The 284,553-nt window shown below is 43.8% G+C and overlaps 4 protein-coding genes, 2 long non-coding RNA genes and 1 other non-coding gene across 17 annotated transcripts; 4 read left to right on the forward strand and 3 right to left on the reverse strand.

The window, feature by feature from the left end:
- Nucleotides 1-5,401: 5,401 nt before the first annotated feature.
- On the reverse strand, nucleotides 5,402-22,649 carry Fem1b (fem-1 homolog B). 2 transcript variants are annotated; one of them, XM_087562075.1, is made up of 2 exons: nucleotides 14,830-14,878; nucleotides 5,402-11,186 (listed from the first exon to the last, which is right to left on the reverse strand). In XM_087562075.1, exon 2 carries the CDS (start codon nucleotides 10,958-10,960, stop codon nucleotides 9,551-9,553), a length of 1,410 nt encoding a protein of 469 aa, XP_087418201.1. In that variant the 5' UTR covers nucleotides 10,961-11,186; nucleotides 14,830-14,878; the 3' UTR covers nucleotides 5,402-9,550.
- Nucleotides 22,650-47,316: 24,667 nt separating this feature from the next.
- Cln6 (CLN6, transmembrane ER protein) lies at nucleotides 47,317-62,427 on the forward strand. 3 transcript variants are annotated; one of them, XM_087562076.1, is made up of 8 exons: nucleotides 47,317-47,460; nucleotides 48,975-49,076; nucleotides 54,225-54,420; nucleotides 55,767-55,865; nucleotides 56,731-56,919; nucleotides 57,427-57,482; nucleotides 58,984-59,106; nucleotides 61,142-62,427. In XM_087562076.1, exons 3-8 carry the CDS (start codon nucleotides 54,253-54,255, stop codon nucleotides 61,410-61,412), a joined length of 906 nt encoding a protein of 301 aa, XP_087418202.1. In that variant the 5' UTR covers nucleotides 47,317-47,460; nucleotides 48,975-49,076; nucleotides 54,225-54,252; the 3' UTR covers nucleotides 61,413-62,427.
- A 1,634-nt stretch (nucleotides 62,428-64,061) lies between these two features.
- Nucleotides 64,062-66,957, reverse strand: LOC148004196 (uncharacterized). 2 transcript variants are annotated; one of them, XR_015627772.1, is made up of 3 exons: nucleotides 66,767-66,905; nucleotides 65,798-66,048; nucleotides 64,062-64,150 (listed from the first exon to the last, which is right to left on the reverse strand). It is a non-coding gene; the product is annotated as an uncharacterized LOC148004196 (long non-coding RNA). The 2 variants fall into 2 exon arrangements; XR_015627771.1 differs by lacking the exon at nucleotides 64,062-64,150 and having other exon boundaries at nucleotides 64,859-66,048; nucleotides 66,767-66,957.
- A 580-nt stretch (nucleotides 66,958-67,537) lies between these two features.
- Nucleotides 67,538-79,181, forward strand: Calml4 (calmodulin-like 4). 2 transcript variants are annotated; one of them, NM_001127575.1, is given in 5 exon segments: nucleotides 67,538-67,637; nucleotides 67,718-67,748; nucleotides 71,752-71,892; nucleotides 74,492-74,680; nucleotides 78,747-79,181. In NM_001127575.1, coding segments are annotated over 5 exon segments (462 nt in total). In that variant the 5' UTR covers nucleotides 67,538-67,634; the 3' UTR covers nucleotides 78,845-79,181.
- Nucleotides 79,182-82,100: 2,919 nt separating this feature from the next.
- Nucleotides 82,101-182,898, reverse strand: Pias1 (protein inhibitor of activated STAT, 1). Of its 6 annotated transcripts, none has more exons than XM_087561121.1 (14): nucleotides 182,863-182,898; nucleotides 155,074-155,518; nucleotides 125,682-125,766; nucleotides 125,424-125,471; nucleotides 123,396-123,486; nucleotides 122,477-122,611; nucleotides 115,672-115,777; nucleotides 105,027-105,100; nucleotides 98,976-99,136; nucleotides 96,665-96,795; nucleotides 95,238-95,418; nucleotides 90,844-90,986; nucleotides 88,721-88,758; nucleotides 82,101-85,010 (listed from the first exon to the last, which is right to left on the reverse strand). In XM_087561121.1, the coding sequence occupies exons 1-14, from the start codon at nucleotides 182,884-182,886 to the stop codon at nucleotides 84,873-84,875; spliced, it is 1,800 nt and encodes a 599-aa protein (XP_087417247.1). In that variant the 5' UTR covers nucleotides 182,887-182,898; the 3' UTR covers nucleotides 82,101-84,872.
- Nucleotides 157,171-165,973, forward strand: LOC148004197 (uncharacterized). Its single transcript, XR_015627773.1, has 2 exons — nucleotides 157,171-157,260; nucleotides 165,697-165,973. It is a non-coding gene; the product is annotated as an uncharacterized LOC148004197 (long non-coding RNA).
- A 36,277-nt stretch (nucleotides 182,899-219,175) lies between the features above and the next one.
- LOC120094554 (U6 spliceosomal RNA) lies at nucleotides 219,176-219,282 on the forward strand. Its single transcript, XR_015628276.1, has one exon. It is a non-coding gene; the product is annotated as a U6 spliceosomal RNA (small nuclear RNA).
- The last annotated feature ends 65,271 nt before the right edge of the window (nucleotides 219,283-284,553 follow it).

Here is a 284,553-nt window from a genome sequence, read left to right on the forward strand (position 1 = left end):
TTCCTAGTAGAGTGGCAATGGCAGCAAACACCTAGAACCCTAGCACTGTGAGGTGAAGGCGGGAGATTGAGCTCACCCTCATTTATATAGCAACTCAAGGAAGGCCTGAGATTGAAGGAAGGTGAGCTTAAAACAAGCCTGGGCTACAGAAAACCCTGTCTCAAAAATATAACACTGAAGCCAGGCACAGTGCCCACACCTTTGATTCCAGCACACTAGAGGCAGGGGCAGGTGGATCTCTGAGCTCAAGGCCAGGGTGGCCTACATAGTGAGTTCCCAGACAGCCAGAGCTTTGTACTGAGACCCAGTCTCAAAAGAAAAACAAATAAAAACAAAAGACCAAAACATTGAAAAAGGAAACACTGTAGCTCATAGGTGGGAGATAATAACGGTGTTCTAGCTGCTAATTCCTTGTAATTATTTGCAGTCAGGGGTGGTATACACCTGTACTCCCAGCACTTAGGAGGCTAAGGCCTCAAGTTCAAGGTCAGCCTAAGTAACACACTGAGACTATATATATATATATATATATATATATATATATATATATATATATATATATGTACACACACACACACACACACACACATACAAACAAAAAAAATTTTTTTAAATACTGGCCATATAGCCCAGAGGTACTTAGCAAGGGCATGCAAGGCCCTGAATTCAATTCTTTAATCCCCAGTACTGTGTGTGTGTGTGTGTGTAGATTGTTTCATAGCTGTCAGGATTCCTGAGGTCTCAGCTTGCTACCTAGTAAACAGCTACAGGTAGCTGAGAAGCTAAGGCTTGTAGAAAGCCTCTGAGAAGATTCAGAAGTAGAAGGTCAGCCCGGGGTAGACTTGGGAGTAGCTTTTGTTATGTGCTGGGGGGTGGGTATCATATAGCATTCCTCAGTTGCAGTGTGCTGTGAGCTAAAAGGAGGAAGCCAGTCAGGAAGGCTTCTTCCTGGCACTGGACAATGAGGCCTGTTGGCTCAGAGGGCAAAGTACGCCTCATGCCTCATAGTATGGTCCCAGAGTGGCCTCAGTAAGGATGCTGACTCCCGAGTGCCATCCTGGATGTCACAGGTCCAGCTTCTGTGCAGTGATTCTGAGCTTTCACAACTAGCTGGGTAGAGCCATCAGCATTTGTTCTGATTGTTGGTGTCTGTTTCCTACACAGCCTGGCCTCATGGCCCTTCAGCTTTGTCCAAGCCTAACCTGGGGACATAATAGTCTATAAAAGCCCCAGGAACTGTCCTTCTGGTACACACAGTGGGTATTACTTGTGCTAAGAAATTTACTGGTTCTTGGGAGGGACACATTCAGAGAAGCGGCAGAATAGGGCCACACATGAGCCCTTGTGAGTAGATAGAGACCTCTCCCTCAGCCAAGGTCATCACAGACAGACTGCTGCTCCACGGACACTCGATAAGACACTGGGATTGTCAGTCCCTCTGGCTTCAAGGCCTCAGATGCCAGTGTGTAACAGGAACAGTTGGCTTCATTGTGCCTCTTTCCTGGCATGAAGAATCACTGCCAATTTTAACTACCAGACAAAGGATAGGCAGGTTTTTCTCCATCACAAGGTACCATCTGTAGTTAGTGAGTCCCTCTACTGATGGAGAAGAAAATTCTGTCTGCTCAGATTCATGAGCACACAGTTTGACAGGCTGGAGGGTCCAACTCTGTCTAACCCTGTCTCCAGGTGAGACGGTGTGACCTGGGCTTCTTGTCACATTGTGGTCCTCCAGAGCAGATACTGCAGTTGACCCTAGTCCTGTCATGTCAGTACACAGATGTCACCTGAAACAAAGAACACAGAGGCCACTTCCAACTCTGACAGTCTTTGTGACCAGGGACAAAAAGTCCTTTTTGGAATTAAATCTTCAATTATAAAATGAGAGGGTTTCTGGGGCTGGAGAAATGGCTCAGCAGTTAAGGGTGCTTAACTGCTCTTCCAAAGGACCCAGTTCGCAGGCCTGCACAGCAATTTACAACTCTCTGTAACATCCTCACACATACATGCTAGCAAAACACCAATACACATAAATCATTTTTTACAAACAAGAAAGGGCTGCGCTAAGTGATCTTTTTCAGATCTATAGGCTAGGATGGCCACCCCAAATCTATTTGAATTTGAGCCTTTAATATAAACACTTAGAAGTGTGTGTATAAAATCACAATAAATGCAATACATTTACTATACCCGAGAAAGAGAGGGAAGAGGAAGAGGAGACTGAAGAATTAGAAACTGGACCTAATGGGACAGACCTGCTACGCTAGCTACTCCAGGCTAAGGCTGGAGGATCCTAAGTTCAATGCCTGCCTAGATGACCTACTAAGACTATATCAGATAAAAGTAAGAGAGGCTGGAAATAAAGCTCATTGGTCACTCTGCCCACAAGCATGAGATCCTGGGTTCAATACCCAGTCCTGCAGTTTGAAAAACTTCTGGCTATAAGGCCATTTTATGACTCAACTAAAGGGATGTGTCTTTCTTTGAGGGTGTGGGCAACTCGTAATTGGGCCGGGTATGGTGGTTTGCATCTGTAACCCCAGTGCTCAGAAGACAGAGACAGGTTAGCCAGCCTGAGCTCTGTAAGAAAGTCCTATCTCAAATACAGATCAAAACATCAAAGAAAAGGCTTGAAGGTTAGGAGTGTTTGCTGCTCTTGGAGAGAACTGGGTGTGGCTTCCCAGGATCCACACTAGGCAGCTCACAATCACCTTTATCTCCAGCTCCAGAGGATCTGGCTCGCTTCTGGGTTCCATGGACACACGCACTAATGTGTGCATCCACACAATTTAAAAAAAAAAACATTAAAAAAGAAAACAAGGGCTGGGTACGTGGCTATCAAGTGCTTGCCTACCGTGCACTAAGATTTGGATTCGGTCCGCAGCACCACACAACTGACCATGTGGACTTGGAAGGTGAACAGCTCAAGGTCCTCCCCAGTCACGTGAATTTGAGACTAACTGGGGCTACCTGAGACTCTGCTGTAGAGTTGTGGAGGAGGAGCTCAAAATTACAGGCCTGTCTTTCGAAATGAATCCATTGACTTGGTACTACACACAATGATTTTTAAGATGTATTTTATTAAGTGTTTTTTGTCTGTATCTGTGCACCACATACACAGCTGCTGCCTCAGAGGCCAGGCTTTGGGTCACATGAAGACGAAGGTAAAGTGTATGAGCCACCATTGTGGGAGCTAGGAAACAAACTCAGGTGCTCTTCAGAAGCAACAAGTACTCTAAACTGATGAGCCTTCTCTCCAGTCCTACACAACAAAATCATCTTTTTTGGGGGGGCGGGGGGTAGTGGTAGCCATTCAGATGGCTCAGCAGGTAAAGAAGGGTGCCAGCCAACAAGCCTGACAACCTGAGTTGGATCCCTGGAGCTCACCCGAAGTAAAGAAAGCCAGCTCCTCTTGCAAGCCACCCTGATTCCACACACAAGTAAATAAATGTGAAAAAGTTTAATATTTTAACACACAAAATGACACCGACGTTCATGTGGAGAAACAGACATACACCAATGAGAAGGCCGCTTCTCCCTCACATTGACACACAGAGGTAAAGAGATAGTAGCCTACCTGAAAGCACTTGGCGTTTAACTGCCAGGCACTGTGACTGTCTCATTGGTCTGCCCTCAGAGCTGCTTGGGCTTCTAGATCAGCACAGGGGAAGAGGAACTAAGACCCAACTGCATTGCAGGAATTTACTTTTTTTTTTTTTTTTCCTTTTTTTCGGAGCTGGGGACCGAACCCAGGGACTTGTGCTTGCTAGGCAAGTGCTCTACCACTGAGCTAAATCCCCAGCCCCAGGAATTTACTTTTTAATTCAAATCTATAGAAAAGATCTCTTTGGTTAGCTGAATACTTCTGTCAAATTATATTCCTGGTAGGTCAAAGTTTAAACCAGGGAGCTGGAGAAATGGCTCAGCAGTCAAGAAGTGGTCTTGCAGAAAACCTGGATTTGGTCCCTAGCACCCATAGACGGCTCACAACCATCTGTCACTCCAGACCCAGAGGATTCAACACCCTCTTCTGGCCTCCCTGGGCACCTCTATGAACATAGTACACACAATTCACACAGGCACACACACACATACACATAAAAATTTAAAGTCAGTCTCTTTTAAAAACTTAAACCAAAGGAGAAAAGTCATTTCTAAAAGCTTGTGAATTTCACACAGAAAAAGTACACATTAAAAAGACATCTGGGGCTGGGGATTTAGCTCAGTGGTAGAGCGCTTACCTAGGAAGCGCAAGGCCCTGGGTTCGGTCCCCAGCTCCGAAAAAAAGAACCAAAAAAAAAAAAAAAAAAAAAAGACATCTGATCTTGGAATGAAGACAGCCTGACAGGCAGGTACTAACCCCAGAATCCACTAAAAAGAATTATGGTAAATCTGACAACATAAAAGAGTAAGTTCTGGACCAGTAACATGGCTCAGTGGGTAAGGACACTTGCCCCCAAGTCTGATGACCTCACCTCAGCCCTCACATGGCAGATTAACTGACTTCTCAAAGTTGCCCTCTGAACACCCCCCCCCCATCTCACCTCCACCTACCCCCAACACATGAAGGTACACTCAAAATAAATGTACTTCTTAAATGAAAAGTTCTAATATAGCCTTTTCAAAAATTAACTGAGAAAAAATTCATTTTAAACTTCCACAAAATGTCTAACAATGCTGATAGCCACAGCCCAGTTACAAAGGAACTACCAAGTGTTAAAGGTACACATAAAAACCTAACCAAAGCATTTCTCATTAAGCACCCTGGCAAAAACTAAATGAGGTGATATCTGGGTTGTCAATACAGGAACAGGGAAGACAGAGGGCTCTAAAGCAATCTGCCAGATTTTAACACAGACACTTAAAGCAGAAGATCCAAGGCTAGCAATGAGCTTACATGGCTGTAAATCATATGGTGTTCACTACCATATACTACTTAGAAAACTGAAAATCTAAATACCCACCAATAAAAACCTAGGTATACAGACTTTAAAGCCATCCATAGATATGCTATGAAGTTGTATGTTTTTAAAGGTACGTATGTGGAATGAGAACATGCTTACCATACTAAATAATAAACATGAAGCCCATTTGTATTTTTCAAGTGAAAAAAAAAGATACATACATACACAGAAACGTATGGGAAGCTACAAGACATCATGATATTGTCCCTAGAGTCCAATGGACACAGGGAGAGCTTGGCTTTACTCTGTGAGTTTTAATATAGGGTTCCACCATACACACACACACACACACACACACACACACACACACACACCCCTCAACAATCCTTTAAAAAGAACTCAACAAAAGATCACATTAAACAATAAAGACACAAACTTCAAGATGCTTTTTTTTTCAAACATTTACTGAACACAACACCATTTTTCCTTTTACACAGCAAAGTTGTTAGTTTCAAATTAGCTGAGCCATTAGGACTGTCAATTGCCATGAAATCAAGTGATTCTACATGTCAAACTCAAGTAGACGACATCATGCAATATATAAGTCACTGATAGGCCCCGGTGCGGTCAGCAAGTTACTAAGCTTATTAAAGTCACATAAATGGCTTGACAAGAGTGCACGATAGGATGACATCACTGGCTCGCAGTAAACCACGGTGAATTACTAGACTACAGCTAGGTAGCTCCTCTGCCCCGAGGACTGCAGGGTGCGGTGAGCATTAGAGGACAGGGTCCTGCCGTAGGTGAAGGCCAGACTTTACTCCAGCTATGTTCCTCTGAAAAGACTGGTTAGGAAAGCTTGCGGGGAGAGGTCCCCTCATCTCTTCATCTACCAATTACTGAGCAACAACAACAAAAGTCATGCACACATTTTACAATACCTGATGGAAAAAGAGGTGCGAAGCCTGCCTGTGTCCTCACCTAGCAGGCCTGCCTCTTCACGCCTTCACATCTCTGATGAGGCTACTCATCCCATGATTCACCCCTAAAGGAAAGCTGGGAAGCTGTAATTTAGCAGCATTCGCCCCTGCAGATACATCAACGATACACTCCCCCAAACCTTCAAACGGCTGTCCCTTCCCTACACATTAACACAGGGTACACTCTACAAACCTAGGACTAGAGACCACATTTACTTTACATTTGTAGTAGTCAATATATCGGCATTGTCACTGTAGGGTTTGTCCCAGATCCCAGGCTTGAGAAAGGGGCTGCTGTACGCCTGGCCCATCTCTGGCAGGTCTGCTAGAAACTTCAAAGAAAGCCCCTCAGTGTATGTACAAAGCGAGGGGCTGTCAGAGGATATCCAGCTGTGCACTTTCAAAATGGGAGTGAGCACAGCTTAGAATCTGAACTGAAATTAGTTCACAGAGCCAAAGGCAGAGTTGAGGGTTTTCCTCTTCCCTATCACTGTTGCAGTCATGAGAAGAGTGCACGTCTGTGTGCACTGACATCCAGGTAGCTGATAAAATACACTTCAGATTTTTACAACCGTCTGTGTCATGAGGCACAGATACTTTAACCCACCTACTCAGGTTCAGCCACTGGCTGCTTCTCAACAAGCAGAGTACAGACAGCACAAGTCCTTTGCCTTCCATAGTCCAAGAACAAGGACATTCTGCTGCTCGAATTATCCAAAGCGACCTCATTTTAACTTGATGCCTCAATTACAAGAACTCCTCTCTGGGACTTTTCAGAAATGTTTGTCTCAAACAGTGTTGCCTTTAGAGAGGTGTTACTTCCTAACCATACTTTATGTCAAACAATGTTGTCATGCCTAAGTCCTCACAATCACTATTTAGTAACTATTAGTATGAGGTCAAAACCCCTCTCAGAAACTAGCAAAACCAAAGCTTGGCAGATGGGCCACTTTTTGGTTTGCATGTTTAAAGTTCCCACAGTGAAGAACCTCCAGGTGAGAGCAAGCAAGAGTGGACTACAAAAAGCCAGAGTGTCAGAGTCAGCTGCCCTTTCTTCAACAAGAGGATAGGTTTGCTGCCCACACTGGGGTCAGTCACTGAAGTGTAAAGTTTCAATTCCTAACTGCATAAAGAAGTGAAAGGCACGCTCCTGCACTCCTGGCTCATCCAAACTTATGTGACAATTAACACAAGTGACAGGTTCTGGGGAAATCACTAACACTATCAAGGAAGAGTTACAATTCAAAGCATGATTCTACCAATAACAAACATCAAATGACAGACATGGCTGCAACAGAAGACAGCCTACTGAGCTAGCTACAATGCTATCACCGTTCACACCTATTTTTCTTTAAAACAAAAGTTCATGGAACATTTGGCTGAGCATATTTTCAAAGAATGCTCCCAAAAACAAGTAATGGAAAAACCAGGCATGAGGATCACTTCTTCCTATAATGGCTTTATACAGGTGTTCCACAATGCAAATCCGGAGTGATGGTACAGACAGAAACAGACCCTCAGCAAGAGTGCACAATGTGCAACTACACAACTAAACAAATCTAGTTTACCACCAGCCCATCCCATTCACTCCACCCTCATCAGCTGTCTTCCCTGCTTCAAAAGCTGTCCTTAAATTCTACATCAGAATATGCATATTATCATCCTCATATATAAATAATGTCTTAGAACAGTGTTGGTCCTGGGTAGTGAAAGAGGAAAAATGTTTTTAAAACATGCAGTATTATCTGATAGATACTTTTAAGTTTGGGTGCTTAAAAATCATATACATTAAAAATGGAACCAACTGAATACTAAGTTTCACAGCTATTCCTCACTGTCCTCATCAGACCTTAGAGTCCGAAAAGGAGAGACCGGACCTGAGCCTGAGAAGAGGCAGGGCTGACTCACCTTGTGCAGTGTGTCATCTCTTCCAGGCCACGGAGAGCTGCCAGAGCAAGGTGAATCAGTATCTCCTCAAGTCACAACAAGAGGGTCCAGGTCAGAAGTTCCCAAGTTAGGGCATCCCAACACCTCCCTTTAAGCCATCAGAAATGCCTTCCATGTAAACTCTCAAGTTAGGAAAACAACTAACGCAAGGACACACGTAGCACAGCAACAGCCACTGCACCTTGCACCCTGGGAGCAGGATACTTTTCAAGTCTCCCTTCCTGCCCTCCCCAGGATCTCATTCTGTGGGGTAGCTCTGCTTAAGGCCCTAGGTGCTGATTTTGGCTTGGTCACTTGGTACTACTCCAACTACAACCATTCTCCTATGTTTTAGAAGCAATATCCACAGGTATAGTATTTGTGAAATCTTACAGGTTGTTCAAAGTTTATATCTGATGTTGTATCATGACAATGCTTTTCACTAAGGAAAACAAGAAGCTGCGGGTCTCCACGTATGGTTCCATGCACTAGGGGAGCTCAGGCGTTCATTTGGCACTAGAGAAAATTACAGGAACAACTAGTGTTACTTTCTTTCCCATCCCCAGCATCGGTAGAAGCTGGCGTTCCTTCAACTTGAATTTCTGTGATGCTTTAGGAGAAAAATCACAGAATACTCTTAAGAGTTGAAATGTTGCTGATAAAAAAAAAAGCAAAAAAACAAAGACCTCAGTACCACACTCTGCGGTAGAAGAGTCTACGGCTCTGAGATACACTTCGTGTGGCACTGAGAATCATTTTCCTCATCAAGTACTTCACTTCCTATCCCTACTCCTGGTTTCCTACATCTTACAACGGACTAAGTAAGAACATCACAAGTGTCCTCATTCCTTTTCACCCTACACCTAATCAGGGAGACACAATGCCCTCTGGAAAGGCAGGCAGTTTCCAATTTTTAAAGATACAACACACAAGGAAAGGGCTGGAAGAGGACGAAGTACAATGTCTACCTATACTGTGACAATGTTTCATAATACAGCTTGCTCCTTATTTAGGTCTGTGAGCCAAATCAAATGCGTAAATGCAATTTAGATCCATTATTACATCAGAGACCAGACGAATTCAAGCCTAAGAGTGGAATCTAGCAATGTCCGCAAGGTTGTGCTAAGATCACCAGTTAGAAGACACTACCCAGCAGAATGCAATGATTTTCAGAAATTCAACTCTCCAACAATAACTGCACATAATTTTCAGATTATTAATCAGTAGCTAAGTGTTTCAAGTCCTCCTGATGTAAAATGTGCTGTATCACTGCACACACACAGTGAAGTAAGAACCATCCATGCAGGGCTTGAGCATCTCCCATTGCTCCCAGTGTTCCTTTTTAGTTCATTTTCTTCATGAAATCCTCAAAACTGCTGCACGGATGACATGCTGACATCAGCTTAACAGAAATACTTTTGTAGGCAGCTGTTTAAAACATCATCAATTTTAAATCACAAATGCCCCATTACACAAAAATCTTACATTCATTCCTTTAAAAAAAAAAAAAAAGAAACAAACAAATGTCCAAACACCTTCCAGTTACACCTGAACAGCGCTGCTCTGTTTAGTGTGCTGAACTCAATACCACGTGAGAAAAGAGGCACATGGAACCAAGGACGATGGGCTGAAAGGATAGTGGAAAGAAAAGGAGAAGTTACAAACACAGAATTCTATTGTCTGTGATTAAAGTCCTTTACTTTTTAGCACCACATTAAACGATTTTACACATCCAGTCACTTAATGAAATCCAACAAACTCTTCAAGAGTCCGGGGGATCTGGTCTTGGTAGTTAATGTCATTAGCCCGAACTGCTCGGGCAGCCAGGCACTTGAGGCTCATCTTCATCTGAGTTTTAAGTAGTATTTCAGACACCCCAGTTGTACTTTTGTCTAGCGGAGTTTTATTCTGCTTGTTTGTCATGTCGGTATGAGCTCCAGCTTCCACAAGGCTAATGATGATGGAGTGCAAGGTCAGAAAATCACTGATGGGCCTGTTGTACTGGACGATAATGTGGAGGGCACTGTTCCCCTCATTGTCCACAGCATTTACCTCAGCACCACAGTCCAGCAGGAGCTTTGTGACCAGTGCATTGGGAAAGCTGCAGACATCATTGGTGTGGAAATCATCGACTGGTGTGTTCGAGTTGACGGCCAAGTGTAGCAAGGTGAAACCTTCCCGTGTTCTGGGGTCCAGGTGAATCAGGTTGTAGATCTGCTTGTTAATTCTGCACTGGTCTTCTTCGCTACACTGTGTCTTGGTGGAGATGCACACAAGGTACAGAAAGGTATAGAGGTTACACTCATAGTTATCCATGGCACTGTGGACGTCAGCATCGGAGATATTTTTAACTCTGTTCATGCTCTGCTCTATTTCCAAGACACTGCATCTCAAAACGCATTCTATGTCTGGGGCCTTCACAGCTTCATTGAGGTGTATCATCTGTGAGAAGACTTGAGCAAACCGAAGCAGATCCTTGTGGGTATTTCTATTTCCTTTCTGTCTGAGGTGCAGCGCGTGAAGCCACAATTTGATGCACTGCTCGAACTCCATGTTGTCAGCATAGACAGCCCCTCTGTAAATGATGGGATGGGAAACATCAATGTTGTCAGCACCTAAAATCCGTTCTCGCACGATAAGGCCCTCCATGTGAAGAGCATCTCTGTCTTGCCGAATAGCCTCCAATTCCTGTGGGTTCCTACATTCAGTTCTGTTCCCATAAGCATGGATGGGTGGAAGAACCTCTTTCTCAAGAATGTTGTCACCATCCTGAAACCTCTCCAACATAGCTAAATATAAATAGTGGTATGTCTTCATGATGTCATAGTTCTCACGGTCATTTGCAAAGGAGGCACCCAAGAGCTCCAAGGCTTCAATCCGACTTCTGCGGTCACAATCGGCATGAGAGAGCAACAGTTCAACGACATCAGCTTTACAGCTTTCAGCAGCTACCTTCAACGGTGTCATCCCGTGGCCATTTACTACTATTGCGGCTCGCCATTTTATCAGTTCTTTCACAATGTCAATGTGACCAGCTTCGGCTGCGAAGTGCAAAGCTGTGGCTCCACAGTGTGCTTTAGCATTGGGGTCAGCACGCTGTTCTAAGAGGTATCTGACAACATCGGTGTGCCCCTTATATGCTGCGATCATTAGGCAGGTGTTGTCATACTTGTTGGCAATGCTGATATTGGCATTATTTTCAACCAAATATTTCACAATGTCCAGTCTACCATCAAAGCACGCTGCCCGCAATGGAGTTGAGTTAGTGACTGTGGTGTGGTTCACGTTGGCTCCATGGCTGACTAGAAGTTTAACAACTTCAAAATGTCCGGCTCCCGCAGCACACCAAAGAGCAGTGGCACCATCAATGACATACCTACACACAGAAAGAACAGTCAGTCAGACAGTGGGCCCTGACATGCATTCACAGGCACTAAATAAAACTCTACTTTCCCAAACCTTAATAAAGTATCAGTTATGGTAAAAATAAAAACAAGTAATTTCAACAAAGCAGTTTACTAGTGTGGGATCAATAAAATTATTGCTACTGTCATTTCTAAAGTCATTTTTTTAACGTGACGAATACTCTCTACTGGCAACAATTCACCTCAGAAAACAGAGGAAAGGCTGAGAAGACAGGCTCAGTGAGGAAAGTACTTGTTATGCAAGCATGAGGGTCTGAGTTCAAATCTCCAGAACAAACTTAGTGACAAGAGTGGCGAGTGTGTATTATCTTAGTGTCACTACTGTAGGATAGGAGACTACTACTGTGGGTGGGATGGAGACAAGAATCCCCACAGTTAATGGGCTGGTGGGTCAGGTGTGCTCAAAATAATCTGTCTCAAGGAGGAAGGTGAGAACCTATACCAGGCACACAAAGCTTTAAAACCAGAAAAAGCAAAGCACGCAAATGCTGAGGCAGTGTCTGGAGGTCTGTGCGGTCTTTTACCAAAGGTATGTATGCTGATGCACATCATGACCTGCCTCTCAGTAGACCAGGGGCCCTCCAGAGCTCAGTTTTCCCATTTAGAGAAACAGCTCCAGTTCCTAAGTTATTTTTGTTAAAATGCTGCTTTGGGGAAAAAAGAACAAAAAGCAGATGACAGAAGCACTAAGATGGCAGTTCTCAACCTGTGGGTCACTACCCTTTTTGGCAACCCCCTTCCTCTAAAAATATTTATATTAGAATTCATAATAGCAAAATTACAGTTATGAAGTAGCAATCAAAATAATTGTATGGTTGGGGCGGGGGGTCACCACAACATGAAGAACTGTATTAAAGGGTTGCAGCATTAGGAAGATTGAGGATCACTGCTTTAAAGCTACAGCAAGGGGTGCTGGAGAGATGGCTCAGTGGTTAAGAACACTGACTGCTCTTCTAGAGGTCCTGAGTTCAATTCCCAGCACCCACATAGTGGCTCACAACCATCTGTAATGACAACCGATGCCACCTTCTGGTGTGTCTGAAGACAGCGACAGTGTGCTCATATACATAAAATAAATTAAAGCTACAGCAAGAATGAACAACCACTGGGTCATACAATGTTGTCAGTGGCTTCTTATTAAGTGTGTTACAGTTTCCTCTTATCCAGCTAGCTCCCAAATAATTGAGACGGGACTATTTTACTTGTTTAACATGCTTTAAAAGCACAACAACTGAGCAGTATTACTCTATTTTAATCTCTAAATTAATCTGGCTACTTCCAAGCCAAAATCCCCAGATACTTGCATTTTATTTTATGGCTTTCTTGCTCAGAGCTGTTCTCTCATGGTGTCTCTCCTGGATTCTCCTGGTGGGTAATCCACTTTCTCTCTTCTATACCCATTCCCTGGCTGGGAAGTCCTGCCCTATTCTCTCCTGTTTAATCAGTGGCTGATCAGCTTTTTATCAACAAATCAGAAAAATAAATGGGGAGGAATACTTATACAACATTGAGGCAGGATTAGAATAAGAATTGCAACCAGATATAGGGGAGACAGAATCAGGATTTGAATCTCCACACAGTATTCACATATAGACAGCTGTAAATTGTTTTCCTTTGGGAAATGTACTGGATGGCAGGATGCATATGGAGACTTATTAAGCAAATATGCTTATCATGTAAATATAAACACTCTGTAAAAATGTGTTTTAGCATGCTATATCCCAAATGAAAAGATGTGTTTGCATCCTGTGTAAAGGCATCTATTCCTGAAGCAAATCGTTATGCAGCACGCACAGCAGGAGACAACAAGCATTTGAGAAACTGCCCAGGCAACTCCCTGGCTGGACACTGGACACTGAGGCTACAGTTACCCACTGAGCCACTGTTACAAGCAGGGTTTGCAATCTATGAAGTTAGGCTCTTCTGACAAGTCCATCCTTTCCCACTTTACCCCCAGTCTCCTTTTTCCTAATTTTAAACCTACTGATATTGGTTCATGGAACCTAAAAAGACTTTTTGCTAAAGATATTTAGAATTACTGTGCTAGAACCAGTAAATTCACCCAACAAATTAGGGCAGAGGGATAACCAAGTAATTATTCACTAGGACAATTAAGCACACCAAAAAAAATCTATTAATGGGCTTCCACTACACAACTTTATGTTGTGACACAGATCAAATTACAGACCCCACAAAGTAAGAGTACAATTCCCATAATGCCTCTCCAAAAGTCAGGTGTTAGCACTGCAAATAGGGTACCTGCCTGACTCTGAAATTGCAGCTCTTATGAAAGAGGCTCAGCTCTTGTTAGTGGCAGGCTAACCTGCTCTTCTGCTTTCTACCATGTAGAAGGATAGCATTCTTCACTGCAGAATGCAGCCCTTGCCAGACAACCAAATGTCCCTTCACCTTGAATGTCCCAACCTACCTGATATGGGAAATAAATTTCCACTCAGTCTTAGGTATTTTGTTACAGCAGAACAAGACTTAGAAAAGCATAAATTAGCCCCAGTTAACATCACAAAAACAATATCCTCTATCCCTTTTTGTTAAAAAAAAAAATTAGTTAAAAGTAATGATGCACACCTTTTCCCTGCAATCAGAGGCAGATGGAACTGATTTCAAGGCCAGCCAGGGCTATACAGTCAATGTATGCAAGTAGGTGCATCCCAGTGAGTGAGATATAGAGAAAAGTATATGTATATAAAATGTAGGGGCACAGATGCCACTGCACATTTGGAAGTGAGAGACCAACTTGAGGGAGTTGGTTCTCTATTTTGACTATATGGTCCCAAGAAATGGAACCTAGATGCTTAGGTCTGGCCACAATGATCTGACTGAGCCATTGCACTGGTCCTGTATTTGTTTTTGATACAATGTGTTAATACCAGTCTGGAAAGGTCCTTTAGAAATTAAACAAGGGCTGCAGAGATGGCTCAACGGTTAAGAGCACTGACTGCTCTTCCAGAGGTCCTGAGTTCAATTCCCAGCAACCACATGGTGGCTCACAACCATCTGTAATGGGATCTGATGCCCTCTTCTGGTGTGTCTGAAGACAGGTACAGTGTACATGAATACATAAAATAAATAAATTCTTAGAAATTGAAACAAATACTGATGAGCAGTTCCTTACAGGTGATACTTTTTATGACACTGAAGACCTTGTGGTGTGTTTGGTGCTATGTAAACCTATTAGTTACATATCTGCAAGAAAGACATAAGTTATTCACCTACCACATAGGGCTACTGACAGGTTATTATGAAAATTGAGCTATACTGCACATGAAATAGTTAATACAGTATTTTGTGTGAACAATTTGATGCATGAGTCTACACCTTAGTTAGAATTACAAACCTAGGAAAATGCACAAATCTTTTTTTAAAATGTGTATGGATTGATTACATTAATTACATGCATGTACTGCAGCATGCGAGTGAAGTCAGAGGGCAGTTCAGTTCTCTCCTACTATGCAGGTTCTGCAAACTGAAGTTGGCAGCAGATGCCTTATCTACTGAGCCATCTCATCAGCTATGAACCTCGAGTATACATCTATGAACTCATTTTCTGAACCAGGTAGAAAACATTTTCATCACCTTAAATGTGCTCCTTGGGCATCTTCCCAGTCAGTTCTTCCCTAGATCATTTGCCTGCAAAGTAAATTTCCTATTAATGGACCCCAGCAGCATACTCCTTCATATTTGGCTTTGTCACTGTGAGATTCTTCCATGTAGTTGGGTCTATCAGCAGTTTCTCTTTGAATGCTATGTAGTATTATGTTGTATGAGTATTCTACAGTTTACTTATCCACTGTCCTCTTAATGGACATTTTGGTTGTTTCCAGGGATTGACTTTTATGAATAAAGGTATTCTAAATAGTCTTTTTTGTTTTGGCTTTGTTTGAGACGTGTCAGTATGAAGTCCTTCCCAGCCCCTAATCACCTGAATGAGCAGTAAATGCTCTTAACTACTGAGCCCTAATAGTTTAAGTTTCCAGGTCCTAATTATCTAAAATGTTATGCATCATATGAGGTAAGAACAAAGGCTGATTTTCTCCCATGCTGGTTATTTGCTCCAGCACTACTTATTTAAAAAGTGTGCCTCCTACCTGAATTACCATGGAGTTTTTCTTTACTGCCATGGTGCTGGGGACTTGAACCCAGGGTGACATGCTCCCTAGGCAGGCATATCACTGGACTACATACATTCCCAGTCCTACTGGAGCCTTTTTCATTAGCCAGAAACTCCACCTGTGAGCTTATTTCTGTAATGTTCTCTTGATACATTATTTTATCCTTGCATCAATGTCACATTTAATTATGGTAGTTTCTTATTTTCTTTTCAAAATTACGTTAGTTACATTCCCATATACGTTCAAGGCCCTGGGTTCGGTACTCAGCTCCAAAACAAAAAACAAAAAACAAAAAAAACAAAAACAAAAAAAAAAAGAAGTTTAAAAAAAAAAAGTAAACATTCCCATATACTTTCAGAGTTGGCCTGCCAGTTTTCACATATGTGCACGTGCTGGCTGGGAGTGTGATTTGGATAGCAGCAAATATACAGAGATCCCTTTGGTTAGAATAGTCACTCTGAAGCTTCTGACACTTCTAAACCACGAACTTGGAGTCTTCCTCTGCTTAGTTTGCTACCCAGTTTTCTCAAAGACACTTTATAATTTTCAGTGCATAGGTCCTGTACATTATACCTTTGGTTTACTACTAGAGACTAATTATTTTATAATAGTAGTGCAAATGGTATGTTGAAACCATTGAACTCTGCATATGAAGTGAAATTTTTAAATATACTAATCTGAACTAGAATGTACTTTAGGTAGACATTGTTGGGAAGAGGCGCAGCTGGCATCACAAAGCTATGCTGAGCTAACATTCCACTGACTCTTCCACTCGTTTTTTCTTTTGGTAATTTTTCTACAATAGGTAGCCTAGGAATTGCTGTATAGCTCAGGCTGGCCTTAAACTGGCAATCCTCCTGCCTCACCCTCTCAAGTATTGGGATTGCAAGCATGCACCATCATGCCTGATCCTGATTAATTCCTTAGTTTACAAATAGATGAAAATAGTGATGGTAGCATGTCCCTAAATGGGAGTCTGAGACAGGAAGGTCATAAGGTTGAGGCCAGCCTTCACTCTATAGTAAGCCAGTATTAACCTTCTTCCCTAAAAAAGTAAAAATAATTATTTTGTTTTATTTCATTTTCAGACAGGGTCTCACTAAGTAACCACTATCTATCTGGCCTGGAACATACTGAGAAAAGCTAATATTTTAATTGCTAGTGTAAAACTAATGTATGTAAAGGACCTATTTTAATGTAACACTTCCTAATATTTAAATAGTTTATATTTGTATTCCTAGCATATGGCATTTTGTAATTTTTTTTTTTTTTTGGTTCTATTTTTCGGAGCTGGGGACCGAACCCAGGGCCTTGCGCTTCCTAGGCAAGCGCTCTACCACTGAGCTAAATCCCCAACCCCGGCATTTCGTAATTTTAAAACCAATTCATAGGGCCTAATCAGTGATGGAGTGATTGCGGAACATGTGCAAGACCCTAGGTTTAACCTCTAGCACTAACAGCTTCTTATTCCTCATACACACACTAAAAGGCAATTGTTCCCAAGCCAATTCAAGGATACACTGTAAATAATGTGGCATGTTAATACCAACATCCACTAACTATGTATTTGTTTTTTATTACATTGTATTTGCTTGTAAGCAGGGAGGGCGTGGGGTGTTTCCTATATTCAAGCACTGCATGAGAAGAGGTATCCATGGAGGCCAAAAGAGGATGTCTGATCCCTTGGAGCAGAGTTGCAAGTGGATGGGCCACTTCCTGTAGATTTTGGGACCCAACCTAGGTTCTGTGGAAGCTCTTTACAGCTGAACTATCTATTCAGCCCTATCTTTTAAGCATGAGGGGAGGAAATGAAACAAAAAGCAATTAGAGTATTTTTCTGACCTCAAATTTCCCATAATCTATGATGAAAAGGTAAAAAACTAAATTTCAAGTACATATTTATTTCATTTGATTTTTTGGTAAATATTATTAAGGTGATGCATATCTTTAATCCCAGCCCTCAGGAGGCATGAGCAAGAGGAGCTCTGTAAGTTCAAGAGTCTCATGCTCTACCGACTGAGCTAGCCGGGTGGCGACGCTCTGTAAGTTCAAGATCAGCATGGTCTACAGAACAAGTTCCAAGACAGCCAGGTCTACACAGAGAAACTCTCGTCTTAAAAAACCAATAATAGTAATAATAGTAATAACATCTTTTATTTTGTGAGACAGGGTCTCACTAGCTAGCTCTGGCTGTCCTAGAACTCACCATGTATACCAGGCTGGCCACTACCTTCCAGAGTACTCAGGTTGAAGGCATGGACCAGCACACCCAACATTATTATTAATTTTAATTATTTAGTGTATATATGCACACCCACACATGTCATGACATGAATGTGGAAATCAGAGGACAACTTACAATTGGTTCTCTCCTTCCACCTTGTGCTTTCCAAGGATTAAACTCAAGTCCTCAGGCCTAGTGGTAAGCATCCTTCCCCAGTAATCCACCTAGTTAGCCCTTCACTTTTTGTAATGGAAAGTACTTTTTCATTTTACTATCTTTCCCAAGATGGTCTGGTATTTTTCATTTTTTCTTTATGCATATAAAAATGGGACAGGAATTATAGAACAGTTCCAATTATCTATTCTTTTGTTTGTTGTTTTGTATATATATATGTATGTTCTTACAGAAGCAACTAAAACTCAGATATTTTCTCACCAAAAGTATGTCAATATGGGGAGGGAGGCAGGCACACACTTGACCATTTATGCACATGTGTATATAATCTACATAGCCCTATAAACAAAACTACTAATTTTTTTTGTTTGATTTTTTGTGTTTGTTTTTTGTTTTTGTTTTTCAAGATAGGGTTTCTCTGTGTGTAGCCCTGGCTGCCCTGGAACTCCACTTGTAGACCAAACTGGCTTTGAATTCAGAGATCTGCCTGCCTCTGCCTCCCAAGTGCTGAGCTTAAACACTTATACCACCACCACCCAGCAATACAAATTTTTCAAAACAGAATATAAGGATGTAATAAAATTAATGCACCATTTACTAAGCTCTCATGAGAGAAGCACTGTAGAACAATGATTTCAGAGCTAGTGAGAAGGCTCAGCCAGTAAAAGCACTTGATAATCCTCTCAATTGAGTTCAAGACCTGGAACCCACATTTTAAAATAACTTTAGTTATTAAGTAATTATTAACAATTAAAACAAGATTCAGTGGCTCACATGTGTAATCCCTCCCAGCCCTAGAACTGCTATGGCAAAAAAAGGGGGTGGGAATAGGTGCCTGCACATACAGCTCAACAAAAGAACACAGAGACAAGGTGAATAGACCATAAAGTAAATAAACCTGTTTGATCTTTTGGGCTGGAGAGATGACTCAGTGGTTAAGAGCACTGACTGCTCTTCCAGAGATCTTGAGTTCAATTCCCAACAACCTCATGGTGGCTCACAACCATCTGTAATGAGATCCAATGCCCTCTTCTGGTGTGTCTGAAGACAGCTACAGTGTACTCATATAAAATAAATGTCATTTTTAAAAAAAACCTGATCTTTCTAGTCTTAATCCAAAATTGCAATGCAAATCCTGTAGTATATATATTTTAATAAACAATAATCTGATCAATCCAATCTCTTCAAGAACACAGGCATCCATGAGGTATGGAGTTTTTACAGTTGTAAGGTTTCTAGCTGTCATTTCCTGTGTCTGCTGGGTTCCGTCCTCAGCTGGGGGGGGGGGGGGGGACGAAATAACAAAAAGAGAATGTGCATGATCAGTGCCTTAGCTAAAGTCCTGGAAATCATTCTCAAGACCAATGGAGCTCGCTCCTTGACACATTGCCAATGTTTTTCTACGCTAAGATAGAGGACGTGGTCCTCCTGCCTTTCCTCTCACTGGACAGTCATTAAGTGTTCATTCTAACACTGGCTTTGAAAATCAAAGCACTCAACAAAAGACTGACATTTTTCCACCAAGCTCTCCCCACCCATGTCTCAGCAAACCTGCTCAACAACAAGTGGTTCCCAAACTAGCACAAAGGTGTCAGGCCCTCAGTACCCAGGTAGCACCATTACTCCACAGCTGCAGGATGGCTTCCCTTGGTCCTGTTCCCTTTCTGCAGCATCTCTGGTAGCTTCCCATCCATCACCAGCTGAAAGTTCTTTTCCATTCCCTCATGGAGCTCTTCTCTACTTACCTCTGTCAACTCTGCTGTTCACATGGAGCCATAAGCAAAATAAACTCAAATATTATTCCAAAAACAGTGAACAAGGACTCAAATTACTGACATGAGGTTTATTCTAGGTGGTAGTCCCGTTGCTCTAGAGCAGTCCTCAACCTTCCTAATGTTACAACCCTTTATTTAGTTCCTCATGTTGCGGTGGCCCCCAACCATAAAATTATTTTTGTTGCTACTTCCTAACTATAATTTTACTGTTATGAATCATAACAGGATATCTGGTATAGGACCCCTATGAAAGGGGTCACAAACCACAGGTTGAGAACTGCTGCTCTAGAGCCTATAATATAAATCAATCTACTTGGTTTCCTAACATGTTATAAAAGCTGTTAGGAAGAATACAGTGTGATGGTTTATCAACTAGATGGATCCAGCTCAAATACTACTTCCTTTGTAAAGCCTTGTTTCTCCACCACCACAAAGCTGAGGACTTCCTCTTCCTCTGTCCTCTCTCAGCAGCCTCAAAAACTCTTACAAGCCTAAATGGCAGATTATCTGTAATTACTAATATTTGATTCTCCCCTCCCCTCCCACCACAGCCTCTGCAATGGGAACAGTCTCATTTGTCTCTGAATATAGCCCTCCCCCCAACCAAAAGCTTAGCACACAGTGGGCTGTCTGACAACTGTCTGCTTTAGAATTCCTTAACCTCACTAGTTATGCAGAATGGTGAACAAGATATTCAGGTATACAGGCTCAAAACTGCATCTCCAATCACGTCAGGAGTTAGAGGGGGGGGTACTACTTGTTTGTTTCGAAACAGAGTCTATGCAGCACTGGCTGACCTGGAACATTTATATACCAAGCTGACCTCAAATGTACATAATTTTCCTACTTCCCAATGTTGGGATTATAGGCCTGCACCACCACACCTGGCATCAGGTTCTTTTCATTATCACCTCAAAGTAGCTTTCTCATCCATGCTCTAAGAAGACTGCAATGGGGCTGGGGATTTAGCTCAGTGGTAGAGTGCTTGCCTAGCAAGTGCAAGGCCCTAGGTTCTGTCCCCAGCTCCGAAAAATAGAAAAAAGAAAAAAATAATAATTTAAACTAAAGAAGACTGCAATGACCAGAGAACCAATTTCTTCCTGACAGGTCTTCTTATCCACCCAGATCTCAGCTCGCTCCATAGCAACAGCTGTTATCACAGGACTCATTCCTAACTTAACAGATACAAGTGTTTATATAGTGGGGCCATCCGGCTTCAGGTCCAGGTAAGGTTGTGAGACGCTGGAAATTTCCAGGACACAAAAACCAAAGAGGAATAACAAACATGAATCAGGCTGCCATCTTTGCTCAACACCACTTTCCTACTATCTACAGTATCACCCCTGACCCAGGGGGCTGGCATTTCATTAGAATTTAACAGTCCAAATCAGTTCCCTCTCATTGAAAACTGACTCAAAAGCTTTTATGGTTTAAGGAGGAAAAAAGCAACCAAAATCTAACACTATTCTAGTCATCTTTAAAAAAAAAAAATGCTTTAAAGCTCACACCTATAATGCCAGGATTTAGGAAGCTAAAGCAGGAGGTTGGGGGATTCCATGCCAACCTCGGCTTTGCAGCAAGACCTGGTTTTGAAAATCAGAAGTAGCAAAGATAGACAGACAGACAGACAGACAGACAGACAGATAGATAGATAATGCTTTCAAACAGGTTTTTTGGGGGTCAGGAAGTTTTTACTAACCAAAACTAAATTGCACATTTCTATACTTTGATTCCATCTACTTCAAAAGAAAATGCTAAACTAGTAATACCTTATTTGCAGGTCAACAGAAACCAATGTAATCAATAAAGCATACTCTGAACACAGCTGTATTATGCCAATCCTGCAATCGTTCAGCACAGAAAAAAGAGGTAACGTCAAACATGACAACTGTATCTTTCCCCCACCCCAAAGAAATTTACAAGCAACCACAAATGAAAAAAAATGATTAGAATAATAATTTTTGAACAATATTAAGTGTTCGTGAAGCCTTCCCATTATATCACCCTATAACATGTAATTTAGCAATGGCGTAACTTCTACACTAGGCCCAGAGCCACCTGTACAACCAAAAATAGCGGCCAGCATTGTGGGAGATTCAGAACCCTGTCTAGAGATGCCGGGCTGCATGACGAAATTCTAGGAGCTTATTTTAACAGAAAGCCCCAGCGATCTGCTTGAGGCTCGATCTGACCACGGGGGAGGGGGGGCGGGGGGGAGGCCGAGGCAGAAGGGCTATGGAGATGTTAAATGAAGCATCAAAAGGTCCTCAATTTTAATTGTTGATCTCGTTAATTCCGAGTGATGATATAAAGATATAAAAACCTAGATAGGCAGCCACCACTACGACCCTGCCTGTTCGCTGACTAATGGAGAAGACTATAGATCTCGAGACCCAGGGTGTGGCTACCACCTACAGGGGGAATAGGGTAGGAGTCGATAAGAAAAGACAGCAAAACATAGCCTTGGGAGATGAGGTGGGCATCAATGGGGCTAAAGGAGGTACGAAAAAGAAGTGAGTCCATACATGAAAACAGGGTTAAGGATGGGAGGATCCAGGACTTGGGAGGTCCGCGCGCGTCGGAAGAAGGCTGGAGTTGGGATGTACCTACCCGTCGAAGCGGACGGTGCCAGTCTGCTGGGTCTGCACACGGTAGTGTTCTAACAGCAAGCGCACCACCTTGGCGTGCCCATTGCGGGCTGCGATGATGAGGGGTGTGGAGCGCTGTCCTCCCTGCTGACTGACATAGCCCAGCAGGTAGCGGATATCGCTTTCTGACCGGTTAAGGAGCAAGGCAGCCAGAGTGAGCACCTTGCCCTCGCTGGCCGCCTTGTACACATAACCAGCCAGGCCCTCCATGGCCGCCGCCAACTCCAACACCCGTTTGGTCGCCACCGCTGCTGCTGCCTTGCGCCCCCGGAGGCCGCGTCCACCAGCACTTCAGACCCGGGCCCTCACAGCCCATTCAACAGGGCGCCGCCGCCGCGCCCAGGCAGCAGCGCGACCCAGCGAGGGCGGAGACACAGAGGTGGCCGAGCGCCGCCGGAGGCACAACTGTGACCCGGCCGGGGCGGGAAGAAGGACGGTCAGGGCCGCCCCCGAGGCCCCAGGCACGGGCCCTGGGCCGAGGGGATCTCCATGGCGGCCGCCGCCCCGGGCCTCAGGCCGCCTCCTTCCTGCGGGCTGCGACAGGCGCGCGCCCGAGCTACGGGTCGCCGCTAGGGTCTCGAGAGGCCCGCGCACGCCCCGGATGGCGAGCGATGTACAAGCCTGCCCCGCGCCGGGCTGGAGGGTCTGGAACGGCCTCCGCTTCGCTCCTCGCCTCAGGAAAACCGCGGGCACTCGCCCACCGGCGATCGGAGGTGTCGGGTGGCGAGCAGGACTACCGCGAACCGCGCGTGGGTGTTCACGGAACGCTCCCGCAGCTCCAGCACTGGAACTTAGGGCGGGAGGAAAGCAGCCGCCGCAGACGGAGCCGAAGGGAGGGAGGGAAGGCGGGAGTGGGAGGGACGCTTAAGTAGGTATTGCTTCCTAAACCGACCGGCAGGCAAACGAGGCTATCCTAAAGAAAGGTTCCGCTGTGCGCAGTTAGCCGAGCCCTGATACGGGTTTGAAAGTCCCTAGTGCCCTTGATGTAAGGAGCCATCTCCTCGCCCCCACAGGACCCCAGGATGCTTAGTCAAGATTGGGGGCGGAGAGAAGGCTACTGAACCTACCGGCTAGAAAGCACATCCAGTTTTATGATTAGTAGTGTGGGATACAGTCTGCCAGTGATTCACGCGCGGGGTAAGGAGCACAGGGAAATGGATAAGAGCACCCAAAAGACCCACTTTTGAATAAGAACTTTATGAGCCTCCGAAATTTGGGAGGGCGTGAGCCGCGGCACTGAGAAGTAACTGAAAGCCTGACCAGACCTCCCAGAAAGGGGATTAAGTGTGTAAGATAAAGAGCTAAGAGGCAGCAGTCACAGCCAGATTGAACCAGTCAGTCTCTAGTTCTGACCCTGCTGAACCTCCATCGTCTCACATCACAGAATTGTTAGGATTGGAAAAGAGCATCTATCCAAAGAATGCTATAAGCCATTCACGTAGCAGGCTTTGGTTAGCATCAGAGATATCTTCATATAGGCCAGGCCTTTCTCTCCGGGGGCTTGTGTTGTTGTGTGGAAGAAGCAGATAAATGATGTACAGTTGTTGGATTCTTATCATCACCATTTCCTATGAAACGGGGCTAGCGGTGTGGACTAGGAGACTTTGGGTGGTCAGAGATTTCCATTACAGGTGCCCGGCACAGAGGCTGGACTAAGGAAATAGTGCAGATCCTGAGCAGAAGATAGATGGTAAACTTAGAACAGAGAGCTGTGTAGCTGCTGACTGTAGGAAGAGTTCTAAAGGATTAAGTCAGCAGGATGCAAGTCATGTGGCCCAGTGACCTATGCAAATGGTTCGGTTTACTCCGTGATGGCATTTAGGGAGTTTTAAATAGGAAAGTGACAAGATGGCGCTTTTTTTTTTCTTTAAGATCACGTGCGTGCTGCCTAATGTGTGAACATAGCCCAGGAAGCAGGAGTTTAGAAGTACAAAGTAGGAGAGACTGGGATTACAGGTAGTGGAGGGTCAGGCCACTTCTCAGATTCTCTCCTTCAGCACAGTGTTACCTATTTTCAGATCCCTATGCAAATGTCGGGGTTGCCCCCCACCCCCTGGCCCCACGAGCCCCTTACAATATTTAAAAAGAAAAAACAGCCTTGGAAATAAGGACTGAAGATAAGATTTCCTTTTTAATATTTATTTATGTATTTTGTGTATATGAGTTCTGTGTCTGCATGAATGCCTGCATGCCTTCAAAAGAAATGATCAGACCATATTAAAGATGGTTATGGGCCAGCATGTTGCCCCAGATAATTGAACCTAGATCCTCTGGAAAATCAACCACTGAGCCATCTCTTAAATCCCTAACTTCTCTAAAATAATTGGTAGGAGGGAAAGCTGGCTTGTTTTGCACTGGGATTTCAGGTTGATAGAAAATCAAGCTCTTGATAGGCTGTGCTGACTAGTTGTGAGGGAGTTATTTTGGGGGGGGGGGAGTTGGGTTTTTGGTTTTTCTTTGTTGTTGTTGTTTTGGAAGGTTTGGGGACCTGTTTTTCGTTGTCTTATGTTTTGTTTGTTGTCAACTTGACACAAGCTAGAGTTGTCTGGGAAGGCAGAACATCGCTGAAATAAAATATCTCTGTCAGATTGTAGGAAGGGAAGTCTGTAAGGTGTTTTCTTGATTGTTGGAGCAGAGGGGCCTCAGCCCACTGGGCAACCCTGGGCAAGTGGTCCTGGATGATATAGAAAAGCAAGCTGAGTAAGGCCTGGGTAGCCAGCCAGTCAGTACTATTCCCTCATGCTCTAGCTTCATGTCTTACCTCCAGATTCCTTCCTTGAGTTCTTGCCTTATTTTTCGTCACTGATGGACCTGGAAGTGTTAACCAGACAAACCCTTTCCTCCTCAAGTTGCTTTTGGTCATTATCACAGAGAAACACGCTAGAGAAAGGGGCCTTAGCACTGTGTCCCTGAACTTCTGTAATTCTAGAGCACAAAATTGTCCTCTCTTCTTCTCTTGTCTTTCTTCCTCCCTCCATCCCTCTCTCGAACTCACAACCTGGGTGCAAGCTGGCCGCCATGAAAGTATTCCTACTTCCTAAGTAAGGCCCCTTCACAGCCCTTCGACCACTCTTTTTTCACCTGATGAGGTGGAGAAAATAATGTAAAAGTCTTGCCACACCCCCTTATTCCAGTTTTGTTTTCTACCAGAGACCTGTCTCATTCCCACTTGCCTGAGTAAGACTTCCTACTTCCTCTTCTTCCCCTCCCCAACTCAATTTAGTAGTGTAACAAACAAGACCAGGAATAATCCAAGAGAGGGGCTCTCAGGAGCTGCACCGCATGGTCTCCTCCCCTATCAGGAAAAGGCCTCTACTCTGGCAGCCCCGGGTCGAGAGTCCTGAACCACTTAAACAGTACTTAGTGTAGGGCTCTGTGCTCTGCTGGTTGCTCAATAGCTGTCCATTACTGGAGACTATTTGGTTGCCTCTATTTACCTGGCCTTGGAGGGTAACATTTCTGTGGTCAGGATGTACAAATCTGGAGAGGCTGAGTAAACAGGATAAGGCTGCATATCCAAAGGCCAGAGTCCAGAAAGAGATTCTCGTGCTTTAGCCCTCTTACCCTCTCCCTAGATAAGAAAACCACCGAGTAACTAAAAACACAAAACACAAGCAGTTTCGTCCTCGTGGGTTTGCTAGTGGCTATGAGCTGAAGTTTTCTCCCTGGACAAAAAGGCAGGGTTGCTGGCCTTTCCCAGCCCTTTGCATCCTAGAGGGTGTGGGCTGCAAGCAGAAGGTCTCTGCCTTCCAAGGAGCAGACAGTTCTCTTTCCACACTAGGTTGTCTCAGCCCAAAAGCTCTCAAGCAAAGGGTACCTCAGGTTTTTGTAGAGAGATCTTATGTCATTTTCAAACACCAATAAAGATACTCATTTTAATCCTACGATCCTCTCTTGGTATCAAAGAAGAGCTGGCCCTGCTGTTGAGCAGATCTCCCTTGGATTCCCATATCTGCAAGCTGAATGCAGCTCCAGGAAAGTTTCACTTATGCAATAAGTTGGGTACATTCCTTTCAGGACTGTGTGGTGAAGACTTGCCGGCTCCCTGGCCAAGTCTGATCCCATGGAAGGGTATCTGTCAGTACTGATACTCTTCCCTTCTCTCACCCTAGCATGCATCCTTCTACTGTGCCATTACAGGAATGTCCAAACCGCGTGTCTTTTCCTGCAGGAGTGTATCTGTCTCTAAGCAAAACACCAGCACGTATAGGAAGTCAGTGGACAGAAGGTTCATTCAGAAGTGCTCAAAACTGGGGTTGGGGATTTAGCTCAGCGGTAGAGCGCTTGTCTAGCAAGCGCAAGGCCCTGGGTTCGGTCCCCAGCTCTGAAAAAAGAAGTGCTCAGAGCTAAGCATGGTAGCCTATGCCTATGAACCCAGCACTTAGAAAGCGGAGGCAGGAGAACCACCACGAGTGTGAGGCTAGTCTCTCAATATTCTGTTGAGAAAGAATATTCAGAAATCCCAGCAAAGCTACAGAAGGAAAACGTCAACAATTAGCATAACCACCAAGAGATGACTGCTGAGCAGACTGTGTGAGCCAAGGGTCACAGGATGGGCATCTCACCAGCCTCTTTTTCCTGTTTCCCAGTCCTAATTTTTCCCTGAAAACCAGATCTAATTATAGGTCACACTGAAGCAATGGATTGATGGCAGCCAGTGTCTGTTACTTTGAAGACCAGTTCAGCCCTGCCAGAGTCCAGTCAGGGAGCCAGACTGGAGCAGTAAGGCTGCTGTAATCAACCGCCCTTCCCTGGACCCTAGCTCCAGCCAGGTGTTCAGGATTATGATGACGACAGTGACCATAGGAGGCTCTCACTGAATGCGGCTCCGGCCCTGTGCCAAGGGTCAGAGTAACCACTTCAGGCAGGCTGGTTCAGTTTACACAAGCTGCTTAAGCGTGCACTATTGTTTGCATCCTGGCACCGAGGAACTCAGGCAGAAACTGTAGGGCAGCTTGTCTGTGACCTCTTAACTAGAAAGTGGTAGAAAGTCAGAGCTTGGGGCTGGGGATTTAGCTCAGTGGTAGAGCGCTTACCTAGGAAGCGCAAGGCCCTGGGTTCGGTCCCCAGCTCCAAAAAAAAGAACCAAAAAAAAAAAAAAAAAGAAAGAAAGAAAGAAAGAAAGTCAGAGCTTGCATCTGACTCTGATTCCTCCCTAATCTTCTTCCTTAATCTCTTCCTGCCCCATCCAGCCAGTTCTCAATTTAGGTGCCTGGGGCCTTCCTGTGGTCTGGACCGTTTCACCTGGCCAACTTACCTTATCTGTAAGTTTTATGGCTGCCTGAGAAGGGCTCAAGGAAACCTCAACCCAGGGGGCTGCGGGGGTTGGGGGGGGGGGAGGAAGGAAGCCTCAACCCACAATCACATACACTTTCCCGCCTCAGAAATGCAGGCCTCCACCCAAGCACTTGTCTCCTCCATTAGATCTTTGTAAAATGTCCCCGAGTGCCACGCCCCTCCTCCTCAAACCCCTTACCCCTTTCAAATTAAAGCTTGTGTCTGCACCTCACGTTATCTTGAGAGCGCTTACCCACCTACTACAACTTCTTCATCTCAGCCCTCCTGACTGCCCTCCAGAGCTGGGCTTGCACGGACAGAATCACTCACTCGGATCCACCATGCTGAAACCTCAGGCCCATCTCTTCCTAGCTGTGTGATGTTGGGCAAACTACTGTCTGGACTTCTCACTGTGACAGCTTCCCTGTGCATGAAATGAGGGTGACAGCAGCGCCTGGCTGAGCCGGGTAAACCCTGTTGTCTTCATTATCTCAATGAGCCTTCCCCCCAAACCCTGTGGGAATAACCGGGCAAGTCAGTTCGTGTCATCCTTGAAAATGAGTCTAAACCACGTGACCTCTAGGCTATCTTCCAACTCTACCCAGCTAGGATTCTGCCATGAATCAGTTATTTAAGGAAACGCCTTCACTCTTTACGCTGCAACAATCTCAAAAGACCCAGCCCTTGACACAAGGCCCTGTGTATGGCCGGCCGCCCCGCCAGATCAATGTTGGTGTATAACAATAGTCCCTGCCCCGGCCAGGCAGTGGGAAGAGCAAACGAGGAAACTTCTAAATAGCATTTAGCATAGTGTCTGGCATTGAGTAATAAACCATAGCCATATTGTTATGCGTCGTATAATAACACTCCCCAAACCCATCATTAAAAGCACTGACTCCCTAGACATGGCGATGTTTCCGTATAATCCCAGCACTTGGGAGGGTGAGGTGGGAGAGTGAGGAGTTTGAACTAGCTTGGGCAACATAGCAACACGAGAGAGAGAGGGAGAGAGAGAGAGAGAGAGAGAGAGAGAGAGAGAGAGAGAGCAAGCATACTTGGACCCAAGCCATACTTCCTGCCATCTTGAAACAAATTAACTACTCTATGCCTCAGTTTCCACCTCTGTGAGACAGAGATGATGATCAGCATAGCCACCTATGGTCACGTGGACCAGGTGAGCCTGTATAAGCGTAGGGAGAGATGGTTCCTGGCCTAGGCTTGGCATGTATACGGGACTTTTATTACCATATATGAATGAGCCCAGATAACAGTAATACCAACTAGCACTCTCAAGCTGAAGTCAATCTGGGATCCAAACCCAAGTCCAACTGGCCCCAGATCTTGTCCTCATACAAGGGTACCATAAGATTCATGCATGCTTTAACAGGATCCAGCCTTGCAGATCTTCCTATTAGCAGGGAAACTTCTCTAGTGTGGAGATCTGGGGAGATCTGCATAAAGACCTCTGGGGTGTGGGGCCCATAGGACCCCTGAAGTCTCCCCAGAGGAGAAGCAGTTGTTTGGCCACCTTGCTTTAGCATCCATGGGCCTTGGTCTCACAGCCTAGAACCAGAGCAGCACCCACACCTGCCTACCAGCCTGTAACCTAAGCAAAGTCCTTAGCATGCACATTAATATCACCCTTGGAACTGGGCCCCAGCTCATCAACAGAAATGGGCCCTGGCTTTCAGGCTTGTTCCATTTCTGAGGCATGATTCATCCAGCAGACAAGACCAGACAGACTCTTATCAGCAGGAGGAGGAACTGAGAGGCAGAGGCAGAGTTGAAAACAGCAAAAACAAACCTGTGGAAGAACTGGCCAGGACCCACAGGTGCTGGGCGGCAAGGCAGCTGGAGTAGAGCCAGGCAAGAAAAGGGAGCCCCCTACTTAACCCGAGGAGTGTGGCTTCCCCTGACCAACTGTCTTTCAGACAGCCAGTCTCATTGATTTCAGCAGGAATCCAACCGTGAGGGAAAATGTTACCGACACTGCATGTTAAAATCTGCAAAGGCTTTGTAAAACAGTAAGCTGTGATTTCCGACTGCGTCTTAAAGATCCTTTGCTGTTCAGCCTAGTGAGGTGGCCCTTGTTGCCAAGTCTAACAACCTCAGTCAGGATCCATGTGGTGGAAGGATCTAGAACCAATGCCCACAACCTTTTCTCTGACCTCCACGTTGGTGACAAACACCACACACGCTCACAACAGATAGATAAATGTCTTAGAAAAAAAGGCTTTGCTTTTCCCTTACAAAACAGCACGTGCTTGTTGAGAAATACTGAGAACATGCTCGTTGAGAAATACTGAAGAAAATGTTCAAATGTCCTTTTTTCAGTAAATTCCAAACATGTATATAGAATTCTACCAGAAGCAGGAAGAGTTTCCATAAGTTGCTGACTAGTCTCTTTTTTATTTTATTTTTCTAAACTTGTGTACATGGGTACTACGTTAAACAAGAAAGGAGCTGTAATGGCTAGTTTTGTCAATGTAACAGAATCCAAAATCACCTGGGAAAACTGTCTCCATGAGGAACTGTCCAGAGCACGTTGACTTGTGGTCCTGTCTCCTTGTGGGCCTGTCTCCAGGGCTTTTTTTAATTAAACTGAGGGAGGAAGACCCACGTGTGAGTCAGCAGCACCTTTTCAGGGCAGAGGGTAGGGGAGAGGAAGTTGCTCGAATTCTCTCTGCCTGTCCCTGTGGCTATGATCCCCTGCTCCTCCTGCTGTGACTTCCGTTAAATGGTGGACTATAACCTAGAATTTTAAGCTAAAAATAAATCCTTCCTCCTCAGAATAACCTTGTCAGGGTTTTCACGGCAGCCACCTGAGGAAAGGAAACCATACTAAAAAGATACACACAAAGAGAATTTTGTTCTCTTCTCTTTTCTTTTCTTTTCTTCTCTTTTCTTTTTAAACAGTGTGCTAGCCCAGGCTAGCTGAGTTCTTCCCCGACCTCTTCAGCATTGGGGTTAACAGACCCCATATCAGGTATACACGGTGGGGATCAAACCCAGAACCTGTTCAGAACTAGGTACCCACTCCAACTGAGCCACATTTCAGCCCCCAGGAACATCATTTTTATTGAGTGTTTTTCTTTTTTCTTTTCTTTTTTTTTTTTTTTTTTTTTCGGAGCTGGGGACCGAACCCAGGGCCTTGCACTCGCTAGGCAAGCGCTCTTCCGCTGAGCTAAATCCCCAACCCCTTTATTGAGCTTTTAAAAAGAATGTTTATGGGGTTGGGGATTTAGCTCAGTGGTAGAGCGCTTGCCTAGGAAGCGCAAGGCCCTGGGTTCAGTCTCCAGCTCCGAAAAAAAGAACCAAAAAAAAAAAAAAAAGAATTTTTATTTAATGTATATAAGTACACTGTAGCTGTCTTCAGACACACCAGAAGAGAGCACTGGATCCCATTACAGATGGTTGTGAGTCACCATGTGATTTCTGGGAATTGAACTCAGGACCTCTAGGAAAAGCAGTCAGTGCTCTTAACCACTGAGCCATCTCTCCAGCCCCTCTATTGACAGTTTACATTTAGTTATATGTATGAGTGTTTTGCCTGTATATAGCTGTGCCATGTACATCCCCTACTGCCCATGGAAGTTCAACTGCGGAGCCATCTCTCCAGCCCTTCTTTACATTGTCCCCATCTGGTTTTATTTCTTTTCTTTTTTTTCTCGGAGCTGGGGACCGAACCCAGGGCCTTGCATTTGCTAGGCAAGCACTCTACCACTGAGCTAAACCCCCAACCCCTCAGTTATGTTTCTAGTGGGTTTACCAGCTCAAATTGTTCAGAGTTTTTGTTAGTGTTCCTCCCAATAACGGGGTGTCACTGTGCTACCCAGACTGGCCTCAATCTCCTAAACTCGGGTGATCCTCCTGTCTCAGCATACCAAGCAGCTAGTACCATAGTCACCCGTTTTGCTACCCATGGTCTGAAATTTCTGTCATTGGTCTTGATTATTTTCTCTTTCTTCTTTTGTTTCTTTCTCTTTTTCTTTTCCTTTTTCTTTTTTTCCTCCTCTGTTGCCATTTCATTTGTTTGTTTGTTTTGTTTTGAAGCATGGTTTCTATATGTAATAGCCCTGCTGACCTGGAACTCACTACCAGGCTGACCTCGAACTCACAGATATCTATCTGCCTGCCTCTGCCTCCCAAGTGCTGGAATTAAAGGTGTGCATCATCATGTGGGTGTTTAATTCTTTGAAGAGAGACCACATTCATAGTTTTGGCTGCAGTGTATCATTACAGTTAATTCAATCTTATTCAAGCTCTTACTGTGCCTAATTTTGAAAACTTGTAGATTTGTTTACTTTATGTGTATGCTTTTCCTGCATGTATGTATGTGCACCACCTATGAGCCCTGAGTTCAAGGGTGTCAGAAGAAGGCATTGGATTCCCTGGAACTGGAGTAATGGATGGTTGTGATTGGTCATGTAGGTGCTGAAGATCAGACTCAGTCCTCTGAAAGAGCAGTAGTTACTCTTAAGCACTGGACCATCTCTCCAGCCTACTGTGTCTAGTTTAAGTTTTGTCTTAGGGATGTATAGACATGAACTACAGGCTATCTGGGCCTTGGTATTCTTTGGAGCTGCGTTCTCTTCTTGGAACACATTCTCTGTGGATAAGTGGGGAACTGATGTGCTCACAGATGGATTATTACCCAAAAGACACACTCAGTTCGTACTCCTGCCCACAAAGGGTGAAACACACCTGTTGCATGTGGCATCCTTGAAGCCAAACAACTGTTATCTCCGGGAGTTCAGCTGTGCTGGCTTGCAAAGGGTCACCCAGCTGGGCTTGTTGACAGTTTATCCAGCCACCATACTGTCACCTGTTATAAGTAATTCCTCCCTAATCGCATGTGGACTCTGAGTTGGGCTAGATTATAGAGGCTGGGAAGATTCGGTGCGGAGGTCTGAGGGACAGGGGGTGGGGATGGGAAGGGTTCTCCATCTGTGTGGATGTGGGAAGGCAGTCACATCCTTGATGGGTAAAAGTTTCCAGTACAGGCTTTTGGGGAGAGGGAGCACCCATACTCTTGATAAATAATCCTTTACCTGTGCTTTTAAGTAAGCCTCCAAAACCCATCGGTTCACCAGAGTGTACTTTGGTGGAATGGTATCTCCTTTGTCATTGGGTCCTTAGGGATGGGGTCTGTGTTGCTTATGTGTCCCCCAGGGAAAGAATTTTAACAACAGCACCTCTCTGAGCCTCTAAGACAGTTAGCTGCCTCTTGTTCCAGATGAGGAGACTACAAAACACTTGGCTAACCACTGTGGGTGGTGCCTTCTCTTGACAGGTGGTCCTGGGTTGTACCCGAAAACAAGCTGAGCAAGCCATGAGGAGCGAGCATTTCTCATGAGCAGCGTTTCTCTACAGTTTCTATGTCAGTTCCCTCCTCTGCGTTGCTTCTCTGCCTCACTTCCTGCCTTAGCTTCCTGAATGATGGACTGCCATTGGGAAGCCTAAGCCCATTCCTCTTCAACTTGTTTTTGATCATGGTCTTTGTCACAGCAGACACTGCTCCTGTAGAGGCCCTGGGTTCTGTTCCCAACTGGCATCGGGCAGTTCATAACCCCTGTAACTCCAGCTCTCTGAGTGGTTCCACGCCCTCTTCTGGCTGCCAATGGCACTGCACTCAGGTACACAAACACAGTCACACCTAATACACATAATCAGAACAAAGATGGGTCTACAGTTAAAAGCTGGACTGACAGCTAAAAATATTAAATAAAGGTAAAGGCATACCACTTTGACCCCAGTACTCCAAAAGCAGAGACAGGTGTGTCTCTGTGAGTTCTTAACAAGCCCTGTCTTCATGGTGGGTTCCAGGCCAGCTAGGGCTACACAATGAGACTCTGTATCAAAACTAAGTAAATAAATCATATTTTTTAAAAGCAGGGCTGGCACCTGGGCCTCTAGGTTTTCAATTAGGACACTTCTCTCTGCTTTCCCGTCACTTGACATTCTATGTTACCTGTGAGAATCAGGAGCAGCTCAGACGCACAACAGATAACTCTGCTCCCTCTTGCCTTTGTTCTAGAACTTTCTTTCCTTCTATATTGTCCGTGGAACTGGCAAGAGAGAGCCTGGACATTTTCCCAGTCCTGTGCAAGATGCTGCAAAAGTGGCCAGCCCCAGCAGCGCTTTGAGAGTCAGGCATTACAACATTACAACACGGATTTGTTTTGAGGGGTGTGTCACTAGATGACTGCATACATCACAGAGTGCGTCTATCATGCCATAGGTGGTTTCTGTATAGAGGGCTGCACACTGTTTACAGTAGACTTACAAGCAGAAAGGAGCATAAACTCAAATGATGGTAAGAGGGTGGCCCAGTCAGCTGACAAACTATCACATAGCTTCTTATCACAGTCAAGTAGTGCATGCTATAAGCCATTGTACATGTTGATATTAGGGTTTTTGTCTTTATTTTATTCATTAATTTATTTTGAGTCAGGGCCTCACGACATAGCGTCCTAGATCTCACTGTGTAGACCAGGCTAGCCTCAAACTCACAGAGATACGCACTTGCCTTTGCCTCACTAGTGATGGGCTTAAAGGTGTGTACCACCAAAATGCCCTGCTTTTATTTTCCTTTTTTTTTTTTCTTTTTTCTTTTTTTTTTCGGAGCTGGGGACCGAACCCAGGGCCTTGCGCTTGCTAGGCAAGCGCTCTACCGCTGAGCTAAATCCCCAACCCCTTATTTTCCTTTTTAAAGAGATTTTTACTGAATGGTGTGTATGTATGTGTGTGTGCTCACACACACAAAAAAAACCCACCTGCATGCATACGTACCACAACACATGTTTGGAAGTCAGAGGGCACCTGTGAGGAATGGGACCCAGGAATCAAACTCAGGCATCAAGCTTGGTGGCAAATGCCTCATCCACTGAGCTCTTTCACCAGACCTGGTTTTGTTGTTGTTGTTACTTTGAGGTATCCTGAGCTAACTTTCAGCAGGTGATCTCGCTACTTCACTCAGCCCTCCAGCCTAGATGCACGCTATGCACTTTAAGCTGTAGTGCAGCTGGTTTGTCTATGGTAACAGCACAGATCCCTGTCACTGACGCAAAGGCCAGCATTACTGACACTGACTGAGGGCAAATCTTCAGATTCATTTTCTTTTGATGGCGCCACCCATAAGCTGGGAATCCAGTTGTTAACCACATGTGCACTGAGAATACCTGAGATCTTTACTGATGACAAAGTTACTGAGGGTTTATTTCTGACATTCCCAATTAGAGTAAAGGTTGTGTTTCAGTTAAAAGCTTGTGAAAATATGGTAGGGTTTTTTTTTATTTATTCAAGTTGATAGTGTTTATAGACTCTTGCACAAGTCTTCCAAAGAACACCAAGAAAACCTGTTAACTGAGCAAAATCTGAACACCTATTAAAGTGGGTGGGGCCTGATGTAAAGATGGCTACCATGAAGCAAACACCCTCTGGGGGACCCAGCAGTGTACCAGGTAGTGAGCTTGCTACATCTTTTTCCCCCACTGGTAACAAAACCTACAGAAGGTGAAGCTGAAGAACAAATATTATTTGTAACACACAGGATGTCTACAGTGTTACACTATAACACTGTCCCTTGGGACAGGTTTCTCTATGTAGCTCTGACTATCCTGGAACTCACAGATTAGATCAGGCTGGCCTCGAACTCACAGAGATCTGCCCGCCTCTGCCTCTCCAGTATTAAGATTAAAGGCACGTGCTACCAATGCCCAGCTAGCAAGAGCAAAGCCCTGTGTTTGGGGAGGTTTAGGAACTGGCCTTGATGGAGGAGTTGTGTCACTCGTGGATTGGGACATGAGAGATTAAAGACTCCCAGTGCAGGGTTGGGGATTTAGCTCAGTGGTAGAGCGCTTGCCTAGCAAGCACAAGGCCCTGGGTTCAGTCCCCAGCTCCGGAAAAAAAAAGAAAAGAAAAAAAAAAAAAGACTCCTAGTGCATTTGAATTTCAGTTGTTCTCTCTGCTTCCTGTTTGTGTTTTAAGGTGTGAGCTCTTGGTTTGATGCTCCAGTCGCTGCGCTTGCCTGCTGTGGTACTTCCCTACCAGGACAGACTCTTGCTCTTTTGGAAGCATAAACTAAGTAAACCCTTCCTTCTATAAGTTGCCTTGGTCTTGGTGGGTTTGTCACAGCAACAGAGAAGAAACTGAGATAGACACTAGCCTAGAATACACGAGACCTTGTTTCAAAAGAAGAGGGGAAGGGGTCCAGAGGGAAGAGAGAGATTCTGCTAATAAAAGACCCAGGGGCCTAGTACATAAAGGACCCTATTACCCCCACCAGATGGAAGGCTCAGCACTGCCGAGGTGTTAATCTCCATTTCCCTGCTGATGCAAAGCATTACTACTCAGAAGTCCCCCTTCCTGCCTTTTTGTAGGAATATAGAAGCCCAGTAGGATTTATATGGACCACAGGGGACCAGAAAACAAGCGGGGGATGGGGGAAAAGGGGGTTACGAGTATGTAAAGTACATTCATCAGGGTGGATTAGAAAACCACCAAAAGTCGCTGCCATTAAAATTGTAAACTTTGAACAAGGAAAACATAGCGGTAGAAATAAGGCTAGAAACAAGCCACACATGACCTGCTAATTCACAGCAAAGTCCCATTAAAATACAGATGAGGAAAAGATCTCTTTTTGTCCCTCCCTCGTTCAAACAATTATTAAAAAGCAAAAACAAACAAAAATAAAATAAAAAAAAACCCGAACCCAGTAAGGTGACTTGAAGAGATGGCTCAGCTCCTCCTGATAAGAGCCCTTGCTGCTCTTGCAGATGACCAGAATTAGGTTCTCAGCACCCAACCCGAGTTCATTTCCCAGCACCTACATGTCGCTCTGGGAATGTGTGTGAGTGTGCATGAAGGGGACTGAAAGAGCAGGGTCCTCAAGCGAACCAGGTATTTTGTTCTAGCACAATGAGAAAAGGCTTAAAAGTTAATGAGGGCTCACAAAGCCCTGTGATGCAGGACAGTGTCCAACAGGCCTAGAAGTATCTTCTGGGTGACCCAGGCAGGGATCCCAGAGTTGTAAAGACCCAGAGCTTGGTCTAGAAGGCAGATGGCGGGGTAGGGGTGGGGGCGGCAGCTGCAGCGATGACTCGGCAGTTAAGAGCACCTGAGATAGGGAAATAGGTTCCCAGCATCTACACCGGGTGACTCAACAACCACCTGGAATTCCAGCCCCAAGGAATCAGGCTCTGCAGGTTTGCAGAGATGAATTGGCTCTGGAGAGATGGTTCTGTGGATAAAGGCATCTGCCCCCAAGACAATCCCCGCCCCCTTCCTGGAATTCCCTCCGCCCTCCCGTGAGTGTGTGCGCGCGCTCACGATAAGTTTCAAAAAACAGTAGCTTATTTTATAGGTCATCATAGGAAAGTAGATAAAATCCGTGCTATTTTAGATACGTTTCCATTTTCTGCAGCCTTTCCTAACCAGGATTTACTTTACCCAGCACACTAAACTGCCACATAGCGGTGAAAAAGAGAAACTACAAGCTCCTTTTAAAAGTTGATAATTACTTGATGTATGTAAGAATAAACCCAGCATCAAATAAACACTTAGAGACGGTGTGGTGGCGCACCGCCTTAATTCCAGCACTCGGGAAGCAAAGGAGGAAATCTCTGTGGGTTCAGGGGCTACATAGCAAGTACTAGGTCAGCCAGCGTTAACGTGGTGTGACCTTGCCTAAAAACAAACAAACAAACAAATAAATAAACAAACAAATCAATGTTCAGAGACTCAACTTAAGGACTAGTATGTGAACTGTCGCTATACCCTCCTTTTCTGTCTTACTGTGTCTCCAAAAGTAACAGAGCGAGGAGAAGCCACTCCGTCCCCGAGAGGCTTTCCTGGGTCCCCAGTAAAACGTGACCTGAGTCACGTTCCCAATTAGTTGTTCATCATCAATCACATAGCAGATACTGAAAAGTGAGTTTGGAGTTAAAAGGCAGAAAAAAGAAAGGTCTTTAAGTACTTAAGTAGTAAGTACAGAAGATACGGGGTTTACACAATCTTCAGGAAGGCTGGGGGCACAAGGCAGCTCCAATGTGTGGCACCCAAGTGTGTGAGTCTCAGGGCCTGCCCTGAAACCATGGCAACATGATTAAGCGTTTCGGAGCCGCTCCCACGCATGAGCTCGGGCTACAGCGCCCCCGCAGGCATTCCTCAGAAGCATACTGGGAAGTTGCAGGGAACGCCCTTCGGCCTCTGCACCCGCCTGCAGCACCTCTGCGCAAGCCATCGTCTCTCTTCCACTCACGTGACAAGCCTCTCGGGAGAGCGTCCCTGTTCCAGTCCCTGAAGCTGACCGCTCACGTGGTCAAGAATTCTGGGAAATGTAGTTCCTGGTCTCCCTGTGCTGAGACTTAGGAATGGCAAGTACACTCCTTTTCCCTACTTGGTCACTGCCACTGCAGGAACTGGCCTGGACATTGCCCTTTCCTTGTCTCTCCTGCCTCAGCTCCTTGACTTTATTTTACTTATTTATTTAGCGGTGGTAATGTACTTTTGCTCATGTTTTCTGAGACAAGGGCTCATACTGTAACTCAGGCTGGCCTCCAACTCAGTCCTTCCTTGACATACACAGTGAGAAGGCTAGGCTGATTCCGTGACAGGCTTCAAGTCAGCAGTTAAGGAGACTAGGCCTAAATCTCTGTTTGTAAGAACTGGGCAATTCCAGGCAAGTCTAGGCCACTGAAGCTGCCTGGCCTGAGGCAAGGACAATGGGTCAGCAGCAGTTTCCAGACCTCCCCTAGCAAGTTTCTAGTCCCCACACCCAGGTAATGGAATGTCTTTAGAGATGGTCCCAACAGATTAACACAGAGGTCACCTACCTGGGAATTCCCTAATGTGCTTTTAAATCAGGCTCACTTGGATGGATGTCTGTCTATCTTGGTAATGGGGAGACCATGCTGGACTAATGCAGAATAAAACACTTTGTGTTTACAAACTATTTGAGTTCAGGGTGTCATTCTTCAGCGAATCATGGACCCTTACAACAGCAACATAAAAAAACCTATTGTCTCCCCTTCTGGGTTCGGTTGTTACAGGGAACAATAGTAGTTCTTCACAATCCTGGAACACTGGTTTTCTTTCTTACTGTGCTGAGGATCGAGCCCAGAGCCTTTCACTAAAACCACACACTCCCACCCTTTCCTGACTCCTCCTCTTGCTAGCGTGTGTGTTGTTTTTATGTGTATACCGGCACGGGTCTGTGCCAGTGCACATGACTATAAAGGTCAGGGGTCAACCCTGGGTATTTCTCTCCATCAGAGCCCCAGGAGAGCTTATCCTTGTGAGTGGAAACTGGCTGCCAAGCCTCAGAGGTCCCCCCACCCTCGTCTTTGCTTCACCCACCCCCCCAGCCCTGCAGTGATAGAATAATTGTGTGACACCCCACTCCTGGTTTTGGTTTGTTTTAACCCGGATCCGAGGTGTCAAACTCAGATCCTCATTCTTGTGTGGCAAACATATTACTGACTGAGCCAAATTGGCAGTCCAAACTGGTGTAGTGGTACACAGCAGCGTTCCACGTATTTGGGGGTTTGAGGCAGGAAAATGGTGAGCTCAGGGCCACCTGGGCTACACGACCAAATTATCTCTCAGAAAGAAGGAAGGAAGGAAAGAAGGAAGGAAGGAAGGAAGGAAGGAAGGAAGGAAGGAAGGAAGGAAGGAAGCTTATATCAGAAAGGGGTGGTGATGGGAAATATTCAAATTTGTGGCTATACCAGAGAGGTCTTTGAGTTCCCAATAGAAGCTTCAGATTTCAGAAACTATATTGCAGCTGAGCATGCTAATCTGACTATCTGGATCCAGAAACTCTGTCAACATGAAAAGCTCTAAGCTCTGCTGTGATGCCACTAAGGGACAATTTGTCCCTGACCTCATGTACATGTGTGATAACAAAATACAGGTGCGCCAGCATACCACGCACACTTACCTTCACGTAATAAATGTAAATAAATGTGTGAAACACAACTCAATTGTGTGTTCAGACTTGAATCCCATCTTCAAATATCCCATTACATACATGCAAATAGTTGTTGTTTTTTTTTTTTTAAACGTGAAGCCCATCAAGGACGTGACCTGAAGTGTGTTGTGTAAAAATATCCCCACCCCTTACTGTGGACCTGTCCAGAGAGAGTACAACTCAAAAAGGCATAGAAGGCATAGTAAGCGGCCACAGCCCAGGTACAGTGGCAGGACCATTATTTTGAAAGCATGCATGGTGGCAAAAACCTTTAACCCAGCACTTGTGAGGCCAAGCTCGCAGATCTCAGAACTCATGGCTGGATGGATTGAACAGTGAGTTAGTTCCAGACCATTCTAACCTAGTGTGAGATTCAAAATCTCAGAAAAATCCCACTCCAGTTCTCATAAAGAGGACAGAGCCATTAGAGTTCTCCTCCAACACTTTGAAAAGGCATGCAAAATATTTCTAATTAAATATTCACTGCTAGATTCTGTCCACCCATTAGATTTAAATTGTATTAAAGATATAATAGCTAGGGGTTTAGATCAGTGGTAGAGCCCTTAGTTAGCATTCATAAGACCCTGGGTCCCATCCCTAGCACACACACACACACACACACACACACACACACACACACACAGACACACACAGACACGTACATACACATTTGCAAAGGCACGGGGGCAGGATTTATGGGGTTACTTTTTTTTTTAAAGATTTATTTATTTATTATATGTAAGTACACTGTCACTGTCTTCAGACACACCAGAAGAAGGCATTGGATCTCATTACAGATGGTTGTGAGCCACCATGTGGTTGCTGGGATTTGAACTCAGGACCTTTAGAAGAGCAGTCAGTGCTCTTACAGTTAGTGTTCTTACACTAAGCCATCTCTCCAGCCCCCATGGGGTTACTTTTAAAATGCTGCCATAAGAGCTGGGCAAATAGCTCAGTAGTTGAGAACCCTTGTCGCTCTTGTGGATGACCTGTGTTTCTAGCACCCACATGGTGGCTCACAACTGTTTTAAGCTCTAGTTCCAGGGGATCTAGCACCCTCGTCTGGTTTCTATGGGCATTATACACACATGTAGGCAAAATAACTCAGATAGGATTTTTTTTAAAAAACCTAAAATAATAAGTTTAAAAAAAAATACTACCATAGCCCTATCCCTTTAATCCCAGTGCTTAGGAGGCAGGGGCAGGTGGATCTCTGTAAATTTCAGGAGAGCCTAGTCAACATACAGTTCCAGGCCAGGCAGTGTTACACAGAATCTATCTTTAAAAAAAAAAAATCGGAGAAGCTGGACGTGGTTTTATGTCTGTAATCCCTGGGCTCCAGAGGATCCTCTCAGGAGGATGAGGACTCAAGGTCATCCTTGGCTGCAGAGTAAGTCTGAGGAGACACATGAGACTATCTCTCAAAGAGAGGTGGTTCAGACCTAGAGTCCCAACACTCTGGATGTAGAGGCAGGCAGATGTCCATCAGCTCAAGGACAGCCTGATCAACATAACAAGCTCCAAGCTAGCCAAGGCTACATAGTGTGACCCTGTTTGAAAAGAACAGCAGGGATGGAGGGATGGCTCAGTGATTAAGAGCACCGACTGCCCTTCCAGAGGTACTGAGTTCAATTCCCAGCAACCACATGGGGGCTCACAACCCTCTGTAATGGGATCTGATGCCCCCTGATGTCTGAAGACAGTGACAGTGTACTCACATAAAATAAATAAATCTTTTAAAAAGAAAGAAAGAGGGGTTGGGGATTTAGCTCAGTGGTAGAGTGCTTGCCTAGGAAGCGCAAGGCCCTGGGTTCGGTCCACAGCTCCGAAAAAAAGAACCAAAAAAAGAAAGAAAGAAAGAAAGAAAGAAAGAAAGAAAGAAAGAAAGAAAGAAAGAAAGAAAACAACAGCAAAGCAGGAAGGGGAGGAGGTCCTTGGGAGATGGCTCAGTCTGTAAAGTGCTTTCACATAAGCATGGGGAGCTGCATTCAGAGCTCCAGAACCCATGTCAAATCTAGGTGTGGCAGCCCAGGTCTGTAAACTCAGCGCTGGGGAGGGCGAGAATCCTTGAAGCTCCTTGGGAGGCCTGCCTAGCTACAGTCAGGTTCAGTGAGGGACACTGGTGCACACGGTAAAGTGTAGAGTGAAGTAGGGAGGTCTCCTGCCATGGACCTTGGACCTCCACACAAGCACGTGAACCCGCAGGCACTGGCACATACAAGCATGTAAATCTCCAGGCACTGGCCACACGCCCACATTGCAAGTGTATGTCTCATACTACACAAAATCAAACAGAAGAGGAAGAAAGGGAAGAGAAAAAATACCGGTCCCTGTGTGCCTCGTTCTGATGCGGCTCAAGAGATGCTTATTGACTGACAGGAACCTGAGAACTAACTCCTCTGGTTTATTGTCTAGCTGGGAAGAAGGAACCAATTTTGCCTGGGATGGACTTGCTTATTGTTTGGTGAGGGATCTTGTATCCAAGTCAATGAATAGTTAATTTAATGTCTAACCAGAAGGGTTTCCTGCATTGGGTGGAAAGTTAATTCCTAGGTCATCCATTCATTATGCATAGATTGGTTTGGCCTGATTCTGCTGTTGGCACTGAAGCCCATCCCAGGAAGATCAGGAGATGCAAAGGAGCAGGAGAGACAGGAATGGAAGTAAACGACTGTCTTAAACTTCAGGCATGAAGAACCTCGAGAAGAACCTGGAGGCCGAAGGAGTTGGCTTTCCAGCAGGCTGCTGATGCTATAGGGTAGCCTCAAACTATGTGTCTCTCACCGAACTGCCCTAAGCTTGGAAGTAATCAATCTTTCTTGCCTCCTGTAGGATGGAGCAGCTCCGGATTTGTTTTTGTTTTTGTTTTGTTGTTGTTGTTTGTTTTGCTTTGGCTTTTTTCTTTTCCTTTTTCTTTCTCTTTCTTTCTTTCTTTCTTTCTTTCTTTCTTTCTCTCTTTCTTTCTTTCTTTCCTCCTCCTCCTCCTCCTCTTCTCCTTCTCCTTCTCCTTCTCCTTCTCCTTCTTCTTCTCCTTCTTCTTCTTCTTTTTTTTTTTTTTGTGGGGAGGTTGGGGGTTGAGACAGGGTTTCTCTGTATAGCCTTGGCTATTTTGTAACTCCCTCTGTAGATCAGGCTGGCCTCAAACTCACAGAGATCTGTCTGTCTTTGCCTCTAGAGCACTCAGAGTGCTGGAATTAAAGGCCTGCTCTCCCACTGCCCACCTGAGTTAGCCTTTTAAGAGTACAATTTCTTAGTCCTGTCCAACATCAAATGCAGCCAGTATATATTTGTTTTAGGTTGTTTTGTTTTGCTGCAAACCCCAGTGTTACTATATAGTAGCCGAGGATGACCTCGAACCCCACCCCTATCCTCCTACCTCCACTTTGTGGTACTTTACAGTCCCATGCCACAGCATCCGCCTGCTGCCACCAGTTTCACCTTTTTCTCCATTTCATGGAATGGCTCTGGATTTTCTGTTGGACTTTTTTTTTTAAAGATTTATTTATTTTATAAATGTGAGTACACTGTCGCTGTCTTCAGACACACCAGAAGAGGCATCAGATCCCATTACAGATGGTTGTGAGCCACCATGTGGTTGCTGGGAATTGAACTCAGGACCTCTGGAAGAGCAGTCAGTGCTCTTAACTGCTGAGCCATTTCTCCAGCCCTGGACTTTTTCTCTTGATGTGACACTTTTGAGATTAGCCTATGCTTGGCTTGGCTTGGCTGCTGTGAGGGAGTAGGCTCCATTACTAGGATGGTCCCTTCCACGGTGAGTTTAATCCACACCACTGTGTATGCTCTTAGTTTGTTTCTAATTTAGCGCGATTACAATAAGGCTGCCGGGAACCTGTCAGGCACGAGTCTTTGTGCGCACAGATGCTAGATGAACACCTAGAGACGGGATGGATGTGCCAAGACACATTTAACTTTCTAAGAAAAGTTTAACTGTTTTCCAAAATGCCTGTACCAACTCCAGTGATGTACAGTCTTGAAAACTTGAGCAGGGCAGAGATAGTGCATGCCTTTAATCCCACCACTCGGGAGATAGATGCAAGCAGATAGATCTCTGTGAGTTTGAGGCCAGCCTGGTCTTCAAAGTGACCTACAAATGGCCTTGACTTCCAGGACAGCCTAGCTAGACAAAGAAACACAGGAAAACAAAACAAAAAGGAAGGAAGGAAAGAAGGAAGGAAGGAAAGAAAGAAGGAAGGAGAAAAGCCTAGATCTGCCCTGGATAGCCCTTTAGGAGTTGAACAAATTATTCAATTGTTGGACACTGAAACTGAACCTCTGAGAATTGAGGCCACTTGCTCTTTTAGTGTGCAGGAATCATGACCCCATAAAATCACAAGCAAGGGGGTTGGGGATTTAGCTCAGTGGTAGAGCGCTTGCCTAGCAAGCGCAAGGCCCTGGGTTCGGTCCCCAGCTCCGAAAAAAAGACCAAAACAACAAATCACAAGCAAGGTCCTGAAAATGCACGCCCCTCTGTACCCAGGAGCTGGCATTCGCTTTACCCTCCACAGCATACTTCCATGAAATTTAAGAGCTAAAGGAGATGGTGCTCTTCGAGGCAGCTGGCCTGTGACTCCCATCAGACTCTGAGATTCGGGGCTGTGCTCATCCAGCAAAGCCTGCCCCAGCAGCTTGGTCTCCTCTCCTCTTGGCAGCAGCTGGTCCTTCGGGCAGAAGGCTGATTTGTTGGTATTTGAGTAATTGGAGGATTAAATGGGTCACAGGCTCCCTCCTCTCTATACAGCCTCATCCTCTGATGGCTGGAAGCCCACCCAAGGGTTATTAAATTCATGGCCACATTTGGGTACCTCGGCCCCCTCCCTTTGCAGTCCAGCAGCATCCAAAGCCACAGAAAAGGGGAGAGAATGGGGTCAGAGTGGGGAAGCCACAGCGGCATCAGTCTGCAGCTTAGATTGCTGGGAATTAAGCCAAGGACTGGGTTTGGATGTTGCCATTGGCTGACCTTGAACATATCACTTCAGCTCAGGATGTTCTTTGCTCCCAAATCAGGACATCACCTGTTCTGGTTATAACATATAGGCAAGATAAAAAAAGATAAAAGAAAAGAAGTCACGGAAGGAGGACTGGGGATGAAGTTGCCTAGGTTTAGAGTCTTGAAACTGAGCAAAGTTGAATAGCACTCAGAGTGGAGACAAGTGCATGAAAAGTTTAAGGTCAGGACTGGAGAGATGGCTCAGAAGTTGAAAGCACTTGCTGCTCTTCCGGGGGTTCTGAGTTCAAATCCCAGCAACCACTTGGTGGCTCACAACCATCTATAACGAGGTCTTGCGCCCTCTTCTGGCCTACAGGCATATATGCAGACAGAACACTGTACATAATAAATAAATGCATCTTTTAAAAAAAAGTCTAGGGGGCTGGAGAGATGGCTCAGAAGTTAAGAGCACCGACTGACTGCTCTTCCAGAGGTCCTGAGTTCAATTCCCAGCAACCACATGGTGACTCACAACCATCTGTAATGTGATCTAATGCCCTCTTCCAGTGTGTCTGAAGACAGCTACAGTGTATTCATATACATGAAATAAATACATCTTAAAAAAAAAGTTTAAAAAAAGTCTAAGGTCATCCTTAGCTATGTAATAAGTTTGAGGCTATACTGGTTTACATAAGATGCTATTTAAAAAAAAAGAAAAAGGAAGGAGATAGAGGAAAAATCTAAAAATGCATTGAAACAAATGTAGCTTTCGGTAGAGTTACCATAGCAACAACCTAGGTATGGCCTTTGGGCTGAAGGGAATGATTTTGAGGCAGACAACCCCAGCCTCTCATGGTCAAGTCGTCCATGAAGGTCTGACCCAAGCAAGGAAGAATAATCTCAATAAAACTTCTATAAAAAAAATCAGAGTTCAACCCCCCTGTACCATGGCAGGGCCCCCCAGGACAGGCTGATGTAAACAAACAGTCCAGGAATGGGCACACAGCTCAGTTGGCAGAGTGCTACAAGCATGAGGAGCCCAGCTTGGATCCCCAGGCTTCACCTGAAAAGCCAGGCATATGTAGTACATTTGTAACCATTGCTGGGAAACAGAGACAGGTAGATTCTCTCTGGCCAGCCAGTTTAGCCAAAATGATAAGCTCCGGGCTAGTGGGATACCCTGTCTCCAAAACCAAGAGAAACAACTGAGCAAGAAATCAATGAAGACCTCTGGCTTCCACATGCACCTGCCTGTACATGTAGGTGCACAATCTCCAAGATCACACAGGAACACACACACACACACACACACACACACACACACACACACACCATACCTCATGCACACACACATGAACACATACACACTCCAACAAAACCAGCCCAACAGAGCCAGACGGTCTGCATTTCTTTAACCACCGTACTCTCAAAGCGATAGGGGAAACAGCTTTCCCTTTGTTACAGAGGAGTAAACTGAGTCTGGGAGGGGCTGAGCAATTTATCTGAGCCACAGCTAGACTGGTCCTCAGACAGCGTGCCTTGCAGGTACTTCTCATGTTTGGTTTCTGTTCTCTTTTCTCAGAGGGAGATTGTCTTCTTGGGCTCTATGTTCTGCCAGGCTCCCACCAATGTGTTGACTGAGCTTCAGAACCATGGGTCCGGCAGCATCCTGACCCAACCCAAGGTTCATGTTCCCAAAAATGACGTCTCATTTACCCTGTACTTGCTCCACCCCCTTAGATGCAGAACGTGGTCACACTTAAACTCCTCTCCCCTTACAGCCATGCATCCAAAAAAGATACTCCCACACCACTGTGCATGTGCCCCCCTCCCTGCTTACTGTTATAGTCCGAGACCTTCATTAGAGCTTGGAGCCCTCCCTACAGGCTGCCCCTCCTCCATCTTCAGTTCTGGCTCTTCTCCCCCACCTGTGGATGGGCTGAGACTGTAATGCACACATATGCCAGTCTCCTGCCAGTGCCCTTCCTGAGCTGCTTCCTGAGGTTCTCAGGGATGGAGGGGTCCAGTCTAAACTTGTTCCTCCCCATGCCAGCATCAGTCACTCATTTCCCTGAGCAGTGTTCTTCTTTCTGATCCTTTCTTCCATACTAGCCAGCCTTTGGACAGGGTGTGGGAGTTCGAGGGGTGGGTCATTGCAAGCCAAGCCCGAATGACAAAGCCAGGACTGGATTCTGGATCATCTCACTGCCCCCCAACTAGGAGAGAATTCGCTGTACTCTTCACCCATCAAAGTACAGGTGATAGTTGATTGCTCAGTCTTTAATTCGAGGAAGGAGTGCTTCCAGTACAATTTAAAGGACTCATAGACCCCAGATCTTTTGATGACCTCACAGCTTGATCATTCTGGATCCCAGGTTCACCTCCATTCAGTACTCTCAAGCCCGGCTAGGCAAGGCTTCCTTCCTGCAGAAATACAGAGGACTCAAGGGAAAAAACCCAAACAAACAAACAAACAAACAAACAAACACAACCACCCAGGCGCCAGGCGTCCACACAGTGCAGATCCAGCTCAGACCTCTGGGACGTAAGTTAGGCCCCTCCTTCTCAAGCAGAGATCGCCCTCCCCTGCTTTCTCCCTCCTCTTCCCCTTCCCCCACTCCTCCTTCCTTCTCCCTTCTCCTTCCTCCTTCCTCTCTCCTTCCTCTTTCAGTCCCTCCCCCTTCTCTTTCCTCCGTCCCATACCCCCACTCCGGTCCCGCCCTAAGCACCTCCCCATCCTCCTCCCTTCACCAGTTCTCCCCCTACTCTTTTCTCCAGTTTCTCCCCCTCCCTTCTCTTCCTCCTCCCTTCCCTCCTCCCCTCCAACCTCCAGCTCCTCCCCTCCCCTTTCTCCCGCCCCTGGGCCCCGCGCTCGCTTCCCTCCCGCCCGCCCCGGGGCCCCGCGCTCACCTCCCGCCCAGCCTTCCCCGCGCTAGGCGCCGAGGCTCCGCGCGGCACGCGCATCCGTCTCTCCTCCCGGAAGGCGAGGCCGAGCGTGGCGGCCATGGAGGCGGCGGCGCGGAGGCGGCAGCTCCCCGGAGCGGCTGGCGGCCCCGGTGTCGCGTTCTTGCAGGCCAGGTGGGCGCGGAGCGGGGACAGGGAGGCCGCGAGGGGCCCCAGAGTTTGAGAGACCTCGCCAGGGTTAGGGGAACTGCAGGGGTAGGCTACTCGGAGGTCATCCCGGCCAGCTCTGCTGAGTCCCCGTGCCACTTCCAAGTTTTCAGGAACCTCCTGCTCTGGGGAAGACTGTGACTTTGCTCTGAATCAGGAGGCTCGGGGCCCAGGAAAAGTGGGCCGTTAACCGGGGACAGCGGGAAGTGGAACGCTTCTCTCCTGAATGAGAGAGCCCTTCCCTCAGAGGGGAGATGTTTAGGCTGCACAGGACAGAGCCAGAGGCGCAATACCTGCCCTTTCATCATTTTCCCCCAGTCTCCCTCTATCCGCTTCCCTGACCATCAACATTCCCTGCTTGTCACACGTATTGATTAAGCACCTGTCATGTGCCCTGTGGCAAACTGGAAAGTCGAAAGTCGAGCTAAAGCAGATGACAGCTAATCATGAAAGTCTTCTAGAGGAAGTTGAGTAGTACAAGACTCTGCAGAGGACAGACATTTAAGGCCGTTGGGCCGGGCATGAGGCTATGCCTTTAACCCCATCCATCCATCACTCAGGAGGCAGAGGCAGGTTTCTAGGGGGATTTAGTTCAGTCGGTAGTGATTACATAGCATGGTAGACAGTGGAAGAATGGGAGGAAAGACAAGTCGTGTACTGGTGTTGGGAAAGTCACAGGTGTAAGAGAAAATAAACCACAGGGACTGGACACACTTCAAAGTGCCCTGAGTGCCCCAGAGTGGGACAAGAAGCCCCTAGAGTCTGAAGTTGGAGGTGGTACGTACCTGTTCTGGGTGGAGAGGCTGCTTACTGCTTGAACAGTAGGCCCCTTACTTTCCTCACCCTGAGTGAACTGTTAAAAATGTATACTCCATATACCATAGGTACCAAAGACCCATGAGGAGTTTTGAGCACTGGTGTGCACCAGGTGAATTTTAGCAAGTCCCTCGTGTGGCTTGGGATGGTGGGGAAGTTTTGAGAGACTGGCTGAGGCCAGCTTTTTCATAGTTCTGGAAGAACTCATGGGCTGTTTGCTTTTTGACTTGGGGGCAATTCTCTGAGCAGTGCTGCTTTTGGTAACATTTCTAACTGGTGGCCATCCTGTGAGCTCTCCCTGGCTTAGTACCACGGTAGCCATCTTAGTTTGTATATACACTCTGTCATGGCAGATTTGCCCTTAGGCACATTAATATGCAACTTCTTGTCACTTGATGGTCCCTCTACGCTTCTAAGTTTTACTTCATCTCTGATACGGAAATTGGTCCAGTGTGCAGTAAGGAATCTGACTGAGGCTCAGGCTGTATAATTCCCAAAACATGCCACAAGTTCAGCAGGCATTTGGAAGCTGCCCACAGCACTAAGGGGGTCAAAATTACCTTCTACATTTGTGGCTGTTGCGCTTGTTTTCTCCCTGTTGTCTGTGCATTAATGCTAAAGTGTTTACATTATTTTAGCCATCTTTGTTTTTCTGTTGTGTTTAGACAATTATGTAGTCCTGGCTGTCCTGGAACTCCATTGTAGACCAGGCTGGCCTCGAACTCAGAAATGGACCAGCCTTTGCCTCCTGAGTGCTGGGATCAAAGGTGAGCGACACCACAGCTGTTTCTTTACCTTTTCTTTCTTCTCATTGTCTTTTGTCTGCACGTCTTCCATTTTTATTGAAATGTCCTGGTCTCATTATGTCAGGCATGTCACTGGTTATGAGGAGCCCATCTCTCTACTCCCTGTGCATAGCTCTCCAGACCAACCCTTTGCTTTTCTTCCTCCCAGACTTGCAGATGCTGCTGTGTGGTACCCGCTTCCCAGCTGTCGCGGTGTCAGTTTCCCCGGGGTTGTAGACTTGGGAAGCTGAGGAGGGGAGCAGGAGCAAAGGCCAGGTTTGCCTCAGGTTACCTGGCATTCGCTCTCCCCACTCTCCTGGGTTCTATCTGTCCCTCCTGATGGGGGCCTAGCATGGCCTGGGGCTTCAGCCTGGGAAGTTTGGAGTCAGGCAGGTACTTGGAACAAGTTGAGGTTGCTCATTCAGGACAGGACTTTGAGCGTTGAGCGGAGGTACCTTTCCCCTGAGTGAGCTGCCGTCACTGTCAAAGCCCCACAGAAGGAAACGCTTCAGATGTTTGCCTGTCTTTTGTCTATGTATTGCTGGTTAAGGGAAGGCTTTTATTAAGCTGAGGAAAAGCACACACAGCAAGCACACAGAAAGACCTGAAGAGCAGAGCAGAATTCTGAAAATTCACGTGTGTAAGTCTGGATTCCTGAACTCTGTCTTCCCTTCCTCTTTTCCCCACCTGCCCTTCTAAGCTACGCTGCGCTAAGGTCAGGGGTTCCCATTTACTGAAGTGCTTCCTGGGATAGAGGGAGAAATTGTGACCTCTAGTGTGAGCCAGTAATTTCTAGAGGCATGCACCAAGTGCCCCCATTTCCCCTTGTGTGTGCTTTCAAAACCATTTTTCTTTTTTCTTTTTCTTTTTTTCTTTTCTTATTCCTGAGACAGGGCTTCTCTGTATAGTCCTGGCTGTCCTAGAACTCAATCTATAAACCAGGCTTGCTAGGAGCTCAGAGATCTCTGCCTCTGCCTCCTGAGTGCAGGGATTAGGGGTATACAACACCTCCTGGTCCCTTAATTCTTTTTTTTTTTTAAAGATTTATTCATTTATTATATATAAGCACACTGTAGCTGACTTCAGATACACCAGAAGAGGGCATCAGATCCCATTACAGATGGTTGTGAGCCACCATGTGGTTGCTGGGAATTGAACTCAGGACCTCTAGGAAGAGTAGTGGGGTGTTCTTAACCACTGAGCCATCTCTCCTGCCCCCTTAATTCTTTTTTTTTTTTTCCGGAGCTGGGGACCGAACCCAGGGCCTTGCGCTTCCTAGGCAATCTCTCTACCACTGAGCTAAATCCCCAACCCCCCACCCCCTTAATTCTTTATACCAAACATCCCAGCTCTGTCTGAGTTGGGGGCTTCAGAATGAAACACCCGGAGTACCCGCCTCCTCCCTGCAAACTCTTCATCACTCACGTGAGGTGTGTGTGTGAGGCCTGTTCTGAAAGTCATAAAGAGGAAGGAACAAACAGGGACTCTCCTGGGGTGCTTTCACCGAACTCTGAGCAGTCTGCATAGTTAACCTGAATATCTGCCCTGTCTTGGGCCTGGACAGCTCTACCATTTTGTCCCTCTTAGGCCTGGGGTTTCTGCAGTGCCTTCTCTCTTCCTCCCCAGGCCTTTTCCTCCTGCTCACATGCAACTTTTTTTTTTTTTTTTTTTTGGTTCTTTTTTTCGGAGCTGGGGACCGAACCCAGGGCCTTGCGCTTCCTAGGTAAGCGCTCTACCACTGAGCTAAATCCCCAGCCCCGCAACTTTTCTTCCTGGTTAAAAGCGCCATCCCCACCTTAAAGCACCCTTACTTTCTGGTAGGCTCTGCATATTGTTCCTGGATACATTGGTCCTGTTCTAGATTGACTTCAAATGCCAGCCGGCTTATTACAGTGATCGGAATAGTAGGCAGAGCACAGAGACCCAGGCTTGAGTTGTGTACTATCCTGAACTCCTGCATTTCAGTGGCAGATAGTGTGAACTCAGCACCCACCCTGCTAGCAAAAGGTGCCAGCACATATGGCCTGAGGCAGCCTACCATGTAACATATGAACACTCTGCCTGAGTGTGCATGCCTGTGCGAGCATGTGTGTGTGTGTGTGTGTGTGTGTGTGTGTGTGTGTGTGTGTGCTGTTTTTGGAGGCTGGAACCTTGAACCATGGACAGCCTTGTGGCTTGCATCCTAGAGAGCCAACATCAGAAGGCTCTCTTTCCCCAATTTGCCAAACCCTCCCTGTTGGCTAACACTACCTCTTGGGGAAGAAGTAAGAGTTGGGGAAGAGGTAATAAAAGTAGTCACAGCAGCTCCTTACTACTTGGGCAACAGTGTCTGAACTCTAACCTCAGAGTCTCAGCATCTTTGTCTAAGTAAAAACAGTAGGGAACACCCCTGCCTCTGATGCCACTGCCTGGGGTTAGCTGAGATGCTATGAGTCGGTTTGTAGCATCTTGCACAGTTGGTGATCAGTGGAGTGTGGGGAGGACACTAAGGCAGGGGACAGAAGGCTATGCTGAATGGGGAAAGTCTGCTCTGCCTACTTTGCCTTTTACAGGACCACAGATGTCCAGAGGCTGCTTCCCTGGTCCTGGGTGGCTTGGTCCATCTATTTATCTTTGGGATTCCCAGGAGCTCATTAGCTGAGGAGTCCAGCAAATATAAGACAGTCACAACAACACTTATAGAGGACCATGTGCCCATAGGGGAGGGGTACTGACCTGGCCACAGTGATGGTTTTAAGACAGCCCAAGCCAGGGACAGAGCTGATCTCTGGAGGTCAGGGATCTGTGTCACACACACACAGGTTAGTGAGACTCCCCGTCATCCTAGGAGTTACTAGCGTTTTGTCTCTGGGTAGTAAACTTGCTGTAAGAGAGACTGATGGGGAGGTTGGAGAGCTGGGGGAACCTTAATGATCACTCCTTTGATGCTGCTGATATGGCTCTGTGGGTTAAAGTTCCCCAACCTGGGGGTGGGGGCCGGTGTTCAGCGAAACCTGAGGAGGGGGCAAAAGAGTGGGGGACAGGAGATGCGAAGAAGGAGAGCAAGTCGTAGTCTGATCAAGCTCTCAAACTTTATTTCAAGGCAGTGGGTTATAAAGACAAGCAAGCGGGAATGCCACACAGGCCCAAGACCAATTCATCATTGTCACCGCCATCCCACTGTTCTTTTGGTTCCTGCAATCCTAAACCATAAATTGGGGTGTACTGATAAGAACAGATAACTGGCTAGGTTCCCAGACACAGAGGCTGCAAAAGTGGGCCTGAGACATTCCTGAGAACATTCCTGAAACAGGGTGTAAAAGCGGGCTTGGCTCCCGGCATTAAAGTACCCACTAAGCCTGAACGTCTGAGTTTGATCCCAGGACCTACATGGTGGAAAAGAGAGCAGCCTCGAACAAATTCTTTTAACGTGCATATGCATGGCGTGGTATGCGTGCATGCTCATGCTCATTACTGGTTTAAAAGCATTTTTTAAAAGAAGGCTCCCCTGGGACTGGGGATTTAGCTCAGTGGTAGAGCGCTTACCTAGGAAGCGCAAGGCCCTGGGTTCGGTCCCCAGCTCCGGAAAAAAAAAAAAAAAAAAAAAGAAAGAAAAAAGAAGGCTCCCCTTCTGAGGGCCTAAATGGAAGAGCACAGCACTAGTTTCATGCTGCCATGACTGGCTTGAGTTACTGAGGAAAAGTTTGTTCCCGCAGAACTGCTGTTGTGGTTTGGAAAAGCTTTTTTAGAGAAGCCCTCCCATAGGAAGGGGCGATGCCCGTGAACTTCGGTGCATCTGTGAGTAGCAGGGGACCAAGTGCTTTGAGGAGGGGACAGGGTTGTGTTGTCCAGTGGTACTTACTTCCCCTCGTGTTTCTTATACCACCAGGTCCTTTTTTTTTTTTTAAAGATTTATTTATTTTATGTATAAGTACACTGTCACTGTCTTCAGACACACCAGAAGAGGGCATCAGATTCTATTACAGGAGGTTGTGAGCCACCATGTGGTTGCTGGGATTTGAACTCAGGACCTCTGGAAGAGCAGCCAGTGCTCTTAACCGCTGAGCCATCTCTCCAGCCCACCACTGTGGGCTTGCTGGCCTCTTTCTCAGACTCTGATGTTTACTGGTGAGGAAGATAAAATTCCAGTGCCCCAGCCCACCCCCCAAGTGCCTCTGCACAGTTGAGGAGGCAAGGTGGACTGTGGTCCCACTGCTGTCCTCACTGTTCTGTGACCGTTCCCACGGACCAGTCACCATGCACACACTGTAGGATGGAGTTTATAAGAATAGACTCTGGAGCCTGATCATTTAGGTCCAACCCTGGGGCCAGAGACGTGGTATTTTGGATGCTTTCCCCTCCACTTATAAAAAGGAGGGTAACAGTCAACTCTCAAAGAGTGTAAGGTTAAAGGAATGCAGTGAGTAGGTGGTGGGGTAGCTCCACAGTGGGGCACATGCCTAACGTGTCAAGGCCCTGGGTTCCATTCCTAGCTACACACACACACACACACACACACACACACACACACACACACACACACCCATAATACCCATCAACTCGGGACTGGAGAGATGGCTCAGTGGTTTTACGTGCGTACCACTGAGTATTGCAGAGGACCAGCGTTCAGTTCCTAGCACCCAAGTCAGGCAGCTCACAACCACTTGGAACTCCATCTCTAGGGGATCTGACCTTCTTAGGCACATGATGCAACTCATGTGCGTGTAGATTCATGAGAGAGCTTATGCAGTCAGACAGTGCTTCGTGAAGGTGGACTGCTGCCAGCATCTGTCACCATGCTTGATGTCTCTCATTCGTCTTTATTTTATTTCATGTATGTGAGTATACTTTTGCTGTCTTCAGACACACCAGAAGGAGTCATTGGATCCCATTACAGATGGTTGTGAACCACCTTGTGGGAATTGAACTCAGGACCTCTGGAGGAGCAGCCAGTGCTCTTCACCACTGAGCCATCTGTCCAGATCACCTCACTCATCTTTCATGTCTTGCTTTGTTTCCGCCATCATTCTATAATGGAGGCTTGACAATGACTTCCCCATGGGTCACAGGGTATTTAGGGCAACTGGAACCCACTGTCCTCTTAACTACACTGGTTTCCCATCTAGATAACAAGCACGTTCTGTCTTCCAGTGCCTAGACCTGTCTTTCCTTTGGATTGATGGCAAATCAGGAGGAGAGAGGGCTGACCCTAGTCTCTTCGTTCCTACCCAGGCATGGCTCCGCGAAGGCTGAGGACAAAGACCGCACAGCCCCCTTCCACTTTGACCTCTGGTTCTACTTCACACTGCAGAACTGGGTTCTGGACTTTGGCCGCCCTATTGCCATGGTAAGTGTGAGACTGAGTCCTGCTGGGCAGCCTTACAGACATCACTTCTTGTAGCCAACCCAGGGGCTTTTATAGTCTGTAGCTGTTGACTGGCCAGCCATGCAAGAGAGAAAGCCTGGTGGAGTCCTGTGTTCCCTGTAGCCCACCTTGTAGTCAAACCAGGTTTAACCAAATCACTGAGCCAGAAGGAAGGCCTTGGGGAAGGGAACGGAGCATATTTGCCCTCCCTCATTGTCCTCTGGAGGGGAAGCCTGTCAGCTGGTTTTACATACTATAGCTGACCAAATTTATAATAATTAAAGTCACTTCCAAGTAGTAAAAGTAGAAGTCCCAAAATAAGAAAGTGTTGGGCCTTCCTGGTCTCTTTCCTGCCCTGACTCTAAGGGCTTGGGGTGTATACTTTTCTACTTCTTTCTTTGATTATATAGAAATTTCTTTTTTTTTCCTAAACAAAGGAAATTTTGTTTTATGCTCTATATTCTGCACCTCGACTGCTTACGTTAGAATATATCTCTATAGCAACATATGCAAATTGCCATTTCTTTTTTTTTTTTTTTTTTTTGGTTCTTTTTTTTTTTTTGGTTCTTTTTTTTCGGAGCTGGGGACCGAACCCAGGGCCTTGCGCTTCCTAGGTAAGCGCTCTACCGCTGAGCTAAATCCCCAGCCCCGCAAATTGCCATTTCTATTAACGAAGCCGAACCTTCCATAGTAAACATGCACTGTGATGGCCTGTGTGAGCTACGTGGAGAGACTTGTCTGAAGACAAAACAAAACTTCCAGTGAAGTGGCAGGTTACAAAATTAACATGCCCAAATCAGTAGTCATCTTCCTCTATAGCAGGTACAGACTGAGAAAGAAATCAGAAAGACAGTCCCAGTCACAGTAGCCTGAAAAACAAAACAAAATGCCTTGAACTAAACCTAATCAAAGAGTGAAAGACCTACACAGCCCTGCACATCGAAAGATTCAGCAGGCATTTGATGCTCCCCCGGCCGTCAGTGGATAAAACAGACATGACTGTGATAAAGGTCTTTCTAATCAGGAAGGATTTCAGGTTGTAAATGTGTTTTGTCCTTAGATAAAAGATTAAATAAAACATAAAACTGTGAAAAATAAACATTGAATAAAAAGTACTGCCATGTAGAGGGCCTAGGATGTAAGATAGGCCCTGGGTTTCTGTGTATCGCGTACGACTGGGACAGTCCATTTACTGTCTGTGGACTCAGTTTCTCTTTCTGGGAGTCCTTTGGCCTGGGGCTGCTAAAGGAGTTCCAGGAGAACACAGGAAGCACTCACTGTCCAGTGAGTCTGCAGGCCTTCCTGTGAGCGCATACTCTCTTCCCCAGCTGGTATTCCCGATCCAGTGGTTTCCTCTCAACAAGCCGAGTGTTGGGGACTACTTCCACATGGCCTACAATATCATCACACCATTCCTTCTGCTAAAGGTACAGACTGGCCTGTCTCCTCACATCCTCTCTGCTCCGTCTCTGTGTCTTATATGCACGCACACATACATGCACGCAGGAATGCACGTGTCGTGAGCTGGTAAGCTGGTTCAGTGGGTCAGATGCTTGCTGCCAAGCCTGACAGCCTGAATCTCTTCCCCACACGACAGAAGAGAAACAACTCCCACAGATTGCCCTCTGACCTTTTCATGTGTACCTACATAAATACACACAAAAAATAGGTAAATATTTCTTTAAAAATTTAAAAATGAGGGCTTAAAAGATGGCTCAGTGGTTAAGAGCACTGACTGCTCTTCCAGAGCTCCTGAGTTCAATTCCCAGCAACCACATGGTAGCTCACAAACTGATGCCCTCTTCTGGTATATCCATATACATAAATAAATCTTAAAAAGTTAAAATGAAAGACATTTCAAATCTCTAAAAGTAGGAGAAGCCCAGCCTCAAGATAGTTTCTGTGGTTTTAGAACACCCACGCTCATTTCGTACACCCTGACATTTTCTGTTTGCTGGGGCCTGTCACTCAAAAATCAGGTCTGTCGTCATGCTAGCCCACCCAAGGCCTACACAGGATACGCTGAGGTAGTGGCAGGGCCAGGCCTGGTCAGGACTCCTACCTTGAAGCTCTGGTACCAACTCCTCCACCCATGTTCCTGGAGAGGAAGTGTGTGTCCGGCAGACCCTGCTGGGTTTATCCCCTACTGTGATCTGGAGCTAGGCTGCCCTACTAAGGAACCCACAACTTCCAGAGGGGCTTTCTATCCCAGTTTTCTGAGGGAAGGGAGGCAAAGGCTATCACACATTGAAGTTGAGGCAGGGGCATGCCGTGGACCTCTCTTCACCTCAGCTGATGGAGCGGTCCCCCCGAACGCTGCCGCGGTCGATAATCTATGTCAGCATCATCACATTCATCATGGGAGCCAGCATCCACCTGGTGGGCGACTCAGTCAACCACCGCTTGCTCTTCAGCGGGTACCAGCACCACTTGTCTGTCAGAGAGAACCCCATAATCAAGAATCTCAAGCCGGAGACTCTGGTGAGGCTTCCTCCCTACCCGCTCTACCAAAGCTGCATCTGGGGCCTCTGTTCTTAGAGGCTAAAGAGGCTCCCTTGCTAGTCACCATGCCTCATACAGCCCAGGCTGACTACAGTTCCTGTAAGTGGGCAAGGATGACCTTGAACTCCTGATCCTCCTGTCTCTGCCTCCTGGAGTGCTAGGATTACAAGCAAGCACCTAAGTGAGGGCACTGTTGTCTACCTCCACCCAAACTAATGTGCTCCTAATTGTCTGACTGGCTGTGAAGTGCATGTCTGTAACCCCAGCACTCGGGACAAAGAGACAGGAATTGCTACAAGTTTAAGACCAGCCTGGTTCATATAGCAAGACCCTGTCTCAAAACAAAAAACATGGCACAGTAACTGGTTCTGCATGGCTCCTCTGGTACCCTAGGGAGGGAATGAGACTGGCATGTGGGAGTGGGCAGTTGAAAGGGCAGGAGTAGGTCTCAGCCTCCCTCACTCTGCCATCCCTGTGCCTTCTCAGATCGACTCCTTTGAGCTGCTGTACTACTATGACGAGTACCTGGGCCACTGCATGTGGTGAGTGACGGGCTGACCACTCTACGTTCCATCCAGGGTCCAGGCACCAAGAGATACTGGGCAAGGCTCCCTGGATCCCAGGCCTCCAAGTAGTGAGTGGAGCATCTGGGATGGCATTCTCTTCTCAGTAAAGGTGTTATGAGTGGGACCCCTGGTCGGCATGCTAGGAAGACCCAACTACTTTCCTTTGGCCTTAAGGGGGCCTCTTAGTGCCTCCTTCCTACTTGAAGTTCCCACAGTGGCCACTAGAGGGCAGCAAGCAGATATTTGTCCTCATGAACCATGCTGGTGTCTGGGGTTGGGGAGTGTGGACTGTAGCTCTGATAAGCAAGCACACTTAGATGGTTGTGGGTCGGGTGCGGGAGACGGTTGTGGATGTAGAAAGCTGAGAAGAGCCAGCAGGGCCAGGTCTGGGTGGCACAGTTTGTGTTCTCCATCTTAGAGCTCCCAGGGGAATCTCCCTACCACCACCAGTACTGCCAGACAGGAAAATCTCAGGCGCATGCAGTCAGAGTCAGGGCTCAGATAAAGAGGTTTTCCTCTGCTGCTCTTCACCCTACACAAGAAAGATAAACTAAAGCCAGAGGAAAGAGGTGAGAACAGTTGTTAGCTGGGAGGTGATGGGCCAGCACTGAGGCTCCTCCCTCAACACATGCCCAGTTCTGGTGTCTGTCAGTCTGTCTGAGATTATGGAGCTTTATTCTCTTGGTTCAGAAGGTGCTAGGGGCCCTCTGAACCCGCCTCTCTTGCCAGCTCATCCTGACCTTGACAGGTGACTCTTCCCTCTGGAAGTTGGGAGAGGAGGAACAGGCTGGGAGCTCAGGAGAGGTTGAGGGAGTGGACTGTGTATTGTGGGTCTGGGTGTCATATGACAGAAAAGGATTGGATGTGAGGGGAGTATGAGCAAGTGTGCATGTGTGTGCCTGCATGCATTAGTGTGTGTGTGTGTGTGTGTGTGTGTGTGTGTGTGTGTGTGTTAGAAGGAGAAAGGGAGTCCCCTGTGGCAGGGGAGAAGCCATACTTTGAGATGAGATAGGAGCTGTTGGCTGAGGGTAAGCGAGGGGCTTCACAGCTCTCCTTGGGTTCCCCCAGCACTGTGTTCTCTACAACCTCAGCCCTGGTGGGTAGCCCAATTTCCAGGCTAGTGTGGCACTGGACTTGCTGGTATTCGAAGCACATGGATGAGACAGAGCCCTTATCCTCTCATCTCCATGTAGAATGAGGGACAGGGCAGGTACCAAGTCCAGAGAGGGAAGCCAGGCAGGAGGGGGTTGCCATGGCGCCCACCCCTTCACCTCAGTTTTCACACAGGGGTCTGGGACTCTTCTTTTAGTTTCTGTTCCTCCCACCTTGACTCCCAGGGCAGAAAAGGCTGGATGTAGAGCAGTGTGGGTGACATGCCAACACGATGACACCCTATGTGACAATTCAAGGGACCAGTGGAAAGGTGATGGGGACGGCCCCTGGCCGGGCCTATAACGCCGTTGCCTCTGTGTCACAGGTACATCCCCTTCTTCCTCATCCTCTTCATGTACTTCAGTGGCTGTTTTACTACCTCCAAGGCCGAGAGCCACATGCCAGGGCCTGCCCTGCTCCTGGTGGTGCCCAGTGGTATATACTACTGGTGAGTAGATATTGGCACATGGGGTGGGACAAAGGGCACAGGGACTGGATGAGCCACCACAGTAAAAGCCACACTTAAACAGTGTTGGGTGTGATGGGTCACTCCTGTAATGCTAGCATTCGGGAGGTAGAGACAGGAGGAGCAGGAGTTGAAGGCTGTTAGCATTGGCTGTATAATAAGTTTGAGGCCATGTTGGGCTATATGGGCCCTGTCTGAGAGAGAGAGAGAGAGAGAGAGAGAGAGAGAGACAGAGACAGAGACAGAGACAGAGACAGAGACAGACAGAGAGAGACAGAGAGAGACAGAGACACAGACACAGAGACACACAAACTCGATCGCACTTGACCACGGACCTGTACTGTGAGTCCACCTAAGACTTGCCATCCCCAGGCCTCTTCTGCTTCCTGGGTTGAGTGAGGACTGTAACCAGGATGGTCAGCTCTAAGTAGATATCTCTCAGCATGTCAGAGCCACCTTGAGGCCAGAAGTCTACCTCTAGCTCCATATCCTGTGAATCCTCCTGAGCCTCAGTTTACCCCTCTGAAATAGGAGTTATACTGGCCTTGTCCCCATCTCAGGAGATGTTGGGATCCAGTTGGGAGAGAAGAGTACCATGGTGCCAAGATGACATGGACAGACTGGGGAATTCCCTGTCTAGTGCCCTCTCCTGTTTCTTTGTTTTCCCGAGGTCCCTGTGCTAGACTCCCTTCTCAGGCCTCAGCCGGACCCTTCTCTCCCATCATTCCCAGCAGAACCCAGTTCTCCTTAGGTGGGAAGCCCCCTCCACATGAAAAAGGCCCTTTCTTCCTGGGTCAGAACTAGCCACTTCCAGGGCCTGTCCTGTCTACAAGCAGGCCCACTAGAGCTAATCTATGTTCTCCTTGAGGGTGGGATTAGAGATAGTAGCATTTATGCCACAGAGAGAGAGAGGCTTGACCTGGGCATGCTTATCGGCACAGTCTTACCCTGACATGTTAGTGTGACATTGGCAGATTCATAACAGTGCACCGTTCATGAATGAAATGTTTTCCAAGTAAGAGATACACACAACCCTTGAGAGGTGAGGCTGTTTATGTTGCCCTCATAAGGGAGAAAACAGCCTTGAAGTTGTCATTCAAAGTTGTTGCGTGACGTCCCCAAGGTCCCAGATCACTAGGTTGTAAAGGTGGAACTCTTTAAGTGAACAGGTCGGCATCAGGACACCCTAGAGGAAGACAGGTAGGTAACCTTGTAGATGCCTCCAAGTGCCTCTGAGTGCTCTGCACTCAGGGTTGCAACATCTCTAGGAGATGACAGCGGTCCAGCCTTCAAGGGGACAGTAATGACAATAGCCTTCATGTATTGGGATGGTATCCCCAAACTCAAATGTCTCCAGAAACCAAGCAGACAGGAGATGAGGCCTCAGGAAGTATGAGACCTGAGACCATGTGTTGCACAGTGTTCTCTTGCTCCTCCAGGGCCAGTTTTTGTCATGTGGAAGTGTCCTAATGTGGTAAGAAAAGACAGAGACCAAAGCCCAGATATCCTGTGATTCTCAATACATAGTTTTAGAACTTGCTGTGTGGCAGACAGAGAGACTAGTCTGCCTCTGCCTCTGCCTCTGCCTCTGCCTCTGCCTCCTGGGTATAGAGTAAACCTGTGAGCCACCACACCCAGCTGATATTATTATTATTATTATTATTATTATTATTATTATTATTATTATTATTATTATTATTATTATTATTTTGAAGTATGTTTTCAGCTGTGTGCATAGGTCTGGCTGTCCTGGAACTCACTCTGTAGATCTGCCTGCCTCTGCTTCCCCAGTGTTGGGATTAAAGTCATGCACCACCTCACCTAACTATCCAGCAGAATATTATTATTAAACCACTTAAAGTCAGAGCAGTCTGATGCCTCTGGGCTCACTGGTCCATTCCCTAGGTGAGCTGTTCTGATTGATCGGGAGGGCAGCCTGGGACTTGGTCCAGAAGGATGCCAGGGATGGGGTTGCCATGGCACCCTCTTCACCTCCACCCCTGTTCTCTTTCTCCAGGTACCTGGTGACCGAGGGCCAGATCTTCATCCTCTTCATCTTCACCTTCTTCGCCATGCTGGCTCTCGTTTTGCACCAGAAGCGTAGGCGCCTGTTACTGGACAGCAATGGCCTCTTCCTCTTCTGTTCCTTCGCGCTCACCCTCTTACTGGTGGCTCTGTGGGTTGCCTGGCTGTGGAATGACCCTGTGCTCAGAAAGAAGTACCCTGGTGTCATCTATGTTCCTGAGCCCTGGGCCTTCTACACACTCCATGTTAGCAACCAACAGTGAGGCTCAGTGGGGGCAACAGGCCATGGTATTTGTATGTGTGCATACGTGCACTGTGGTAATATGAACTATGCATTGGGGGCAGAGATTGGCAGAGTGTGTTGTTGAGAGACTCAACTGTTCTGGTCAGGTTTTGGGTTTGTTTGTTTGTTTTGCTTTGGACTTAAGATGGAGTTTATTTTGGCGAAGTATATGAAGGCCAAGATCGCCCCTGCCCTCCCCTGTATTTCACTACCATTAGAGGTGCCCGAAACATCCCTATCTCTCAGCACTGGGCTGGCCTTATGGAGATGTCTTCTGGTGGCATGCAGGTGAGGGCTGGGCAGGACAGAAACAAGAGACTCGGCTACTTGCCTGGCTCCTGGCACCTGAAACTGCTTACCCCTGGGCCCTAGGTTTCTGGGTCACAACTTCTTTTGTGCTTTAAACAGAGCAATTCCAACTCTGGGCTTCATTTGTTCTGGACGGCTCCTATGGTTCCAAGTGGCTCTGGGGACTGGTGGTTACTGATTCCCTTGGAGCAGCAGCAGCAGCAAGGAAGAGCTGTTCTTTTACTATATCCCCCACCCCTCCTCCTGGTCACACTGTCAGTGAAGCTCTTGGAGCTGGCCTGGGTTCTGAGCTGCATGGAAGGCAGAATTCTCAAGCCCTTGTTTTATAGATTCCCTGAGACCCATTGTAAGGGTCTGAGACATTACAAGTCAGTCTCTTGAGACAGTGCAGCCAGAATCTTTCACCACCTGCCTTGTGCCTTTGTTCCCAGCATGGTGGCTCCTGCCTTTCCCCAGCCCACCTCCTCCTAGGCCTCAGATATAGGTCTCCTTGGCACGAGGTGCCATCACCTTATTTAGCAGCCAGCATTGAGTGGTCTGTGCTGTGAGTCTTGGGGATACTCCGTGCATGGCTCTGCCTCTTTTCTGCTGCTCTCAGGGACTAGGCCTCAGTTTTCTCTAGTAGACTTTCTATGGGCTAGCCCATGCTGGGGTGGAGGTCTGAATAAAGGCTGATTTGAAGCCCAGACTGGTTGGTGGCTGTTTCTAGCTTTGGGAGTATGGTGGGAGTTCTGGGTTAAGGGAGAGACTTATTGGTCTGGGGTCTAGGCTGCAGGGTGTGAGGCTTTCTTTTAGGGCAGACCTGAGTGACCCCACTCAGTGCTGTGTTCCTTAGAGGAGCCTATGCCAATGAAAAGAAGAAGAGAATCTCTAGGCCTGTCACTGGGAGACAATGAGGTGTAGTTTACATTCATGGGAAGTGGCCCTGAGCTTTCAGCAAGTTGACTAAGCTCTTAGAGCCTGGCTTTTGGCAACCAGAGTTCTACACCTGGGCTACACCTCCCCAGACAATGATGTGGGACATTACCAGAAGGCGCAGTGTGGAGCAGGGCTCCCCCATGCGTCTGTCCCCTCAGCCACCCAGCACATTCCCTGCCTTCCTCCAGGATGCTGCCTTTTCAGGCCTGATTTGTGGGGCCTGAAGACTACATTTTGGGGAGCCAATAGTAAGAAACAGTGGGAGGCATGGGGTGCGGGCAGTGTAGCCCAGAGGTCAGCCTCAGGATTCCTTCAGGAACACTAGTCACTTCTTCACTTCTGAGACAGGGTCATGAATTGTCCTGGGACCTGCCCATTAAGCCAGGTTCACGGGCCAGTGGTCCAGGGACCAGCTGTCTCCCTGGCCCCTTACCTATTCTATAAACATGGACCACCACACCTGACCTTTTTATGTAGGTTCTGGGGATAGAACATGGGTCCTTGTGCTTGCAAGGACCATCTCAGCCCTGAGAAAACATCTTAAAGATTATCTATGAGTGCTCTATCTGCATGTACATCTGCTTGAAGAAGAGGGCATCAGATACCATTCAGATGGCTGTGAGCCACCATGCAGTTGCTGGGGATTGAACTCAGGACCTCTGGAAGAGCAGTCAGTGCTCTTAACTGCTGAGCCATCTCTCCAGCCAAGAAAACATCTTAAAATACCAAAGCAAGTTGTTAGGAACAGCAAGTTCCTGGAGCCTTGGGCCACCATGTGCCTGACAGTTGACTAGGAATGACACCCTGGACAGCTGTCTGAATGAAGCCTAGCTTCACCTTCCTGGAGTTCTACCATCAAGCTTCTAGAAAATTGGTTCCCGGAGTACAGGAGTACAGGAGAGTACAGGAGAAACCAGAATTAATCAGAAACTGGGGCTGGGTCCTGTAGGCCACTCTGATGTGGGTTCCTTTGGGGACCACCACTCCAGGTCCTGGCTACTCAGTGTGGCCCCAGACTGCAGCTACTGCTTCTTCTGGAAATGGGCAACAGGGTGTCTTGATGCCTGTCCAGGCTGTACCTAGAGGGATCCCTGGGATCCCAGTCCCTTTCTGCCCAGGCACGTGCAGTCCACATGACTTTCAAGGCAGCTGTGATGGTAGCGTGAGCGTGGTGAGTGAGAACAGCCGGTGTCTATCTGTTCAGTTCTGAGGATGAGGTATTGACAAGGCTATTTCATGGGCTCTACAGGATGCCTCTTTGCCTCTTCTAGCCTGTGGTGGGACCTAGGCCATCCTCAGTGTTCTGGGCTATGAACCCATTAATCATGGCCCGCTCTGTGGTGTCTGGAGTGCTCTCCTTGAGTTAGCGCCTACCCTATCTGTTGTGTGTGACCTCACTTCACCTGTGTCCATGGATCCAACTTCCAGATGAAGTCCCTTAGGCTCTAGGGAGACATGGATTCCAGGGGCACTAGTTAGCCCAAGAGAGCCCTGAAACAAAAGCATAGATGGGATGGAGGTGAGGAGAGCAAAGTCTGAGGACCACTTCCCAGCAGGTACATGGATGCTTGCCAAGACTCACTTTCCTGGGTATGGGGGAATCAGGATTGCCCTGTCGTGCCCAACTCTCTGAGAGGCAAGAGCCCTTGGGAGGTACACAGTTCCATAAGAAAGTAGCAAGAGGAAGAACATTCCTTTGAGAGCAGGATTTATGGAGTCAAGGCTAGGGTCAGGAACTTAGTGTCCTGTAGTCCAGGCTGACTTTGAACTTCTGATCTTCCTGCCTTTATCCTCTACTGGACTTACAGGCATGAACAATATGTCTGAGTTATGCAATGCTGAGATCAAATCTAAGGCTTGCATGCTAGGCAAATGTTCCACCAACTGAACTGCGTCCTGAACCGCTCCCCCATATAACCTAGGACACTCCCTGGAGGCTCTTCTGGGGCTCTGGTTGGCACCCTTATAGACAAAGTACCCTGGGGGATGGGAGGAAGGCCCCTTGCCTAAAGCCCCTTCCACAGGGAGGGGTGTCAGTCCACAGAGTGGTAAAAGGCAACGGAGCCAGCAGAAGTCCGTGAAGTCCAGGTGAGGTGCTGGCCTCTAGCCGGGAGGGCCAAGTTTCAAGTATAAAGTGAACAAATTCAGCCCCAAATGGGGCCAGAGGGGTTTCCTGCTGCATTTCATAAGGAGGGTCATGCATGCAGAGAACTGTGCAGCCTGGTAGGTGTACACCGCCAGCCCTCTGTAGTCAGCCTTGGAGCGGGTGTTTAACCAGCTGAAACACCATGAGACAACCCCTTTGTCACCTACAAACAGGGAACTGAGTATGGCCACAGACATCTGATGTGTATTTGGGAGGTAGAGGCAGGGAGATCAAGAGTTCAGAGCTGTCTTCAATTATACAGTGAGTTTGAGGGCCTGAGATCCTGTCCCAACACAACACAAACGGGTGCTGGAGAGGGGACTTGAGCGTTTACTGTGTTTGCAGAGGACCTGAATTTGGTTCCCAGCATCCACCTGGGGTGGCTCACAACTGCCTATTACCACCTTTAGGGGATCTGATGCCCTTTCATGGTGACTGTGGGCTGCTATACTCATACATACATGCAAATATACACATAATTAAAATATATTCTAATGCTTTTCAGTCTGGTGGCAGCCATCGGGCAAGCCAAGATATGGACATACAAGCACACACTGTAGAGTAGCGGTTCTCAGTCATGGGTCGTGACCCCTTTGGGCCTTTCACAGAGATCAGATACCGGATATCCTGCATAGCAAATATTTACATTACAGATCCACCACAGTAGCAAAATTACAGGTATGAAGAAGCAGTGAAAATTGTACGGGTGGGTTACCACAACACGAGGAAGTGCATTAGAGGGCCGCAGCATGAGGAAGGCTGAGGACCACTGCTATAGAGGAAGAACGGGTCTTGAAAGACACGGTGCACTTTCTTCAGGCTCCACTACTTGCTGTATCACCAATTCCCTGTGCTGCACAGGGCTTCTTGCTCCACCCGGCCAGGTAAAGCGCACAGACAGCTTCCTGAGGCTAAGCAGGATGACATTAGATGCAGGACATCATGTTCACAGCGGAGGCTGCAAACACCCAGTTCCTTAGAGTGCAACTTACAGTAAACCTGTCCATCGTGGGGTTGAGCAGCTAAACATGGCTCGGTCTTCATTATTTTGTGGAAAGAGCTGGACTCCATGTGGATTCTGAGCAGGCTGAAAGCTTCATACAGATTCTTTGAGGTTCTCCTCATAGATCTACTACTCCATAAGTTACCAGAACAAATCCTGATACCAGTGGATCACCGAACCAGTTCACAAGCACCGAGAGATGCCTGGGCTGCCATCTGCTGGCCACTGGAGTTGTGATCTCTGAAAAGGAAACCAAGTTCAGACACACTTCGAGTGGTTCTTACCACACAGTTGGAGAGAGTGGAGAACTTTCCAGCTCCCTAGTGATGATATAATGTTCATAAACTATACCAGTAAATGATTTAGGGGCACATGACTGACCATAGTACCCTGGTACCCAGTTACTCAAACTCAAGAAAGTGTCTCACCAGCCTCTGAGCCCCTCACAGAGGTAGGGTATTTGGGGGCCTCAGCTCTGTGCCCACCTCTCAGCGCTTACTGCCTACCTCCCTTACTCACCCACGGCCACTAAGCTGCACCCTCCAGCCTTCCCTACCCCCACTATACCCACCCCCACCAAACCTAGCCCCCACTATACCCACCCCCTCCAAACCTAGCCCCCACTATACCTACTTCTCCATACCTAGCCCCCTACCATATCTCGCCCCCAACCACACCTAGCCTCCCAATCATACCTAACCCCACATTATAGTGGGCTCAGAACCTTGATTCTCAAGTCTAAAGCAGGAAGAGGTGGCTCAGGAGAAAAAAACATTCCACATGGAGGGAGGGGTCAGGACCAGGGGGAGGCCATGAGTCCATGTGCCCTGGATGAGCAGGAGAGTTCACCTCTCTTCTTCTGGCACCTGTAGCCTTTGGCAGCCCCATTGCTCCCACACAACCCATGGGATCGCACACAATGGCTGACAATTGGGCCAGCCTGGGTTTAGCGCCTCACCGGCAAACCAGCCACGGAGTGTGGATGAAGGAAAGGAGACTTCCAGATGAGTTCGAGAACCTAGTCATGCCCAGGGCCCAGTGGCAGTTCTGGGAGCCACCCTTCTTCCTGTCTCTCGACGGAGACAGGAATAGAGGGCTGAGAAATTCAGAGTCAGCAGCTTATAATACTGGACTGGGCGAGCCGAGGAAGAGAGACGAACTTCCTGCCTGGGAAAGTCAGGTCAAATTCCAAGGCCCCTGAGCAGCTAGCCTAAGACTCCGCTCCAGCACCCAATGCCATCCCCACCCCCTAGGAAGTAGATGGCTGTGTGTTGGTCTTTGGATTCTCTCAGCAGCCCATCATGTATCTGGTGAGGAAACCGAGGCATACAGGAAACGAAGGATTTGGATCCCAGCTGAGGAAATAACTTGGATCCCTAGCTGTAGTGCATCCCCAAGGCTGTGTCTCTGAGCGCAGCTCCATTGGAGAGCCACTACTGGGGGGAGACAGTGTGTGTGCTATCTGGCTCGGGAGAGTGAAAAGGGTCCCAAGACAGGCTCAGATCAGAACAAAGTCAGCCCCACCCGGAGCCCCCTTTTCAGAAGCTCCTAAGAAGGGACACCCAAATTGTCCAGTGGCTGCAGAGCCCTAGCCTCTAGGGGCAGGGGCCTCCAGGAGAGCTTGCAATGGTTTCCTCACAAGCAACCTTCTCAGGATGGTGGGGGCATCCGCTGTTCAGCTGCAATCTGACTCTCGTGGCATAGGGCCCAGTCTCCATGGCAGCAGAGGATTTATTACCAGGCCTCCACCCAGCCTGGTGGACTTTCGACTCCAAGCCGGAGTAAAGAGAACCAAACACAGTTCCAGGAGCCAGGGGTGCCTGAGGATGGTGAGTGAGGGGCTGTGCCGGAAGTAGGTGGGAAGGGCCCCAGCTGAAGCCCCCTTTTGACTGTTCTTTCTCTGCTGCAGGCCAAGTTCCTTTCCCAGGAGCAAATTAATGGTAGGTTGGGTTTGTTATTTAATTAGTAACTCCCCACAAAATGTGTGTCTCATTAGGCAATTTGCTCTGCTGGGTTTTGTTGGTAGGAAGGAAGGCCTGAGGGGTGGACAGCTGGCCCACCCACAGGTTGGGGGCCAGGTGCTGTGGGGCAGCTGTTGATCTGTTTGGGGGTGGCCCTGAGGATGGACTAGCTGACTTCCAGGGCTTGTTATATATCAGTGTGACTTTCAAACTGGGTCATAAAAGTGAGTTTGCTAGTGCCCCCGAGAGCCTGGAAGCCTGTCTGGGTGGGAGGCTGTTAATGGAGGAAGACCATTACCATAGTAACTGAACCAGAGGTGAGGGGTGGGGCTTTGTAGTCAGTGCAGACAGGCACCAGAACCCAGGGTTATGCCCTGGGGCAGGATATTTCTTTATGGACCTTAATCTCTGTAAAACTGGGGGTTGAGCTGGCACCTCCTGCCTAGTTCAGTGTGGGCACCTTGTTCTTAGGCTTCCCACAGAGCAGAGTTCTGTTTCCCCAAGACCAGAAAGACAGAATTAAGTTACACAGAACCTGGCCAAGACCTGGCCAGGGGTCTGGTGGCTGAGTTCCTGGCAGAGAGATCAGAGTGCAGCCCCGGACCTTTACGGGGTAACTATCTTTTCCCTGAGGCTGTGCCCCTAAACCTGCCCCAACATAGGACAGAAACAGCCTTGATAACTCCCTTCTCATTGTTGTTGACATGACACCTTGTGAGATAGAACTGCAGGTACACAGGGACATGGAGCTCTGATGCAGGACACTGTCTAGCAGGCCACAGGGTGGCTTCTGGCTACACCAGCAAGGATCAATCCCAGAGATGTAAATGACCAGAGCTTGGTCTAGAGGAGGGGGTGACAGGCATGTGTGCTTATAGGTCCAAGGGGGTACCTTTTCTTAGAATCCTTAACTCCCTGTCCCCCAAACCAAGGCCACGACAGAGGGGACTGTCTTGAAGAAAGAGTGAAGAGACTTTACAGCACAGAGCCTAACCTACAGTTATGGGCTAGGGGCTGGCGAGATGATTTGCTATGTAAGAATTTGTACTGCTCTTGCAGAAGACCCAAAGTTTGGATCCTAGCGCATATATAAGGACCGCCTACAACTACCTGTAACTCCATCTCCCAGGGCATACGAAACCTTTGGCCTCCTTGGGTGCTTGTATTTGTGCATGTGCACACAATAGAAAACAAAGTCTTTGAAGGGGTGACCTAAGCTAGAGGCCACTTGTCAGCCCCACCAGTCCCCTCACTCTGCCTGGACAACAGACTCACTGCCCCTCTCTCCTACGGGTTTTGAAGCGACTAGAAAGGACAAAGGCAAATTCTCTTTGTATCCCAGTGTCTAACACCAAGAAGGAGGCCATTAATGTTTAGGGGTTGGAAGCCTGGATGGGGATGGGAGAGGATGGGGCCTTTAGAGGCTTCCTGGCCAGTCACCTTTGAGTCCCAGTTTTCTTGTCTGAGGAGGGACAACGATGCGACCTGATGAGTTTACCTCACTTATTCTTTACTTCAGCAAGAGTCCTTTCTCTGTGCCAACTCTGCCCTGAGCTAGCCCTACCCCAGGTGTTAAAAATTGAGCAGTGAGCTGGGAGGCACACCTCCCCCATTCTTGGGGTCCAAATCAAGGAGAAAGAATGGAGAGTGGTGAAAGAGGCGGGGCCACACTGAGAGGACAGGAGAGGTGGGGATGGGGGTGAAGGGGACTGAGGAGCGGGGTCCTCAGGCAAGCCAGGTCTTCCCGAGAGTTCTTGTTATCTTGGTCAAGCATAGTGAGAAAAGACTGCAGGTGTCAAGGGCCCACAGGCGCCAGAGGTGTCTTCTGGTGACCCAGGCAGGGATCCCAGAGTTGTAAAGACCTAGAGCTTGGTCTAGAAGGCAGATGGTGGGGTGGGGGTGGGGGCGGCAGCTGCAGCGATGACTCGGCAGTTAAGAGCACCTGAGATAGGGAAATAGGTTCCCAGCATCTACACCGGGTGACTCAACAACCACCTGGAATTCCAGCCCCAAGGAATCAGGCTCTGCAGGTTTGCAGAGATGAATTGGCTCTGGAGAGATGGTTCTGTGGATAAAGGCATCTGCCCCCAAGCCAGCCAATCTGAGTTCCCCCCAGCCCATCACCTGGTGGAAAGAACCAACTCCCTCACAAGATACCGTCTGACTCCCACACATATATACACTAAAAAACTAAAATATGGGCTGGAGAGATGGCTCAGCATAGTGTACTCATATACACAAAATAAATTTTCAAATAAAAGGACATGTATTGGGGTTGGGGATTTAGCTCAGCGGTACAGTGCTTGCCTAGCGAGCGCAAGGCCCTGGGTTCGGTCCCCGGCTCCGAAGAAAAAAAAAGAAAAGAAAAGAAAAGAAAGAAAAGCTGGGTCTGTTGATGCTGGAAGAGAACACATGTCAGTTTGCTCAGAGGTTGGGCTCTGTTTAATCCTTGTTGTAGGCCCCATTTACTAATGCGGGGGAATGCACTGTGCTTGTCTGGACAGTCAGCAGACGGGGCCCTCTCACAGGCTTCAGCTCCTTCTTTGGAAAATGGAAGGGATTAGGGGATTAGGGCAGCTCACCCCCACAGAATTTCCATCTGCAGGGCTGGGATCTTACTCAAGCTCACAGGTGGCTTGCCTTGGCCTCCAGGGGCCCCGAGGGGAAGAGAGAGAGGACAGAGACAGGACGGCTTTGCCAGCTGTGCAGCAGCAGGAGGAGGAAGAGGCTCCTGCACAAGGAAGAAAGGATAGCAGGAAGAGCCATGGGCCAGGTCTGCTGAGGCCCTGGGCACTCTTCCCAGCAGTTCCACATAGGGACCAGGGCCAGCCGGAGGACAGCTTGAGAGTTCAGAGCCAGGGCCTAGACCAGCGATGTGAAGTACCCACATTCAGCTCTAACGATAATAACCCCTACCTGGAGAGCATCAGAGAACCACTGTCCACCACTTGCCTCTGGAGGGGTTGGTTCTGCGGACAGAGCAATGTTGCAAAGGTCCCCGGGAGTCTGGTAACCCTACCAAGATTTGAGTGACATATTAAGGAACAGAGAAGAAGGAAAGGAGGGGACGCTCTGGCCAGATGAGCACAGGATACATTGTGAAATTTGAATTTCAGATAAACATTCTTTTTGAGTCTAGGACAGCCTGGGTAAAATTTGATGCATGGTTGGTATGTGCTCGTGCTAAAAGTTGGTTCAGTGGGGGCTGGAGGGGTTGAGAGCATGTGCGGCCCTTCCAGAGGACCCGAGTCAGGCTCCCCGTGCCTACGTGGGGAGGCTTACAGCTGCCTGAAACTGCAGCTCCAGGGCATCCACCCTCTGGCATCTTTGGCACCTACATACACGTGGTGTTCACTCAGTCAGACACATACAAATAAAAACAACACAAATAAACCGTCAACGATCAATTCACCTTTCTCTGGATTCTACTTGACCTGTTAGCTTTATGTTTGTATGACATTTACTTATGTATGTAGTGTGTGTGAGGGCGCGTATGTGTGTATACATGTACTGTGGATGGCAGAAGACATCTTGCAGGAGTTGCTCTTCCTTAGACCATGAGGGTCCTGGGGATCAAATTCAGGTTATCAGACTTGGCAGCAAGCCCCTTCTCCTCCTGAGCCACCTTGTTGGCCCTGTTTGTTTGTTTTTTGAGACAGTGTCTGAGATAGCCTAGGCTAGCCTTTAACTACTACACAGTGGAGGCTAACCTTGGAATCCTGATCCCCCTGCCTTCACCTCCCAAGTGCTAGAATTCAAGCACAGGCCATCACACTCTAGCTCTATGGGGTTTGGGAGATCAGGTGGTGCAAAAGGGAAAGCGAATAGGGAGGTCGGGGAGCTCAATATTTCGGTGCCTGCACAACACATGCAAGGTCCCAGTTCATCCCCAATATGCCGTGGAGGAGGGGAAAGGAATTAAGAGAAGGAGAAGGGTGGGGTGGGGTGACCGCCTGCTACTGACTTCCTCTCCCAACTGCAGAGTACAAGGAATGCTTCTCCCTGTATGACAAGCAGCAAAGAGGGAAGATTAAGGCCACAGATCTCCTGGTGTCCATGAGGTGCCTGGGGGCCAGCCCCACACCCGGGGAAGTGCAGCGGCACCTGCAGACTCATGGAATAGGTGAGTGGGTTGTCGGGGTAGGCTTGTGAAGGGCCTAGCTGGGAGAAGCAGGCGGTGGTGGTGGAGAAAGAAAGATCAGAAGCCTGAGGTGGTAGTGTGCCTCACCAGTCAAAACTGGCCATGAATAGTGTGTTTCATTCCACAGGGGACCTTGGTCTCACACTGGTCCCAGTGGTTTTTCTCTCTGGTTTTACTTGAGATAGGGTCTCAGGTAGCCCAGGCTGGTCTTTTTTTTTTTTTTTAAGATTTTATTTTATTTTATTTTTTACGATTTATTTATTATGTATACAGAGTTCCACCTGCATGTACACATGCAGGCCAGAAGAGGGCACCAGATCTCATTATAGATGGTTGTGAGCCACCATGTGGTTGCTGAGAATTGAACTCAGGATCTCTGGAAGAGCAGACAGTGCTTTTAACCTCTGAGCCATCTCTCCAGCTCCTAAAGATTTTATTAATTTATTATATAGGAGTACACTGTCACTGTCTTCAGACACACTAGAAGAGAGCATCAGATGCCCATTACAGATGGTTGCGAGCCACCATGTGGTTGCTGGGAATTGAACTCAGGACTTCTGGAAAAGCAATCAGTGCTCTCAACCACTGAGCCATCTCTCCAGCACCCCCATCCCCCTGCTGGTCTTGAACTCACCTTGTGCTGGCCCAGGGTGACACTGAGTTCCTGATCCTCCTGCCTCCACCTCCCAAATGCTGGGCTCACAGATGTGTACGACTATATACAGTTCCTATATTTATGGGGAAACAACATTTCACAGGGGGTTTGGCATGTGCTTAGTGAAAACATCCCAGTCGTGAGGGCCCTATCCAACCATGTCCTAAACAAAGATGCTTCCCAGAGTCAGTAAGGTGCCTAGGCTCTAGAGTCACGAGAAGACTCAAGATCAGGACTCAGTTCTTCTGATTTCATTGGCTGACCTAGAAACTGTAACAAGGCTGCCAAACTGGAAGGGAACTGAGCCCAAGCTGCTCTCTGCACTGTCATTAAGGGAGGTTTTTTTTTTTTTTTTTTTTTTGGACTGGAACATATGGGACGTTTATAATCAACACCAAATTGTGTTTATTTTTAGGAATTAAAAGCTCAAAGAGTAGTGTCTTGACACCAGGGTATCTATACTGGGGACACCAGGGTGGACACTGGGGGGTGGGAGGTGGGGAGAAGCAAAGCCCAGAGAAAGGGGTGGCTTTGGAAGGATCACTTGACCTGAAACCTGAGTCCACCCCTCAGCACTTGACCCTCAGCATCTTCATCTCTCAGATGGGCTCTCATGATCTGCTAGGGTTACTCTTACAGTCAGGGCCCAGGGGGCCGAAACCTGAAGGGGCAGGAGCCATATTAGCTTCTCTTTTCCTTAGAAAGGAAAGAGCAGTCAGGGGCATTCCTATTTGTTGTGCAAAGTGGTGTGAGGGTCCTTGTCCTGTTCGAGGAGGGTGGAGCTTGAAGGCCCTGGGAAGGTGGATGGAGTGGTGAGGCGGAGACCAGGGCTTCAGACATCTGTGGTGGATCTGGTGCCTGCCACGAGGAGAATGGACGCACTGATCTGGACCAAGTGCCCTCCATTTTGGAAGCATGGGAGAGAACAGAGGAGGATGTTTCGTGTGGTCCTGTGCCATGGCTAACACTCTGGGTTACTGTCTCCTTAGCAAGCAAGATTGGGGGAGGGATTAATACTCATGATGTCTGAGTTGTGTCCCTGTCTCCCCTTCCCGTCGCTATGATAAAATACCAGACTAAAGCAACTTAAGGAGAGAAGGTTTGATTTTAGTCCACCCCAGTTTGAAGCACCCGATCACATGGCCAGAGGCAGCAACAGTGAATGCATGTGTGTTAGCCAAATTGACTCTCCTCTCTGATACAGTTTAGAATCCCCTACCCTAGGGAATGGTGCCTGTTTTGTTTAGGACCCAGGACAAGGGACTGAGGTGCATAATTTACATACCAAAGCAGACCTAGCCTCGAGGTTCTCCTAGCACCCCTCAGTCCTGACCTGGCATACCTTGCCAACCCAGAACTTTCCAGCCCAGGGGCTGGGCTGCCCTTCCTCAAGAGCCTCTTTCCTATATAATCTAGACATTTTGATCTCTCTCTCACTCTTCTTTTCCTCTCTGCAGGCACACCCTTTCTCTCTTTCCCTTCCCCCTCCTCCGACTCCCCCCATGGCCACTCCCCTGGCCTCAATCTTTGGGGCCAGTGAACTCACCTGAGAGCATCTTCCCAATAAACCTGCCTTTTATATAATCTAATCTGGCTTAAATTGGCTCAATTCACAGGCAGTGGTGGAGAAATAGCCTATCAGTGCAACTGAAATGGATGTGTCTTTCACATCAATTAGCATAATCAAGGTCACCACAGACCTTTCACCAAGATTGTAGATTCTGCTAAGACCATACCACACATGGTTACCTAAGGATTGCTGGGAGAATGAAATGGAGACTTTCTATCCTGTGAATGGCCCATGGTGGGTTCAGAAGGAGCAGTTTTGTCCCCCTTACCATGCACTGCCTTGAGAACTAGGTAGCCTTGGAGCTGGCTCCCCTCAGAACTCTTCCCTCCGGCTCACTGTTTTGTGGGGTTTCCTAGACAAGAACGGAGAACTGGATTTCTCCACCTTCCTGACCATTATGCACATGCAAATCAAGCAAGAGGACCCAAAGAAAGAAATCCTTCTGGCCATGCTGATGACAGACAAGGAGAAGAAAGGTTACATCATGGCGTCTGAGTTGCGGTCGAAACTCATGAAACTGGGAGAGAAGCTCACTCACAAAGAAGGTAACAGCCTGGCCAGCTCTGAGCCATCTGGGAAGGGTTAGGGAACTGTGGAGAGGGCAGTGTTGTGTAGCCCACCCAAGGCTGTGCAGACGGCAAGATGATGAATAGTCTAGAAGCTTGAGAGAAGTCAAGCTGGCTGAGTGCTGTACTGGAGTTTAAGGCAGAACCAGAGGGGAGAGGCGTAAGTGGGCCAGGGTAGAGGGTCAGGTCAGAGACAGTTCAGTTGGAGACCCAGAAAACAGTGGAGGCTAATTTCATGTGAGCAGCTGGGGCATCTGCCAGGATTCACCTTGTCGAAGCCATCGCTGAAGGTTTCAGTGTGGCTTAGAATGACTAACAATTTTTGTTTTTAGAACTTTACTGGTGTAGTTATAAATGTCAACTTTGTAGGTGACAATGTTGTGTCACTATGTCAAAGACATAGCCCCAAGGCAGGGGCTAGAGAAATGATTCTATGGGTAAAGTTTGCCCCACATGCATGAGGATCTGAGTTTGGATCCTGGAATCCAAGTTTTAAAAAGAAAAAAGCTGGACAGGTGTGTGTGTGTGTGTGTGTGTGTGTGTGTGTGTGTGTCTGTCTGTCTGTCTGCCTGTAATTCCAGCACTCACTTGGGGGGTCAGAGACAAATGCCAGGGCAAGCTGGCTAGCTAGACTAACTCTGAACTGTGGGCTCTAGCTTTAGAGAGAGACTTTGCCTCAAATAGAAGTAGAGAGCTATAGAGGAAGATACCAGATGCCAACCTCGGGTTGCTATACATAGGTGCTAGTGCACCTGCACATGAGCCTCCACACAAATGTACAGGTATACACATGTGCACACAAGCCATACACACTTAAAGCTACGACCCAGAATACACTGTCAACACGAGTTCAATTGATAAAAGGGGCCAGCTGAGTGGCTCTTGAGTAGAGCTGAGGCCGGATGCAGGAGGGTGCAGGAGCCCCTCAGCTCCAGGGCTGACACAGCCACCTGTGATGTTTCCAAATCGAGAGGTCATTGTGTCCCTGCTCCTAGCAGCCTTAGGTACTGGGGATGTGGGAGCTTTTCAGGGGTAGCAAGAGAAACTTGTCCTGGCCACAGAGTATGAGGTGGCTGCCTTGCCTACTACATTTCTTGCTTCAGAGCAGGATGGGGGCCTGGACCTTTCGAGAAAGCTTTAGGGACAGGCTTGGGGCATTTGCAGTGTCTTTCTTTCTAGCCTGCTAACACTGTTGGCAGCCTTGGTCCCAACACAACTGTTGACTATGGCTGCCCTTCTCAGCATCCCTTGTATCCACTGCCAGGGTTTTCAGGTTGCTGGCTAGCGTGTCTGGGGTCAGTTGGAGGCTCAGCTTAGGCACAGAGGGATGAAAAGGCCCAGTACCCACTGGTTATTAACTTCTGGCCAGATTACAACGAACGAGGGCAGAGTTTTCAGGTTGTAGCTTGAATTAAGTTTGAATCCAGGCCCTTCCTTTAGGGAGCCCTTGGAATGTGTTTCGTCCCCTTGCTGTAAATGAGGTTGTGTCAGGTATCCTCCCTGGGGTCCTCCAAGAATGAGCATTCAGGGGGCTGGAGAGATGGCTCAGTGGTTAAGAGCACTGACTGCTCTTCCAGAGGTCCTGAGTTCAATTCCCAGCAACCACATGGTGGCTCACAACCATCTGTAATGGGATCTGATGCTCTCTTCTGGTGTGTCTGAAGACAGCAACCGTGTACTCATACATAAATTTAAAAAAAGATCTGTCATTCTATGGACCAGCCTGCTCAGATCTTATCTGCACTCATGATGTCTGCACTCATGAAGGTCCTGAGCAAATCCTTTAAAATTAGTGCCTGGCAGGCAGATTCAGCTCCCAATTTCTCTCAGTAGAAGCATTTACTGCAACTGCTTTTTCTTTTTCTTTCTTGCTTTCCTTTTTTTTTTTTTTTTTTTTTTTTTTGGTTCTTTTTTTCGGAGCTGGGGACCGAACCCAGGGCCTTGCGCTTCCTAGGTAAGCACTCTACCACTGAGCTAAATCCCCAGCCCCACTTGCTTTCCTTTTTTTAAAAAAATATATTTATTTATTTTATGTATGTGAGCACACAGTCACTGTCTTCAGACACACCAGAAGAGGGCATCAGATCCAATTGTAATGGTTCTAAGTCACCATGTGGTTGCTGGGAATTGAACTAAGGTCCTCTGGAAGATTTTTTTTTTTTTTTAGATTTATTTATTATATATAAGTTCACTGTAGCTTTCTCAGACCTCATCACAGATGGTTATGGGCCACCGAGTGGTTGCTGGGATTTGAACTCAGGACCTCTGGAAGAGCAGTCAGTGCTCTTAGCCGCTGAGCCATCTCTCCAACCCCGCAATTGCTTTTCATATCAAGGGGAAAACTGGCCTGCCCTTGCTCCAGACTCCATGGCACTGTTGGAGTGCTGTCTGAGGTGGTTAGCGATCTGTCTGCAGTGATACTCAGGCCCCTAGACTTCCTTCAGTGTCAGCCAGCAAAGGACAATGGGAAGGAGCTGATGGAGACTGCTTTCCCTCCTGCTTTCAGTGGAATACGAGGTACCCATACACTGATTCCAAGGTGAGAATCATGAAATGTTCTGTTTTAAACCATCTTTTACACATGTAGCACAACTATCCCCCAGCTGGAGAGTGTTGCCCCCTTCTGGCCAGCACTGATCTGTCACCGAGGCTGGAGCAGATGCTTAGACCGTTCTCTGTGGCTGGCAATTCACTAACTGGCAGCAGGTTAGAAGCTTTTCTGTAAAATAAGATACATCTGTCTCCTCAGGCTCATAGAGCACCTCCGGGTTTAAAAAGAGAGAACTACATTCTGTCTGTCTGCCTGCCTATCTGTCTGACACGGTATAGACCAGGCTAGCTTCAAACACAGAAACCCACCTGTCTCCTCCTCCAGAGTTTTGGGACTAACGCTGTACACACCACCATACCTGGCTGAATTAGTATCGTTTAGAAAGCAATTCCACTTTCAAGAAGACTTTGCTTGGCAGGTGTGGCGGCATACGCCTTTACTCTGAGCCCTGGGGAGCCAGAGGTAGGCTGATCTCTGCTGAGTTCCAGCCTGCCAGCCTGGTCTACACAATACAGTCTATGAAGTGCTACCCTCTCAAAACAAACAAAAAACCTAGTAGAGAAGAAGACTTTGTGTTTGCACATATATGCACACAGGTGCCCGGAACGGGCTACGGGCAGTTGTGAGCCCACATCTACTGGGAATGGAATCAGGGTTCTCTGAAGAGTAGTTTGTGCTCTTAACTGCTAGGCTAACTTTCTAGCCCCTGAACAAGGTACTTGGATGCTCTGAACTTCAGTTGCGATTGGATTTACTTTTTGCACGTGACAAGATGCATTTTTCAAATTAATGATAGGGATCCAACTCCAACCCAAGGTGCATATTGGCCATGTGCTCTCCTCATCCCATTCCTTTATTGAGACAATAGTAACAGCTCGCTTGTAGACTAGACGATAGAGTGACAGCCAGCTTGTTGACTATAGAGTAACAGGCCACTTGCCACTCAGTATTCCATTGGCAGGGGGACAGCAAGGGGAGAGGTGGGCTTACATGGAGGAGAGGTACAGGTGTGAGCCTGGACTAGTGTGACTGTGTTTGGAGACGTGGACAATGCCCGTGTGATTAGGAGGTTACAAGGGTGGACTGCACAGGTAAAACATCCATGCTAAAGGTTTCTTGAAAGACAGACAGAGGTCTGCCAACCCTGCTGACCTGAGTTTCATCTCTGGAACCCACATGGTGGGGAGAGAGCTGACTCCCACAAGCTGTCCTGACCTCCACACGTGTGGTATGCACAATACTCCCATCCCCCATAAATAAAAAAGATGTTAAAAAAATTTAAATCAAGTACAAGGCAGCCTCACCAGTCTTACTCTGTGCTCAGACCCTGGGCCCTGCAGAAAGGCACGTTCTGGGTTCTTCTAAGCAGCTCCTCCTCCCATTTTGGTTTGCACTGCAGTCCATGAGAACAGTCCATCAGATTCTCAGGGAAGACTTCTGGAGTCCCCTAACCTCAGCAGATCCAAATTGAAACAGTAATGTGATTTATTGCAGTGGATGAGCTTTTCAAGGAAGCGGGCATCGAACCTAACGGCCAAGTGAAATATGACACGTTTATCCAGAGGATCACCCTGCCCGTGCGAGACTACTAGGGAGCCGAGGTCAAGGGAGCAGAGGATGACAGCCTCCGGGGCCTGAAAACCTGGACTGAAGGTTTTTGTAAGGGAAGTCTAGAGATGGCGAACACAGCAGTAAGACCACATGGCACAACCCCTGCAGGGGGTGAATACCAATAAATGATGTGGCCATGTACTGGTTGCCTGTAAGAGGAGGTCTGTCTGGATTTCCGTACTAACATTACCCAGCCCTTTGCAGCATGGACGGGCTGCCTCTGCAACGTCATCCCCCTCACCCACTGTACTTCTCAAAGCCTTTGGACCTCACAAAGATGACGATGATGACTTGAAAATAAATGCGTGGCAACTCAAGAGCCTGCTGAGTTGGTGTTTCCATGGTAGTGTTTCTCTAAAAGAACAGTCTGCCAGAAGACCAGTCTGCTTTTGGGTGCAGGAACAACCTTCAACCTTTCTAACATAAAGCCAAGGTTGGATGGGGACAGGCAACAAGCACAGAGTGTGTGTACACGCATGCACACACTTGTACAGACAAATAGTGCAACAAGCATACAGCATAGCCATACAGCAAGACTGTGCACATAGGCTCAGAACAAGCATATCGCACGCATGCCCGTGCACCCCCGCACCCCCTCACGTGCGCGCACACACATACACACACACACACACACACACACACACACACACACGGGGCACACAATAAGCATAGCGCATGCACACAGACATGCCCATTTTTTTTTTTTTTGACATGCCCATTTCTTTTCTGGAGTTTCATCTTTTGTTTTGCTCTCATTTCTTATAGTTTTACAATTCTACTGATGAATCCTCATTTCTAGCTCACTGGCCAGACCAAAGTGGAGACAAACATTAGAGGTCAGCTGAGCAGTGGGGAGACCCAGCTTTCTATCCCACTTTTTTTTTTTTTTTTTTTTTTTGGTTCTTTTTTTCGGAGCTGGGGACTGAACCCAGGGCCTTGCGCTTCCTAGGCAAGCGCTCTACCACTGAGCTAAATCCCCAAACCCCCAGCTTTCTATCCCACACCCAAGGGTCTGGGAGGCCTTGCAGAGTAAGCATGCCTTTCTGATGCTCCTGGCAACTTGTGTCCCGGTCATTGTTAGGTTGAAGGAACTAGGATGGTCTGCTCAAGTGACCTGCTGTGATCATAACAGAATAAGGAAATGTACCAGGTCATGGGCAGAACCTAAGAGGCCCTGAAGTCAACCGTGGGAACCAGCGTCCTAGCCAGGATACCCAGGAGTACCCATGAACACTCCAGGAAAGGTAGCGTACAGAGCTCTAACCATGAAGACCTTCATTCCTTTGTGTCAGGACTGCCTGTGGCTCTGTGCCTTATGTGAAAGCAGGACAACTCGAGACACGGGTCTCTTGGGAAGTCAACTAGACACACATCTTACTAAGGGCGAGGCTCTGAAACACTCCAGGAACTAAACACTGGTAGCCTTGGTTCAGCTACCTCACATATGCTGGATGGGGCTCAGACTAAACAGAAGATGAGAGGGGAAGTGCTTCATTTTTGTGGGAGTAGATGTTTCGTGTTCCCTGAGTAGTTTGATTATAAGCAACCTGGCAATTTTTTTTAAATATAAAACAAAACAAAAATAAACAACCCCCCAAAAGCTAGATAATAGTGGCCTTTCCCTTCAAAGGGGATGTTGGTTTGAGGCCAACATGAGATACAATGCAAGACCCTGTCTGGGAAACACAAAAATAAAAACGCAATTTTTGGGCTGTTCTAGGGAGCCTGAAAGAAGCCAGCATAAGTACAGGCAAAATAGAGCAAAAATTGCATGACTTCCATGGCAGTCCTCTTGGGGGAGGCTAGATCTCCAGAGTCAGCTGTGTATTTCCCTGTTGGATGGGAAGGTTCCCAACCCCGGCACCTCTGACTCTAACCACAGCTTTAGAACTTTAGAATCACTTCTGCTCACCAATCTAGAACTTGAGATCTGACCAGTGTTCCACACTGATGCTGTGTGTGTGTTGTGGGGCTGGGGGGAGTGCAGGGTGGGAAGAGGCCAGGCCCAACACTAGGGGCACTTTCTATTGTTCTGATGACTGTCAGTGACTTTTTTTTAAAGAAAGGATCTCATGATTCCCGAATTTACCTCAAATTTGTGGAGGATGCCCTGGAACTTTTTTCTTTTTTTTTTTTTTTTGGTTCTTTTTTTCGGAGCTGGGGACCGAACCCAGGGCCTTGCACTTCCTAGGTAAGCGCTCTACCACTGAGCTAAATCCCCAGCCCCGAACTTTTTTCTTTTTAAACATTTATTTACTTTATTTATATGAGTACATTGTCACTGTCTTCACACACACCAGAAGAGGGCATCAGATCTCATTACAGATGGTTGTGAGCAGCCATGTGGTTGCTGGGATTTGAACTCAGGACCTCTGGAAGAGCAGTCAGTGTTCTTAACCATCTCCAGCCCCACCCTTGAACTTCTCTCCAGCCCCACCCTTGAACGTCTGATCATCCTGCCTCCACCTCCCGAGTGCTGAAATGACAGGTGTTTACTGTACCTTTTGACACTGGGGATTGACAAGGTTCCATGCATGCCAGGGAAGCGCTCTGCCAAATACCTCCGGCCTTCCAGTGTAGGGTTTGTGTTTTTGTTTTTCTTGGCTTTTTTAGATAGGGTTTCTCTGTGTAGCCCTGGCTGTCCTGGAACTTGCTCTGCAGACCAGGCTGGACTTGATCTCAGATATCCACCTGCCTCAGCCTCCCAAAGGTGGGATTAAAGGTGAGAGCCACTACATCTGGCCTCCAGGGTAGTTTTAATGCACGTTTTATGAATCTTATTTGGCTAAGTGGAATTTCCAGTATAGCTTGAAAAGAACACATGGCTAACAGGTGGTCTGCAAAACCTGGGCTGCTCTTCCCCGCCCACTGCTCTAGTCATGGGTGACAAATTGAGCTCACACTCCAAAGTCTGGTTTACAAAGCTTATCAGGGATGTCTTTGCTGCCTCAGGATCCCCTCTTATGCATCCCTCAAATTCCAACAAGTTTTCCTAGCACTTAGTTGCTCACCATAGAGTGGTGTTTGCACAGCAGGTAGACAACTAGTACCTTTAGAATTTAAGGCGAGCTATATACCGATAACGAAAGGTCTTGAGGCATGACAGGAAGGCAGCTGTTACTAGTCATGCTTTGAAACATCTGGGTGACAGGGGCCCCAGGAGCACGAAGCACCAGCACTTTTCTCACTGGGGCTGTTCCCTTGTGGGCTCAGTAGTAGCATTTTACAGAACACAAATTAACTGAAGGCTTCTTTTTTATTACATCTAAAGAGCTCTACAGAAACAGGTAACATTCAACAGGGAAACAACTTTTCTCCAATGCATGTAATAAATATTTTCACTTGGTACTTTTATACAAACTGACATTGGTCTACTATACATCTTTTAAAAGCCATTTTACTGGTTTGGCATGCGGTATGGAAATTCTAAGAGAGAAAGTCTTAAGGCAATGAATCACAGATTTAAGTTCATGGAATTTATGGTAATCTTTATCTATTTATATACATCTTCCCCTTTGTTAATAAAACAGCAGCAGCGCACTGGGACCACCGGCTACTCTCCCTCCCTCCTTGAAATCTATGCTTTGCATTTATTTAAAAAAACAAACAAACAGAATTCAATGTGCAGTCACAAAACAAAATTCTTACCAAAATAAATTCAAATGTGCTTTTAAGAGTCCTGAAGATTCAGAAAGTCTCATGTATTTAAAATTGAAATTGCTTTAAAAACTAGGTTCTTTCTACATCTATCCATTTACAATTGGGGTATATTTTTATTCATTTTCACAGACTTGTCTCAAAGGAGAATTGGCTGAAAAAAAGAACAAAACAAAAAGCAACAAAAAATATGCCACCACCACCACCACCAACAAAAGAACCCACATTTTTCAAAACTGAGTGATTAAGTCAGTACATCTAAATTTAGATGTATAACATCTAAATTAGCAATGGAACAACTTTAATACTCAAAATGAATTGGTCAACAGAGTATGCATGGTTAAGTTTCATATTTTAAAAAACCTGTCCAGTAATGCCCACAGAGTAAATTAAAAGCCACCTCCACCCTCCTGGTTGAATGGCTACTTTATTGATGATGTGTGCTTACATACAGATAGACAGGAGCACACACACGGTACTGTACAGAACATGTGGTACTGTACAGAGCACACGTGTACATGCTAGTAAGAAAGACTAAGGAAGGGGCTCCTGGCAACTTGCTGAACGAAAGCTGCTGAGTGCAGAGTTTGTCTGCAGCCTATCAAGATTGGCAAGGCTAGGGAGTGAGGGCAGGCTAAGGAAAAACAACAACAAAAAGGGACAAAGCGACCATGCACTTTTTCTTTTAAATGTAGGAGATAAAGTAGTACATGACTCTAATAGTTATTAAGGGTTGGGAAAGTCTCTGACTCACCTTGACCACATGCAACATTTTAGAAAGTCAATACTGAAGAAATGAACTCCTCAGTAAGTGGAAGGAACAAAATACATAGACCACCATGTTCTCCTGTGGGGACATGACCAGAGCCACAGGACATCTAGTTCTCCAATTACCCACTTTCCCCTTAGGCTGGTACAAGGCAGGACACAGAAGGAGAGTGACCCCTCTATAACTGGCATGAAGAATGCAGAGAGCTGGTTTACACTGGATGGTTCTAAGTTTGTAATTTAGCATCAGACACAAAAAACTATGGATCAATATCCGAAAACCACTAACAGAACCAAAAGCAAAACAAACCAAAACAACCAAACGAAACCAAGGACAAAGAACACTATTCATTCTATCTCAGTTAAAATAATAAAATGTTTCCTATTGCTATATTAACAGAAACCCCTCAAAATTTTAGTGATTCCCATTCTAATCCCAATGCAACAAATTATGGTATCTGAAACGAGTCTAAATTAATACAGTAATGAGAACTGGGAGAACATGTACTCACAACACCAGATGAATTTAAAAACGTAACTATTTCTGGTTTGAACTGACAACAAATGTCTTGTTTTATTGCGAATTGTTTTGTGACTCTAACACAGCTGTTTGTGTGGAACACACATGCGTAGGGGAAGACAACGATGTTACTCACACACACTTATTTATAAATACATATATACACACACACACATATACATATCAACACCAACTTTTTTCAAAAATTCAAGTTGACATTTTAGTAGCAGAGAGACACTATAAAACATATTATTTTTAGATGCCACACTGTCATATGAACCACTTGCTTTATCATATAACTGAAGACACAGCCATCTTGACTTCTCCCTGGATTAGTATCGGTCCTTCTGTACTGATGCAAGGCTTGAAAACAAGTTTACTATACACAAAGCTGGTCCTTCACCAACTCTGAAAACACGAGGGTGTAATCTAAAAAGCCAGTTGCAGGACCTGGTGGTGGCATGCCTTGGCTCTCTGCAGTTAGGCCCGCACCCCCCATTAGCCACGCGTCATCTATTCTCCACTGTAAGAGCATGCTTTCTTCTCTGCTCAAGTATGAGAAGCACTTGTTCCTTCCTTTGACCCTTAATCATCTCGAAAACATTTTAATATATTTACATATTCTGCTATTGAGATTAGGTAAGACCAATCGATTCTTCAATTAAAAAAAAAAAAGGCTTCCTATGTCATGCTTGCCACTAAAAAGTGAAGGAAAAAAAGAACACAGCTAAGAATAAAAAGTATACTCAGAGCCTCAAAAACAAAATAACTAAGGTTATTTTTGAGTTTCAACTGTTTATCAAATAGATTTGCTATGAATCCACATGTGCTGAACTGTTAACTTTAGAGTAACTGACTTCTTTCCTTCCTTCCTTTTCTTTCGATGGAATGGAACGTCCTCTGCCAGCTGCAAATGGCACTCCACACCCCACGGGGCTACGAGGGTTCTTTCAGATCCCATTTCGGTATGAAGATCCTCAAGGAAAACTTGTTACCCTATGGCCAAAATGCAGGTGCTCACAGCCTTGGCTTACATATGGACCACTGGCAATTCAGATTTAGAGTCAACCAAAGTGTATTGTCATTCGAGGGCCTGCCCACAGATTGCTTATCCAGGCAGCTTTTACTCCAGCACTTCTGGGAAATACACTCGTAGAGGGTAGACAGCAGATCACAGGGGATCTGTGATGGAGAACATGCACCTGGGGAGAGTTGAGAAAGATGCTCACACAAGAGTTCAAGACCTCGGAAACATTTTGAAAGAAGTAGGAACTGATATTAAGCAAATGCAAACTGAGGAGGAGGGGACAGTGATGACAGAACAGTACACACAGGTGCACAGCACACGAGCGCATGCGCGCACACACACACACACACACACACACACACACACACACACACACACGAGCTCTGTTCTGAAAACAAAGGGGAAGCAGTGAGATAGACGAGTTTCATAACTTAAGGCTGGCAAAACCCACACACACACACAAACAGAATCCAAGTCTGTCACTTTTAAAAATGGAAATCAAAGCTATCCCAACCCCTTCCCCACAACAAAGCCAACGATTTAACCTCATACATGCAACTGTTTCCATTATTGCAAGAAAGATAATGCCATTGAAGTAAAATAAAACCCAAACCATAGGACAAATGGTGAAAAGTCTTCAGAATCCAGAAAAAATGAACTGAAGGTTTGTGGGTGCTTGTTTTTTTCTTTTCTTTTTCTTTTTTTTTTTAACAAGTGTTTTATCAGACAGGCAGTCTTAGATTTATATACAAAAGTAAAACTGAAAATATAGTTTTGTTCTCTGTACATTTCTTTTAATTTTTTTTCCCTAAAAAAAAGGAAAAAAAAACCACGCTGTATACTTTTCTAAACAGGATAAGGTAAAACAGAGCATAGAGTTCTCTTCTGCCAAGTCATTTAATCTGGGATGGGGTGGGAGCAGCAGGGTGAGGGCGTCAGTCCAACGAGATAATGTCTGGTATGATGCCAAAGATGGATGCCGTGTCTGCGCTGCTCCTGCTGGCCACACCATGGCCATGGCTCTCCCTCAGACTGTTGGAAGACACAAGGCTGCTGTTGCTGCCACTACTGCTTCCATTGGTGGCTGGCAGAGAAGTGCTCCCTCCTGCACTTAGCTGATCGAGAAACATCTGCGAGGAGGTATACGGGAAAAATCGGGAGGAGTGCAGGAGGTCCTGGTCATCTGAGACCGCAGCTGCCGCTGCGGCAAGCAGGGAGGTGTTGTAATGCTAGGAGGGACCAGAGACAAAACACTCTGTTACAATCAGATGCACCTCTGTGTACTCTTCTCAGCAAAGCAAGGCCCAGGTTAGCATATCCCGAGTGTCTGGCTTCTCAAGTGACAACACACTCTGTGGTGAATGGCTGGTCACGACTACTGAGAGCAGAGAGCTCTGGCATGGTATCTGAAACTGGAATAACACTTCTGATTGTGTGTGCGCATGTGTATGTTTTGGTTTGTATTGCATGCGGGTCTTAACCCTCTATTTCTGACATGTTCAGAAGCAGTAGAAAGGATAGATCCCGCATTTCCAGTGGTCAGTTCAGCCTGAGAATTGTATCACAGATGCTCAGCTGCTCCCATGACCTGGCTGCAGCTCTGCTGGGCACAATGTTGGCACATATGAGCATCTCTGAGCTGGAAAGGGCAGGAAGAACTTGCTGTAAAAACCAAGCGATGTCCCGCCTGCAGGGGGCACTCTCAGAGTCAGGTGTGTGGAGCTTGCACGTCTCTCTGAGTCAAGGACTGCTGCTGAGTGACTGCGAAGGAAGGCTGAGGACAGATCTGTGAGCTACTGTGGCTTTGCCAGCACTCTAGGCTTAGGCCATTCTACATTTATTGAAAAATTAAATCCCAAACCTAACTATCCTTAATTATCTCAGTTCTATATCAACTTTATTTTGTTTTGAAACATTTATAACCTACTAATTAAGCACAATGAGCTCTAACACTTTCACATGTGTATGTTTTTGATCCTAACTGCTTCTGCTACTTCCTCTTGTTCCCTCTCTCTCTGGCTGATCTCCTTCCTTTTTCCAACAGTCTCTTCGAACGATGTGTCCCAATGAGTTTATTCAGTGTTGCTTACAGAGCACAGACAACTTAGCAGTGGCTATACCACTGAAGAAAATGTCTCCATTAACCATTAACTACCTACAAATCTTTAGCTTCTGACTGCTTTATTCTTTATAATAACACTTAAAGCATGAGTACACTATAAGGCTATGCAAAAATTCCTTTCTTCCTATCTATACCCTATGAGATATAGTTACATATTTTGCTAAAAAGACAAATACATCACACAGACACCCCCACCCCCTCAGGTCTACAAAGGTCAGGCAGGAGTTAGAACCAGTCTATTAGGCACATCTTGTTTCCTGGAAGGTTTTCAGGACAGGGACAATGCCTGCTTCTGGATCCCTGACAAGCTACTAGGTCTCATCCTGAGCAGGTGTCATTCTTCAGAAACATGCTGTGGTGCTTTGCTTGGTTTGTGCCTTTCCTCTGAGATGCACTTGTGAATAGCATACCATAAACATGCCCTTTTCTGACGTTCATGTTCCCAAGCATCTGAGGGGGGCTGCTGATGCTTCTCAGTGTTCCTGTGGCGGTGTAGCTTGGACAAAGGTCCTACTTGGGCAGTGGGTCCCAAACGCCACTAAATCTCTTTGATCACCTAGCATGCTGGCTCAGCAGATAGTAGCCCAGGTACTTGAGTTCAATGGGTGGAGTACACACAGAGGTGAGGAGGGCTGACTCCACACAGCTGTCCTTCGACTTCCAAACACGTGCTATGTTACACCAAGCAACAGTGTGCATGCAATAGTAATAAAAAATTAAAAATGTATATACAGGGCCATAGGAGGAGCTGAAGGAGGGAAAGAGATGGATGGAAATAATATAAATAAAGTATGTATGAAACTCTAAAAAAAAATCTCCTTGACTTATTTCTCTTGGTTGGGTCAGAGTCATGCTGTTGGAACAAGCCCACCACACTGACACTGGCATGAAAGAGGACAGACGTGAGCACCATCACCAATGCACGACTTCAATCAGGGCTCCAGCTTGCTGGCATGAAACCCAGGAGGGCATTCTGGACAGTGGCTGGGTCACTGCTTTGACAGTGGCAGCTACTGTTCCAAGAGGGAGGAGCTTCTGTGTTCATATCCTTAGCCACGTTTCTATGGCTGAAGCAGGTCTTTCTCAATCTGTGGCTCTCTCACTGTTTCCAAGGAGACTTCTTGTACTTGGTCTTGCTTTTCGAGTCTGTAGTTCTGGTGCAATAGGACAGCCTGACTGGTGGATGACAATCCCTGATTGTTTCCTTCCATATTCCTTATCACTTCTAATTTTGTACCCAGGTCATTATACATGACCTTTTAGCAACTCATTTTTACATTTCGGACTGAGATGAATAAAGCAGCATGAGCTAGAGTAAAGCATGGAGAAGGGGAAGCAGTCAGAGCTGCAATGGACACAATAGGAAGAAGACAGCGCACTGTCTAACTGAAAGTCAATAGATCTTTGCTATCAATACCCAGTACTCACAGACCGCACAACGTGCCCCTGGCAATGCACTAGCATCACAGGCTACAGCAGCTATGATGCCCTGGCATCAGGACACTTTCCTATATCAGTCACATGGCTCACCGCCCTGTGTCTTTATACAACAGTACTGAGAAACAAACAGGCAGTCACTGCCTTTATTCTTTACTGAAGGTGGGGTGTGATGAATGAGGCTTTTATTTAAATTCCTAAAGACAGAGCAACCCTGGGCACATGCACTCTATTTTCTAAGGAAATTTATTCTTTCTTCTGGCCATGTATTATACTTTTAGTTTAATATACAATTAAAGAAATAGATTATTTTCACATTAACATACCTGATTGTCTCCTGATAAGAAAGGAAAGAAATCTAATCCTGTGGAAAGAAAAAAAAAAAAAAAACCTCAGAGAAAAGAACAACAAAAAGGAAAAGCAAATCTTTCTAAATATTCAGCACTTAAGTCTTACATGCCACACCCTCTGGATTCCTATTTAAACACAAGGAATGACAGACCATGGTGGTGCACACCTTTAATTCCTGCACTTGAAAGAGGCAGAGGGAGATAGATTCTTAAGTTAGAGGCTAGCCTGGTCTACACAGCAACTTCCAGGCTTGTTAAGGTGCAATCAAAAGACTGTCTCAAACAACAAACAACAACAAAACCCTACCAAAACAAACAAACAAACAAAAACAAAGAACAAATCAAAAATCATGAGAAGTCAAACTGGAGGTTCTATGGCACTTCTACCTGTAGACTATGAAGGACAAAACCCAAGTTTTGGCAACTTTAAATTTAAAACCCAAGTTTTATACCTTGCTCTTACTTAATCTCCATATGTAACCATTTATTTGTTTGTTTGTTTGTTTATTTATTTGTTTGCCTGTCTGTTTGCTTAGATGGAATTTCATGTAGAGCAGGCTGGCCATAAACTATGTTGACTTGGAACTTCTTAATCATGTCTTCGCCTCTTGAGTGCTGGGATTACAGGGACATACTACTTACCATGTTTAGTTTATCTGGTTCTGGGAATCAAACCCATCCTCTCAGGCACACCTGCAAACACTCCCCTTATATAACCTTTCCATTTAATTTACTGCCTCTTAGGGCCTTACATGACTTTTAGTTTGACTTTACAGGTAAAAATTTAAGAGCCACACAAATTGTAGCCACACAAGGAGAATTTAATTCTCCTTGGCAAAGTGTTCACTTCCCATCATCTAGTCCAGATTAAGACCCAAGGGTGTCTGTATGGCTAGGCATGGTGGCACATGCCTTTAACCTAACATTCAGGAGGAAGAGGAAGTTGTATCTGAGATATAGGAGACTGTCTTTAAAAATAAGTGTCTGGTGGTATCACAGAAAGCCTGACCCTAATTCCTGGCTGCAAGCAGACCTTTCCTAACTTATATAATGGTAACATTATCCAGCACTGACATAACAAAGAGCAAGAAAACCAATGGCCTCATGCTGACGTCCAATGTTGAGCACACGAGCAATGCAATATGCTGGCAACCATTCCCATCCACAGCAGAAGAGAGGGCCTCCAGGATGTGTCGGCAGTGATGCATGTGTGCAAGTAGCTAAGGAGACCTGTCTAGAACTGCTGAGAGTGCCCGGTCTCCGGGAAGTTAAATGATTAGTCCATAAGCCACTAAGTTATAAAGATACATCTATAGCTGAAATTCTTTTTGAGACACAAATGAATGTACTGACATATCAAACTTAAAAAAAGACTATCTCAAAAAAAAAAAAAAGAAAAAGAAAAAAAGGTTCAAAAGAAACAAATTTAAAAACTTCAAATGTCTTAATTCGTCACTACTTGTAAGACAATAATATAGGGCTGACAAGATGTCTCAGTGGGTGAAGGTTCTTGTCACCAAAGTTAATGACCTGAGTTTGATTCCTAAAATCCACATGGTGGAAGGGAAATGAGGAAGGAAAAAATCTGCAGGCTGTCCTCAGATCTCCACATGTGTCATGGCACGCAGCACCACCACAATACAGTGCATGCCTAATATCCTAGCTCTTAGAAGGCAGAGGCAGGAGGATGACAGCTAGTTTGAGGCCAGTCTGGTCTACTATATGGGGAGTTCCAGGCCAAAACCAGGCTACCCAGCAAGTCCATCTCTTGTAATACAATATAGCCATACATAGTACCTGTTACATGCAGCCATAATCAAAGAACAAAAGCCAACATTCACTCCCATCAAACTGAAGGCACGTATAGGAAGAATGCCAACAGCCTGTGGAATAATGGGAAGCTCACAATGCCTCAAGACCACTGCCCCAGTATTCCCAGAGCAGTGAGCGCTGGCTGCTGAGGAAGGTGCCACAAAGACCCAAAGCTATGTTCTCCCTATACTCACTTTGTCCCTATGCTCCAATGCCCAGACTGCAGCCACACTCAGAGAGAAGACATTTCTCAGCCTGTGTGACACAGCAAAGGAGCAGGAACTCACCTTGTAAGTCATAAGGCATGGGCGTCATGTGGAAAGGGTGTCTGTAGTCCTGGATGAGGGAGGTGTTGATGTAGCTTGTATCTACAGCAGGAAGGCTTGGGGTGCGGGACACAGGCGATGCTTGATGAGGAAGACTTAAGATGCTGTGGGAAAGAAATGTTCAGAAATTTTAAGTCACTTTAACGGTTTAGCGAATGCAATTGTATCCCACAATAAGTCCTACATTTTATGATAAAAATTAAAAACAATAACACAAAATTCAAACAAACAAAGAATAAAGCAAATGATAAGAACTAATTTAGGCTTGTGGTTGTGTTTGCAGACATTGTAAGGAGAATCCGAGAGATGCTATGGCATGACCATTCATACAGTCCACACAGTCCTCAGATCGCCATCCTCTACTCTGAGAATGCAGGAGCAATGCACACCATGTTGGACATGGGTGGAAGTGCCTCCCAACAAAGGAAACGGTCTTCCTTTCTAAGTAGGTGCTGAATGGGGTAGGTAGTGAGAAGTCTAGGGTTATTCTTTGTGCTGGGTTAAGTTTTTGTCAACTTGACACGTGGCACAGTCATCAGAGAGGAGGGACCTTAAGTAATAAAGGGCCTCAGTAGTTAGTACTGGGCAAGCCTGGAAAGTACTCTCTTAACTAGTGATTGATTTAAAAAAAGGCTGAGCAAGCCAGTCAGCAGCACTCCTCCATGGTCTCTGCATCAGCTCCTGTTTCCAGTTCCTAGCCTGGTTGAGGTTCTGTTCCAAATTCCTTCAATGATCAACAGTGCTGTGGAAGTGGAGCCAACAAATCCTCTCCCTGCCAACGTGCTCTTTTGTCATGGTGTTTCATCACAACAATAGAAACCCTGACTAAGATACCTTGGTAAGGAAAATACAAATAGAGAAAACAACTAGGGTAATGAGCATTGAGAAGAAAGCTGACTTACGAGCTTGCTGAGTGAACTCTGGGCAGTAACTTGCACCCACTGTCTAGCTTAGCTATCAGTGTAGTTGAATAATAGGGCTGTTGGAGACAATCAAAGCCAGACAAGGCACCAAAGTGTCCCAAAGGATAAAGGAGGGAGAGAGGTACTAAGAAAGGGAGCGCCAGAAAAGCACGGACAGGCTTTATCAGCCAGATGCCAAATCTGTCTCCTTCCTTCCCTTAAGGAAAAAAGACAGCCAGGCTGTGGTGGCACAAGCCTTTAATCCTAGCACTTGGGAGGCAGAGGCAGAGGCAGGTGGACCTCTGAGTTTGAGGCCAGCATGGTCTACAGAGTTCTAGGATAGCCAGGGCTACACAGAGAAACCCTGTCTCAAAATGACAAAATCAAACCAAACCAAACCCAAAAAAAAAAATGACTTTGAAAGAGTTATGACAGCCCTAGGAAGGTTTATGCACCAGTCTACACGACCCCAAACACATAAGGCTAACAGGCACAGAGGAAAACAATGTAACGAGAAAGGGGGGAATACAGGCATCTTTACTCCGAATGTGCAGTGCGTGTGTGTGCACTAGTGTAGTACGTGAGGGTTATAGCACAGACACAGAGGGCTGAGAACAGCCCCGTGTCTGTCCCTGCCTATCCCTAGACTGCTCATGGATATGCTGGGCAGACGGCTTATGACTTTCAGGGCTTCTCCTGTGTCCTGCCTCCTGACTCAGACATGCACAGTGCTCTACTGGCCTTACATGGACTCTGGGGAGTCAGCATGCTTTCTTTCATAGCTAGTACTTTATCTAACAAGCCACATCCCGAGATCTATCTTTCATTTCCAACACTCCGTGTCATGTACTTGCAGGTGGGGGTACAAATTCAATCGTACAGAGCACTTCAAACAACACCAAGGTTAACTCTCCAGGAACAGAGTCTTAATTATGAGTATGCACTGTACTTTTCTGAATGGGATACTAAGCATAAGACACTCTTGGGTTCTGCACAGAGGAGTTTCAATCAGTGTACATGTAAACCTCTTACACCTATAGAAAATGCCATGTTCCTTAGCTGTGTCCTTTCCATGCTTAAGAGATTGTAACAGGGGAAAGCAGTTGACTGCCAGCCTTCACAGACACCTCGGTCTAGCACACAGCGTGGAACTTTGGGGTGACTGGAACACTCAGCAAGGTGCTCCAGTGCCTGATGTCTCCAGTTGTGGGTGCCGCCTGTCTTTCTATCCATGAGTGCTCTCAAGTGTATTTCCTTATCACAATGCACAGCAGCAAACGATCTGCCAGGCTTAGTGTCAGAGCTACCAGCTGGTTGCTACTGTGAACACTCACAGTGCTGTGGACAAAGCCAATCTTTTAAAAATGCTTGAGACATCCAGGTTTTATCAATATTTCCACAGAGAAGCCTCTGGCATTTGCAGAGCTGTATTTAGGCTCAATTCATCATTGGCAAATTCAGGGAAGTAGTTAATGCAACTAATATAATTTTCCAAACATAATAAACAGAGCTATTTTGGGAAGAACTATAATAAATATTCAAAGGAAAAATATTAGCTTTCTAAAGACTCCAAAGTTCTACTGATGAGAAAAATATACTCAGAGATAGTAAAAACACTGCAGAGTTCACATATGACTATTTTGACAGCCATACAATTAACTCCAGAGTATTTATATACTTGTTTTTAGAAATCATCATTTTTGGGTTGGGGATTTAGCTCAGTGGTAGAGCGCTTGCCTAGCAAGTGCAAGGCCCTGGGTTCGGTCCCCAGCTCCGAAAAAAAAAAAAGAAAAGAAAAGAAAAGAAAAGAAAAGAAAAGAAAAGAAATCTTCATTTTTTTCAAAAGAATCTTTCTTAATTTTGCAATTATGGTACAAAAACATAACAATACAGTTCTACTGATTTCTGTAGGAGGCTGTTTCTAAGTTCTCCTGCAGATCCAAGGTCACCTTTTGTCCCTCAGATGCCATAGGATTTATGTGTCACTAAGCATTCCATCTGGGTCTCTAGGTTCTTCAGAATACTACATTGAAATTATCATCGTCGTCATCACTACTACTATGACTACTATTATTATTGGACAGGGTGTCATCTAGTTCAGGTTAGCCCTAAACAGCCTTTTGAGTGATGGGTTTATTATAAACATGTGCTACAGACCCCAGCTCCAAGTTACTACAGGATGGGAGGTTCTTGGGAAATACAGAAGAGTCTTCAAACAGGGCTACCTCAGGAAGGCCAAGTCCCTGCAGCCATGGCAGTCATTCCTGCACCTCACACGTGTGCAGCCAACTCCACCAACCTGGTCCGCTCAGCTGTCCACTGTACGTGCTCCATTTGAATGAACCTTACAGCAAATAGATTCTAGATTTTAGCCAGTGTTCTAAAACCTACAAGCAGGCAAAAATGAAGTGCAATCCTTTGTGGGTTTCTGACCCAGGCAGAACTGTGGACAGCATTCCAATGGACCTCCTCACATTCAGAGATCAGTCTTGCCCAGTTTCCCAAGAGTTTAGATATGTTCTGTTCCGTCCAAGTCTGGGTTGGTCATGAAGGTCAACAGAATGACAGAGCAGCCTGAGTTCACTGGAAGAGACGTATTATCTACACTGAACAAGTCCACTGGCTCAACTGCTCAAGTGGCACACACACCAACAAGATGGCTACTACTGGGCTAAAACTGGACAAAGACTGTAAAAAGATCCTGAAAGGAAAGTCACACCCCAAATATGAGGAAAGGACATAGGGAAAGAACATTTTTCTTTCTCTTTCTTCCTTTTTTTAATTCTTTTTGGGATAGGGTTTCATTATATTTATCAGGCTGTTCTGGAACTCATAGAGATCCATCTGCCCTCCCCAAGCGGTGGGATTAAAGTGTATCCCACCACACCTGGTCCAATAGTAATTTTATTTACAATATTAATCAAAAATTGGTTAAATGAGGGCTAGTGAGCTTGCTCAGTGGTAAAGGCACTTGCTATTAAGTCTGGCAGTCTGAGTTTGCTCCTGGGACCCCCATGGTAGAAGGGAGAGAATCAATTCTGAAGGCTGTTTTCTAATATCCACACACATACAAATAAAACAAACAAGTCTTAATTAATAAAAGAAACTGGTTAAATGCAAAAAAATAAAAACTCTTGGTGATCCTCATGTGCACCCTTGGAAGCCAGATGGTGTCATCAGATCAACTTCAGGCAGTTGTGAGCCACCACATGGGTGCTGGGAACTAAGCGTAGAACACCAAGTACTCTCAACCGCCGCACCATCTCTGCAGGCCCAGAAACACCCCGATATGTGAAACCTGTACCAATCCATGGAGAACATACTCTACTTCCTCAAAAATGCTACATCCCAGGGAAAGGCCATCTACGTTGTGTACTCAAACACTGGCAGCCTTTACTGTACTTTGTATATGAATCTTGATGAGTGTTTCAGAGAGGTCCTAGCAGCACTCACCCTTTATTACTTAGTGGTGACGTAGGAGACAGGGAAGGACAGGTCCTCTTGGCAGGGGGTTCTTCCTCCTCTTCATCTGATGAACTGTCAATGGTTAGGTCAATCACCTCCACTTTCTTGTTTTTATTTGAAGACTGGTTGTGGGAAGCCACCTGATGCTCCAATGTGGAGCTCAAGCATCCTGTGTGGGAATGATTAAAACACAAGACCTATGTGAATCCTCCTCTTCTCTCAGTGTCCCTGCAGATGAGCACATCACTTTAGCAAAGCAACGCCATGGTAACAGAGTGAAGAAGTAAGGTAGTTCTGCTTTACTAAGTTTAAAACTGGGGCTTTTTTACTGATTGTTAATGAATTATTTTGAAAAATCACTTTAATTAGAAAAATCAAAATGCATCTTAAAGCCTTTATTAATTCCAGAACTCTTGAGGCAGAGGCAAAAGATCTCTCTCTATGAGTTCAAGACTAGCCTGGTCTACATAGTGAGTTCCAGGACAGCTAGGACTACATTCATAGAGAGATCTTGTCATCATCCCCCTCCCCCCCAAAAAAAGAAGGAAGAATCTTTTATATCTACTTTAGAATAAAAGTAGTTTTAGAACAGGATTGTGTGTTACATATGTTTATCTATACAGCATCTAAAATACCTAGAAAATACTAGTCCTCTCCTAATGAAACACCAAAAGTCAAATCTATCCACATATATATGTAAATATTTAAATAAAAAAGCAGCTGAGTGTGGTGCTGCATACCCTTAGTCTTAGCATTCAGGAGCCAGAGGCAAGTGAATCCAAAAACTGAGACTTCAAAGTCTAAAACAGGGCTGGAGAGATGGCTCAGAGGCTAAGAGCACTGACTGCTCTTCCAGAGGTCCTGAGTTCAATTCCCAGCAACCACATGGTGGCTCACAACCATCTGTAATGGGATCCGATGCCCTCTTCTGGTGTGTCTAACAGCTACATTGTACTCATATACATAAAATAAATAGATCTTAAAAAGTCTAAAACAAAACTAAAGAAAAGGGGAAAAAAAAGAGGAAGGAAAAAAGCACTGTCCACTACTTTGCATCAAAAGTATTCAAACTTTTAAAAAGGTAGGTGTTTCCAAATGATGACTTTAAAAGTGACTTTTGACTGCTTTGAAATCTAGTACCAGGGTTGGGGATTTAGCTCAGCGGTAGAGCGCTTACCTAGCAAGCGCAAGGCCCTGGGTTCAGTCCCCAGCTCCGAAAAAAAGAAAAGAAAAAAAAATCTAGTACCATAAAAATCTTAAGGCTGGCAAAAAAGTTAACTTAAAAGGAGTCCTGCTATTTGTGGACATTTATTGAGCTATCCAAACTGCTCAGTCATTTCAACAGCCTGCATTGCAACATTAGAAACCATGGTGCTACATAGCAGCAACCACATGGGCCACGGGAAGCCACTCACCATCGACCCCATTGTAGGAGGCAGTGACTTCTTGCACTTCCTTTTTTGACCTCATCGGAGCCCACGAGCCATCCTCCTTAAACTGTATCTCGTCACAGTCTGTACAGTACTTTAGGATTTCCATAAACAACCTAGATGAACAATAGACCATGTTGAACCATCTCTCGGCACACTTGGATCTTGGGTGTTTTATGAGGAGTAAACGGAAGGAAGGGAAGTAGAGCAGACAGACTCCATCATTCTCGCATGTGTGCTATGGGAAACAATCACACCAAGTAGGGAACGTGTATATAAAGAGGCCATGTAACTTGGAGAGAGAAATGACAAGTTAAAGTATTTCTTTAGTTTGTGTTATATTGGTGGGCAGGTGCCACAGTGCATGTGTGGGGGTCTAAAGATAACTTGTAGGACTTGGGTCTCTATTTCCTCCACCCATGGGTTCTGAGTATTAAACTCAGGCTGTCTGTCAGGCTTGGCGGCAAGCACTTACCTCATTCAAGAGTTTTAAAGATACAGAAAAATGTTTACAAAAACTGAGATGGTTAAGGAAAAACATATCTCAAAACAAGATTCTGTGTGTGAATAAAAGCACACACTAATTATCTCTAGGTGATGATTTTATATATATTCAGTTTTTTCTTTATACTTTACGTTCTATACTTGCAAATTGCTTATAAGATCTTATTTGATAAACTGAAGGGAGATATATATATATATATATACACACACATATATATATATATATGTCCAACCAACAGTTAAATCCAAACAAAATACATTGGTACTAAAGGAATATTTATAGGTAATGCAAGAAATCCACTGTGGCCAAATTAGTCATAATATTAAATGAAACCAAAGACTAAAAGTTATTAATAGCATATAATCAGAATTTATGTAATAACTAAACCAGAAGTTTTATTAAAAATGCCTTTTAATTCCTGTTCTGTTTTGAGAAAGTGAGAGAAATCTGTATTATAAGAAAAGGAAGAACTAAGATATATACTATACAGAGCTGATAAAATATTACTATTAATCTAAATTTACAAGTCAGTTACCGTTTCATTTCTGAAAAATCCATCAGAAAACACTATGACTCATATTCTCCTGAGCCTCAACACTTTTAAAGCTCTGGGTTGCAAGTTTATTGATAAATATATTCAATCTCTTGTATTATTGCCTTCAAGGCTCTTATGTTTTCTCATATACTATAAATAAACTGTCTTGTTTGAGTGTTTTGCTGAACAATACTAGAAATATTAGCGAGGCATTTTTCCCTTTTCACAATGCATTTTCTTGTTTCTTGTTCAGTGGCAAAAAGGCAAACAGAAACCTAAGGGGAATGGCAGACTCATGGCCAAGTATCAATAGGTCAAAACCAACAGACAAATGGCTAACAAGAGAACCGCTGCTCACTGTGACACAGTGGTGAGGACACAGAGAGAACACAGAAGGGAAACAACAAGGACAGAAACAGAAGCAGCAGAACAGGGAGCGGTTATTAGCTGGCTGTCCTTTGCCAGGAGCCCTGACAGTGGAAAGCAGGGCTTGGTAGACAGAACAGAAGCCAGATTTTCTACGAAAAAGTCCAACTTTTATAAGAAACTGTATTATTTACAAATTGTTTCAATTATGTGTGTTGGGGGGGACTATGTGCACATGGAGTGTGGAAAAGGGCATCAGATACACTGGAGCTGGGAACTGAACCTGGGTGACCTATAAAAGTAGTATAGCTCTTAACTGCTAAACCATTTGTTTAGCACCAAAAGCTATCTATTGATTGATTGATTGATTGATTGTGAGTTTGAATTAGCCAGAATCTCAAAATTTGATCATGCATTCTGTTAATGCACCTTGTAGGTCTTAGATGTACTCAATATACAACACACACACACACACACACACACACACACACTCTTTCACAACAAGCAGAATACACACACCCATAAGTAAAATCAATGTTAAAAAATATTCTAAAGAGGAAGGACACCAAGATGGCAAAAAGGTTCCTGTCGCCAAGCCTAACAGCCAAGTTTGATTCTCAAAACATACCTGGTAGAAGGAAAGAACCGACTCCCCAATACTGTCTTTTAACTCCCATGGTCACAATGTGCTGTCCTAATTGTTTTTTAAAAACCCTAAAAGATGAAAAGTATCTACAATACTAGTTACTCACTTTAATTACTGACTTCTAGAATAATGAAAATTCTATAGACAAACACCTTTGAAAAATTACCTCTCCATTTTATCTCAAAGCTGAGGGTAGCAAACGTGACCAGCAGAAGGACAAAGAGAGAAATGCAGGCATACGTACCCATCAATAATGAGGTGTTCATATGGGGCCTTCTTATCACACACAGGACAAACCCATGTTGGCTTTTTCTCATTCATTTGAATATAAAGAGTTGCATCAAAACACTGGAGGTGGGAACAGGTAAGTGCCCGACATGGAATTGTCAGTCGCATTTTCCCAAGCTTTAAGAAAGGGAAACGGTCAATATTAGTAGGTGTTGTCGAAAACTTATGCTGTAATAATGACTTCCAAGTACAACATGCATGTACTATGATTTAAACTGTGTTGTGCCCACAATCCTTGTAGCTCAGGCTCAGTTAACATGGAAGAGGAGGCAGACAAAGTGCAAGGCCTGAGAAGCATGAAGTTTGCCTAGACTAGTTCCTAGAAACAGCAGGGATGCTTTTGATACTGCAACAGCACTGCTGTCTAAGAAGACCTGCATGAGGATAATACCAACAGACATGCCATAGGGCAATCCTGCACAGGGCCACTCCTACACAAAGAACTAGAGAGACAATGGAAGGATGCTGAGTTAGAAGAAACAGTCTTCCCCACGATGATCCTCCTAATTGCTCTGAAATTATATACATACAAGTAACAGTTTATCACATGGACTGAGCAGGTTGTATTTATATATATAGGCATGTGTGTATGTGTGTGTGCGTGTGTGTGTGTAAAAACAAAGAAAAGAGGCTGTGATTTTGAGACTGAGCAAGGGAGAAGGTACTTCAGAGGGATTTTCTACGAAAAGGAGAATGGGAAAATGTTATTACTTACACTTTAGTTTTTAAAAAGTAAAAATTTTAATATCAAAAACATGCTCTATGTGTACGTGTTTCACTACTATGGAAGAAAATAAAACTTTTTTATTCAGGGGTCGGGGGGAACCTACCTGAAGGATTAAAATACTACAGCATCTGTTTGGATATCAAACACAGTGACTATGAATAGTCTGCCGTAAGAGCCATCTACTACCACCTACAGACTGTGGTGAGTTTCTTGTTGGAAATGTCTCAATCCCTTTGAATGTTGCTCTCATATTGTGTGTGTGTGTGTACACGCATGTTGAACCTGGGGCCTCACGATTGCTAGCCAAGCACTTCACCACTGAGCTGTATTTGTAGCTCTCTCTCTCACTCCCGCTCTCACTCTTTTAAATCAGTCTTTGACCTGAAAAAAGTTAAGAACCATCTACTTAGAGATTTTTAAAAAAGACGACATGGAGATCAGCATGGACACTAACACCATTTCTGAATGAATACTCAGTTCACAGGATGAAGCCCAAATCACCCATTTCTTCCATGATATGAGGCATAATGGCTAGGCAGCTCTGAAGAGGAGACAGATGTGCACTCTGAACCTCTCTCCTCACTGGGTATCATCACTCAGTCAATAGCTCCAGCTCTCAGACACTGCTAGTACATTGGGGACATTTTTCTTGCCCAGTAATTGTGGACTGAGCTGACACAAACTGACTCTATTCAGAGTCTTCTTTAATCCTACACTGCTTGCTTGGGCCCAAAGTAAAAATACTGCTGGGGACCTGCACAAGGAGTAAAGTATCATGATCTCCATCACCACTACAGCATTTCCAAAGTCCATAACGGCCCCAGAGCATGTAAGCTACTCACTCTCTACAATGATATTACTTGGTAAGTTCATGGAAAAGGACTTTCCATATGTCTGTGAGTTAAAAGAGTAAAGGGTTCGTGGCTTACAAAATTTCAGGGAAATGTGTAATTTCCTTGTCTACCAAGGAAACCAACTGTCATGGGGCCCTAAATTATTGTTCTGAGTCCAATGATTTACTGTGCTTCTGGGAAGACACTTAACCTTTCTGGGCCTCCTTTTCTACATAGAAAGTAGTACCATTTCCTTTCCACTTCCACTGGATGTAGCGATAAAGAATTTAAAAAAAAAACTCTGAACATGCTAACCACCTAAGACAGGAGGAACAACAATTTATCATGTCCAAAGCATGGAGAGGAGAGAGCAGGGGTAAAGAGTGCCTGTCTCTGTGTGCAGCTCTACCCTTGAACAAGATTAGACTGCTTTATTTCTTTGTGAATCTCCTACTGGAAACAGGTCAGACTCATGCCCTTGTCCCCAGGTTAGGAAAAGTACCTGCTATCCTGTAAGATGATAGTCTTGTGTATGACAGACTGTCAACTGTGTATGCTAGCAGTCCTAGGAGAAACTTTTTCTGTCTTAAAGATGTGAAGACACTGGGGAGTATAGGAATAAAGGCATGTGAAAGGAAAGCCTTTAAGAACTACCTCTTTCAAAGTATAAATAAAGTCTGTGGCCTATTGCTTGGATTCTGATGCCCTCCTTCTTCCTGTCTGTGTGAAGCATCAAGGGAGCCCCACAGCTCTATAGCTGGGAGCGTTTGTGCTGGCACAGAGCTCCCATCAGACGCTCAACCTGTGCTTTCTTCATGGAATATTAAGCAACCAGTAGAACTTTGCATTTCACTGTTAAGGTCTAATTTGAGATATAAAAACTGAGTTTGGGGCTGAGATGCAGTCACAAGAACATTTGCCTTCTGTGCAAGAAGCCCTGAGTCCCAGCACTGACTCACAGAGCTGGTTCTAGAGTCCTATCACTCGGACAGGGGAAGCTGTTCAAAACCATTCTCAGTCTCAATAGTGACTCTGAGACCAGTCTGGGCAATATGGCCCCATCAACTAGACCGTACCTTAGAAACTGTTGATGGATTAATAAATGCCTTAGCTAATGGCAAACAAGCAGTGGATCTTCTGTTGCCAGAACTAATTTGCTTTTTGGCCTTTTTCCCATATGCTTATGGAAATCTAATAATAAGAACAGAACACAAGTTCAGTAAAGAGTGTCATGAAGCTGTTCAGTTAGCCCTTTATGCACAGAGGCAAGAAAACGATCCCATGTCTTTGTGTTGAGCGTCACTGACAAGGTGACCTACGGTCTGAAAGCAAACTGACAGGTAGACAGTATAAGAATGACAGTTATAAGTGGTATAAGGAACCAGAAGTTCATGTTCAAATATATGGCCTTTTAGTAGCTGTAACACAAACATCATCTAAAGATCATACAATAACATCTAAGTGAAGACTCCTCCTGTCTCTCATCTTAAAATCAATCACTAGATTTAGGTGTCTACCAGACAGGCATTTACTGTTTCTAACATAGTATCAGAAGGGGCAAGCTCTAAGCAGTTTAGTCTTTTGATTACAAAGTTAGGTTCTCTTCCCTTTGAAGGATAAGATGGGTGTCTGCACTATCAACAGATGAACATAAACAAGCTCCCATGTTTTCTAGTGAGGCTGACTTTACTCAGCCATGCTACAGCACATGATGCTGTATAAAGAAAAAAACTAGCCATAAGCCGGCTTACACCAGCAGGAGCCTACAATGTCATGGTAACCCGTACTTCTTCGTATAATAAGAAAGTCTGATTGATACTTAAAAAAAAAAAAATCTCGTTAGGTTTTTCATAATAATAAGTACTCATAAAATAAATTTCTAGTTTATTTTCTCTCTATCAATTCTAAATTATCTATGTTAGGGTTTACAGGTCTGTGGAACAGCTCACATCTGACTTCTCAACATTTCTGTCTCTGTTCTTAATAAATTAGAACCGACAATCCTCAAAGAGAAAAAGCATTTTAATTATTTTTGTTGCCTTTAGCTAAATGGCACACAAATAACGGAAACTCATTTATTCTGAGCTCTGCATATTACAAAAGGGAAATAGAAATGCACAGTCAGACAGCATATTTACATATTTCAAAGAACAAATCTCTTTTTATGATTCCATAAATTTGATATATAGATGAGTTATCACAACTGTATTTTATTTTTGAGCAAAAACGTACCTAAAAATATATGGCCTTGCTATTCTGGAATAACTGTAGGGGGAATTATCCCTTTAGCCAAATAGAAAATCATGACATATTGTAATTATATATTACATATAGTAGCTTTTTATGATCTGAATTTTGAAAGCAGATGCTAGTTTACAATGAACTGCTGAGACTGTTGAACTAATGAGAGAGGAGCACAGGGGACATCAAATTAGAAGCTGGCTGAGTAAATCAAGAAGTTTAAGAAGCAAAATGTGATCCATATTTCCCCTAACAGGAAAAGCACCTGAACCACAGAATAAAGAGCACCTTCCATGAATAAGATTGCTGTCATATAGCGGGCAGCTTCTTCATATGAACACATCTCGTGTGACTGCTCAATGTTCTAAATACTACATGTCAGTGCAGCTGTAAACACTTTTAAGATGGGAACACAGAGGATCAGACTCAGGAAATGAAGCTTCTGTGGTCTTTTAAATTTATCCTCTCAACTGGGGTTTTACAATGAAATGAAGCAGCAAGAAACCCTGAAAAGGGGAGTAGGTTAAGTGAGGATTTGGAGAAAAAGAATGATATGTTATTTTAAATTATTTTATTTAAAGGTTTTTCCCTCACTTTCTACCTTCCTGATCTTGAGCCAATTTTATGATTCTTTAACATTTATCTGGTTATTAAAGAATGTTTAATAATAGTAACAATACTTTTCTTAAGGAAGACAGGCTACAAAATCCACTGTGGCAAAGGACACAGTGGATTAAATTGCACTGTGCTTCTTCTATGGCCATAATGGTGTATAAAAAAAAGGAAGGGATCCCAGCTTAGGAAACATGTAAAAGACAGATTACAAATTAATCATACACCGATGACTTTATATTTGAGTTAAGGCTTAGTAAGCAATACTAGGCTAAGATGAAGGACAATAATACCTACATATTTTACAAAACTTGCTATTTTTTTTTTTTTTTTGGTTCTTTTTTTCGGAGCTGGGGACTGAACCCAGGGCCTTGCACTTCCTAGGTAAGCGCTCTACCACTGAGCTAAATCCCCAGCCCCAAAACTTGCTATTTCTTAAAAGAACATGAAACTACCAGCAGAATCTCAATGCTGAAAGCTTTCAATGACACCACCTTCCTGAACAATCCAGGCAAATCAAGAGGCAAGTGTGCCTTCGTTCTACATACATTTGAATATGGCTAATTTGATTAGCTAAAATGTCAGCAGCTGGCTACTACCTTCACCCCCTTCCATATGACGGCAATGTTCAACCGTGATTCCTAATCTTGGTGCGTGCGCCCACCAACAAATTAGGTATGAAATGAGTTCAACATAATTTTTTTGCTTATAGTTTTAATCATTTGGTCAAATCTAATGACTTTATAATTATTTCATTCAAATGACTGTTCCTTCCCTTTCTGGTATTAAGTTAATTCTATAGGTATATGGAATTCAGTCAGGTAGAACAGAATTTCCTTTCTCCTCCTCCTCTTTTTACATTAAGACAGGGTGTTGCTATGGTAACTTAGCTGGCCTTGAACCTAATGGTAATCCATCTGCTTCAGCCCTATCCCCACAAGTGTTAGAATTATAGTCATGGGTCTCCAGGACCGGTGCTGCAGTGTGTGCAGTGTGTGTGTGTGTGTGTGTGTGTGTGTGTGTGTGTCTGTGTGTGTTACTAGCAATGGCATCATTTTTTGTTTTGTGTTTGCTGTTGTTTTTAATTTTCGTGAAGACAAAGTCATCTTGGGGCTTAACATGTAAACCAGGTTAGTCTTGAACTCAGATTCTTTTGTCTCTGCCCACAAATGCTACGATTAAAGGTATGTGCCATGCCCAGCTGGTACAGGTTTTAAATGGTGGCTTCTTATAGCTACTGCTGACAAAATGGTTAAATTTCGATGTGGGTGACTATTCAATTTCTATCCAGAAAAGTCCTGTTTGAATTAGTGGAGTATGGAAACACCACAGCACTCCCTACTCTGTTCTTTTAAGTGGACCCTGAGAGACAGTTGTTTACTGAAGGCCGCATTTAGATAATTTATTTAGTGTACACTATGCAGAAGGCACACTTTAGAATTGTTCAGCTCACAGTCCTATGCTTCAGTGTCTTTCCACTGTAATAAACTCTGACAGTGTAAGAATGCGGAGATTCTAAAGTAGGCAGAATTTCTCACACTCGGTAGAAAGAAGAAGTGTGTATACTCAAAGGCAAGCATTAGCAAACACTTACTGGACACAGCAGCGAAACCCGTAGGCTGGTAGTAGCTATCTCACTATCTGGATCTGCAGTTAACTTCTCTTTAACTGAAATGCATTGGAGAGAAAACAAGTAGAACGACTTTATTAAAGACATTACTAATATAACACTGAAAAAGAAGCATTAAAACTTAACACCTAAATCACCCAAACTCACCTGAACAATGATTTTCCCATCACCTGTCTAGAAAGCTAAGAGCAGTTACATGGCTTCTGCCCTTCATAGTAAGCAAGGGAAGGAGGGCCTCACTCTGAAGCTCCTGCAAAGCCCTAGTATTACATCACAGCCCACAGGAAGCTGGTCCTACAGCAGCTTATGTGTTCCAGGGATGGTTGGCCCTTTTCAGTTAGTACTCCAAGATACTAATGATTTTCTTTAAAATTATGATTAATTTGCAGTCTTTGATTTTAAAGGAAAGCAAAGAACACGATAAAATTAAGTTTGCATGGCCAGAAAATGAACAAAACATTTATTATAACCCTACTAACTCCACTTTTAAATTATAAAAGAAAAGAAAAGTTTCAAGTATTTCTTTACCATTTACTGAATCTTGTCATTTACCTGTAAACTCAATGTGCTGTCTTTAGCAAGTCAACTGCCTCTTTCCGCTAATGTTATTTACAGCAACTCCAGAAGCCACACCAGACACTCTACATCTTTTCAGTTCCAACATCCTACAATTTTCAAAGAGGTACTGATACTTTTACTTTTCATGGCTATTCTTTTACTGTCCTCCAATTTACTGTAAAAGATTCCTTATACTTCCCATGGATGGCGATTTGAATAAGAATGGCCCCCACAGCTTTATATATTTGAATGTTTGGTCACCTGGGAGTGGCACTATTTGAGAAGGATTAGAAGGTAGGGTCTGGGCTGGAGAGATGGTCCAGCAGTTAAGAGCACTGACTACTCTTCCAGAGGTCCTGAGTTCAAATCCCAGTGACCACATGGTGGATCACAACCATCTGTAACCACCTGATGCCCTCTTCTGGTGTGTCTGAAGATAGCTACAATGTACTTATATAAATAAAAATTAATTAAAACAAAAAGAAGAAGAAGAAGGAGGAGGAGGAGGAAGAAGAGGAGGGGGGGAGGAGGAGGAGGAGGAGGCAGGGCCTTGTTGGAGGAGTATGTCACTGAGGGTGACTTCTGAGGTTTCAAAGGCCCAAACCAGGCCCAGTCAGTCAGTCAGTCTGTCTGTCTGTCTGTCCCCCCACCCCCCAAATCGATCAGGATTTAGCTCTCAGGTACTGTTCCAGCATGTCCCTGCCCTTCATGCTCCCTGCCATGATAATAATGGAGTAAGTCTCTGAAACCAAAAGCAAGCCCCCAATTAAATGCTTCTTTTTATAAGAGTTGCCTCAGTCATGGTGTCTCTCCACAGCAATAGATCACTGACTAAGACAACATGTGTAAACCTGCAGGAGCAGTTACCTCTGATGACAGAAACCAACAGAAACACTGAGTCAGAAAATGTCCAGAGAATATATTCTAACAATCTTAGAAATAGGGGCCTGAGGTAGAATGGTTGTAAGCATAACCAAGCAGTTTCAGAGCGGCTGCACAGTAATTAAAACTGCAATGCTAACACGGGAAGCACAAACTGATATGCAGATGTCTAGGTGCTGACTGCCACTAGCAGAACAAAAAAGCCACCCGTTATAAAGTATGTGATTACACTGTGCAGTTTGGAATTTTTAGATGACCCTAGTTCTGGACAGTCTACTGAAGAGCTGTCTCATGTTAGGGATTCTCAGCACAGAAGCACATCTGAGTTACATCTGGAACATTCTATTTTGTAACTGATCACATTAGACTGGGGAAGAGAGACATGAATGGGTGGTTTAAAAAGCTCTACACAGGACTAGAGAGATGGCTCAGTGCTTGAGAGCACTGACTGCTCTTCCAGAGGTCTGAGTTCAATTCCCAGTAACCACATGGTGGCTCACAGCCATCTGTAATGGGATCTGTTGCCGTCTTCTCATGTGTCCAAAGATAGCTACAGTGTACTTATAATAAATAAAGAAATCAAATCTCCAGAGCCTATGTTGAAGTTTTCTTCTATTTAAAAAAAAAAAAAAAGCTCCAAACAGACTCTGACGCCAGACTAAGAAGTTATTTTATAGACTGGAAATCTGAAGTTTTCAAAGTCTGTATGTATTTCTTATTCTTAGACTGACTATCAAATCCTCAAAGCCATAAAACCTCTGGACTTCAGTTTGAAAAATAGAGCCATCAAGACACTATAGTATCAACAAATATAAATTAGGAAGTTATTTATCCAACCTTAGCTAATCCTTCCTTATAAAATAATTTGAAAGAACATTAACTTAATTAGCAGGGCAAAGTGACTTTGTAATCCCAGGAAGATTGCTATAAGACTAGGCCACCCTAGTGAATTCCAGGATAGCCTGGGCTACAGTATGAGACCCCTGTCACAAGACAAAACAAAATCCCAATTAACAATAACAAAACCCGACTCCCCACTTCCCAGTACTGACAAAGAACTGCATCTCTGAGGATGTCTGAGAAGAGATTGGCATGTGAGTTAATGAAGTAGGTGACAGAAGATCAGCCCTCAATTCAAGGGAAATGGCAAGTGGGGAGGACAGAACAGAAAAAACACGAACTCAGCATTTGGGTATAGCATTCACCCCAGCACCCCAAGGCTCTGGTCATCAGCTGGACGTCACATCATTGGTTTCTCTGAGCCTTTGGACTTGTGCTCCGCCATGCTTTCCTGATTCTCCAGCTTGCAGATGGTACTGTGGAACTTCTCAGCCTCCAAAAACAGGTAGCCAGTTCCTCTATTTTTTCCCTCCCAGTCTATTTTTATCCTCCTGATTCTCACTCGCTCTAGAGAATCCTGAGTAAGACACACCATCCATTCTGCATGCCTTTACCAACTGGCCCAGCAGCACCCTCCTACACAGTAATGGGATGAGCTTTGTGTAAACGTGTACTGTTTTGTTTTAAAGATTTGTTTATTTATTATATATAAGCACACTGTAGCAGTTTTAACACACCAGAAGAGGGCATCAGCTCTCGTTATAGTTGGTTATGAGCCACCATGTGGTTGCTGGGATTTGAACTCAGGACCTCTGGAAGAGCAATTGGTGCTCTTAACCGCTGAGCCATCTCTCCAGCCCATAAACTTGTACTTAAATGCAGCAACAGCATAATATCAACCTTGAAATCAAAACTCAGAGGTCGGGGTTGGGGATTTAGCTCAGTGGTAGAGCGCTTGCCTAGCAAGCGCAAGACCCTGGGTTCGGTCCCCAGCTCCAAAAAAAGAACCAAAAACAAAAAAAAAAAAACCAAAAAAAAAAAAAAAAAAAAAACCAAAAAAAAGCAAAAACAAAAAAAAAAACAAAAACAAACAAACAAACAAACAAACAAAAACCTCAGAGGTCACAGAGGTTGTCTTGTTGGGTAGACAGTAAGAGGATAGTTCCCTGAGTCACTAAGTCAGAATTCTGACTTGTCAAGTGACCTTAGTAACTTTTTTCATAACCAGGTAAATGAGAATAATAGTTATCTCATAGCATTGGATTAAATGAGTTTAACCCAATGAAAAAAATGTTTTAAACTACCTAATATTATATAAAAACAATGATAGCAATTCTTACTTAAAATAATTTGCATGCTTCCTCTCTCTTGGAGATAGTTTTTTGAAATTATATTTGTGGATTTCTATTACAACAAGCAAACAGACAGAAATCTCCTTTGCCATAACAGACCCAATCCTACTCTTATAAAAACACATTTTTTTATATGTGAGGCAGTGTAGGCTCTGCATCAGTTGAGAGCAGCTCAGCTGCTCCAGACTGAGTGTTCCAATCTATCCCACAATATAACAGTTATCTTTGCTCCCAATGGCTGCAGGGTAAGGCCATGGTCAACAGGTGGACCATCTGGCAGTTCCTAAGGAGAATGGCTAGCTGATCTTCTGTACTGGAGTATTAGAAAAAGGACTGTGTGAACCAGTGTGTGCAGTAACGGCATGTGTCACACAGAAATCTCATTTATTAAGCTACCATGGCCAATGCTGACATAACCAGTCTTACAAAGGTAGTGGGATAATCTTCCCAGAGGCTGTTATAAGGAGTGACAGAAGGGAACACATTTCCTGAGAAACAGTTTTGTTATCAACTGAGCTACTTAGAACATGGGTTAAAAAGTCTGGGACTCTTTTTAAACTGAAGAAAACTATTAACTTTGCTATATTCTTAATGTAAATTTGTAATGAAGTAGATCCTGGATTAGGGACTGAACCTCGTGCCTCCTAAGCAAGCTAGTACTTTCCCATGGGGCTATGCAGTCATAGAGACTTTCAAAGATCCTGCTATGGTTGTGACTAGACTCGATCTCTAGATGAACCTGGGGAACTGGCATGCAATCATGCTGAGTCTTCTGCTCTACTCACACCATGGCCTCTCCATCTACCTCAGGTCTTCCGTGGGGTTTCTCAGTTTTCAGCACCTATACTCTATACATCTTTTATGCCACATGTGTCTAAGGATGCATATCTGCCTGAATTTCAACACTGTCTAGTAATACACTAAGAATAAATACAATTCAGTTACATATACTGATCACAAATTTTCCAACTCATGACTCATGTATGTGTTCTAGCAGTTTCTTTAGTGAGTTCTTGGGACTTTTTTCTGTGTAAATAATCTGCAAATAAAGATAATGGTTTCTTCATCCCTCATCTTTATCTTTTCTTTCCTTGTTGTGACCTTTAGGATAATGCTAGGCACAATACTCTAACTTATGATAGTCTTAGGAGATTCAAGTTTCTACCATTAACTATGATATTAGCTAAAGCTTGTTTTTGTAAATGTTTTGTAATACTGGGGAAGTTTCTTTCTTGTTCCACTAATATTTTGCTGGGAGTTTCTACCAGGAACAGATGTGAAGTTTAGCCAACCACCTCTTCTGCATCTCTGGAGATAACTGTTGTCACAAAAAGTGATTTAGAGATTAACTTTCTAGTGTTCAATCAACTTCCCAGAATACCATTTTTATAAAGAACTTATAATAATCAAAATAACTCCAAAAAAGAAAAAGCGGAAAGATCGTTTTCAAGGCTTGCTAAGAAGCTATAGTAATTGAAACACTTCTGGCTAACAGAAGTGTTCAGAAATAGATTCACATACCTATGGTCAATCAGCTTTTGATAAAAAGCCAAAGAAATTAAATGAAGGAAAAAGACTCCTTTAAAGCAATGTTGTTGGAACAGTTGGATAAAGAGGAGGCAGGAAAAGCAAAGTTCTGCACCCCACTAAGAACTATGCCCTATGAACTATGGTCAGTCCTCCGGACTGTGGTCTGCAGTGGTAAGAGTTCTACTTCATGACTAAGTTGTAGCTAGCTTGCTACTGAACCCCTGTTCTTATGAGCTACCAGTGTTAGTCATGAGACTGTACCTGATGCACTGAAACAGATAACCTTGAAATTCAGTGCCTTGGTTATACCACTCACACTGTAACATCTAACACAACCACACAACCGTACAACTGCTTCACACTACTGTACTAGACGGAGCTGTTCTGAACTATAACTGTTTGATTTCTCTCCCTCATTAATCTCAGAATACTTTAATTCAACCTTTTATAATTTTAGAGCTGAAAACAACAACTAAGCATACGAAGCTTCCCATTCCACTACAGGCCAGAAAACAGAAGGCCTGAAGCCTGATTCTCACCGTACATTTCTTTTTACCAGCTAACACCAATCACTGAGTACAGAGGCACATGCCTATATTCTTAGCGTGGGGAAGTTGTGGCAGGAAGATTACAAATTTGATGTCACAAACTAGAATAATTAATAACAAAACGTGAGGGTTTACTATGTGTGAGGAAGTGAGGACTCTAAGAAGAACTGAGATGAGCCAGCAGAAGCACAAGATGCTCAGTGAGGTCCACCCAAGCTGATGATGTCCAGGGACCCTGGAGGGACTGGGAGACAAAGGCCCCTGGAGTAAGGCAGTACTAAGGCAGCTAGAAGGTTTGAGGCACAGAGAATACTCCAGCACTGAGGAGAGATGAAGGGAGAGAATACGGTGTTTTTTGGCAATGGACAGGGTTGTACATCGCACTAATGAAGCTAGAGACTTTATTCTACTGGTGTTAGGAGTTTAGGGTGAAACAGGATGGTAAGATCAGATGTGTGCCACTGAGTTAGGCTGCTGCCAGGAAAGAACAAGAAAAGCCCATAAAGTAAAGAAATACTTTAATACATCATTTAGGACTGAGGTTTTAAAGGTAAAGACAGTATATAAAGATTTAAATGGGGTTGGGGATTTAGCTCAGTGGTAGAGCGCTTGCCTAGCAAGCTCAAGGTCCTGGGTTCGGTATCCCCCCCCCCCCCCAAAAAAAAAGAAAGAAAAAAAGAAAAAAAAAGAGAAAAAAAGGATTTAAATGCGGGCAATGATAGAAGATAGATTTAAGAAATGTTTAGGTTGTCAGTTGGCAAATCTAAAGGAGTCTTAAATTCTTTTTTTTTTTAAGACTTATTTATTTATTATATATAAGTACACTGTAGCTGTCTCCAGACACACCAGAAGAGGGCATCCGATCTCATTATAGATGGTTGTGAGCCACTATGTGGATGCTGGGAATTGAACTCAGGAACTGGAAGGGAAGTCAGTGCTCTTAACCGAGGAGCCATCTCTCCAGCCCTGAGTCTTAAATTCTTGATTCTGATAAGCAGAGCAATGTTTAGGTCAAGACAGTCAACCTACAGAATCTGAAGCTATAAGAGAGACCTGAATGAAGATTTGTATTTGGGGGTTAGTACGAGTTTAAGCAGAAACAGTAGATGTGAAAGGTAGGACAGCATGGAATTCCAAGGAACATTTACAATACACTCCCAACTGAGTCCCTAGGGTCTCACTATTTAGCCCTGGCTGGCCTCTTAACTCACAGTCCACCTCTGCCCCCCTCTGCTGGGATTAAAGGCCACCAAGCCCAATATTAGGAAGCTTCTCTCCAGGAGTCTATAGAAGGAAGGCAGGTGAAGTCAGAAGAGGGAGGAGACCATTTCAAGGAGAAAAAAGTTAGTATCGAATGCAGCAAAGCATCAGAGGTAGAAATGCTTTGGCCAGAGCAGTGAGAACAACACTGTGGTCACTGCCTATGCACAATGAGGGGAACTATGGGGCTCAGACGCTATGTGAATAGTAGAGAAGTAGTACACAGAGCAACAGACTACCTTGCTAGAGTATTAGGACAGACAAGAAACAGAGTGGTTTTGGTTTTTGTTTGTTTGAGACAATGTCTCACTGTCTATTCCTGGCTGGTCTTGACTCACAGAGATCTACCCACCTCTGCCCAAGTGCTAGGATTAAAGGTGTACACTAGCATGCCCAGCAAGAAGCAGAGTTTTAGAGTATGAGAAAGACTTATCAGTAGAGCTGTCAGGAAATATGTAAGAAGACAAGAGGGACTAGAAATGTGAGTAGAAGACAATGAGGTGGCCAGCTCACATAGAGCTGTGTCTGAGTATTGTCTCCTGTGTACTCACATCTCAAACAGCACAGTTCAAAGAGGGCAGTCAGGTCCTTCCCAGTTTCACCTTTCAAACACCATTTCCACTTTAGAGATACATTCTCTCCCACACTCCTTTCTGTTTCTTACACATGATAACAACAAACAGGTTGTTTTTAAGTGGGAGGTTCCTAACTGGTTCTAGGCGTTGGACTTGGCCCTCCTTACTCATCCTCTAGCTGATGATCAGACCACACAAATCTGATGGTGTTGTTCGTCTGTGTAAGAACCCTTTGATGGATTTTGACCACATGGACCTCTCTAGCACCTATGAATTTATAGTCTCCCTACCCTCCCCTGGCTCTTCTCATCCTTTTCTAGTCTCTAGTTTCTCTGGCCTTTTCCCCTGGACATATCCCCTTCCTATCCTGGGGCTTAAGAGCAACTTCTCCTCTTCTCCCGACTACCATTACTGTCCTCTGTATGCCAGAGCAGAACAGAGGACTAGAATCCCTGTGGTGTCTCTAAGAGTGTCCTGTCTTCCTTCTTCAAAGCACATGTCAAATTGTAACTCATTAATGACTTAGGTCTGTCTTTCCCATCAGATTGTAAACCTCTGGGATATACGGAGAAGGTGTGGTCTTGTGTAATGTTGTCCTGCTATTCCTAGAACACAGCAGATTCTTCATTTAATTTCCTAAATGAAAATACAGAACTCACTTCAATTTAGACATTTTGGTTGTGAGCTTTTATGGGCTGAACCATCTCTCTAGCCCACAGAATGCATTTTCTCAATGAAAAGTCTGAATTCTAAATACTAACAAACTTATTCTAAGAACATTATCACACATGGACTTGACTAACAAAACTGTCAGCAGACCTTCCTTACAAGGTCAAGAATGACTTATAACCAACATAATTGTAAGCAAGTTCATGCTTCAAAAATTCCTGAGCAATTTCATTTTTGCTTAACTTTTTTTTTTTTGCTTAACTTTTAAAATAGTATTTTAATTACATAATTTTTGGAAGAGCTATTTCTTTACAGATGATATAGAGGTAAATGTATTTGGTCAACTGCATGTACTTCTTTATGCTTTGTATTTTTTTCAAGGCAGGATTTCTCTGTGTAGCCCTGGCTGTCCAGGAACTTGCTCTGTAAACCAGTTTGGCCTGAAACTTACAAAGAAGAGCCTGCCTCTGCCTCTGCCTCTGCCTCTGCCTCTGCCTCTGCCTCTGCCTCTGCCTCTGCCTCTGCCTCTGCCTCTGCTTCCCGAGTGTTGGCCTGTTCGCCACCACACCCAGCTACAATATACTTAATACTGGTAAAATCCATTCATGCTCTTGGCCCACAAGGAAGGTAAAACAGAACTACCATAACACTGTCAGTCAGGTTAGCAGGGCGGAAGGATACTAAGTAGCAGGCAGTCTTTCTGCGGAACAGCAGCTGGACGGATTCCTGGAAGCTCCACTCTAGGCTCTCCTGACAGGCCCTGCAGGGTGCTCTAGCCACAAGTGTAGGCTCTCCGACAGGTCCTGCAGGGTGCTCTAGCCACAAGTGTGGAAGAATCAAGAGCCCGTATCAGCAGCCTACTCTGTTGTTAAATCCAAGTCTCAGCTGCCTTCTTCTGAGGTATCTGTCTCTTTCACCACAGTTTACCACATAATTCCATGTTTTCTGACTAGTTGAGATCTAGTAATGCAAGGCAAGACTAAAGACTGTAGTCAGGGATAACTCCCATTGAGGCTGTGAAAAAAGGATGCCTCTCTTGCATATTCCTTCAAGGTAGACACTTTCTTGTCCCTGACTCATGGTGCCTCCATTCCCCTAGATCCACAAACAATGCTTTTATTTCAGCTCCAATTTTGACTCTTGGTTCAAATGATCTTCCTGTCTCAGCCCACTGAGTACTAGGGATACAGATGTGTACCACCATGACCAGCTATTTGCATTTTCAAAGATGCATCCTTTTAGTACAGAAAACACCTCCAGTGAACTACCCAGGTGTTCTGTTACCAGGGGTAGTGGGATCTTCTAGTTTGGTCACAACTAGTCCAGGAAGTCCACTTTTAAAGCTTACTTACAGTTCAATTTTAACACATCAAAATGAAACATCCAAAGGGGTATGTGTGTGTGTGTGCACGCGTGCGTGCGTGCGCGTGTGTGCATGTGTGCGTGCGTGTGTGTGTGTTTGTGTGCACATGAAGCATAAGGATCACAGCAAGTCTGAAACCAACGTAGGCTACAGAATCAAGGCTAGCCATTATGTTCCTGAGTATAATGTGCTGCTTCCTAAGCACCAAACCTCCACCTCTAAATTCTCCTACAAAGAGCCCACACTTCTGGAAAAGGGAACTAAGGAAGAACTTAAACCACCTCTTTAGAAAAGCCACTGATGCTCAAAACTTGAAGCCAGAAAGTCCAGGAAGTCCACTTTTAGACCTTACTTACAGTTCAATTTAACACATCAAAATGAAACATCCAAAGGGTGTGTGTGTGTGTGTGTGTGTGTGTGTGTGTGTGTGTGTGTGTGTACGTGCACAGATAAAAATTCTCAAAAAATACTTTTTAAAAATCACATATTACAAACCTATCATTACAGACAAGGATAAGAATACATCAAGGAATGAAGAAATGTGTCCAAGGTAACATTTATTTCTGCCATTCCACTGACTTTTTACTTTTTACAGTAAGGGGACAGTCATATAATTCTGTGTATTTCTCCTGGACCTAAAGTATTCTTGAAAACCAAAATAACGTTCTTGGAATTCAGGCCAAGATTTCCTTTCCATCTCCTAAAATTCCTTAAACATTGGTTTTATGAGGCTGTAAAAAAAAATACTGTGTTCAAGAAGTAACTTTGCAAAGTAAATATTAAGATCTGTAAAACACAGATCATTAAATATAGTTCATGGCAAAGACATTAAAACTACTCTTAGATCTTAATTTACAAGCTCACAATACTAAGTTCTTGCAGTTTGTAATCCTCTATAACAAGCTCTGGTAAAAAAGCAAAACAAAATAACACAACCCTAAAAACACTAGAATCTGAGTTGAGAAAAAACCACTACTCTAACCTTAACAAGATAGTTTAGCTACATATATGAAGTAAGTTTACCATACGTACTTAAAGCTCTAGAATGATCCGGATTCCTTATCCCCTTTGCTCGTAACCTCTGAAGAAGAACTGTTGAGGACAACTGTTTTACAAGATATACTGCCATGGAATAGGTCTGGAAAAAAAAAGATGTAGAGAACCAATCATATATTTAAGTAAACAGCATATCTATTTAACCCACAGCAACAGGGAAAGAAAACTAACACTCTCGTAGCACCTACTGTGTGTCAAGCACTGTCCTAGGTATTTCAGTGAATCCTGACTGATAGGCTGTTGAGGTGGTTAGAAACCTAGGTTTGTGTGTGTGGCCGAGAAAACTAAGGTAGAAAAGTAAAGACACTTCCCTAACACTCTAGTGTCAAGCTGAGAATGCCGACCCAGCACTGCAGCTGTACAGCACCATGTGCTTCAAGGTAATAGAGTTGAGGTCTTACATGAAAGAACACTATTTAAGGCTAAATATGAACCAGGGTTGTTAAGATGTTGAAGGTATCACAAACTGTATTCAGTAGGCACTATACTCTAAACATTGCCAAGGAGATGGTTTCCAGTCTACTCATTTAGTGCCTACTATGCCCGGGAAGCCACTAGACCTTAAAAACACTTGACTTGAGCCATGTGGACATCAGGCAGTGAGACAGTGAAGAGGCTGCACAGAGAAGTGCGGGCTTGAGGATGAGCAGAACACCAATGCCGCAAGGACTCCCTGAGAAGGTGGTGTGAGAAGCAGCTAGCAAGCCATGCTGAGTGAAGGGTGCATGGCTGGGAAAGAGGAAGAGAAAAAAGGCCAAGACTATGAAGGGAGGAGAGGGAAAGAAGTTTTTTTTGGTGGTGGTTGTGATGTGACAGGATCGAGCAGATCAAGACCCTGGAAAAGAAGTGAGAAAACAGTCTTCTTTATAGCAACAGTTTACAACGCACTCCTGATATATACTACAGACTTCATTTTAACTTTGTCTACGGTCTGTAGAGGAGGAAGAGGTACTTTTGAAGGGCTGATGAAACTGAGGCACAGATTATACACATGCTTATGATCGTGTGACTGCTGGGATGGCTCAGGCAGTAGAAACCAAGAGGAAAGGGGAAGGATGCCAGAAGACGGTACTAAATAAGCAAGGGCCATGAAGTTCCACAAGTCTTCTTTATATCAGAGTTCATTAGAATATCCTAGCCTAGCCCTATGACCATTCTAATCCATCCATCCATCCATCCATCCACCCACCCACCCACCCACCCACTCCCCCTGCAGGGTTAGGGTCTCATACATTAAGAAGGCACTCTGCCACTGAGCTGTTTTTCCAGCATTAGTTTTACATATTTAAATACATATCTGTCTCTTAGTAACAAAAGGGCACACCCTACAGAACCCCCTGAAAAGCTACATTTCCTGTCAAGTTCAGAAACCTATGTTCACATGGTATGTATTTTCTGGGTGGGGAAAAAACTGAGTAGCAAACAGCAAATATACTTTGATTAGTACATTCCACAGTATTTTAATGAGGATCACATTTACAATGTCCCTACATTTAAAGCTCATAACTTACTAATCTAATGCAGAAGTGATAAGAGTCTTTTAGGAAGAAACCCAAACCTTGTTCACCATCACTCCTTGCTTGCCTAATCCTTCAGGTCAAACAGAAACTGGAGAGATGCTAATCTACACTGTGAGATTCTGGAATGACAGCTTCAACTTTCAACCTTGGGATTACCTCCAGTACTTTCTATTAGTATTTATGATGAGATAAAACAAACAAAAAAACCAATACTACCAACAACAAACAAACAAACACACCAAAAACCAAGTTCAGTGAAACAGTATGTGTGCTCTAGTTGAAACACGTAACTAGAGAAGAAAAAAAAAGCTGTAAGAATGCTAGGAATGAAATTCCACTTGCAATGTCACAAGGAGACACTGTACACAAAGAGCCCCAAACCAACAGCAGCTAGTCAGTGTTTCTGCTGGCCCTGAAGGCACTACCTAGGCCCCAACTATTTGTATATCATCTCAGTGTTAATTTTGTCTGTACTTTCCCACAGTCTGTAAAGTTGTTTAAGTCTGTAAGATATTTTCTCCAGAATCCAAACAATATCCTTCCGTCCCCCTTTACAGTAGTGTCCAAGTAATCCTCCATCTATAGTGAATGTTTAATAAATGCTAAATACAATGCCAGAGTAGAACAAGAAGTTACAATTTGCTTTTCTCCTTCAGGAACTGTGTGGAGTCTACTTATTTTCTTTGAAAAGACATATCTCTTCCTCCTTGCCACCTCCTCTTCCCGGTGGTAGGGCCTCCCTTCACAAGGCTTCCTGTGAGTTAGGCAACACTTCTACTAGGTAATTATATAGCCTTGTCTTTATTTGTCCTTTTAGACAGAATCTCACTAAGTTACATAGGCTAGCCTAGAACTGATCGGACTGGTTTTAATTTTGAGATTCTCTTAAAGTGGCTGGAATTATATCCCTGCACCACCAGGCCAGGCTATATAGTATCTATCTATTCTGTATGAACTCTTCAGAGTATCCTCACAAGCTGAATTAAACTCATGATTTTAAAATAATGTAATTATAGTCATCTGAGATTTACAAAAATAATTTCCTTTCTACCTTTTAAAGATTTATTTAAATTGTATGTATATGAGTGCTTTATCTGTATTACACCTACATGCCAAAAGAGGACATGAGATCCCATTACAGATGGTTGTGAGCCACCATATGGTTGCTGGAAACTGAACTCAAGACCTCTGGAAAAGCAGTCATTGCTCTTAACTCTTGAGCCATCTGTCTAGCTGCCCCTCTTCCTATTTGTTTTAAAAAAAGGCCTCTAAGGCAGACTGTGGCGGCACTTGCCTTTAATCCCAGCACTACACAGAAAAACCCTGCCTCAGAAACCAAAACCAAAACAGGCGTTGAGGCCACAGCTCTCCCATCTCGGTGGTCTGGAAGACTCCCAGTAAGAGAGATGTCCCCCTTTCCTCTAATGTTATCTATAAATCACTATAGTCCCTCCCCTCTTCTCCCGATTTCTTTGATAAGTCTCTCTCTCTCTCTCTCACACACACACACACACACACACACACACACCCCACATACCAATCAACCAAAAACCAAAGCACCTTCTGTAATGTCTTCTATTGCAGAAATGTAAAGAAGACTTTGCAGTTCTGACCTTTGTGCATCTACCTTCTGACTCCTGGGAGGATGGGCATGTGTCACCATGCCCAGTTTATGGAATGCTTGGGGAAAGAATAAACTCTAGGCACGTAGATGAGGAATTTTTGAACTGAATTACATTCCCAGCTCTCAAAATCCTTTTCTAATAAAGAAATTTCATAAAAGAGAAGTCTTATAAACATATCATTAATGTAATTAAGTTTTAAATTGATAGTGGGGCTGAGCATGATGGCTTTTAATCTCAGTACTCAGGAAGCAGAGGCAGCTGCGTCCCTCTGAGTTCTATGTAGCCTGGTCTACATGAGTTGCAGGCCAGCTAAAACTACATAGTCAGATCCAGCCTAGAAACAAAACAACCAAGCAAACAAACCCAAAACCCTCATGGTGGGACTCAGAGGCTATGAGCACTTGAGAGCCAGAGTTTAGACAGAGTTTTCTTACAAAGGTTTGTGACTGGTGGTGGAGACAGAAGAATCGCTGGGGACTTGCTAGCTTCTAGGCTAAGTCAGGATACCTTGCCTCAGGGTACCTCAAAGAATGACAGAAGAGGACACTGTGATGCCCTCTTTTGGCTTCTATTTGTGCAGACATTCACATGTCTGCATACACACACACATACACACACACACACACACACACACACACACACACACGCACGCACGCACGCACGCACGCACGCACGCACACACAGATCATTCTAATACTAAATATTACAATAGTAGTAGTATTCTACTTAACACAGGACCAATCAAGGAAGTGCACTAGCATCTATGTTATGTTTAAAAAGTTGCAGCTAGAAGAAGGAAATAAAGGGCTGGAGAGATGGCTCAGAGGTTAAGAGCACCGACTGCTCTTCCAGAGGTCCTGAGTTCAATTCCCAGCAACCACATGGTGGCTCACAACCATCTATGAATAAAATAAATAAATCTTTAAAAAAAAAAAAAAAAGAAATAAAATAATGTGTGTGTGTGTGTGTGTGTGTGTGTGTGTGTGTTTTATTATTTGTGTAAATGACAATCTCAAACTAAACACTACCTTCCTGGAAAGACAACAACAAAAACAATATATGAATCAGTAGCTTCTGAATATACCAACAATAAATAACCCTAGAAAATGTAATAGAACAAAAGGTACACTGGAAATAGCAATAATAAAACCAACACGGGGATTAAGGATGTAGGACTTACAAAGACGACTACTGCAGTTACTGAGGAGCATCAAGGAGAATCTGAGCAAATGGAGAAATATGGTTCGTTCCTGGGACTAATAACACTACATATTATTAGTAAAAATCCTCCCAGTTTCTCCATTCACCTGTGACTCTAAAGACATCTTACTGAGTCTGAGAAAGACCTAGAGGCAGAGTGAGGAAGGCGTGTGGTTAAGAAACTCCACAGTTCCTGTAGCGAAATAATGTGACGAGAAGCTTCACTGTGTCTCATGCTATACTTTTACCAACTCACCTCCACATCTTCCTTCGTAACTGCTCTCTGGATAAGTTTATCTCATAGTTCCTACCTGACAGATTTGAGAGAAATTACCCATCAGAACTGATCTATCTCTCTAGTTCCTCCAATCATTTTACTGTCCTACTGAAGAAGCTGTCCTTCCTAGCTACCACGAGCTCCTTCAAGGATGCAATTCACTGCTGACTCTTCCTCCTCCCTCTAGAAGAATCCTGCCACCATCCAGACACATTACAGATTCTCCCTTCAAGACAAAGAACTGTCAATCTCAGTCAGTCCCTTCATCATCTCTTCTTCTCCCGAGTAACAGGCTTATAATTTGCCAGCCCTAGGGCTTACCTCCAGCCCGTCACAACTGAACCTTCCTGCTTATGTCGCCTGTGTGCTCTCCATTCAGACTGTTAAAACATGTGTCTGTAAGTTCATTTGTGTGTGCTCATGGAAGCAAGATACTGATGATGGGTGTTGTTCTGAATCACTCTACGCTAAAGCTCCTATAATGCTGCTGTGATAACTGGCTCTTAAGAGGTGACTACTGTATGACTTTAGCAACTATTCCAACTGCTTAACCACTCTAAGGTGTGACCTTACTCTAAATGGAAACATCTATGCTTCCTGCTTGTAAAGAGAAAATGCTTACCTTTGAGATTTCCTACAAAGCCCTTCATGGTTGAATCATGTCTTACTCTCCAGAAAGGTCCCTGATGCTGCTTTCACTCACTACACTTTGGTCACAATAAACCCCTTTCAGTTGCTTGTGAATGACAAGGATCACCCCTGCCTCTAGACTGTTGTATTTCCTCTGAACATTTCTTTATCTTTCTCCCAGTTTTTCTCTCAGTCACCGCTTCCTTGGTGAATCCCTTCCCTGACCTCTGACCTCTTTCCTCTTTCAAGTACTTGACTACACTAAGATCACCAGCCACTACTATCTTATAGCACTTACACAGATGGACATTTTTTTGTGTGTATACAAGAAGCCCCTAGATCTCAGGCCCTGGGAAAACAAAAATTTGTTCTCCCTACAATAGTATTATGCAGTGTATAACATAGTCAATAATTTTAATTCATGGATAGTAGGGTTAGGGTTAACACTAAAAAGCTACAATATTTTTTAAACAAAAATTTAAAAGATTATTCAAGAAAATGAATGCTAGACTAAGAAACAGTATAGAGAAAGTTCACAAACAGGAGCTGAATCTAAAAAATATGTATATAACAATAACTATCATTTACTTAGTGATATTAGAACTGAGTTGACTAACAAGTGAAAAAATATCCCCATACAACATGAATTCAAGATGCATTAAATATTTAAAGATAAACAAGAAACTGTCCTAGTTTACCATCAGCTTGGAAAGCATGGAAAGACTGAGCATTATGGGAAGGGGGAAAGACTACAGAGCAAAAAGCTGGTTAGTATTTGGTGCTATGAAAACTTAAATCTACATATAAATAATCACATTTATAAAAAGCTCACAAACTGAAGGCATGTATTTGTAAGATGTAACAAAGGGTGAATTCTCAACATATTAAGCCTAGTAAGAAAACTAAGAAAAGAACAAAAGAAAAATGAACATGAGTATAAATTTAAAATGTAAATAGTTATAAACACCAAATATGCCTTGTCTTCTCAAAAACAAAAGGGGTACTAAATGCTAAAATTTACTCAATGCTAAAGAATTTTTAAAAGATAATAGTGTTTGCATGCAAATAAACACTATAAATCAGAAAACACATTTGTATATCTTTGGGGTCAATGCACACAAAACTTCTCAAAATCCTTCTTGCTCTTTGGCTGAAAATCTCTACTTCTGATAATTTACTGTAAGGAAATTATCGTTCATGTATGCAAAGCTATGGCTGCCAGGACAGCATTCGAAACCATCCTCAACACCAGAGAGCAGGCTAGGTAGTGGCATTTTCTTATAACCACATGATATAGCCACTTAAAATGCTGCAAAACAATGTGTAATGACATAGGAAGATGTTTATGATAAATTACTTAGTGAAAAGCCATGGAGACTACATGATCCCATAGAACAGTCTAAAGATTCATTGTGGGACAAAATCCTTCTCAACTCACTACACTGTAACTCACACATAAACTCAGGCAAGTCACGGTGAGTAACCCTTCTTTATGACAGGAAAACAGCTACACACAAAAGCTTACTTACTCTTCCAATTTCTGCAGTCCAAGAAACAACAATGGTATTTGGTACTGTCGTGGACAATCGGACAAGTGAGGTGATATTAATTGGTCGGCTAGGTCGCTTTGGTTCCACACCATTTTTAGTAGGTGGAAGGTAACCCTAAGAAAAAAATATATAATCAATTTCTGCTATTCCACAATTGTTTCTACTTTGTAAAAAAACAAAAACAAAAACAAAAAACAAACAAAAAAACCCCTACAAAGTATGGGCTAGAAAATACAAATGATATCATTAAAAAGCAGGGAACCAAACACTTAATCAGTTACCTAGGCAATGATCTCTCCAAACAACTTACCAGCCTTGTTTTAAGCCTGAGAAAAATACCAGAGATAGAAATTCAAAATCTCTTAAATCTAAGAATCAGACTGAGTTCATAATGGCTTAAAGAGGTTTACGAGAAACATTTCTGAGGGGAAAAACACAGCTCCCACCCTCCACCCCATATAAGGCACAGCAGCATCCTGAATCCTGTTCTACCACAGACATACAGACTCACAGGAGTATAGCTGCGACTCAAATGATACACAAAACCAAAGCACAACACTGATGCTACCATGGGCAACTCAAAATGCTACAGCTTTCTCTCCATATCAAAACTGCTAGCTACCATGGGCAACTCAAAATGCTACAGCTTTCTCTCCATATCAAAACTGCTAACCTGAGTCAGTGAGTCTCACCTAGTCACATATAATGACATTCACACAAACATAGAAAGTGTCTCCTTGTGGTAGTTGGACTGAACTCCATGTCTTTTCATACTAAGCAAGCACTCTATCCCTGACCAAGCATCCTTAGTCCCCAATACATAATTAAAAACATATAAGATGATTTATATAATAGTCATATAGGGAATGTTAATTCAAAAATCGCTTTTAGAACTTACTGGAAGGCTGCAAGGTTTTGTATTCACTTTTACACAAAGATTGGGTGGGAAGTGATCTTCTTGTGGACAACTGGTTTCTGATAAACAAAACCTAAATGGCAAAGATTGTGTTTAATTTTCTTATTAAAAGATAATCTCTAATACTTTAACTTGATAAATAACTTGAAAGATGATCAATTTTAAAGCAGAAAAAGAACAAACAATAAAAAACAGTATATTTCACATGAGGAATAAACGTAGGCAAACAGGTTTTTAAAACAAAGTTCACCTTTGAACAGAGGTCTGAACTGCGCGCGCATGCGCGCGCGCGCACACACACACACACACACACGTGCATAGATTTGTGATTATCTTTTTTTTTCTTTTTTTTTCGTAGCTGGGGACTGAACCCAGGGTCTTGCACTTGCTAGGCAAGCGCTCTACCACTGAGCTAAATCCCCAACCAGTTATACCAGTTAGTATAGATGTTGAAAAACATCAAGAATTTAGATAGCTTATAAATGCATAAAATATATGTAGTTAAGCCTTCCAATTCACCACAAAATATGTATAAATTCACTACTTAAACGTTTTAGAAGTCCATTAAACTTATGCACATAGATCAACTACACCTGGTGCTATTCTCAGTTAAAGAAAAACAAGCACAAAGCTGAGATATTAAGTGACAACTGCACAAAACTGTGGTCCACACATGCTTGCTGGGAGAATTTCACAGATCTTCCTGTCTCTATGCAATCAGAACAAACCTTGAGTATGTGTTGGGGACAGGAAGTAATAAGGAGTTGAGTAAACACTTTATTTAAGAGTGAATAGAGTGAGAACAAGAACTTCAAAACCGTGCCCTGTTTTTAAAGCACTGAGTGCAGTGCTGTGAAGTCTACTTCCCACTGCTTGAATTCAGGTATCTCTTCTAGCAGTCCTTCAAAACTATCAATAGTCACAGTAAAAATGGCCCCATGTGGTTCTTGTTCATTTTCATCAAACGTATCACATATCAAATATATCAAACATGTGCTAATTGACTGTCTAGGTTATTAGTAAATCAACCATTCATAGTTAAGTTTGGGGGACAGTCCAAAGTTACATGTGGTTGGGCGTAGTGGCCACACCTTCAACCCTAGCACCCAGAAAGCAGAATCAGGGGGATCTCTGTGAGTTCCAGGCCAGCCAGGGCTATGTAGCAACAGTCTCTCTTGAATAACCAAAAAGGTTATATATGGATTTACAACAAGGCGTGTGAGTTTGCCTCCTTACTCCTTAATGCCTCAGCTAAGTAGCTTAAGGTCAACAGTAAATAACTCCATCAAGTATCTGGATAGGAAGTTGTGACTACCAACCTGTACTAGTGTTCACGATGATTTTAGAATGTATTTAACTATCTTCTGAGGAACAGTAACTTCCTCAGATAGTATTAAGTGTTAAAAACTGATTTTTTTTCCAACTAAATTTTTTTGAAATTATAATGACATCACGTTTCCCCCTTCCTCCTTCCAATTCCTCCCAGGTACCACCCTCTTTTCCTTACTCTGTTTTAAATAGATGGCCTCTCTCTCTTCAATTGTGTATGTGTGTGCTTGTAAATATATAAATACAACATGCTCAATGCATGTAATGTTACTTGTATGCATATGTGCGTGTGAAACAGGATGGGGTGGATTGGAGTATGTGGTGTTTGTGTGTGAGACTGCAAACTGCTGTGCTGTCCCATCTGCCTGTTAGAGAAGGCACAGCTGCACTCCCAGAGACACTCCTGTGCTAGGTCAAAGGCCCATGCGACCACAACCACCCAAAAGCTGAAACTTCTCAGATACTATCAGCTGCAGCTTCCCAACTACCCCAGGAGCACCGCTATGGAGAAGACCCAAAAGGTCAAGAAGCAAAGTCTCTCAGGATGCTTTCTCTTCCTAAGTAGTTCACCCAGTATCTGTAATATTGAGGAGACTTTTTAAAAAATTAATTTCTAAGGAACATTCTATTATAAATATAATTCTATATTTATTTGAATATATATTATAGTCAACACTGTACCTTAATTGGACCTGCACTGTGAAGTCACATTTGGTCCCAGAAATATCCCTAAAATAGAATGAGAATAAAAATTATTTTTAAATATATACATGAAGACATGCCATTCTATTTTTAAATATCAGAAATGTCAAACAGTGCCCGTGTGTGTGTCTGTGTGTGCGTGCGTGCACGTGCATGAGGGGTGCAGGTTATCTACTCAAAGTTGAATATATTTACTAGAGTTGGTCTTGGGCTTACACCAAACTGAAGGTGACTTACATGGAGCTGCTGATCTGCTGCACCTGTTGTGGTGTCAAGGCAAATGCAAAACAGGTTTCCCGAAAGCGCTGGCTGTTGTCTGAAGCTGAAGAAGAAAAGAGTTACATTTTAATAGCCTTGAAGTTCATCAGTACAGACATAGCCAGAACCACACATCAATAATTAACTGGAGTATATCCTAGAGACCAGACAACAAAAGCACTGAGAATGAACAAATTTGTAGATGTGATATATCAAATACAAAGGTACAGAGAGGCCTAATTCCAGAAACAGTACTTTAGAACTCAAATTCAGAGAACACATAGCAAAGATTAACCAAAAGTTGTCTCTACGCACACTTTTATAATAGCATACCAATACTAATTTCATTTAAAATTTAATTATATAAATCATGTAAATATAGTTTCTGAGCTAAGAAACAAATGTACCTACTTTGAATATGCCCAGATAAAACTGCACTTAGTTTTTTTAAGTAAATTAAACTTTCATTGCCTCTGTTCATAGCAGCCTTGTTTGTTTTGAGAAAGGGTCTTGCAAAGGTCAACCTCAAACACAACTCTCCTGCCTCGGTCCTGGACGCTGTGATTAGAGGTGCACCGCCACACCTGAACACCACACGTATTTTCTACAATGTCAGAGACAGGTTTTCATATTCTTGGATGAGGTCACTTCTCAAAGAAGGAGCAAGGTATAAGAGAAACACAAGAATGAAGAACAAAAGGGATGGAGGGGAGGGAAAAGGAAGGCAGCAAGCAGACAAGAAAGCATGTATCACTGTGGCAAGGGATCCTCCAGCTATGCGTTGGCTTTCTGAGAGACATTGAGGAGACATTCAGGAGAGCACGCAGTATCTGAGTGTCAAGAACTGAACGACTATTTGTTGAATAAATAGATAAATTAAGAAATATCAGGGGTTGGGGATTTAGCTCAGTGGTAGAGCGCTTGCCTAACAAGCGCAAGGCCCTGGGTTCGGTCCCCAGCTCCGAAAAAAAGAAAAGAAAAAAAAAAAAAAAAGAAATATTAGCTTGTGAATGTGGCTCCGTTGGTAGGTTGCTTGCCTAGTGAACTCCTGTACCACATAAACTGGGTGTGGTGGCACACGTCAGGAATCTCAGTACTCAAGAGAGAAGCTGGAGGCTCAGAAGGGCAAGGCTATTCTCAGCTATATACTGAGTTTAAGGCCATCCTGGGCTACAGGAGGTCCTGTCTTTCAGGGGAAAAAATTAAAACTTCTCTTTTCCAAGATAACTTTCTACCAAAGACTCACTAGGTAGAATTTTGTCAGCACATAATTCTTGGCTGTGGGCTATCTAAGACTGCAGAGAAGCCAACTGACTGTTGGCTAATTTCAATCTCTTGCTTAACTGGGTTTATTGTACTTGCAAGAAACACGTAAACCACCCCAAATGCAGCATGCCTCATCGAAAAATCTGCACAACCAGCAATGGAAAAGAGCACAGGTCTAAAATTACATCTCTGTGCAGAAGCAACATCTTTTAAAGGCTAGATTTGCATTTCTGCTTCATGTGTGGGGAGAGCCTTTTTCTTAAAGAATCTATCACCAAGGAACAGTTGCTAACCAGAAAAAGTTGCCGAAATTGTTAAGTGTGGTAACAATCTGGCAATTGACAATAAACAAGGCGCAGCACACAGGAAGGCAAACGCTGCCCTCTGTCAGCAACCTCAGCAGCTGGCTTCTTTCTCAGTATCCTGTGCAGAGACTCTTTGTCCAGCAGGCCTGGTCCGATTTAAATCTTTGGCTCTGCTCTAAAACAGTGCTAAAATAATCTCCCCCGCACGAGAATTCATATTACTCATTAGGCAAAAACTTAAGACTCATTTTCAAATCTATGACTATTGGGACGTTTCAGATGGGTGCAGATTTAGAATGACAAGATGCTGGCTAAAACATGCTACTTCTTCTGTCCTACAATGACTTAAAGTCTGCAATGCTAGAGACTCCACCCTCTGATAACATGAAAGCACAGGCCTAATCTCATTATCCAGAGCACCCATTTTTTTTCAAATATTGGAAAACATGGACACCTTCAGCCTTTCCATCAGCCATTTCTCTTGACACACCCTAGTCTGTGACACTGAAAAAGGCCATTACCCTTCACTCAATGGAGTGAAGCAGCCTTCTAAGTTCCATCATATTTCTTCCCCACTGCCCCCATCCCAGAGCACAGAGCATGAGGCATAGCCACGGGCAGTAATACACAGAGAAACAAACCTCCACTGTTACCCACTGACATCTGCCACTCTTTGATACTCCAGATGGACCATGACAAGAACAATACTATTACTAACAGTTACTATCTAATGTTTCCGAGCCACTTGACCAACACGAAGAAAAGCTACAAGCCCCTTTCAGATGGTGACACTGAAGTCAGTGAGAACTAAGCTATAAAGGTTTTACACTTTGAACTCAGATATACACATCTCCCACTTCAGTCAAGTCAGAGCTGTATGATTTCATGGTTAAAAAGTATGCTCATCAACTGCAGAGACAGTTCAGTGGGTGTGGCGCTTGCAGGACTTTTGGGTCGAATTCCCAGCATCCATGTAAAAAGCCAGGCATGTTGGCTCACATCTACAATCCCAGGTCTGAGACAGACAAAAGGTCCCTGGGGCTTGATGATCAGCCTATGTGCAGATGAAGAGGCTTCAGGCTCAATAAGGAATTCTGTCTCAAAAAACAAGGTGGAGGGCAACCCCCCCCAATGATTTCATGAATGATAATACAAGAATATTAAGTAGTTGTGTTTATGTAACAGCCCACAACACTTCATTCACCCAGTAATTGCCTTTTTCTGGTCAGCAAGGGAGTTGCTGCCAATTTAATATGTGGCTCTCAGTAACTACTCAGTAGTTTAATTTATATTTAAATTTTTTCTTTCTTTTTTTTTCCCCCGGAGCTGGGGACTGAACCCAGGGCCTTGCGCTTGCTAGGCAAGTGCTCTACCACTGAGCTAAATCCCCAACCCCCTAAATTTTTTCTATGCTTGTTTTTGTTAAACTTTTTACTTAGATAATTGTCTAATCTTATTCTGTGCCTATTTACAAATCTGAATAAAGGTTTCATATAAAAAATATTAAAATCCTTGAAAATTTGCTACAAATACTTCTTAAGAGTCTGACAATCCCCCACCCTCCGGCCCCTTTTTGGCTGCATTTTTGGGATGGTATAAAAGTTAAATGTGGGCCACAGATATGGCTCAGCAGTTGTAAGTGCTTGCTGACCAATGACATCACTGGATCCCTAGGACTTATACAAAAGCTAGATGTGGTGGCTCAAGTCTGCAGTCCTGGCGTTCCTGTGGTGAGATGGAAGGTGGAACCAGGACAACTCCCAGAAGCTGGTAGGCCAGCTAGCTTGGAAATCATATAGAGGCGAACAAGAGAGATCCTGCCTCAAACAGAGTAGAAGGCAAGACTCACACTAGAGACTGCCCACTGACATTCCTGAGCGATGCGACTCCTGTGCCTTCATACATGAACATGTATCCACATGTACATACGCAAAAATGATTAATCAACACTTGCTGATTGTTAAATGTTTATGTAGTTCCCTCTATTAACCATCCCTTTGTAAATCTTACGCTAGTTAGACCAGTACACACATTCTTTTATTTGTCTCTATATAATTATTTTGTATATGATCTTTAAAAGCTAATTTCTGTTACTTCGAATTGCTTTCAGCTATTTGTTGAACAACTCACACTTTCAAGCCAACGCATGGTGGCTCAAACCTTTAATCCCAGCACTTGAGAGGTAGAGATGGGCAGACATCTGAGCTCCGGATCTGATCTACAGAGTGAATTCTAGGATAGCCAGGGCTATGTAGAAAGAACCTGCCTCAAAAACAAAACAAAAACAAAAAAAGCAAAATAAAAAAAATTTAAACTTTTTACAGGTTTATGTTTGGTTGTTTTAGCTATTTTTCCACTGGTTGCTTTGGGAGGGAAGACAGACTCAGTCTGCACCCAAACTTGGATCCTCCTTCGGTCTCCCCAGTGCTGGGGATTTAGACAGGAATGCTGTGCTTAGCTTCCACTGTTCTTTTAACATGGTGTGAGACTGCTACTGTTAATTCCTACTTTAATGTCTACTTGCTTAAGCACTTCATCATTAGGTTTCTTCATATCTATTCTTTTTTCAGAACAAGGCTCAGAGATACAGTCATCTAGACCGAATTCCAACTATTAGGATAGTGTGTGTGTGTGTGTGTGTGTGTGTGTGTGTGTGTACGCGCGCGCGCGCGTTTCCATTAGAGCCCAGAATACAATGTTAAATGTCTTCTTGCATTTGCTCTCCATCCTTGGGACATGTCCTCACTGAACCTGAAGCTCTCAAGTTCAATCCTGGGTTCCGCCTGTCCCCAGCCCCACTGCTGAGATACAAGCAAGTCTAGCCACACCTGGCTTTTTTTCTGCAAACACTGGGGATTCAAACTCATGCTTGTACAACAAGTGTTCTTACTCACTGAGCCATCCCAAGTCCTATTAGTAAGAGCTTATCCTCTTACTTGCAGTCCTCTAAGGAGTTTACCCGGAGATGAAACCCCTTACTCAGTTGTTTACTATAGCTTCTTTCTACTTAGGTAGAGAAAGTTATAAAGAAACACAAATCTAGGGGTTAGAGAGATGGCTCAGCAGTTAATACTTGTCTGGCTCCCAGCACCCACATCATGTAAGTACGATGACTGTGACTCCAGCCCCAGGGCATCCACACCTCTGTCCCTGCAGGTGCCTGCACTCATACGAACATACCCACTTTCAAAGCAATCTTTTCCATTTATTTATTTTATTCATTTTACATCTGATTGCAAGTAGCCCCACACACACAGTTCCTCCCTCCATTCCCCCTTTCCCCTTCTCCTCTGAGAAGGGCAAGTCCCGTCCCCCCTGCCCCAGGTACCAATCCATCTTGGCACACTAAGTCACTACAGGACTAGGGATATACTCTCCCACTGATGGCAGACAGCTCAGTTAGGGGAACAGGATCCATAGGCAGGCAACAGAGTCTGGAACAGCCCCTGCTCCAGTTGTTGAGGAACATGCATGAAGACCAAGCTGCACATCTGCTACATATAGTGGGGAAGGGGCCTAGGTCCAGCTCATGTATGCTCTATGGTTGGTGGTTCAGTCTCTGGGAGCCCCAAGGGTCCGGGTTAGTTGACTCTGTGGGTCTTCCTGTGGAGTCTCTATCTCCTTTGGGTCCCTCAATCCTTCCCCCAACTCTTCCACAAGATTCCCCATAAAAGTAAATCAAAAAGGAAAAAAAAAAAAAAGACAGACAGACAGACAGACAGACAGACCTGGAGCTTAGGAGGAGGCTTGAGTGAAACTGGGCAGTTGATAAAGGAGTAGATGAGAGCACTGGCATCTCTGATGAGTGCAAAGAACAACTCTGGGAACAGTATCAGTTAAGAAATAACAAGAAATGAGACAAAAAGCAGGAGACACAATTTTAAAGAAACTATGTGTTCGACAAATCATATTCATTAGGACTGAAGAGAAAGTGCTGGCGGAACTGTCACCAAGGGACTGAGCAAACACAGGAACTGCAGGAAAGTCTTAAAAGTGGTCAAATGAAAAGGCCAAGAAAAGACATGGTGGGTCAGCAAGTCAATAGGAGTTCTCTTAGGCTGCAGCAAGTCCAGGCCAGTATAATCAAGGACAGCGCATGGTAAGCAGTTTAAAGTATAAATAAATAAGCAAACACAAAATGACAACAAAACCTAACAGCTCAGTAAGACAAACAACAAAAACCCAAAACAAACCAGAAACACACAAGAGGTAAAGGAACTCACCTCCACCCTTATGCTTAAAGAAACAATACAGGAAGTCTGTATGCCATGCAGAGACGACACCAGACTAAAATCTGGATGTCCACAAAGAATGATTAGCCAAAAAGCAAACGACAGAGAAATAGAATGAACCACTGTGTCTGTAAATAGACTACCATTTTCTAAAACAGCAACAAAATACAAAGTTTCAAAGCTACAGGGAAGCAGAGCTTATGAACAATGTGAAGACCAGAAGGGCAGGGATGGAAGCCACACCCACTGCCAATGCTTCTAAAGGATAGACGGCAATGGCTGAGAGATATATGTGACAAGGCTCAGAATACCTGACAAAGCAACACTACAACATCCTGCTACCTGGGGGGTAGGGGTGGGGAGCAAGAGACATAAAAAGCATGTTTTAGGGGAAAAACAGTAGAAGAAAAGAGCAATAAATAACAAAAGAAAAATGAATACCAAGAGGACAGATTAAGAAACAACCATATTAGGCCAGGTGTGGTAGCAATCCCTTTAATCCCAGTACTCAGGAGGTAAGGCGGGCAGAGTTCTGTGTAAGATTAGGCTAGCCTAGCCTACACAGCAAGTCCCAGACCAGCCAGGGCTATGTAGCACTTAGGAGGCAGAGGCAGGTAGTCTCTGTGAGTTGGAGAACAGCTTGGTCTACAGAGTGAGTTCTAGGACAGCCAGAACAACACAGAGAAATACCATCTTAAACAAACAAACAAACAAACAAAAAAACCAAGCCAAGCTAAATCAAACAAACAGCCACGCATCAGTAATATCAGATAAGCCAATTAAAGGGATGATATTATGAGATTAGAAGCTATTGTCAGACACTTTAAAAAGAGACAGTTATGATCTATTCATAATAAACACATTTAAGTATAAAGACACAAATAAAAATAAAAGAATAGGGCTGGAGAGATGGCTCAGCAGTTAAGAGCACTGACTGCTCTTCCAGAGGTCCTGAGTTCAATTCCCAGCAACCACATGGTGGCTCACAACCGTCTGTAATAGAATCTGATGTACTCTTCCAGTGTGTCTCTGAAGAGAGCAACGGTGTTATAAACAAAAATAATAAATAAATCTTTAAAAAAGTTAAAAAAATAAAAAATAAAAGAACAAACTGAATGCAGTGCCCCATACCTACAAGTCTGGCCCTCAGCAGAAGGATTACAAGTTCAAGGCCATTCTGAGCCAAATAGTAGGCCGAAAAAGCCCAAACCAACTAATATTTAAAAAAAAAAAAAGAATCCTACAGGAAATCTTTGTCAGTCTATAGGCAAAACACAGACATAATGGAATGTAAACTTCATGGACCAAGCTCAATATAACTGCAAAAATACTATAAAAATGTCACTATACCAATGGACAGCTATATCCAGTAACAAGCAGCAAAGGCAGAAATTCTGATTTTCCAGTCTTAGCAAGCTATATAATACTCAACATACTCAGTTCTAAACAAAAACAAACACATCAATGGAAGCAAACTGGGAGCCCAGAAATAAAGCCAGGCATCTAAGGAGACTGCTTCATAAGGGACTGGGCATTCACTGAGAACAGAATGGAGATGGATTTTTAGTTTATATTGTCTGTAAAACTTAATTCAAGGTAAGTGGAAACTTAAATTAACGAGTTAAAACTTTAGAAGAAAACAGGGAACTAATTAATCCTCATGACTTTGAATTTGACAATAGCTTCTTAAATGACAAAAAACTCAGGCAAAAGAAAAATCAAATTCTAGTTTAAAAAATTAACCTTTCATATGTTAAACAAAGTACATTATCAAAGGAATAAAAAGACAACCCACGGAATCAGTGAGACTCTTGTTAACACACTCGGGGTAAGTGCAAATATCCAACATATGTAAAGTCCTACGGCTGGCAGACAGCCTCTACGACCACAGTCCTCAGTAGGCTGAGGAGGAGGACTGTAAAGTCAAGGCCAGCTGCTATGAAAGACAACCTGATCTAAATGACTAGGCTGTCAGTGAAGTGCTGGTCATGCAAAGACAGGAATTTTGATTGAGTTTCTATTTGAACCCAGTGCTTGGGAGGTGGATACAGGGGGATTGCTGAGGCTCTCAGGAGGACCAGGCGAGCTCTAGGCCACTGAAAGTCATTTATTTGAAAAAACAAAGTATATGGTTGTCCCAAGGAACAACTCCTGAGGTTGACGACTGCCTCCATCCCCAGTCCTTCCTAAAGAAACACCACCCTCAACAACAACCATCACCAAAAAAATTACCACCACAAATTATCCAGTATAAGAAAACGGAGAAGCTGAAATCTGTGTACACTGCTGGTAGGAATGTAAATTAAGTGCTGTCATACAGCCACTATGGAACAGTTTGGTGACCCAAAATTGCCATAGAGACCAGTACTTCCACTTCTGGGTGTGAACTGTACAAAAGAATCAAGAATAGAGACCAAAGAATACTCACATATACAGAAATTGTTCATAAAAGCTTTATCTACAAATGAAAGGTGAAATAACCTGTCTATGAACAGAAGAATGGAGAAAATGTGGAGTGGATATTATTTTCCATAAAATGCAATATAATGGAGTTCTGATAGATGCTACAATGTGGACAAAAACTGAAATCATTATGCCCAGTGAAACAAACTGGATTTAAAAATATAGTGTATGATTCCACTTATAGAAGAAACCTAGGGCTGGAGAGATGGCTCAGTGGTTAAGAGTACCGGCTGCTCTTCCAGAGGTCCTGAGTTCAATTCCCAGCAACCACATGGTGGCTCACAACCATCTCTAATGGGATCCGATGCCCTCTTCTAGTGTGTCTGAAGACGGATATAGTGTACTCATATACATAAAATAAATAAATCTTTAAAAAACAACAAAAAAAAAACCCTAGGCAAATTCTCAGAGATACAAAATAAACTAGGCAGTACTAGGACCTAGCAGGGGAGAAAACAGTAGGGAAGGAACTACCTCTTTCTAAGTCAGTTACAAAGTTACTGTTGGGGATATACAGAAGCCATACAGGTTTAGGTAAAGAATAACTTATTAAAGACATTGACTTCACTACACAAAGAGGAGATCTTTATTTCCCAACTGAAATAGAAAATAACATTAAAGTACGATTGCTAATATCACAGAGTTGAACTTAAGTATTTCACTTAAAAATGGCAAAATCAAAGGGAGCACTTAAAAGGGAAGACGACCACTAATGAACTGGACTTTATAAAAATTAAATACTTAGGCTCTTAGAAAAAAATTTGTTTAAAAAAAAAAACCAGGAAGAGAATTCACAGGATGGGATAAAATATTTTACAAATCCATTGAAAGACTTTTACCCAGAATGCACATAGAGGTCTCTAACCAAAATAAAATAAAATAAAATAAAATAAAATAAAATAAAATAAAATAAAGTAAGTCTATCTAAAAAGAAGTCACTGAGCAAAAGATCTGAAGACATCTGAACCAAGGACATGGATAGCTAAAAATCTGTTAAAAGATGCTCGACAATCTTAACTGAGAAAATGCAAACCAAAATCATCGAGACAGTATTACAATAAAAAATAAGGGGCTGGGGATTTAGCTCAGTGGTAGAGCGCTTACCTAGGAAGCGCAAGGCCCTGGGTTCGATCCCCAGCTCCGAAAAAAAGAACCAAAAAAAAAAAAAAAAATAAAATGGCTCAGTGAGTAAAGGCACTTGCCATCAAGCCAACAACCTGGGCATGCACGTATGAGACTACCACAACAAAATCCATTGTTTAACTTTTTATTTATTCATATGTTTAACAAATCATTCATGCCTAAACTTGTCACAGTCTATAACAGCATGTAGATATAGAAGCCAGACTATAACAGATTTAGGTAAAGAATGATTTATTAAAGACACTGATTTCAATACGCGAATAGATCTTTGCTATCTTAAAGAAAATAGGAAATAACATTAAAGTCTCAGGTTTGAAGCTAAATCGCCAGTGTTTTGAGTAACTGCCATCAGTTCTGAAAGTTCTTAAGTTCTATAATGCACAATAGTTTGAAACTTTGCAAGAAAGGAGTTTAAATACTGGCTATTTGGGGTATAGGAGTTAGTGCAAAAGCCACTTAGTGTGATCTGAAATGTTAGATAACTTGCTTGTGACTCTCAAGTATAAATAGAAGTCATACAAATTCCCAACACATCTTCTGTGTCATTGTGAAACCTTGGTAGGTGTGCATCAGTAAGGGAGTACTTACGACCCTTAAGGGAGATGACTTTTTAACACCCTTCCTTAGTAAGTATAAGCTGCCAAAGGCCCATCTCTAGGAAAGACAAACACAACCTAGACATACAGAATGCACAGAGAAGGGGTTGTAGAAAGTTCATCTTTTAAAGTTTTTGCAAATTATTTCACAAAGAGATGAACTAAGTCAAAAAAAAAAAAAAAAAAAAAAAAAAAAAGGAACCGCATTGTGTACACAAACTCAGAACACCGGACGCCAAATCCTAGGCATACAAATAAGCAAGGCCTGTGATACCTGACGTAGAACAAGGAGCTCAGCTAATGGCTGTACTTTTGCTGCTCTGCTTTACTGCAGAACGGAAAGCTAAAAATAATCATCTTTCAGTTATGGAATATTTCTTGCTGTCTTAGGGGAAGTGAAACTAAAGTATCTTTCGCTAAATGTCAACCTCTCCGGCTTTAATGAACTCTGGTTTACTCAATCCCAAATTTGATTAACTATGTAATCTTTAAAAACAACTGCAACAATATAGCTTCATCATGCTTCCAACCATCTTTAAAACAGAAAATTACAGTCTGGTTGTGGTTGTAAATGTCTGTGATTTCTAGTCAGGAGGCTGAGGCAGGAGGATTAATCAAATGGTTGTAGTCTGCATGTTCTATGTTAGCCAGGGCTAAGCAGCAAGGCTGTCTTAAAAACAGTGGAAGATGACAAGAATGTATGTCTCCTCCAACAGAAGATATATCCCAGTCCACTATCAAATTTGCACTGCTCTGACCCACCTCTGCTTATCTTTTTCGGGTAAGTTCTCAGGTAGCCCAAGCTGGCCTTAATAAGGTAGTAGAAGACTCTGAACTTTTGGCCCTCATGCCTTTACATCCTAAGTGCTGGGATTAAAAGTGTCTAACACCAGGCCTGCTTTATGCAGAAGTAGGATTGAATTCTTGCATGACAGGCAAGCACTCTACCAACTGGATCACACTGCCAGTGCTATATTTATCTTTAAAATGGAAATTTTCTATAAAATAATATTTAATGACATGAGACCAGAGCCATAAAATACCACATGAAACCTAGGGATTCTTCAGCTATTATAAGCACAGGCTACTCTTGCAAGGGGACCTGGGTTAGGTTCCTAGTACCCACATGGTGGTTTGCAACCACCTGGAACTCCAGTTCCAAGGATCTGATGCCCTCTTCTGACCTCCACAGGCACTGCGCATGGTCCATAGGCAAGCACATGGTGCACAGACACACAAGCAGGCAAAATACTAAAACGCATAAAATAATCATATAAATAAAAATGATTAGGTTTGAAACTTTTAATTTTTCCAGTCAGTGATGGTGCATGCCTTTAATCCCAGCACTCAGGAGGCAGATCTGTCTACAGCTGGAGGCCAGCCTAATTTACAGAGCTGGTTCTAGGATAGCCAAGGCTACACAAAGAAACCCTATCTCAGGGGGAAAAAAGTGGGGAAAAAAAAAAAAAAGGCCAAACATTCACTATAAGTAGAAGCAAATACACTTATGTATTCAAAGATCAAAGCAAGCATCAAAAGCATATTTCTTGTAACTTCTATATTTTAAAGTTCATATTGAATATGATTGCTTCTATAATTTTATATGCCTTGTTCAAAACTAATATATTATTGTGTATATTATCTGTAAAGTCTTGGCATCCTACTGCTAATGCTGTGAAAGTATTTATAATAAAAGCAGTTCAATTCTTGGGCACATGAACGAAGTTCCAATCTTTCTCTCTTTCCCACAGAACTCAGTAATACAGGCTGCAGCTGCACTGTGTGACACCACTGGACTGATACTGGACAAAAGACATCCATTTCACTCTCGGCCTAACTGCAGGTCCCTGTCACCCACCTCAGTCAGCTTACACTTTTTATCATTTTCCTACAGAGCACAACTCTGCCTGCTTCACTTATTTACCCTTGATCTTATTCTCAGATTAGGCCTGAGAGTTAGTAGCTGGCCTTCGAGCAGATACACTGAACAGGCTCTAAGGTAACTCTGGCGCTAAACATAAAAAGGATTTTATCTGGTCTGTGTGTTCTCTCCCAGCTGGCTTATCAAGCTTAACTGGGCAGCTAGGAACTAAGCTATATGCTAAGTTTTGAAGAAAACACAAAAAGGAAATAGAATGCAACTGAGTGTTTCTCACTTTTATAGAAAATTACTTAATTAACTCAATGTTAATACAGAAGCCATCAAAAAGCAAAGAACACAGTGCCAAGTCAGCACAAAGGAAGATGCAAGATTAGTTCAAGGCCATCCTCAGCTACATGGCAAATTTGAAGTCAGTTTGGGCTACATCAGGCACTGTTTCTTTCTTCAAGGTTGGTAAGATGGATTCATCAGGTAAAATTAGTTATAGCCTGAGTTCCACCAAGTCCCACCAACTTCAGAAAGTTATCCTCTGACCTCTACACACATACAGTGACATATTCCTGCCCTCATATATATACATTACATACAAATAATAAAATTGTAAACCCCAAGATACGTACATGTGTAAAGCTTTTATACAGATTGCCAAACTGCTATCAAAATTACCATATTTTAGAGACTGGAAGGATGGTTCAGCAGTTAAGAACACTGCTCTTGTAGAGGACCTGGGTTCAACCCCTAGCACACATACATGGTGGCTCACAAGTCCTGGATCCAATGCCTTTTCCTGGCCCCTGGGAATATTGCGTGCACCTTGTCACAGACATACATGCAGGCAGAACACTGATAAACATAAAATGGAAATATAAAAGTTAAAAATTTTAAATTAAAAACAAATAAAATACTGATTTTAGCTGGGAATGACGGCACAGTCCTGAAATTCTATCTCTTGAGAAGCAGACACCGGAGAATCTTGAGTTTGAGTTAAGTTTGGCCAACTTAGAGAACTTGTTTTAAAATCAAAACAGAATAAAACTCAGGGTTATGGTGGTGCAAACCTTTAGTCCCAGCACTCCAGAGACAGAGGCAGGAGGATCTCTGTGAGTTCCAGGCCAGCCTGGTCTACACGGGGCATCACTTTTCACTGATATAAACAAAGGGTACTCAAGAGCTGCACTTGTCTTTTCTGACACTAGAGAGGAGGGGGGAAATGATTCCTGTCTTACCATCACACCTAACAACTCACAGGGCTGAGGTGCTCATTCATTTCGACTCTGCAAAACTTGAAATCCCTTGCTATTCTTGCATTACAGTGATCATTAGTGACCATGCTAACAGCAGTTCTTATAGCACAGGGTATGGGAAAACCTACTTGGATGGGGCTCAAGACAGAAAGGGAAGAAAAAAATCAGAAAAGACTGAACTGAAACACTCCTAGCAAATAATTTTTTTTAGCAGAGGAAAAGAAAATGGAGTGTGCAGCTAGAAAGAAATTAGAAGAAAAAATAGTTGCTTTTTATTTTAAAATGATTATCATTATAATGTGTATGGATGCTTTGCCTGAACGTCTGTCTGTGTAACATGTGCATTCAGTACTTGGGGAGGCAAGAAGAAGGTGTCAGATCACACCTGCAACTGCACTTACAGTTTCATGGCACTATGTGGGTACTGGGAACTGGACCTGGGTCAGAAGTCAGTGCCCTTAACGACTGATTTACTCTCCAGTCCAAGTTTGTTTTTTAAATAAAAAATTAGCATTAAAGTATACATGAATGGTAGTAAACTAAGAGAAAAAACTGATGGATAATACAATAGAATGGAAGAATTGCTAAGCTATGTCCTTAAGTAAGCAAGTGAGAGGAATCTAACCCACAAGTACAGAAATTGACCTCAGTTCTGAGTCATTCAGATCATAAGAAAAAGTCTACACAACATCACAGACAGAAGTAAAGTCAGGTAGGAATAAGTACAAATGTGGGGTCTGCAGGCCGCTTCTGCTGACAAAGCCTCTTGCAGCCAATCTTGACAGCCAGAATTCAATCACTAGAACCCACATGATGGAAGACAGAATTAATTCCCATAAGTTGTCCCTCTGACTTACACAGACACACACAGTACGTTAATTAAATGTAAAAGAATATACACAAAGAGAAGTGATTTTGATTGGTTCCATTTTATCAGTGAGAAAAACCAAAGCAGAAGTCTCACTGAAGAGGCACAACAGCAGCTGGACTGTGAGGCTGGGGGTGAAGTGCATGAGGTCATCTAGAAACGGGTGGATAGCAAGCAGAGCCATGCCCTGTAATAGCTCTCTGGCCAACGCTCCTCCACCCATGCATTATTTCCAGTTGTCCTTCATATGACGCGCTGACAATGAGGAGTGGAGTCATTTGTTACAAAAAAATCTCTCCTTGGTTTATTTAGTCACTAAGTATAATAGCTTTTTTTTTTTAAAGTCTCCATAAAAATTTTAGTCCATCACAAAATTTGAAAGATTTCTTTGTGAGTATAAATTTTTTTCTTGAAAAAAATTGTATACATCTAGAAATAACTTTTTTCATTTTTATATTGTTCTAGAAAATGTTCTCTATTTCCTAACTAATTTTAGCAGGCATAAAAACAAACATTTCCCACAGTGTAGCCCATCACAATATACCTGGAGATGTTTTAGAAGGAAAAAAGATTTCATGACAAAGGAATTCTGGGAATCTGTTTAATATTTCATGCTGCCTCCTGCTTGGAGACGCATGGAAGACATACATTGTCACAATGAAATTCAGTTTCTAAACCCAGTGGGCAGACTCGAGAGCTTCTACTAGCATCCAAGTCGCACACAGAGTCGGCATCCAAGACCACATTTATATACTGGTTCACATGCTAGCAAACATTTCTTGGAACTTGTCAGCAGCCTGTTATTGCAACAGACATTTTGTTTTGTGGCTTTGTCTCCAGACTCAGAATTAAAATACATGATCAAAGCCTAGGCCATAAAATGTATTGCATTCTCCTTCCTGTGACTGATTGGTCAAGGGCTGAACTTGGTAGTTAATGCAATTCAACAGTAACCTCGGGATTTCTGCTGCAAATGTTGAGACATATGAGTTTTCCTTTTTTGCTGGATTTGAATCTGTAAGGTTTCCAGATCCTCTGGGCACTACATAGAGCCTAAAATTGTATCAACACCCAAGAAAGAAAAGCAGAGAACAGAGATCACAAAAGATTTCCTACACAAATATTCACTCAACAAACACCGAGCATCTATTACATATAACATATTATGCTAGGTACCAGGATACATCAGTGACAAGTAGACAAAACTACTGCCTCATAGTCTTTACGGCATTTACACATTGCCAGAGATATTAAAAGATGGTCATTGGGGTGTGTGCGTGCGTGTGTGTGTGTGTATGTGTGTGTGTAGTCTAAATGTTTTACACAGGTATGAATACCTCAGGCGGAAGACGGAGGAGGCAGTGTGTAAGAGTATCTATGGGAGGAGCACTCCAGACTTGGAAACCCCCACAGCCAGCTCTCAAGACAATGGTGGTACATTTGAGAAATAGCAAGAGCACCAATGTGAGCAAAGCCACGTTCAAGAAGGAATAATTGTCATTAATTATAACACAAATAAGCTCTGCAGTCCTAGCTACTTGGAAAAGTTGAAGCAGGAAGATCAAGAGTTCAAGGCTAATTTGGGTTGCCCAGGAATACTCGTTATTCCGAACAAATCAAACAGACCAGAGAAGCAGCTCATAGAGCCCTGAGTGGGCTGATCAAATAGATGCAAGGCTAACCACAAGAGCATAGACAGAAGAATACAACAATAAGCTTATTTTAAAAGAATTACTCTCAGTGTAAATTTGAGAATATTGCAAAGCAGGTAAAAGACAAATGATCCAGGAAGTAACCAGTGGTTCACATCAGGGTAGTGGCAGCGAAGGTCCTGAGATGTACTAAGATACTAGACACACCTTGAAATCTAGCTAAGAGGTTTGCCTAACTAATAAAGTTGGGACCCAACCAAAGAATCAAATATGACAATAATTTTTTGAACCAATGAAGGAGACCAGGCATAGACTTTAGAGATTATATACATATACAGCACATCAAGACCTGGGCAGGCTTGCTCAAAGTCAAAAACTACAAGAGAGGGGAAAAGATGGGCTAGAACACTTGAAGGGAAGGAGGGAGAGTGAGAAGGAAAGAAGGAAATAATAAGAAGGGAAGGAAGGGGATTACTTCTGCTCTTTCAGTTTAAGACAGGTTAAATTTGAGACACACAACTGAATCATGATATAAATTAACTTGAAAGAACTCTAGAGTTCATGCTTAATTATCATTTAAAGCTTTGAGATTAGATGAAATCACAAAATATAAACAGAAAGAAGGAATAAAAGAATCTAGGAAGAAATGACTAAGGAGAAGGGAGGAAAATAGAATGTGTGTGTCCTGGAGTTCAGCAAAAGCTATGAAGAAAACCTCAGAGACAGTGGCAACATGAATGGTAAGCAGTGAACTGCAGCAGAACAGACTGAAGTCTGGATTCCCAAATCTGGTTAAGGATCACTGTAGGGGACGGATGGGGACAAACACTGGACTGGATGGCCTTGCGGAGGCTAGTTAAGAACTGCAGACAGTAAGTCATGAGGCTGTGGAGTGCTGCCACAGTGAGGAAAACAATGAGGCAGAGACAGACAGGAGACCTGGAGGGGCAAGGGAAGAAGGGCTTGTGGTCCTGTGCTTTCTCTCTGCTCAAGTTTGTCCTTTGGTTATGTAAATGTCAGAATTAGCTTTTATTCCCATGCAAGTATCAGACTTTAACTAGTTCTAATAGTTTCGAACAATTATTTTCTAGTAGCTGTTTTTATTCTTTTTTTTTTTTTTTCCTTTTTTGAGACAGGGTCTCATATAGCCCAACAGCCTCAAACTCCCTATGTAGTAGAAAATGCCTTGGAACTGCTGGTCCACTTCTCGCTATTTCCCAAGTGTTGGGATTACAGGTAAGAGCCATTGTGTCTGGTACCTAAAACATTTCTTCTGTAAAAAGTCTTGTATGAAAATATTGTAGTTGGGGGATGGAAAGATGACCCAGTGGTTAAAAGCATTTACTGTTCTTACAAAAAACCTGGGCTTTGATCACTAGCACCCAAACAATAGCTCACAACTGCCCATTACTCTAGTTCCATAGAACTCTTTTGGCCTGTGCACTCAGCCCCGATAGATATGGTGCACATTTATACAAGGAAGCAAACGGTAATACATTCACAAAAGTGAAAGTTCACCTTCTGATTACATGGGGCAGTAAGAGCCTAGCAAAGTACAGTGAGCAGCATGAGACTGTCTTTACACAGAATGAAGCTGGATACATTTTAGTGGTTACATTAAAACTAGGGCAAAATCCTAAACCAGCAGTAAAGGAAAAAGCCAAGTGCTAGAATGACCAACATGGCTGTCCATGCAGCAGTCAAAGGCCCAGTTTGTGTTCTAGAAGCACTGAGCTAAATAAATGTCCTCTCTAAACATTCTCCTGCCATCTACACCTAGACAAGAAGGTGAAAAATTATCTCAGAAGTAATCTGAATAACTCTGAGTTGCAATAATGTTTTTAGTGCTCTGTACCTATACTGGCTAAGAGAACTATGCATAAATATACAAATGACAATATAAACAATACTAGGGTGTGTTAGCACTCACCTGCAATGCCAGTACTGAGGAAGCTAAGGAAGGACTGATTAATAGCTTGAGGCTAAATGGTGCTGCCTGACAAAACTGTCTCAAAAATCAAACAAACAGAACTATTAAATAGTTTCAAAGTACTAGAAAAATCAAAGAGAAGCAAAGAAAGAATAATTCATGTCATAGACATCGGGAGAAAGCCCAAAAAGGTAACAAATAAAGACCAAATATAATAGAGTTAACATAAAAGTGGATCATGTTTTAAAATCAAGCTTTCAAGACTACGGTGTTCTATTAATAACAAAGAAATGTGTGGCTCTGTCCACTAAAACTGTTCCACTAAAAAATGACACAATAACAACTGTTGGTGAAGATGTAAAGTAATGTGAACATGCATACATTTTTGGTGGAAGTGTAAAATTGTATAGCTGCTCTGGAAAACAGTTTAGCAGTTCTTCAAATGTCATTCAGAGTTACCATATAAAGCAGCAATACGATTCCTAGACACATACAAGAGAAATGAAAACGTGGATGTGCGAGATTCAATGAGAATAGCCCCAAAATCTCATGGGTGAGTGCTTAGTCCCCAGTTGGTGGAACTGTTTGGGAAGGGCTGGGTGGCGCTGCTCACCCAATTCCCAGTTAGCTCTATCTCTGTCTCACGCTTATGGACCAAGATGCATGCGTGCAGCTACTGTTCCGATGCCATGTCTACCTGCTGGCCATGCACCTTGCCATGATGCTCATGGACACCAACCTTCGGAAACCACAGCCCCAACAAACTGTTTTTGTTTCCTATATGTTGCCTTGGTTATGGTACCTTATCATAGTAATGCAAAAGTAAAATGAACAAAAACAATATCAGAACCAAAACATGTACACGAATATTCCTATTAGCTAAAATACAAGAGAATAAATTCATACATTAGAGTATTGTATAACCATAAGAAAAAAATGAAGCAAAAGCTATTTAAACATGGCAGCACATGCCTACCATCCTAGGAAGTTGAAGTAGGAGGAACCCTAAGTTCAGAGCTAGTCTAGCTAGAAAGCAAGACCCTGTTTAAAAAAACTGTTCAAAGATACAAAAAGGAGAGGACCCTCAAGATGGCTCAGCAGGTAAAGTGGTTTTTGACTGTGTGAGTTTAAATGAGAATGACCTTCACTTGTATGTTTGAATGCTTGGTCCCTCCCTACTCAGCAGAACTGTTTGGGAAGGATTAGGAAGTATAGCCTTGTTGAATAAGGTATGTCATGGGGGTGGTGTGTGTGTGGGAGGAGGTGTTGAGGTTTCAAAAGCCTAAGCCATGCCCAATCTCTATATATTCATACCTGCAACTTGTGGGATCATGTGTGAACTATCAGCCACAATATCCACTTGCCTGCTTGTCACCGTGCATCCTGCTGTAATGTTCACAGACTGACACTCTGAAACCATAAGCAAGCTCCCAATTAAAAGCTTTCTGTTATAAGTTACCTTGGCCATAGTGTTTCATCACAGCAATAGTAACCAGAACGAAAACACAGTGTCGGTCTTATGACTAGAGTTCATCACTGGAAACCACAAGGGGAGAGAATCAGCCTGTGAAAGCTGATTATTGAAAGACATGTTGTTATCTCCCTACTTGTATATAGACATCATTTGGGAGTAAGGGAAACAAGTTATAGATTGGAAGTAAATATTTGAAAATTCTTTTTTTAAGGACCAGAATATAAAGGAATTCACACCCAGGTGTGGTGGCACCTGCCTCTGTAACACACCAGAGACTAAGACAGTTGGGAGAAAAGGAAGTATAAAGCCTAGGCTATATGCAGTGAGACCCTGTTTGAAACAACACATCACAAAACAAAAACTACAAACCATACACCCCCACACCCCCACACACAAACGTACATTAAAAAAATAAAGTTCTCAAGAGTCAAGAGTAAAAAAATTACAATTAAAAACACGAAAGATGTGCACAGACATTTCCCAGAGGACACAGATGGAAAGATACTGAATATCACATCTGTTTAAACATGTTCAATTTAAAAATAATGACAATAATTAAAGTGTGCTGGCAAGGATAGAGGGAAACAATGGGGCTTAAATGTTCAAACAGGAAATTTTTAAGTCAGCTTAAGATATAATTTCTAAAAGACAAAACAAGACAAAACAACAAAACCAAGTTGGAGCACAGGTATATGCATGGAAGGATAATTCTTATCCCAGAAGATGCAGGTTATTAACCAAAACCTCTCAGTGACAAGCAGGGGAAAGCTCCCTATGACTTATTGGCCAGGGAGACCCAAAGCACCCATAACAACAGATTGTCAGTTCTCTTGGTTTCCAGACTGCCAGTAGATAGGAAAAACACTGCCACTACAGAAAATGGCCTAGAATCTTCTCAAAGTGTAAACACACATACACACATGACACAGAAGTTGCACTTGTAGGTGTACATCTGGAAAAAAACATGCATCTATATTAACACTAGCCACCATCTATGATTTCCAAAAACTAGACATCAAATTAGCCTCTAAAAGTAATGTGATACATCCACACCAAAAAATAGCACTTAGCAATAACAATGGCATATTTGTATCAATTATCACAAGGGGGAAAAAAGGATGAAAAAATTAGTTGTGGTTTGATTACCCAAAACTCAACTTTTTTCTTTCTTTCTACCTTGCCTTGTTTAGTTCTGTTTTTGAGGCAGATGCAATACGGTCTAGGTGGCCTTCAACTTCTTCTGCCTTTACCTCCAATTTCTGGGACAACAGATGTCTGCCACTGTATTGTTTTATGCTGTGCTGAAGACAGAACCTGGGCTTTAGGCACTGTAGCAACAAAACTACATGTGTCTAAATTGAGGGGGGAAGAAAATTAACAACCTGATTTGAAAGAATAAATATATCTAACAATCAGTTCATAAGAATAACAATCATGTAAGCATATAAAGAACTCCATGTTGGGGTTGGGGATTTAGCTCAGCGGTAGAGCGCTTGCCTAGCGAGCACAAGGCCCTGGGTTCGGTCCCCAGCTCCGAAAAAAAAAAAAAAAAAAAAAAAAAAAAGAACTCCATGTTTATGATGACCCATTCACATTAGAGCTACAAGGGTTATAGATTTGTACTTATAAACAGGAATAAGCAACAAGCTTTATCCCAGGACATCAATAAAAGCCTAAGAGAAAAACTGTGACATAATCAGCAGGGTTAAACATCCACACAAACCTTTCTACAAGAGGAAATTTAGACACTTCTACCCATATTTTTATTATATATTCTATTTCTAGGAACTGTCTTATAAAAACATTCGCTATATTTAGGAATATATATCCAGAGGTGGGTAACACAGAACACTCTCTGTAACACTGTCCTAAATGGCAAGAAACTAGTGAAAAGCCAGACAACAAAAATTATCAAAAACCAAAAACAAACATCCCTCCAACTCCCCATCACTCAGGCACTCAATGTGAAGTAGTCACTAAAAAAAGAATAAGGTAAACATTTCCACGTGTAGAAAGTGTCTCTGAGAAGATGCATAAGGAACTGAGAGCCTCACGGGTGGTAGAGATCAGGGTCTGGAGAGTACCTTCATTCTTGCGTCACCTCTTCTAGATTTTTGGAGGATCAAAATTGAACAGAAAAATGTGTATGAAACACCATAAAATAAACCATGACATTTTAAAAGTCAGCTTTTGTACCAAAAAGTGTATTTTCAAATTTTTTAATAACAAAAATTACATGGAATGATCCCATGTTAGTGAAAGTCAGCTATTGCAGCACTCTTAATCCCAGCACTCAGAAGAAACAATAGCCTCAAATACACAACAAAGTCAAAGCCTGATGGGCCTCCAGTAGATCTGTCTAAAGAAAGCAAACAGAACTATATAGTACAACATGGCAACTCAAATAGATCAATGGAAAAGAATACATTGTAGGCCAGGTTTGAGGGAATACACCTGTAATCCTAGCACTCAGAAATACAGAGAAGGAGGTGCAAGAAAGAGTTCAAGACTGCCCTTGGCTACAACGTGAAATAATGTTACCAAACTCTATGGAGGTACAGGTGACTCATGCCTAACACCTTTGTATTCACAAGGCTATGGCAGAAGGATGGCTATGATTGCTATGGTTGCTATGGGGCCAGACTGGGTTATTAAGTTGAGTTCCTGCTAACTTGGGCTCAAAAGCAAAAAAAAAAAATCAATCCACCAATCAACCAAGATACTTTCCATAAGAAATAATGTGCACACTTCAAATTTAATAACCATGAAAAGGATTTTATATCATAATTGAGGGTTCTGCCACCAGGAATGCAAGAATAGCTCAATATTACAATTAATATATTCACTGATTGACTCTTTTTTATTTGTTTGTTTAATAAGCCAGGGTCTCATATAGCCTAGACAATTTGAATTCGCTATATAGCTGAGAATAGCCTTAGATTCTTGATTCTCCTGTGCCTCCTGAATACCAGAATTACAAGTTTGCACCATTATATACAGCGTGAAGCTCTAGATATGTGGAAGGGTGTTAATTTGCATTTTATATGTCAGGGTGTTTTGGCTGCCTGTATGTCTGTGCACACCTGGTGCTTGTGAAGGCCAGAGAGACTATTGGATCTCCAGGGTCTGGAGTTAAAGACAACCGTGCTTCCATGTGGGTACCAGGAATCAAACCCCTGTTCCTCTGAAAGAGTAGCCAGTGCTCTTAACTGCTGAGCCATCTCCTCAGCTCTGATCTCTCAATTTTAACAGGCTTTATTTCATATTTACAACTATATAAGGGAGTTCTTTACTGCATGTCAAAATTCCTTTCTAACTAAGAAAGTATACGGTAGTTCCCAAGATTACACCCAAACACACTGATATCCATTGACTAAAGCACACTGAATGCCTTAGCCTCAGGCTTCAAGACAACTGTATAAATACCACTAACTATGAAGTCAGAATCAGCAGACAAAAAGATTACTGACAAAGCATGGGTGTGCAAGGTAAACCTTGGAATTCTATCTGAAGATCAGTGGTACCAAACTAGAAAGCAAAGATTCTATCTAGTGAGGAAACCAACCTAAAGAGATCCAGTACTCTCCACTCCCTCAGCTTTAAGCACAGCTTGAGCAGAGCTTGAGTGTTCACAACCCCCCCTCCCCCAAAGTCTTTCTGCAGCTGCTCAGGGCCTATGTCCACAAATACACTGCTTGATCCCCAGGCACTGGCTATAAGGCACGTAGAAAAAGGAAAACTCAATTATTCAAAATGAGAAGGAAACTGTCAAATATAATCCGATAGCAGCACTCCTTGGCAGAAACACCAGTAGCTAACATCTGAAGATACAGCAGGAGCCTTGCCTCCCTGGCACAAATCCCAACAGGATGGCTCATCTTAGCTCCTGAGGAGATGGGGAACATTTGTTGCCTTCATTTCCCTAAAGCAAACTCCAAGTGTATATATGAATGTAGGGACTACATAAGGAGATCCTGTCAATTTATTAATTAATTCCAGCTGTAAGCTGTGGTGGTTTGTATATGCTTGGCTCATGGAGTAGCACTGTTAGGAGGTATGGCCTTGTTGAAGTAGGTGTGGCCTTGTTAGAGGAAATGTGTCACTGTGTGGGGTAGTTTGGAAGACCCTCCGCCTAGCTGCCTGGAAGACAGTTTTCTCCTGGTTCCCTTCAAAACAAGATGTAGAACTCTCAGCTCTTTCTCCAGAACTATGTCTGCCTAGATGCTGCCATGCTTCCTGCCATGATGATAATGGACTAAACCTCTGAACCTGTAAGCCAGCCCCAATTAAACATTGTTCCTTATAAGAGTTGAGGTCAAGGTTGTCTCTTCACAGCAGTGGAAACCTTAACTAAGGAATAAGCCAAATATTTTTATTCAGTGTGTTGTGAAGGTTTGGGATTATAAACACACATCACAACATCCAGACTGGGAATTTTAAAATTGTGTTCAATTAATGCTTATGGCCAAATACAAAGAGAAAAGAATAACTGAATTTACTGCCACATTCTAAACTCCAGTGACAGCTGTGGTAAGTTAACCAACTATAAGCTCTTTAAGAGCTTAATTTTAATGTTTGCATTTAAAAACAAGCTATTTAATTTCTCAAAATACATGATTTTCTATGATCAGAACAAATGAGCTTTTCTGGAAAAAAAATCATTTAGGAAAGTAAATTCTATATGAATAGAGTCACTTAATTTAATCAAAACAATCTTTGCCAGGCGTAATAGCACATGCCTTTAATTCCAGGTGGATCTCTATGAGTTCGAGACCAGCATGGAATACATAGCAAGTTCAAGGTCTACCAGGACTACAGAGTGAGTCGCTGTCTTTTACACTAAAGCATCCAGAAAAACAGCCTACAACTGTGTTCATCCTAGATTTTTCATGGTTACTCAGAATCTGTCTCAACAAATCCTTTTCAGATTCATTAAAGCAGTTGCAAGCAACAAACGTTTACTGAATCACGCTCCCACGGAGTACTTCTGAGTCAGAATCAAAATGTTTGCCTTTAATTCTATGATAGAAATGAGAAACTGGAAACAGAGTAACACAGTACTTTTGTATTTTGATGTGAAAACACACAATGGAGTCAGTGGTTGGTATTTGAATCAGATTATACACGTAGTCAATTATGGTTATTTGCAGCAGTTTTCCTCTGTAAAGTCACTCAAGCAATGAACTAGGCTAGGACTAGTGTAAGGGCTTTTTGCTCCCTGCTCTCAAAATTTATATCAACTAATCAGCACATAAGCTCTTTTGCTAATGTTTTGTGTACTAGTGCTTCTCTCTGGAAACTATTTAATAACATGTTGCTGACTCATCAACCATAGCTCATGGCTGACAGTACTGCTAACTCCTGACTGAGCAAAGCTCATCTAACACTTGTTTCTCACACACTTGTTTTAGGAGACAGGCTCTCTCTGCATAGCCCTGTCTGTCCTGGTACTTGTCTCTGCCACCCACGGGCTAGGATTAAAGGTATGGGTCACGGCTTACATGAAGAGTTCTCACACTCAGACCACTAGACAACATTTCTGAGTGATATATTGAGGGCCATTTAAAACAGTAAAAGCAAAAGAACCAAGTTTGGTGACACTTGAGAGGTGAGCCAGAAAAATCCAGAGTTCAAGGTCATCAGCACTGACATAGTAAGCTGAATTTGTAGCTATCTACTTGATATCTCTTTAGGGGACAATCTAATATGCTTATCTACTAGTACACATTAAAATGTCCTTAGGGTAGTGGACGTGGGAGGAAGAAATTAACATGATCAAGATATATTGTTTACATGTATGAAATTGCCAAAGAATAAATTTTTTTTTCCCCCGGAGCTGGGGACCGAACCCAGGGCCTTGCGTTTGCTAGGCGAGCGCTCTACCACTGAGCTAAATCCCCAACCCAAGAATAAATTTAAAATGTTCAAAGCCAGATGTGATGGTTCACACCTTTAGTCCCAGCATTTGGAAGGAAGAAGTAGGTGGAAGCCAGCCCGGTCTACACAATGAGTTGCAGGTCAGCCAGAGTACACAAACCTTGTCACACACACACAAACAAAGAAAAGAAGAAAGACAGTTTCCTAACTAACCTTCAGACTGTGGTACTGCACACTGGTAGTGGTGGAACTGAGAGGCTGAGGCATGAGGATTGCTGCAAGTCTGAGGACAGCCTGGGCTATGTACAAGGAATTTCAAGGCAGGGCTTTATGAGACCTTGTCTTTGAAAAAAAAAAAAAATCAAAAAACTCTCAAAATGTGTTCTCAAGTTTCACCACTCAACAAAACTGAAATACCCAGTGATTTATGCCAAGAATCTACAAACTTTCTCCTGAAAGAGCCGGACAGTAATACGTTAGGCTATGTAGGCACACAATGTCTGCTACATATTCATTCTTGATATTCTAAAAACATTTATTTATGTATGGAATAGGAGTAGCACACACATGTGACACAATGTCTGTTACATATGCATTGTTGATATTCTAAAAACATTTATTTATGTATGGAATAGGAGTAGCACACACATGTGACACAATGTCTGTTACATATGCATTGTTGATATTCTAAAAACATTTATTTATTTATGGAATAGGGGTAGCACACACATGTGGAGGTCAAAGGACAGCTTTGGGAATTGATTTTCTCCTTTGTCCATGCGGCTCCCTAGGATCAAAGTCAGGTTATCAGGCTTGGTGACAAGCCCCTTACCAACTAGCTAGCTCCTGGTACATTCACTGGTTTAATTTTAACTTTTCAGGGGTATAAAAATAAATTCTGGGCTGGGTGTGGAGGCTCATAAGCAATCAGGAGCCAGACAGGAGGGTTGCTGCAAGCTCAAACCAAGCCTCGGCTACACAGTGAGTTCCAAGGCAGCCTGGACCACAGAGTGAGATCCAGCCTTAAACACAAAATGCTTAGCTAAGAATCAAACAAAGACAGGCTACATGGGTTACATGGGTTACCTAGCAAGAATCTGGTCTTTAAGAAAAAATAAATAACTAAATAAGGCGCTGGAGTGAAGGAGGGTAGAGACTACACGATGCAAAGATATCTCAGTGGTTAAGAGCATGCCTTGCTCTTCCAGAAGACAAAAGTTCAATCATCAGCAACCATATCAGGTGGTTCATGTAAGTGGAGCCCCCAACACCTCTGGCCTCTTTGGGCACCCTCACTTACATGCATGCACAGACACAAACACTTTAAAAAAATTAAAAATAAATATTCAAAAGAAAAATTTCAAGACAGGGCTTTTTTCTGTGTAGACCTGGCTGGCCTGAAACTTGCTCTGTAGACCAGGCTGGCCTCGAATGCACATAGATCCACCATCTGCCTCTGTCTCCTCAGTGCTAGGATTAAATCACTAAGACATAAGGGTAAACTATGTTGTCACCTCAGCAAAGTGAGTTTAACTTTCTATACTCTGTCTAATATACTCATCTAGTTTGCATTTCTACTTTTCATAACAAAATTGATACACATATTAAATATCATCTAATTACATCAGTACTTGAACTTTGTTAGATAGCATGAGAGGTTAATTATTAAAACTAGAAAAAAAGCTTAAAAGCTAGATTCAACTAAATTCAAGCTATCAACTTTTTTCTTTCAAATATCAGATGATGTAATGATCATTCTTCAGATAGTATTTATATGAATAAATATAAACTTTATATAAACACAGATAAAGCCTTTAATATAAATTGGTAGAGAGCTACATCAATCAGAGAAGAACAGATGCTTAATTTATTAAGGAATAAAAGGAAATCACACAATCCTATGTACAAGATTCATCTATGAAAAACAAGAAATACCATGGGTTATCTATGTATACATTCAAACTTTATTTTTCAAAGAACATATACAAGCTTTATATGCATTAGGTAGATTCTATCTTGATTCAGTCATCTGAATAAAATGGGGGTGGGGGACTGGAGAGATGGCTTAGCAGGTAAGAGCACTGGCTATTCTTCCACAGGACCTAGAGTTTAATATCCAGCACCCACATGGCAGCTCACAACTGTCTTTAACTCCAGTTCCAGGGAATCTGACACCTTCTCACTATCGCATACAAAATAAAATTAAATAAATTTTAAAAAATAATAAAATGGAGTCGTAGGGATGGTTAAGCAGTTAAGAGCACTGGCTGCTTTTACAGAGGCCCTGGGTTCAATTCCCAGCACCTTCAGTTCCAGGGGATCTAATGGCCTCTTCTGATCCTTACAATAGTAGGTACCTATGAACAGGCAAAACATTTAAACACATGCACTAAAATAAATCTAAAAACATTTTTTTGTTTGGCTGATTTGTTTTTTGGACAGAGGATTTCCCTGTGCAGCCCTGGCTGTCCTGGAACTTGGTCTGTAGACCAGGCTGGTGTCCAACTCAAGAGATCAGCCTGCCTCTGCCTCCTGAGTGCTGGGATTAAATTAAAGACATGTGCCATCACCACCCAGCTCTAAAAACAGTTTTGTTTTATTTTTTAAATAATAAAATGGTGTGTTATAAAGTTCACGCTGTTTGTTGGGCTGACAAATTGCTCAGCATGTAAGGGCATTTGCCTTTGAGCCTGACTGACTGATCCTGAGGACATGCATGGTGGAGAAAACCAACTCTCTAACCTCCTACATAAGCAGTCACATGTGCATGCAGAAGTGGACACACACACACACACACACACACACACACACACACACACACACACAAATATTATAATAAAATTTGTGTTTGAAAATTCCTTCTTCTGGGAAATCCTGGGGAAAGCAACTAAAACCAAATACTTCCTCTATCAGTAGTAGAATTCCCGTAATGCTCCCAAAACCACAACCCCACACCCATGCACAAACGCTAATCAGATTCAGTGGATTATAAACAAACCAAGCAATAAAAAGAACCTGAAGTTAGGAGGGGTCATAATAAGGAGGGTCCAAGGAGAGCTGAAGGAGAAGAGGGTAGATAGGATCCAATACACTGTATATGCATACGAAATTCTCAAAGAATAAATTAAAAATCTAACAACAAAAAATCTTTTGCAAGAGACTGGTGGCATATGCCCCTAATTCCAGTAGAGGTAGAGACAGGAGGATCAAGAATTGGAGGTCATACTCTGCTTCATATGGAATGCCCGGCCAACCTGGGGTCCATTAGATCCCAACTTAAACAACACCCCACCTTCTCTAAAAGTACTCAAAACTTTTTCTTAATACTCAGCAATTCTTCAAACTGAAATGTTTAATATTAATGACAGGAATCAAGAAACATTTCTGTAAGAAACAGACAGGAAATATTTTAGGCTCAGGGGCATACATGATCTGTTACTTATACATTCACTAGTTTGTTTACATTTTAGGTATAAATAAAAAAATCTGATCTGGGGGCAGTAGCTCCTTCATGTAATCTTAGCACCAAGGAAGCAAAAGCAGGGAGACCCTCCCTCAAATATCAACAAAATTCTTCCATAAATATCACACAAAGATAAACCATTGGAGTTCGCTTGGCAGCCACAATTGCCAAACACCGATTTCTAACAAGCAGTGACCAAAAGGTCTGCTGTCAAAGTATATTATACCAAAGGCATCAAAAAAATCACAACAAAGTCAGTTTTGTTTGACATTAATAAAGCAAGATGACATAGTAGCAATTAAAGTGATTAATATGTTAATATATCGTACTCTGTACCTTTTGATAAGGCAATCTCAGGACAGGAAACCTAGTAACAGAAATGTCTGGCACTCATATTACCTATGAATAGGAGTTTGTGTATGTCACATGTGTATGGGTAAGACACATGTCTCCACTTACAAAACAGCAGCTGAAAGTTGATCACAACATCAAAACTTAAATTTCTTTTCATGATAATTAAAACTATTTACACATTCAAGTAATCCAAACTGGTCAGTCTGTTTTAGATGTCATCTACCACTGAAAATTAAGAACAGAATTTAGAGACTGGTGTAATTTGCTCTCAATTTTAATTCACAAGGGCTACTGTGCATTACTTAGAAGCCAGGTATGGTGGGACAAATGCCTCAGAGGGCAGAGACAGAAGGATCTTTGTGGGTTCAAGGACAGCCTGGTATATACTGAAAGACACAGGAGGACAGCCAGAGTTTATACAATAAAACTTGGTTTCAAATGTAGAATTTATTGTGTCTGACCCCATTGGTCATCACCCCACCTCCTTACTTTTGTCTAAACACCACCACTTCTGATATATTTGATTTAATTTAAACTCAAAAAATTCTCATTAATATTCTGCCAGTACTACCAAACATAAACTTAAGCACTGCATCACCAAACAGCCTCATATCACTCTTACCTAGACTGGTGGGTTTGATCAGTTCGTCCAGCAGGTCATAGAATGGTAGCTTTTGCAGCTTTATGTCCGGATGGACTGGGTGCAGCGCTGATGTGAGATGTGGGAGTTCCAGTTCATGTTTAGGTCCCAGAAGAGAAACAGGGAGTAATGGGGACGATGCAGGGTGACCATCGTAAGTGAGCTGTGGAATGGTGGATGGAGAAAGAGTCGCTGGCATAGGACTTGAATGTACGTTGGGGATAGACAAGTCCGCAGGTGTCATAATTTTCTGAGGGAACCGCCGCCTGTAGAGTTCTTTAATTTTCATTTGTACAGCAGGACTACAGCCAGCCTTTAACAAATGCAGGGCTTTTGTAAGAAGTTCGTGTTTGCGTCCGTGCTTGTTTCTCCCAGCGTAGCCCAACAGTACTTGGAGTTCAGAAACTCTAAGGCTCATAACCATTTGCTTAGGGAAAAAAGTAAAATGTAAAATATTAGTATCTGAAACCATAATTTACAATTTTAAAGTTTGTATTTAGCCTCTTCATATGGTTTGCTTAAATGCCATCCATTTTACCATTCTATTTAAACAAAGTTTAACTAATTAATAGCAAAGAAACTTTAAAAGTACTAGATATAAGTTTAGGGATTTCCATGTGAGATTGATTATGAGAGCCAGGATCCAGTTTATACTATGCAGGACCACATCGCGCTTTATCCTACTGTTTAGCAGTATCAACAAGCACTTCATAATTCTCCAGAAGCACAGACTGCGGACTGCAATAAGTAGTAACGTGCCCTCAGGAGTCTTCCCACTTTCTTGGGGAAAAACCTGTTAAGTATATTAAAGCCAGATCTCCACTTCAAAACTAGGTATTCACATTATCAATACTGCTCTATACTAACTCTAGAATTCAAGGAACAGTCGCTATCTTCCTGTGCTTGCTTACCTCTTAGTCTTTGCTTCTATACAGCTAGCTGGCAGTCTCATCAGATGCTAAAGCTTGCACTTCTCATTTAAGCCATCAGGAATTCCATCTGTACAACCATACTAAGTGAAGCCACACAACAGAAATCTTCTTACCTTCATTAATCTGTGGTCTCAATTTACTTATCACTGTTCGCTACTTCCCCCCACCTTCTAAGAACATGGAGATCTGATCACAATCTCGCCATTTAAAGCAACAGAAAGGGGAACCAAAGACCACACTGCTACTTATGGAAGCCCTGTCTCTGACAGGAAATGCCAGGAAAGACACACACCTGCAAGCTTATATTCATTAAATCCTCTATTCCTTAACTGTTGGATTCTCTGGCCCCATATCAAACACCAGCATACACAGTGGCTGTGTTGCCTCCCTACCTTCCTGTACCGCTCATTATAAATACCCTCTTTCTTTTCTTTTTTTTTTTTTTTTTTTTTGGTTCTTTTTTTCGGAGCTGGGGACCGAACCCAGGGCCTTGCGCTTCCTAGGTAAGCGCTCTAACCACTGAGCTAAATCCCCAGCCCCAATACCCTCTTTCTTGGCCAACACATTAGACCAATGGTTCTCACTAGTTGTGACCCTTTAACAGAGCTCCTCATGTTGTAGTGAGCCTTCCCCACCATAAAATCACTTTCATTGCTACTTCATAACTATACTTTTGCTAATGTTATGAACTGTAATGTAAATATCTTGTATTTTCCAATGGTCTTAAGTAACCCTTATGCAAGATTCATTTCAAGATTCCTTTGACTCCACCTTCCCTCCCAAAAGGGTCACAACCCACAGATTGAGAACCACTGCACTAAGGTAGCAGAATAGCCCCCAAAAGTGAGCAATGAATGACGTTCTCTAGTGCAATATAGATGATCAGTCAAAGATAAAGTCCTTCCACTGTTCCCACCTTCAGGACCAGCTTCACCAGCCTGTCCTAGCCGAGTGGAACTGTTTTACTGTCTATCTCTTCTAGCCATTTCTTGGGTATTTATCTCCACAATTATCCTGCTGCACTGTCATTTCTATCCATATGGCGACTCCTTGCCTGGACAGAGGGTCTCCAGGGCTGATGACTATTCTAGAACTAGGGCTGATGACTGTTCTAGAACTAGGACAGTCTATGACCATTTTATCTTCTGTATCTAGTACCGTTTGTTATTAACTATTTGGACAGTGAAGGAATGAACAAGAAAAGCAGGCAGAAGGAATGGAGGTGGCATGTGCTGTGGTAAATCATTCAAATCAATGTCCAAATTCTTGCACTCTGCAGAGGTATACAGAGATGTAACCCAGAGTTTGGGAACAAATTGCTGAGCATAATGGCCAGCAACTGAAACAGCAGCAATTGGGAGGCTGAGACAGGAGGATCTAAGTTTGAAGCTAGTTTGATATAGCTGTTTTCTTTTTGGATATTAACAAAGTCTGTAAATAGGACAACAATGGCATCTTCTCCCTACTCACTAAAACATCCAGGAAAAGTATAAAATAACTAGAAAAAAAGAACTTCCAGGCATAGTGGAACATAAGGGGAAGGGGACTGTATTGGCTCAAAATTCAAGGGTAAAATTCATTATGGTGGGGAAGTAACATAGAGAGGAGCTTAAAGCAGCTGACCACATCTCATTCAAAACTGAAAACAGAGCAAGGAATGCATTCATGCTATTCAACCCTTTTTCTCCATTTATAAATCCCAGAACTCACAGTTACTATTAACAGCCAGGGAATGGTATTGCCCACAGTGGGCAGGTCGTCCCACATTGATTAACAAAATCAAGATACTCCCCACAGGCATGTCTAGAGGCCCATTCCCAGGTGATTTTGGATTCTGTCAATTAACAAGAGCTAGTGGTCATCACATAGGCAAATGTTTTTGTTATAAAACGGGTAGGGAGGAGAGAACAACATGAAATTTTAAAGAGTAATAACTTCCCTTTTAATTCACTTCCATTCTCTAAGCCACAAACAAAAACAATTCAATAATTACCACAAATTTCAAAGATGGTAACTTTTGTCCTTAATGTGAGTATGAGTGTAGCACAGACGTATTATTGTATTTCTATGTATTGTCACTCACAATTTACATAAAGTAAAATCTCTTGCTTGAAGGAGCAAAGAAAAAGTTAAATGACAACATAAACCTGTCTGTCTCAAAAAAGGCAAAGCAAACAATAGCAACCATTAAAGCAGTAACTGACAAATATGCACTCAAAAGACAGCAGCTATCAAGTTAAGGCTCCTAGTTTGGATCTTTAAAATGAAGAGGACTTACTATCATAGTAAAAATATATGGAGGGGGAACAAACCACATGCCTTTAAATTGGGGGTGGGAATCAATTAAAAAATTGAACCAAGTTTACTTCAATTTCCATTTCAAGCTTCACCATTTGAACTTAAAAAAAGAAAAGTTATGGCTATGTGGGCTCAATTTACCATTAATTGCACCTGATAACCTTACACAGTGAAAGGAGAGGTGGTGTTTCTTGCTATTACTGGAACAGCTTTTGCACACTCTTAGGAGACAGTAATAAGCTCAGTATTTCAAAGAACTGAAGAAGGGGTCAGAAAAGGTCTAGCCAGCCATCTGAGGCATCACTCAAATGAAAGGCTGCAGAGAATTAATTCACGATGCAGAAGTCTTGACAACACACAGGAAAACAAATCATGTAAATATTTCTGAGATGTTGAAATGAGATATATTTTAATCTGCAATGTCCTTAAAACTCTTCATTTGTTAAAACTACTGCAAAATAAATACAACTAAGGATAACATTAACCACAAATGGCTTTTAGAAATCATCACCTCCTAGCGGATTCCAGCATTCTACTGATGAGATCCTTGGATGAAAAGAGTTCTGAGAATCCTAGGAGATTAAATGGTTGAAATGGGTATATTCTTCACAGAAGAGTATTCTGTGATCTTTCTAAATTGTTTTCTTTTTTTTTTCGGAGCTGGGGACCGAACCCAGGGCCTTGCACTTGCTAGGCAAGCGCTCTACCACTGAGCTAAATCCCCAACCCAATTGTTTTATTTTTAATCAGACAGATATATACACAATTTTAAAATTCTTTTTAAAATTTTGGTTTTTATTTATGTGATGTACATCTGCATGTGGACGCCCAAGGAGGCCAGGGGGCTGGGGAGGGGAGTCATCAGATCCCCTGGAATTGGAGTTATAGACAGTTATAAGCCATCTGATATGGATGCTGGAAACCAAACAGGTCTTGGAAATACAGCAAGTCTTTTAAGCCACTGTGTTCCCTCCAGCCACACATGCACATTTTTTAAAACTTCCTTTTAAAAATTTTAGTTATTTATTTTATCTGCATGAATGTTTCGCCTCAATGTATGTATGTGCACCATGTGCATACCAGGTCCCTTGGAGGTCAAAAGAGGTCACTGAACTAGAGTTATAGATGGTTGTGAGCTAACATGGGTCCTGGGAATTGAACCCTGGTCCTCTAAAAGAACAAGTGTTCTTACACCACTGAGGTATCTTCCTAGCCCATGTACACATCTTTAAAAAGCCTAATAGCTTGACAAGAAAGAGTTCTTTGTTGCATTCTCAATTTTAGCTACTGCTTCTCAAGTTTTCACCATCTGTACAAGTTAATTTTTCCTTAAAGGTATCTACTGACTTCCAGTTATAAGAAATAATGGTTTTAGCTGTCAAATCTCCTCACCTACATTCTTCCCATCATAATTTATGATTGAATTAATTGTCTCTGCTTTCTAATATTTAGACATTATTAGGTCTAAATAAAATTTATTGGGGTTGGGGATTTGGCTCAGTGGTAGAGCACTTGCCTAGCAACCGCAAGGCCCTGGGTTCGGTCCCCAGCTCCGAAAAAAAGAAAAAAAAAACAATTTATTGCTGAACCCAAAGTACATCACACACAGATACTTTTTTTTTTATATAATTTTGCTCTTTATACTTTATACCATTTTTATGCCTCATTAATAGTCTATGTACCTATCAATTCATCAGTATATTCAAACTTTCCTCTCAATGTATTCAATTACAAGATGTTAAGCTGTTTTAACTTTGACTGATTTTATTTTATATCTTTTATTTCCTTTTCCTGATTTGGCTTTCTTTTGAGTTGTCTTGTTTTGTTTTTGAGACAGTGTTGTCCCTGTATAGCCTAAGCTAGCCTGGGAACTTGCTATATAGCTAAGACTAGCTTCAAACTCTTTATCTTCTTATACCTCAGATCCGTGAGTGTTAGAACTACAGAACTCTTTCTTCCTAAAAATGTAGCCCTAGTAGCCAGCTCCAGGGCTCCAATATGGACAGTTAGATCTGAGCCCAGTGCACAGTTATGGTCACAGAATTCCCCTTTGATGTATCTTATGATCTCCCATCTGTATGCCACATTTCCTTGTCTCTGTTCCTCCTTTCTTGGCTTCTCTTATTGGGTTATTTTCTCCAATAGATTACTGAGAAAGGGGAATATAGAAGGTATCTTTCTTATTCCTTGCATTATACAATCAACATGTCCTCATACTCAATCCTCAAGTTTGGTTTAAAACGAGATTTAGAGAGAAAAATTTAAGCAGAATTTTGAATACATTTCTTTATTTTCTATTTCCAACGTAGGTTAGCCTAGGAACTGAAGAGAAGGCTCAGTAGTTAAAAGGACTGCTGCTCTTACAGAGTGCCCAGGCTCAGTTCCCAGCATTTACATGGTGGCTCACTACATCTTTAACTCCACTTTTAGAGGCTCTGACTCCTTCTTCTGGTCTCTGAGGGCTGGAGGCATGAATGGCACACATACATGGAGGCAGAACACTCATATACCTTTTAAAAACATTTTCTTAAACTCAGATGCTATGCTATCTACCTCTCAATACTTGGGGAGGTAGAGGCAAAGGGATCAGAAGTTCAAAGTTGCCCTCAGCTAAACTGTGTGTTTGATGCCAGCCTGTGTTCCAGGAGACCTTATCTCAAACAAACCACAGCCCCAGTACCATTCATCTCTAATCCTTCATGGTTACCTGTATATCGCCCATTGGGAAGCTTGCAGAATTTTCTCTTTAGGCATTCTCAAATTGTACAGCAATGAATTTTTAGCTTGTTTCTGCCTGGGCTAGCAACTGTTAAGCTTTTACATTTAAAGATGCATGTCCTGGAGGGTTTCTAACAGGTCTTCCTTCTGTGTTTCTTGTTCTCTTTCTCACAGCATGCCATTTAGATCCTAAGCTGCCTCCCCAAAATTTTTTTAAAAATAAAAAAAAAAAAATTAAGTGTCCTCAGGGAATTATAGTGAGGAACGGAATGTCCGTCATTCCAAAGACCCCCCAACCTCCTTTGTAGATACAAAACTTACACACATACACACACACACACACACACACACGCCCCACACCTATTCCCAACTACACAAGGGGAAAGAGTCCATTTGGCAATTAAATAGAAAGTGCCAGTTTTATACTCTCATTAGCTATGACCTTCCTTATTAAAACTTGTGTCAGGAACTGGAAAGATGACTCAGTGGTTACAAGCACCGACTGCTCTTCCAGAGGTCCTGAGTTCAATTCCCAGCAATCCCATAGTGGCTCACAACCATCTGTAATGGGATCCGATGCCCTCTTCTGGTGTGTCTGAAGACAGCTACAATGTACTCATTAAAATAAGTAAATCTTAAAAAAAAAAAAAAAAAGTAGTATCCACACTATGATCAAGGCTCCTGCAGCTAAACACGATCTCTTCCATTCACATTCTGCTGTGGTGGTTTCAGGTCAGTCACAAAGCAGACTCAGCATTCAGAGTCTTATCTACCATGACTACATAACCAAGTATAAACTAGAGTGAATTCTTAACAGACAAAATAAACAGTGAATGGTGTTATATTTCAGCTATAACATTATTTTCTGTAAATCTAAAGTTCTATAATTATATACCGTAAAGCCAGGCATGGCGACTCATGCCTTTAATCCAGCACTAGGGAGAGGTAGAGGACTGATGGAAGTCTGTAACCTACAGAGTTCCAGCCCAGTCTGGTACACAAAGTAAGGTGCACGCCTGCTAGGGTGCAAAGTCAGAGTGCTGCCCCCCCCCCAACAAATCAGATACATTAAGGAAAGAAAAGGAAAATAAATATTTTATCCATTATTTTAAAAGATTATTCAGTGAAACTAAATTCTTAATTCTGGACCATTCCTAATCTTTCCCATTAGAAATAGTTCATAAGCTGGGCACAGTAGCTCACGTCTATAAGCCTAACACCTGAGAGACTGAGGCAGGATCCCTGCTGTGTGAAGCCAGACTAGGCTACTACACAGTGAGTTCCAGAGTAGCCTTGGCTACAAAGAGGCATAGTCTTTCAAAACAAACAAACAAACAAAAAACATTTGAACAAACAAACAAGGAAAGGAGAAAAATAAAGATAGAAATAAAACAAAACAATTAATAACCAACTGGGAGATTAGCAATTTGTCACCAACCCCTAGGTCAACCAGAAAACCTAGTCAGACAGTTTCTAGTCAAAAGTAGTAAATCAGGTTGGCGGCATCCCTCTCCACGCTCATCTCCCTCCCAGTCTCTCGTCTGTTATTTATTTCTCAACACGAGACAACTGGAAAGTGATCTGCCGCACCAACCCTCCAGCTAGCACCTCCATCTCTCAGCCTCCATCCCATCGTACTGATTACACTATGCTCGAAAAAGATGACAAAATATTGTGATTATATGTAAACAGAGATGCCATTTTCCTTCAAGCAATGTGCAAACTTAACATTGTGAAAGGGTTGCCATGGTTTCCCTTTTTGATAGATGATTTACACGTCATCCCCATCTATGTCCTACCACGTTCCATGAAACATATGGCTATAGGCTTCAAAAAGCTCCTTCTTGTTAACATGAATACTAAAAATAACAAATCTAACTCAGGCTGTTTTAAAAATTTGGACACAGCATTAAATTTAGTTTAATTTAATTTAAAATTCTAGAATTTAAAACACTAACACATTGACCAACTTCATGTGCAGAGACAGGAAAATATGGTTCTTATTTAAGGAAAAGGCTGTTCTGCATGTAGATATGCTATAAAAACTTCTTCCATGGATGGTCAGGTACTTACTCCATACACAGAGGGAGCTTGGGAACACATGAGAGATGAACATGAGAATATATTATGCTAATCCAACACTTACTGCGTGCCATGGTGGTAATACTATGCATAAGATTTGTATTTTCATACTGATTAGACATTAATTTACCAAATTATAATTTGGGAGATCCACTTCCATTTTTAAAAAGGGAGACTGTGGGCTTCTGAGATGACCCAGTGGGTAAAAGTCCATGCTCCCACTAAGCCTAACTATCTGTTTAATCTCTGGAACCCACTAAATAGAAGAAAACCAACATCTGCAGTTGTTCTCTAACCTCCACAGATTGGCTATGGGGCAAGTGTGTGTGTACACACACACTAAAATAAAGGATTGCCATGAGTAGTGGCACATACCTGTAATTCTAGCACTTGGGAGACTAGGACAGGATTGCTAGTTCAAAACTAGCCTAGACTAAAAGCAAGACTGTCTCAAAAAAAATTTTTTTTAAATAAACAAACAAACAAGAAAGAGAGGGATAGCATACAAGTTCTCAATGATTCCTTAAACATTCAAAATTCTATACTGCTCTAACTATTAAATGAAATCTGCTCTTAGGAAATAGTTCATGCAATCAGTAGTCTTTTAATATTTGAAACATTTTCAATTATAGTGTTTTCACTGACTCAGGTGGATAAAAATAATAAAATGTGGTGCTGGAGAGGTGGTTCAGTGGTTGGGAACACTGGCTGCTCTTCCAGAGGACCCAAGTTCAATTCCCAGCCCTCACGTGGGAGCTCACAGCTGTGTGTAACTCCAGTTCCAGAGGATCTGAGACCCTCACGCAGACATGCAAGGAGAGCACCAATGCACATTAAAGTTAATAAATCTTTAAAATAATAACAATAGTAGTAATAAATTGTATATGTTAAATGTCTAAATGAGCCTGCTACATAAGTTCTAGTAAACAGGATTTCTTTTCTTAGCACAGATTTGACTCACAATACAAACTGCTAGTAATTCCTACCATATATATAAGAAAACTGACACTGAACTTGAGGTCTGACTATAAAATGCTGATGCTTGACCCCAAGCCTCCTGAGCTCCTTACAACTAACCAACACCAGGTCTTACCTAGCACAAAGCTTTGCCAGGATACACCCAGGACAGACTCAGGAATGGTGGGAGGGAATACTGAAGGGGAGCCACAGAAACGAGACAACAAAGTAAGGAAGCAGTGGGATAAGAACATGGGTGGCAATGGAATGTTACAAAAGCTGACTTTAATGAAGTAACCTTTAGTACGGTAAGCTTAAACAACAAGGCTTCTAGCTAAAGTCACACCCACCAGCAGGAGCTGTTTATCTTCATGAAAGGTAAGAAGGAAGTGGGACAAAGAAAGTGGGACGTCTAAGAGAAACCATAAGTTGTGTTCTGTATTCAGGCTATAGGTGAGTCTTTGAAAAATCAGTACTGTCAGGGGGCTGTCAGTGGTTAAGAGCAATAGCTGTTTATCCAGAGGACCTGGGGTCAATTCGCATGTAACCTCCCACATACTGGCTCACAGCTGTCTGTGACTACAATTCCAGGGGATCTGATGCCCTCTTCTGGACTCCAAGGGCACCAGGCAGACATGAAGTGCACAAACATACATGGAGATATATTGAGAGGCCTAAACAGAGATGAACTTTTAACACACACACATGCACACACAGAATGTATTCTATAAAGTACACAAGGTCTCTCAAATTCTGGATCCCAGGACTCAGACAGGAAAAGCCTGAAGAGCCTATATCAGAACTACCTCAGAGCACCAAGAGAGTTTACTTGAATTTACAGAGCTAGAAGGGTAAGAACTCAGACTCCAAAATCAGATCCCAAGTCCTACATTTAACCTGTTATAATGTAGAGAGGCTGGGAAGGATCACTTGACATCAGGAGCTCAAGATCTACCCAGACAACATACTGATCCTGCTGAAACAGTAAGCTCCAGCTTCAGAGAGACTAACCACCAAGGAGATGCCCAGCATCAACCTCCAGCCTCCACAAAGGCAAGCACACTTACCCACTCACATTAATATGATACACACACACACACACACACACACACACCCACACACACACACACACACCCTGCCCCTCGTCAGTTCAATGGTCAGCCATACAATACCAAAAGCCCATATCTCAGCAGAGCAGGGAAGATCAAGAGTTAGAGGCCAGCATGGACAACGCAATGACACGCTGCCTTACAACATACAACTAAAAAAGTTAATGTCATTCAAATTTATTTTGCTATTAATAGATTGTTGTAATTTACCTCAGCAAACACTATTTTAAAAATAAATGACATTAAAAAACAACAACCACCCATTGAGGAGGGAGGCAAGAGGCTAGGAGAGAAGAGAAATCCTAGAATTAAAGAAAGCACTTGCCATAAACCTCCCAGCACTGAGTCCTCACCACTTGTTCACATACAGACACACCTCATTCCTTCATATATGCAAACAAATGTTTGAATAAAAATTAAGCTATTTCACTAAACTGAGAATCGGAAGCAAAATCTGTTTCTAGAACAAATACTCAGCATTGCAACTCTGTACTTGTTACTTTCCACAGATTCTGGAAAACACTAACCAATTCAGGACGAGATGTTTACTTAGAAAAAAAAATGTACTGAACAAGAATGGACCACTGAGGGCTGGAGAGATGGCTCAGCGGTTAAGAGCGTCCGACCGCTCTTCCAGAGGTCATGAGTTCAATTCCCAGCAACCACATGGTGGCTCACAACCATCTGTAAAGAGATCTGACGCCCTCTTCTGGTGTATCTGAAGACAGCTACAGTGTACTTATATATAATAAATAAATAAATCTTTAAAAAAAAAAAAAAAAAGAATGGACCACTGAACATGCAGCAGACTTTAACCTAAAAGAACTGCCCAATCCTTCACCACTGACACTGTTTACATGCACGTGATGCTTCTAATTAAAAACAGATCTTATTTTTCCTTACGATGGGTACAAAAAAAGAGTCAAGACAAACTTTTATAAAATAAAAGCTACATACAGCAAGAATTAACTTTCTAAAAACAGTCTGGAGTTAAGGATTATTAATTAGCATCCCTCCCATTAGTCTGCATTATTCCTGAGACTATCTAATCAGGAGGAACAAAAAATTATAAACAAGATTACCTTGTCATCCAACTCTACCACTCCTGGGTATGTATACCCAAAGGAAACTAAGTCAGCATAAAGCAGAGGTATGTATGTGCAGACAGCCTGTTTATGGCATTAGTCACAACAGCCAACCCTGGATCACCTAGATGTCCATCAACAGATGCAGAGGTAAAGAAAATGTCATGCATACTCACAATGAAGTTTTATTCTCTCATAAAGAAGAGTAACAGGAAATGGATGAAACTGGAAAGCACCATGTTAAGTCAAGCTCAAAACATGTGGAATCCAGAGTGTGCACATGCACATGCAATTCGAGTGCAAGGGAATATCTGAGGATAGGAAGGGGAGCAGCAGGAGTAGAACTATAAGGCAAGACAGGGAGGGTGTGTAAACAAAGTACGTTATACATTCATGGAAATGTCATCAAACCAGCATTTTGTATAATGAATGTGTACAACTGAAAAATTTTTAATTCAGTTTTTAATTACACTAACTTTATGTTCTTTTCTTTAATCATGGTTCAGTTAAATGCAAAACACTATGTTTTGTGTTTGTGTGTTGTACATGTGATATGTGAGTGGTATATGCCTATGTACATGTGTATCATGTACGAAACCAGTACTTACAGAGGCCAGATGCTGCTGCTGGGTATCCCACTCTGCTCATCTGTCCTATTCCCTTGACACAGCGTCTCTCAATGAATCTAGAGCTAGGATGCCAACCATTAAGGTCTAGCAATCCTCTAGTCTCCAGCTATTGATGACAAACCTTCCCTTTGGAGTAACACAACACACATGTCTATTCAATCCAGATAGGGACCCAAAGACAAAGTACAGATACTCCAACTTGGTCAATCCTAAGTTTTACTGAGGTTACTTTCAGAAGTATGAGTGAGTGGTTACGTACAAGAGCAGAAATAACTCAAAAACAGTTGCATCACCAAAGACCCACCCCAAATGACTGACAGCTCACAAAAATTAGGAAATCTGTAGTACATGGCATAGCCTTCAGAAAGTTCAACAAGTTGGTGTGTGTCTTTTCCAGGTGACTTCGGTCTAAACAACTTCTAAGTATCTCAACTGGGTTTTATTTTTCCCAGGCAGCTGGTCTGGTCTCAGTCTTCTTTGAAGCTCAGCTTGTCTGAGTTTCTTTACAGCTCTGTTCAGCTAGTCTCAAAAGGAATCTCAGCCTTTACTCTGACAGGGGTGACCCTAGTGAATATGAGTTTCAGGGACTTCCTAAGTTGTTTGAGTTGTTTACCTTCCTGATTAAAGAGCTTTCTTGCAGGATGGAATATTTCAATCTCAAAGAAGCTGTTTTATACCTCTATTCTCCACAGTATTGGAGTCATAGGCCCATGGCTGCATCTAGCTTTTAACCTGGGTTTTAGGGACTTGAACTAAGGCCCTTTTTAGCACCAAATCATCTCCCAAAATCCCTCTAACCTCCCCCTTTTTAAAATTATTTTTTATATGTAGTTATTTTGCCTGCACTTGTGTCTGTGCACTACTTGTGTGCCTGTGAAGGCCAGAAGAGTTATGAGATCTCCTGGGAGTTACCGTGTGGGTACTGGGAATCAAACCTGGATCCTCTGCAAGAGTAGCCAGTGTCTTAACAGCTGAATCATCACTCCAGCCATTGCACAACTCTTTAAAAGGTCTTTTACCTTTAAGAGGCTACAATACTGTGAAATCTCATTAGAAGGACATGTAGACCAATGTTTCTTTTCCAGTCTTTCCCAGGCTAGCCTTAGACTCCCTATGGAACCTAGGTTGACCTCAAACTTGCAGCAATCCTTCTGCCTTAACCACTCAAGTGCTAGAGTTATAGACATGTACCTCATCTCGTCTTCTTCCAGTCTTAAAATCCTACAAAAACACTGGAAGAAAGGAAAAGTCAGTCTTTCAGAACCCATCCTGAGAAGTAAAGATGGGCTGGAATGACAGAACCGTAAGGGCAGACAGAGGGTGGGGTGACCTAAATGTATTATATGCATTGTCGTAAATGAAGTTGTCAAAGAATGGGGAGGAAAAAGTGTAGACAAAAACGTAAAAGCACCCAATCGTACAGCTGTTTGGCTTTCATCCCAAAAGGGAGAGAGAAAGAAAACAAACATGTAAATTATAAATCAATCACAGATATATTTGCTAGAGTTAAGCTCTGCTAGAGAGGAAATTATTAGCTACAATTGGGTTAGAGCACATTTCATAGACTGCTCATTTGTCCATACAATTCTCATCCATGCCCACTGAAAAAACACAATGCAGGGTTGAAGCCTAACCTCAAAAAACAAACAAAATAAACAACACAAAAGCAAACAGTCCTCATACCTTACGATCCAAAGCGCTTCCAGCACATTCATTCAGCACACCAGCTGCTGAGATACAGCGCATCACTAAACGCTGTGGGCTGGCTAACCTGTTAGCAGATGCTTTTTCTATAAGCAAATGGTTTTTTGTCTTTTAAACTATAAAAAAAATGTAAGAAATGGAGTAAAAGAGATAGTCTCATTTGAAACTAGAAACCCCTGTAGTATAACTTCATATTTTCTTCAAAAAATACTTACATTATCACAGTTTTTATATTCTTGAAAATGAAAGATACTCCCTCCCCTTTGTGTTGAATCCATCAATACTGTGTTACTAGGGTTGGAACTGAAGCTCAATGGTAGAGCTCTTTGCCAGTCATAGAAGTGGCCCTGGGTTTGAACCCCATGACAACAAGAAAAATCTACTGTATTACAAATCAAACTAGAAAACATTGTATTTTGTCTTAATTAGGGTTTCTATTGCTGTGATAAACACTGTGACTGAAAAGCAACTCCAGGAAGAAAGGGTTTCTTATTTCATCCTAGTATATCCTGTGATAACAGTCCAACACTGAGGGAAGTCAGCACAGGAAATCAAGCAAGGCAGGAACATGGCTAGAAACTGATGCAGAGACCATGGAAGACTGCTGCTTACTGGCTTGTTTCTTATGGCTTGCTCAGCTTGCTTTCTTATAGTACCATAGTACCCAAGATAAAAGGTTGGCGCCATCCACAGTGAGCAGGGCCCTCTCACATCAGTCATCGATCAAGAAAATGCACTAGAAACTTGTCTACAAGTAAATCTAGTGATAGCATTTTCTCAGTTAAGGTTTGCTCTTCCAAATGACTCTAGGTTCATGTTAAGGTGACACAGAACTAGCTAGCACAGACTTGCATTCACTTGTACACTTCTTTGACAGAGTCTTACTATGTATATGTAGGTCAGACAAGTCTTGAATTTATATACCACCAGATCCAGCAAAACTTTTTAAAAAATTAATCATTTAAACCTGTGTTGTAGTAAATGATATAAATAAAAAACAAGACACCAACCCTCAATATCACCGGCAACATAGGCCACATGGCCCTGCAGAGTATCATCTCAGTCGAACTGGGCAGACTCTGGCCCAGAGCTCTCAAAATGTTTCTACCAGACTTTCTAAGTCCTCAATTTCCATCCCGCATTGCTGAAGGCTACTCTCTGGGCCCTGCTGAGATCCTGCCACCAAAGCTAGCCCCAGAAGTGGCCGCCCTTCTAGTTCCAATGGCAAAGGTCGCTGCCATGCCAGCCCTATTCAGCCAACAACCCCCTGTCATTATAGTCACAACTCCCAGTTATCCATTAAAATCACAAACCTATAATGAGCCAAGTGCAATGAGACACGCTTTTCATCCCAATACTGGGTAGACATCTCTGATTGCAAGGCCAGCCTTGACTATACAACAAGTTCCAGGACTACATAGTGAGACTCTGTCTCAAAACAAGCAAACAAACTAACAACAACAACAACAACAACAACAACAACAACAACAGTAATGAGTAAAACGGAGAGATGGCTTAGCTGGGGAAAAAACTCAGGTTTTCTGGAAGAACAGATAGTGTGTTAACCTCTGAGCCATCTCTCCAGCCCCCAAACAGCAATTTCTTAAAGGCTGTTCCAATACAAGATCTGAAATCCTAACAATGAACATTTGTTATTTATTAAAAGTCACTTTGAAAATCAGGTGTGGTAGTGCATACCTTTAATCCCAGCACATGGGAGACAAAGGCAGATGGATATTTGAGTTTGAGGCCAACCTGGTCTACAAGAACCAGGACAGCCAGAGCTATACAGAGAAACTCTGTATCAAAAAACTAAAGTCATTTCAAAGCATGATGGTACACATTTGTAACACCAGCACTTGGTAGTGCAAAGAGGAGGTCGGAGATCAGTGCCTGGAATAAAGCTCTATTTAGTAGAGTGTTTGCCTAGCAGGAAACTCTGAAGACCTGGGTTCAATTTCTAGCACTACGCAAACCAAGCACTGTAATATACACCTATAATCCTAGCACTTTAAAAGTGAACATGGAATGATCACAAGTTCAAGGTCACCTTAGGTAATAGAGAACTTGAGGCTAGCCTGGGACCCTTTCTCAAAACAACAAGAACAACAAAAACAAACTTAAAACCAGCTAGGACTACATGAAATCCTATCTCAACAAACAAAATTCATTGATCTAACCTCCATTCCAATTGATCTTTTTACGCATACATGACTTTTTAAAACCATCCACTGGTTATTTAAAAAAATATTGAGTTCAGCCAAGCATGGTGATTCCACACCTAAAAGAGGCAGAAGGGTCACGATGAGCTATATCCACAGTCCAAAGCCAGCCTAGGCTACCTGAAGTCTCAGAACAACCGAGAGTTTGCCCAGTTCCACACTTCTTCAAACTGTGATGCAGCCCACTACTGTCAGAAGTGTAGCTCACTTACTCAGATCACACCAACTGCATCAAAGGAGTCAAGTGTGGAATCTGTCAAACCCTTAGTGGCAAGTGCAGTAGTTTTCCAAAATTCAATTTCCCCTTGAAAGCTTAAATTTTATCATTAGCAATGAATACTGTCAGTTGTTTTCCTTGTAGTGACAGGCTCACTTTATTTTCAAGAAAATGTATGCCAAATACCACCCATTCTGTATAACCATACTTTGCCAAGCAATTATTTCAAATAAAAATAGTGTTTTACTTAGAAAGGCAGCTAGTTTAGTTTGCTGCTCAACAACTGCACAAAGCCTTTTTCTGAGCTAATAATCAGGCCTGCTATCAGGAGAAGCACTTCAAACATGCTTTAGAAAGTAAGCAAAGAGGGGTTCAATGACAAATCACTAACTTTTATTTCTTCATCAAGGGTATTAAAAATGTAACCAGTCAGTCTTCCTACCTTCCATGTCACACTATGTGTGTGCGAGAGAGAGAGAGAGAGAGAGAGAGAGAGAGAGAGAGAGAGAGAGAGAGAGAGAGTGTCTTAAGAGTTAAGAATCACATTGAGGACATCAGGCAAACTAGGCAAGCACTCTACTACCCAGCCACATAACCTGTTCAGTTTGTTTTATCTTTAAAGCATTTATCTTTTTCAATCCAAAAGTCTGATGAGGAAGAATATACCACCGGTATAACTCAGTCACACCACAGCAGGGATCATGCAAATCACAATAGCTTTATTTACCACTGATGTTAGAATTTTCAGCATGTCAAACAATGTTCTACTGGTACTAGAAAAATGGTTTTGACCTAGAGATACCCAGGGAAACATCAGGAGTCTGAGAAACAAACCCTGAGATGGTTAATAGTTGACTTATAATCACAAAACACATACATTTTCTGCTTAAGTAATTAATCATATATATTCTCAAGTATCTCACATTCAACACATAAAGGAATGGAAGAATGCAACACTTTGTAAATAATAAACAAATACTAGCTACCACACTATAATCCAAGTTCTAAGCATGAAACGTTATGGTTTGGATATGAGTTCAGAAGCTTGTTCTCCGGCAGCAGTACTATTTTAGAAACCAGTGGAAGAAACCTTATGAGTGGGGCAGTGATGGAAGAAGTCAGTCACCAAGAGGTGCTTTTGAAGGGTGCCTTATCCCTGGACCCCTCCTCTCTCTGGTGGCTCTCCTATCAGCTCCTGCCACTATGATGTTTTGCTCCACCACAGGCCTACTGTAATGGAGCAAACATGAGCTGAACCCCCTGAAATCAGGAGCCAAAGTAACCCTCCTCTCCTTAGCTGCCCAGGCCATGTCCTTTGTCAAGTGTCAGAGCCTGACAACTCCTCCTCCTTGGCCCTTTTCTGGGTAACTTGCAGAAACCTGGAATATACACCAATGACTTTGTGTTCTCTCTCTCTCTCTGTCTCTGTCTCTCTCTCTCATCCATCCATCCATCCATCCATCCATCCATCTATCTATCTATCTATCTATCTATCTATCTATCTATCTATCTATCTATCTTCAAGACAGGGTCTCATTGTGAACTCCTGGCTGGTCTGAAGTCACTACATATGTAAACCAGACTGGCCTCCAGCTGTCCCAGTCACCTGAGTACTGGTGATCGAAGGAGCCACCATCCCAGCCACAATGATTTTAAAATACTGGAAATATATTTACCTCATACATATGTGTAAGTACATGTCAACTAAAAAGATACTATGATATAAATAAAGCACCTTAAAAATAGGAAAAAAATAACCTTTGGAGAGATACTTTAAAATCTTAAAAACATAAACTATATATTTACTCTGAAACTTACCTGATCCTTAAGAATAAGACCCATGTGACAGTGTTTTAAGAAGACACCTTAAATTCACCATATAAGTACAAGTTAGCATGCTAAGTTCTATTTTAAGCACTGTGCCATGAAACTAGAAACAAACTCGCTCACATTCAGAAACTCAAATGCAGAAGTGTCTTGTTGTTCACTGCCAGAACCTCATAAGGCCACAACCCACTTCTTCTTAAGCCAACACCTCCTTCACTGTTACATTCATCAAATCTACTTTTTGTTGTTTTGTTTTGTTTTTTTTCAAGACAGGGTTTCTCTGTGTAACTCTGGTCATGCTGGAACTCACTCTGTAGATCCAGCTGCCTTAAACTCAAGAGATCTGGCCTGCCTCTGCGCCTCTGCGCCTCTGCGGGACTTAAAAGGTGTGCACACCTCCACTGCCCGGACCTGTCACATCGATCTTTAAATCCAACCCCAACGCTAATACTGGACTAGCTACATTAAAGGTGGTACAGCTAGATAAACAGCTCAATGGTAGAACATGTGCTTAAGCATGCACAAGACCCTGGATTTGATTCTCAGAACAGAGAGAGGGAAGGGGGGGAGATAGTGATTTGGGGGGGATTATTTTCAACAACAGCATAACAAAGTATCAAGCACCCTAGTCTTGTAGTCCCAGCATGTGGGAAACTGAGGCAAGATTATTATACACAGCAAAACAATACACAGCAAAACACAGTTTCAAGACACCAAAACAAGCACTTAAGAACTTCCTGTTTTCCTTTTGCAGCAATTGGGACTGAAGTCAATGAGTAACTCAAATGTTAAACATGGTTCTTAATAACCACCCACCACCCCAGGTCCAAGATATCCAACAGGTACACATATGGTCCAAATCCAAAATAAATTATCCTGGACAGGCTATCCAAGTTAATCTAAGAAACAACAGGGAAACAGTAAAGACAAGGCGCTGTCTAGAAACAATTCCAATTTAGACCACCACGGCAGACATGTGCATTGGCTCCCGACAAGAATGAATAGTAACATAATTTGTTAAGCTGAAAGATAGTAAACATCTACTAGACAGTGACAGAACACTAGTCAATGACAGAGCAAATGAGTAACTCTACTCTTCAAATCACAGGCTTTCCTGCTACAGCCAAGAAAGTACAACACACAAAAAATGGACTCAGGTCAAACTGGAGAGAGTCCTGAGTATTAAACCACCTAAGACTGACTGTTCTAGGCAAAGCCCCAGAAGGTTTTTGTTTTTTTAATTTTTTGTTTCTTTCACTGAAATTTTTGTGGGTTACTGGGGGAGGGGGGATGTTGTTGGGTGACACCGTATTTCTCTATATAACTGGCTGTTCTGGAACTTGTTCTATAGACCAGGCTGTCCTCAAACTCAGAGATCTGCCTGCCTCTGCCTCCTAAGTGCTGGGATTAAAGGTGTATGCTACCAGCCCTAGAAAGATAGAAAACACAGGGTGAAGGAACTTTTTGTGTGAAATTAACATTGCAACCAAAAAAAGAAACTGAAGGTAAGAAAAGATAAGAAGTGATGTTTTCAAATCCTGCAGAATCTGCACCAGTGCTGTCAGCATCCAGAACTGCTTCCTGTTCAAAACGCTCATACTTGGTTCATTTTCTTGATTTAAAGGAAAAAAGTGGTTTCTCCAGTGTGAGGAAAGTCTGAAGGAAAGGCTTTTCTGCCTTTTCACATGAGACCACTGAAACCAAAAGTGGAGGGCTCAGAAGCCTTAGCACAGGAGGGATGCCTAAGGAGGACAACTGTGCTAGGCTATGCACAGGAGGGAGCTATACCCTCCCATAAAGCCTCAAGACGGCCACAGCCTGCACTGTAGTGGCTGCCCTAAGAGTCATCGATGACTACACAGAACAGGCCCGCCTCAGGCGTCTTCTGTAAATCACTCTGTAGCCATCCTAAGCCAAAGCCTAAATCCTGGGTCATCCACACTTATAGGACAAAACAACTAAGTACTTCAAAAACTTCTGCTGCCTACTTACAAAGAACAGTAATAAGCAAATTTCCAACAAACACAATCCATTCCGCAGCTTAACCTCATCGCTCAGTTCCTTCCAGGGATCACAGCTTGGCAGATAACTGCACTCACTAGGGGTGGTAGCACACACCTGCAATCCCAGCAGTCAGGAGCCTGACGAGGAAGGAAAACCCTGAGTTTGAGACTAGCCTGGGCTACACGGTGACAGAGCCTCGAAAAGAAAAAAGCCTTCTTAACTTACATGTGCACTTATTAATTACCATAACCCAAAAAGGTTTCTTCTTAAAATAGAAAAATATTTTCACAGCCTATGTAACCTTTCCATAACTAGCTCCTCCAAACAGCATTACCTACCAATTTAAAACCATGGCAACACTGATTTCACATTAAAAATGAAAAGTTGTTCTCATTTCCACTTTTTCTCTATTAATGTTCAACACAGTTTCAACATGCCATTTAAAACTGACAAGCACCTAAAGCACAAAACTCACCATATTTGATTACTTTAATATAATTTCCAAAATCAAACAAACTTGAAATCAATTAAATATGCTTTATCATCATGGAGTTCATTCTTTATCAAATGTAATCTCACCTGACACATAAAAGAAATAGGAACAATGAAGGTAAAACAAGAAATAAGCTAAAAGCTACTAATTCACTCCACTTAGGGCACCTGAATCGGAAAAACAGCTGCACTGCTCTCTACACAGCTCAAAGGTCTGTGGTGTTAAAAATCATTTGCAAAACTTTACACAGGCTATCTGCCAAAGCATGAAAATTACAAGACAGGTTCCATACCAGGCCCCTCCCCAAACAGAACCAACTGTATAATGTTGAGCTACTAGAAAAACAAAATAGAAAGCAACCTGGATATATATCTACAAACTTGAAAGGTTTGTCAAAAAAAAATAACAGACTACAAATAAAAAGTATCAGCTGTGGATATAGTTCAGATGATAAACTACTTGCTTAACATTCATGATACCGAGTTCAATCCCAGCATGACATACATCAGGCATGCCTATCAGCCCCACATGGAAGGTAGAGAGGATCAGGAACTCAAGGTCAGCCTTCATTACACAGGGAATTTAAAGACAGCCTGGGCTATATGCAACAATATTAATATATGTGTGTATGTATACCGGGCCTGTGTATACATATGTATGCTGGCCACAATGGTGTACAACTTTAATCCCAGCACTGGGGAGGCAAAAGAAGGTAGATTTCTAGGAGTCTGAGGCCAGCCAGACCTACATAATAAAGAGAAACTGTCTCAAAAAAACATACATTCAGGTTAGAGAGATGGCTCAGTGGTTAGGAGCACTGACTGCTCTTCCTGAGGTCCTGAGTTCAAATCCCAGCAACCACATGGTGCTTCACAACCATCTGTAATGGGATCTGATGACCTCTTCTGGTGTGTCTGAAGACAGCGACAGTGTACTCATATACATAAAATAAATAAATCTTAAAAAAATACATACATACATCCAATTTAATACTGTGATTCTTTCTTGTAATAATATACACATACCTACAATCACCAAAAGTCTGCATTGATAGATGTCCAGATGTTAACCATAGTATTTCTGAGAGCTAGAATTATAAGTGCAATTTTTCTGTCTTCTTTTTAGTATTTTGTAAAAAAAATTTTTTTCCAAGCAAAATAGTAATTGCAAAACTTGCCATGCTTAGTCTTAGTACGAGTGAGACTGTCTCAAAAAGCCAAACAGTCGGGGCTTGGAGAGACAATTCAATGGCTAGCTAAGAGCTGACTGCTCTTCAGAAGCCAGGTTTGATCCCTAGCACCCACAAGGCAGAGACAACAACCTGTAACTCCAATTTCAGGGGATTCAATGCCCTCTCCTGGCCTCTGTGGACACTGAATGGAAGTAATGCATAGATATACATCCAGGCAAACACTCAAAGGCATAAAATACAAATAAAACCTCAAATTTAAAAGAAAAAGAAGGAAGAAGAAAGAAAACTAGCTGGGTGGTAGTGGTGGTGCACGTCTTTAAACCCAGCACTCAGGAGGCAGAGGCAGGGGGAATCTCTGAGTTTGAGGCCAGCCTGCCTGGTCTACAGAGTAAGTCTCAGAACAGCCAGGTCTACACAGACTACACAGAGAAATCCTGTCTCCAAAAAAAAAAAAAAAAAAAAAAAAAAAAAAAAAAAAAAAAGGAAAGGAAAGGAAAGAAAGAAAAGAAGAAAAACAAACTAGGCACTTTGGCACTCACCTTAATCCCAGCCCTCTAGAGTGAAAGGCAGACAGCTTTTTGTTGAGTTCAAGGCCAGTTTGGTCTACATAGTAAGATACAGACCAGCCAAGGCTATACAGTGAAAATGCATAGTGTCCCCCCAAAATATCCAGGCATAGAACTAAAGGAAACATCTTAGCAACACTACAATTCTTGGTGGGCTAGACATCTTAAACACCTCTAGGACCACCCTGGCATCTTTAGGGAGACCTACTGAAAAGAGCTTTCAGGAAGGGATAGGTGGATGGGAGGGGGAACAGCCTCATAGAAGAAGGGGGAGGGGGCCTGGGATAGGGGGTTTATGGACAGGAAACTGGGAAAGGGGATAACATTTGAAATGTAAATTAAAAATCCAATTTAAAAAAGAGAGAGAGAGAAGAGCTTTGAAATTGAAGACTCAAACACAAGTTCTTGCCAATGAGGTTGGTAAAACTTGCCCTTTCTAGGCTTCCTTACCTCTTTCATTCCTCTCCTACTTCAAAGAACTATGCAAAAAGCAAATGTGTGTGCTACATTATAAACTGAATAGCACTACAAAACTAAGATATCAAGTATTCTTCAAACAGTAAAAGAAGCAACATCAGGAGTTCAAGATTGTCTTCAGCTACACAGTGAGTTTAAAAGCCAGCCAGGGCTACCTAGGACCACTATCCCAAAAAAAATAAATGCTTAGTGACAGAGCTGAACACTTAAGAAAACAGTACCATCAATTCTGTGAAGTAATGAACCAAGTTCTTGTTTAGTTTTTAGTATGCTACAGCTTATAAAATCCCCCATTCTGAAGTAGATACTTCTCCCTAGATCCCACTACAACCACAACCCACTTTATTTTCTTACTCCTAGTTACCAGCATGAAAGGGTACAAATTACACTGAAATCAAAAGCCTCAGCATGAACCCTGGAACAGCATGCTGATGGAGTTCACCAGGAGAAACCCAAGGTTAATCAGCTACTGCAATCAAAGGGGATTAGGAGACACTCCTGGAAGAGAAAGACAATGCAATCTCCTGGAGAAAACCAGCAAGGAAAAGGCAGCAATATTTCAAAACAATTACATGAACTACTTAAAAACTTAAGTGTTTTTCAAATTGTTTTAAAATACTGTTCCCAAGAAGTGACATAAAACAAAAGCCATCTAATGCAGCACTTCATAAAAGCAAGTCAGAGAGATTAAAATCAAATCCATGAATAAAATGTCAGATTTACTTGCTTCTATGTGAAATAAAAGCAGACAAATTACACCACAGAGATCAAAACTAAGTGGTTATTTGTTGAAAATAAAGAGACAGATATGACAACAAAATTTACTGATATGCTTACACAGCAGATAACTTTAAAAAGTATGCTTCCCTTCTCATTGGGTTCCATTATTTACTCCCTGAAAGTGATGAATCCTTCCCTCCCACGGCTCCGTCTATGAGTTAAAATAGCAATATAACTTGAGTTTTAACACAAAAGACATTTAAGAAAAAATAATGACTTCAGAAGGTGAGTGTGGTAGCTGAGATCCCAGCGTTCTGGAGACTGAGGCAAAAAGGTTGTCAATTCCTGGCCATCATAAACTACAAAGTGAATCCTGACTCTAAAAGAAAAATGTTTATTTTTGTTATTATTGTGTTTTTTTCTTTGCTGCCAGAGGTTCTCAACCTGTGAGTATCGACCCAACCCTTTGGAGGCAGAAGATCCTTTCACAGGAGTGGCTTTTCAGATATCCTGAACATCAAATATTTAAATTACAATTCATAACAGTAGCAACATTATAGTTATGAAGGAGCAAAGAAATAATTTTATGGTTGGAGTCACCACAACATAGGGAACTGTACTAAAGCATTAAGAAGGTTGAGAACCACTGTTTTAGGCTGTTTTGTTGTCTTGAGGCTTTTTTTTCCCTTTTGTTTTAACCTGATTTAGTTTCTAGATGAAGTTCTGCTATGTAAACCCAGGCTGGACTAGAACTCACATTAGTTACATCTTAACCTTTTGAGTTACTAGTATTAAAGGCAAGGGAACTGTCTAAAAAGTAAAAAATAAATTAATAAAATATTTTTTAAAGGCATGGTGACACCTTTAATTATAGTACTCCAGAGGCAGCACTGAGGCAGGCAGATCTTTGTAAGTTGGAGATTAGCCTCCTCTACATAGCAAGTTCCAGGTCAGCCAGAGCTCACAGAGAAGAAGAAGAAGAAAAAAACAAAACAAAACAAAAAAACACCACCACCACCAAATCAGAGTAGCTACAATGAAACTGACAGGTTATCACTACCAAGATCATTTGGAAATGCCTTCACCCTTCAGTCTCCCAAAAATCACTTGTGGATATTTCGCTAATGAAAAATTGATCTTTTTTCATAAGCAGAAGTGCACAGAGAACTCACTTTGATATGTATGACTCAATCTACTTGGTACTGGCAATATCTTCAAGCTTGCACTATCCCTATAGGAGCTTTGGATCTGTTTTTCCCATCTGATCTTAGCAGAATCACTATAGATGTAAAAGGATTCACTAACAGGGCCATTAGGAAAATAATTATGAATACAATCCACAGCACAGTCTAATGTAGGCTGTGAACTGGGATAAGGAATTTCCTCAGCAATTTCTATAGAGTTCTGTATTTTCATTTAAAACTCTAAAATAAAAAAAAAATCCAGGGTTCTCCTAATTATTTAGACTTCCCCTATTTTATTATGATATAGAATCAATATCTTTCACACACACCCTAAAAAAAAATTCCTGAAAGGAATATCTTCCAAACTTCACTGCACAAAGAAGCATATGCATTCCCGTTATCATCTACCCTGCTCTCCAAAACAGGAACAGTAAATCTAACCACAATGAAGCCTTAACAGAACTTTTAACACAGCTACCACCAGCTAAGTAATCTATCACAGCTCCTCTAAGATTTACTCAGGCACACGCAATGACACACCAATGTGTCAAAACACTTACTATAATTTGAAAAATTATACAACAGAAACATAAGAGTGGAAAACAAGTCCTCTGGAAAATCTCAAGTAGCTTTTAGAGAGGGTTAAAAAAAATGGAGACCAGTTTTAGAAAAATCCCACTTCCCATTAAGTGTTCAGTGTCTGTGTGATACTGGCTCACTTTTGTAAAAGTAACTTTACCTAACAAGACCCACACCAGGAATCTCCTCTATCCCCAAAGGCACTTTTTTTTCTTTCTTTCTTTTTCTTTTTGTTTATTTGTTTTAGCTCTGCCTATCCTGGAACTTCCGGTAGACTAGCTTACCCTCAAAAAGAGATTCACCTGCCTCTGCTTCCCAAGTGGGATTAAAGGTATGGGCCACGATGCCTGGCCCCAAAGGCACTTTCTCAACACAGAAAGAACAAAGGTACTTTATTCTTTGCATGTACTTTCCCCACGAGGTTTTCAAGCCTTACTACATGGTCCATGCATAAAACACCTGGCCAGCTATTTTTCAAATGGACTCCTAAAAATAAGAATTAGGAGGCAAAGATGATAACAACAATGCCATAGGGGGTGGGGGTGGCACAGGCCTTTAATCCCAGCACTTGGGAAGCAGGAGACAGGCAGATCTCTGAGTTCTGAGTTTGAGGCCAGCCTGCTTTATAGACTGAGTTCCAGGACAGCCAGGGCTACAGAGAGAAACCCTGCCTCAAAGCAAAAGCAAAATCAAAACCAAAAAAGATGACAACATAGTGATGGTTAGAAAACCAATTACATAACACACACACACACACTTGAGCTGTTTTTTTGTTTGTTTTTATGCAAGTTGGTGATCTCCAAAATGTCAAATTTCTGAGGCTTTCTCTGTGAAATCAATAGTCTGAAATTGGGATAAATGAAACTATCCAAGCCGGGAATGTTGGTGGATGCCTTTAATCCCAGCACTAAGGATGCAGAAGCTGGAGGATCTCTGAAGTTCAAAGCCTCACAGTGAGTTCTGGGCCAACCTCTGCAACATATCGAACCTTGTCTTTAAAAGGGGGGGGGGTATTCTTATAATTTTCTGTCTTAAACGAGTTAGTAATAAGAAGCAAACTTAAAAGAACAAATACTCAAATCTTGTACAAAAATCTTCATATGTTAACACTCCAAAGTTACTAGGGAAAAAAGATCTTCCAGTGAGGCTTTTGCGCGCATATGCGCGTGTGCATGTGTATACACACACACACACACACACACACACAGAGAGAGAGAGAGAGAGAGAGAGAGAGAGAGAGAGAGAGAGAGAGAGAGAGAGAGTCCAGAAACAAAGGTAGTGGTCTGCTTGTTCTAGAAGTTACTTCATCATAATGGAGAAAAAAATAATTTTTATTGGTTATAAAAAGAATTTCTAAATCTTCCTGAAGATTTGCAATTGCATAGCCCAATCTCCACTCTGACAGAGATGCTGGTTCTCTCTTGTGCTATAACCAGCTGTTTGGTTTGCACACAGGAAGCCAGAGAAGGGAATACCGTGTTCAGAGCCTCTAAATAATATGCGTTAGTTAAGAACTGCCTGCCTGCCTGCTACTAAACCAGAATTATTCAAGCAGAGCCCCATTTGTCACAATCCAATCATAAGGGTTCCACCAGCCCTCCCCCAACAGCTTGTGTAGTGGTATATGTGCTTTGGTAAAGGAGCCATCATCAGGTAAAGATTGGGGTGGGAGAAAAAACGGAGAAAAGGGGGCACCCTTTCATCTAATTTCGCGAGGCATGAGTAATTGGTACAGTTGAGAGGAACGATGGAACGTTCTATTTATTGGAGGTTAGGGTGGGATGGGGGGAGGAGAATTTCGTTTAAATCAACATGGCCAGCAAGATGTCCCTAACAAACAAAAGGCAACGGGGGATATAAACACGAACCATTCACCTCCATCAGCTATAGCATCGCCATCATGGTGTGTGTAGAGACCCCCAAGGCTGCTCTCATCAGCCACACCAGAGACAGCAAGAGTGGAGAGAGGTGGCTGTATCCCCACCACCGCTCCCAAATGCACACTCTTCCAGTGGGTTGTTCCCCCCCACCCCAACCCGGTGGCCCGGAATCAAGAGAGAAACAGTAACGTCCCGCCTGGGCAGACTCCCCCTACAACCCTTTAGCCGAACCTCCAACGCCGGCTCCGGGCTCGCTAAACTTTCCAAGAGCTTCTCCCTCGTACTCCCTAGCCGATCGCCCCGGGATCGCGCATTCCCACTGGCCGGGCACCCACTGACAGGCCGGCAGCGGCGGCAGCGGGGCGGGGGCGCCTGGGCGCCGCGGAGGGGCGGGGCGGCCTGAGCCAAGTTCCCGGGGGTCCGAGCGCAGCGCCTGACAGGAGCCCGGGACGGCGAAAGAGGAAGAGGAAGCGGCAGCGGGGCAGTTTTCCCAATCCCCCTCTTCCAAGCGCAACCTACCCCCCCCCCAGCCCCTGGCTGCCCGTGGGGGGGAGGGTGGGGAGGCGGGCTGCAAGGTAAGGCACCCAGGCCCCGGGGACCGCCGCTGCCGCCACGTCCCGACTCACTCTCTCTTCGCCCCGCCACCCCCGCCAGAGGCGCCCACAACAATAACACGCCGGGGACGACCCGTCAGCGCCCCCGAGGCACCCGGGGCCCACGGCCCGCCGCAGCCAGGCCCCCTCCACTGAGGCCCGGAACGCCTCTCCGGCCTACAACTCCAGACCCGGGTGGAGCCCGGCCCGAGCGGCCCCCCCAGGGTCCGACCCATCCCCCCCGGCACCAGCGGCGCCGTCTCCGCGGCCGAATATTAGAAGTGAATTCGAGCTGCGCTTTACCTTTAGTTCCGCACTGTCCGCCATCTTGCGTCTGTCAGCGCAAGCGCAGTGAAGCTCGCCGGGGGCCGCGCTGGACCCTCCCCTCTAGCGGACTTGACTCCGCCTCCGCCCCGCCCCTCAGCCTTCCCGCTCCGCCCCCTGCCTCCGCCCCACTCCCGGACCTCGTTGCCCCGCCCGGAGCACGCACAGCTGCGAGACCCACACGTACTATTTAAATAATGGCGCCAAGCAGGAGTTTGACAGTTACTACCCCCTCGGCCTCCCCGCCCCCACGCCGGCCCGGCCAGGAGCGCCCAGGGAAGAGGCCACATCTGGGGGAGGTGTTGGCCTCAGTTTCGTCCTTCATCTGCCCTCTGAGCCACTGTTGACAGAAGCCACAACGCTCCCGGATCCGCAGGATGCGTTCTGCACCTGTACCCTACCCAGCCTCGGGTGGATCACGATTAGCTAGTTTCATTTAAGGAGAATTTGAAGACGCGTTTCAGGGTTTGCGCAAATCCTCATGATGAGGCAGTAAGGCCAAAAAAATATATATTATCATTCCCATGGTATCTTTCTTTTCCGAAATAAAGGCTCTGAGGGGAAAAGGAACTCCCCTAAACAGCATGTAACAGGGGTGGCTAAGGCAAATTCTGAAGACAGCCATTCGTCGTCACGTTACCCTGTGCAGTCAGAAATTAGGGAAGATCCCTGACCTGTCGCTCATGGGGTACAGATCTGTGAGCTAATAAAATAGAATTACTAATGGTGATGAACAGCATTGAGATCAAAAGGCTAACTAAGAGAAAAATGGATTAAGGGGAGGTGTGCTTAATCCCCGAAGGGTTTTCTCCAACTGCATTGATATTTAGACTAGAAGAAAGATTATTTCATACCTACTCCTATCTACTAAAAGCTTCCTTCCTTCAAAATCCAAGCCTTTTTTTTTTTAACTGACCAACGTTTTACTATCAAAATCCTCTTAACATTTGGATTACACTGAACTACCTCTGAATTCAAGAAGGCCAGATCCTGACCAGTGACCTAGATTATTTTCACTCCCACATTCCTAATTCCTAATTTTTTTTACTCCAGTATCTATAGTTTCCAACCTCCTTCCTTAACAGAATCATTTTCATCAGCATATAAACATATCAAAATTCCTCTTACTTAAATTTAAACTTCCTCTGGATACAAAATTACCTTCAGTGGGTACTCTTTTTCTCTGCTTTCTTCATGGAATAAATTCTCAAACAAGACTTCATTTTTCTACAAGTATTTGTTCCCATTTCTTCAGTGGCACTGACCTTTCCACCTATCCTGAGGCAGCTACACTGCCCTATCTTGATCTATCATCAAGAGGACTGTTCATCTATACCTTTGCAAAGCCCACTCTCAGTTCTCAGGACTTACCTAAATTGGCTAGAGGGAACTGCTAACCATTGACGTCCTTGCTTTCTCTGGAAACACAGTTGTTGAACTTTCCTCCATATCCCTGTCACTGTCCTGACATTCCATTCCTGTCTCTTCACTGAGTGACTCCCCACCCCCTACCTCTCTCTTTCTCTCTGTCCTTCCTTCCCTCCCTCTCTCCACCCCTTTTCTCTATGCAGCCCTGGAATTTGCATAAGGACTAAGTGGATCTCTGTGAGTTAGAGGTCAGTCTGGTCTACAGAACTTGTTCTAAGACAGCCAAGGCTACACAAAGAGACCCTGGGGTGGGGGTGGGGACAAGAAAGAAGGAAAGAAAGGAAGGAAAGAAGAAAGACAGACAGACAAGAGAGACACAGAGACACAGAGACACAGAGGAAGAAGAAAGATTGAAGAGTCTAAGACTCAGTCTGTGATCTTTATTCAAGCACCCAGAGCTATCAATCAACTCTTGACTATAATATAATGATTTTCAAATATCTGCAGCTTAGACTGCATCACCAAATTCGAATGCAGGCAACCGTAGGGATTCAGCTCTGCTTACAGACTGTTTATCTAACTGCCTAACATACAAGAAGCCTGTGTTTGAACGTTGATACTGCATAAAAGTGAAAATGGTGGTACGTGCCCAAAATCCCAGTAGTTGGGAGGTAAAAGTCAGGAGTTCCAGTTTCAGGCAAGCCTGGGCTACGTGAGATCCTATCCCAAAAGAAATAATTTAATTTAGTATTAATAATTTAATTTAGTATTAATTAATTATTTAATTTATTAAATAATTTATTAATTAATTTTGGTTTAGAGATACTGTGTGTGGTGGTACAGGCCTTTAATTCCAGCATTCGAGGCAGACACAGGTAGATCTCTTGTGATCTCTATGTTCTACATAGTACTCTAGGTCAGCTAGGGCTACAAGTAAGGCCCTGTCTCAAATGTAATTAATTAACTAATTAAAAGGAGGTTGATCCCTAATGTTGCTAGCTACCTAGTATCAGCTCCACATCTCATCGTCACTCCACCTTCTTCCTTGACTGTCACATTCCTCCTTGACTGCCAGGCTTGCTCCGTTCTCAACTGTCTCACAATCATCCAGTATATATATCCAATATTGTCAAAATGAAAGTCAGGGAAGCATCCTTACTCCTCTCTTTTATTTATTTCCAGTGTTAGAGCGTCCACAAGTCCAGCCGAGTTCAGCTATTAAAATATTGCCTTCTTCACGACCATCCCTCTCTTCCAGACTACAGAGGACTACCAGACTGACAGAGTCCAGGCTGACTCTGGCTTTCCTGACCCCCAGGCGCTTCTGTCTTCTTGAGCCCTATATTTGGAACTGGCCTAGATAGCAAAGGCCTGTAATCCTAGAACTTTCCGTTAACATCTGAGTGTGCAATACAAAAACATGATCCTAACACTTTGGGGTGGGGTGGAGCAAAGCAAGAAGACTTTCAATAGTTCAAGACCAGCCTGGACTACACAGTGAGTTCTAGGACAACTTGAGCTATATAGCTAGACTCTGTCTATAAACACACGAACAAACAGTTGTAGTGGCCCACGACTAATATCCTAGCACTTGGGAAGTGAAGGCAAGGGGATAAGGAGTTCAAAGGCAACCTGGGCCACACAAGTTTGTGTCCAGCTGCCCTGCAAGAGGTCTCAATTCAAAACTAAACATTTAAAACAAAATTTGGTACTGGAGAGATGGCTCAGTGGTTAAGAGCACTGACTGCTCTTCCAGAGGTCCAGAGTTCAGTTCCTAGCAACCACATGGTGGCTCACAACCATCTGTGATAAGATCTGGTGCCCTCTTCTGGCATGCAGTCACATATGCAGGCAGAATGCTGTATACACAATAAGTAAATAAATCTTTAAAACAACAACAACAGGGCTGGAGAGATGGCTCAGCGGTTAAGAGCACCCGACTACTCTTCCAGAGGTTCTGAGTTCAATTCCCAGCAACCACATGGTGGCTCACAACCATCTGTAAAGAGATCTGATGCCCTCTTTTGGTGTATCTGAAGACAGCTACAATGTACTTATATATAATACTAAATGAATAAAATCTTAAAAACAACAACAACAACAAAAATCAAAATTCGGCCTTTTCTCCTACTTCCAGGCACAAAACACCAAAAGCTCCCAGCAATTTTCTGATAGCTATGTCTTTTTGCTATCCTGAGGTTCCCCCCATCCCCGCCCCTCTTTCAGCTGAGTATGTTAATCAGGTGGTTCTGGCTGAGTCACCTCAAGAGCTCAATAGGGGGTTCATAAAGATTCTCTTTTTTCCAAGTCGTTTAAAACTTTGTGTTTGGGTGTGTATATATATGCTAGTGTTGGGGTTGGGGATTTAGCTCAGTGGTAGAGCGCTTGCCTAGGAAGCGCAAGGCCCTGGGTTCGATCCCCAACTCCGAAAAAAAAAAAGAACCAAAAAAAAAAAAAATATATGCTAGTGTATGTGCATGTGTGTGTGTGTGTGTGTGTGTGTGTGTGTGTGTGTGAGAGAGAGAGAGAGAGAGAGAGAGAGAGAGAGTTGGAAGCTTGTTAAGGTACAAGTTTTCTACTATGTGGGTCCTAAGACTGGACATAGGTTATTAGGCATGGCAGCGGGAGCTGTTCTTACATGAGGTGTATACATGTTCCAAAAGAAATTCTTTTTTTTTTTTTTTTTTTGGTTTTTTTTTTTCGGAGCTGGGGACCGAACCCAGGGCCTTGCGCTTTCTAGGCAAGTGCTCTGCCACTGAGCCAAATCCCCAGCCCCCCAAAAGAAATTCTTAAAGGGTAGATAACTCCAGCCTCCACCTCTGGGGAAAGAAGGGATCATAAGTAAGAATAAATGGATCATAAGAATGCAACTTTTCACGAAGGTCCCACAGAGGTTTTAGATTGTGAGCCTGTGAAAGTCCTCAGGTGAAGCCCAAGGAAGCTCTCTCTGCACCCCACCTCCCCGGCTCCCTCCTTTCCTCTGTGCACCCCTCACTTCTCACTGGGCTGACCCTAAGTTAAAGACCTTGCTGTTATTGTTTGATTGGTTTGGGAACTCCTGATCCTACTGCCTGTCCTGAGTACTGATTGTAGGTGTGCACCAATGTCTTAACATGAAGTTAAAATAAACTAAAATAAACCAACCACAACCAACACATCCAACTCTCCCCACAGAAGCAAAGTCTTCTTTCTGTTTTGGGGTGATGGGATAGATGAGAAGTCAACCCACACCCTCACACACACACCCTCACACACACACACACACACACACACACACACACACACACACACACACACACGAAAGGACCATTGTACTCAATGAGCAAAGCCTCCATGCTGGCTGGCTCCACACTCTTTGCTAAGCTACAGGGTCGCAGGGACAGAGCCTCCTGCCTCATAGCCTGCTTAGTGGTTTCTGAGGTCCAGCCCACATCTCTCGCAAGACTCTAGATCATGTTCCAAGTCTTTTTCCAGAGTCCCTACATCAGTTATCTTTCTCAATGCTACGGCAAACTATCTGAGAAAAGCAACTTTACAAAAACAAGAGTTACTCTGGGTCCCAGTTTGAGATCATGGTTCACATTGGTCCATTCTGGTTAGAAAGTCATAGCAGCAAGGGCTGTCCATTCCAGGTGTGACAGATGAAGCATGGATACCTGGTGACCTGTATCAAAGTCAGGAAGCAGACATTAGTGACTCTTGGTTCTCTCTCTGTCTCTCTGTCTGTGTCTCTCTCTGTCTGTCTCTCTAAGGTCTTACCATATAAACCTGATTGGCCTGGAACTCAAAGATCCATCTACCTCTCTACCTTTCAAATGCTGGAATAACAGGCACACCCCGTCACATCTGACCACAAATTCTCATCTGAAACTCACAACAATCTCCTCACTCTAATAGCCTGTAAAATAGAAAAGCAAGTCACCCACTGTGAAAGAACGAACAGCAAGAATACGAGCCCAAGCAAGGGGTAGAATATTGTGGAACATCATCTTCCAGGCAGGACAGGGCTGATGCACTCGGCCTCGTAGCAGCTATAATGACCTATAGAAGACCTACACAAGACTGGGCCCAGTAACATCCCATTAAGGATGAGGAGGGCGGGGCCTTGTGAGCCAAGGTCTGTGGGTAGTTAATGGCTCCTTGGAAAAGGAAAGATATTTTCTTCAGGGCTATAGCCACAGCAAGTTGCCCGTGTAACTGTATTACGTAAGAGCTCAGCAGTGTTCCTATAAAGAACCCTAACTAATTTCACTGATGCACCATGAAAAAAATGTTTTTTTAAAAGACATAAAAGTAGAAACAGAACTAGCTTGGAAGAAGGAGGAAATTGGCAGGAGTACAAGGGAGGGCTGGAGCGATGGCTCAATGGTTAAGAGCACTTAACTGCTCTTCCTAGCCATCCTGAGTTCAAATCCCAGCAACCACATGGTGACTCACAACCATCTGTAATGGGATCTGAAGCCCTCTTCTGGTGTGTCTGAAGATAGCTACAGCGTACTTATATATAATAAATAAATAAATCTTTGAGAAAAAAAGGAGTATAAGGGAGATGAGAAAGGGTAATATGGGTGGGGGATGAATATAATCAAAATATATACATGTGTGAAACACATTAAAATGTATCCTAATAAAAACTTTTTAAGGGGCTGGGGATTTAGCTCAGTGGTAGAGCGCTTACCTAAGAAGCGCAAGGCCCTGGGTTCGGTCCCCAGCTCTGAAAAAAAGAACCAAAAAAAAAAACTTTTTTTTTTAAAGATTTATTTTATTTATTATATATAAGTACACTGTAGCTGTCTTCAGATACACCAGAAGAGGGCATCGGGTCTCTTTACAGATGGTTGTGAGCCACCATGTGGTTGCTGGGAATTGAACTCATGACCTCTGGAAGAACAGTCGGGTGTTCTTAACCACTGAGCCATCTCTCCAGCCCCCAAAAAAAACTTTTTAAAATAAGCTATATAGTCTGGAACACAACAGTACAGAATAAAGACTCCCTGTGGTGGTTTGACTAGGTATGGCCCCCATAGAGTCATGTATTTGAATGTTTGGCCCATGGGGAGTGGCAGTATTAAATGTGGCCTTGTTGGAGGAAGTGTGTCACCATGGGAACAGGCTTTAAGGTCTCCGGTGGTCAAACTATTCCCAGTGTTGTGGTGAGAATTTTGATTTCTTTGAAAACCACAGAAATATTATAAGAAAGTGTTTTTGTTTTAATCCCAGGTACAGGACATGGGTTGTCCCAGCAGCTGCCTATGATTTGTCTCATGCTCTAGCAGGGGTGTGATTTTGCCAGCTGCAGATAGCTTTTGTGTGAGTGACATTTGAAATTCTGGGGAGTTTTCAGAGGCTATGTAAATGGTAAAGCCCTGATAGAAGGAGCTGGTTAGCCAGTTGGTGGTTATATGTAGTTTGCTGTGGTTTGTCAAATAGTCCTTCCCAGAAGAAATTAGATATCCTGACAGAAAAGATCAAACTTGCCCCAAGGAACTTGGTGCCTCTAATAAGCAGGAAATCTAATGCTAGTCTTGCCCCTTTCCTACCCTTGATTTATTCGGAGACACCTCTCTCTCTCTCTCTCTCTCTCTCTCTCTCTCTCTCTCTCTCTCTTCCTCCCTCCCTTCCTCCCTCCCTATCTCCCTCCCTCCCTATCTCCCTCCCTCCCTCTCTCCCTCCCTCCCCTAACCCCTTCTTTCTCTCCTACCTAGTGTTAGGGGTTGAAAAGAGTGGACAAAAAAAAAAAAAACCCACAGAGTAGCCAAAGTCCAGTTACACAGCGTGGGACACAGTCTCCTTTTCCTGCATTTCAATCAAATATAGAACTCTCAGCTCCTTCTCCAGCACCATGTCTGCCTGCACACTCCCATGCTTCCTGCCATGATGATAATGGACTGAATCTCTGAAACTGTAAGCCAGCCCCAATTAAATATTTTCCTTTATAAGAGTTGCTGTGGCCATGGTGTCTCTTCATAGCAATTACTCCCAAACTAAGATACTCCCTTTCTTAAAGGGAGAATGGAGCATAGCCAAGAACAATTAGGCTAAAGCAAGACCAAAACCCAGCAAGGCAAATGCCAGGCAGGTCACTCAGTTCCACACAGGGCTAATGACAGCAGCAGGTGGGCTCTCAGGGGGATTGGGCAGCCTCAATACACCTGGCCCTGCCACCTGCAATACACCTCTTGGGCATGCTCACTTCTGCCTGTAGCTTTCTTTAGTGACCACTCCATAACATGCCAGGGTTTCCACTGAAACAAGCTTTCCCTTCTGAGCTTCACACAATGGCCTCTAGGGAACTCTGCAGAGAATCAGTAACAAAATGTTACTGAGACTTTGCTGAATTTAACAAGAAATGAGATAAAGGGAACTGGCTGCCTTGAGACTAGGAAAGAAAGGAAAAATCTAAAGACTAACAGGACTAAGAGGTGAACTGCTTCCCAGTTTAATGTAGATTAAAGGAAACAAAGATGAATGTTGAAATAAAACACTCAAATTCAAGAAATGAACTAATTGATAGTATTGCCAATGTTCTCACATTTAAAATCTCTGAGTAAATTAAGGTGTCTGAGAATGAAGGTTGGATCAGAGTGAGACTTTGGGGTTGACTTCCTCAGAAATGACTGGGTGAGGGAATTTTGTCAGAGAAGGTATTTGGTGGCCAGGAATGGGGACTCCCACAGTCCTAATGTCTGTTCAGAGAGATGTGGAGTCTCCTGTCCCGTGCAATGGCAGGACTGTATGCTTCCATTCCATTTTAGATTAACCTGACCATGTGAACTGAATCCATAAACTGTGGAACTTCTGTGTGTCACTTTGAGGCAAAAGTTTCAAGATCTGATACTTATTCATTTCCGGTGTCCTTGTCCTCCTCCTCCCTGTCTTCTGTCTCCCCGTCCCCCCTCCCTCACTGCTCTAGTGATGGCTGAACACAGCATAGGTTCTATCGCACTTGCTTCCTGAATGCCTCTGGCCAGCAGAACATTCTGCAGAGCAATCATTCGGTAGGAGCAAGAATTACATTTTGATGTATTCTGGTGACTCTAGAGATCACATACAGAACATCTCACTCAGCTACACTCTGTCCCTCAACCACATCTCAAGGCCAGGAATAAATTTTTGAGTTAGGCTACTGAGATTGGGAGTGGGAGGGGGCTGTTATTTTTGTTTATCACTATACCTTACTCTGACCAGAATAATGGCACATAGGTTTAACCCTTGTAGAAAACAAAACATTACTAGTCAGGAAAGAAATCAACACACCACACAACAAAAGAAGTTGCATCAGACTACAGACACATTAAGGGTTTTTTTTTTTATAAAACTCTTTTTTTTTAATATTTATTTATTATGTAATTATGTAGAAGTAGCTGTCTTCAGACACACCAGAAGAGGGCATCAGATCTCACTACAGATGGTTGTGAGCCACCATGTGGTTGCTGGGAATTGAACTCAGAACCTCTGGAAGAGCAGTCAGTGCTCTATACCACTGAGCCATCTCTCCAGCCCAAGGGTGTTTTTTTTTTTAAACTAGATTTTTACTTTACCCTTGTTATCATTTGAAGACAGGGCTTACTAGGTAACTCTGGCTGTTCTAGAACTCACTATATAGAGTAGACTGGCCTCAAACTGACAGAGATTCATCTACTTCTACCTCCTCCATACTAGGGTTAAAGGCATGTGGTGCTACACACAGTCAATCATCTTTATCTTTTAACTAAGTGTATGCGTGTGTGTCGACGTGTGGGCATGCACACATGAGTGCGTGTCCCCACAGGGTCCAGAGGTGTTGGATCCCCCTGGAACAGGAGTTTTAGATTTGTGAGCTGCCAGATGTGAAAGTTGAATATCAAATTCAGGTCCTCTGCAAAAGCTGTGCCTTAGCTGTGGTTCTATTGCTATAAAGGGACATCATGGCCACAGCAACTCTTATATATTTAATTGGAGTTTTCATACTGTTTCAGAGGTTTAGTTCATTACCATCATGGCAAGAAGCATGGTGGCATGCAGACGGATGCTGGAGCAGCAGCTGAGAGACGCATCCTGATCCATGGGGAAAGAAAGGGAGGAGGGGACAGGGAGAGGGAGAAGGGGAAGGAGAGGGAGAGAGGGAGAGGGAGAGGGGGAGGGAGAAGAGAGGGAGAGGGGGAGGGAGAAGGAGAGGGGGAGGGAGGGGGAAGGGGGAGAGAGAGGCAGGCTCTGGGCTTGGCATGGGCTTTTGAAACATCAAAGTTTATCCACAGTGACACACTTCCTCCATCAAGTTCATACCTCTTAGTCCTTCTAATTCTTTCAAATAGGGCCCTGTTGCGGTAAAAATAAAAAAGTGGTGGAACTGGTTCCCGAGTGTACCCTGGTGGTTTCACTCTCTTACTAGTTCTGGCTCTGGTGGGCCATTTGAACTAGCACTAATTTACCTCAGATTAACTTTGAGCATACATATTTTATTAGATAGTTATCAGATAGTATACAAGCTAGCCAGGATATAACATGAATTTTAAGCCTTTCTTAAGCTGGAACAGACAATTAAATGTTCTGTTTAACTGATAAAATGGTAGACTGGGTGTTAGGTATATTTTATACTCTTAAATTACAAAATGATAATAGTTGTGCTCAGCTTATATTTGAGAGAAAAAATGTTTTAATTAGACAGAAAGAGTGAACTATAGATGTCATTACGCAGATGAAGGCAGGTACAGGATAGAATGAGGCCTGTCATTGGACGAGAAGGAAGGATGGGCGGGAGAGAAGTTTTAGAGAGGCAGAGGAGGCCTGAGTGAGGAGGAGGGAGGCAGCTGAGAGAACGTGGCAGCAGATGTTCAGATTCCTCTCTGCACATTTACAGGTTGTCATGACTTCTTTTTTTTTTTTTTTAAGATTTATTCATTTATTATATATAAGTACACTGTAGCTGTCTTCAGACACACAAGAAGAGGGCGTCAGATCCCATTACAGATGGTTGTGAGCCACCATGTGGTTGCTGGGATTTGAACTCAGGACCTCTGGAAGAGTAGTTGGGTGCTCTTAACCACTGAACCATCTCTCTAGCCCGTCATGACTGTTCTTAAGGGATGGATGTGTACAGGATTTTGTGTTGTCCAGATGGGCAAATTATATCTTATCTAGGTGGGCGGTTTATATCCTTATCAATTGGTTGTAAGCTTAGTGTGTGGATGTATTGTGGATTGAGAATTTAACATGTAAGTCTGTTGTTGGGTTACGGTTTGTTGAGTCTGGATTTTACCAGGTGGCTGGAACCAGAGAGTTCGCAACTAGCAGAGAGCCACCGGGAGAGATGCTAATCTGAGATGAATTATCACTAGTTCAAATGGCCCGCCCGGAGCTAGTTTCGAGAGACACAACCGCCAGGGGTACGCAGAACCGGTTCCACCACTTTTTTATTTTTACTGCAACAGGGCCACTCTCTGGTGACTAAGTGTTCAAATATATGCGTTTATAAGAGCCATTCTTAACCAAACCACCATAACTAGTAAACACAATTAGCTACTGGGCCAATTCCCCAACCCACAAATTTTAAGTTTTATACAATGAAAGATGCTATAAACCAATTAGACCCCACTTCTCCTGAGGCTTAAGAATCACTATAGAAGAGGGGACAGAAAGATTGTAATAGCCAGAGATTTGGGAAGGCCTGAGTGAAGTACAACAGGGACACAGTACTCTTGAACGCCAAGCACAAGACCTACATAAGATGAAACCAATCCACACTTCAGCCTGGAGGAAAGGTGCATAAGCCTCACCCCTGACTGAGGAGCTACTGACAGTTGATAGCTGATATGGGAGAGAGAATCAGTTTTCTTTCAGGGGTGTGGCCCCCAAAGTTGATCATCCTTCAGTGGGTGACCTCACACCCATGAGTATACGGGCACACAAATGGACTGCATAGATTTTTTAAAAAGAGAAAGAGTGAGAGAACTTGAAGTTGGAAGGGAGTTGGTTGGAGTTCGGGGATAGACCTGGGAGGAGTTAGAGGGAGAACTGGGGGAGATAAACAGGTATGCATTTCTGAATTAATGAAAAATTATATAATTTATTTTATAATTATTATATAATTATATTTTGGGGAGTGTGATAGTTTTAACAAGAATGGCCTCCATAGGTTCATGTATTGAATTCTTAGTCCCTAGTTGATGAAACAGTTTGGGGGTAGGAGATTAGGAAGTATGGCCTTGTGGGAGGAGGTAGGTCACTGGAGTGGGGCGGGGGTGGAGGACTTTGAGGTTCCAAAGGCCCACACCAGAGACACTCTCTCTCTGCCTCCAGCCTACAGCCACATTCTCCACCCTGATGGGCATGGACTAACCCTCTGAAACTACAAGCAGGCCCCCAATTCATTGCTTTGATCATGGGGGTCTCTTCCCATGACAGACCAGTAACAAAGATGGGCAGAAACCATGGCTGCTTGGAGACCATGAACACAGCACTCCTGTCACATTCAGAAGACAGCATCACTTGGGTCTTCTCCAACCTCTGCTCTGACATTCTTTTCTGTCCTCTCTTCCATGATTCCTGAGTCTCCAGAGAAGGTCTAGCCATTGAGAGTGCTTACTGCTCTTGCAAAGGACCTGAATTCTTATCTTCAGCTCTTACATCAATGGCAGCTCACCCATGGCCCTGTCATACATACATATAAAGGGCTAACATTATCTATAAACATAGCTATGAACAAATGACAGCAAAAGCAAGGCTATGAGAAGGCTGTGATAGATGTTGGTGCTTACTGTTCCTGCACTGCTTTTACTCCCCCTCCAAAGACAACCCCTGGGAGTTTCCTCCTGGGAGCTGCCCTTCTCACATCCCCAGGCCTGTGTCCTGGGTAACTGGGACCACACCTCAGCTCTAGATGGGGTCAAAGTAGAATGTGACGTGTCACAAGTCACTCAAATCGGTCTTAAGGGCAAGTAACATTAGGATCAGCTCAAACTACAACATGGACCCGCAGAAGCCTCCCCCAGAGTGAAAACTCCTCCAGGCACTTGGAACACAATGCTTCTTGTGTAGTCAGCCGAGCTCAGCAGTGCAAGCCTGGGGGGCAGGATTTTTACTCAAAGTACCTATTAGATGTTAAAGCAAAAGAATTGAATAAATCAGTAAAAAAATAACAGAGAGGAAAATATAAGGACTAAGTTTCTAGCTCTGGTTCTAAGCCTATGTCCTCAAGGCTGCTCACCTGTGTGATGTGTCTTGGCTGAAGGCCAGGCTCAGTCTCTAATGGTGTTTCCAATTCAAGGGTCAGGGTCTGGGGGAAGATTCTCCGGCCTCAAGGCAGATCAAGGTGGTGTCTCTCTAGCGGCCCCAGCAGTCCTGAAGATCTGGAGAGCACTGAATTGCTCTTCATCTCTGCTTATGCACACTGCCAAGTGGGTGTTGTGAAGTTCTAGTCCTGTGTCTGCTTATCACTGGCTTCTGGTTATCAGGTGCAGCCTTGGGTGTGGTGGGATCCTAACTAAGCAAATTTTATATGTCTACTATGCTCGTCACTGTGTATATGTACAGTGTGTGTGTGTGTATAGCTGTATCTGTAGTATGTGTATGTGTGTATAGTGTGTATATTTGTAAATATGTATGGTATATGTATGAATATATAGTGAGTGTATATATACTGTGTGTGTCCCATTTGAGCCCATATACAGGACAAAGGAAGACATTGGATTTCATCAATTTTTATTTCATTTAAAATATTTTATTTTGGGCTGGAGAGATGGCTCAGTGGTTAAGAGCCCTGACTGCTCTTCTAGAGGTCCTGAGTTCAAATCCCAGCAACCACATGGTGGCTCACAACCATCTGTAATAAGATCTGATGCCCTCTTCTGGTGTGTCTGAAGACAGCTACAGTGTATTCATATACATAAAATAAATAAATCTTTAAAAAATATTTTATTTTATTACAATTACTTATATGTGTGTGTGGAGGCCAGAGGACAACTTGTGGGAATTGGTTCTCTCCATTCGCCTTGTGGATCTCAGGGTTCAAACTCAGCTCGCCAGGCCTAGTGGCAATTTTTTTTACCTTAAGAGCCATCTTGACAGCCCTCCACCTTACTTTTGAGACGAGGTCTCTCATTGGCTCTCAATCTTGTTGTGTCATCTGGATTGGCTGGCCAGCAAGCTTCTGGGATCCATTTGTCTCTGTCATCCAATGCTGAGGTTACAAGCATTTGTGGCCATGGTCAGCTTTTATATGGGTGCTCGGGTCTTAGATTTGAACTCAGGTCTTCTTGCTTTCACAGCTAATGCTTTTGCCCCCTGAGCCATGTGTGATGATTTGTATAAGCTTGGCCCAAGAAGTGGCACTATTTGAGGTGTAGCCTTGTTAGAGTAGGTGGGTCACTGTGGGTGTGGGCTATAAGACCCTCCTCCTAGCTGTTTGGAAGTCAGTATTCTACTAGCAGCCTTCGAGGAAGATGTAGAGCTCTCAGTTCCTCCTGCACCATGCTTGCCCATCTACTGTCATGCTTCCACCTTGATGGCAATGAACTGGACCTCTGAACCTGTAAGCCAGCCCCAATTAATTGTTGTCCGAATAAGAGTTGCTTTGGTCATGGTGTTTGTTTGCAGCAGTAAAACTCTAACAAAGACACCATGACCCCACCCTCCAGACACACACACACACACACACACACACACACACACACACACACACACACAAACTGAAATCAGGCTCTACATTTGAGAGAAAACATGCCATACTCATGTTTCTCATTCTGGCTTTTGCTTAGCCCATCCATCTCCCTCAGATACCATGGTTTGACTTTTCTTTATGCCTAAATAAAATTCCAGTGTGTATGATGTACGACATTTTCTTTCTCCATTCTTCTATTGTTGGGCATTTAGGCTGGTTTCATTTCTTAGCTGTTATGCAGCAAGAAGCATGAGACTACAAAGACCTTTGGTAGGCTTGGAATCCTTCAGGAGTGCATACTCAGGGCAGTGTGGCTACAACATGATGTATTTTTAAATTTTTAGGAACAGCAACACTGGCTCCCACGGTTGCTGTACCTGCAGAGTGGGGTCCAGATTGGTTTTTCTTATTCCTTCTTCCTGTCACGTGCTTTCCTTAAAGTAGCTCTTCTAACCCCAGTGAGATAGTCTCAGAATTGGAAAAGAGTGTTGAACACTGTTTTCAAATGTTTAATAGCCATTTGCATTTCTTCTTTTAAGAACTTTTTTTTCTTTTCTTTTTTTTTTCGGAGCTGGGGATCGAACCCAGGGCCTTGTGCTTGCTAGGCAAGTGCTCTACTGCTGAGCTAAATCCCCAACCCCCTTTTAAGAACTTTTGATTGGATAGTTTGGTTAGGGGATAACTTTAGTAGCTCTTCATATATTCTGTGTACTAATCCCATCTACTTTGTAGATGCTCCCACTATGGAGGTGCTCCTCCTATGGAGGTGCTCCCGCTATGGAGCTGCTCCCGCTGTGGAAGTGCTCCCGCTATGGAGTTGCTCCCGTTGTGGAGGTGCTCCCGCTATGGAGGTGCTCCCGCTATGGAGGTGCTCCCGCTATGAAGGTGCTCCCGCTATGGAGGTGCTCCTGCTGTGGAGGTGCTCCCCATTCTGTAGCTTGTCTCTTTGTTCTACTGATTATTTCCTTTTCGGTGCAGAAGCTTTTTAATTTCACACAGTCCTATTTACTAATCCCTGGCATTATTTACTGTACTATTGGAGTTCTTTCCATAAAGTTCTTACCTTCTTATGCCAATATCTTGAAGTGTTCTCCCTATGTTTTCCTCTAAAGTTTCAGGTCTTTATTAAGGTAGGGGTGTGTGTGTGTGTGTGTATCTGTTTGTCTGTCTGTCTGTCTGCCTGCCTGCCTGTGTGTGTGTGAGAATGTGTGTATATCACAATGTACTAATACACAGTAGGTACTTTTATGTGTTATTTTTACTTGTCAAATACCTGACGAAACGAACAGTACATTCTCGTCTTCTTCCCCTTACTGTAACATCTCTTATACTCCACTGATGATGATGATGACAGTTGCCAACTGCAGAATCATTGTCTACACTGTCTGCAAATGATCAGCCAAATTCTGTGCCTACACGACCCCCATTCTCTCCTCCCACAACATAAGGTGATGCCAGGTTCAACCAGCAGCCTCCACTAGACCTGCCTGAACTGCCATGGGTGGTTCTACACCACCCTCTGGATCTGACCTGCAACCCTTGCAAGTCCATTCCACTGAGGAATGGCTTGGAGGTAAGGATGCCTGGCCCTAAGATAAAGCTGAGATAAAATCACTAAGGGTCGGAGTGGGTAGGGGGAGGAGCTGTGTAATCACTGTGGCTTGTTTAAATAACCGTGTGGAATGTGCTCCCTACTCTTTAAACTCAGACCAGTTAAATTTCTAAGGACTTCAAAAGCTAAGGGTAAACACTTAAATGGTTTTAAAGATTACCAAGGTGTGGTTGTTCTGAGGTCTCTGGCATTCTGGGAAAAAATTGGGGGCAGGTTGAGTGTGTTAGCATTTCAGGAGGTCACTCATCCTGCAAGTGCTTTCAATATCAAATATTCTGGCACTAGTGAAATCATTAGCTTGGACTTTTGTTTCTGAAGGTGTGGCAATTTTTCTGCTTTTTGTTTTGTTTGTGCTCTGGAGCTTTGCTTTGCCTGACTGGGAAATGGGACCCAGGGCCTGGCACATGGTTGACAACAATTTTAACTGATTGAGATGATCTACTACAGCATTCTTTCCCCTGCTCCCCCAAACAGGAATTTCCTATGTAAACGCCCTGGCTGTCCTAGAACTCACTCTGTAGACCAGGATAACTTGGAATTCATAGAAATCTGCCTGCCTCTACCTCCCAGCTGCTGGGAGTAAAGGCGTGCAATACCATGCCCAGCCATCTCCAACAGACTTATTTTGCAAAGACATGAGCCCCAGGATTTGGGGATATGGCTCAGTCAGAAAAGTGCCTGCTGTGCAAACGTGAACACATGTGTTTAATCTCAGACCCTACCAAAACCAAACAAACAAAAAACCAAAAACCCAGATGGTGTATAACCCAGTGTCGGGGGATAGAAATAGGGCGCTCTCTGCAGCACCCTGGTAAGCTAGCCTAGTTGAGTCTGTTAGTTCTGGGTTAAGTGACAGAACCTACCTTAAAAAACAAGATGGGGGGTTGGGGATTTAGCTCAGTGGTAGAGCGCTTGCCTAGCAAGCGCAAGGTCCTGGGTTCGGTCCCCAGCTCCGAAAAGAAAGAAAGAGAGAGAGAGAGAGAGAGAGAGAGAGAGAGAGAGAGAGAGAGAGAGAGAGAGAGAGAGAAGATGGAAGATCCTGGAAAGAAAGAGTGGGCCCTGCTCCAGCAGAAGACACTGGCTTAGCTTTTGGAACACACTGGGAGCATAACCACCTCCAAGAGTTCCTGCATGCATACAGTGCGCATAAACTCATTCTGGTGCACATGTGTGCACTTAAAATATAAATAACTTCTTTAAAAATATGAAGATGGAAAGCAATGGAAGAAGATGCCTGACATCAATCTGGCCTTGACATGCACACACATGCATGTGCACATCCACGTGTCCCTTACAGTGGGAGAAGAGAATTGGTTCGTGGGACTTTTGACTTCCACTTCCACACCCCAGTACACGGACACTCCTATACACACACATTAAAAAGATAAAATAATAAATAAGTGTTTTACATTTTTTCTAAAGTTTTTTGGAAAAAAAAAGTCTTCACTGTAGCCAAGGCTGGCCTAGAACTCACTGTGTAGCCTGTCTTTATTATTTTTTTTTCTATTCTTTTTTTCAGAGCTGGGGACCGAACCCAGGGCCTTGCGCTTGCTAGGCAAGCGCTCTACCACTGAGCCAAATCTCCAACCCCATAGCCTGTCTTTAAATTCATGGCAATCTCCCATAGCGTCCCAAATATAGGAATGTGCCCAGCTAGTGAGTGAACTAGGCTGGATGCTGAATTCAAAGAGATATACATGTGTGTATCTGTGTGTTTCAAATTTTGCATAACAGCAATGTCAATATAATCCTATAACCCCAGCATGCCTTTCCTTCCTTCCCTTCCTTCCCTTCCTTCCTCTCTTTCTTTCTTTCTTTCTTTCTTTCTTTCTTTCTTTCTTTCTTTCTCTCTCTCTCTCTCTCTCTCTCTCTCTCTCTCTCTTTCTTTCTTTCTTTCTTTCGAGACAGGACCTTGTATATCCAAGGCTAGCTCCAATCTCACTATGTATTGAAGGATGACTTTGAACTACCAACCCTCCTAAGTGCTGAGATGACAGGTGTATACCACCATGCACAAAGGAATTCTTTATTCTTAAATCTGGAGGTTCTCTTTAATCTTTAGGTTTTGTTTTTGCTTTTCTTTGGCTTTGTTAGGCAGTGCTGCAGATTAACCCAGTGTTGGGGTAGAAATCTCGGCTCGCATCTGGACAAAACACAACGGGCAAACATGGTTCCACGTGGAAAGGTTGAATGAGAGAAGAAGAGTAGATGAGGAGAGGAGTAAAGGCTGGCCATGAGCACGTGGAGGGAAGGCGAGGGGCGGGGGCGGGAGGGATCAGGAGAGAAGGGACAAAGGGGAAGAGGGCAAGAGCAAGAGAGCAGAGAAGAGAATGAGGAAGGGGGCAAGCAGCTCCTTTTACTCAGGCATAGTTGACTGTTGCCAGGTAACTATGGGGGTGGAGCTTAGACAGAATACCAACACCAGGGCTAAGAAAATGGTCTCTCACAGAACTATATCCTTATCCCAAATACTCACTTCTGGCTAGGGAGATGGTTCAGTGGTTAAGAGCACGCTGCTCTTATAGAGGACATAAATTGGGTTCCCAGCACTTACATGGTGCCTCATAACTACCTGTAACTCCAACTCCCTGGGATCTTGCCCTCTTCTGGACTCTGTAGGCAACAGCGTGTGCATGTGTGTACACACACACACACACACACACACACACACACACACACACCCTTAAAAATAAAAATGTAAAAATTGGTTCTTATCTGAGGATTTCTTTTTTTAGTTTTCAGATTGATTTATTTTATGTGTATGAGTGAGTGTTTGCCAACAAGATAAGCATATCTGGGACCTGTAAAGGCCTAAAGACATTGGGTCCCCTTGGACTGGAGTTAGTTGGAGATGGTTTTGAACCTTGTAGGTGCTGGGAACTGAATCTGAGTGTTCTGCAAGATTAACAAGTACTTTTACACGATGAGCCTCTTCTCCAGCTGCTATCTAGGGATTTCTTAAACTTGTTTTTTGATGAAGAATGAGAGAATACCAAGAGAGTAAGAAATGGCTGGGCTGGGTGTGGGGACAAAGCTGATAGGATGCAAAATTAAAATCAGTTATGTCTGTATTCTCTTAGAGGTAAACTAAAGTCTGGATGGGGAAAAGGCCATTGTGCTCTGTGTTGCCCTAGCTGAGATGTACCTGTAGATTTATGGATTAATGGGGAGGGAAGGGTCAAGAGCCCAAGGGGATGGAGCTTGAGAAAATGACCCCATTGTCAGGCTAGTCCCCCAGGGCATAGGCAGCAGACCAAGACAGTGTCCCAAGGACACCCAGTACTCCTGGGCAGACAAGCTAGAAACACCTTGGTTCTGAACCATTGGTTTATTAGGAACAAGACTGAAGCCAGGAGTTGGAGGTTTCGAAAGCACCAGTCAGTTCCTCAAAGGAAGAGGCCGATGAATGCGAACAGAGTGTTCCAGCCTTGTGGTCTGAGGTCTGAGGGTCAAGTCAGTATTCAGGAAGAACAAAAGCAACCAACCAAACAACATCAGTAAAGAAGACCCCAGCCCATGTGCAGAAAAAAGACGACAGGCAGATGCCCAGCCCTGCCACCTGGCAGCCGACGATTCTGAAGCTCCTTCTGATTGGTCAGGAGGGAAACAATTTCAGGTTACCTCAACTGATTTTAAGGGTTCTGTCTTTCCTCGGTGTTCATGGTGAAGCTGTTCCAAGAGCCCAACAAACACTCAAATTCCAGGACTCTCATAGCCCTCCTATACACAGTGCAGTATCTACACCTATGTGTGCCCTCCTGTATACCGAAAAGTGTCTGCAGACTATGATGCTCACACAATGTACACACTCTGCTAAGTTGCATTTCCTGGGAAGAATGACAATTAAAATATGTACATCTCTGTCCAATGTAATTGCATTTAAATATTGTAAAAAACAAAAACCAAACTTGGCTGGAGAGATAGCTCAGCCGTCAAGAGCATGGATTGCTCTTGCAGAGGCCCCACGTTCAATTCCCTGCACCCCCATCAGACAACTCACAACTGCCGGGGCATCCCACACCCTCTTCTGGCCTGTGTAGGAACCTGTACTCGTGCATATAAAAAATTTAGTCTTCTGTGGGACTCCTAATGGGGTGAGCAAGGGCTGTCTCTGAGGCTTTTACCTGCTTTTGAGTCCCCTTTCCTCCTCTGGTTGCCTCATCCAGCCTTACTATGAGGAAGTACCTAGTCTTATTGCAACTTGATATGCCATGTTTGGTTGATACTCCCAGTCCCTGCCCTTTTCTGAAGGGGAGTGGAGGAGGACTAGATTAGGAAGTAGGGTGTGTGGGGGGCACTGGGATGAGAGGAGGAAGGGAAACCTGTGGTTAGGATGTACTATATCAGAGAATAAATAAATAGGAGTTGGGGATTTAGCTCAACGGTAGAGCGCTTGCCTAGCGAGCACAAGGCCCTGGGTTCGGTCCCCAGCTCCGGAAAAAAAAAAAAGAGAATAAATAAATAAAATAAATATCCTCAGCTCTGCGTGTTGGCACATCCCTTTAATCCCATTGCTCAGGAGGCAGAAGCAGACTCCTGAGTGAATTCCAAGCCAGCTTGATCTACATAGTGAATTCCAAGCAAGCCAGGGCTACATAGTGAGATCCTGTCTCAAAAAAGAAATCTTAAAACACTCAGTTGAATGCACAGACATGGCACCTTAGAATACAGTGTCAACCGAATATCGAGACATAGTACTTTTCAGCTTGTTGCTGTAGTGCTGGGCCACTGAAGGGCTTCAGAGATACCATTTGCTCTGATGTGCCTCAGGATCTGTCCCCTCGTGGCCCGAATCCAAGCTTTACAGATTGTTTCTAGCTGAGCAGGTCAAGAAAGTCCAAAGTGCTGATCAGAGACCGAATGATATGTAGCACAAAACCTCTCACTGCAGGGGTGGTAGAGCCAGCTGGGGATGAGGGGGCACCCTGAACTCAGGATCAAGAAACTTGAATTTGAGTTCTAATTCTACAACTTGCTATTCATAAGCAAGTCATTGACCCAAGAGTAATTCCTTCTTGCATATTTTGTGATCATGCATGGTTATGGACTGTGCCTAGCATTGAACCTCATGCCCTTTGGGTTTTCCAGTCATTTTATCTATCCTTTGTATACATGTTCATTTGTACAAACCCAGGGTTGATCTCGGGTCATCGCAGGTCCCTCAGACCCTGTCCTGTGATTCCTACGCACACTATGGTCCGTATGCATCCACAGTTCTTCACATGACTCGGGTCCATCCCTCTCTACTCCTCACCCACTTCTAAGTTTGAGAATCTTGGTCACCTCTTACTGCGTAACAGGATTCTGTATTTTGAGATTTTAGTAGGTTGCCCTCTCCTTCGCCTTCTCTCTCTATTCCTCTCCTTCAAACAGGCAGTTAGCTCAGAACTATAATCATGGGAAGTCTGGGACGGTGCAGAAGGCAGAAGCAAGCAAAGCTAAGGAGTTGGGAGGAAAATTAAGGGGTTCAAAGAGGAAAGGAAGTTATTTACAGGTACAGATAGTGTTTATGGCAGACACAGAGCATCTTGGTGAAGGCAAAAGGTGGGGGGAAGGTCTGAGGGACCCCAGATCAGCAAGGAGCCTGGTTCTGCCTCCTGGGAGATTACAAAGTCCCCAGGAAGGGGTGGCTGCTGGCTGGTCCAGGCTGAGTGAGTACAGGCACATTAAAAAAGATGGCCTGATCCCCTAATGTAATACTGTTGCTGGGCTGGGAGGAGTAACCCAGGTAGGGTGAATAGCTGTGGGAATAATGCAACATGCCACCCTCCAGTTCTGTCCTCCACTGGGTGAGATCCTGGTGTCCCGCTGGTGAAGAGGAGCCAACAGAGGTAAACTCTGATCCATGGGGCATCACTGAGCCTTAGTGGCCAAGCAGCTACTGGGCAAGATCCCACAGTTGCTAACAAGGTCTCTGTAGGACTGCGGAAGTTCTGGTCCTTGGGAACTCTACCAGCTTTCAAGTAGCAGTGCCGTTCTTTGGTTCCCAAGTATGAAGCTGTACTCTGAGCCCTTGCATGGATGCATCTTATCTGGGGGTGGGGGTGAGGTTCTGTTCTTATGAGCAGGGCTCTAACTCCACGGGTCTCTCCCAGTGTTACAGAGCCACGTGGCAATGCTTTGACCTCTCACCTGTGAGCTGGAGGCACAATACCCCTCCACCTCAGAAGTCCCCAAAAAGTCTGAGAGAAGATGTTAGAGATGATGTAAAGTGTGCTGTACAGAACATGTCTCCATTTGGGAATAATATCAATAAGCACATGAGCAACAGCACTTTAACCACAGCCCCAGGCCCTGCTGAGCCTTTGAGGACAGTCCGTTCTGGGAGGTTGAGCTTTGCTGTCCCAGCCACAGCAGCAGCCTGGCCCCCTTCACTAGAACATCTTGTCCCATCTGTCTTTGTCCTTTCCCCTTTCAAATTCATATTGGTCCTCTCTCTCTCTCTCTCTCTCTCTCTCTCTCTCTCTCTCTCTCTTCTCTCTCCCCTCAATGTCTCTGTCTCTTTCCCTCCCTCCCTTTACTCCCCCTTCACTCTCTGCCTCCCTTTCTATCCTCACTCTGATCAGGTCTCACTATGCCCCCCTGGCGGGCCTGGAACTCCCAATGTAGACCAGGCTGGCCTTGAACTCACAGAGATGTGACTGTCTCTGCCTCCAGAGTGCAGGAGATCAAAGGCATGTTCAGCCATACCCAGGATCTTCCTGGACCACACCCTACCTAAGCATGTAGATGACAAATTTCTTCTCTAGGTAGTCACACTGTTCATATTAGCATTGACATCTCCTAGTCCTTAGCCCTCGGTAACCTGTTTGTTTCCCCAATTAGCCAGGAGTTGTAGCTCACATCTGTAATCTTAGAACTCAGGAGTTAGAGGCAAGGGAGCTACCCCAAGTCCAAGGCCAGTCTGTACATTAGAGTGAGACCATGCTTCAACCCAGAGATCAGAGCATCTCTCAACTCTCATCAGAGAAGCTTCTCCTTGCCATAGGTGGCAATCGACACAGAGATCCTTAGCTGGTCAACAAGCAGAGACTGAGACCATGGAGTGCTCAGCCCTATATGGGACAGTCCCATCCCTCCCTACCAGGTGCTGGGATCTTTGGAAGAGGAGCCAGAAAGAGTTCAAGAGCAAGGGACGGTCAATAACATTAAGGAAATGGTGTTTTTCAGACACAATGGGGGAAGTTGAACCTATAAACTCACAGTGATTGTGACAACACACCAAAGACCTAAGCAACTCAAGCCAGGGAAAATCCTAGCATAGAGGGAAAAGGTGGCTATGAAATCCAACCCCTAGCTGAGGAACTCTTGGCATTTGACTGCTGCTGGAAGAGGAGGAGTCAGTTTTCTTTAATTATGTGACTCCTATGTCTGATACACACCAAGGCACACTCCCTAATCAGGCAACAAAAACTGGAGGAGGAGGAGGAGAAGGAGGAAGAGGAGGAGGAGGAAGAGGAGGAGGAGGAGGAGGAGGAGGAAGAGGAGGGAAGGAAGGGAAATAATCTCAGACTTGGATGGGAAGGGATGGGAGGGGTGAGAGAGTGTTTATAGGAGGAGGTTGGGGGTGGATGTGCTTAAAATGCATTGTGTATAATTCTCAAAGAATTAATAAAAGTATTGTTTAAAGAGAGGTTAATGAACTAAACTAGGATACTCCTTGAGAGTGGCATACATTTACGAATCTGCTGAACGCCAAGAGTTTAGCCTCACGTATGTGTAGAGTATCAGCTGTTTCCTCTAGTGATGGCATGGTTGACTCAAGAGCTATGGCTCACTGCCATTGCCAAGACAGCCATGCAGACTGCTAGCCCCGGGAGTGAAGAAACTGTGTATGTATGTGTGTGTGCACTTTGTGTGCATGTTGGTTATATACATGTATATGCATACACGTGACAGCCCCCCCAAAAACCCCAAAACAACAACAACAAACAAACAAAAAACCCCCCAAAAAAACCAAACCTCAGATGTCATTCCCAAAAATGCTATCACCTTTGAGACAAGGAATCTCTTTAGGCTTGACTGGCAGACCGGCTAGTCTCAGGGATACTTTTACCTCCGACCTGACACCACCCCTGGCGTTTTTACACAGGTTTTCAACTTGCAAGGCAAGGCTTTGCTAGCGGAACCTCCCACCTCCCCACAGGTTTTTGTGGTTTGATTTAAATTTTCTTTTTCAAATTTATAGTGGTACAAAATGTACCCATCCAGCCTGGTCGTTATCTCTCACTTTCAGTAGAGTAATTAATAAGATATAAGACATGCTCATTTAAAAATAAACCTTGTGTTAAATGATTTGCCCAGCTGGAGGCTAACATGTTCTGAGCATATTTTAGTAGGCTAAGGCTAAGTATGACGCTTGGTAGATTGGGTATATTAAAAGCATTTCTTTTAAGATTGTGGTGGTTTGAATATGCTAGGCCCAGGGAGAGTGGCACTATTAGGAGGTATGGCTTTGCTGGAGTAGGTGTGACCTTGTTGGGAGGAAGTGTGTAAATGTGGGGATGGGCTTTGAGGCTCTCTTTCTAGCTGCCTGGAAGTCAGTCTTCTTCTGGCTGGCTTTGGATCAAGATGTAGAACTCCTGACTCTTCTCCAGCACCGTGTCTGCCTGGACACTGCCGTGCTTCCTGCCATGAAGATAATGGACTGAACCTCTGAACCTGTAAGCCAGCCCCAACTAAATGTTGTCCCCTCATATGGGTTGCCTTGGCCCTGATGTCCCTTCTCAGCAATGAAAACACTAAGACACAAATTCATTTTTTTTATTTAAGTATGTCTGTGTATGAACATTGTGCACTTGAGTGCAGGAGCCCACAGAGGCCAAGGAAAGGCATCAGATCTCCTGAAGCTGCCACCTAGCTGGAGAATGCTCGAGACTAAAAATGGGTTCTCTGAAAGAGTAGCAAACACTCTTAACCTCTGAGCCACCTTTCCATGCCCTTAAATACATTCTTATTTTATTTTACTTTATGTGCATTGATGTTTTGCCTGCATGTATGCCTGTGTTACAGTGTCAGATGGCCTGGAACTGGAGCCACAGATAGTTGTGAGCTGCTATGTGGGTGCAGGGAATTGAACCCATGTCCTTTGGAAAAGGAGTCATCTTTCCAACTCCCCCTCCTTCACCTCCAGCCAGCAATGTATTTTTGAAATGATGTTTTCAACTTATGATGGGTTTATCCAGGCTTAACTCTATTGTACATAGAGGGATATTTGTATTTGTTTATCTGGTTTGTTTGTTTAGGTTTTAGGGCACAGGGTCACACGATAGAAGTTTAGGCTGGTGGAAAGTATGATGTCTTCTGTCTAAGTCTCCCCCATGTAAGGATTACAGGTGTATATCACTACGCCAGGTATGAATATCTTCTAAATGAAAGAAGCTTCAAATGTGCCTTCTACTCTTCAAAGGTTCACTACGGCCCTAATGGCCTCAGAGCAAACATTTACTTTCCTAAAATTAGTAATATATCTATGGCTTAAATCAAACAGAACTAGTCACCAGTCTCCAGGAATTAGATCCTAGGCCTGGATTTAGTCTTACAGTCCTTCGAAAGTCCTTCATTGTGCCTAAGAAAGTTCTTGGAAAACATTTCCTGGGTCTTTAAGATAGCTTAGTAGGAATAAGGGCTTGCCCCCAGGCCTGGCAATTTGAATTCAATCCCTGGGGAATCACGTGATGGAAGGAAAATGCTGACTTTCACAAGTTGTCTGTATTTTGACATCCACTCTGCATAGCCACATGCATAGGCATACCCACACATGAACAAATAAAATGTAATAAGTAAAATCAACCTTAAACGATTTCCTGAGTAGATGGTACATGGTCCAGCTTATGCTGTGTAAAGTCTTAATGTCGGCTATGAGTGGGTGCTGAAGAGTGCTTCACTATTTTATACAGAGTAGGAAGTAAAAAAGGATTTTCCTTTTAGAAGCACATTAAGGATGGTCTATGCGGCTTGATGTCAGAGCTATGGGATGGCCAAGAACATATGGAATCTGGATTCTCTACAGCACTGCCCTCAATTGTTCAAATAGAACAATAGAAGATAGTCAAGAGTCGCAAAGTCAGTTCTAGCTCTTCCTCAAGTCGATAGACGTGTCCTGAGCTCTCTCTCCTTCTTAGCGTGGGCAGCCCAGGGAGAAATTAATGAAGTTAGAAGTAACCCAAACCCTGAACCAAGTGCCCTGAGGATGCCTGAGATGCAACAGTTGTAGACACTCACGGAGAATGATAGGAAAGACCCAGTTATTCACAGCAAACGGTCTTTGATTAGATCTCTCCCACCCTGACATGCCAAACAGCTAGGCCATTACAAACTGCAGTTCCCTACTTAGGCTAATGTATTTGGTTTGCCCGACATCCCCAAGAGCCTTTCATCTCTCTGCAGAGATGACACAGATATGTGGTATCCTAGTTTTCTTATATGCTAAAGTCCAAGCACCAAGGTCTCCCATAATGCTTTAGAAGGCTGGTCTCAAGGGACAGCTGCGTGCATGTCCACACACACCTATAATATAACACACACACTCACACATACACACACACACACATATGTATGTATATATATATATATATATCACTATTATTTTGAAGCAGAGTTTCATGTAGCCTAAGCTGGTTTCAAATTTCCTACATAGTTGGGGATAACCTAGAACTCTTGATCCTCCTGCCTTTATGTCCCAAGAATCTACAGACATGAGCCACCATACCATTTATACTTCCCTGGGAACCAAATCCAAGCCTTTGAGCTACACCGTCCCTCCAACAATTGAGCTACATTTCCAGCCCCTTAAAACAAAAAAAAATTTTTTTTGGTAGAATAGTGAGTAAACTCTGAACACCAAGAAAATAAGGTATGTAGCCTTCTATTTTCTCCTTCTCTTTCTCCTTCTTCTTCTTCTCCTCCTCCTCCCCCTCTTCCTCCTCCCCCTCTTCCTCCCCTTCCTCCTCCCCTTCCTCCTCCCCTCCTCCTCCCCCTCTTCCTCCTCCTCCTCTTCCTCCTCCTCCTTCTCCTTCTTCTTCCTTTTCTTCTTTGTTCTGCTTCTCAAAAAAAAAAAAAAAACTTTTGCCAAGTCCAGAGTGGATTTGTGAGCAAGCTGAGCCTGTAAACTCTGAACTCACACTGAGAAATACTAGTTTCACTGTAAATGGTTTATGTTCAGGACATAGGAACTCAGGAGCTTGGAAGTGATGGTTTCTACTACACTGTCTGGGCAGCAAAGCCAGAACACAGGAAGAAAGGAAGTAGGTTGAGGTGTGTACTCCGGAGGCCCGAGGTTGTTGGTTGAATCCCCAGCACTCAATGGGATGAGATAACAAATGAGTATTTATTACCTTTATTTTAAATGTAATGCATTTAGTATATTTAAATTCGCACACATTAATTTTTCTTACATTTATTTATGCACATATACATGCCACAGTACGTGTGTGGAGATCAGAGGGCAACCTGTTAGAATTGGTTTCTCCTTCCACCCTTGGGGTTCTGGGGGCGGAGTTCAAGTTATCTGCCTTGCTGAGCCATCTTGCCAGCCAGCCCTGTATAATTTAATTTTAATAAAAACTGCTACTGGCAAAATTCCTATAAACTTCACCATCTGCTTTGGTAAACTGTTATGTGATAGCATGCCACCAACTAAAATGAGTGTTTGCTAGGCAAATTCAAATATAAATCTGGGGTTTGTATTACAGCGGATACAGAGCATTCGCGTCTAACCCTCGGTCGCTAGCTCTCGAAGCATCCATTCTTCGCTATGATTCTTAGATCCAGGCTAGTGCAACCTCCAACCCACAGTCTGAATGGAACCTGGGATGGCATTAGTGACCCCCAACAGAAAGCCACGAACTTACATAAGTCATGAGATTTTTTTTTTTCCAACTTGATTGTGGAGTTCCCAAGTATAAACATTGTGGATGACAATATCCTGTCACAACAAGCAGAGACTGGCCATTTCATTCCCCACGACATCTGTTCCAAAGATTTCCTCTCTCCGAAGAACAGCTGCCTCTCCCCATGCCCACTTCCTAGTCCCCCTGGACTCCTGTTCTCAGCCATCAGCTCTAGGACATCAGACCCTTTCACAACAGTCAGCATTTTCCAAACCGAACTCATTCTCTCTGCCTGAACTTGCTCGTCCTCCAGCCTCTCCACCGATTTCACACCCTAACCGCAAAGAACTCTTTGTTCCCGGTTGCAATTGATGCTACCGCGCTCCCTCTGTTTACCCACTGTAAACTATTAGTGCAGTGCCTCTCCACCTCGGCTACCTTCAACAAAACGCAAAGCTGGGTACCACAGACAGCAATATGGAGATATGGCCTGGGCCGTGGCAGGGTGGGAGAAGCGGCTAAAAACAAAACAAAACAAAACAAAACAAAACCAAACAAAAACAAAACCAGCCTCCCAGTGGACTGTGGGGTCCTTCTAAGGGACTTTGAAGATAAACCTGTTTTCCTGCTGTACTTTCATGCTCCTCGAAACGAATATTGTTACCATTAGCAGTAGTGTGGACACTGGAGATTAGATCCCCATGGATGCTAGCTGGGTGTTGTCTTGTTGAAATTATAGAGGCTGTGGTAGCACGCTCTTTTAATCTCAGCACTCAAGAGGCAGAGGCAGGCGGGTTTCTGTGACTTTAAGGGCATCTTGACCTACATGGCAAGTTCCAGGGCTACACAGAGAGAGACCCCGTCTCAAAAAATTTGTTAATTGTTTTTAATGTATTTGTGTGTGTTTCTGGATAATGTGTACCGTGTGTGCAGGTGCCAAAGAGGCCAGAAGAGAGCATATGAGTCTCTGGATCTTAAGTTACAGGCCATTTTGAGCTGCCTCGCAGGAATGCTGGGAACCAATCCTAGGTCCTTTGCAAGAACAACAATGGCTCCTAACCACTGAGTCATCTCTCCTGTATCTTTGCTTGTTTGTTTTTCTTTTTCTTTTTGAAGACAGGGTTTGTCTGTATAGCCTAATTGTCCTGGAACTCAACTCTCTCTCTCTCTCTCTCTCTCTCTCTCTCTCTCTCTCTCTCTCTTTAGACCAGGTTGTCCTCGAAGTCACAGAGACTTGCCTGCTTCTGCTTCCTGAGTGCTGGGATTAAAGGCATATGCCACCATGCCTGGCTTGCCTATTTTTTGAAATTAAAAAAAAAAAAAAAGAAAGAAAGAAAGAAAAATCTTTTCCATTGTCTATCTCCAAAGCTCTGAAAGAATGTACCTCATAAAAGGGAGGGATGAGTCTAGACAGTCAGATCTTTGGGTTCTACTTCCCTGGCAGGTCCTAGCACAGGGACTCAAGTTAGGATGCCTGGATCTGTGATTGGGCTGGGTAAATCAGGAAGAACCGTGTGGGCCCTTGGGGTTTCCCTGATTTTGCCTGGCCGAAGAGCTACAAAGTTGCAGCCCAGGCTGGCCTTGAACTGTTAGCCCTCTTGCCTCCATCTGTTCAGTAAATTCCACGGGCCTGTACCACATAGCCAGCTGTCGTTCTCACTGTCTGCCAAGATCAGCTGACTCTGCCTCCCAGACCACTGTATGTTTGGGTGTCTGCTGTCCTTCCCCACCACCTGCTCTCCTAGAGTACCATAATGGTTTCTGGCTCAGCCTCCCCCATGTCAGCCTCTCCTCTCATATCCTACTTCAACAACCAAAGCGGTCTTTTCCAAATGCAGGTCTGATCATGTTTTACACCCACTCTTAAGTCATCATAGCAACAAGCATTTGTTCCCGCAGTATTTAGACACAAAGTATAAGTCTCATTATCTCTCCAGGGCAAGTTAGATTGACTTCAGCATCCATTTTCCAGGAGAGTGGCTTGATATTGTGTTTTTCTTTCTGGAATCATACAGGAAATCTGGGTTAAAAGTTCTATGGGCCAACAAGATGGCTCAGTGGGTAAAGGCACTTGCTGCTAAGCCTGACAACTTAAGTTTGATTTCTGAGACCTGCATAGCAGGAGAGACTAACTCCCACAATTGACCTTTAACCTCCATGTGCCATGCATGCGTGTGGCCACCATATATACATGTATACAGATATAAATGATGAATAAATAAATGTAATTTTAAAAATTGAATCTAAAGTTCTGAGCATATGGATTCATTTGGGTTTTGCTGAAATACTCAGTTCCTCCAATCCCAATAGAACATGGTAATCTATACTTCTCTGACACTCATTTTGAGGTCTAGTATTTCTTGCCTAACTTTGGTCTGGGACAGTGTGAGCCATTGCTTGCCCAGGAAACTACAACTCTGGACCCACTATGTTCCTTCGCTGTATTGGGGAAACTGACTCTGGCTTTTCAAGACAGGATGACTTCCTTCTCCCAGAAGGGCCAGCTTCAGAGGTCACTGGAAAGTCCTAGTGCTGGAGGGTGCCTGGGCAGCCTAAAGAAAGGCAGTTCTCCAGGCCTAGAGGAGGGTCCTGGCACTGGCTTGGTCTAAGCAAGTAAAAACTGTGGGCCAGACTCCTCCAAATTGGGTAGAGCCAGTGAGTGCTAACTGGCATTTGTAGACTCCAGTGAGGCCCTGCCCACTGTCTTATCAATACATTTGTCCTTTACTTGACCCTGTTCAGTTACAAAATAATAGAAGGAAGACATGCTGGCCAATGATTAAACAAGCTATTGTTCCGTTAGTTACATATTTGAAAACTCTGACATTCACCTGAAGGTGCTCAGGGGAGCTGGGAGTTTGGAGGGGGCTCTTCTGGTCTATCCAGCTTGTCCCTCCTTTGGCATCCCTCTTGTCCTCTTCTAGTCACTCCCCTGTATTTGCATATGTGGGACAGCAGTTCTCCTTAATCCCCATACGGATGCTCACACCAGTCCTTCTGCCCCAGTGCTTCCTCTGCCAGAAGCTCCTGTTTTTCACTTGATACTTACTGTGACGTTTTCTCCAAACAACTTCCAAGGTCATCTTCTACAAATGTTGATCACCTACCTGTTGTGCTAAGCGTTGGTTTTTATCTGTGTAGTCTCATCTTCCTCCCACCCCACACACAGCAAGCTTATCTCGTGCTGGTGATTTTGTATGAGCAGGAAATGTGGTTTGCATCCTTCCTCCAGTGTTTTTACACGCCGGTGCCTGGTGTGCTGACCTGTTACCCTCGCACTTGGGAGACAAGATAGGAGGGTCAGGAGCTCAGGGGCAGCTTTGGCTACCTAGTGAATCTGAGGCTACCCTAGATTATAAGATACCCTCTTTAAGAAACAATGAAAACAACTCAGGCCCATGTTTAATGGGTTTCTAGGGGTTCTGAAGGGTGATCGGTATGAAACCCTATTAATAGGCTTTGGTTTTAGCCTCTTTTACTTCCGCCATTTCCCCCTCTCGTTTTCTTCCATCTTCCACAGACACCCAACATAAACCAATGGGAGCAGAGATGTTCTACCGCAGGCGGAGAGGGAAGAGGTCAAGATGAAAACAGAACAATGTTACAACAATGTCTCCATTATGCAGATAAGACAGCCCAGGCGGAGGGCCCTTTCTATTTCACAGACATTTAACTCTGTCCTACCCCTTTAGAAAGTTGTCACTTTGGTCTGGGAGCGTAGCTCAGTGGCAGAGCACTTGCCTGGCATCTCTGAAGCCCTGGGTTTGATCTATGGCACTCCAAATGAATAAAGACAATAAACACATAAAGTGAGATCAATTTTAAAAAACAATGTTTCTTTCCTCATCCTTTCCTTCAGGACTTGCCACGGGTTCACAAGAAGCAGTGGTCTCTCCTTAAAGGCTTTGTGGCTAATGGTTTCTTTTGCTATGTGTCGTATATCCTATTAACTGATTCTTCAAGGGAGGTGTTTACAGGCAAGTTGTTGCCGTTTCAAGTCTGTAGAAACATGTATGGTAATTATCTAGGCTTTTCTTTATTGCTTTAAAATTTTCCTCTATAATATTGTGTGGGTGTTAGTGAAATTACATGGCTTGAGTTGCTGCCTCATAGCTTTGCCACTGTGCCTCAGTGAGCAGTAACCTGCTGAAGACTCCTGCAGGCTGTAGACCCTCAGAAAGAATCTACAGTTCCTTTTACACGGTCAAACCTGATGTCCTCTTCCTTCCTTCCTTCTTTCTTCCTTCCTTCTTTCTTTCTTCCTTTCTTTCTTTCGAAAAATTCATGCAATGTATTTTTTTTTTTTTTGGTTCTTTTTTTTGGAGCTGGGGACCAAACCCAGGGCCTTGCGCTTCCTAGGCAAGCGCTCTACCACTGAGCTAAATCCCCAGCCCCCATGCAATGTATTTTGATCAAGTTTTTTACACCACCTGATTCTTCCCGGATCCTTCCCACCTCCCTACCCACCAAACTTCATGTTCTTTTTCTCTCTGTCTTAAAAAATATTCAAATAAAAACAAGACAAAGAAACAAATTTAAAAAAAAATCTCCCACAAAAAAACAGAAAAATGGGAATCAAAATAAAAAAAAAAAACAAATAAGACAAAAAAATTCTACACAAGGCAAAATGAGACAAAAAGTCTACAAAAACAACATTGAGTTGGTTTTGTGTTGACCATTGTTGACCATTCCTGGGCGTGGGGCCTGAACTGAAGTGTGGCTAATGTGTCCAGAGAGACTCCATTAGAGATTTTTTTTTCTTTACCAGTGGGTATCAATAGCAGATAACTTCTTGGTTTAGGATATGGATATCAATAGCAGATAATGGGAACCTGTGTCCACTTTCCCCTCTCAGTGCTGGGACCCTGTCTGGCTTGAACCTGTGCAGGTCTTGTGCCTGCTACCACAGTCTCTGCCAGTCCATGTGTGCATTAGTGCTGTTGTGCTGGAAAGATACTGTTTCCATGGAGTCATCCATCACCTCTGGCTTTTGCCATCCTTCCTTCTTCTCTTCCACACAGCTCCCTGAGCCTTGAGGGGAGGGACATGAGGAAGAGATCCCATTTAGGTGTCTGTGCTCCAAAGTGTTTCACTCTCTGTTGGGTATTCATTGTGAGTCTCTGTGTAAATTTTCATCTACTGCAAAAAGAAGCATCTCTAATGTGTGTTGAGTGAGGCACTAATTTATGGGTGTAGTAATGTTATTAGGAGTCATTTTAGTGCTATGTTCCTTTAACAGAATAATAGTAGTAGGTTTTCCCTTAGGCCCATGATCCATCTAGTCTCAGGTTCTTGGCCCCCTTAGCAGAGTCAGGTACGGGCTCCATCTCTTAGAGTGAGTCTTACAGCCAATTACAAATTGTGCCTCTATTGTATCAGAATATCTCACAGGCAGGGGTCATTGTCACAGAATATCTCATTGCTGTGGGTCACAGGATTTGTAGCTTTGAGATACTGATAAATTAACTTTCTCCTTCAGTGGTCTGTAGAGGATCTTCCAATACTATGAATGCTAGCCAGTGGGAGTAAAGCATTGAGCTAGGCACCAGCTCAACTTCTTTTTCCTTTTCTTTTAAGACTCTAAAATATGTTCTTAAATGCTAAACAACTTAAACTTAACTGTGAGACTATAACTATCTAGTCCTCACTCCCATCAGAGACCCAAGAAAGATAAATATCACCCGAATAAACAGGGAGTGCAGAGCAAGCAGCTTCCAAACCTTTAGAAATGACAAAGATTGCTGTCTGCCTGGACAGTCACCCAAGATTCCTCCGAGGTGTTAGAGCATCCATCTCTTTGGCTTACTAGCCCAGAATGTCTGATAGACGTTTCTGTGAAACAGGAATTATGAAGGACTTCTCTACATTGTCCTGGCAGAGCTGACTTTTGTTTGTCCTGTTTGTCCACAGCTTATAGAGCATATGGTTAGAAGTTGAGGCAAGGATAGGTTCTTGCCCAGTGGCAGCTTTTAACAACTGAAGCAAACTCCATAAGGAGGTTCTCTGATGCTCATCATCTGCTTTGAAGTAGAATGGGGGCACTGCCAGGAGCTGACCTGTCTCATTGTCAAAAAAGTTTTAAGTGAATAAAATGCCTTTAAATGCCATAGTCTACAGAGCCTTTTGAGGATTCCTTATCTACCTCAGTATATTTGAATAGGCAAATGATTGTCTCTAGCTATTTACTATATGATTAACTTAGAAAACACCTGTGGTTGAATAAACTAGTACTTAACAAAACCCCAAGTGTGATCGACCACTAACTTGTATTTCTTAATGGGCCTGAACAATTTTTATTAGTAGCTTTGGAAATGATGAGAATTTCACATTACATTTTTTTTTTTTTTGGTTCTTTTTTTTGGAGCTGGGGACCGAACCCAGGGCCTTGCGCTTCCTAGGCAAGCGCTCTACCACTGAGCTAAATCCCCAACCCCCCCCCCACATTACATTTTTAAGAATTGGGGTTGGGGACTTAGCTCAGTGGGGTTGGGGACTTAGCTCAGTGGTAGAGCGCTTGCCTAGGAAGCGCAAGGCCCTGGGTTCGGTCCCCAGCTCCGAAAAAAAGAACCAAAAAAAAAAAAAAAAAAAAGAATTACATACAATACCTTAAAAGGAGTTGATACAGAGCATGCTGTAACCAAAATATAACCTTAATTTTGCATCAATATATAAAGATCTATAAGAGTAAATTCAATAATATATCCTTTTTTCTTATTATTTCTATACTATTACTATATCCCCCATTTTTGTCTAAATAAAAAGGATTAAACTAACTCCACCACAGTAAAACTAATTATAATAATGAAGCTATTTCTACCAAGCTTTCCACAATGTCTAGCATGGTTGTATTTGGCAGTCTTAGGTATTTTTGACTTTAAAGTTCTGTACAATGTTCATGTCAATCTCATATGAGCTCAGCAATTTGATTGTCATGAGTAGTTTGTAGTCCAAAGCTGATCTTTGGGTGGTGTTTGTCAGCTTAGGGCAATCCTGGCCAGGTACAGCATAGCAGTCAACTTAGCAGTCAACCCAAAGGTGTTCTCTGTTTGCACAGAACCTGGTGGCTGAAGAGACCTGGGGCAGTTCTGTCCAGCGGTTAGGTTCCCACACTCCAGGTGGATTAGTCATTTTGAGGCCCCATCATCTTCTTGGAGACCTAATAGGTTACTGTTAGGAATGGTAGAAAACCGAGACATTTTAAATGCCACATTCAGCAGATCTCAGAAAGGTTTGAAGACCACATCTGAGGTACACAAACTGTGTTCCTAGTTACTTGCTTCAGACTGGAACCTGAAAACAGGTACAGGAAGCTCGATGAAGATCACTTCGAGAATTAATATTCTGTGTGATGACAGAAAATTTATATATACACAATAGTCTTATGGACTTTGAGATAATATTTATCGTGTCAGAGATTAGTGGCAATAGAATAGTCAGTCCCTTATTGTTTTCTTCTGTCCAGGTGGCTCTTCTGATATGAGATGAGATTTTGGATTTTCCTTTAACAAGCATGAGTGGGTTTAGAGAATGAGAGAGCCATGCTCCAACCCCAAAGCCAGCTTTGGTTTTTATTTGAATTGGGACCACATAAAGCCCGTTTGTCACTTATGTCTGCAGAGGGCAATGATACCATTTGGCCAGTTTACTCTTTTTCTTGGGACATTTTGTCTTGATGATCCATCCCTTTTCTTCAGATATTTCACTGTCCAGTAGTCTCCAGATTACTTAGTTGGATGCCTCTAATTCCCCTAGAAAGATAAAAACAAATCCCTGCCCTAACTCTAACACTGGAAGAGGTGTCCCTTTTTTGGCAGGTTATAACTGTCCCAAAACAAAGTATTTTTGATAATAGAAAAATTTTTAAAAATTGAAATATTGAAAATAAATATACCCTACTGGATAAATATACCTGTTTTCATATATACATATACATATATATGTATATTTTTTCAAGGTTTAAGTGTATTTATTGTTAGGTCACAAAGGACACTCACTTTGAGTTTCAGCCTGCCTTTTGGAAGCAGTTTTTAAATTTAAATCATTGTAATTCTTATATGCCTGCCTCTGATTCTCAAGTATTGTGATCAAAGCTGTGTGCCTCCCAAGTGCTGGCATTAAAGGTATGAACCACCACTAGCTTGTTCACTATAAGTTAGAATTTAGACACCAGCTAACATAGAAATCCACCTGTCTCTGCTGGGATTAAAGGCATGGGCTACCACTGCCCTGATCAAATATTTTATCTTAGCTTTAGAACTGTAGTAATCCTTTGAATTTGCTTAAAACATTTAACGTCTCTATTTCTTATTTTTATTTTTTTCACATTTGATCAAATGAAGGGAATTTGTTAGTCTGTATGATAGTTTGGATTGAACGACCAAGCCATCTGATGAGCTATGGTCTCCCCTTACTCAGGAGGTCTTTCCTGTTCAAATCTAATCTTCACTAATTTTGATAGTATCCCCAGCTTTTTTTCTCCTGTGGAAACGAAGACAAAACCCCTTCCCCAACAAAACACATATTCACGTTTCCATTCTGAGGTTAACACATCTTGAAAATATACAGGATGATTTAATTCAGCAGGATATTTCTACTATTCAATGTCTCTCAACAGCTGTTGTTCCTTTCTCATTCATATTTAAAACTTTTAAACTTAATAAACATAGTGTTGTTAAAGCTTGTCACCCAGCATAGCTACAGCCATTTTGTTTCCATACCTTCTAGTTATTTCAGATTGTTGCTGTAATATGCCTGCCAGTCATTGACACAGAGAAATGACTCAACTCAGAGCAAGGTCATGGTGACCACATACCCTGTTATGTACTATATATTATGAGTTCTGTTGTGCTCGCTTCGGCAGCACATATACTAAAATTGGAACGATACAGAGAAGATTAGCATGGCCCCTGTGCAAGGATGACACGCAAATTCGTGAAGCGTTCCATATTTTTAACAATAACTTTATGAAATTCATAGGCAAATGGATGGAACTGGAAAATATCATCCTGAGGGAGGTAACCCAATCACAGAAAAACACACATGGTATGCACTCATTGATAAGTGGCTATTAGCCCAAATGCTTGAATTACCCTAGATGCACAGAACACATGAAACCCAAGAAGGATGACCAAAATGTGAACGCTTCACTCCTTCTTTAAAAGTGGAACAAGAATAACCTTGGGAGGGAATAGGGAGGCAAAGTTTAGAAGAGAGGCAGAAGGAACACCCATTCAGAACCTGCCCCACATGTGGCCCATACATATACAGTCACCCAATTAGATAAGATGGATGAAGCAAAGAAGTGCAGGCCGACAGGAACCGGATGTTGATCTCTCCTGAGAGACACAGGCAGAATACAGCAAATACATAGGCGAATGCCAGCAGCAAACCACTGAACTGAGAACGGGACCCCCGTTGAAGGAATCTTAGAAAGGACTGAAAGAGCTTGAAGGGGCTTGAGACGCCATATGAACAACAATGCCAAGCAACCAGAGCTTCCAGGACTAAGCCACCATCCAAAGACTATACATGGACTGACCCTGGGCTCCAACCTCATAGGTAGCAATGAATAGCCTAGTAAGAGCACCAGTGGAAGGGGAAGCCCTTGGTCCTGCCAAGACTGAACCCCCAGTGAACGTGATTGTTGGGGGGGAGGGTGGTAATGGGGGGACGGTGGGGAGGGGAACACCCATACACAAGGGGAGGGGGAGGGGTTAAGGGGATGTTGGCTGTGAAACCGGGAAGGGGAATAACAATCAAAATGTAAATAAGAAATACTCAAGTTAATAAAGATGGGGAAAAAATGAGGTCTGTTAATCTTAAGAAATTCTACAACTATAAGCTTCACATATAGAACCCACCAAATTGAAGGTCAATATGAACTGATATATCTAAAGTGACTTGGGTCAGGGCTGACCACCAGCAGCACTTACACTACTTGAGAATGAGCTCATTGTGGTTGTTGTGGTTTTCGCTTTTATAAGCTGACATAGAAAAATGTTTGGGGCTGTAACCTCAGCCTCCAAATTCTGAACTATAGCCCTGATAGATCAGTCTTAGGGTGTGTGTCCAATAAACCATCCTGTCGGACTGAGATTAGTGTTCGTGTGTTTTGTGGGGTGACCTCTGCACCTCAACAGTATAATCGATCTCTGGCAAAGAGCTTGAAGTAATGGGGGTAGGGGCAGATTAGCAATGAATATCCCAAAAGCAAGAGACTTCAGTTTATAAAAATAACTAAATTATAATTATTAAATTCTCACCTGTATAGAAGAAGAGACACCGATGTTTGTTTTCTGCTCATAATGAGGCAATTTCAGCATTAGTAAAGGGTACCACAATCTCTGCTGGGTCTATTCTTGCTAATTGATGGAGTTTCATTTTTTCTTTCAGAATCAATTCAGAAACTGTTTCTGCATAGATCTTTCATTTTTTTATTTTGGTATGTGCTAAAACTATCCACTTTAAGTATATCTTCTCTCTGTATAAGAATTTCTGTGGGAGAATGAGTAGAGGGCAAAATAACCAAAATACAATCAAGCTTTGGATTCAGATGGGCCAGATGCACATCCTGTAATTTCTCTTCTACAAGAGACAATTCTCTTTTAGCCTCAGCTGATAATTTTCTTGGACCTTATTATCCTTTGAAATACATTACTTAGATCTTGAGTAGTTAGTTCAAAGATAGATCATAGCCAGTTAACATCTCCTAGCAATTTTTGAAAATCATTTAAAAGTTTGTAATTGATCTGTCCTGATTTGTACTTTCTGTGGTCAAATTTTCTGTTAACCTATCTTATATCCTAGATAATTGATAGAACCGTCTCTTTGTATTTTTTCAGGAGCAATTTGTAATCCTCGTCAAGGCAAAAGTCTCTATAATTCATCAAACATTTTTTTCTAAGGTATCTGCATTTGAATCAGCCAGTAAGTCCATGTGATGACCAATTTTAGGTTGAGGAAACTATTTACAAATTATTTCTAATGTCTGTTGAATGAAATATTGGCACAAAGTAGGACTGTTTGCACTGTTTAATATTCCTCGTGGCAAGAGTTTGCAATGATTACTCTTTATTGGACAACCATTGTTATAAGTAGGTACTAAGAAAGCAAACCTTTCCCTATCAGGCAAATGGATTGTGGAAAAGCAATCTTTTAAATAAATTACTATCATAAACCATGGCGTAGGTAATAAAGAAGGCAATGGGATTCCAGGCTGTAAAGAGCCCATTGATTGAATCAACTTATTTATGGCTCCTAAGTCTGTTAACATCCTCTATTTCCCTTATTTCTTTTTTTTTTTATATAACAAAAACAGATGTTTTAGTTAGGGTTTTACTGTTGTGAACAGATACCATGACCAGGACAAGTCTTATAAAGGACAACATTTAATTGGGGCTGGCTTACAGGTTCAGAGGTTCAGTCCATTTTCATCAGGACAGGAGCATGGCAGTGTCCAGGCAGGTATGGTGGAGGAGGAGCTGAAAGTTCTACATCTTCATCTGAAGGCTGCTAGCAGAATATTGACTTCCAGACAGCTAGGATGAGGGTCTTAAAGCTCACACCCACAGTGACAAACCTACTTCAACAAGGCCACACCTTCTAATAGTGCCACTCCCTGGGCCAAGCATATATAAACCATCACATTAGGGAGATTTCAACCAGTTGTTCTAGTACCTATAATTTTTCTTTTGTCATAGACCATTGATCCACCCATGCAGGCTTATCAGTTAGCCTTTTTAAAGGTAGGTTACTTGGTATTTTTGAAAACTAACACTTGTTGTGTCCTGTTTGTGGATGACCTGGACAGTCTGTGACTGCTTTTGATATTACCTTTTAATATTTTCTCAGAAGCATTCTTTATTTTATGGTTTGTTTCTGAGCTTGGAGGAATGTTAATCTGTGTTTTCTACTGTTAAAACAGATCATGTCCCCATAAATTCATGGTTATATTGGCCACATATGGCCTTAATTTTCCTATTTGTCTTTCTGGGCCTATACACGTGAGCCATCTTGCATTTTGTTTCACCTGTATAAAGTTCCAATCACTAGCAGCTGAATATTTACCTTCTGAGAAGCCAATCTAGATGCCAAGATTTGGGTGAACTTATTGTTATATCTGCTCCTATGTCTATTAAACTTTCGATTTCAATGCCATTTATTTGTATTTTTAGCTTTGGTCTCTGACCATTTATAGAAGTTTGCCAAAATACTTGTTTTCTGGTGTCTCCCAAACTTTTTTTTTTCATCTACTGAAGCTGTTCTGACCTTAATTATATCCAGAGCAGTATTGTTTTTAACCACATGCACTAAATCGTTTAATTGCTCTGGGGCTGAACTTCTCTAATTCTGACTGAGAATGACTGAATCAAATTTGATATCAGGGCCTTTATGGGAGGCTCTGTGAATTAGCCTGTGTCCACAGATTTGGGCCCTGATGGCAAAGTGTGACCTTACCTATCCCTTGTTGATCTGCATCCATCTGATGGCTTTTGCTGCACCTTCCATATATTCTTGAAGGCTGAGGCCTTCTTTTTGGATTATTTCTAGAAAAAAAAAAAAATAAACGTTGTTTCCAGGAACACCTTACCTACAATCTGTTCTCAAATGACCTTGATTACCAAAAAATTAAAACATGTGTCACTGTGGTTGGGGATTTAGCTCAGTGGTAGAGCGCTTGCCTAGCAAGCACAAGGCCCTGGGTTCGGTCCCCAGCTCCGAAAAAAAGAAAAAAGAGAAAAAGAAAAAAAAAAAACAAAACCAAAAACAACCGCCCCCCCCCAAAAAAACATGTGTCACTTTAATTTTTCTTAAGACAGTTAGAAATTTCTTCTTCTACCAGATTAGCATCATAACAGTGAGATCCAATATCGGCTGTATCTCTAATCCATTCATCTACTGGTGCTGATCTTGCCATTAAAGGCCTACCCACCCTTTTGCATTCTAAATTAGCATTTCCGAAGGCAAATGATTCAGTCAGTATTATTCTGACTTCTGAATCTGCTATTATTCTACTCACAGCTGAAGTCCATCAAAGTGGAAATTTCTGGTTTCTTTAGAGACTCGGTTATGTCATGTGATGATTTAATAGAGACTATCTTATGAGATGATAAGATGCTGAGAATAGACAGGTGTTTTTCTGGACACTGCCTGGAAAAGAGCATTTTTGCTGGAACCAACACTTGAGAGGACACTATGTTTGGAAAGGGCATAGGTATAACCCAACAGTGGACAGTGCTGTGGCGTTGGTTCGCCTTGCCACTCTTTGCTGGTCCTCCTTGGGCTTTGCTGACTCTGGCCTTACCTGACTACACTGTGGCATTGGTTTGATCACCCTGCCTTCTTCACTGATCACCGTTTGCCATGACTTCACAGAGAGAAACACACCAAAGAAGTACTTGTATATTCTGGTGTCTTCTTGCTTCATCCACGGACTCAGGCTGATTCGCGGAGCCTCACAGTTTCTTCTGGATCGAACCGCTGTTGCTGATTCATGAATGGTGTTTGCGAGTGGATCGAGCTACTGCTGCTGATTCCTGTGAACTGAACTGCTGATATCCTGACAACAAAGAATTATTTCTAAACAGGCCCTCTTCCTACTAACCTTGCCTTTCTACCACCTCTGGTGGGTAGTGGGCTAGAAGGGAGGTTAAAGCATCTGAAAACCCTTATTAAAGTAAGTTTTGAAAAATACAGCCTACAACCATGTAAGCCTATGGAAGACATCCTTGTTAAACCAACACAGCTGGGTTCCATCCTGAGCACCCCATAAAATGGCCAAGGTGATACACACCTATATCTTAGTGCTTATAAGTGGAGGCAGGAGGATCAGAAGTTCAAGGTCATCTTGAACCTCACTGTGGAGTTGAAACCAGCCTGGGCTATAATTCTATCTCAAATACTAGTAAAAATAATAAAAATTAATCAAAGTGCCAGTGCAATTGAGATACAGATTAATTTATGGTGGACATTCTGTGAAATCTTAAGCACTTTTAGCTCTTAAAAGAAGCCACTGGAAATTCTTAGGGTCAGGTCATAATTGCTGGAGTAAATGCATATTGTGTTTGCCTAGGAGGGTGTCCTGCCAAGTGTATCAAGGACTCTGCTAACTTGTTCCCTTCTCTGTCACCACTGCTTGGGCATGAACTACTACGTTTGGTTTGGTCTTGTTTATGCTTGGGATTGAATCCAGGGCCTTGCACCTGCTAAGCCAATGTTCTTCCTCTGAGCTAGATCTTTTGTCCCTCTGATACACAGGGTTGCTGTTTCCTGCTCTAACTTGTATTTATCTATTTATTCATAATATGAGACAATATGTTGTGAGTATCCCAGGCTGGCCTGGAACTCACTAGGTAGATGCGACTGGCTTCAAACTCTCCCCCCCCCCCCAGAGCTGGGGACTGAACCCAGGGCCTTGTGCTTGCCAGGCAAGGGCTCTATCACTGAGCCAAATCCCCAACCCCTGGCTTTAAACTCTTGATTCCCTGCTTACACCTCCCAAATGCTGGAGTTGCAGAAGTTTTCCAACCCACCTACTACTCTAAGGCTTTCTCTTTCTTTCTTCTTTCCCGTCTTCTATCCCTCATTTCTGCCCTTCCTTCTTGTAGGCCAGAGATGATTTCACAGCCTCAGGCATTCTAAGGAAATGGTCTACCACTGAGCTACAACTCTAACTCCATCTATATCATCGTTAGTGCTACTGTTAGAGGTGTTGTAAAGATAAGCATGTTGTTCAGGGGGATGGCCAATAATAGGAATTTGTGGTAATTCTGGTTTCTTCTTTCTTTTCTTTTCCTTTTTTCTTTCTTTCTCTTCTTTTTTTCTTTTTTTTCTTTCTTTCTTTCTTTTTTTTTTTTTTTGAGGCAAGGTCTCCTGTATCCCAGGTTCCAGCTAGCAAAGAAGAGTCTGTGTGTGTGTGTGTGTGTGTGTGTGGTGTGTGTGTAGGTGTGTAGGTGTGTGTGTGTGTGTGCGTGTGTGTGTGTGTGTTTTGGGGGAAGGGGGATGAGTGGGAATGTTTCAAAGAAGAATCAGACAAGTAAAGATGCAAAGAATGCTCTGGGACCTCACCAGCTGCCAGGAAGAAGCAGGCACCAGCAGATCTGCCTGGAAGAGGCTTAGATCAACTGAGGCAACAGGAAAGGACACCCTCCAACCTACTGAGCTGCCTGCAGGCTGTGCAGTATGCTCCAGGTTCCCAGATGGTGAGCTGTCACCCACGCTGGGGTGGCTTTGGTAATGCAGCTCTCTTTGAGTCATTTTTGATCTTGCAAGTAGCCCCAATAGAATTCAGGGTTCAACAAGTTAGGCTTGGTGGCATCCATACTTTTGTTTGTCATGGGATCCCTAGGGGTGGGTAGACATGAAATTTTGTTACACAACAGGCCTTCTTCACACTTCCTTCAACCTGCTCTTCCAACTGACTTCTTTGTCCCTCAAAGTAGAAATCTAGCCTAAAAATTGCTTCTTCTATGGAGCCTTCCTTCAGAGTGAGATGTGTGCCCTTATGAGAGGACTTGTTCTTGTGTTTTGTTTCCAGACAGGGTCTCATTGCATAGCCTTGGCTGACCTCACCGTAGAGTAGGGATTAACGGCATGTGTCACCATGCCTAGCTCCAGGGGTTTTGGGTATTCCTGTCAGAGCCAGTTTGTCTGGATTCTTCCTTCATTATCTTCCTCTCCTACTATGCTACCCAGCTTTCCATCGCTGTGACTAAATTCCTGAGCTCAACCACTTATAAGGGAGCAAGGTTTATGTAGACCCATGATCTCAGAGATTTTTCAATTTAGAGCCTGGTGACTCCTGTTGCTTGGGCCTGGGAAGAGTCAGTGTGGTGGGAGCAAGTGGTGAAGGAAACCTGCTCACCATGTGGTGGCCAGGGAGCAATGAGAGACAAGAGAGGACAAGGGTCCCAATATCCATTTCAAGGGTACACCTCGGGTGACCTAACTTTCTTTATGCCCCACCTCTCAAAGGTTCCACTGCCTCTCATTATCAAGTGAAGGCTCAGTCAATGTACATTAATAAGGCCAATTAATTAGTCAAGAGACAAGGTGATGGCAGAGACTAAAACTTCATTACAACAAATTAGCTGACTGGAAGAAGGCCAGGCTGCTACCTCAAGGGTCATCTCTGTTAACAATCACAAGCAGAGGGCTTACGGGGAAAACCTGAAAAAGCATTTGCAAACCATGAAGAACAGATTCATCAGTGCTGCAACTGTCCATTTTTTTTGACACACATTCTGATGACACCTGAAAAGTCGCCCAGTATCCTGGGATATATCTGCAGGAAGATTGCTGGTTAGGTTGTATGGCCGATATCCCTCTTCTATTTCCCTCGGAGTGGATGATTCTAACAGCTCATATCTTACTCTCTGAAGCGTGGCCTTTCTCTCTATTTAGAATCGTATTAGGCAAAGGGAAAGAAAACAAAAGCAAAGTTTGAGGAACATTTACAAGGAGCTAAACCACAGGTGGCTTCGCCCATAGCGTCACAGGCTGACAGTGACCAGGGTGCTATCATAAATGCATATGTATAGGACAAGGGTCCAAACTGTGATCCTAAGTAGCCAGCACGTGAAACCTAGGTGTGATCACCATAAGCTTGGCATAATATTGCATGCCTGAAATCCCAGTGGAGGTGGGAGGTTCTGAAGTTCAAAACCATCCTCCACTATAAAGCAAGTTTGAGTCTCCTGGGACAAATGAGAGTCTATTTTAAAGAAAAGAGAAGAGTCAGGGACAAGCAATGTTCTTGAGGCTCTTGTGGTGTGCCTTTTGGTCTTTCCTGAGTGGCTGTGGCTACCTGTCTTTCTCCTGTTACCTAGAAGCTGTGGCAAGAAGCAAGACCACCACCTGTAGCTGAAGTTTTACTTTTGCATGCAAGACCTGAGCCTGCCTTGGTGGCTCTTGCTTGGAATCTTCGTACTAGAGGAGCAGAGGCAGAAGAATGGCAAGTTAAAAACCAGCCTAGGAAGCTGTTTTTAACTGTTTATCTCCAAAAAACAGATAAGTGGGGGAAGGGGAGTCTCCGAGTAAGGTGGCCTATATCTGTAATTTCAGAACTCTGCAGTCACATTTGGTGCCCCTAAGCTATATCACCTTTCCCTGTACTTCCCAGGCTGGGTAGAAGCTTGCTGTATGATCAAGGCCAGTGGACACTACATAGTTTCAGGCATGCCTGAGACATAGTGTAAAGCTCTTTCTCAGTTTAAAAAATATATATACATGTGCGTGTGTGTGTGTGTGTGTGTGTGTGTGTGCGCGTGTGTGTGTGCGTGTGTGTTCCCTTTGAATAAGACAGGTTAGAAATACATGTTAGGCACTGATGAGGCACTCAGCAGGTAAAGGTATTTAGCTCCAAGTCTGATGGGCTGAGCTCTATCCTTGAGGACCTACATGGAGGAAGGAGAAGAACCTATCCTGGAGAGCTGTCCTCTGACTTCCATGTGCCAGCTACACACTCATTCACACACACACACACACACTCACACTCACACATGCACACACACATACACACACACACTCACACATGCACACACACATACTCACACACACACTCACACACACATACTCACACACACATACACACACATACTCACACACACACATACTCACACACACATACTCACACACACACTCACACACAACATACTCACACACACATACTCACACACATACTCACACACACATACTCACACACACATATTCTCTCTCACACACACACGCACACACACACAAAATAAATGTGGCTTACAAAAGAAATAATTTTTTTTTTCCGGAGCTGGGGACCGAACCCAGGGCCTTGCGCTTCCTAGGCAAGCGCTCTACCACTGAGCTAAATCCCCAACCCCAAGAAATAATTTTTAAAATACTACATGTTTGAAAAATTGTTTAGCTCTCCCCACTAGATCATAAATTCCTTAACAACAGAGATGAGATCAACATCACAAATCTGTTTAGACATTTGCAGAACGTTAGGTCCAAAGGAAACTCCAATTTCCCAAACCCCAAAAGGCAGCCCAAATATCCAGAAATGAGCTCACCCTGGACTATAGGAGGGTTTCTTGAGATTAGATAAAAACATTCTTTAGGAACTTGTGAAACTGGCTCCCCTCTACCAAAAGGAGTCATTTCCCTTCCCTCTGGCATAAGGGCCCTATGGATACCTGTGATACCTATCAGCTTATCAAAGTGCATGCTGGGATACACATTTCAAAATCCATGCTAGCATCCTAGCCCTCCTCATCTTCCCTCAGATCCTAGACTCCCTCCAGCTCACAGGCTTCTCTCCTCCACAGCTGCTCACTCTTCCTGTGACCCTGCTTCTCTTTCCCCTGCGACTGTCCCCTCTCCCACAGAGCCCTGGCTAGGTCCAGTCCGCTGGCCATGTTCAGTTTATTTCTTTCTCCTCTGCTCTGGACTCTTTCAGATGCCTCCACTGTGTGCATCTTTCTCTCCCCATCCCTCCGTCCCTCTTTCTCCTCCTTTCCCTCCCCCTCCTCCCCCTCTCTCATCTACAATAAAAGCCTTCCCCTTAACCTTGGGGTGCAAGCATATTTTCACGTTATACACAGAAAATGGAGACCACACTTCAAAAGCCATGAGATCTGTCTCTGTGAGGCATGACAAAACAGATCTTAAGCAAGCAGTTCCCTGTAGTAAGAACCAAGAATGCTCAATAAACTCTCCCAGAGAACAGAATGAGGGAGGAGACAGGGAAAGTAGGCTTATCAGAAACAGGGGCAACTCTTTTCATTGCTTCTCCAAATGTTGAGGAAACGAACCTGGTGGCACATGTCATTAATCCCAGTACTCAGGAGGCAGAGGCAGGTGGATCTCCGTGTGTTCTAGGCCAACCCAAATTTCTCTGGTCATGTGACCCTCTTGCCTCAACTTCCTGAGTACAGGCATGTGCCACCATACCCTTCCTGTGTTATACTTTACATACATCATTTTATTCTTGTATGTAAAGTTAGGTCTTTGTCATTTGGAAAATATCAGTTCAGTGAGTTATGTGGCTCTCCCAAATGTTAACCTACAATGTTTATTTATCTATTTCTACCTTTATTTACTTACTATTACATGTGTGTATGATATATGTGAATGTGTGTACATGCCACGGCATTTCTGTGGAGGTCAGAAGAAGTGCTTGCAGGAGTTGGTTCTCTCCTTCCGCTATATGGGTCTCAGGGACCAAACTCAGGCCATCAGGCTTTGCAGCAAGTGCTTTTACCTGGTGAGCCATCTCACCAGCTCCAACATATTTCATTCTATAACATCCGATATTATTGCTGTTGCTATGCCCACTGATCTCCTGACAAAGGTCACTAAGAATTGGAAGATGCCCAGCGACCCATGGCAAACGTGGGTTTTCAAAAATCCAGTTTCCAATTTAAAGCTTGAATTTTATCAGAGGTGACACAGATGTCAGTGGTGTTCTTTAGGGGACCGGCTCGCTGTGTTTAGGAGATGTCAGCCAAACTCTCAGCTCTGAAGCACAGCCCACTCTCACCACATTGAGTTTGTCCAAGGAGAAAACCGTGTTCCAGGGGAAAATAGGGCAATTTGGTTTGCAACTCAAAACTCTTGCAAAAGATCTTCTCCCTCGGATGCCATTGTGCTTCAGCATTTTCAGACTCTCCGTCTCTTCATGCAGGCTAGCATCTTTAAAAACATGCTTTACTCAAGGGCCAGCATTTGAGTAAAATGGATAATATGGTGTTGGCTTACTGCTTCGTCGGGGAAACCTTTCCCTTGCTCTTTTCAACATTTCAGACAAGCTGGTTCAAACTCCCTGTGTAGCAAAAGACACCCTTGAACCCCTGCCTTCAGGAGGGAGGCCTTCAGGAGTTCCAGACGCTTGTGTCACTGTGGCTTCTATGGCCTTTGAATAGGTTTTGGGGAAGCAAATTCAGGTTATCAAGATTGCAGGGCAGACACTTGCACCCAGTGAACTCTCTCTCCAGCCCAAGAGATTTTTTTTACACACCCTGGCATGCACTCACACATAAAATCAAGCAATCAATAAGTGTGGAAAAGGTAAGATTGGTTTTAAAAATATTTTATTACTAGTGTGCATGTATATGATGCACATGTGTGGGTGGAGTACCACAGGTCTTCCTTAGGCTAAGGACTAAGGCAAGTGGGAAGTGTCTGTATATGTTGCCTGGAAAAGATGCCTACTATCTGCCCTGTTCCCGTGGCTACCCCATAGGTAGGGGCTATTAGCATCTTCATTTGACAGAGGAGAGCAGAGCTCAGAGGTGTTCATGATTTACCAAAGTCCTATCTTGTGACCAAATTCTACAAGTGGAATTTGAACCCAGGGCTGTGTGACTAGTTGGTGACATCATCTGAGTAGATTCTAGATTCATAGAAGGAAGAGATACTGCCTCAGCCTTCTCTATACACTTCTCAACATGGGCCTGTGTGTGCAGCGGACACCAATCCTTGGTGACCAGTTGGTTGACAAGTAACAGCAAAATCAAATTTAGAATTTGTTTTACTTATCTGTTCCAGATAGACCTACCCCTCAACCAAATGAGACCAAAAAACAAAAAAACAAAAAAAAAAAAAACCAAAACCAAAAACAAAACAAAACAAAAAAAACCAAAACAACAAACAACAAAACCCCAACACATTCTTATAAATAAATTCAATTATCTGGATTAAATCATCGCAGTGGTTTTAAAGGAATCTAAGTGCTTATTTAACTACATTCATTTTTACTATGGTGACGATGATGATGATGTTGTTGTTTTTGAGATCGGGTCTCAATGTGGCCCAGGATGGCTCTATACTCACCACTTAGCAGATGACGTCCTCGAACTTCTCATCTTCTTTCTTCTACCTCCCAAATGCTGAGGTTACAGATGTGGCCACTGGGCCCAGTTTATATAGGGCTGGTAACAGAGCCTAGGGCCGTCAGCTAGATACTCTACCAACCCAGCCTCAGCGCCTAGAGCAAATATCTAAAAGACCAGAGCTGAGATTCCTTACTAAATAAATTTAGAGAGTTATTAATTTTATGTAAATTAAGTGTTTTGTCTGAACATACATATGAGAACCACATGGGTGTCTTGTGCTTGCAGATGTCAGAAGAGGATGTTAGATTCCCCTGAACTGAAATTATGGACTCTTCTGAGCCACCATGTGGGTTCTGGGAATTGAACCCAGGTCTTCTGCAAGAGCAAGTGTTCTTAACTCTGAGCCATCTCTCCAGTCCTATGCTCACCCCTCCCCCTTCTTACATGGTTTACTAAGGAGCCATGGCTGGTCTGGAATTCATTATGTAAACCAGGCCAGCCTCAAACTCAGAGATCCTCCTGTCTCTGCCTCCTGAGTGCTGGGATTAAATGAATTTACCACTGTGGGTGTCTTATTAGTTTTTCAAAAGCCATTCCTGTTCTCCCTACTTACCATTGCTCCAGAGGAAAAATTTCACAGTCAGAAAGCTACCAGTTGTCCTCGGAGAGCACATCCCACATCCCAGATGGGATTTTTCTTTTGGTTTGGTTCGGTTCGGTCTGGTTTATTTGTTGTTTTTGTTTTGTTTTGCTTTTTCTGGACAGAGTTTCTCTGTGTAGCCCTAGCTATCCTGTAACTCGCTCTGCAGACCAGGGCTTCAAACTCGGGGATCTGCCTGCCTCTGCCTCCTGAGTGCTGGGATTAAAGGCGTGCACCACCAACCAGCTTCCCGATGGAATTCTGTCGGCTATAAACCTTCACTCTTGACCAGTGTTTCCAACGACAGCTTAGCTACACACAGCAATTACAGCCCTATGTCAGGATCTCACAGTATAGAGCTGAAATTGCAGACTTAATCCAGTGAAAACACATGCCTGGTATTTATAGTGAAAATACTTGTTGAAAGACTTCCCACCTAAAGACACATGCCGCATAGCTCTCCGGGAGTACAACATCATTTTCCTAAAATCTTGGCAAGCTGCTGTGGAGCTCTGATAAGACCTGAGGCCCAAAGGAACAACTCCTTCTTCCTGTGGCACCCAGCCTGTTTTAACAGCCCTCTTCCAGCTTCCCATCTCCACAAATGGCTTGAAGTGATTTTTTTTCTTCTTCTTGGCATTGTTACCTTAACTCACAACATATAGAAGTAATAAAAGACAAAACACAACGGTGGGAAGACAGTGCAGTATTGAGGGGCCGTGATCACTCTAAGACGGAGTTCAAAGCTGCATCACCAAGCAATAGACCCGTCCAGGTCAAATCGCAGGGAAGGCAGTGGAGAGTCTTGGGGAGATTGCTTGTCGGTGAGGTGCCTGCTGGGAAAGCTCAGGGAACTGGGTTTGGATACACAGTCCCCACAAAAAAGGTCAATGTGCAGTCTGGAACCCATGTTGGCACAGCTTTAATCCCAGCACTCAGGGGGTTAAGGCAGGGGATCTCTGAGTTTGAGGCCAGCCTGGTGCACATAGCAAGATCAGAACATCAATGTGTACATGGTCAGATTCTGGTTTTTTGTTTGTTTAAAACAACAACAACAATAAACAAATAACAACAACAACAAACAACAAAAACAACCAAAAAGCCTGTATCTAGCATGTATCTATAACTGGAGCATTGGAGTGACAGAGGCAGGAGGATTATGGAACTCATTGGTCAGCTAGCCTTCCCTAAAGAGTGAGCTCAGGATTCCACCAAAGGCACCACTTCAAGGCTGGAGAAGCGGCTCTCATTCACGAGCACTCATTTCTCTTGCAGATGACCCAGACTTCCAGCACCCACGTGACACCACGCAACTATCTGTAATCCCAGTCCCAGGGCATCTGACATTCTTTACTGCCTGTTGCAGACACCACACACATGGCATACACACAGGCAGACAAAACAGTTATATACATTAAAACACACACACACACACACACACACACACACACACACACACACACACATCTTAAGAGAGAGAGAGAGAGGCTTATCCATTGTACTTGGGTTATGCTGGCCCCTGTGACTTCTCCAAAGGCAGGAAACTCAACTGCATAATTTGTGGGATTGGGTCTATGCTCACACTTTTCCCTTTATAAAATTCTTTATAAAATATTTATTAAAATACATATAAATATTCTTTATAAGAATAAATAGATGGGGGAGAGTAAGAGAAGGCACCTGATATCATATTCTACATGCATGTGCACATACAACACACATGCAAACACACACACACACATACACACACACACACACATATACATGTGAAACAACAGAAACTGAAGTGCTTTTGGGTTCAAGGTGGGACCAGTCACACACACAGAGGCCCCTCTTCCTCTCTCTTGGGACACTTGGCCTGAAAGTTAGGGATAACAACAGTATCCCTCTGTACCACTCAAAGCCACATCACAAGTGATTATACTGCCTAAGCCAGGCACATTGTAATTTATTCAGGCATTCTCTTATGAAATATGTCTGACACCCACTCTCCACCTTTAAATTGCTCACAATACTGGGAGGGGCCCAGTCATGAAAACAAATAGTTACAAAACAGAAGGCTAAATGATGGAGCGAAAAGCTGGAGCATAGGGGAGGAGCCCTTTGACCTTGGAACACGGACAGAGGGTTGAGGACCTGAGAGCCTGAGGTTACAGCAGGTACCTGGACCACCAGTGCCGGAAGTCTAAGTCAAGTCCAGGATCCAGGCCCAAAGTCAAAGCTAAGAGTCAGAAGGACAAAACAAAGCGCCCAGAAGAAATGCTTACTGCTGAAGCACAGGCTTCACATCAATGCCCTGAGCTCCGTGTTGCTGTTTCACCCCTTTCTTCTGGGACGCCCTTCCTGATCCAATACTAATGGGTCAAATGACTCAGCACCCGCAACTGTCACGAGCTTCTCAGGGTGATCAGCGTAGGTCAGTCAAATAGGAGGCTTGTGGAGACAGTGAAGAGCCAAACTTGCTCTTTGGATTGGATGGGGAATGCTTCCTTAGGGACATCGATGGAAGGGCTGGATGCTGCTGGTAGACGAGGGGAGCAAAGGGCCACATGTGGGTAGCTTGTGAGTACGAGAGGGGCCGTGACTGCTCGGGAGCTCCGTGACTGCTCGGGAGCTCCTGCCAGTGGCCGTACTTGGTTTTGGGAATCCAGCTTTGAAACAGTGGGGTGTGACCCTGGATGAACTGGTATGACTTAAGGTGGAGGCTACAAAAAATTTGACAGCAGCAAAGGAATTTTGAAAGCACGACTACTTAACTTTAACTCAAACTGAATGCATAATGAACCCAAGGAATTTAGGGCGTCACTCATCCATGTGGTGTCACGTGACTTCATCAAGACATTGGTTCTGAACAGTTCTGAGCACAGAATCCGTGTGACTGGAGTTGAACATGTTGTCATGCCATACAAAACCAACACACACTGCTCAGATTTAATTATGGAAAACAAAAACTACCAGCATTATTAAGTATGTAGGTACCCAATTAGTAGAGCTTTAAATTCTACTGGGCTAGGGTGTTTGTTTATACAAATTGGTGCTTAAGGCCCAACGAGATGGCTCAGTGGGTGAAGGCGCTTGTTGCCAAGCTTGAGGACCTGAGTTCAATCCTCAGCCCTACTTGATGGAAGGAGAGAAGTGATCCCCTTCTCTGACCTTCACGCACATGTGTACAGAGACACACTTACACACATAATAAAGTATCTTTTACTTGCTGCCCGGATTCTGACTTAAGTTTATTAGAAATTGTTCCATGGGGTTGGGGATTTAGCTCAGTGGTAGAGCGCTTGCCTAGCAAGCGCAAGGCCCTGGGTTCGGTCCCCAGCTCCGAAAAAAAGAAAAAGCAAAAAAAAAAAAAAAAAGCGCAAGGCCCTGGGTTCGGTCCTCAGCTCCAGGGGGCGGGGGAGGAGAAAGAAATTGTTCCATGAATTTTGGATTTTGGCTTGGGATTATGGCAGAATTGCCAGCAGTTTCTGAAACGGCCGTTTTCGTATGATGTATTCAAGTGATCTGTGTACTCAGCCCCGACTCCTACAAAATCAAATGTTGAGCAATCCTGAAAAGAATGTTAATAATGCTTGGTGTCCTGTAGCATCAGATAGTCAGATTTAATTCTTTTTGTTTGTTTTTGGAGACAAGGCTTCTCTTTGTAGCCTGGCTGTCCTGGAACTTGTTCTGTAGACCAGGCTGACCTCGAACTCAGAAATCTGCCTGTTCCTGTCTCTCAGGTGCTGGGATCAATGCGTGTGCTACTACTAGGACCTAATCATGTACATCTATCTCATCAATGTGCTAATATGCCTTTATCTTTAATAACTGGCATCATGGTTATAAATGGTGAAGCTCTTTGAGATATGTATGTGTACATAAATACATATACACATATGTGTATACCTCAAATAATTGAGTATTTTTTTATTCCGTGTGTGTGTGTGTGTCTGTGTGTGTGTATGTCTGTGTGTACTTATGTGTGCTCCTGCTAATTCCTACATGCCATGGCACACGTGTGGAAGTCAGAGGACAATCTCCAGGCTGGTCCTTGTCTTTCCTGCATGTTGTTTGAGTCAGGGTCTCCTGTTATTCATTGGTATATATCCTAGGCTAGCTAGCTCAGAGCTGCAGGGAATGCTTCTGTCTCTACTTCCTCTCAGAACACAGCAGGACTGGGATTACAGACACACCCTACTATGTCAGACTTTATGTGGGTTCTAGGTCTAGGAGGACCAGGTCCAGGACAATGAGGAGAGTAGGGAGGAAGAGAAAGAGGAGGAAGAGGAGGAAGGGGAGGAGGAAGAGGAAGGGGGAAGAAGAGGAGGAAGGGGAGGAGGAAGAGGAAGAGGGGAAAGAAGAAGAGGAAGGGGAGGATGAGGGGGAGGACAAGGAGGGGGAGGAAGAGCTGTCTCTGAACCCTTGGGATCCTGGCAGTTGCTATTACGGGCAGACTGAGACAGCAGTTCTCACCCAGCTATGTCCTGTGTTCCACAGACAAGGGCACTAGACACTTGTATGCAGTCCATTTGTCCCTTCCTGGATTAGCCGGGCTGCATCTAAAGTATAACAAAGGTGTGAGAATGCCACAGATCTTCCCTCACCTCCAGCCGTGTACAGGGTCCCCCTTCTTCATGGGTCTGCTCTTATGTTTTTACTTACAGTCATGGCCAGAAAATAATCCATGGGCAGTCAAGAGATAAGCAATTCATAAATTAGAAATGGCTGTTATTATAGTCTATCATTCTAATTCACCATTAGTTACTATTGCCAACTTCTTACTGTTACTTTTCTTTAATTGATAATTAAACTTTATCTTAATTGTGTATGCACAAGAAAAGTAGGATAGAGTATGTAAGTCCAGAGTTATGGGGGATTTCAGGCATCTACTCGGTGTCCAAAGATGGGGCATCGTGTAAATTTACCTGTAAGTTGCTTTAAGTTACTTCAAGCTTCTGGGGTTTCAAAAGGTGATCGTACCAAGTCTGGGATCCATCCTAGGAGTGGAGTGAGGAGACCAAGGCTCAGAGAAGGTAAGGCTGCCATTCGTTATGAGCTAGGACGGGAAGTCAGGCCTGCCAGAACCCATCTGTGGACTTCTGACTGCTGGTGCTGGGAGAAGTGAGGCAGTGAGGTGCCTGCTCGTCAGTCCACCTGGCTCTCACAGGCAGCATCCCAGGAGGGTGGAGGATGGTTTTTTGGAGAAAGTGCTCCTAGTAATATTTTCACATTTATGGGGCCCTATTTTTCGGAGCATTTTATAGTTCATTGAGCTGCGTCATCGGCCTCCTGTGGGTGATTGTCCTGTTTATAACCAACAGCTCCTTTTGAGGATTAGGAAGGGTGAGGCTCAGCCCACTCCTCAGCCGCTTCCCCTGTGGGATCACAGGCCTCCAGTGTGAAGGGGGCCCTCCAGCACCCCATGCTCTTCCCTGATGCTTTCTGAAACCACCCGGATCCACCTCAGAGACACTTTGAGAGCAAGCTCATTTCCCTAGGTTGAAGAAGCAGCTGGTCACCTTTCCACACATCCCGTCCCTCTCCACAGCATCACTGGAGCCAAAAACAGCCGCTCGGCTTGGGGGAGGGGTCTCTGTTCAGCACTGAAAAGCATTTAAAGCTTGCATATGAAATGTGATTTTTCTCGAAGAGCTTGAGGGTGTGGACCAAGAAGTGAAACCCTCCCCAGGGCTCTACATTGCACAATCCAGTCCTACTTGGGGCTCTGCCAGTCCCTCACTCTGTGTCCCAGCATCCTGCTGCTCCGAGAAGCTTCCTCCTTTACACACTGTGCTGCTGATCTGCCTTGCAAACCTCCCTATTCTCAGGAAGCCCCAAGTTTTCAAAGGCGGGGTTTGTCTCATACTCAGCAACCATTCCTGTTTGTTTAGATTGTTAACTCCTCCGATTTTCTCCAGCCATCCCCACTTCATGGTCACATGTAGGCCAGGCTGGCCATGAACTGAACTCAGTATGTAGCCAAGGATAACCAGATCCTCTTGTTTTTACCATCTGTCAAGTGTTTGGATTACAGACCTGACTACTACACCCACCATTTAAAATTTTTTTTATTTTTATATTTTGTGTTTGTGTGTTTGAATGTAGTAGCTATGTACATGTGAGCACAGGTGCCAAGAAGGCCAGAGTTAAGTCCTCTGGAACGAACAGTTGTGAGTCACTTAACAGGGTGATTGAACTCCAATCTTCTCCAAAATCAGTACCCACCTCTAACTGATGAGTCATCTCTTTTGATCTTCCCTGCCTGGAAATCTCCCTGCCTCAGCCTCCCACATGCTAGGATTACAAACATGGGGCACCGTGACAGGTTAGCAATACAATGCTTTTTTTGTTAATTTTTGGAAAAAAATTTGTATGTCTGGGCGTTTTGCCTGCATGTGTCTGTGCACCCACAAAAGCCAGAAGAGAGTATTGGATCTTCTGGATCTAGAGCCGCAGATGGTTATGAGCTGCCATGTGGGTACTGGGGAACTGAACCCAGGTCCTCTGGAAGAGCAGCCAATTCTCTAAACGCTGAGCCATGTCTCCAGCCACAGCAATACCATTCTTGAAGCTAGAATTGTTTATTTGGAATGATGTCCAGATAGCAGGTGGGACAGCCCAGATGGGACTTGGAGCTGTGTCCCACATTATCCTCTGAGTATTAGGAGTGCCTCTCTTTACCTGAAGCACTGAGAATTGAGCCCAGGGCCTTGCACAAGTTAGGCAAGTACTCTACTACTGAGATACATCCCGGCCCTTAGGTGCTTCTTCAGTTTTATGATTAACCAGCAGAGGGTGTGTGTGTGTGTGTGTGTGTGTGTGTGTGTGTCTGTCTGTCTGTCTGTACATGTGTGTATATGTGTATATTATGTGTGTATGCGTGTGTTGTGTGAGCATGTGTGTATTGAGTGTATGTGTGCATATGTGTACATTGTATGTGTTGTTTATGTGTGTGCAGGAATGTGTATGTGTATTGATGTGTGTGTATGTGTGTGCACAATTTTCAGACCCAGAGCCTCTCAATTAATGCTAAGCAACTCCTCTCCCACTGAGCCCAGCCCCCATCTCTAGTAGATAATATTTAAGTCAGACACACACACCCCTGTCCAATCGGCAAAATTTTTAGTTTAAAAATGAAGCTTGCAAACATCTCCCATTTTGCCAGTGATGTTTTAAAAATGGACATTTTGAACTCCCTCAGGCTAATTGTCAGTTAGCCACAGTCCCCACTACACTCTGTTGCTGTGCACTCAGGTCGAGTCATTCATCCATGTTGTCAGGATTGCTCCAGTAAGCATCTATGCATCAACTCTGCATCTTCCCTTCCCAGGGAAGGAGAGAAGTTTTTCTAACCGTCCTCTGCTCAGTACTGTGTGTTATCAGCTGCCTTGGGCTTGCGATCTCTTACTCCTTCTTCCCTCTGCCTTCAAAAATGAGCTGCTACCTATTATGCGTGTGTTTATGTGTATACCTACATGAGTTTATGTGCACCAGGTGCATGCAGAAGCCCAGAGAAGCAAGAAGAAGAAAGTGTCACAAAGGTGCTAGGAACTCAACTTGGGTCCTCCACAAAAGGAGTAACTGCCCTTAACCACTGAGATATCTGTCCAGACCCCTTCTCCCTTTAAAACACTCTTGGGATTGGGGATTTAGCTCAGCAGTAGAGCGCTTGCCTAGCAAGCGCAAGGCCCTGGGTTTGGTCCCCAGCTCTGAAAAAAAAAAAAAAAAAAAAGAAACACTCTCCCTTGGCCCTGTGGAATTTTGTTTTTCTTACTAAATTGCCCAGACCTTAAAGGTTACTCTCCTAATTGTACAGACACATGGTCAACATTTTGAAACTGAGGCTCTGGATGTGGCTTAGCTGGTAGAGGGCTTGCCTAGCATCCTTGAAGCCTTGGGTTCTATCCCAAGCACCACAGAAACCTGATGTGGTGACTCACATCTATGATCATTTAGGAGGTAGAAAGAGGAGGATCAGGAGTTCAAGGTCATCTTCTGATGACACAGGCAAGTACAAGACTAGCCTTGGACACAAGATCCTGTCTCAAAACAAATTCTGAAGCTAGCTCTTGGGTTGGGAAAATGTGGGTGACATTGTGTTCCATGACAGAGCTGGATAGAGTCTGGACAGGGCGCTGATTCAGCAGGGGACAGACCTGACATTGTCTTTTCTTTTCAGAGAAATAAAAAAGGCTACTGTGGAATAGAATTGAAGACCCAGAAATGAACCCACACACCTATGGTCACTCGATCTTTGACAAAGGAGCAAAAAACATCCAATGGAAAAAAGATAGCATTTTCAACAAATGGTGCTGGTTCAACTGGAGGTCAGCATGTAGAAGAATACAAATTGACCCATTCTTATTGCTCTGTACAAAGCTTAAGTCCAAGTGGATCAAGGACTTCCACATAAAACCAGATACATTCAAACTAATAGAAGAAAAAGTGGGGAAGAGCCTCAAAAACATGGGCACTGGGGAAAATTTCCTGAACCAATGGCTTATGCTCTAAGATCAAGAATCAATAAATGGGACCTCATAAAACTGCAAAGCTTCTGTAAGGCAAAGGACACTGTCATTAGGACAAAACGGCAACTAACAGATTGGGAAAAGATCTTTACCAATCCTACATCTGATAGAGGGCTAATATCCAAAATATACAAAGAACTCAAGAAGTTAGATTCCAGAGAGCCAAATAACCCTGTTAAAAATGGGTACAGAGCTAAACAAAGAATTCTCAGCTGAGGAATATCGAATGGCTGAGAAGGACCTAAAGAAATGTTCAACATCCTTAGTCATCAGGGAAATGCAAATCAAAACAACCCTGAGAGTCCACCTCACACCAGTGAGAATGGCTAAGATAAAAAAACTCAGGTGACAGCAGATGCTGGTGAGGATGTGGAGAAAGAGGAACACTCCTCCATTGTTAGTGGGTTTGCAAACTGGTACAACCACTCTGGAAATCAGTCTGGAGGGTCCTCAGAAAATTGGACTTACACTACCTGAGGACCCAGCTATACCTCTCCTGGGCATATACCCAAATGATGTTCTAACATACAACAAGGACACATGCTCCACTATGTTCATAGTAGCCTTATTTATAATAGCCAGAAGCTGGAAAGAACCCAGATGTCCTTCAAGAGGAACGGATACAGAAAATGTGGTGCATCTACATAATGGAGTACTACTCAGCTATCAAAAACATTGACTTCATGAAATTCATAGGCAAATGAATGGAACTAGAAAATATTCTGAGTGAGGTAACCCAATCTCTCTCTCTCTCTCTCTCTCTCTCTCTCTCTCTCACACACACACACACACACACACACACACATATGGTATGTACTCACTGATAAGTGGTTATTAGCCCAAATTATGCAAGATACAATCCACATACCACATGAAGCTTAAGAAGAAGGACGACCAAAGTGGGGATGCTTCAGTCCTTCTTAAAAGGGGGAACAAAAATTTTCATAGGAGGGGATATGGAGACAATGTTTGGAGTAGAGACTGAAGGAATGACCATTCAGAGCCTGCCCTACCTGGGGATCCAGCCCATATATATACAGCCATCAAAACTAGATAATACTGATGAAGCTAAGAAGTGCATGCTGACAGGAGCCTGATATAGCTGTCTCCTGAGAGGCTCAGCCAGAGTATGTCAAATATAAAGGCGAATGGTGGCAGCAAACCATTGAACTGAGAACAGGGTCTCCATTGGAGGAGTTAGAGAAAGGATTGAAGGAACTGAAGGGGCTTGCAACCCCCTAAGAACAACAATGCCAACCAACCAGAGCTCCCAGGGACTAAACCACTACCACAGACTAAGCATGGACAGACCCATGGCTCTAGCTGCATATGTAGCAGAGAATGGCCTTGTTAGACACCAATGAGAGAAGAAACCCTTGGTCTTGCCAAGGCTGTACCCTCCCCCCAGTGCAGGGGAATGTCTGGGGGGAAAAGGGGGTGTTTGGAGAGGGGGAACACCCTTGTAGAAGAAGGAAGGGGGATGGGATAGGGGGTTTATGGCTGGGAAACTGGGAAAGGGAATAGCATTTAAAATGTAAATAAAAAATATCCGATAAAAATAAATAAATAGGGGGCTGGAGAGATGGCTCAGAGGTTAAGAGCACTGATTGCTCTTCCAGAGGTCCTGAGTTCAATTCCCAGCAACCACATGGTGGCTCACAACCATCTGTAATGGGATCTGATGCCCTCTTCTGGTGTGTCTGAAGACAGCTACAGTGTGCATATAGATAATAAAATAAATCTTTAAAAAATAAATAAATAAATAAAAATAAAAGCAAAAAGTTCAAGCCCCCCTGCCCCCAAAAACAGGCTACTGTGAAATTCCTTCACTAGGATTTGGGGGATGCAGGGTCAAACAACAATATTGATGGCCCTGGAGGATTCAAGTCAAGTTAACGTGCGGTTGTGTACATGGTGGTGGGAGCCAATCTGCCCTCCACATTCCTTTCCATAGCCTGGAAGATGTGACCAAACTATCACAGTGCTCTTCCCAGGTGGGCCATTCCTACACAAGCAGGAGCCCACTACCCATGGCTCTGAGCAGCCAGTACAGCGCTGATGGGAAGCTACTCATCACCAAGACGTCCTACCACAGGGGTGGCGGGAAATAAGTGGTGAGAATAATCAAAGACCTGGATTCTGGTTTCAATCCTAATGTTAACTGGGTTATCTGGGGCTTGGGAAGGGCAGTTTTCCTTTTGAGATTCAGATCTAAACTGCTTTTAAAAGTAATTATTGGTATTTCTGTGTGTGTGTGTGTGTGTGTGTGTGTGTGTGTGTGTGTGTGTGTGTTGTGTGTGTGTGCAGGCACGTGTGCATGCAGGTGTATATGCTTGCAGAGGTTAGAGGAATGTCAGGTCCTCTGGAGCTAGAGTGAGAGTCGGTTGTGATCTGGGTCCTAGGAATAAAAGTCTGGTCCTCTGCAAGACTAATATGTGCTCATAACTGCTGAGCCATCTCTCTCTTGGTCCCTAGATCTGTTTCTTTTTGTCTTTTCTTTTACAATTTATTGATTGATTGATTGATTGATTGACTGGTTTTGAGACAGGGTTTATCTTGTCCTTGCTATCCTGGAACTTGCTCTGTAGACCAAGGCTAGCCTGGAACTCAGAGATCTGGGATTAACACCCCGTGCTAGATCTGTTTGTTTATTTATTTTCTTTTCTCAATAATTTACCTTTTTAAATGTACTTTTCATCCCAATCAGGGACACTTGCTCAACTAGATCTGTTTCTTAAATGAAGACACATAGTAAATTGGTTTTCAATCTCATGTCAAGATTCAGTGGGGAGAAGCTGATGATTTGAGTGGGGAGAGCTAGAAAAATCAGAAAAAGAAGAAATTTCGTGGGGGGAGGGTGTCCTCAAGTCCCCATGGTAATAGGATTCATGCCAAAGCTTGTGAACTCTTAGGTAGGCAGAGGCCGTTCCCAGTAAGTGGAACTGCAAAGGCCCAGTGTGGGAGCGTCCTGAGCTACAAAGAAGCAATGGTCACCTCCTGGTCTGGGTTCAGACAGGGCTCTCCACAAACATGTCCTGCCCTCCCGTGAATAAAACATGGAGGAGCTTCAAGCTCTGTAAGCTGTCTCTTCTGTACCGGTGGAATCATAAACAGGACTGCAATCAACATGTCTGTCACACTTCTGACAGGACAGGGACATGCGCTGAAACAGGAGGTGAGTATGGCCAAGTCATCTGCATAAATAAGGACCTTCGTGGGAAAGGGTTACCTCCATTATAAACTGCTCCACACATGTTGTTCCGTGTGTGTGTCTCTGTGTGTGTATCTATGTGTGTGTCTGTGTCTCTCTCTCTGTGTGTCTCTGTGTGTGTCTCTGTGTGTGTTCTCTCTCTCCCTCTCTCTCTCTCTGTCTCTCTCTCTGTGTCTCTCTGTGTGTGTCTATGTGTGTGTGAATGTACATGCATGAGTGTACATGTGTATGTGTATGCATGCATGTGTGCGTGTATGTGCATGTGTGTGTGTCTGTGTGTGTGCCTGTGTCTGTGTCTTTGTGTGTGTATCTATGTGTGTGTCTGTGTCTTTCTCTCTGTGTGTCTCTGTGTGTGTCTCTGTGTGTGTTTCTCTCTCTCTCTCTCTGTGTCTATGTGTGTGAGTGTACATGCATGAGTGTACATGTGTATGTGTATGCATGCATGTGTGCGTGTATGTGCATGTGTGTGTGTCTGTGTGTGTGCCTGTGTCTGTGTCTTTGTGTGTGTATCTATGTGTGTGTCTGTGTGTGTCTTTCTCTCTGTGTGTCTTTGTGTGTGTCTCTGTGTGTGTTTGTCTCTCTCTCTCTGTCTCTCTCTGTGTCTATGCGTGTGAGTGTACATGTATGAGTGTGCATGTGTATGTGTATGCATGCATGTGTGCATGTGTGTGTGCATGTGTGTGCGTGTGCATGTGTGTGTGTGTGTGTGCATGTGCAGGTACTTGCAGAGACCATAGACCATCCCTGAATGCTGCTGCCCAGATGCTATTCGCCCCCCCCTTTTTTCCTGACAGGGTCCCTTTCTGGCCTGGAACTCACCAGTGACAATAACTCCCATGAGTTTGTCTGTCTCTGCCTCTCCAGTGTTGGAATCACAATTACCTGCCACTGTAGCTGGCCTGTTAAAAACATGGGTTCTAGGAATTGAACTCAGGTCTTTGCGTTGCAAGGCAAAACTCACTAAGTGAGCCTCCTCACCAGCACAACTGTTCTCAATAGTAACAGCAGGAAGAGGTGGCCAGCAGTAGTTGTTTTGGACAGGGTCTTCACATGGCAGGAGCTTTGGGAGAGCACTTTGTCACAGGGAATCCAGTGCTGGCACTTGTACCTTGACCTCTGATTTCCCTATTATGACCCAGTTTAGGCCAGCCTTTTAAAAGCTCATAGAAATATTTCATCACTCTAATTACAGGCGAGACTCCCTGTGTCATAAGAAGAGCTGGTGGAAAGGAGAACAATTAGCCAAGGCACATAATTGAAGGGTTTATAAATATATCCGGTAGTGGATGGGGCCTTCCTGTTGGACACTCTCCTCAGAACCCAAGGGCAGAGATAGGAGTGCACAGCTCTTAGGCAGGAGGATGATGAACGCTTTATTATAAAACAGGAGTGAGGTGTCTTGGGTAAGGGAGGCTTCCTGTGCCTCCTGTGTGGACTGAGTCACACCCTCCCTCCCTCTCCTACCCAGGAGGCTTTCCATGCTGTGGCACCATTTGAAAAGTCTGCTAATCATGAGATAGGAGGGAACATTTGGAATAGAGACAGTGTGACTCCTGTCACTGAGCAGAACAATGAAGAGTTCAAAAATAGTAGTATCTGCTTGTGGAAAGCCAATAAACATATAATTTTCAGGTAATTACTAGCATATAATTAGCTCTCTGCTTTTTCATATGCTCTGGCAGAAACGGAATGGGAGAGCCACAGGGACGTAGCTGAGTTCAGTGCATCCCAGAGCAGAAAGGAAGGTTGTTGCTGTTGTTGTTGTTGCTGTCGTCGTCGTCCTCCTCCTCCTCCTCCTCCCCTCCTCCCCTCCTCCTCCTCCCCTCCTCCTCCTTCCCCTCCTCCTCCCCTCCTACCCCTTCCCCTCTTCTTCTCCCTCCTCCTCTTCCTTTTCCTCTCCTGGACAGAAATTGAGGGTCAGAGTGCCCCAAAGCTGGAGGAGCCCAGGTCCACTTCCTTCCGGCTGGTGAGGCTCTAAGGTTACTGAAACTGACTCAGGCCCTACAGACTGAGCATCTGGACTTCACTCCAGCCCCTTGGCCCTCCACATGTCTGCTGCCCTTGCCCTCAGTATCCTTCTGTAGGATAATTGAACTCAACTCAATGGTGCTTTCTTAGCACACCATGGGAGGATGGGCAGGGGGGAGAAAGTGCAAAGCGGGGAGATATCAGGTGTTACTGGAAAGATGAAGTGGCCATCCCAAGCTCACTTCTATTAGCAAAATCTCATCCCATAGTGTCAGGCTTTTGTTGCCATAGTGGGATCTATAATCAGGCAAACGTTATAGGAAAAGGATTTGTATAAAGCTCGCAGTGTTTATAGGAGGCCAAGAGTACAAATGGTGTGCATAGTGCAGGCTCCGAGCCCATGGTGGGGCAAGAGGAGAGGGAAAATTGCATCTTGAGCCAGGAGGCTGAGAGGGAAGGAGAAGGAGGGGCAGGCATAGTCATTTCCTAATAACCCTTTCCAGTGGTGGACAGAGGATGGCGGATGGCAGATCATGAATCATGAGCAGAGGAAGAAAGAATATGTCTTGAGCCAAGAAGCAGAGAGGGAGAGAGTAGTCTTGTTCATTTTCTGACACCCTTCTCCCCCAAACTACCAATGTGTCCCATATGACTTACCTCACAGTACCGCCTGACGGGCCTTCTGCTAGGTACCATCTCTTGAAGGTCTTAACATTTCCCACTGCCACCACTCCAGGGACTGAACCTCTGATTGCTTGAAGCCTGGGAGGACATGCAAACAATGCCTAAATTAGAGCACTTAGCATTAATTTTATTTCTCTCATTGGGTTTTTGTTGGGTTTCACATGAGAAGTATTGCGATGGAGTTCATGGAAGGTAACCAGAACATACTCAAGGTCAGTGTGTACAAATCATTGGCTAATATGCAGACTTGGTGGGAAGGCCTGTCATTAGCGGTAGCCTGTGTATGCTGACTAGCTGTCATTGGCTGCCTTTTGCTTGCTCTTCAGTGCTGAGAGATGGCACCGGGACCTTGCATCACCAGCTACCAATGCTGGAAATAGAAAATGTCAGCAGTGTATGAAAGAGTACCTACCAAGCAGACACACAGAGCACAAGTACATTTGCAATATATCTGCAGCATTAATTTTTCATAGGGAGAGTAACAGGGTGCAGGGAACCCAAGAAAGCTATTTAGGCGAGGCAATAAAAGATGGAGAGACGGTTCTTAGGTGATTCTAAGATTCTAAGAGTCCTTGTCTGTAGATTCTACAGGTTCATGTCTGAGGGTTGCTCTGTGGACTGGTATCCACCCAAATCAGTCATATTAGAGAGTAAATCTGGGGAGGCTTGAAAGGAGGGATGCAAATACATATGAATCATCTGTTTAGAGGAAGAGAAGGTGACCAGTTTGACCAGTGTCTTAATTAGCTTCCTCCTGAAAACAGAGCCTGAGGTGAACTTGGGTGTTTTCATGTTGTCCTGGGATGCAGGAAAGAGGAACAGACCCAGTGAGCCAGGGTAGGAAGACTAGTCCGTGAAGGATATGGTACCCTCATGGAAGGGGACTTCAGTCCTGCTGGGACATCTCAGAGAAGTCAGAGGCAATGGGTCTCAGGATATTTTGTTTTGAAGGGATGTTATGTTTGTGGGGAAATAGCAAAGAGGAACCGGATTAATGTTCTCTGACTGTTCTGTTTCATGCCCTGAAGGCTCATTTGTATGTCATACCTCTCTCCCTCCCTCGCCAAATCACTTCTGGGCACATGTGAGAGACTTTAGCAGGAGTTTGTGGGTAAGAAGCGTTGTGTGACACTTTGCCTGGGAAGAACAAATGTCTATTCACCCCAGATTGAGGGCCAAAGTGATGATATTCCTAAAGTCAAACTTGGTGAACCAATGTGTATTATTTCAGGAATATGGATGAGAGGTTACTTATAGGACTAAGGATGACTCAGAAGCAGCTGCATCATCCATGCCTACTGCACATGGCTAATGACTCATGAAATCTGCATCCCTGGAGCTCTAAGCATGACAGGATAGGTTGCTCAATAGGTCAGCTGGTTGGAGTGTCCCACCACCCCCAACAGTGGTTTACTGCTTTCATAACTTTGGGGGGACATTGTGAATCTTGTTAGTTTTAGGAACATCCTGACATTTATGTGTTGTTTTCTCCCTGAGTCTTATCACACTTCCCATTGCTTATGCAGGAACTATTTGAATTCAGATGAAATGCTGCATGACAGGAAGAGTTCAAGATCAGATCTTTCCTGTCTGCCCTATCCCTAATGATACGGCTGATTTTTGCAGTAGCTACCTTTCTCCATTGCCACACAGCTCTTGTTAGGTACCCCTTTCTTCCTGGATCTAACTTATGTTGGGTTCCAGCAACAATATAGACTTAAACTTCTCTCTGCCTTTCCCTCTATTCCTTCTTCTGGTGCTGGGCTCTGAGTGTTTTGTCATCCCTTCTTGACACCCAACATTCTGTTCATATTTCTGTGAATGTCTCTTTCTTTCAGGTATTTTCATTTGAACCATCTGAGGTAAAGTTTGCTCCTCACATGATGCTGACTCTAAGGGTACCTTATACCCCAGGTCTTGGGAGGGTCCTTTATACTTTTCCTTCTCCTCAGAAGGACTCATTGCCTTTTGTGTGACAACCCGTGTTAGGAGGAAAGCAACTGACATGGCAGATCTACAGATTCAAGGCAAGGATGAGGGAATTCAAGCAATGTCTCAGCAGGGCCATAGCACATAAAAGAGGAGGAGATTTTGACCATTAGTGACCTTGTCAGTCAAGAATCTGGGAGGGTGCTCCTGTCCTGCAAGCCAGTCATCATGTTTTCTTTGATGAAAAAATAAAAAAGAGATGTCAGGCTTAAAATTAAACAGCTTATCACATTTTAACTGTCAATCATGGCTATTGTTATTAATGATTAAAATTTGAATCACACATTAAAATACTTGCAAGTTTTACATTTCAAACTACAACGAATCTCTAGTAAATTACATTGTACACCAAGAACATTGGTTGGAATGGATGGAAATTTCTACTCTGGGCCTTCCCGTCCTCTTTTGTTTGGTAAAATGACTTTCCATCTTACCAGTTTAAAGACTCTATGATGGTTTATGCTTGCACTCCCAGCACTTGGGAGGCTAAGGCAGAAAGATCAAGAGTTGACGATCAACCTGTGCAGCTTAGAAAGAAAGAGAAGAGAAAGAAAAGAAAATGATGGGAAAAGAGGAAAGAAGGGAGGGAGGGAGGGAGGGAGGGAGGGAGGGAGGGAGGGAGGGAGGAAGGAAGAATTTCTTAAAGAGAGGAGAGTTTGGCTTACTGATGGTTCATTAACATGTATGAGGCCTGGGATTTAACCCTTATCACTGAAGAAAAGAGATTTAGAAGGTCAAGTTTTTTATGTAACTACACCCCTGTGAACTGTGAATGGCACAGCTTTTTCTTAACCTGCTGGACAGTGCTGTCATGCCCTCCAGTATCCACTGAGGGAGAGCCTTTCATCGCCCCTCCAGGTCTGTTCACTTCGCAAACAGCCCTAAGCCACAAAGATTTCCTCTTTTCTCCTCCTCAGCACTCAGGATTTAAACATTTTTTATTTATTATTATTGTGTGTATCTGTGCACATGTGCACGAGCATGCTGTGATAGGCACATGGAGGTCAGAAGACAATTCAGTGGAGTTAATTCTCTCCTTCCACCTCTGTCTGGTTCCAGGGATCAAACTCCAGTTGTCAAGCATGCAGGGTAAACGCTTTTACTGGATGAACCATATCCCTGGTCCAGCATTAGGGATTTAAATAATACAGTTTGGCATCTGCAAGTATGCATTTTGTTTTCTAATTGCTCATAGGTCTGTCTGTCTTTCCTTCCCTCCCTCCTTCCTTTCTCCTTCCCTCCTTTCTTCTCTCATCCTTCCAATCCTTGGGTCTCTGCAGTACTCAGAGCCTTGTACATGTTAGGCATGCTCTATACCACAAAGCTACATGTTCAGTCCTGTTGTTTCTTATATTTTCAATGAAACAAGACATTATCCCGGGTCAGGAACATATGCCATTGTGTGCCTAGAACAAGAGCAAGTTCGCCTCAACAAACATTTAATGAGCACCTACTGTGTGCTTTGCACAGTACTGGGCTTCAAGCATATAAAGATGATGCAGATAAACTCCAGATCTTTGCAGAATGCAGACTCTAGAGAGAGTGAGATACATTTCAATATATAGCTCTAGAATGTCTTTTATGGAAACAGTTCAAATGAAGTAGTAAGTATGCTGGGAAAGAGGAGAAGGCTGGGGTCTCCTCTAGGTGCTGAAGAATGAAGATAAGTTTCCAGAAATGATGCTCTGGTGATAAGTTACACATGAAAGAAAGATGTGTTGAGCAGAGGGATACTTATGCTTAGTGGGTCATTTGGGGCCTGTTGAAGGTGTGATGGTCAGAGGCAGGGTACTACAAAGACCCTTTCCAGACTCCTGAACGTGAGTCCTAGTTTTTTACTCTTTCCATCTTGGACACATCAACTCTGTGAAACATTATCTCCCTATATCGAAAGTGGGGAGACATAGGGGCTGCATGTGGTTCATTTGGTAAAAGTTCTGTGCAGGCTTGACAACCTGTGTTTGCAGCCCCAGCATCCATTACCATTCAGGTGCGAGGGGGGTGGGGAGGTATTCAGGGATTGGTGTGTGTGTGTGTGTGTGTGTGTGTGTGTGTGTGTGTGAGAGAGAGAGAGAGAGAGAGAGAGAGAGAGAGAGAGAGAGAGAGAGAGGATGCCTGTGTATAGTTTCCACTGAAGCCAGGAGACAGCATCAAATGCCTTACATGTGAAGTTACAGGTGGTTTTAGTGAGTCTACATGGATGCTGGAACCTGAACATGGGGCCTCTACAAGAGCATCAAGCACCCTTAACTGCTGAGCCATCTCTCCAGCTCCTCAATTATTATCAATTTTCATTTCATTTCTATTTATACAAATTATACCTTGTAACCTTCTTCTTGAAAAGTTGGACATTGCTGATGGGGGTGAAGCCTTTTGGTTTTTTGTATTTTTTACCCTCTTGCTCCACTTTCACCTGCTCACAGACACTGGGGTGGTGGTGGTGGTTGTGCACACATGTGCGTGTACCCGTGTAATCAGATAGCATCTTCCCATGTAGCCCCAAGCTGCTGGCCTTGAACTGGTAACATCCAGGCTTGGCCTCTCTGTTGCTGTGTTCACAGGGGCACACCACCACATTCTGCAGCAAGAAGACATTTTTATCATTTTTCTGCTCAAATGTTCTGCCCTTTCCTCTGTGTTTACATATCTACATTCTCCTGGAAAATGGACTCATCTTTATCTTTTGACAGCTAATCTCCTGGACTGTGCCTGGAGTTTCCCCTTTCATTCATGATTGCTTTACAAGATGGGCCACATGTAAATAAGTGTGTCTATGAGATGGTTTATGAACCCTAAGAGGGAAAGGCATCACCCGGGGAAATGTCGTTATTAAACCCAAGGCTTTCAGAACAGTAGAGAGTACACATCAGCCGCTGTATCTGGCAGCTGGTTCTTCCTTCAGACTTATGTCGGAGACGTATTCCGACCACCTTCTCTGGCTGCCAAACACTTTACATCAGGCCAGAGGCTGAGTGTGTAAGACAGAAAGAGCCTCTTAGAGATCACCTCCAAGGTCCACACTAAAGATGACCCAGGGAGGAGTGAATACCCAGGATCACACAGCTGGGGAGAAACCCCCGCTTTCCCGAGCCCCAGGCCAGTGCCCTTCTTACATCACAGGGCCAGGGCTGCTTTTGCTTAGGAACGCTGCTCACAGGCCAACCTGTGTGCAATCCCCGAGAGCTGAGAGCTTGACCCTAGTTCAATCCTGTGTGTATATGCAAATACACACAGATGCTGTGGGGTGCGCCCAGGAGCAGAGCACAGAGCAGGCTCTTGGAGAGAGTTAAGGCTGAGGAGACCTGGGAACATTAGGCTAGACAAGGACCAATGAGGGAGGGAATTCCAAGCACAGCAAATATGGGAGAGAAAAACAGGGCGGGTTTCAGAGGAGAGGTGGGTTTCAGGGTACTGGGCAACGCAGGGATAATTGCACTGAGTCCTGGTCTGGGCTTTCACTCCCTTGCCTGCCACTGAGAGCAGGTCTTGCTGCCCTCACGAGAGCATATATCCCCTGAAGAAAGACAGCTGGTCTCAGAACTGTACATCTTCTCCATGCCTGGAGAAGTCATGCTGCGTTATATTGCCACACTGTATTCCACTATGTATTATTATGTTAGATTCCCTTGCTTTATATTGTAATTATATTATGTTATAGTACATTTCATTAGACTGCACATACAATACACACACATACACATATGTACATACATGCATACGCGATATACTATAAAGGTACACAGCATTTCTCAGGGAATATGCAAACTCACAACAAAGCAAACTCCCCCTGCCGCCCACTCCTTTTGCTCCCTGGGGATGCTGTGCTTTCTCATTTGAGGAGCCACAATAATTGTCCGTTCGATTCTGTGTGTAGCGTGGCTGTGTCAGAAGTGACTTGGCAGCAGGCTCTGGGATGGAAACACCACACAGGACCTTGGAGAAGTTATTTTTACCCTGGAGAAAAATGTGACTTGCTGCCCCCAACACCATAACTCCCCCCCAAAAATCTACTGCATCCTCTCTAAATATTGACATGCCAACTGAAGCAACAGGAAGTGAGCTGCCCTCTCCCCGCCCCCCAATTAGCTAATCATTCGTAATTATTTTTATTCCTTTTTTGGGTTAGAGTGCAAAGTAGTGCACTTCATTGTGACATTTCTTTTTTTTTTTTCTTTTTCTTTTTTCCAGAGCTGGGGACTGAACCCAGGGCCTTGCGCTTGCTAGGCAAGCACTCTACCACTGAGCTAAATCCCCAATCCCCATTGTGACATTTCATTCACGTGTCTAACCATCCTTTGTTCTTATTCGTTCTTCTCTCCTAGATCCCTCCCCTAAATGGTCCCATCTTCCACAGATGTGTCCCCTTTTAATTCCATATGTATTTTTTTAAAGATTTATTTATTTTATTTATATGAGTATACTATCGCTGTCTTCAGACACACACACCGGAGGAGGGAATAGGTTGTGAGCCACCATGTGGTTGCTGGGAATTGAACTCAGGTCCTCTGGAAAAGCAGTCAGTGCTCTTAACCTCTGAACCATCTCTCCAGCCCAATTCCACATATATTACAAACTCATTCTATTTTATGTGTTTGAGTGTTTCGCCTGCATATATGTATGCGTACCATTTGCACGCCTGGTACCAAGGGGAGACCAGAAGAGGACATCAGATCCCATTACAGATGGTTGTGAGCCACTATATGGTTGCTGGGAATTGAACCCAGGTCCTTTGGAAGAACAGCCAGTGAGTGCTCTTAACCCCTGTGTCTCTCCAGCTCTGTCGTGTGTTTCTTCATGGTAGACAGTCATTCTGCCTGGGGTAAGAAGGAAACTCAAAGCATTTCCCTGAGGCTGACGATGTTGACTCTTCCGCTCCCCAGAAAACTGTGTCAGCTATGGACTATTGATTGATAATGATGAGTTTCATTATATTTTCTATAAATATTTCATCTCTATTTCCTCTATCTGATGTCAAAGCTTTTTCTACATTCTGTGTGGGCTGTCTCTTCACTCTGGTGTGTTTTTGTTGTTGTTGTTGGTGGTGGTGGTGGTAGTGGTGGCCGTGGTGTGCACAGACTTCTTAATTTCTCATAACCCCCTTTGTCAATGACTTGGACTATTTCCTATGCTATCAGAGTCTGTTTCAGAATGTCCTTGCCTGTGAGAACGTTTGAAGTGTTTTCCTCATCTTTTCTTCTGGCAGGTTCAGTTTGGGGACTTGTCATAAGAAGGTCTTAGAGTAATGTTGAATTGGTCTTTGCACAGGACTAGAGATATGGATCTAACTTCATTTTTCTATATCCAGTCATGCGGTTTTCCTGATTCCTTAAAATTTACCTATTTTTGCTGGTGTGGATTGAACCTTAAGCCTGAGCAGGCTGGGTAAGCATGCTACTAATGAAGCCCACTCCCCGCTCTGTTAGCAAAACCTTTAACAAAGTAAGAACAAGTGAGGTCTATGAGAGAAGTACTCATGAAGTACTTACCTTAAAATGTTCATACCCCTAGGCAATAAGTACTATTTCTATGAAGGTGTCCAAAGGACCCCTCTGAAATACAGATCGCTGAATGTGAATGTCTGCTTCAGGATTATTTACCATAGATGAAAATGAGAAACATTAGAAACATCCAGCATGAAGGTCACCGTGAGTCGTTTACAGAGCACCTAGCCAGTGTGACACAGTCGGTGAGCCTTCCAAGCCTTGTTTACATAAGAGCTTCTGTTTGTTTTGGTTTGGACTTTTCATATTTTTTAAAAGAGGGCATCAGATCCCCTTGAGCTAGAGCTCTGGGAGCCAAACTCAGATTGCCTGGAAGAGCTGCAAACCCTGGCGAGCCGTCTTTCCAGCCCAGATTTTTCAGATTTTTGAGTCTCACTATGTAACCTACTCTGACTGGCCTCAAACTCTCATTTCTCCTGGCTCAGCCTTCCGAGTGCTGGGAGTACAGGAGTGGCTCTCTGTCCCTGGCTTTACAAGAATTCGGGGTCTGGTATGATTACCCATGTCAGGAATTGTAATCCTAGCACTCAGGAGGCTGAGGCAAGAGGATTTCAGACCTCAGTCTTTGCTACGTGGTAAGTCTTAGATCACACAGCGAGGGCCAGTCTCAAAAAGAAAAAAAGCATTCGTATGGTCTGTTTATCCCTAAATAATTCAGTATGTTTTTTCTAAAAACAAAGCCTTTTTATATAATAATAACCAAAATCAAGAAATGGGTCATGATATGATTTCATTATTGAATACACAGAACATGTCATCATTATCCCCCAAATGACCTTCAAAGGAAGAGGGAAAAATGGATTTGCTAGTATTTCTTCTATTTGTTTGACTCTAATATAAAAATCCAGGATCACACATAGTTCTGGGTCACCATGTGGTACCTAATAAGCTTCTCATGTCTTTCTTCTTCGTGAGCTTAGTAATTTGTACATGTTTTGGTGCTAAGGACTTGCACATGCTAGAGTGTGTGTTCTGTCACTAAGCTTCATTCCCAGCCTCATCTGGGTACTTTCAAAAGTGTGTGTGTGTGTATGTGAGTATGTGTGTGTGTATGTGTGTATGTGTGTGTATGTGAGTATGTGTGTGTATGTGTGTGTATGTGAGTATGTGTGTGTATGTGTGTGTATGTGAGTATGTGTGTGTATGTGTGTATGTGTGTGTATGTGAGTATGTGTGTGTATGTGTGTGTATGTGAGTATGTGTGTGTGTGTGAGTGTGTGTCTGTGTATGTGTGTGTATGTGAGTATGTGTGTGTATGTGAGTATGTGTCTGTGTATGTGTGTGTATGTGTGTATGTGTGTGTATATGTGAGTGTGTGTGTATGTGTGTGTATATGTGAGTATGTGTGTGTATGTGTATGTGTATGTGAGTGTGTGTATGTATGTGTGTATGTGAGTGTGAGTGAGTGTGTGTGTGTGTGTGTGTGTGTGTGTGAAGGGCATCTGATCTCCTGAAGCTGGAGTTGCCAGCGGTTGTGAGCTGCCCAGTATGGATGGTGGGAGTCAAACTCAGGTCCCCTGGAAGAGCAACAAATGTTCTTAGCCACAGAGAACCTCTCCAGCCCTCATCTAGGAACTCTGAGTAGCACGGGACATGTATTCAGAAGAATGTCCCTCAGATCAGGCTTGCCATTTGTGCTTCCTCATGATTAGATTCCAGGGATACATTCTTGTCAGATATGTGAGCAAGGAGATGGTGTATCCTTCAAGTCAGGGGACACACAACTCCAATTACCTGCTTAGGGTGGTTGGTGGCTCCCAGTTTTCTTCAATATAAACTTATACTGCTTTCTCTATAATTAATAAGGATCTTATAGCGAGATGCTTTGAAGATATTCATTATTCTGTGTCTTGTGGAGTGTGCGTGTGTGTGTGTGTGTGTGTGAAGGATCAAATCCAAGGCCTTATGCATGGTACACATACTTTCTCCCATTTAAAGTATGTTAATGTTTTACACAGTAGTTTGGAATTGTTGATGTCTTAAGCTTGACTTTCCTTTGTTTTGTTTTGTTTTGTTTTTGTTTGTTCTGTTCTGTTTGTTTGTTTGTTTGTTTGTTTTGAGATAGGGCTTCTCTGTATAGCCCTGGCTGGCCATCGTGATCCACCTGCCCCTGTCCCGAGTGCTAGGATTAAAGACAATTTTTCTTTGTTTTAAAGACTTACTTATTTTAATTATATGTATGTTTGTGAGTATATGCACATGAGTGTGGGTGTCATCTGAAGTCAGAAGAGATGTCAGATTCCCCTGGAGCTGGAGCTGTGAGTCTCCAGTGTGGGTGTTGGGAACTGGACTTAGGTCCTCTGTAAGAGCAAAAAGTTCTCTTAATGCTGAGTTATCTCTTCAATCTTTTTATCTTTTCTTTTCCCTCTCTCTCTCTCTCTCTCTCTCTCTCTAATCTCTCTTCCTTTCTTTCTACCTGTCTGTCTTCTATCCATTCTTTTTCTTTCTTTCTTTTTTTTTCTTGTACACAAAAACAGAATCTCAACCCCACATGGTGGCGCATGCCTTTGATCCCAGCACTTGGGAAACAGAGACAAGAGGAATTCTGTGTGTTCAAGGCCAACCTAGTCTACATCGAGAGTTAAAGGACTACATAGAGAGACCCTTCCTCAAACAAAACACAACAAAAACAAAGACAGAAGCAAAACCCAGGGTCTCATGTAGCCCAGGTTAGCCTCAAACTCACAGTGTAGGCAAAGCTGGTCTTGATTTGCTGATCCTCCTGCTTCTACCTCTAAATTAGAATTAAAGGCTTGTGCTGATTCCAAATGGTAATTTTAAAAAAAATGTATCAACTGACTATGGAAAACTCTCTCCCTCACTCTCCTTTCCTTCCCTCCTCTCTCTGTCCCTCTCTCTCCCCCCTTTCTTCCCCTCCCCCACCATCCTGGGAACTCCTAATCCTCTGGCCTCAGTCTCAAGTCCTGGGCCCACAGGTGTCCACCACCACGACTGCCCATGCACTCACTGGTAAAACATAAGCACGGTTCTGATGAACCTTTACTCTGTGAGTTGTAATCATGACTTATTTTTAATGGACTTTACTTTTTCTTATTTATTTTAGTATTATTTAAGCTGGCCCCTGCACTTGTTTCCTGGACTGACCATTTCTCCAAGGAAAGCTTGCTTATAGTTAGTACATAATGGTTTATACAAACCGAGATTGAGCAACAGGTTTGCTCTTTCGTTTATGGCCTTGTTAGGAAGCAGAGGTGGGGAACGCACACTCACTCACTCACACACACACACACACACACACACACATACACACACATACTCATGCAACTCACCTACGCTCACTTGTACACTCATGTACACTCGCACTCACTTGTACATACTCACACGCTCATACTCATTCATACTCACTTGCACACTAACATACTCACTCATACTTACACACACACTCACGAAACTCACCCACACTCACTTGTACACTCATGTACACTCACACTCATTTGTACATACACGCTCATACTCACTTGCACACTAACATACTTACTCATACTTACACACACACACACACACACACACACCAAATGTAATTTTTAAAAAATAATGTTTTCAAGGTGATGGGCATCAAATCCAGGACCTCGTGCATGCTAGGCCAGCACTTTACCCTGGATTACAACCCAGGCTAGAAATATGTTTTTAATAGACTATCAGCAGGAAAATTACAGAGTGCAGACTGAGCCCACTCCCATCCCTGGGAAGATAAAATGTAATCAAAACCAAGCAGGAGTTTCCTTGTGGTCCATGGGAAGGGAAGCAGGGCATGATGAACTAAGAGGAGGAGTCTGCACTGGGGTGGCTGAAGCCAGCTGCCTGTGGGAAGGAGTAAGGCCATCACGAATCATGGCCAGAGGTGATGAGATGGCTCGAACAGAGAAGTGGACCTAAGTTCAATCCCTGAAACTCACAAAGAAACACACACCACCATCGGGTGTGGCAATCTGCTGTCTGCAACCCCAGAGTGGAGGAAATGGGAACCGGCGGGTCCCAGGTGCTCCTAAACAGGCCGTTCAACTTACTTGGTAAGCCTCAGGTCATTGGGTTACCCCATCTTTTTTAAAAAAGATAAAAGGATGGATAATACCAGAGGAATGATACCTGTGGTCCTCTGACCTCCGAATGCATTTGTTGTTGTTTTTTTGTTTTTTGTTTTTTGTTTTTCTTTTCTTTTTTTTCAGAGCTGGGGACCGAACCCAGGGCCTTGCGCTTGCTAGGCAAGCGCTCTACCACTGAGCCAAATCCCCAACCCCTCCGAATGCATTTGTACACACGTGCACATGTACATGCACACACACATCCACACAGTAACAAGGACCCTTGGGTGTAAGGGTGTGCACTGAAGGGCCATCGAGCTTTAGGAGGAAAGAGAAACACCAAGCCTGAGAGAGCAGCTGCTGAGGTTCCCACTCTGCGATGGCCCTGCCTCTCAAAACAGGAGCACAAGGTCCAGGGGCTGCATGGTATGTCCTTCCACAGAGGTTGCACAGCCAAAGGCAGCTGCCAGCCTGCACGACATGACAACTACAGAAATCCACGAATGCTGGCTGGGGCCATAGCTCACTTGCTAGAGTGCTGCCCTCCAATACACAAGCCCTAGGCTCGGTACTCAGGGTCAGAAGTTCAAGGTCATCGTTGGCCACAAAGCCAGTCTGAGGCCTGTCTGAGTTAAGAGGATTACTGGGCATAAAACACTTATGAGACCCAGACGAAAGGACGCTCTGGGAGGAAGGAAAACTAATTGAATATAAAAGAGGAATGGGTGAACAAGTTCTCAGGACAATGAAGAAGAGGACTTCATCCAGGAGACAGAAATGGCTGGCTGCAGCTAAATAACTCGGAAGATTTATTTACACAGGAAGATAAAAATTGTTGAAATACAGACAGTAGTGGTGAATGCCTTAATCCTGGCACTCAGGAGGCAGAGGCAGGTGGATCTTAGAGTTCAAGGACAACCTGGTCTACAGAGCTGGTCTACAGACCAAACTCCAGGACAGCCCGGTCCACACAGAGAAACCCTGAGGCCAAGGCAGGAGGATTTCTGAGGTCCAGGCCAGCCTAGTCTACAGTGTGAACTCCAGGACAGCTAAGGATATACAGAAAAACCCTGCTTCGAAAAGCAAAAACAAACAAGAAACACACAGACGTTTCCTGAAAAGGAAGTCATAAAAGAATTTCCAGAGTCTAAGATTTCAAATATTGGCAAATGAACGTGTACAGAAATATCCTAGTTTTTAAAAGCTTCATGTTAATATTTTGGCCTTAATTGGGTGAGATACTGGTTAAAGTCTTAAAAATAATATCTGCATACATGAATTGAAAATGAATGTTAAGGGGCGGGAGACATGACAAAGCAGTTAAGAGCGCCTGCTGCTCTTGAAGAAGTCCTGGGTTTAGTTCCCAGCATCCACACCTGGCAGTTCACAGACACCTGGAATTCTTGCAGCCGAGGAGTCAAAATATTCAACCTCCTCTTCTGATCTCTGGGGGTGCCTTCACACACACAATGTGGTTTTTAAAGAAAATGGTTTCTAATAATGGAAATGAACTCATGTCCCTGGTCATTTGGGAAATGCAAATCAAAGTCGGAAGTTACCCCCTCACGCCCTCTGGGCTGGTTATTATTTTTCTAAAGTCAGACAATAACAGGTATTGGCAAGTATGTAAGAGAACTGGAAACCTCCCGCCTCACTGCTGGGATTCTGAAAAGATGCAGCCACTCAGGAAAAGAGTTTGGCTATTGCTCAACATGTTAAGTATTAAATTACTAAGTTACTGTATGCTCCAGCCATTCCACTGCTGGTACGCATCCAAGAAAATGGAAAACATATGCTCAAACAAAAAAAATATCCATACATAAACGTTCATAGCAGCATCATTCTAACAGTTGGAAAAAGAAAACAACACACGTGTCCATCAGCTGGCGAATGGGTAAAAATAATTGTGAGGGCCTTTTACTCAGCCATAAAGGGGATGAAGGATGCATACATGCTAAGACACGCATAGATGTGAAAAGAACATGCCAAGGAGGAGTCAGACCCAGTGTGTCATGTATGTTCCTGTTTCTATGTGATTTTCCCAGGAGGCAAATCCATGGGCAGGACAAGCAGAATAAGTAATGGCTGTCAGCATCAAGAGGGAGGGGTTACAGCATGTCTGCTAATATCATCGGGATTTCATTTGTGGGTGATGAAAATGTTTTAACTCAGGGCAGAAGTTACAAGGGCTTCTTGCTCTTCTTACAGAGGACTTGAGCTTGGTTCCCCGTACCCATAACAGGTGGCTCACAACCTCCTGTAAGGCAAGCTCCAGGGGATCTGCTGCCTGGTGACCTCTCCTGGCCTCTGTCAGTACAGCATGAGTGTTTTCTCTCCCACTCTCTGTCTCTGTCACACACACACACACACACACACACACACACACACACACACACTCCCCACAAACTGTATGTCAACCAACCCAGAGAGGCATCGTCTCCCGGTCCTGTGGTCTGAAGGCTGCGGAGGAGGATCTTCCCTCCCGCTAGCATCTGATGATCGCCAGCTCTCCTCGATGTTCTTTGTCTCTGACGTATTCCTCCATCCTTAGGCCAAGACAGGAATTCAAAAGTTCAAGGTCATCCTCGGCTACACATCGATACAGGAGACCTTGCCTCAAAAAAAAAAAAAGTAGAAAAGAATGAGATAGATACCTAATAGGGCATCAACTAAGTGAAATTAAACAGTTGCTACACAACAACTTATCTGCAGAACAAAGGAGACAATGTTTACCGCCATATTTGAAACATGGGACTAAAATACTAGAGTATACAAAGAACTGCTGAGATTAAATACCAAAGAAATAAAACCACCAATCAACAAATGGGCTAACGAATGAACGAACAGTGAGTTTTCAAAAGAAGGAACACAAATAGCCTGTATCTATTTTTTAGTGTTCAACATCCCTCCTCATCAGGGAACTGCAATTAAAACTCCTTTGAGATGCCTCCTCGCCCCAGTCAGAATGGCCATTACCAAGGAATCTGACAACAAACGTTGGAGAGGCTGTGCAGAAAATTAGCAAGGACTCATGCAAATCAGCGTGGAGTCCTGAAAACAATTAAAAAGAGAACTACCCTATGACCCAGCGACAGCTTCACTAGACACAGACACAAAGACCTCCATACTCTACCAGAGACACTCACATATCCACGTGTGTGGCTGTTCTACTTATAATAGCCTGGAGCTAAATCAACCTAGATGACCGTCACCAGACAAGTGGATAACGAGGATAACATGGATAACGAGGAAGTGCTTCATGTACACAATGGGGTATTATTCCAGTGAGAAGAGGAACAAAATCTACAAGAAAACAAGTGGGCTGAGTATAGTATTAAGCAAAGTCACCCGAGGTCACAAAAAAAATCACCTTCCTCCTCAGATCCAGACCCTGCTCTATAATGGACAGTACATGTGTAAACAGCGAAATGAGATATCACGACAGCTAGAGAGGAATCGCAGCATTAGCTCTGCGTGCCGACAAGAGGACACAATACCCAAGAAAAGGAATATAAAGTTAATTATTTTTCTAGTTTCACCTCTGTCAGTCATAGATTTTTTTCCCTTTTTGGGGTCAGCATATATATATATGTGTATATATATATATACACACACACACACACACACACACACACACACAAACACATACATACATACATGTCACTGTTAGTGACATCCAGAGCCACTGGAGGGAAGTTCAGGACTGGGGCAAGCGTATAAGTGGTTACCTCGGTCTAGCTGTGTGATGCTTTGATGAATTTATCGTAATAAAGCAATTTTATTTTTTTAAACCATCAAGTATTAAAATGTTTTTAAATGATGAAGAGATAACAATTTCTGCTTGGCCAGGGGTGCTCGTCCACTGTACAACCTGAGCACTTGGGTGATGAAGGCAGGAAGATCATGAGTTTGAAACCAGCCTGGGCTACACACAGCATGTGACTGGCTCATGGTGGGGTGTGGGGAAGAAGTTGTTTTCTTTCTTTAAAGACAAATAAGACTTTGTTTTCTATGTTTCATTAAATCAGTGGCTCTCAACCTTCCTAATGCAGTGACCCTTTAATACATGTTGTGGTGACCCCCAACCATAAAATTATTTTCATTGCTACTTCATAACTTTAATTTTGCTACTTTTATGAATCATAATGTAAATATCTGATATGCAAGATATCTGATATATGAGTCCTATGATAGGGTTGTTGGACCCCCCCCCCCACCAAAGGGGTTGCAACCCACAGATTGAAAACTGCTACATTGGGCTGGAGCGATGGCTCAGTGGTTAAGAGCACTGACCGCTCTTCCAGAGGATCTGAGTTCAAATCCCAGCAACCACATGGTGGCTCACAACCATCTGTAATGAGATCTGATGCCCTCTTCTGGTGTGTCTGAAGACAGTGATAGTGTAGTCATATACATAAAATAAATAAAAAGACTAAAGGGTGAATGAGATAACTCATTTAAAAAAAAAAGAAAGAAAGAAAACCGCTACATTAAATAAAATAAAAGAGGGCAAACTATCATTGCACTGAGGACCAAGAGGGTCAAGCAACAAAGTGCCAATTCCAAGAAACCTTCAAGTTGTGAAGAACTTATGGAAACATTATGCTAAGGTTCCAGGAAACAGCTAGCTTGTTAGAGGCTATGTTTCCAGACCCTTTGTACATATATCGTTCTAGAATGTGCATGAAAGGCATTCCCAAGCCAGGGTGGATCAAAGTCTGGTCTCCTTCCCACGTTCTCTCATTCTTCAGCAACAGAGCTGAAGCTCACTAGAGGAATGCGGCCTCACCATAGGATGCAAGGGTCTGATGTCACATGACAAGTTGCCTGATTGAGGCATTCCCATTAGACTTTGTGCAACTAGGAACACTTCTGTTTAGCCAGTGAGGTTCTGGAGCTGTTACACCTTGTTTATGTCAGCTAACACGATACATCAGGAGATGTATCTGTTCATGTCAGTGACAAGACTGGCAAGTCTCATGTTCCTTTCTTCTTCACCATCCTCAGTGCCACGCAATTAAGATAGACAGACAGACAGCAAGATGACTCAGTGAGTTAAGACGCTTGCTGCAAGCCTTACTGGTGTCCTCTGACCACCACACGTATGACATGCCCTGCACACACATGAACACACACACACACACACACACACGCAGAATAAACTAATGCAATAAAGTATTTTAAGAACATGGGCATTAGAACGGAATATACATGGCTGGTGAGATGGCTCAGCGGTTAAGAGCACTGACTGTTCTTCCAGAGGTCCTGAGTTCAATTCCGAGCAGCCACTTGATGGCTCACAACCATTTGTAATGGGGTCCGATGCCTTCTTTTGGTGTGTCTGAAGACAGCGACAGTGTATACGCATACACAAAATAAATAAATCTTGAAAAGAAAAAGAAAAGAATATATAGAACACTGACTACATGTAGGGGACATGTGGCTATTTCCCCTAGGAGACTTTAAGAACCAATGAATGACCCAGGCATGGTGGCACATTTCTTAAATCCAGTGCTTAAGAGGCAGAAGCAGGCAGATCTCTGTGTTCCAGGACAGCCGAAGCTACATAGTGAGACCCTGTCTCTAGACAGACAGACAGACAAGAACCAATGAATGGCCTATTGAAATTAATAGGACCAACCTGCCAAAACCAACAGCTTTCTTACACGTGTGTACAAACAATCAGAAAATGTAAGAGAAAAGGGAATGACCAAAACGATCAGGTGTTTAGGGCTAAGCCCTAGAGAAAGATGAGCAGGGGCTCTATGGAGGTAACTTGGAAACTTAACTAAAACACATCTTTAAAAAGCATAATTTATGGGTATGCTAAATTCTTAAAGAGAAAAAACACTCAAATTTCAGTATATTTCTTAAAATGCAAGCTCAAATTGAATGTAATTACAATCAAACTATCCAAAAGGCTTTCCACAGATGTTCTTAAGTGGATTCATATGGAGGAGGGGGAAACCAGCCAAGGAAACAGAGGAAAAAAGGAGAGCAGTTTCTGCACCGTGTGTGTGTGTGTGTGAGTGTGTGTGTGTGAGTGTGTGTGTGTGAGTGTGTGTGTCTGAGTGTGTGTCTGAGTGTGTGTGTGAGTGTGTGTGAGTGTGTGTGTCTGAGTGTGTGTGTGAGTGTGTGTGTCTGAGTGTGTGTCTGTGTGTGTGAGTGTGTGTGTCTGAGTGTGTGTCTGTGTGTCTGTGTGTGTGAGTGTGTGTGTGAGTGTGTGTCTGAGTGTGTGTCTGTGTGTGTGAGTGTGTGTCTCTGTGTGTGTCTGTGTGTGTGAGTGTGTGTGTGAGTTGTGTGAGTGTGTGTGTGAGTGTGTGAGTGTGTGTGAGTGTGTGTCTGAGTGTCTGTGTGTGAGTGTGTGTGAGTGTGTGTCTGAGTGTGTGTCTGTGTGTGAGTGTGTGTGAGTGTGTGTGAGTGTGTGTCTGAGTGTGTGAGTGTGTCTCTGTGTGTGTCTGTGTGTGTGAGTGTGTGTGTGAGTGTGTGTGTGAGTGTGTGAGTGTGTGTGTGAGTGTGTGTCTGTGTGTGAGTGTGTGTGAGTGTGTGTCTGAGTGTGTGTCTGTGTGTGAGTGTGTGTGAGTGTGTGTGAGTGTGTGTGAGTGTGTGTGTCTGTGTGTGTGAGTGTGTCTCTGTGTGTGTCTGTGTGTGTGAGTGTGTGTGTGAGTTGTGTGAGTGTGTGTGAGTGTGTCTGTGTGTGTGAGTGTGTGTGAGTGTGTGTTTGTGTGTCTGTGAGTGTGTGTGTATAGTCAATATATAAAATACACACATACAAATACATATAATAAAATACAGTAATAGAAACTAATGTATTGCCTAAGAATAGAGGAGATAAACAGAAAAAGTGTCAGAAAGCAATTCAAAGTGTCAGAAAGCACAGGGACCTGGCATATGATAAGTTTGGCCAAATGGAACCAGCAGGGCTGGGTGTATATATAGCTAAGTGGCAGAGCACTTGCCTACATGTGCAAGGTTCAGAATTTGATCCCTAGCACTGGAAAACAGAAAGTCAGTGGAAAAAAGACACAAAGATTCTTGCTCATTAGCAAAAGGGTCTGGAGAGACAGCTCAGAGGTTAAGAGCACTCATTGCAGAGGGCTCGGGAATGGTTGTCCACATCTGTAATTCTAGGCAGGAGGGCAGAGGCAGGCAGATTCCCAGAGCTAATATGAATGCTAGAATAAATGAATTAAAGAAAAAGAAAGAACATAGAAAATACATATTGCCACTATACACAAATAAATGTACATTATTTAATAGTATTTTTGTGTGTTTCTGTTCAATATTCATAAGTATTGGGTTGGTCTAAATAAATGAAAAGGCTAAAGCAATAGCTTAGTCAGCAAAGAGCTTGCTGAGTTCCAGTCTTACTTTTCTTTTTTTTTTTGTGAATGCTTCACTCCTTTTTTTTTTTAAAGATTTATTCATTTATTATATATAAGTACACTGTAGCTGTCTTCAGATACACCAGAAGAGGGCATCTGATCTCTTTACAGATGGTTGTGAGCCACCATGTGGTTGCTGGGAATTGAACTCAGGACCTCTGGAAGAGCAGTCGGTGCTCTTAACCGCTGAGCCGTCTCTCCAGCCCCCTTACTTTTCTTTTTTTGTTTTTCTTTTCTTTTTTTTTTCGGAGCTGGGGACTGAACCCAGGGCCTTGCGCTTGCTAGGCAAGCGCTCTACCGCTGAGCTAAATCCCCAACCCCTAGTCTTACTTTTCTATCGCTATGACAAAACACGACCAAGGCAACTTATAAAACGAAGTTTTAACTGGGCTTAAAGCTTTAGAGGAATAGCATCCATGTTGGCAGAGCAAAGGTGTGCTGGCCGGACAGCAGAGAACTCACATCTTGATCTGCAAGCCAGAAGCAGAGAGGGGAGGGAGGACAGGAAACAGAGGGGGAGGGGGAGGGGAGAGGGAGGAGGAGGGAAGAGAGGGAGAGGGAGAGGGAGAGGGAGAGGGAGGGAAGGAGATGGGGAAGGGGAGAGGGAGAAGGAGGGGAGGGGAGGGAGGAAGGAGAGGGGAAGGGGGAGGGGAGGGAGGAAGGAGAGGGGAAGGGGGAGGGGGAGAGGGGAAGGGGGAGGGGGACAGGTTTCATTGTAACTAACCACTCTGCCAACCCTTATTCTCTCCACCTTGATCAGCTGCTAGTTCCTATGTGAATAACCTTGTCTGCTGAACAAAGAAACTTGTCCAATGAGGTCTAAGAGCTGCACTAATAACAGATTTTTAAAAAATGCTGATTTGGAGGGTAGCTTAATAGTAAGCCCATTTAGCAGAATTGTAGCAAGAGTTTTTAGCTACTCTGCTTTGTGCTCCCAGTAGATCACACCCACCCATCGCTATCTTTGGATCTTTGAATGAAAGACACACACATATTAGCCTTGGCTACCTCAAAGCCTGGGTCCTTCTAAACCTTCCCCTGCTACTCCAGGCCCAAGAAATCTCACATGGCTGGTTTGCTTTATCTCCTTTTGTCTCAACCTTCTTCCCTGAATCATGGTGATTCTGCTCTGTTCCTCTCTGCATTCTACTCCACACAACTCTAAGGGTCCCATCCGGGGCCGAACCATTGGCTATTGGCATCTTTATTAATTGATCAAAAACCAACTGGGGACAAGGACCTTTAGTATTTGGACACGCAGATTCCCAACTGAATCAAAGCATTAGAACCAGTCTCCAACACAGAATATTAGTAATAGGTTCCCTCCTCTGCCGGGACAAGGACCTTTAGTATTTGGACACGCAGATTCCCAACTGAATCAAAGCATTAGAACCAGTCTCCAACACAGAATATTAGTAATAGGTTCCCTCCTCTGCCGGCGAGCTCCCCAACCTGGGTTCTTGACCAGGTTAACAATATGCCAGGTATGTGCTTCCTCCTATAGAGTGGGCCTTAAGCACAGTCAGAAAGCAGTCGGTTATCCCTATAACATAGTACCCATGGGCCCATAGGGTACCCATGGGCATGTCTTGCCACACTGGTCACTATTGTAACTCACAGGTGCATTAGACTGATGATGACATTTTCCCTACAGAGGTGAAAAATTAGTCAGCCGGGAAGAAGCTTTCTGGTGAACAACAACCTGATTCTCCCATGTGTGGTGCCTCCTGCAACATGGTCTTACCATTGGGTTTTGAGCATAGAGTAGCCTGTATTGTTTGGGGGGGTCTCAAGCAGATGTTTAACTTGTTCATTCTTCTTTAAAAATTATTAAATGTATTTATACTGTGTGTTGTTGGGCGATGGTTACTTTTCATGGCACACATGTGGAGGTCAGAGGACATCTCTGAACAGTCAGTTCTCTCCTGCCACCAGGCAGGTTCCAGGGATTAAACTCAGGCCGTCCATGTTTGGTGGCAAGCACCTTTAATCCACTAAGCCCTCTCGCAGGCCCTAACTTTAATAGTCTAGTATTAGTCAGTTCTGTGTTACTCGTTAGGCTATTTTTAAAATTACAGTCTGAAGTATTCCGTACAAGGGAAAAACTTCTAAAAGGAAGTGTGTACCGGCTGTCTCTAGAGCTGTTTGTGCATGATCTTGTTGTCCCTATATTTTTTTTCCTTTCATTCTCTGTTCTTCATGTTTTCTGAATTGACTCTCTCTTATTTTATAATTAGCCATGTAAAACGAGAGAAAAATAATGAGGTTTTAAAAACTGACTGTCAAACAGTCTTTAAAAGCCAATGTATTTACCCCCCTTCCCCCAAGGAGGCCTTGACATTTAGAAACAATTAAAAAAAAAAAAACACTCTGGAGCACCATTTAATCCTATTACTCTTCTGGACCTCTTGCAAACTAGGGGATGATCCCTCTGCCTCTTTAAAATAAATCCCCCCAAGGTCATGGGGCCCGCTAGTAACAGAGGGATGAGATTCCCAGGCCTGGGCTCCGCCCCTGCGCCATCTGGCACCCCTGAATTTGATCTAAGATCATGGCTGAAGCCAGCCAAACATTCAGTCACTCAGAAGTAGAAGATATTTCTCCCTTTAGGGACACCCCTCTTAGCAAGCCACTGCCTCGCTCCAGGTCTCAGTTTCCTCTTTGCAAAGGAGTAATGCTGCCCCAGCTATGGAAGTTTCTGCATCAGTTAGTTCGCTTGTTCCCCTCCCAGCTTCCTCTAGGGTCCTGCTTCCCCTGCTCTGGGGCGCTCACTGGAAAGCCCTTCCCAAGACTGCCACGAATTCACTTGCCGGGGCGCGCGGGGGGAGGGGGGGGCTAGTCTTGAGCAAGTTGTTAGTAATAGCGACCTAGGTTTCTTTTTCCCCCAGATAGACAAACGGACACTCAGACCACTTTTCACACACTGCAGAGGAGGTACGAGTGGCTCCCGGTGCTTGCTTTCCTTATTGAGGTTCTGAGTAAGATTTCCTTTGAAACAGGGATCTGAAAACCACGTAGGCCAGGAGACTTTCCCTAGTCCCTTTCCCAGGGCGGACATTATTTCTGAGTGGAGGCAGAACCCTGAGGACCGAGCTGAAAGAATGGTTAAGAATTTCTGTGTTGGCGCTCCCGCCCCACTTTCCCTGGAGCCTGAGCTGCTGGGATCAAAGCGGCTGGAGTGGGTGCCACTCCACAGAATTAAGATCTGAGATGCCGGATAAACCCAGCCCGCACTTCTGGGTCCTCCTCCCACCTCCCGTCACCTAGGCAACCGGGAGGGGCCTAGGAGCCTGTTCCTTCCTCTCTGCCCCTCGCTACCCACTCAGACGCTCAGGCCCACGTTTCTTCCCTAGGACTCAGCCCACAGCTCCTCTGAATCTCAGCTTCTGGAGAGTTCCATCCCCTCAGCTCCTTTTTGTGCACACAGAAATCAGATTCCAAGCGGAGGGCCCCCTACCCGCTTAAATGATCCCAGTTTGCACGATGAATTTGCCAGTCTTCCTGGCAAAGGAACTACAAGCAAAGGGTCTGACCTCAAAGGAACAGCACGTTCAGCGCCCTGAGAGATCTAAGACAAGGCTTCTTCTGCGGCAGAGGATAGTCAGGGAGCATTGGGTCGCAGAGCCTCCTGAAGTACCCTATACAGCTAGCAACCAGGGCAGAAGGCAGCGGGTTGCCAGATGAGGGAGAGGAGAAGATCCTGGGGTTCATTTTCTGTGGAATTTGGGGGTTAAAGACTTATTTTATTTTTAAGTGTGTGTGTGTGTGTGTGTGTGTGTGTGTGAGAGAGAGAGAGAGAGAGAGAGAGAGAGAGAGAGAGAGAGAGAGAGAAGAGGGAGAGCAGAGAGAGAGAGAGCAGGTCCTGGTCCTGGAGTAGGCTTTGGATACCGGGAGCTAGAGCTCCAGGCAATCGTGAGAAAGTTAACGTGGGTCCTCTGCAGGAATCATACTGACCACCGAGCCATGTCTCCAGCCCTAGTTTTTCTGAGGGGAAGCTTCCATGGCCTCCAATTCATCAAACAGCTGAGGCTGATTTAAACTCCCCAAATCTCTTTTGCATCCCAAGCACTGAGATCACGGGCATGTGCTACCATGGTGGGTTTTATATGATACTGGGGATTAAACCCAGTGGCTTTGTGCAAGTGCTCTGCCTACTGAGCTACATTCCTGGCCCCTGCTGAGTTATTTCTGCCACCGGGAAACCAGGATTGACTAAGTCACCTTTGGAAGAAGGTTGTCCCTGGGCTTATGATATGGTAAAGGGGTAAAGACCAGAAAAAGGTCAGCAGAGGTCTTTGTAGAGGATCTTAATGGGTTGGAAGCTGCATGTTAACTGAGCGTTTGAGGTAAAAATTAGAGATTGATTTGGCCAGGTAAACACTTCTCAAGATAATTTATTAAGAGGCAGCCGGGGAGCCAGACCTGGTGATGTTGGCTCACACTTGTAATCCCAGCATTGAAGAGGCTATCACAGTGGGGCTGATAGAAGGCTGAGGCTAGCCTGGGTTGAGTGAACTTTTTGTTTTGTTTTTGACAGGGGGATTAGGGGAAGGGAGTATGTATCAACAGTGTAGCAGAAGCTGGCTTGGAGTTTAGAACAATCCTTCTGCCTCAGCTCCCTGGGTGTTGTGATTACAGCCACTGAGCCTGGCTCCGAAGAGGAATTCCAGAAAACAGATCTGTCCTAGTTTTATTTCTGTTGCTGTGATAAAATAACCAGAACTTCAAAGCAAAACCGGAAAGAGTTGGTTTGGCTTAGAATTCTAGGTTATATTCCATTACTGTCGAGAAGTCAGAGGGGTAAGAGCTAGAGTAGTTTGTCATACTACATCCATGATCAAGAGCAAAAAGGAACAAAGACACACCCAGGCTGCCTGCTTTAGTCCAGCTTTTTTCACCTTATACATGACAAAGCCTACTCTAAGCTGTGGGGGTGCTCTGGACTGGACAGTAGCTCATTAGTAGAGATTTTGCTTGGCATGCACAAGACTCTAGGTTTAAGCCACCGAACCATATAAAACCTGGCATGGTGATACACACTGTCATTCCAGTTCTTAGGAGGTGGAGGCAGGAGGATCAGAAGTTGAAAGTTAGCTATGCATTTAGTCAAGGGCAGCCTGCCTAAACTAGAAAGAAAGAAAGAAAGGAAGGAAGAAAGAAAGAAAGAAAGAAAGAAAGAGAAAAAGGGGGGAGGGAGGGAGAAAGGAAGGAAGGAAGAAAGGAAGGAAGGAAGGGAAAATCAGTGGTACTGTCATTGGGAAAATGCAGACCACAATTACAGTAAGAAATCATTTCACACCCATTCAAAACAAATAACAATTGTTGATGAGGATGTAGAGAAAATGAAACCCATATTCATTGCTGGTTGGAATGTAACGGATCTGCATGGATCAGTCCCAACACTCAGAAGGCTGAGACACTTAGAGTCAAGGCCCAACTGGGTTATATAGCAAGGCCTCACCCCAGCAGCTCTGTCTCCCAGTGAATTATTTTCCAAAAGAATGTTAACTCTTCAAAATTTATTCTAATCCCTCAAAAAAATTTTTTGCTTATTTTAATACCAGAACTATTTTACCTAAGAAAATGTTTAAGTAGAAACTTCATCTTGTAAACTATAGAAGTGGAGGCAGGGGACATGTGTCCTTTTCCTTTACCCAAAAGTCCCTAAGTAACTGGATAGGTTTTTTTTTTTTAATTTTAAAGATTTGTTTTAACTTTAATTATATGATGGTGGGTCCTGTGTACATGAGTGGTTATCTTTGGAATCCAGAAGACTTCAGATGCCCTGGAGCTGAAGTCGCATGCCATTCTGAACTGCCATTGGTGGTGGGTCAGACTTGGGCACTCTGCAAGAGCAGTACTCTCTTAGTCTGTTTTCTGTTGATATGATAAACACCCTGGCCAAAAGCAAATTGGTTTATTGGCTTATGCTGAGTCCTGCATGGTCCTAGTAGGAAAGGTGTGAAATAGTTCCCACCCCTGAAACAGGGCATGAGGCTTGTTGTATAAAAAACATTTTTTTTACTTCATGTTCCTCCTTCGGGAAATATTCTCCCTGCCAAGGTTATTGGGGAATGTCCTCTCTGCCAAGATTAATGTTTCCATGATAATCAGAAATAGCACAAGTCTGGAAGGCAATGGTGTGTCTATGTCCTTAGCAAAAATGGTAAACACTTTGACTTTCAGGATAGCCCTTAAGGCTGTGGGAAAGAACTCTGAAAACATGAGTTCAAAAGTATATAAAAAGAACTTTTCAACTATGCAAAATATAAAGATGCAATATGAATTATATGAGGGGCTTTGAGGACCTAAAAGAACAGAGGCAGCTGCACTATGAGTCAACTTGTCAGAAAGCTACAAAGGCAGGCAGACTCCTGAGTTCAAGCTCAGCATGGGACAGAGCTAGTTTGGACCCAGGCCTGGTAGGAATGGTAATCTCAGGACAAGATTCCACCCAAATAGTTTATTGTCTGTGCTTACAAAGGCAGGCAAAACTCTGAATTCATTTGCAATGTTTAAAAAAAAAGTGCTTGCTATCTGTTTCTAAGAATCAAAATGTGGGGTCATGAAATGCTGACTCCAGAGATAATCAAAAGGGATCCAGGAGTAAATAATTGAATTGATATGTAAATAAAAGACTGGGCTTTTGGTCTGCTATCTGAGCTATCTGGATCTGGATGAGCTATCTGGAGATCGCTAGAGAAAGCTGTCTCAAGCAGAGCATAGGCTATCAGCTTGCACCCACAGTTGACTTCAAGTAGTTCTTTTTGCCATCCCCAAACACCCCTTTCTCAAGATTCCTCTCCAAGCTGAGACTGGTCCTTGGCCAGGCTTACTCATCCCTGGTCACACTCCGTCACTGAGGGGAGTCAAGGCAGGAAGTCAGGGCTGGAACCTGGAGGCAGGAACTGAAGAAGAACCACAGAAGAACCTGCTTATTGTCTCACTTCCCATGGCTTGTTTAGCCTGCTTTCTTATACAACCCCGGGACCACCTGACAGGCTGGCGTCACCCACAATAGACTGGGCCCTCCCACATCAATCATCAATGAAGAACATGTCCCACAGCCTGGACTGGCCTACAGGTCCATATGATGGAGGTATTTTCTCTGTTTCCCTTTCTTGGGAAATGCTAGCTTATGTCAAGTTGACAAAACAAAGCAAAACAAAACCTAACCAAAGCATGCTCTTACCTGTTGAGCTACCTCTCCAGCCCCCTGGGTGGTTTCTGGAGTCACTAGCCCAGACCTTCTGGGTCCACAGTGCTCAGGCATCCGGTGTTGGCGGAATGCCTGGATGGACTGTGTACCTATTGGAATGATCACTGGGTTGGTGGCCACACCAGAACTTCAGTTCGATCTAAGGCCTTTGTGGAATTTTGCAGATCCTGCTGAGGTCAGCACTGGATGTCATTCTTTGAAATGTTGGCCAAAGCCCAGAGAACTGGCTCCGTAGGTAAAGGCTTTTGCTACCAAGCCTGACAACTTGAGTTCAGTCCCCAGATCAAAGCCTGAAAGGAGGGGCTGGAGAGATGGCTCAGCGGTTAAGAGCACCCGACTGCTCTTCCAGAGGTCATGAGTTCAATTCCCAGCAACCACATGGTGGCTCACAACCATCTGTAAAGAGATCTGATGCCCTCTTCTGGTGTATCTGAAGACAGCTACAGTGTACTTATATACAATAAATAAATAAATCTTTAAAAAAAAAAAAAGCCTGAAAGGAGAGAACTGACTCACACAAGTTGTCCTCTGACCTCCATATACAAACTCTAGGATATGTGTGTGTGTGTACATTTACACACAAATTAAAAACATAATAAAAGGAAAAAAACAACTAAGTAACAAAAAGAAAAACAATGGTCAACTGATCCAATGAGAAAACTCCAGGGGACCAGGAAGGAGGAGGGTGTGGTATTTAAGGGGTGGGAACTCTGGAGCCAATCTCCCTGGCTTTGCCTACTGGATCCAAACTTAATAGCTACTTTCTAGAGTTCCAAAACTGTACATCAGGGATTAATAATGTTACATCTGGTATGGTGGTGCTGTGAGGGTTACGTGTGTTAATTGGTATAAAGTGCTTAGAACAATGCTTGGCACATAGAAGCCGTCAATAATTCATCTTACATCTATCCTAGAACGACAGTGGTCTCATCCATCATTTGACTTGGTGCTGTTAACCTAATGGTAGACCATTAAAGAGGTCAAAGAGATGCCCTAGCTGTGACACGCTCTTCACCCCAGCTTTTCCTACAGTAGCTGTGGCTCACACAGCCTTTCTCTCCAAAGCTGGCACAATTCAGGGCCCTTTTATTTTTTGTTTGAGAGGGAGGGGGGACATGCTTTGTGGCTATGGGTTCCCAAGGAGACCAAAAGAGGCCATCAGCTCCCTTGGAGTTAGAGTTATAGGTGGTTGTGAGAGACCCAAGGTGGGTACTTGGTGCCAAACTCTAGTCGTCTGGCAAAGCAGCAAGCTCTCTTGACAGCTGAGCCATCTCTCCAGCCTCAAAGATAACCAGGACAGCAGCCTCTACTTTCATGTGCTGTTCTTACAGGCCTGTGTGCCACTGCACCCAGGTTCTATGGCTCCACGCCCAGACTCCCCGCTTGTTTCCGGTACATTTCTTTGATCTACATAAGGTCAGCGGCCACACCATGTCTTCTGGAGGTTTGCATCTTGGGTTTTCTGAACTGCCTTTTTGAAGTTGAACCTCCTACTCCATTGGACTTTGTATTTTCCTTTTAAAACTGCTGAATCCTCTTCAAAGGGAGGGCCAGTTTTTATTTGTTTGTTTTTTGTTTGTTTGTTTTAAACTTATTTTATGTATGAGTACACTGTTGCTATCTTCAGACACACCAGAAGAAGGCATCGGATCCCATTACAGATGGTTGTGAGCCACCATGTGGTTGCTGGGAATTGAACTCAGGACCTCTGGAAGAGCAGTCAGTGCTTTTAACCACTGAGCCATCTCTCCAGCCCCGTTTTTTGTTTTCTTTCTTGTAGCACTGGCTACTGAATTCAGACCCTGTCCCCTAGACAGGTGCTTTGTGGCCGAGTCCCCACCTCTGCGTTCCCTTTTGTCTTCTGACTTTGGTTATGGGTTCTTTGCCACCCAGAGCTTTAAATGGTTTGTGGAGTCACACATATATTCATTCCCCCTTTGTAGCTTCTGCATTTCTTCTCTTCTCATTCTCCTGGTCCTAAGCTAAGCTCTTGGGCGCACTCCCCGGGAGACAGCAGTTGCTATCCTTGAACCTGGTTCTGCCTCCCAGGCCAGCACCTTGGGTTTTTAATCTATCAACACAGTATAATAATGCCTGGGGCTGAGAGATATTACATTGTCTCAGAAGAACAGGAAGAAAGGAACAGAGGTGGGGACTATCTGGAAGGCTATGCAAGGAGGAGGTGGGAGCTTGTTGTTGGCGCTGAAGGATGAGAGAGTAAAGATAAGGAGGAATTCCATGACCTTGAACCAACCATCTGGAATTCCTGCCAGCTCTTACTAAGTAGGGGTTTTAGAGCAACAATGGCTTGGAAATGAATTCTGTTCAATTCTTCCCCCACCAAACCCCATTTTAATCTTTATAAGTCCTATGAGAAGCCATTCCCTCCCATATCTGAGAGTCGACATAAAAACTTACTGCCAGACTAGAAGTGACGGGAAAAGACATTGGAAAATAGGACGTCAACTCTAAAGAATGTCTCATCTGTGTGAATTTTAATATATGTACCAGGCGCCAGAGATCAAATATGCAACATACATATGTATATATGAAAGTTAGGGTGCTTTAGCTGGTGTCTGCTGTCACCGTTTTCCTTCATTCATTCCTTGTTTTTTGTTTGTTTGTTTTGCTTGTTTGTCCTTCGAGACTTGGTATCACCATGTAACCTGAGCTGGTCTTGATTCACCTGCCTCAGCTTCCTAAGTAATGGATACATGTGTGTGCAGCCACTGCTGGCTTATTTCACCTCATCTCCTTCCGGTTTTGTTCTGTTTGTTTTGTTTTTGTTTGTTTGAGACAAGCTCAGCTTGCACCCAAACTCACTCTGTGGTCAACGATGGCCTTGACTTCAGATCTCCTCTCTCCACCCGCTGAGTGTTGCGGACAGACCAGCACCACCACGTCTGGTTTATGTGGCACCCGCACCCGGGATTGGACGCAGGACTTCTTGAATGCCGGGCATGCGCTTCACTGGCTGGGCCAAACCACTGGTGTGCTTTTGGGGCATCTCGTGAGCTGTCAATCTGTAGTCAACCGTTCTTGGCTGTGCTCGTGCATCCACTCCATGGTGGCAGAGTCAAAAGCCCAGCGCTCCTCAGGAGGAACTCCACCCACCCACTAAGGTCCCAGGAGGGAAATAAACTGCTTTTCAGTGCTGACTCCTTCTGGCAGCAAGCACAGCTACAAGATTTGTCATCTGTCTTCGCGGTCCCCCTGATGCTGTTACAGAGAGAGAGAGTGGAAGATGAAACAACACTGACAACCATTAGTCAAATGTTATCACTCAACCAACACTTACCCACTCTTTTCTAAACAACAAAAATTATCATTGAAGATACGACTCCAAAAAGCAGACCAGCGAGAAGGCTCAGGGAGGAAGGGCACTTGTTACCAAGCCTAACAACCAAAGATCACCCCTAGAACTCACAGAATGGAAGGAGAGAACTCGTGCAAGTTATCCTCTTACATCCACACCAATGCCATGATACAGGTGTGCAACACACACACACACACACACACACACACACACACGCACACTAAATAAAATGTAAGGAGTAAAAAGAATTCAAGACACTACCTATTGGAGTCATTTAGTGTTAGGCAAGTCTTGGGGCTCAGGATGAGTGTGAGCCCTAATGATGGATGCTGAAGGCTCTACTCAGTAGATAAAAATGGTTTGACTTTTATTACTAATCTGTCATCACCCTCCCTCATTCCATTGACAAAAATCATCCCACAGGCCAACTCGTGTCATCTGCGTGCAGGCCTCAGCCTTCTGGGCTGGCTCAGCAGCTACCCCAGACATTTCGAGGACTCGAGTGTAGGATGTGTTCCTGGCATATGCTGGGCGTCTGGAAGTCAGACCACGTGCTTCTGCTGTACACCCATCATCCTCACTGGCAATGGGATAGCATGGCTTCAATCTGTCATGTCCCTGTGGTGAATGAAGACTTGGTTCCAGCTGGGGGTGCTACTGAGAAGGGATTACCTAGGAGGAGATTCTGTATTATTACATAGCGAGGACTCCAGCTGGGAAGTGTATAGCTGAATAGACTATTAGAACGTGGGGCCTGGCTGGAGAAACTAGGGTACTGTGGGGGGTGTCTCCAAGGGATATATCTTCTCCCTGAGCCCTGGGCCTCTTCTATCTTTCCTGTATCCTGGATATCATGAGATGCACAGTCTTGTTCCACCTTGAGCTACCAGAATGTTCTGCTTCACCTTCTGCCCCAAAGTAGTCGAAGCCATGAGCCAAACAAATCTTTTTTTTTAAATGTATTTATTTTATTTATATGAGTACACTGTAGCTGTCTTCAGACACACCAGAAGAGGGCATCAGATCCCATTACAAAGGGTTGTGGGCCACCATGTGGTTGCTGGGATTTGAACTCAGCACCTTTGGAAGAGCAGTCAGTGCTCTTAACCACTGAGCCATCTCTCCAGCCCGAGCCAAAACAAATCTTATTTTAAATCATTTCTCTCAGATGTTTTAAACAGTAACAACACCAACTAACTTAAAACCGTATTTGCAACAGCTATGGGAATTTGGACCTACAGGTACCTGCACTGTTCCAAGTGGTCTTCATCGATGAACCCTTTCCATGACCATTTGTGGTTTGAATGCGGAACTGGAACATCTCTCATAGGCTCATGAGTTAGAACAAGAATGGGTTCCCAGGTGGTGGAAATGTTCTGTGAAATCTTGGGGAGGTGAGGCTTAGCTGGAAGAAGTGGTTTGTGGAGATGAGTGGCAACACTGAAGGCAACAGCCTAGCCTTGCTTTTGGTCCCCGTGCTCTGCTGATCCACCAAGACATCAAACCAACAACCTTCTCCAAAGCACAGAAGCATCCTACGTTCCTGATGCCCTCTCGGCATTGCTGATTCTCAGTATTTAGGTTTTGAGCCATGCATATGTATCGACTCCTCAATAAAAATAATAAACACATTTTAAATTGAATGAAGGGGCTGGAGAGATGACTCAGCGGTTAAGAGCACTGACTGCTCTTCCAGAGATCCTGAGTTCAATTCCCAGCAACCACATGGTGGCTCACAACCATCTGTAATGGGATCTGATGCCCTCTTCTGATGTCTGAAGACAGTGACAGTGTACTCATATAAATAAAATAATAATAATAATAATAATAATAATAATAATAATAATAATAATAATAATAATAATAGAGTGCGTGCTGCTCTTCTGGAGGACTTGAGTTCAGTTCCCACTATCCACCCATGCCAGGCAGCTTATAACCACTTGTAACTCCAGCTCCAGGGGATCTGACGCTCTTCTGGCCTCTGCGTGTAGCTCACCCGCACATACCCCACACACAGATGTACTCATAATTAAAAGTAAAAATAAAATCAAAGAAAGAATTTAATTTAAAAAGTCTTCTGGAGCAAATATGGAGGGTGTTAAGCATTGTCAAGAATAAAGAGTTCTCCTCACCGACTTCCTGCCATTAGCTAAGCAAAGACATGGAAATCACCAAGGGTCTTTTCAACTTGGTTGCTGGGAAGCAGGGAACTAAGCCAGCACTTAGCTCTTAGCCCTCTGTTTATGTAGATCTCTAGCAGACTCTCCCACAGTTTCAGCCCACACTTAGATTTGCTAAAACCCATTCTAATGCTTTGTGAGGTGAGGCTGCTGCTCTTCCAGAGGACCTGGGTCAGGTTCCCAGTAGCCATACTGGTGGTTCACAGCCCCCTGTATCTCAGTGCCAAGGGATCCATCTGGACTCTGCTACCTGAACTCACCACGTATGTCCACATGTACAGACGTACGCACATGCAGAAAATTTTTAAATAAACTTTTAAAAAGAAGAATACATTTGCAAGTGCCTATTGCAATGTCTTTACCTGTAGATAGCCTTTGACTCAGGAGTTATTCCTCTAGCAGTTTGTCCTCCAGAAATGATTGAAAAGATTTGGCTGCCCACTATAAACAGTAGTTAAAACATTGTAGCAAAACTGACTGTTCATTGACAGGGTGTGGCCAGCTGCTGTAGTTGGAGACGGGGTGATATATCTCAGGCTTTACACTGTTCATTTTCCAGTCTCCGTGTCCTGAGTGCTGGGATTATAGTGTGCTCCACCAGGCCTCAACTATGCAGCATGGGGGACAAAACCCAGGCATTCGTGGGTGCTGGGCTAGCGCTTCCTGAGGACGCCCGGCCTGGTTAGGTACAGTTTGCTAAAATGTTCAATAGCTAAAGAGAGTAAGTTAGAACCACACCTCCTCCCTCTGCTTCCGGTTGCTATGACAACTACCCAAACTGGGTAATCTGTGAAGAGTAGAGGTGTATTTGGCTCAGCGTTCTGAGGATCGAGCAATCCAAAAACCATCTTCTTGGCTTTGGGAAGCCTGTGCTATGCTATAACATAGAGGAAGGCCCACATGGTGGCACGGGGCAAGTGAACTGGGACAGGTTTCTCTTCCCTTTTTAACAAAGTCAGCATGGGGTCCCACCCTTCCTTCTGACCTCATCTAATCCCAATTACTTCCTTCAAACGCCATAAACATATGAATTAAGGGGTTAAATGTCCAATACAGAAATGTTTATGGGATGTACTCACACCAGAGTGAGCTAACTACATTGACTGACAAAAAAGAGAAAAGCCACTCTCAAACCGGTCCTCCCTCAGGACCCTTTCTCTGCTTTGTACATATATGTCTATGTATTTATCATTTACTTATTTACTCATTGATTGATTGATTGTGTTTATGTGTGTGTGTGAACACATATGCCATAGAGTGATGTGGAGGTCAGAGGTCAGAAGTCAGAGGTCAATTTTCTTCTACCATGTGGATTCCCAAAATGGAACTCAGGTCACCAGGCTTAGCAGCAAGTACATTCATGCATTAATTCAACTCTCTGGTCCCTGTCAGGACTTGTTTTGGATCTTTTAAAAGCAATTTATTATTATTATTATTATTATTATTATTATTATTATTATATAACCTATGAATTTCAGTTTGTGTTGTCTGTATACTTTTTTGTATGGGCCATCTACTGGGGCATGGTCCACCTATCAAGAGCCATGACAGTAAAGAAAACCGACTCCCGGGAAGCCATGAACTGTGCCCTGCTCCACTTTGGGGCGGGGCCTTTTTTCAGATTCTTCTAACTTACTAAAGATTTCAGTGTGCTCTGTCTGGGAAGGCTTTGTCCATCAGCATTTGCAATTTTAGAAATGAAAGCAGAGATATATTTCAAAATGTGTATGTATTCAGTGATTAAAATAAGAAATGAGTTCTTTACATCGCAACCTAAATCAGGTCTTTTTAAATACAAGTTAACATAGCTCAGTGCGAAGACAGCGCAAGGCCACATTGTTGCAAGTGTGTTTTAATCTGTGGCTTCACAGAAGGCAAGTGGACTCTGCAGTCTACATCTGCTCCATTCTGCTGCAATGTGCTGTTCCGGTTGAGGTAAAGGAAGAAATCTGGCTTCACACAGATAGGGAGCCAGAAAGGGGGAGGTTTTTTATACTTTTTATAGATTCTTGGGGACACTTCCTGGGTTGTTTACCTAACTTGACAAGCAATATGTTCTCCAAGGTTAGTGACAATGTAGATTCTAGTCTGTATCCTGGAAATGTTCATCCAATTTTATCAAAATATTACAATTTATCTCCTGCTTTGAAGAACTTGTTCATACTCCTATGATTTTGTAACTCTATGTCTTGAACACTGAGTTACATAGGATGAATATTAACACATTGCTATTGACATAACACATCAGCACAGGAGAGCTCCCTCAGTGAACTGCTTGTTGTGTCAAGGGCTTCAGCTTCGCCCTTGGCGCTCATGTGAAAATGTTTTTTATTTTTAATTTAAAAAAATGATATTTGAGTTTTTTGTTTGTTTGAATCAGGGTTTCTACCTGCCTCTGCCTCCCAAGTGCTTGGGCTAAAGGCATGTACCACTACTGCCCAGCTATGAAAATGTTTTTTATACATGAATATTAAGGAAAAAGGTTGGTCAGGTAGAGTGACACCCACCTTTAATCCTAGCACTTGGGAGGTAGAGGCAGGTGGATCTCTTTGAGGCTAGCCTGGTCTCCAGAAGGAGTCCAGGACAGTCAGGGTTACACAGAGAAACCCTGTCTTGAAAAACCTAGAGAGAGAGAGAGAGACAGAGAGACAGAGACAGAGAGACAGAGACAGAGAGACAGAGAGAGACAGAGAGAGAGTCACATGGTGGGGGACAAGAGAGATGTCTAAACAGTTATAGCCCTAGCTGCTCTTCCAGAAGACGGCAGTTCTGTTCCCCACACTCAGTCTGACTTCCAACTGTCTGTATCTGTGACTCTAATTCCAGGAGCTCCCACACAATCTTCTGACCACTAAGGGCAGTCACACACGCAGAGGAAACACTCACACACACATAAATTAAAATAAGTGAATCTAAAGGAAAAACACTTTATACGATCCTTGTTGGAGAGTTAGAGACAGGAAGACCCCTGAAGTCTGCTGGTCTGCCATTGCAGTAATCTCCAGGTTTAGGGAAAGACACACACACACACACACACACACACACACACACACACAAAAAAAAAAATCATATCATTCTCGTGTTCCCATGAGCCGGAAGCTATCCTGCTCTGCTGGGTAACTGAAACTTTGAAATTCTAATTTCTTTTGCTCGAAAGATTGTATTTCATTATTAATAATAAACATTGTCAGTTTTCCTTGCATCATGTTATATTTATTGACACAGGGTCTAATGTAGCTCAGGCTAGCCTCAGACTGAATCTATGGTCCCTGGAGGGTGACCTTGAGCTACTGACCCTCCAGCTTCTACTTCCCGCCTTGGATTACAGGCCTTTGCCACCATGCCCTGCTTATGAAGGCTGGGAGGGCACCCAGGCTTTCTCACGCATAGTAGGCCAGCACACTATACCAGCTGAGCTACTCCTCAGCCCTGTGTTAGTCCTTTTTTTTTTTTTTTGAAAAACAACAACAATAACAACATTCAAATCTGAAAAACCATAGTGTATCATCAAGAGTTACTTCAAAAAGAACATGGGGAAGGGTGGAAACAGAAACAAACAAATAAACAAAATTGTATTCAGTGGTGCAGGAGACATGGCTCAGCAGTTAAGAGCACTTGCTGCTCTTCCAGGATGTTTGAGTTTGGTTCCCAGGATCTACGCCGGCAGCTTACAACAGCTTTAACTTCAACTTCAGAGATATGACATACGACATCCTCTTCTGGCCTCTGAGCACACTAGCACATATGTAGAACACACACACACACACGCACACACACACACACACACACACATGCACACACACACAAGCACACCAGTAGCTAGAGATGTGAGATGTGGCTTAGTGGGTAAAGTACTTGTGTTGCAGCACACACGAAGCCCTGGGTTAAGCACCTCATAAAAACTGGGCTTGGTGACACCCAACTACAAACCCCAGCTAAGGGGTTGGGGATTTAGCTCAGTGGTAGAGCGCTTGCCTAGCAAGCACAAGGCCCTGGGTTCAGTCCTCAGCTCCGAAAAAATAAAATAAAGTAAAACAAAATAAACCCCAGCTATGACTGATAGAGGCAGGGGTTCAGGAGTTCAAGGTCACTCTTGTCTATGTGGCTAGTTTGAAGCCAGCCTGGGCTATGTGAAACCTCTCTCAAAAATTAAATAATTTTTTAAAGTTTTAAATGCCCACCCCAAGAACTAAGAATGTTAGCAGTGGAAGAGATCAGGTGGCGTCTGCTTCCACATTCTTCGCTGTTTTATGAATCCTTTACAAGGCGTGTGTATTTCTTAAGTAATTAAAAACACTAAAGAAAGAAAAAGGTTAAATTAAATTTAAATGATAAACAACAATTCCAATACACTCAGAAAATTTAATGTGCCCCGTAGAACTAATTTTATCTTGAAAATATGAAGAGATTAGATACATAAAACAGGGAACTTAAATTATTAAAACAAAACAAAACAAAACAAACAAAACCCAGCCAGGGAGGAATGGCTGCTCCCCCACTGTGCTGCAGGAAGTTAGTTGAGCTGAGCCAAAGCTGAGGCCCCAGGTGGCCGAAATGAATGACCCACGGATCCTCAAGGCGGTTTGAAGATAAATCTAAAACACATTCTCTCTGAAGGGCAACAGGATTAGACCCATAGAGGGATTTGACACTTTCAAATTCCCACAGCTCCCTGTGCAGGAGAAAGAATCAGACCTGGACCCGTGAGCCATGTATGAATGTGAAGTTTCTCTCTGGTGCTTGCTGCTTCCCAGTGTGATGGCCTCCTCCCACTAGCGAACCTCAGTTACCTTTTACATAATCTATTGTCCCTCTGATCTTTTCACCTCTGCTTCCTGCCTAAATCTCCTTTGTTTGAAGGCTGCCCCCCATGTCAGTCATCCACACTCTAGCATAAATAAGTCTCCACCACTATACTTCCTGCCTGTTGCTTTGCTTGTTAGGCTCAGTTCTAAGCAAGTAACTGAGGTGTCACTCAGAGGCTGACTGGTGGAGAGGACCGTGATATGGAAGAAGGCTTATCCCTGGACTTCTGCAAAGCTGTTCCTCTGTGTGTCAGCGTCCCAGGGTTCTGTAGAGTAATCGGTTGGACTGGTCACTGAGGTGGCCCTGATTCTCAGAAATTTGTGCCCGAGGTCCTTGGGTTTGAGGCAGGGAATCTGGGGAGTACAGCTTGAGAACCAGCACCATGTTTGCAGCTTCTAAATCAAGAGAAGGAAGAGATGTGTCCCATATGCTGCTACACGCCGCCCCTCCCCACCTTCCTCCTGACCTGTGTCTCTAGAGAGAAGCTCAAACAAAGAGGTTGTCCAGGGTGGTGGAATGTGGTGTTTGGTTAAAGTCCTAGGCTGGCTATGATTATAGTCGCAGTGGCTGGGGAGACGCCCTGGGGAATGCGGTGGGAGGGTTTCCAATCCCTGAGAACGTGTGTTTAGGAGCACACACCCCCACAGCCATAAGTGCACACATGAGCTGCTAACGCCTGTCCTCAGGCCCCCCCACTATCCCAGTGACACCTTTACCCTCTTCCTTGAGTGATTTTCAGGGATGTGTGCTTTCTCCTAGGAAGTCTGAAAAACCCCCTGTGAAGTGGGAGCCCTCAAGCAGCTGCACTTGTTCCCGTGTGTGTCTTCAGGCAGCTGTGCAGGTCTCCAGGCCAGGGTCACAGAAGACCTCTTTCTCCCCTGAGTTTTATATCAAGATAGAAACCGCCTGAAGTTTTGTTGGGTAAGCAAATGAACGATGAAATGAATGAGCTGAGCAGTGGTGGCATAGGCCTCTCATTTCAGCACTCAGAAGGCAGGGGTAGGGCTGGACTTTAATTATTTATTCTCCTACCTCCACTTCTCTGATTGCTAGGATTACAGGTATGAGCCACCACACCTGGTTGGGACTTCCTTTCCTTTTAAGATTTACTTATTTTTATTTTATGCGTATGAGTCTTTTGTATGCAGGTATATATGTATACTGTGTGTATGACTGGTGCCCAAGAAGACCAGAGAAGGGCATTGGATCCTCTGGAACTGGAACTACAAATGGTTGTAAGCCGTCATGTGGATGCTGGGAACCAAATCTGTGTCCTCTGCTAGAAGTTGCTCTTAACCACTGAGCCATCTCTTCAGCCCCTGCCAGGACCCCTTTTATAAGGACGCAAATGTGATTCCTTAGAGCCCCATCCCCAGTACCTATTACCTCCCAAAGGTCTCCACTTAATCCACTCCACTGGGGTAAGGATTTCAAGTACAAATTTTGCAGACATGCAAACACTCAGTTCATATCCTGGAATCGCAATAGCCTCCTTGCCTTGATATCAGAGTCTCCCCTCCCCCTTTTTGGTATGTTTGAGACAGTGCCTTGCTATATAGTTGTAGCTGTCCTTGAAGTCATAGTAATTCTCCTATCTCACCTTCTTGAGTACTGGAATTGCGAGTATCAGCCATGGCACCTCCTGGGATTGCACACTGTCCGTCTCAAGCTTAGCTCATAGAAGAATCTTTATCTTAGACTGTCCAGCATGCCAAAGAGAGAGCAAGGCTTTATTCTTTCTTTCTTTTTAGACATTTTTTTTCTTTTAGTATTTATTTGGGAGAGGACAGACATGCAACTGTATGCATGTGGAGGTCAGACAGAGGACAATTTGCAGCAATGTCTCCCTTCCACCATGAGGGCTCTGAAGCTTAAGCTTAGTTCAGGCTCCTCAACAGCCATCTCTACCTGCCAAACCACTGCAATGGCCTGGGATGCAGGCTCCCTCTTCCGCCATCTC

This window comes from Rattus norvegicus, chromosome 8 (assembly GCF_021556685.1).
Source record: "Rattus norvegicus strain SHRSP/BbbUtx chromosome 8, alternate assembly SHRSP_T2T, whole genome shotgun sequence".
NCBI classification, from domain to species: domain Eukaryota; kingdom Metazoa; phylum Chordata; class Mammalia; order Rodentia; family Muridae; genus Rattus; species Rattus norvegicus.

Coding starts and splice junctions, on each gene's coding strand:
- Fem1b (XM_087562075.1), bottom strand. CDS start 10,960: ATGATCGCAGCATATAAGGGGCACACCGATGTTGTCAGATACCTCTTA.
- Cln6 (XM_087562076.1), top strand. CDS start 54,253: ATGGCAAATCAGGAGGAGAGAGGGCTGACCCTAGTCTCTTCGTTCCTA. Junction 55,866..56,730: donor CACCATTCCTTCTGCTAAAG/GTACAGACTGGC, acceptor TCTTCACCTCAG/CTGATGGAGCGGTCCCCCCG. Junction 56,920..57,426: donor ATCTCAAGCCGGAGACTCTG/GTGAGGCTTCCT, acceptor GTGCCTTCTCAG/ATCGACTCCTTTGAGCTGCT.
- Calml4 (XM_087563861.1), top strand. CDS start 71,826: ATGAGGTGCCTGGGGGCCAGCCCCACACCCGGGGAAGTGCAGCGGCAC. Junction 71,893..74,491: donor CCTGCAGACTCATGGAATAG/GTGAGTGGGTTG, acceptor GGGGTTTCCTAG/ACAAGAACGGAGAACTGGAT. Junction 74,681..78,746: donor GAAGCTCACTCACAAAGAAG/GTAACAGCCTGG, acceptor GATTTATTGCAG/TGGATGAGCTTTTCAAGGAA.
- Pias1 (XM_087561119.1), bottom strand. CDS start 155,515: ATGGTTATGAGCCTTAGAGTTTCTGAACTCCAAGTACTGTTGGGCTAC. Junction 122,612..123,395: donor CAAAACCTTGCAGCCTTCCA/GTAAGTTCTAAA, acceptor TTTTTTTCTTAG/GGTTACCTTCCACCTACTAA. Junction 105,101..115,671: donor GGATCATTCTAGAGCTTTAA/GTACGTATGGTA, acceptor AATGCATTTCAG/TTAAAGAGAAGTTAACTGCA.